At 38.6% G+C, this 288,358-nt stretch overlaps 3 protein-coding genes and 1 pseudogene across 6 annotated transcripts in view; all 4 read right to left on the bottom strand.

The window, feature by feature from the left end:
- LOC136317764 (actin filament-associated protein 1-like 2) overlaps positions 1-20,163 on the bottom strand; it is a 20,702-nt pseudogene extending 539 nt beyond the window's left edge.
- LOC136316940 (translation machinery-associated protein 7-like) lies at positions 8,790-9,320 on the bottom strand. The gene has a single exon (XM_066249316.1). It carries the CDS (start codon positions 9,305-9,307, stop codon positions 9,113-9,115), a length of 195 nt encoding a protein of 64 aa, XP_066105413.1. The 5' UTR covers positions 9,308-9,320; the 3' UTR covers positions 8,790-9,112.
- Positions 20,164-79,071: 58,908 nt separating the features above from the next.
- Positions 79,072-234,465, bottom strand: KLF8 (KLF transcription factor 8). The gene is made up of 6 exons (XM_066249994.1): positions 234,114-234,465; positions 119,571-119,638; positions 100,085-100,649; positions 96,391-96,493; positions 95,604-95,743; positions 79,072-81,118 (listed from the first exon to the last, which is right to left on the bottom strand). Exons 2-6 carry the CDS (start codon positions 119,634-119,636, stop codon positions 80,937-80,939), a joined length of 1,056 nt encoding a protein of 351 aa, XP_066106091.1. The 5' UTR covers positions 119,637-119,638; positions 234,114-234,465; the 3' UTR covers positions 79,072-80,936.
- Positions 234,466-281,626: 47,161 nt separating this feature from the next.
- Positions 281,627-288,358, bottom strand: part of RRAGB (Ras related GTP binding B) — a 22,450-nt gene continuing 15,718 nt past the window's right edge. For all 4 annotated transcript variants that reach the window (XM_066249737.1, XM_066249736.1, XM_066249734.1 and 1 more), the window contains 4 exons: positions 286,211-286,333; positions 283,947-284,038; positions 282,775-282,890; positions 281,627-282,124 (listed from right to left, as the gene is read on the bottom strand). In XM_066249737.1, coding sequence (XP_066105834.1) covers positions 282,027-282,124; positions 282,775-282,890; positions 283,947-284,038; positions 286,211-286,333 — 429 coding nt within the window. In that variant the 3' untranslated portion in view covers positions 281,627-282,026. The remainder of the gene's footprint in view (positions 282,125-282,774; positions 282,891-283,946; positions 284,039-286,210; positions 286,334-288,358) is intronic.

The raw sequence follows: 288,358 nt of genomic DNA, 5'->3' as shown, positions 1-288,358 counted from the left end.
ATTTCTTCAGAGGTCACCCTCAATTTATCTTTACAAGTGTGCTGCCTAAGCTGGGGTGACAGTCACAGCATCAGGGAGGTTTAGTGGGAAGGAGATTTTCTGCTGTTCTTCTGGATTTTCGCTGTAGTGATTCTCCTGCTGCATGTGTTGCAAATCAGGAGTCCCTGCAGTCATCTTGGGTGGGGACATGGTCTGCAGGGAGGGCCTTGATTGTAAGGTCCAGGCAGGGCTATGTGGGGGAGTGGGCCTGGGCCTGGCTGCCTCTTAGGCTATGCAGGAAGGATTTAATGGGTATGAGGTCCAGGTACATGTGGTTGGGATAAGCCTCTTTTGGAGTTTCTATGGCAAGGGTGGTTTCCTAAAGTCCACAGAGACTGTCAGCTGTGATACTTCCATGTTGTCATAAAGCAGATCTTGGTTATCTTTGATGTACAAGCTGTTGCTATAAGTGTTTGACTCTGAAAATGTTTTTTTTAATAATAATTTTATTTTTTAATGGGGTGACATCAATAAATCAGGATACATATATTCAAAGATAACAAGTCCAGGTTATCTTGTCGTTCAATTATGTTGCATACCCACCACCCAAAGTCAGATTGTTCTCTGTCACCTTCTATCTTGTTTTCTTTGTGCCCCTCCCAACCCCCTGTCCCTCTCCCATTCCCCCCTCCCCCCTGTAACCACCACACTCTTATCAATGTCTCTTAGTTTCACTATTATGTCCCACCTACGTATGGAATAATACAGTTCCTGGTTTTTTCTGATTTACTTATTTCGCTTCGTATCATGTTATCAAGATCCCACCATTTTGCTGTAAATGTTCCGATGTCATCATTTCTTATGGCTGAGTAGTATTCCATAGTGTATATGTGCCACATCTTCTTTATCCAGTCATCTATTGATGGGCTTTTTGGTTGTTTCCATGTCCTGGCCACTGTGAACAATGCTGCAATAAACATGGGGCTGCATGTGTCTTTACGTATCAATGTTTCTGAGTTTTTGGGATATATACCCAGTAGAGGGATTGCTGGGTCATAAGGTAGTTCTATTTTCAGTTTTTTGAGGAACCACCATACTTTCTTCCATAATGGTTGTACTACTTTACATTCCCACCAACAGTGTATGAGGGTTCCTTTTTCTCCACAGCCTCTCCAACATTTGCTATTACCTGACTTGCTAATAACAGCTAATCGAACAGGTGTGAGGTGGTATCTCATTGCCGTTTTGATTTGCATTTCTCTAATAGCTAAAGAAGATGAGCATCTTTTCATATATCTGTTGGCCATTTGTATTTCTTCCTGGGAGAAGTGTCTATTCATATCCTCTTCCCATTTTTTTATTGGATTGTTTGTTTGTTTGTTGTTGAGTTTTATGAGTGCTTTGTATATTTTGGATATTAGGCCCTTATCTGAGCTGTTGTTTGAAAATATCATTTCCGATTTAGTTGGCTTTCTGTTTATTTTGTTATCAGTTTCTCTTGCTGAGCAAAAACTTCTTAGTCTGATGTAGCCCCATTCATTAATTTTTGCCTTCACTTCTCTTGCCATTGGAGTCAAATTCATAAAATGCTCTTTAAAACCCAGGTCCATGAGTTGAGAACCTATGTCTTCTTCTATGTACTTAATTGTTTCAGGTCTTATGTTTAGATCTTTGATCCATTTTGAGTTAGTTTTTGTACAGGGGGAGATACTGTAGTCCAGTTTCATTCTTTTGCATGTGGCTTTCCAGTTTTCCCAGCACTATTTATTGAAGAGGCTTTCTTTTCTCCATTGTGTGTTGTTGGCCCCTTTATCAAAAATTATTTGACTATATATATGTGGTTTTATTTCTGGACTTTCTATTCTGTTCCATTGGTCTGAGTGTCTATTTTTCTGCCAATACCATGCTGTTTTGATTGTCTTGGCCCTATAATAGAGTTTGAAGTCAGGTATTGTAATGCCCCCAGCTTCATTCTTTTTCTTTAGGATTGCTTTGGCAATTCGGGGTTTTTTATAGTTCCATATAAATCTGATGATTTTTTGCTCTCTTTCTTTAAAAAACATCATTGGAAGTTTGATGGGAATTGCATTAAATTTGTATATTGCTTTGGGTAATATAGCCATCTTGATTATATTTATTCTTCCTAGCCAAGAACAAGGTATATTCTTCCATCTCATTATATCTTTTTCAATTTCCCTTTACAATGGTTTATAGTTTTCATTATATAAGTCCTTTACATTCTTTGTTATGTTTATTCCTAAGTATTTTATTTTTTTGTTGCAATCGTGAAGGGGATTATTCTTTTGAGTTCCTTCTCAGTTGTTTCATTGTTGGCATATAGAAAGGCTATTGACTTCTGTATGTTATTTTTGTATCCTGCGACCTTACTGTATTGGCTTATTGTTTCTAGTAGTCTTTTTGTGGATTCTTTGGGGTTTTCGATGTATAGGATCATATCATCTGCAAAAAGTGATACCTTTACTTCTTCTTTTCCGATATGGATGCCTTTTATTTCTTTGTCTTGTCTGATTGCTCTGGCTAGAACCTCTAGTACCACATTAAATAAGAGTGGAGAGAGTGGACAACCCTGTCTTGTTCCTGATTTAAGGGGGAAAGGCTTCAGTTTTGTGCCATTTAATATGATGTTAGCTGATGGTTTATCATATATGGCCTTTATCATGTTGAGATATTTTCCTTCTATACCCATTTTGTTGAGAGTCTTAAACATAAAATTGTGTTGTATTTTATCGAAAGCCGTTTCTGCGTCTATTGATAAGATCATGTGGTTTTTGTTCTTTGTTTTGTTGATATGGTGTATTACGTTAACTGTTTTACGTATATTGAACCATCCTTGAGATTCTGGGATGAATCCCACTTGATCATGATGTATTATTTTTTTAATATGTTGTTGTATTCGATTTGCTAGTATTTTGTTTAGTATTTTAGCATCTGTATTCATTAGAGATATCGGTCTGTAGTTTTCTTTTTTTGTGCCATCCTTGCCTGGTTTTGGTATGAGGGTTATGTTGGCCTCATAAAATGTGTTTGGAAGTATTGCTTCTTCTTCAATTTTTTGGAAGACTTTGAGTAAAATAGGAACCAAGTCTTCTTTGAATGTTTGATAAAATTCACTAGTATAGCCGTCAGGGCCTGGACTTTTATTTTTGGGGAGGTTTTTAATGGTTTTTTCTATTTATTCTCTACTGATAGGTCTGTTTAGGCTTTCTGCTTCTTCTTGACTCAGTCTAGGAAGGTTGTATTGTTCTAGGAATTTATCCATTTCTTCTAGGTTGTTGAATTTAGTGGCATAAAGTTTTTCATAGTATTCTACAATAATTTTTTGTATATCTACGGTGTCCGTGGTGATTTCTCCTCTTTCATTTTGGATTTTGTTTATATGAGTTCTTTCTCTTTTTTCCTTGGTAAGTCTTGCCAAGGGTTTGTCAATTTTGTTGATCTTTTCAAAGAACCAGCTCCTTGTTCTATTAATTTTTTCTATAGTTTTTCTGTTCTCTAATTCATTTACTTCTGCTCTGATTTTTATTATCTCCTTTCTTCGGCTGGTTTTGGGTTGTCTTTGTTCTTCTTTTTCTAGTTCCTTAAGGTGGGAAGTTAAGTGGTTCACTTGGGCTCTCTCTTGTTTGTTCATATATGCCTGAAGTGATATGAACTTCCCTCTTATCACTGCTTTTGCTGCATCCCATAGATTCTGATATGTCGTATGTATTGTCATTTTCATTAGTCTGTATATATCTTTTGATCTCTGCACTTATTTCTTCTTTGAGCCATTCATTTTTTAAAAGTATGTTGTTTAGTTTCCACATTTTTGTGGGATTTTTTCCCTCTTTTTTGCAGTTGAATTCTAGTTTCAAGGCTTTATGATCAGAAAATATGCTTGGTACAACTTCGATTTTTCTGAATTTGCTGATGTTGTTTTTGTGGCCCAACATATGGTCAATTCTTGAGAATGATCCATGTACACTGGAGAAAAATGTATACTCAGTCACTTTGGGATGTAATGTCCTGTAGATGTCTATCATATCCAGGTGCTCTAGTGTTTTGTTTAAGGCCACTATGTCTTTATTGATTCTCTGTTTGGATGACCGATCTAGAGCCGTCAGCGGTGTATTGAGGTCTCCAAGTATGATTGTATTTTTGTCAGTTTTTGTTTTAAGGTCAATAAGTAGCTGTCTTATATATTTTGGTGCTCCTTGGTTTGGTGCATATATATTAAGAATTGTTATGTCTTCTTGATTCAGTGTCCCCTTAGCCATTATGAAATGGCCATTTTTGTCTCTGAGTACTTTTCCTGTCTTGTAGTCAGCATTATCCGATATGAGTATTGCTACACCTGCTTTTTTTTTTGGATGTTATTTGCTTGGAGTATTGTTTTCCAGCTTTTCACTTTGAATTTGTTTTTATCCTTGTTACTTAGATGAGTTTCCTGTAGGCAGCATACAGTTGGATTTTCTTTTTTAATCCATTCTGCTACTCTGTGCCTTTTTATTGGTGAGTTTAATCTGTTTACATTTAGTGTAATTATTGACACTTGTGAGTTCCCTATTGCCATTTTATATCTTGCTTTCTGTTAGTTTTGTGTCTTGTTTGATCCTTCTCTTTTGTTTTTCTATCTTTTGTTTTTATTTGGTTGTATTCCATACATCTTTCCTCTGTTGCTATCTTTTTTATCTCATGTGCTTCTGTGGTGGTTTTTTCAATGGTGGTTACCTTTGAGTAATGAAAAGGGTCCCTACTCTGTTCATTGTAGCGAACTATTTTGTGAATACTTTTGCACTCCATTGTCCTTTGCTACTGTTAATCTCCATCTTCTCCCCCTCTTTCTTTTTGTTGTTGTCACAGTTTAAATTTGGTTTTATTGTGTTCTTCTTGGAGCTTTTACTTGTGGCTCTGTTTTTTTTTTTGTTCTTTGTATCTGATTGGAGAACCCCCTTTAGTAATTCCTGGAGTGGGGGTTTTCTGATGATAAATTCCCTCATCTTTTCTGTATCTGTGAATGTTTTTATTTCTTTTTTGTATTTGAAGGATAGCTTTGATGGGTATAGTATTCGTGGCTGAAAGTTCCTCTCTTTCAGGACTTTAAATATTGGGGTCCACTCTCTTCTAGCTTGTAGAGTTTCTGCTGAGAAATCTGATGATAATCTAATGGGCCTTCCTTTATATGTTGTATTCTTCTTTTCCCTGGCTGCCTTGAGAATTTTTTCTTTGCTGTTGGTTTGTGTCAATTTCATTATGATATGCCTTGGAGTAGGTTGGTTGGGGTTAAGAAAACTCGGAGTTCTGTTTGCTTCTTGAACTTGAGGCTTTAGTTCTTTCCACAGGCTTGGGAAGTTCTCATCTATTATTTGTTTGAGTATGTTCTCCATTCCATTTTCTCTCTCTTCTCCCTCTGATATACCTATTATTCTTATGTTATTCTTTTTGATGGAGTCAGATAATTCTTGTAGGGCTATCTCATTTTTTTTAATTTTTGAGTCTCTTTCATCTTCTCTCTGTTGTGCTTCAAGTTGCTTGTCTTCTATTTCACTAATCCTCTCTTCTATCTGACCTGTTCTATTAGCTAAGCTTGTTACTTCGTTTTTCAGCTCGTGAATTGAGTTTTTCATCTCTGTTTGATTTGTTTTTATAGTTTCAATTTCCTTGGACATATATTCTTTGTGTTCATTGAGTTGTTTTCTGAGCTCCCTAAATTGCCTTTCTTTGTTTTCTTGTATATCTCGGAGGATTTTTAGGATTTCTATCTTGAATTCTCTGTCATTTAGCTCCAAGGTTTCCAATATATTAAATTTTTTCTCCATAGATTTTTCCTCATCTAGCTGTGTTACCTCTCTTTCTTTTGTATCCATGATATTCGATTTTCTCTTCCTTAATGGCATCTGAGGATGGTTTTGTTGATAGTATTAATGAAATTTAATAAAGAATAAAAAGTTAAAAAAATAAAAAAATAATAAAAAAATAAAAAATCGAAAAGAGTTGTTTTTTTTAAAAAAATTAATAATGAAATAAAGGAAAATAAAATAAAATAAAATTTTTTTAAAAAGGAAATTATCCCCCCTCCTTTTTTCCTCTCCTCTCCTCTCCCCTCTTTCTTGAGAAAATCTTGTGGTGAACTGTGAATTATAACAAACGATGCCTGTGATGGAGGGCCTGAATTGGGGAAAAGTAATAAAGGGGCAAAAAACAAAAAAGAAAGAAAAAAGAAAAAAAAAAGAGCGTATGGACCCACAAAAAGCAAATAAGGAAAAAATTTGGGTCAAGAATAAAATGATTTGCTTTTAGGTGTTGGTTGTCTAAGACTTATGATGAGAGGAATAAGAGGAAAACGGAAAAATGGGGGGACAAATTAAAAAATTACTATTGTATTTAGTGGAACAAGAACTAGATAATATGGAGAGCCAGGGATGGGAGCACTGCTAGTGAGTTAAAAAGGTGAAGTAAAAAACCCCCAAAATGCCACAAACATAAGTTTGAGTCCCAGATCAGATAATTTGTTTGTTATTGAGGTTTGAATGAGAGGAGATGTAAAGGAGAAAGGAAGAAACTAATATAGAGGGAGAAAAGAAAGAGAGAGAAAGAAAAAAAGAGGGAACCACTAAAAGAAGAAAAAAGAAAGGAGAGAGAGAGATAGAGTTAAGGGTTTTGGAGTGCAACCCTCATAGAGAGAAAGGAAGAGAAGAGAAAAGATAATGGGAGATGTAACACTTATGGGTAGTGTAGTTCAAGGAGAGGAGAGAGTAAGACCGGCAGGGAGTTAATCGACCAAATTGGAGGAGGAAAAAAAGTATCAAGAATGAAGATAAGAGAAACAAACGAACAAATATAATAAAATGGGATAGGTTATAAAGTCTTCAGATTATTCTTGATTTTGAGAGGTTATCTTCTTGCTTTTTCTTTTCTCTCCCTCTTCCTGGTCGGTGACTCTGTACCCCAGGTTCTGCCCCTTTGGCACGCTCAGGTAGAGGTTTGCAGTTGATAAGTCTCTATGGCAATGTCATGTATTGTGCTTTAGTCTCGTTGGCAGTCGAGGCTCATTAGCATTTATAGGCTCCGACAGTGAGAGAGTCCGTGTTCCTGGAGCCTTTCTCCTAGTCTTTCTTTCCTCAATTAGTAGCCTGATAATCCAGCTATGGGGTTGCTGCTGCCTCTGCCTGGATAGTAAGAGGCTCAAAGAGCTGGCAACTCCCCACTCTATTTCCACTCAGCACAGGGCTCTGGGTAAGGCTCAGTCAGTCAGAGCTGCTAGCATAATCAGGAGGGCTTTCCGCCCACTCAAAGACCTCTGGCTCTGCCACTCTGTCCGGTAACACAGGCGGGTGCCCACTTCCGGGGCGCTTGGAGGAAACTCTCTCTCACTGTCTGCAACCAGGATATCTGGCCAGCAGTCTCACGCTCTGAGTGAAACCCCCAACCGCAGGGAAAAGTTGCAGCGTTGGAATTGAGTCTCGCTCCGTCCCCGTGCACAGCTTTTGCAAGGCACTGGGGCGGCCCGAGATTCCGCTTTGGCCCACACAAATGCCCCTGACTCTGCCCCTCTGTGCGATAACACAGGCGCGCACTGCCGAGGCACTCGGAGGAATCTCTCATTCACTATCTGCGTGCGCAAACCAGGATATGAGGCTGGCCGCGTTTCCCTCTGAGTGAAACCCCCTCCAGCACGGAAAATCTCCACCGTTGGAATTAGTTCTCACTCTCTCCCGTGCGTAGCTTTCCCAGGGCGCTGGGGCTGCCCAGAGACTTTGCCCTTGGCCCAAAGAAAGGCCACTGACCCTGCCTCTCCGTGGGGCAACACGGGCACCCACTTCCGGGGCTTAGGAAGAAATCTCTCACCCACTAACTGTGCGCACGCTGACCAGGAGACCGGGTAAAATGGCCACTCCGCTTGTCTTTCTTTGGGTTTGGCGCAAGTGTTAGCTTGTATTGCCCGGGTTGCCACAGGATCAGTTTTTCCTCGGCTTGGATCTCTATGCCACAGCCTGGTTCGGCCGTTTGTGCTGCGGCCTGGATCTATTCACCCCCTTTGTCCGCCTCAGTTTCTATATTCACAGTTACCAGAGAAAGCCGCCCTGTTTAGGTTAGTGAGGAAGGCGGAGCATTTCTTACTCCCTATTTCCTTCGGGGTTTGGTTATATATTTAGCCAATTTTTCACTCAACCATACCTTTGGGTGTATTGCAAAGCATCTGGAGGCTCCAAGTATAGGTTTTTCTGTTTCTGGTTGAAGATCTTGTTGAGTTTTGGGGGAGATTTATCGGTATCGCTTCCTACCCCGCCATTACTCTGACGTCATCTCTGACTCTGAAAATGTTTTGTGTTTCAGTAACAGAGTTATTGGCCACACTCACAATATAGGAAATTCTAATTGTGACCACATAGATGTAGGTGAATAAAGTATTCTGGGTCTGTCTTGGAGCAGAAGCTGGAGAGCAGAGGGCCTAAAAAGTGGTACATTTTTTCTAAAGACAGTCTCAATCTTGGCCAGCTTCTTGCCATTGTGAAGGATGTGGAAAGAGTAGAGGTGGTCTGGACTCAGATTTGGAACTATCTCACAGCGCATTAGGATTAGGGACTACTCAGCAACCTTGCTTCAATTCTGGTCCTGGTAGAAGTGCAGGTGACTGTCCCTGACAGAGCACAAATGTGACTTCCTCTGGCTGTTTGCCAACATATTTCAGGTAACTAAATGTTTCAAGGGGCATCTCTGTAGACTACAGCAAAACAGAGTTCTTCCTGCCCAGGTTCATTAAGTTGCTCAGTTTGAGGCCAGCAGAATATTTGTTTTTTGTTTGTTTTTTTTCAAATGAGTTGGTTTAATTCAGGTATACAGAATTTGAGGCAGTACAGACTAAGAACACACTTGGACAGGATTCTGGCTGGGTTTGCTCTGACCGCACAGCTAAGGCTGAAATGGCAGAGTGAGAACTAAAGAGATGAGCTAGCCACTACATGGTGGTTATTATCATTTTTTTACAAAAGTTTATTCTTAAATATACAATAGGCTTCCAGACAACACTTCATTCTAGCTATACGTGGCAAGAGATGTTATGACAGGGAATCCAGATGTTAAAATAGGAATGGAATTAAGGATCATCACCATTGCCCCAGGCTCAAGGAACAGCTCACTTTTTGCCAGATTTCTTAATTCCACCCGATGTTAGAGGGCCTTTTCCCGCGGCTTTCGCTTTTAGCTCTTCAAGTTTCTTCTGCTCCTCTTTTTGCTTCTGCTTGAATGCCTTATCTTCCTCGTCCATCTCCTTGGCCTGTTTCTTGGGCCGCTTCAGGGGCTTCTTCTTGCCACCTTCACGGCCAGACATGGCGCCTGCTGCCCTTTCCCCAGACCCTGTCACCGGAAGCTCAGAATATTTGTTTTTGATATCTTTGGTCTATGGGACCTCTGGGTGTCCAAATAAGGAGCTTCCACAGTCTGAGGCTGACAGGCACTTCTCAGTTATATTTGTATTCTGACAGTTCGTGTTGGGCATCTGGGGTGTACTGGTTTCCCTTAGACTTTCCTTCTGAAGGCAGGTCATCACCTCCTGAATGACCACAGCACTTGACCTGGTCCTTGCTCTATAAGACCAGCTTAATCATGTGGACATGGGCATTCATCAACATTATCGTCAGCTTGAGTTTTTTCTTCCACACTTGATTGTTTTTGAGTACGACACTGTGCCCTGCAAATTTACATCCAGCTGAGGGCTTTGGTCCTTAGAGAATTTGCAACACATGAGTCTGGTGTTCTTGTTAACACAGGCCCACTGCCCAGCCAGTCCTGTGCCACAGGATGGCAAAGACATGGGCCTTATGCATCACCTCGATGCTAACCTCTGGTGAGGGCCACTAATAGAAGACTGACTTGCCCTTGTTACTTTCCTCCTCATCATAGGACTCATAGGAGCTGCTCACAACCTCTCCATCCTAATTGAGGAACATATCGTATGACTCAGCCTCTTCACAGTAACCCTCTGGAGACTCGATCTTAGGGATGGATAGCTACTTTCATTCTGGAATGATCTTGGAGCATGAGAGATCAAAAGACTTTTCTTTGTTTAGAAAATTAAATTTAACAACATGACATTAATAAGAGCACACATGTTTCAGGTAAACATCTCTATAGCATTTGAACTGTTGAGTATGTTGTGTAGCCATCACCCAAGGTCAAATTACCCTCTGATAGATATATGGAACTCCAACAGCCCTTTTGTTGTCCCACCTGGCTGCCTGACCTCACCCTTGCTTACTGGATGATCGTCCCTGAGGCAGAAAAGTTCCAGAAAGCTGATCAACTGCCCAAGAAGGAGCATTCAAAAAAGCTTAAATCCTAAAACCATAAAAAAGAACATACCAGAACCTTTGACTCAGTACCCCCTCAGGATCTCCCAAAACGCTATAAAATTTGTCCCTAGTCTGTAACCGGTGCTCTTCTCCCCAGGAGAAGTGCCCGGCAGGGTTCCTTTCTTCCTTTCAATAAAGCCTGTTATTCTGGTCTTTCGGACTCCCATGAATTCCAACACCCTCCTACACCACATACTTATCTCTCTTTACTCCCCTTCCCCAAAACCTCCTCCCGAATAAACACTTCACTTTTGTCTATTTGCATGAGTCTCAGTTTTATATCCCACTTATGTGTGGAATCATATAGTGTTGGTCAAATAAGTTTGTAAATATGATATATATGTTTGCTCGCTTGTGACTTATATTGGGTGTGGGGGACAGGCTATAAGCAGGCCAGGTCGTTGTAGCCTAAGGTTTGGTTTTGGGACTAAGCTTTTCCCCACACCCTTGACTGATTGTATGATCTGAGTGGTGCACTCTCATGAGGAATCCAATTATGCCCTGGATAAGTGACTTTGTATCAGAGACTTCCTTGTTTGTATTGGATTAAGGGATTTTGGTTTTCTACACTATAAAGTGGGACAGACCAGGAGCTGGCTCAGTCAGTTCCTGCTATCACAATTGCAGGGGCTTCCCTAATCCCTTGCCCTTCATGGGAAGAGCTGGTTTTCTGCTTTTCCCTTGTCTTCTTTTGTGGTTTGCCTGTCTTGGTGAGACACCAATAAATAGGATGGCCCCCCATCCTCTGACTCCGCCATTTCTTTATCGTCTGCCCGAATCCAATGGGAACTTGCATATGAATGGCCATGATGGCGGCTCCTGGCCTTACATATAGTTCTTAGCTTTTTCTGATTTATTTACTTCACTCAGTATAATATTCTCAAGGTCCATTCATGTTGTCATAAATGGCAATATGTCATCATTTCTCATGGTCGAGTAGTATTCCATCACATATGAATACATCTTTATCCAATCCTCTATCAAAGGACACTTTGGTTGTTGCCATGTCTCAGCCACTGTAAATAATATTGTGATGACCATATGGGTGCATGTCTCTTTACATAGTAATGTTTTTGAGTTTTGTGGGAAGATTCCAAAAAAGAATTGCTGGGTCATATGGTAGTTCTATTCTTAATTTATTGAAGAATCACCATACTTTCTTACATAATGAATGTACCAGCTTACATTTTCACCAGCAGTGAATGAAGGTTCCTTTTCCACAGCCTCTCCAACACTTGGTATTACCTGTCTTGTTGATAATAACCATGTGATATATCATGTCAGCTCTGATTTGCATTTTTCTAATAGCTAGTGAAGATTTGCATCTTGAGGAAAGTGTCTGTTCGGGTCCTCTCCCATTTAAAATTTTTTAATTTATTTTTTATTTTTCAAGTGAAAGGAGGGGATATAGGGAGACAGACTCCCGCATGCCCCCTGACTAGGATCCACCCAGAAACCCCCATCCAGCACCAATGTTCTGCCCATCTAGGGCCATGCTTGCCTCTTTCTGTTTTAAATTGTATTTTTTGCTTGTTTGTTGCTAAGCTTTAAGATATTAACCCCTTATCAGAGCTGTTGTTTGCATATATCATCTCCCATTTGGTTGGTTGCCTTTTTGTTTCGTTGTTAGTTTCTTTTGCTGTGCAGAAGCTTTTTAGTTTGATATACTTCCCTTGATTTATTTTTGCATTTACTTTCCTTGACTTTGAGGTCAAGTTCATAAATTATTCTCTATGGCCAAGGTTCATAAGTGTAGTACCTATGTTTTCCTTTATGTAATTTATTGTTTCACATCTTATATTTAGGTCTCTGGTCCATTTTCAATTAATTTTTGTGCAGAGAAAAGTGTAGTCAAGTTTCATTCTTTTACATGTGGCTTTCCAATTTACCCAGCACCATTATTGAAGAGGCTTTTTTTTCTCCATTTGTGTGTTTTTGGCTCCTTTGTCGAAGATTATTTGTCCATATATATGTGGTTTTATTTCTGGGTTCTCAGTTCTGTTCTATTGGTCTGTATGTCTGATTTTCTGCCAATATAATGTGGTTTCGATTATCGTGGCTCTGTAGTTTAATTTGAAGACAGGTAGTGAGATACCTTCAGCTTCATTTTTTTATATCAAGACTGACTTGGCTATTTGGGCTTTTTTATGGTTCCATAAAAACCTTGTGACTTTTTGTTCTATTTCTTTAAAAAATGACATTGAAATTTTAATTGGGATTGCTTTTAAAAATTTTTTTTTCTTTTTCTTTTTTAAATTGATTTTAATTTATTGTGTTTACATAGATTCTAGTGTTGCCCCGAATGCATCCCCCTCCCTCGTATTCCCCTTAACATCTCCCTTGCCCTCCTCCCCATAGCGCCCTCCTCCCTTCCCTTCAGGTTTATCTCATCCTATCATCCCCTTTCCCTCTGTCCTCTTTTCCTCTGGTCTCTTTGATCTCTCCTCTGTCTCAATTCCATCCTCAGTTCACATTGTTCATTGGATTCCTCAAATGAGTGAGGTCATATGATATTTTTCTTTCTCTGCCTGGTTTATTTCACTTAACATAATAGTTTCCAGGTCCATCCATGTTGTCGCAAAAGGTAAGATTTTCTTCTTTTTCATGGCCACATAGTATTCCATTGTATATATGTACCATAGCTTTTTAATCCACTCGTCCACTGACAGACACTTAGGCTGTTCCTAGATCTTTGCTATTGTGAACAATGCTGCCATTTGTGTGTTTTTGACTCCTTTGTCAAAGATTATTTGTCCATGTATATGTGGTTTTATTTCTGGGTTCTCAGTTATGTTCTATTGGTCTGTATGTCTAGTTTTATGCCAATATAATGTGGTTTTGATTATCATGGCTCTGTAGTGTAATTTGAAGACAGGTAGTGAGATACCTTCAGCTTCATTTTTTTATATCAAGACTGACTTGGCTATTTGGGCTTTTTTATGGTTCCATAAAAACCTGGTGACTTTTTGTTTTATTTCTTTAAAAAACCTAGTGACTTTTTGTTCTATTTTTAAAAAAAATGACATTGAAATTTTAATTGGAATTGCTTTATTTTATTTATTTATTTATTTAGCACATATGCATGAGATAGACAGACAAACAGATGGGGGCAGATAGACAGGAAGGGAGAGAGATGAGGAGCACCAATTCTTCATTGTGGTACCATAGTTATTCATTTATTGCTTTCCTACATGTGCCTTAACCAGGAAGCTCCAGATAAGCCAGTGACCCCTGATTTTCTGTGGTAATTTGCTTTGGTAATATTCTCTTTATATTTTATTTATCTACTGTAGTTTTTTTATAGTTACTACAATCTTAGATAAAACAGGTATAACAGTCTATTTTAAATTGATAACAACTTGACTTCAGTTGCATATATTTTACTTACATCACATTTTTGTTTTTATATCACAATTTACATGTTTTTATATTATATATATCCATTAACAAATTATTGTAGCAATAGTTATTTTAAGATTTCTGTCTTTCAATCTTTATACTCTACAGTGATTACCACACCACAACATTATAGTAGTAGAGTATTTTAAATTTGCCCTTATAATTACCTTTACCAGTATTTTTTATATTTTCATGTTTCCATGATACTTTCATTTCAGGTTGATGAACTCTTTCCAACAATTCTTGTAATGCAGATCCAATGTTAATGAATTACCTGTGCTTTTGTTTGTCTTGGAAAGTTTTTATCTCACTTTCATTTCTGAACAATAACTTTGCAATGTAAAGTAGCCTGGTTTGGAAGTTATATATTTTTTTTTCTTTTGCAGTTTTGAATATATCATCCCACTCTGTCCTGACTTACACTGTGGGTTTTTTTTGTTTGTTTTTGTTTTAGAAATCTTCTAACAGTTTTCAGGGGCTTCCTTTGTTAGTGACAAGTTTCTTTGCTCTTGTGGCTTTCAAAATTATCTCTTTGTGATTTTTGACAGTTCTACTGTAATATGTGTTGGAAAAAATCTCTGTAGATTTAATTTGTTTGGGAACCTATAAAGCTCATGAACTCAGATTTCTTAAATTCTCACAAGATTTTGAATATTCTCAGCCATTATTTCCTTAAATAAGCTTTTTGTTCTTTCTCTTACTTGTCCTTGTGGAACTCTAATAATGCAAGATTGTTTCTTTTAATTCTGTCCCATAAATTCTGAAGGTTTTATTTATTCTTTTTTATTTTTTCTTTTCTTTTGTTTCTGACTGGATAATTTCCAGTGTCTATTCTCTCTTTGAGTTTACTGATTCTCTCATCTGTTTGGTAGAATCTTATGTTGACATCCTATTGAATTATTTAGTTCAATCATTGTATTATTCAGCTCCAAAAATTGGCTCATTTGTATATTTTCTGATTGTTGAATTTCTCAGTTTGTTTTTGTATTGTTTTCCTGATTGTATTTGCTTGTTTACATGTGTTCTGTGTAGCTCTCTGTGCAGATTTTCAGATTTTAAAAGTATTTTTAATTTTTGTTGGACAATCTATGCATCAACACTTTTTTGGTGTCATATACTGAAAGTTTACTGTTTTACTGTTCCTGTTGGTGGTGTCATAGTCCTGTTTCTTTCTTTCTATCCAGGATCCCTGTAAACTTGCATAGTTGTCTGCACATTCGAAGAAGCAGTGACCTCTTCCAGCAATTCACAAAAGAAAACAAGAAGAGTAGAAGAAAGGTAAAAGGAAACTGAAAAACAGACAGAAAAAATAAGATGGCATCCTTACCTATTAATAATTACTTAAATGTATATAGCTTAAATTCTCCAATATAGAACATGAAATAGTTTAATGGATAAATAGAAAGACCTAATTATATATTGCCTGCAATAAGCATACTTCAACTTAAAGGTAAATATAGGGTCAAAGTAAAGCAATGAAAAATAAAAAAAAATATTCCATGCAAATAGAAAACATACACTCACAAAACCCACAAAAAAGAAAGGAGAGCTTTACTTATATCAGAGAAGATAGACTTTAAGTCACAAAAAGGAAACAAGATACAAAAACATAATTATACAGGAATGAGGAGGTCAATTTCTGAAAAAGATATAATAATTATAAATGTAAATATATGTACCCAAACACTGAAGCATCTAAATATATAAGTAAATCTAACCAATAGGAAGGGAGAAATAGAAAACAATACAGTAATAATAGAAGTCCTCATACCCCACTATCAGCAATAAATAGATTACCCAGACAGAACATCATTAAGGAAACTGTAGAGCAAACAGACATACAGAACATTCCATCCAACAGCAGAATACACATTCCTCTCAAGTACACAGAAAACATTCTCCAAGATAAATCATACATTAAGTCACAAAAAAATCTTAGCAAATTTAAAAAGCTTTAAATCATACCAAGTATCTTTTATGACAAAATGATATGACACCAGAAATCAAGAACAGGCAAAAACCTGGAAAATTCATAAATGTGTAGAAATTATATGCTGTACACTCCTGAACAACCAATGGGTCAAAGAAAAAAAAAACCAAAATGGAAATTAATATATGGCTTTAAACAGACAAAAATGGAAACATAATATACCAAGCCTGTGGGAAGCAGCAAATACAGTTCTAAGATGGAAAGTTGTAGTAATAAATGTTTTTATTAAGAAAAATAATATTTGATGACATCAGAGTAATGACAGCATTAGAGATACTCCTGATATCTCCCACTTGAAATTTCAACAAATTGAACAGCTATAATGCAGTAAAGGAATAAGGAGGTCAATTTCTGAAAACTAGGCTCGCAGACTTGCCTGATGATCTACACATCAAATGAACTAAAGGTGGAAAGGGTTGAGAAAGGGGCTGGGAGATAAAATAGACTCATGTTTGTCTCCAGAGATGAGAGAGGCCTGGACTATCTGGGGTTTTGCCTGCAGGGGCTCCAGAGAGGATAGAAGCCCTGAGTGATTGTAGTTGTTGCTTTCTTCTGCTCTGGCTTCAGAGATGAGGGAAGCTTGACCTCTGTGGGTTTTATCTGAAAGGGCTCCAGACAGGGGAGAATCCTGGAGTGACTGGGTCTCATTTTGCCAGGAGTAGCAGAGAGATTTCGGGGCAGTCAGGGAGATGTTAAACCAAAGCATCGGAGGATTAGGGATCATAGCCAGTGTTCTCTTGGTCTACTTTCAGCCTGCACTTGGTGCAGAGACAGAGGAAAGCAAAGTGCAATTCCACAGCCTCCCAGGTTCTGCCTCCCTCATTCACAGGCATGGAGAGCAGCAGAGAAAAAACCCCACATCTAACTCTCCAGAGCAACACATTCCCCTGAAGAACAGAGGTGCTCTATATCTTGTCCCCTAGTCTGTTGAAACTTGGGAAGGAGCACCTAGAAGCCTGAGATCGCCATTACTACAGTTGTAAATCCTTAAAGCCATCACAAGCACAACTGCAGCTCTGACTACATCATTGCAACAGCAACATCTCAGTAGAGGTCAGCCCAGAAATTTCACAGAGCTAAAACTTATAATAGTGTTACCTACTGGAAGAAAACACAACAACTTCTCAAAACTAAAATATTTTTCTTTTACTTATTTTTCTCTTTTAAATTTCATTTTTAAATTTTTATTTTTTGTTGTTTTGTTTGTATTTAATTGTTTTTTCTTTTCACTGTTTATTTTCTGTTTTTTCTTTTTAAAATGTCATTATTTTAAAATTTTTTATATCTTTCATTGTATTTTTTAATTTTTCTTTTTTTAGTTTTTTTGTTAGAGTTCTTAATACCATTCTCAAATGCCATTAAGGAGCAATAAATCAAATACTATGGATACACAAGACAGAGACATAGTTTAGAAAGAAAATAAAAAATCTCCAGAAAGCAATCTTAATTACATGGAAATCTTGGAGTGAAACAATAGAGAATTAAAAATTGAAGTTCTGAAACACTCAATGAAATGTGAAAAGAACACTGATAAGCAATTTGAGAAGCTCATAAAATGAATTAATGAACAAAATGAGCACTTCACCAAAGAGATTGAAACTTAAAAAAAAGAGAAATAAGAACTCAATACATGAATTGAAAAATGAGTTAACAAGTTTAGCTAATAGAACAGGCTAGATAGCAGAAAGAATCAGTGATATCAAAAAAAGGCAACCAGAGATTATACAAAGGGAAGAGAAAGACTCATGAAATTTAAAAAAATGAGAGAAATGTACAAGAATTGTCAGACTTGGCCCTGGCTGGTGGCTCAGTGGATAAAGCATTGGCCCAGCATATGGACATCCAGGGTTCAATTCCTGGTCAGGGCACTCAGAAGAAGTGACTATCTGCTGCTCCCCCTTCCCTCTACTCTTTCTATCATTCTTTCTCTCCCACAGCCAGTGGCTTGATTTGTTTGAGTGAAACCGTGGGTGCCTAGTGCTGTCAGCCTGAGGTGCCAAAAATAGCTAGTTTGATTTGAGCATCTGCCTCAGATGGGGTTGCTGGGTAGATACTGGTCAAGGCACATGCTGGAGTCTGTCTCACTATTGTCCCTCCTCTCACCAAAAAAATTATAAGTAAATAAAAAGAATTGTCTGACTCTATCAGAAAGAGCAATGTAATAATAATGCGTATATCAGAAGAAGAAGAGAGGGAAAAAGCAGTGGAGAGCCAACTCATACAAATAATTGATAAGAACTTACTAAGCCTATGGAAGAAGTTAGAACAGGGGTCCCCAAACTACGGTCCATGGGCCATATGCGGCCCCCGAGGCCATTTATCCGACCCCTGCCACACTTCCGGAAGGGGCACCTCTTTCATTGGTGATCACTGAGAGGAGCATAGAATGCATTTGCAAAGCACAGCGTTGCTCACGTACAATACTACTTCCAGTGATGCGGGATGCACATGTCATGGCTCCAGAAGCGCATCCACATGCGCCTGACCGGGATCCACCTGGCACACCCACCAGGGGGTGATGCTCTGCCCTCTGGGGCATTGCTCTGTTGCAACCAGAACCATTCTAGCGCCTGAGGTAGAGGCCACAGAGCCATCCTCAGCAATCGGGCCAACTTTGTTCCAATGGAGCCTTTGCTGCGGGAAGGGAAGAGAGAGACAGAGGAAGGAGAGGGAGAGGAGTGGAGAAGCAGATAGGCGCTTCTGCTGTGTGCCCTGGCCGGGAATCGAACCCGGGACTCCTGCACACCAGGCCGACGCACACCACTGAGCCAACCGGCATAGTTTTTTTTATAGTCTGGCCCTCCAATGGTCTGAGGGACAGTGAACTGGCCCCCTGTGTGAAAAGTTTGAGGACCCCTGAGTTAGAGCTTCAAATCCAAGAAGCAATCAGAATGCCAAGTTACCTCAACTCAAACAGAACTTATCCAAGGAACACTGTAATAAAGTTGTCAAAAATCAATGACAAAGAATGAATCCTCAAGGCACTTAGGGAAAAGAAGAACATATAAAGGAAGGTCTATTAAGTTATCATCATACTTCTCAGCAGAAACTTTAAAAGTCAGAAGAGACTGGACCTGTAGAGGCCCTGAATAAGAACATAAAACAGGAACACAGTTCAATGCCCTGAGGCAAAAGCCTCACTGGCTTCACTGATGAAAAGTACCGAACGCAGTATGTGCTGACCACAGTATAAAATAGGAATAGAATTAGCAATTCTGGTTAATCAATAGGCAGGGTAGATATCTCAAAAGTGAGCTACTTCTTTTTCACTTTTGAATGCTCTAAAGAAGTTTCCCTTCCCAACTTCTTTATTCTACTTATGTGTATCAATAAAGACCCATTGGGACTGGGGGTCAGGGCCATTCTCATGAAAGCTGTATATGGCATTGTGAGGACATCTCTTCTAGCTCCTTCATTGCACTCCATCTGGTCACTGAGTAGTTTTTGTCTCCATGCCAAGTGGTACCCTATGTGAGAAATGGTAACAAAATGACCCCCCAAAGCCTAGAAAAGTGAAAGAACGTCCAACACACCCTGGAGAGTGGGACACAGATGACAAAGGAATAGCCTCCAAACATCTATGGTGAGGTCAATAGCTTTCAGACCAAGGGACTCCCCATTTTTGCCCTCCCTTTCCCCATTTATTTCCCCTGAACATTATAAAGGATTCTCTGTGCCCAGAGCAGCAAAACCATAAGCTCTAATTACAGGACCTTATATGAGCAGCTGGATGTAGCATATCAGACAAACATCTCACTGATTTACTCTTAGTTATTCAGCAACAATATCCTTGGTATTCTCATGAAGGTAGCCTAGACTTAGAAGATTGGGAAGGCATTGAGAGATGGTTACATAGTTTAATCGGGCCAGTTACCATACAACACCTTACTGATTGGAACTCATACCAGCTACCACTCCATCCCATCCAGGAGAAAGATAAGCAGCAGCCCTCTCCTGATGAGAATCTCACCAATCAGTCAACTCTTACCAAGACCCTCACTCCAGATACAATTCTCCCACCCCCTACTTCTATATAAAAGTAAGGATGAAAAGAATCTAAGGGAAGTCTGACAGAAAGGTGGATAATTTATTTAGGCTTTCCCCATATTAAGAACTCCAGGAAAGCCTGCATGATATGAAACTCTCCCATTCCAGGTCTTTAAGGAATTCAGGAAAAGTATATTCAAAAATGGGCTACAAAGCACATTTACCAAGGGAATGGTTTAGGCAATTGGTACAGGGTATGAGATGACCTCATGGGACTGGAAGGGGTTAGTGAAAGCAGTAACCACCACTGCTCAATACAGTGTATGGCTACAAGAATACCAGGATGCAGCTCAGACACAGTCTGTAGAGCATCTGAATGTGGGAGTTCCAATTGGTGTTGATATGTTCACAAGAGCTGGGGCTTATGATGCTCCCCAGGTTGAGGCTGTCATGAACCATGTTAACTTTTCTCAGGTTTTTATGTCGAATTTTAAGGCATGAGTTTGGATTCTAGATATTAAGGCCCAGATAGACTCTTTTGCAAGCATCCATCAGAGACCTAGCAAACCCTATAATAATTTCATTAATGACATGCAAACTGTCATCTCATGACAGGTAGATAATGAACAAGCAGCAAAAGTGCTGACCCTATAGTTGGCTTATGAGAATGCAAATGCTGATTGCCAAAAGGTCTTGGCTCCTCTTAAAGCGAAGCACCCTAATATAGCAGAAATGATTAGAGCGTGTTAAAACGTAGGAACAGAAATACACAAGGCCCAGGTCTTGGCTGCCACATACAACTACAGACATGTTTTCATTGTGGCAAAGAAGGACATTTTCAGAAAGATTGCAGGCAGAGCATAATGGCAACTGTATAGCTTAGCTTTTGTGTATACCCTGAGGGGCTAATTAAAACTTAATCTAAAAATTTCTTATACAGTTTCAGCAAAGTAGATTGTGAAAAGCCAACATGATCAATTACTATGTGCTGTGTTTATGCAAATTATGAAGCCAAGTTAAAACTGGACTTAATACTGTAACTATGATAATCTTAATTTGACTCTTTAAAAAAACTGAGGGTAGCCTGACTGGGTAGTGGCGCAGTGGTTAGAGCATCAGCCTTGATGCAGAGGACCTAGGTTCGAGACCCTGAGGTCACCAGCTTGAGCGTGGGCTCATCTGGCTTGAGCAAAGTTCACCAGCTTGTACCCAAGGTTGCTGGCTCGAGCAAGGGGTTATTCGATCTGCTCTGGTCCCAAGGTCAAGGCACATATGAGAAAGCAATCAATGAACAACTAAGATGTCGCAATGAAAAACTAATGATTGTTGCTTCTCATCTCCCTCTTTTCCTGTCTGTCTGTCCCTGTCTATCCCTCTCTCTGACTCTCCATTTGTCTCTGTAAAAAAGAAAAAAAAATGAGGGTAATTTTTAGGGAGAAAAATTATATTTCAGTAAAATCCATTCCACAGTTCTGAATATCAGAAATGAGACTAGATCCTGAAATTTTCTGATTTTCTTGAATGTTTTGGACAAAAGGTTCCTGTTATATCTTTTGAAATTACATGTTTGTTTGCCAATAAAATAACCTATTTCTAAAGCTCATAAAATGTTATATAAGTATCAATCTAAAATTGCTAATTATTAACTTAATCTTCACTAAAAGTTAAGGTTTTTGGAAATTGAGAATTGTTTAATTGGAAATAAATTGTGTGGTTTTAATGATAAAAGGTATAAGGTATGAAGTACTTTTGAAAGGAAAACTAAAAAAGTAAGCTGGTCTGAAAGCTGGTTATTTCTGAATAAAGAAGAAGGTTTCTGTAAGTCAGAAAAGGTTTGTGCAAGTTGGAGATTGTGCAGAAGGAAGAAACAAAAAGAGAAGAAACTGATAAAGTGAATGAAGGTGAGAAATAGAGAGGAAGAATGGACTTCAGAAGAAAGATTGTCTTGATGAAAGGAAAATAAAAAAGAACCTTAAGACATTCTTGGGAGCTTTAGAAGCTTGAGAAATTTACCCAAACTTGAAAGTATTGCAGAAAGAGCCAATGGTCTTTTTAAGCACCAACTGCACAAACAAAAAAGGGAGAGTCCAGAGGAGTCACCAAACAAGAACTATTGTATAAGGCTCCTTTTATTCTTAATTATTGTACATTTCCTCATCTGGATTTACTGTAGCCAAGAGGCATTTTATAGGAGCCAAACAACAGCCTAAGCCTCTCATGTTGTACCAGGATGTATTTGCTGACCCTGAGTGGCAAGGTCTGGTCAAATTGCTTATTTAAGGGCAAGGATATGCTGTAATTTTGTTGTCAACAAGTCCTTTTTGGATACCAGCAAGGAACTTGAAGTCTTATCATGAGGCAGCATCAGCCCCTAGGCAGCAACCCAGGTCCAGAGCTCTAGAAGCTGACAATGAGTCCACCACAGGAATGAAACCAAAAAAAAAAGGAGAAGATCTAACTCACTCCTTAGCACTTAGGGAGTGCCTGACAACATTTTGGACACTTTTAACCATCTAACCAGGCATGCTGAAGAAGTTTTGCAAAATGCAGACATGCCTGTGACCCCTATGTAAAGCCAGTAGTCAGGGCTAGGGCCACTATCACAGCAGCCTTCTGGCCCATGCAGATTTGCATTGGATTCGGACAGTCGGTAAAGAAACAACGGAGCCACAAACTGGTGAGCCATAGTCTTTAATTCTAGCTTGCACCCGGCGGGCAAGTAAAAACACTCACTGGGCTCCAAAACCCACTCACATTCAGTGCTCACAAAGCCACTGACTTATCCGAGTTTCCTAGAATCAAAGGTTTCTAGGTCACCAGCCTTATTCTCCTCAGTTCCCCATCTCCTTCCTTATCCCAGATACAAACTCTACACAAACTGGCATCTCACTCAGCACTCCACCATCTTGGCTGCTTCTTCTGGCCTCCTTCACGTGGCCTTTCTCTGTTCTCTCATGCTAATCATCCCAGGAACCAGAGCGCAAACTCCCATTCTACCCCCACTTTATACTGTAGCTTCACACCCTCTAATCCAATATACAAAATAGGGAAGTCTCTAATACAAAGTCACTTCTCTGAGGCATGATTGGATTGTACCATCCCACATCAAGACGGGTGGGAGAGGCTTAATCCCAAAACCAAGCCCCAGGCTACAATGATCCTGTCTGCCCCCAACACACATTAATATCACCTGGGCGACGGCATCTTTAACAAAGTGAGCATAATACATTTTATCCGCCCAACACCCTAAAAACCTGTTTCTCTCTATGCTTGCCCTTCACTATCCACGGCAACCAAATCCACTTGTAGAAAAATGTTCTCCTAAATGTACTGAATATTTGAACCTTTGCTAGACAGCTTGAAAAAGGAGGGGAGATGTAGAGGCCTAGAATAGAAATGTAGAACAAGGACACAGTCCGTGCTCTGAAGCAAAAGCTATAGTGGCATCACTGACGGAAAGTATTGTACACAGTATGTGCTGAAAACAGCACACAATAGGGATAAAATCAACAATTTTGATTAATTGATAGGTGAGGTAGTTATCTTAAAATTGAGCTACTTCTTTTGCTCTTTTGTCTTCTCTAAAGAAGTTCCCTTTCTTGACTTCCTCATTCTTCTCTCTGCTTCTATTTGTGTATATCAATAAATATATGTAAAAACTAGGGGTCAGGGCTGTTCTCATGAAACCTGGAGAAGGGATTGTGAGGCCAGCTCTTTAAGGCCCTTGGTGCACTCCATCCATTCCCCAAATAAGATACTCTTCCTGCAACATAGACCCAAACTTTCAAAGTACTGAAAGAGAGTGTAAAGCCAGTAGCCGCGACCACCATCACAGCCGCCTGACCCATGCAGGTTCACATTTGATTCGGACAGATGATAATGAAACAATGGAGCCGAGAACTGGTGGGCCATCATCTTTATCCTAGCTTGCACCCGGCGGGCAAGAAATACACACAGTGGGAAAACACTTCCCTTTCCATTCAGGGCTCCCAAAGCCACTGTCTTGTAAAGCCAGTAGCCAGGCCCATCACAGCAGCCTGGCCCATGCAGGTTCGCATTGGATTCGGACAGTTGGTAAAGAAACAATGGAGCCAAAAACTGATGAGCCATCGTTTTTAATCCTAGATTGCACCCTGTGGGCAAGTAAAAACACACACTGGGCTCCAAAACCCACTCACATTCAATGCTCACAAAGCTACTGACTTATCCGAGTTTCCTAGAATCAAAGGTTTCTAGCTCACCAGACTTATTCACCTCTGTTCCCCATCTCCTTCCTTCTTCCTGCACAAACTCTGCACAAACTGGCTTCTCACTCAACACTCCACCATCTTGGCTGCTTCTTCTGGCCTCCTCCACGTGGCCTTTCTCTGCTCTCTGCTGTGGTCTCTCTGCTTTCTCATGCTAATCTCAGGAACCCAGAGAGCAAGCTCCTGTTCTGCCCCCATTTTATAGTGTAGATTCATAACCTTTAATCCAATATACAAAATAGGGAAGTTTCTAATACAAAGTCACTTACCTGGGGCATGATGGGATTATACCACCCCACATCAAAATGGGTGGGAAAGGCTTAATCCTAAAACCAAGCTCCAGGCTACAAGGATCCTGCCTGCCCACAGCCCACAGAGACACACATTAATATCACCTGGGTGATGGCCTCCACGTGGGCAGTGCCATCTTTAATAAAGTGAGCATAATATGTTTTATCTTCACAACAGTCTTATCCAAGTTTCCTAGAAACAAATTTTTCTACCTCACCAGCCTTATTCACCTCTGTTCCCCATCTCCTTCAATCTGCACAAACTGGCTTCTCCTTCAGCATTATGCCATCTTGGCTGCTTCTCCTCTCCTCCATGTGACCTTTCTCTGTTCTCCTTTTTCTGCTTTCTTTTCTAATACTAATCTCAGGAACTGAGAGAGAACAAGCTCCTGGTCTGCCTGTTGGTCAAATAAGTTTGTAAATAATGATATATATGTTTGCTCACTTATAGTTTGCATTGGATGTGGGGAAACAGGCTGTAAGCAGGCAGGATTCTTATAGTCTAAGGTTTAGTTTTAAGACTAAGCCTTTCCCACCCATTTTGATGTAGGGTGGTGCACTCTCATGAGGAATCCCATTATGCCTCAGATAAGTGACTTTGTATCAGAGACTTCTTTGTTTGTATATTGGATTAAAGGTTTTGATTTCTATAATATAAAGTGAGGCAGACTGGGAGCTTGCTCTCTTTCAGTTCCTGAGATTAACATAAGAGGAGAAAGCAGAGAAAGGAGAGCAGAAAAAGGTCATGTGGAGGAAAGGAGAAGCCAGTTTTTGCAGAGTTTGTGGAGAGAGAAGGAGATGAGGAACAGAGGTGAATAAGGCTAGTGAGCTAGAAACATTTGAATCTAGGAAACTCAGATAAATCAGTAGCTTTGTGAATAGTGAATGAGTGGGTTTTGGAGCCCAGTGTATGTTTTTACTTGCCTGCCAGTGCAAGCTAGGATTAAAGGTAATGGTCCACCAGTTCTTGGCTCCGTTGTTTCATTACCATCTATCCGAATCTAATGTGAACCTGCATGGGCCAGGCAGCTGTGATGGTGGCCATGTCTACTGGCTTTCCACTGCCTCATTTTATAGTGTATAAATCAAAACCTTTAATCCAATATACAAATAAGAAAGTCTCTGATACAAAGTCACTTAGGGTGAGAAAGGATTAGTCTTAAAACTAAGACTTAAGGCAGGGGTCCCCAAACTTTTTACACAGGGGGCCAGTTCACTGTCCCTCAGACTGTTGGAGGGCCGGACTATAAAAAAAACTATGAACAAATCCCTATGCACACTGCACATATCTTATTTTAAAGTAAAAAAAACAAAACAAAACGGGAACAAATACAATATTTAAAATAAAGAACAAGTAAATTTAAATCAACAAACTGACCAGTATTTCAATGGGAACTATGCTCCTCTCACTGACCACCAATGAAAGAGGTGCCCCTTCTAGAAGTGCGGCGGGGGCCGGATAAATGTCCTCAGGGGGCCGCATGTGGCCCGTGGGCCATAGTTTGGGGACCCCTGACTTAAGGTATAACAACCCTGCCTGCCTACAGCCTGTCTCTCACACCCAATGCAAACTATAAACGAGCAAACCTATATATCATATTTACAAAGTTATTTCACCAACAGAGAGGAATTTCCAGCCAAGAATAATATATCCACCAAGGTTGTCCTTCAAATATAAAGGAGAAATAAAAACTTTTCCAGACATACAGAAGCTGAGGAAATTTATATTCAGAAAACCCACATTTCAGGAGATACTCAAGGAAATTATTCAACCAGACACAAAGAACAAAAAAATTAAAACTACAAGTAAAATATCTAATGATGTTAAAATAACACACAATTAATGACAACAATAATATAAAAGAAGAGAGAATAATTATTTGCAGTAGCAAAGAAGAATAGAGTACAGAAGCACTCATAAGACAAAAGAATCTTGTAAAAAAAAAAGTTTCTCTTAATAACCTAATGGTAACCACCCAAAAAAAGCAACTACTGAAAGACATACCTTAAAAAGGGAAGAAACAGGGGATAGAAGTGTGGAATACAACCAAACAAAAATAACTGACAGAAACACAAAAGTTAGGAACCAAATGAGACACAGAGCTATCAGAAAACAAAACATAGAATAGCTGCAGGAATTTTTCAAGCATCAATAATTACCCTAAATGTAAATAAACTGAACTCACCAATAAAGAGACAAAGCATAGCAGATTGGATCAAAAAACAAAACCCAAACATATCCTGACTTCAAGAGATAAATCTAAGGGGAAAGAACAAATATAGACTCAAAATAAAATGTTGCAAATTGTTCCTCAAATCAAATAATACCCAAAGAAAAGTAGATGTAGCCATACTTATATCTGACAATACTGAATTCAAGACAACAAAGGTGACAAGAGACAAAGATGGACATTTAATAAAGATTAAGTGGAGACTGTATAAAAAAATAACACTTCTTAATATATATGCTCCAACCAGGGAGCACCAAAATATATAAGGCATCTACTAACTAATCTAAAAATAGAAGCAGACAAAAGCACAATCATACTTGGAAATTTCAAGAAACCATTGAATGCTTTAGATAGATCATTCCAACAGAAAATCAGTAAAGAAATGTCGGCCTTAACCAACACACTAGACCAAATAAACATAATAGATATTTTCAGAACATTTCATCCCAAAACATAAGTTTATACATACATTTCCAATGTGTATGGAACATTCTCAATGATAGACAACATGTTGGGTCAGAAAACTGACATTAATAAATTCAGGAAGATAGAAATTATACTAAGCATATTCTCTGACCATAAGGTTTTGAAATGCAAAAAGGAAGTAAAGAAACCCACAAAAAAGTGAAAATTAAACAGCACACTTTGAAAAAGGACTGGGCCAAAGAAGAAGTAAAATCAGGGTTCAAAAGATATATATGCAAGGACCTGAAGATGGCAGTGGAGTAGGCAGATGCACAGACTTCCAGCTCACACCACCGAACTGGATTATAAACTAATTTATGAACAATAAGCATGAAAAAGCAAATCTGGACTACAAGAAGAGCTTTCAAAAACCAAGGAGCAAAAAAGAAGCCACAACAAACCTGGTAGGGAGTGCCTGAATCACCCTTGCTTACAGGAACGGGGGGGGGGTGGTGGTGAGGCTGGGCTTTCACTCCAAGAAAAAAAGCAGTAAATACTGATCACAGCAACTTGCCTGGTGAACAGGGAACGAGGTGTGTTGAAAGGGCCCGCTTGTCTTCCAAAAAGAAAGGAGAGAGAGAGAGATGGATGGTGAGTGGGAGAGGAATATAGGTGATGACATGAAAAGCTGACTCATTCAGTGCTGGAGGTGGCCATAATTGGGGGAGGGGCTGACCCTTCCACAAAGCAAAATACAAAAGTACTTCCAGGTCACAGAGATACAGACATCTGTCCAGCTCCAACCAGTGCAAAAAGACACAGCTAAAAACAAGAACTGGAGAGGAGGGGCAGTAACTCAGGTCTCCATTAAGATCTGAGATTCACCTTCCCCTACTGAAGCTGAGAAAACAACCTGCCCCCAGAGAGATTAACTGGCAGAAGAGGACTTCAGAGCCTCAGGTCACACCCACTGCATTCCTGGATACAGTTTCAAATAAGCCCCGTGATGAGCTCAGCAAACAAGATAATCACCTGTTAAAAAAAAACAAATAAGGCCCTGGCTGGTTGTCTCAGCGGTAGAGTGTCGGCCTGGCGTGCAGGGGACCCGAGTTCGATTTCTGGCCAGGGCACATAGGAGAAGCGCCCATTTGCTTCTCCACCCCCCCTCCTTCCTCTCTGTCTCTCTCTTCCCCTCCTGCAGCCAAGGCTCCATTGGAGCAAAGATGGCCTGGGCGCTGGGGATGGCTCCTTGGCCTCTGCCCCAGGCGCTAGAGTGGCTCTGGTCTCAGCAGAGCGATGCCCCGGAGGGGCAGAGTGTCGCCCCTGGAGGACGTGCCAGGTGGATCCCGGTCGGGCGCATGCGGGAGTCTGTCTGACTGTCTCTCCCGGTTTCCAGCTTCAGAAAAAATACAAAAACAAAAACAAAAAAACAAATAAATCAAGACTTCAAAGCGGCCCAAATCTGAAAATGGATTACAAAAAATAGCTGATGCCAACCCAAGAAGACCTAATAGAAACACAAGTGAAAACTGGAAGCAGACAACACCAAGCCTAGACTCAACCAACTCTACAAAGAAAACACCCAAACACACAGAAACAATGAGAAGACAAAGAAGTGCAATTCAAATGAAACCACAAGAGAAACCTTCAGGAGATGAACTGAGTGATATGGAAATAATCACACTTTCAGAAGCAGAGTTTAAAATAATGATTGCAAGGATGCTTAGGGATCTTAGAACAACAATGGATAGTCATCCGAACACCTAAATAAAGAAATAGCAAGTATAAAAAAGGATATTGAAATATTAAAAAAAAATCAGTCAGAGATGACAAATACAATATCAGAAATGAAGACCACAATGGAAGGAATTAAAAACAGGATGGATAGAGCTGTGGATCGAATTAGCGAGTTGGAGGACAACTGGAATGAAAGCATAAAAGCAGAGAAGAAAAAAGAAAAGAGACTCAAACGTCTGAGGAAACTCTTAGAGAGCTCTGTGGCAACATAAAGAGAAATAACATCCGCATCATACGGGTTCCTGAAGAAGAAGAGAAAGAACAAGGAATAGAGGCTTTGTTCAATCATATCGTAGCTGACAACTACCCTAAATTAATTCAGGAGAAACTCTCACAAATTCAAGAAGCACAGAGAACTCCACTAAAAAGAAACCATAATGGCTAAGGGGACACTGAATCAAGAAGACATAACAATTCTTAATATATATGCACCAAACCAAGGAGCACGAAAATATATAAGACAGCTACTTATTGACCTTAAAACAAAAACTGACAAAAATACAATCATACTTGGAGACCTCAATACACTGCTGACGGCTCTAGATCGGTCATCCAAACAGAGAATCAACAAAGATATAGTGGCCTTAAACAAAACACTAGAGCACCTGGATATGATAGACATCTACAGGACATTTCATCCCAAAGTGACTGAGTATACATTTTTCTCCAGTGTACATGGATCATTCTCAATAATTGACCATATGTTGGGCCACAAAAACAACATCAGCAAATTCAGAAAAATCGAAGTTGTACCAAGCATATTTTCTGATCATAAAGCCTTGAAACTAGAATTCAACTGCAAAAAAGGAAAAAAATCCCACAAAAATGTGGAAACTAAACAACATACTTTTAAAAAATGAATGGCTCAAAGAAGAAATAAGTGCAGAGATCAAAGATATATACAGACTAATGAAAATGACAATACATACGACATATCAGAATCTATGGGATGCAGCAAAAGCAGTGATAAGAGGGAAGTTCATATCACTTCAGGCATATATGAACAAACAAGAGAGAGCCCAAGTGAACCACTTAACTTCCCACCTTAAGGAACTAGAAAAAGAAGAACAAAGACAACCCAAAACCAGCCGAAGAAAGGAGATAATAAAAATCAGAGCAGAAATAAATGAATTAGAGAACAGAAAAACTATAGAAAAAATTAATAGAACAAGGAGCTGGTTCTTTGAAAAGATCAACAAAATTGACAAACCCTTGGCAAGACTTACCAAGGAAAAAAGAGAAAGAACTCATATAAACAAAATCCAAAATGAAAGAGGAGAAATCACCACGGACACCGTAGATATACAAAGAATTATTGTAGAATACTATGAAAAACTTTATGCCACTAAATTCAACAACCTAGAAGAAATGGATAAATTCCTAGAACAATACAACCTTCCTAGACTGAGTCAAGAAGAAGCAGAAAGCCTAAACAGACCTATCAGTAGAGAAGAAATAGAAAAAAACATTAAAAACCTCCCCAAAAATAAAAGTCCAGGCCCTGACGGCTATACCAGTGAATTTTATCAAACATTCAAAGAAGACTTGGTTCCTATTCTACTCAAAGTCTTCCAAAAAATTGAAGAAGAAGCAATACTTCCAAACACATTTTATGAGGCCAACATAACCCTCATACCAAAACCAGGCAAGGATGGCACAAAAAAAGAAAACTACAGACCAATATCTCTAATGAATACAGATGCTAAAATACTAAACAAAATACTAGCAAATCGAATACAACAACATATTAAAAAAATAATACATCATGATCAAGTGGGATTCATCCCAGAATCTCAAGGATGGTTCAATATACGTAAAACAGTTAACGTAATACACCATATCAACAAAACAAAAAACAAAAACCACATGATCTTATCAATAGACGCAGAAACGGCTTTCGATAAAATACAACACAATTTTATGTTTAAGACTCTCAACAAAATGGGTATAGAAGGAAAATATCTCAACATGATAAAGGCCATATATGATAAACCATCAGCTAACATCATATTAAATGGCACAAAACTGAAGGCTTTCCCCCTTAAATCAGGAACAAGACAGGGTTGTCCACTCTCTCCACTCTTATTTAATGTGGTACTAGAGGTTCTAGCCAGAGCAATCAAAAAAGATACAGAAATAAAAGGCATCCATATTGGAAAAGAAGAAGTAAAGGTATCACTTTTTGCAGATGATATAATCCTATACATCGAAAACCCCAAAGAATCCACAAAAAGACTACTAGAAACAATAAGCCAATACAGTAAGGTCGCAGGATACAAAATTAACATACAGAAGTCAATAGCCTTTCTATATGCCAACAATGAAACATTTGAGAATGAACTCAAAAGAATAACCCCCTTCACGATTGCAACAACAACAAAAAAATACCTAGGAATAAACATAACAAAGAATGAAAAGGACTTATATAATGTAAACTATAAACAATGGTAAAGGGAAATTGAAAAAGATATAATGAGATGGAAGAATATTCCTTGTTCTTAGTTAGGAAGAATAAATATAATCAAGATGGCCATATTACCCAAAGCAATATACAAATTTAATGCAATTCCCATCAAAATTCCAATGACATTTTTTAAAGAAATGGAGCAAAAAATCATCAGATTTATTTGGAACTATAAAAAACCTCGAATAGCCAAAGCAATCCTAAAGAAAAAGAATGAAGCTGGGGGCATTACAATACCTGACTTCAAACTATATTATATGGCCACGACAATCAAAACAGCATGGTATTGGCAGAAAAATAGACACTCAGACCAATGGAACAGAATAGAAAGCCTAGAAATAAAATCACATATATATAGTCAAATAATTTTTGATAAAGGGGCCAACAACACACAATGGAGAAAAGAAAGCCTCTTCAATAAATGGTACTGGGAAAACTGGAAAGCCACATGCAAAAGAATGAAACTGGACTACAGTCTGTCCCCCTGTACTAAAATTAACTCAGAATGGATCAAAGAACTAAACATAAGACGTGAAACAATTAAGTACATAGAAGAAGACATAGGTACTAAACTCATGGACCTGGGTTTTAAAGAGCATTTTATGAATTTGACTCCAAAGGCAAGAGAAGTGAGGGCAAAAATTAATGAATGGGACTACATCAGACTAAGAAGTTTTTGCTCAGCAAGAGAAACTGATAACAAAATAAACAGACAGCCAACTAAATGGGAAATGGTATTTTCAAACAACAGCTCAGATAAGGGCCTAATATCCAAAATACACAAAGAACTCATAAAACTCAACAACAAACAAACAATCCAATAAAAAAACGGGAAGAGGACACGAACCGACACTTCTCCCAGGAAGAAATAGAAATGGCCAACAGATATATGAAAAGATGCTCATCTTCTTTAGCTATTAGAGAAATGCAAATCAAAACTGCAATGAGATACCACCTCACACCTGTTAGATTAGCTATTATTAACAAGACAGGTAATAGCAAATGTTGGAGAGGCTGTGGAGAAAAAGGAACCCTCATACACTGTTGGTGGGAATGTAAAGTAGTACAACCATTATGGAAGAAAGTATGGTGGTTCCTCAAAAAACTGAAAATAGAACTACCTTATGACCCAGCAATCCCTCTACTGGGTATATACCCCCAAAACTCAGAAACATTGATACATAAAGACACATGCAGCCCCATGTTCATCGCAGCATTGTTCACAGTGGCCAGGACATGGAAACAACCAAAAAGCCCATCAATAGATGACTGGATAAAGAAGATGTGGCACATATACACTATGGAATACTACTCAGCCATAAGAAATGATGACATCGGATCATTTACAGCAAAATGGTGGGATCTTGATAACATTATACGAAGTGAAATAAGTAAATCAGAAAAAACCAGGAACTGCATTATTCCATACGTAGGTGGGACATAAAAGTGAAACTAAGAGACATTGATAAGAGTGTGGTGGTTATGGGGGGAGGGGTGAGAGGGAGAGGGAAAGTGGAGGGGGAAAGGCACAAAGAAAACTAGATAGAAGGTGACAGAGGACAATCTGACTTTGGGTGATGGGTATGCAACATAAGTGAATGACAAGATAACCTGGACTTGTTATCTTTGAATATATGTATGCTGATTTATTGATGTTGCCCCATTAAAAAAATAAAATTATTAAAAAAACAGTGTCACAATGAAAAAAAACAGAATATACATTCTTTTCAAGTGCACATGGTACATTCTCTAGGATAGACCACATGTTACGGCACAAAAGTAGTCTCAATCAATTTAAGAAGATTGAAATCATATCAAGCACTTTCTCTGATCACAATGGCATAGACTACAAATCAACCAGAACAGAAAAGCTCAAAAATTCTCAAACACATGGAAACTAAATAACAGGTTGTTAAATAACAAATGGATTAAGAATGAGATCAAAGAAGAAATAAAAAAATTCCTAGAAATGAATGATAATGAGCATACAACTCAAAATTATTGGACACAGCAAAAGCAGTACTGAGAGGGAAGTTCACAGCACTACAGGCACACTTTAAGAAGCTATAAAAAGCTCAAATAAACAACTTAACCCTGCATCTAAAAGAACTAGATAAAGAACAGCAAGTAAAACCTAAATGTAGTAGAAGGAAGGAAATAATAAAGATCAGAGCAGAAATAAATGACATAAAGACAAAAGAAACAATACAGAGGATCAATGAAACTAGGAGCTGGTTCTTTGAAAAGGTAAACAAGATTGATGAACCTTTATTTTTATTTATTTTATTTTTTTATTTTAAATTTTTGTATTTTTCTGAAGCTTGAAAGAGGGAGAGAGAGTCAGACAGACTCCCGCATGTGCCTGACCGGGATCCACCCAGCACGCCCACCAGGGGGCATCGCTCTGTCACGACCAGAGACACTCTAGTGCCTGGGGCAGAGGCCAAGGAGCCATCCCCAGCGCCCGGGCCCTCTTCGCTCCAATGGAGCCTTGGCTGCGGAAGGGGAAGAGAGAGACAGAGAGGAAGGAGAGGGGGAGGAGTGGAGAAGCAGATGGGCGCTTCTCCTGTGTGCTCTGGCCGGGAATCAAACCCGGGACTTCTGTACGCCAGGCCGACGCTCTACCACTGAGCCAACCGGCCAGGGACGGAAGGTTGATGAACCTTTAACTAGACTCACCAAGACAAAGAGAGAGAGGACTCAAATAAATAAAATTAGAAATGAGAGGGGAGAAATAACTACTGACACAACAGAAATACAAAATATTGTAAGAAAATACTATGAAGAACTGTATGCCAAAAAACTAGACAACCTAGATGAAATGGACAAATTCCTTGAAACATACAATCTTCCAAAAATCAATCTGGAAGAATCAAAAAAACCTAAACAGACCGATTATACCAAGTGAGATCAAAACAGTTGTCAAAAAACTCCCAACAGAGAAAAGTCCTGGGCCAGATGGCTTCACAATTGAATTCTACAAAATATTCAAAGAAGAACTAACTCCTATCCTTCTCAAGCTATTTTAAAAAATTAAAGAGGAAGGAAGACTTCCAAGCTCCTTTTATGAGGCGAGCATAACTCTGATCCCAAAACCAGGCAAAGACAACACAAAGAAAGAAAATTATAGGTCAATATCTTTGATGAATATATATTCTAAAATCTTCAACAAAATATTAGCAAACCAGATCCAACAATATATGGAAAAAATCATACACCACGATCAAGTGGGATTTATTCTGGGGAGGCAAGGCTGGTACAATATTCACAAATCTATCAATGTTATTCATCACATAAAAAAAAGGAAGGAGAAAAACCACATGATAATTTCAATAGATGTAGAAAAAGCATTTGATAAAATCCAGCACCCATTCATGATCAAAACTCTCAACAACGTGGGAATACAGGGAATATACATCAAGATGATAAAGGCCATCTATGACAAACCCACAGCCAACATCATACTCAATGGGCAAAAATTAAAAGCAATCCCCTTAAGATCAGGAACAAGGCAGGGGTGCCCCTGTTCACCACTCTTATTCAACATAGTCCTGGAGGTCCTAGCCACAGCAATCAGACAAGAAGAAGAAATAAAAGGCATTCAGGTTGAAAAAGAAGAAGTAAAACTATCATTATTTGCAGATGATATGATATTGTATATAGAAAATCCTAGTCTCAGTCAAAAAACTACTGGACCTAATAAATGAATTCAGCAAAGTGGCAGGATATAAAATTAATACTCAGAAATCAGAGGCATTTTTATACACCAACAATGAACAGTCATAAAGAGAAATTAAGGAAACAATCCCCTTCACTATTACAACCAAAAAAATTATGTACCTAGGAGTACATTTAACCAAGGAGACTAAAGACCTGTACTCAGATAATTATAAAACATTGAGAAAAGAAATCAAGGAAGATACAAACAAGTGGAAGCATATACCGTGCTCATGGTTAGGAAGAAGAAACATCATTAAAATGTCTATATTACCCAAAGTAGTTTATAAATTCAATGCAATACCAATTAAAATACCAATGACATACTTTAAAGATATAGATCACATATTCCAAAAATTTATATGGAACCAAAAGAGAACACGAATAGCCTCAGCAATCTTAAAAAAAAAGAATAAAGGGGGAGGTATCACACTTCCTGATATTAAGCTATACTACAAGGCCATTGTACTCAAAACAGCTTGGTACTGGTATAAGAGCAGCACGTAGATCAATGGAACAGAACGGAGAACCCAGAAATAAACCCACAGCTCTATGGACAACTGATATTTGACAAAGAAGGAAAGAGTATACAACGGAGTAAAGACAGCCTCTTCAACAAATGGTGTTGGGAAAACTGGACAGCAACCTGCAAAAAAATGAAACTAGACTACCAACTTACACCATTCACAAAAAATAAACTCAAAATTGATAAAAGACTTAGATGTAAGGCGTGAAACCATAAGCATCTTAGAAGAAAAGATAGGCAGTAAGCTCTCTGACATCTCTTGCAGCGATATATTTGTTAATTTATCTCCACGAGCAAGGGAAATAAAAGACAGGATAAACAAATGGGACTATATCAAACTAAAAAGCTTTTGCACAGCCAAAGACAATAAGACCAGAATAAAAAGACAAACTACACAATGGGAGAACATATTTGACAGTACGTCTGATAAGGGGTTAATAACCTAAATTTATAAAGAACTTGTAAATCTCAACACCAGAAAGACAAACAGTTCAATCAAAAAATGAGCAAAAGAAATGAATAGACATTTCTCCAAAGAAGATATACAGATGGCCTATAGACATATGAAAAAATGCTCATCATCACTAATCATTAGAGAAATGCAAATTAAAACCACAATGAGATATCACCTCACACCAGTCAGAATGGCGCTCATCAACAAAACAACACAGAATAAGTGCTGGCAAGGATGTGGGGAAAAGGGAACCCTCTTACCCTGCTGGTGCAAATGCAGGCTGTTGCAACCTCTGTAGAAAACAGTATGGAGATTCCTCAAAAAATTGAAAATCGAACTGCCTTTTGACCCAGTCATCCCACTTTTAGGAATATACCCAAGAACACCATAGAATGGTTCCAGAAGAAGAAATGCACTCCCATGTTTATAGCAGCATTGTTCACAATAGCGAAGATCTGGAAACAGCCCAAGTGTCTGTCAGAGGATGAGTGGATTAAAAAGTTTTTGTACATATATACTATGGAATATTACTCAGCCATAAGAAATGATGACATCGGATAATTTACAATAACATGGGTGGACCTTGATAACATTATACAGAGTGAAATAAGTAAATCAGAAGAAACTAAGAACTATATGAACCCGTGCATAGATGGGACATAAACATGAATCTCAGAGACATGGACAAGAATATGATGGTAACAGGGAGTGGGGTGGAGGAGTGGGGAGGGGGAGAGGAAGGTGAGGGATGGGGCTGGGGTAGGGTAGGGGTACAAAGAAAACCAGATAGAAGGTGACAGAAGACAATTTGACTTTGGGTGAGAGGTATGCAGCATAATCAAAGGTCTAAATCGTCTGGAGATGTTTTCTCGGAACATATGTACCCTGATTTATCAAAAAAAAAAAAAGTTATAGCTCTGGCGGTTGGCTCAGTGGTAGAGCAACGGCCTGGTGTGCAGGAGTCCTGGGTTCGATTCCCAGCCAGGGCACACAGGAGAAGCACCCATCTGCTTCTCCACCCCTCCCCCTCTCCTTCCTCTCTGTCTCTCTCTTCTCCTCCCGCAGCCAAGGGTCCATTGGAGCAAAGTTGCCCAGGCGCTGAGGATGGCTCTATGGCCTCTGCCTCAGGCACTAGAATGGCTCTGGATGTAACAGAACAATGCCCCCGATGGGCAGAGCATCGCCCCCTGGTGGGCATGCGGGAGTCTGTCTGACTGCCTTCCCGTTTCCAACTTCAGAAAAATACAAAAAAAAAAGGTATATATGCAGACAAACAAGAATTACAACATGACATTTCTATATTTCTGGGATGTAAGAAAAGCAGTAAAATAAAAACGTTTATATCATTGCAGTCTTATATCAAGAAACAACAAAGATCCCAGTTAAACAACCAAATATTATATCTGAAAGAACTAGAAATAGAAAAAGAAAAGGCAACCTAAAGTCAGTAAAGGAAAGGAAATACTAAAAATTAGGGAACTAAATAAAAGAGATAAAAAATTATAGAAAAAAAGTCAATAAGCAGAGAAGTGTTTCATTGAAAATATCAATAGAATTGACAATCCCTTGGCTAGACTCAATAAGGCAAAAAGAGAAAAGATTCATATAAACAAAATCTGAAATGAAAGAGGAGAAATTACCACTTACATTATAGATATACAAATGATTACACTAGATATTATGAAAGATTATATGCAGCAAAATGTGACAATCTAAAGGAAATTAATAAATTCTTAAAACTATACAATATTCTTAGAATGAGTCATGAAGTGAAAAACCTTAATCGACCTAAAAGCCAGGAAGAAATAAAAACATCTATGAAAAACATCCCCCAAAATAAAAGTCCAGAACCAGATGGCTACACTAATGAATTCTACCAAACATTCAAAAAAGATTTGGTACCTATCATTTTCAAAAATCTTCCAAAAAGTAAAAGAAGCAATACTCCCTAACACATTTTATGAGGCCAACATACCCTTGAAACCAAACCTAGAAAGAACAACATGGAAAAAGAAAACTACAGACCCATATCTTCAATGAGTACAGATGCATTGAGAGCCAAGAGGTAAAACCACATACAGGGGGTTGTCGTGTTATGACAGTCTTGATGTATAACGTTTTGAATTTACAAAGCTCATTCTCATAAAAGCTTAAAAAATTGAATCATTAGTGTTTTGGCTTACACTGTTAGTGTTGCATTTATGGACAATGTGGGAGTTCTAGACTAGCCTGGAACAATTATTTAAGAAGATAGAGAGGTTTGCAAGAGATCCGGCACTATTGAGATGAAACTCCTGTAGTAAAGGTAGAATTATGTCCAGTGTCCCTGCATGTTCTTTAGGCAATCTTAATTCACCTGACCTAGTATCTCCAGCAACTTTTGTAGGTTCTCCTGCCTCTCCAGCTTCCTCTTCCTAATAGGTCATTCTCTCCCACCTTGCAATGCCCCTTCCAGTGTGCAAGCCAACCATAGGAGTAAAGGTAAAGAATTTTTTTACATTTATTTTTTGTCATTTTTTGTTACAACAGTACAGTGTACAGTATAGTACAGGGGTCCCCAAACTTTTTACACAGGGGACCAGTTCACTGTCCCTCAGACCATTGGAGGGCCAGACTATAAAAAAACTATGAACAAATCCCTATGCACACTGCACAGATCTTATTTTAAAGTAAAAAAAAAAAAAAAAAAAAAAAAAAGGGAACAAATACAATATTTAAAAAAAAGAACAAGTAAATTTAAATCAACCAACTGACCAGTATTTCAATGGGAACTATGCTCTTCTCACTGACCACCAATGAAAGAGGTGCCCCTTCTGGAAGTGCGGCAGGGGCCAGATAAATGGCCTCAGGGGGCCGCATGTGGCCCGCGGGCCGTAGTTTGGGACCCCTGGTATAGTACATTTATGTTCTTTTCCTTTTCTGTGGCTCAGTTGTATTTTCATGTTCTAGATTATGATTTTAGAACTGTTTTAGGATAGATAAGTGACTTAGGCTAGGGTGTATTTCAACTTAGACCAAAACTCGAGTTATGTCATGGTTGTAGAAACAGAATTCTGCCATAAACTAGGACCCCTTGTACATATAGACAATTATGTTCCACAAAGGAGTCAAAAACACACAATGGAGAAAAGAGAGCCTCTTCAATAAATGATGCTGAGAAAATTAGAAAGTCACAGGCAAAAGACTGAAACTTGACTACACCTTGTCCCCATGCAAAAAAAATTTTTTTTAATGGATCAAAAGACTATGACATCAGAGTAATGGTGGCATGAGATACTCTTGATCTCTTCCCTTGAAATTTTAACAAATTAAAAAACTATAAAATAGCAAAAGAACCTCAGCTGAGCTTACAGGCATGCCTGAAATATCCCACACTTAATGGACTAAAGGTGGGACTAAGTAAAAAAAGGGGCAGAAGATAAAATGCACTCATGGGTCTGGAGAGGAAACAAACACAGAGTGACAGATTTTTTTTTTGTTTTTTTCTGCCAGACTATAGGAAGGAGGGGAGGTCAGGCTGTTTGCATTTTGTCTGCAGGGTACAGAGAGGGAATCACAGAGTGACTGGGTCTTCTTCTGCTGGGAGGAGTGGGGAGATAGAAAGGCAGAGGGGGAGATAAAACAATGTGGCCAGAGCACAGGGTCATGGCCAGGGTTCTTGCGGTCTTCCTGCAGCCTGTACTTGGCAGGAACAGAGAAAACTAAAATGCAGCCCCCAGCCTCCCAGATCCTGCCTCCCTCACCTCTCAGTACAGAGAGTGGCAGAGACAAACCTCACAGCTAGTTATCCAGAGCCATTCCCTCCCTTGAAGAACAGAGGCACTGTATGTCTAGTCCCTGGGTCTACTGAGACATGGGGAAGAGTGCCTGAAAGCCTGAGATCACCATAGCTAAAGCCATAAAGCTAGAAAGCTGAAGCTGAAGATTCAAAGCCTTAGAGCCCTCACAACACGTCCCACCCACCAATGTCACTGCAGCCCCGCCTACATCACTATAACAGCAACATCTCAGCAGAGGAGAATCCAGGAACTTCACAGAGCTAAAAGTTGTAATGCAGCGAAACCTATAGGAAGAAACCTCTCAAAACCAAAATTTCTTTTTCTTTTCTGCATTTTTTTTGAATTTCATTTTATTTAGTTTTTATATACTTCATTCTTATTACTTTCTGGGTGTTTTGATTTTTGTGGTTTCAATAATTTGTTCTGTGGTTTTTTTTTTCTTTACATGTCATAATTTTTTAAACTTTTATATGTTTATTGTGTCTTTAATTTTTTTAAATTTCTTTAGTTTTTTTGTTGTTGTTGTTAAGGGTTCTTAAGAACACCACTTTCAAATGCAATCAAGGAAGAAGAAATCAAATACCATGGTTACACAAGAAAGAAATATAGTTCAGAATGAAAATGAAAAATCTCCAGAAAAAAATCTCAATCACATGAAACACTTAAAATTAAATGATAGAAAATTCAAAACTGAACTTCTAAGAAATAATCAACGAGATATGAAAAAACACCAATAGGCAACTTACTGAGTTCAGAAAACAAAAGGAATGCTTCACCAAAGAGATTGAAACTTTAAAACAGATATGAAGAACTCAATGCACAAATTGAAAACTAAGATAAAAAGTTTGGCTAATAGAACAAACCAGATAGAGGAAAAAATTGAAAACAGGTAACTAGAGATGTTACCAAGAGAAGAGGAGAGAGACTCATAAATTAGAACAAAACTGAGAGAGCTCTACAAGAATTGTCTGACTCCATCAGATGAGCAATATAAGATTATATCTGATATAAGGGTATATCAGAAGAAGAAGAGAGGGAGAAGGAAATGGAGAGCCTATTTAAACAAATAATTGATGAGAATTTCCAAAGCAAATGGAAAGATTTAGAGCCTCTAATCCAAGAAGCAAACAGAATGCTGAGTTACCTCAATCCAAACAGATCTACTCCAAAACACATCTTAATAAACTTGGCAAAAATCAATGACAAAGAAAGAATCCTTTAGGCATCTAGAGAAAAGTAGAACATAACATAAAAGAAAGCTCATAGGTTATGATCAGATTTCTTATCAGGAACTCTACAAGCCAAAAGAGTAGACCCAAACATTCAAAATGCTGAAAGAGAGGAATTACCAGCCCAAAATACTATATCCATCAAAATTGTCCTTCAAATATGAAGGAGAAATAAAAACTTCTATAGACATACAGAAGCTGAGGGAATTTATTACTAGAAAAACCTCTATTACAGGAAATACTCAAGGGGGTTCTTTGATGAGATACAAAGAACAAAATAATCAAACACACACAAAAAAAAACTACAAGCAAAAGCTCCCACGAAATCACAATAAAAACCATGATTATATGTGACAACAATAACACAAAAGAGGAGAGGATAAAGCTCTGCTGTAGCAGATGATGGAGTGCAGAAGTATTCATAACATAACGGACTCTTGTACATATGAATATTTTTTCTCTTAATAACTTAATAGTAACCACACACTACAGAAAGACACAGTGTAAAAAAAAAAGAAGAGGGGAAAGATGTAAGGAATATCATCAAACAAAAACAACTGACAGAAACACAAAGGAGAAGGCCCAAACAGGACACAAAGCTACCAGAAAACAAAACATAAAATGGCTATAGGAAATACTCAAGTGTCAGTAATTACCCTAAATGTAAATGGCTTGAACTCACTAGTAAAGAGACACAGTGTGGCAGATTAGATAAAAAAACAAAAACAAAACCCAACCATATGCTGCCTTCAAGAAACACATCTAAGCTTCAAGGACAAAAGCAGACTCAAAGTAGAAGGTTGGAAAATGATTCTCAAAGCAAATAATATCCAAAGAAAAATAGGTGTATCCATACTCATATGTGACAATGCTGACTTCAATACAACAAAGGTAACCAGAGACAAAGATGGACATTTTATAATAATTGATAAAGGGAACACTGTTACAAGAAAATATAACACTTCTTAATATATTTGTACCAAACCAGGGAGCACCAAAATATATGACATCTACTAACTGATTTAAAAATAGAAGCAGACAAAAGCACAATGATCCTTGGAGATTTTGACATACCATTTATGGCTTTAGATAGATCATCCAAACAGAAGATCAGTAAAAAAATATCAGCCTTAAACAACATACTGGAGCTTGATCCGAGGTCGTAAGCTTGAGCACAGGCTTATCTGGTTTGACCAAGGCTCACTAGCTTGTGCCCAAGGTTGCTGGCTTGAGCAAGGGATCATGCGGTCTGCTGTGGCCCCTCAGTTGAGGCACATATGAGAAAGCAATCAATGAACAATTAAGGTGCCACAATGAAGAATTGATGCTTCTCATCTCTCTCCCTTCCTGTATGTCTGTCTCTATCTGTCCCTCTCTCTTTCTCTCTCTGTCTCTGTCACAAAAAAAGAAAACAAAAACAAACAAACAAACAAAAAACATACTGGAGGAAATGGACAGAATAGATATTTATAGGACATTTTATCCCAGAACATCAGAGTATACATTGTTATCCAGTATGCATGGAATATTGTCAAAGATAGACCATATATTGGGCATGAAAACTAACATCAAGAAATTCAGGAAGATTGAAATTACACTAAGCAAATTCTCTGAACATAAGGCTTTGAAATTAAAATTCAACTGCCTTAACGAAGTGAGAAAACCAACAAAAATGTGAAAATTAACCAACATAGTTTTAAAAAATGACTAGGTCAAAAAAGGATATAAAGGCAGAGATGAAAAGATATATAAAGACAAATGAAAACGACAACACAACGTATTAAAAGTTCTGGGATGCAGCGAAAAAGGTCATAAGAGGGAAGTTTATATCATTAAAGGCTTATATCAAGAAACAAGAAAGATATGAAGTACATAACCTAACATCAAACCGTAGGAAAATAATAAAAAAGAACAAAGGCAAACTAAAGTCAGCAGAAGAAAGGAAATTGTAAAAATTAGAGCAGAAATAAATGAAATAGAAAACAAAAAATTATAAAAATAATTAATACAACAAAGAGGTGGTTCTTTGAAAAAATTAATGAAATCAATAAACGGCTGTTCAGATTCACTAAGGAAAACAGTGGAAGGACTCATATAAACAAAATTTATAGTGAAAAAGAAGAAATTACCACAGACATCAGAGATATACAAAGGATCATAGTAGAGTATTATGAAAGATTATATGCCACCAAATTCAACAACCTAGAGAAATGAAAAAATTACTAGAACTATACAATCTTCCTAGACTGAGTCATAAATAAGTGGAAAACCAAAACAGACCTATAAGCAGGGAAGAAATAGTAACATCAACAACTTCCCAAAAAACAAAAGTCCAAGAGCAGTTGACTATACTAGTGAATTCTACCAAACATTCAAAGAAGATTTGGTACCTATCCTTCTCAACATCTTCCAAAAAATGGAAAAAAAGCAATACTGCCTAACACATTATAGAAGGCCAACATAACCCTCATACCAAAACCTGATAGAACAACAAAGAAAAAGAAAACTACAGACTAATATCTCTAATGAATACAGATCCAAAAATCCTAAACAAAATACTAGCAAATCAAATAAAACAACACATTAAAAAAATAAAACATTCTTTTGCATGTGGCTTTCCAGTTTTCCCAGCACCATTTATTGAAGAGGCTTTCTTTTCTCCATTGTGTGTTGTTGGCCCCTTTATCAAAAATTATTTGACTATATATAGTCTATATATTTGACTATTCTGTTCCATTGGTCTGAGTGTCTATTTTTCTGCCAATACCATGCTGTTTTGATTGTTGTGGACCTATAATATAGTTTGAATTCAGGTATTGTAATGTCCCCAGCTTCATTCTTTTTCTTTAGGATTGCTTTGGCTATTCGGGGTTTTTTATAGTTCCATATAAATCTGATGATTTTTTCCTCCATTTCTTTAAAAAATGTCATTGGAATTTTGATGGGAATTGCATTAAATTTGTATATTGCTTTGGGTAATATGGCCATCTTGATTATATTTATTCTTCCTAACCAAGAACAAGGAATATTCTTCCATCTCATTATATCTTTTTTTATTTCCCTTAACAATGAACAGACACTTCTCCCAGGAAGAAATACAAATGGCCAACAGATATATGAAAAGATGCTCATCTTCTTTAGCTATTAGAGAAATGCAAATCAAAACTGCAATGAGATACCACCTCACACCTGTTAGATTAGCTATTATTAACAAGACAGGTAATAGCAAATGTTGGAGAGGCTGTGGAGAAAAAGGAACCCTCATACACTGTTGGTGGGAATGTAAAGTAGTACAACCATTATGGAAGAAAGTATGGTGGTTCCTCAAAAAACTGAAAATAGAACTACCTTATGACCCAGCAATCCCTCTACTGGGTATATACCCCCAAAACTCAGAAACATTGATACATAAAGACACATGCAGCCCCATGTTCATCGCAGCATTGTTCACAGTGGCCAGGACATGGAAACAACCAAAAAGCCCATCAATAGATGACTGGATAAAGAAGATGTGGCACATATACACTATGGAATACTACTCAGCCATAAGAAATGATGACATCGGATCATTTACAGCAAAATGGTGGGATCTTGATAACATTATAAGAAGTGAAATAAGTAAATCAGAAAAAACCAGGTACTGCATTATTCCATACGTAGGTGGGACATAAAAGTGAGACTAAGAGACATTGATAAGAGTGTGGTGGTTACGGGGGGAAGGAGGGGGAGGGGGAGGGAAAGGGGTTCGGGGAGGGGCACAAAGAAAACTAGATAGAAGGTGACAGAGGACAATCTGACTTTGGGTGATGGGTATGCAACATAAGTGAATGACAAGATAACCTGGACTTGTTATCTTTGAATATATGTATCTTGATTTATCGATGTCGCCCCATTAAAAAAATAAAATAAAAAAAAAACATGATAAAGTGGGATTCACTCTAGGAGCACAAGGATGGTTCAACATACTGAAATTGATCAATGTAATACACCAACCAACATCAACAGAACAAAAATTATATGATCTTATCAACAGTTTCAGAAAAAGCATTTAATAAGATACAACATCCCTTTATGTTTTAAACACTCAATAAATCGGAATAGAAGGAAAGTACCTCAAAATAATAAAGGACCTATATGACAAACCACCAGCTAATATCATACTAAATGATCAAATAATGAAGGGTCTTCCTCTAAAACTGAAAACAAGACAGGACTGCTAACTCTCTTCACTTTTATTCTTCATAGTTCTGGAAGTCTGAAAGCAGTCAGGCAAAAGAAAGAAATAAAAGGCATCCTTATAGGAAAATAAAAAGTAATCGTACCACTTTTTGCAGATGACATGATCCTATGTACAGAAAACCCCAAGGATTCCACCAAAAAACTATTAAAAACAATAAACCAATACAGTGAATCGCAAGATACAAAATCAATATACAAAGGTCTATTGCTTTTCTATATGCCAACAATAAAACTTCAGAAAATGAACTAAAGAAATTCCTTTTAAAATTGCAATAACAACAACAACAAAAAAAAATACTTAGGAACAAACTTAAAAAATATGGTAAAGGACATATATAATAAAAAGTATAAAACATTATTGAATGAAATTGAAAAAGACACAATGAAATAGAAAAAAAATATTTCATGTTCATGCATGGGAACAATCAACATTGTTAATATGGCTATACTACCCAAAGCAATATATAAATTTAATGCAATCCTTATCAAAATTCCACTGTCATTTTTTTAAGGTAACAGGACAAAAAATTGCCAGGTTTGTATGGAACTATAAAAATCCTCAAATAGTCAAAGCAATCCTGAGGAAAAGTAATAAAGCCAGAAGTAACACACTACCTCACTTCAAATTATTCTATAAAACCACTATAATCAAAACCACATGATATTGGCAGAAAAACAGATATATCAAATAATGGAACAGAATTGAGATCCCAGAAATAAAACCACATATATATGGACAAATAATCTTTGACAAAGCAGCTGAGAATACACAATGGAGAAAAGAAAGCCTCTTCAATAAATGGTACTGGGAAAATTGGAAAGCCACAGGCAAAAGAATGAAACTTGACTATAGATTGTTTCTCTGCACAAAAATTAATTCAAAATGAATCAAAAACCTAAATATAAGATCTGAAACTAATAAATTAAATAGATAAAAAACAGAGATACTAAACTCATGGGCCTTGGCAGTAGAGGACAACTTATGAATTTGACTCGAAAGGCAAGGGAAGTAAAGGCAAAAATAAATGAATGGGACTATATCAAACTAAAAAGTTTCTGCCCAGCAAAAGAAACAGACAACAAAACAAATAGGCAACCAACTAAATGGGAGATGATATTTGTAAACAGCAGCTCTGATAGGGAGTTAATATGATATATAAAATATATAAAGAACTCACAGATTTCAGCAACAAAACAAGCAAACAATCCAATTAAAAAATTGGGAGAAGTTCTAAACAGAGTAGAACCCAAGAGGACATACAAATGGCCAACAGATTTATGAAAAGATGCTCATCTTTACTATTTTAGAAATGCAAATCAAAACTACAATGTGTCTACTGTAAACAAGACATGTAATAACAAGTGCTGGAGAGGATGTGGAAAAAAAGGAACCTGCATTCATTTCTGATGGGAATGCAAATTAGTACAACCATTATGAAAGAAAATATAGTGGTTCCTCAGAATACTAAGTATGGAACTACCATGTTACACAGAAATCTCTCTACTGGGTATATGAAGGGAAAGACCCTGCAGAAATATAAACGACAGTTAACTTCAGAGCAGGGGTTACTTGGAGACAGGAGATCTTGGAGTGTGTTAACCATAACAGGAGACTGGCCTGAGGTTACTTGAATGCAAGTACACAGGATTCTTGGAGGAATGCCTCCAAGAACCAGATGTCCTTTATGGTTGATAAACTTGGAGACTCTGGCTCTTCTTGTGTCCTTGATCATGAAAGAAACAGTAGACGTGCAGGATTGGGGATGGTATGGATGGGAAAAAAGGCTTTTGTAGCTTTCTAGTTTTATCTGCTGAGCGGTGGCTTTTGGAACTCAACAGATATGCAGTGGCGCAGTTTTCGGGGGCTGATTCCGCTTCTGAGTTTCAGCCCTCTTCTTGTACTACTTTCATCTGATATGTCTTATTCCTTGCGAGTCTGAACCGTATAAAAGAAATTGTAACAGGTATCTACCCCCAAAACTCAAAAATATTGGTACTTAAAGACACCTGCACCCTATGTTCATAGAAGCATTATTCACAGTGGCCAAGGTATGAAAATAAGGCAAAGTCTCCCTCGATAGAGGACTGGATAAAGAAGATGCGATACATATATACAATGAAATACTACTCAACCATAAGAAATTGTAACATTGTCATCTACACCAACATAGATGGACCTTGAGAACATTATACTGAGTGAAATAAGTGACAAAAAAACCCTAAGGATTGTATAATTTCACACATAGATGGATGTAAACCTGAGACTCATGGACAGGGATAAAAGTGAACTGGTTACAGGGTGGGGGCAGCCTTGGGAGAAAGTGTTGGGGAAAGGTTGTAAAGAGAGACAAATATATTTGATGGAAAATGATTATACTTTGGGTGATGGGTATTCAACATAATTAACAGTTCAAATATTATATAAATGTTTACCTGAAACATATGTAGTCATATTGATCAATGTCATCCTGTTAAATTTAATTTTCTAAATAAAATTTAAAAAGAAATACTATTCAGTTATAAAAAGAAAAAAATTGCTTCCATTGATGATGAAATACATGGATTTTGATGGCATCATATCATGTAAAATAAGTCAGAGATAGAAAGAGAAATACTGTATATTACTTATGTGCAGAATCTAAAAATTAAAAAAAAAGTTCATAGAGAAAGAGATCTGATCTGTGGTTACCAGAGGCAGGAATTAATTGGGGTCGAAAGAATTGGACGAATGTGGTCAAAGGGTGCATACATCTGGTTAGAAGATAAATAAGAACTAGGAAAGTAATGTGCAACATGATGACTATAGTTAACACTGCTTTATAGTATATATTTAAAAGTTGCTAAGAGAATGAATCCTAAAAGTTCTCATCACAAAGAACTATTTTTCTGTTATCTGTGAGATGATGAATGTAAACTTACTGTGATACTTATTTCACAGTATATGTCAAGTCATCAAACTACATTTTATTTTTCAATGCTAGTATTTATATTTCATTAAATTTATTGGGGTGGCAATGGTTAATAAGATTACATAGGTTTCAATTGTATAACTCTATGATACATCATTTAAATTTATACAGTGCTGTATATCAATTATATCTCAATAAAACTGAAAGGAATATTGGTAGGTGTTTTGTTATTATGAATAAAGACTGGATTATAAATTAGCAAGTTATAAATTGGACTTTTTAAAAGTCTTTAGAATAAAAGGCTGCTTGATTTCAGAACAGAGTAGAATGACCACTCAAGTGGATATTTAGGAGTTTCAGTTATGTGTATTGACAGAGTTCAGGAATAGGAAGGAGATCATTAGATTAGTCTGCCTTTCTAGACTCTACTGGATACAGGTTTAGAACATCGAGGCATATACAGAATTTTTAAGGCTAGTGAAAAGGAACTTTTACAGTTCTTGGTTTTCAATGAGATTTCTGTGATTTACTTTAAAAAATACCAGCAGAGCACTTGCTTTAATGAAAAACATTAGCAGCTGAAGTAGGGAAGCAGTGTGTATTTACATAAGACTGTAATTTTTTCTGAAAAAAACCCAGCACTCTATAAAACTTATTACATTCAGCTGCCAGAGAAGAGTGAAAGAGAACATTAAATTTGCTTTTTAATCTGTAACCAAGGGAGAGATCATCTATTTATTTTTTCCACTAAAAAAAGAGACAACTCACATTACTGCCTTTATAATACCATCTAACTGGAGCTCTTTGGTAGTAACAAAGGTCACAACATTTAATAACTAAAGTAAGAGACTCATTATAGCTATAGAAAGAGTCTATTGCTCTCAGAGAAAGGAGGGATTTAAGCAATACTCTCATGGCTTAGCAAGCTATAGCGAGGAATTTTGTTAAGCGTGTAGCTTTAGCTTGTTTTTGTGGGGTTTTTTTTGATGAAACCATAAACTTTGTAATTAGAACTCGACTCTCATTTTCTAAACCTGTAAAAGCAATAAAAAATAATGATACTTACCTTGCATAACTGCTGTGAACCTTAGAAATAATGTTTACATAAAGACTCTAGGCATATGGAAGTCACTCAACACTTGGAGATATTACCTTACAATTACATCCTCCATAATTGGACTTCATTGGTGTTGCTCATACAATAAATGCTAGTTTATCGTGCCTGATACACAATAACTTGTCAAAACATATCTGTTGATTTAATGAATCCCTGATGCCTCATTGCAGTAAAATTTTATGTATGTATGTATGTATGTATGTTTATTCATGTTTATTTGCATATTTTACAATGAAAATTTTTATAGATTAAATTTGTTTCACCATTCATTTGACCCACAGCTGGATTTCTGTATTTAAGATTACCAATTATTAGTGTATTAGTGGGGTTGGTCCTACCTCAACACATCCCATGTCTTCTTTCCTCTTTTTTTAAAAGGAATCCCAAATTCCCCAAACATTTGAAAGTAGTTATTTCTTCATAAATTAGCCCTGCACTAAAAACCCAATTTCCTTAGCGAAAGAAAGATGAAGACACACAACACACAGATAACCTTACCAGGAGCTACATGGTTTGGTGGAACAGGTGTAGACTATAGTGTCAGAGAAAAGTGGTTTCAAATACTGTTCAGCCATTTAATAATTCATAGGATTTACCCTGTCCACTAGAGGTTGTGGTATAAGGAACACAGAATTTAGAGACCTAGTTCTTACTATTTTACTAGCTTTGAAATCTTGGGCAAACCAGTTACTGTACTTTGTTCTTCTTAGACTTTGGGTCTTCATTTGTAGCATTGGAATAATGTCCCAATTCATAAATGCTGCAAGGAATATGTAAAATAAAGGACGTTCAATACCTGGTAAAATTACTATTCTAGAAGGGACTGGAAGAATAATAGTGGTTTTTATAGCCTTGAAATTTACATTTGCCACATTGTGGCAAACCCTTTATTTTAAGTGTTAATTGCTGATATTAAGGTAGAGAAATGACACACGGTCATGTTGTACTGAAAAAAATATTAGAGCTGAGAAGGAAATATTTGCATGTTTGGTAGACATCATAGATACAAATGATTGATATTAAGTCATGCCTCTGTTTTCCAGTTGTTATGACAATGGTCTCCTATGTAGGTTGTCTACAGCCCAGTGAAGGAAGTATAACATGATCTGCTGAATTATGTGAAGAAAACATTTAAACTTGTATTTGTATTTTCTTCTTTCATGTTTATACAATTTGTATTTTTGTGAATGTTTTATAATGGACAAAATATATATTTGTACTATAGTGCATGTACATAATTTATAAATAAATGACTATACATTGGAAATATATGCTGTTAATCATTTTTTAAATCACTCATTCAGCTGGAGGTACACTGGCCTCCTTATTTTTTTTGAAGACAGTAAACACATTCCTGCCTGAGGACTTTTGCACTTGCTATTTTGTTTTCTTTTTTTTCTGTTTAAAATGGGTATTTATCAGGTTTCCTTATGGCTCATTCCTTTACTTTATTTAGGACTCTGCTCAGTTTGCACTTTCTCAGAACTATGTTCAGTTTGTATTTCCTCAAAAAATTTTCTTTGATCATCCAATATAAAATAACAACTCCTGGAAATTTCATCCATTGCCTTGGTTTCTTTTAATTCATAGCACATTTATACATTGTTTTATTCATTTATCTGTTTATTGACCATTTTCACTATTAGAATACCAAATGTATGAGGACAGAGAGTATGTCCATTTTTCCTATCATTGACTCCTCAGTGTTACGTTGGCAGTTGATATATATTTGATGAATGAATTCTCAATTTTTTTAAAAAGCTTGGGTATTACTAAATTTGAGACAAGAAAGGTCCAATTTTATAGGTAATTAAAGATCTTTGAAATATAAATTTTGAAATTCCTGAGGTCTCAGTGGAAATGGCACATACAAGTCCCACAAGTGTGTAAATTGCTTGTGAACACTTACATTTTCTAGGAAAACTAGTCTGATTGTAAAAAAGAAAGAATTAACTAGCTCTTTCAATGTGACTTAAAGAAAATTACTTGACCTCTATAATCCACAATGTCTTCATCCATGAAATGGCAATAATACGTGTTCACACCTTGCTTTTGAGATGTGAGATAGTAGATGTAAAAATACATAACACTGAACTTGACACATAGTTGGAAATCAGGAAATAATAAATAATATTATAATATCTCAAAATGATAATTCCTAAAATTAATTATTATATTTCTAAGTTGTTTTTTCATACAGATGGATAATTTGTTCTCTGATAACTCCCAAGGGATAGCCCAATGTCACTCCAAAAAAAGCATCACAATACATACAATTATTTGTTTCATTATTTTGATGTTGTTTTAAAAATGTGTATCTTATCATTTTTAAGTGGTTTCCATCTTAGTATAACAAATACATACAAAAGTTTTGTGTATAATACTTGAATATTTTAGTCTTTTTATTATCTTGTTTCTCACATGGTTTTTACACATAATTAACCTTCAATCTCTTTTCCATAGTTAAGGCATGAAAGGAAGAATAGTGATTTTACTTGTCATCATACCCTGCTATTCATTACCTCCTAATAAACTGAAAAACTTTAAAAAGTTTAAACAGTTCTGAATCTTCCATACAATCAACAATAGGCCAAAATGTCAGGCTTTTTTTTTAGATTAAAAGCATCTCTAAGGAAAAGGCAAAACAACAGCTCCAATAAGGAGTTAATATCCAAAATATGTAAAGAACTCAAAAAGCTCAACAAAAACAAGCAAACAATCTAATTAAAAAATGGGGAGAGGACCTGAAAGACAATTCTCCAAAGAAGACATAAAATGGCCAATAGATTTATGAAAAGATGCTCCTCTTCACTCGCTAGCTATGAAAAGTGAAAATCAAAACTACAATAAGATACTACTTCACACCTGTTAGACTGACTGTTATCAACAAGACAGATAATAAGTATTGGAAAGGCTGTGGAGAAAAAGGAACCTTCATTCACTGCTGGTGGGAATGGAAACTAGTACAACCATTATGGACAAAACTGTGGTGGTTCCTCAAAAAATTGAGAATAGAACTACCATATGACCTAGCAATCCCTCTACTGGGTGTCTATCCAAAAAACTCAAAAACATTAGTAAGCAAAAACACATGCACTCCCATGTTCATCACAGCATTAGTCATAGTAGCCAAGATATGGAAACGACCAAAGTGCCCTTATATAGAGGATTGGATAAAGAAGATGTGGTACATGTATACAATGGAATACTATTCAGCCATAAGAAATGATGACATACTGCCATTTACAACAACATGGATGGAACTTAAGAACATTATACTGAGTGAAATAAGTAAATCATAAAAAGTTAAGAACTACATAATTTCACACATAGAGGGGATATAAAAATGAGACTCATAGACATAGATAGGAGTGAAATGGTTACTAGGTGGAGGGTGTTGTGGGAGAGGGGAGTAAAGAGGGACAAATATATGGTGAAGGAAAATTATTTGACTTTGGGTGATGGGCACATAACACAATAGTTCAAATGTTATAGAAATATTTACTTGAAACCTATGCACTCATTGATCAATGTCATTCAGTTAAATTTAGTTTTATTAATAAAATTGAAAAAAAAATAAATGTTATAAATATAAAAAAATAAAATGCAAAAAATATGTTCCACTCAAAAATACAGCAATAGGAAAGAGTAGCAGTCCAGGAAAGTGTTGGGCAAACTTAGATATGGTCCTGATTTGTCAGAACAAAGGATTTACTGTATGCTGCACACAGTCCTGTTATTACACCAAAGGGCCAGTGCCAGTCTATCACTTTAATGACCCTGACTTTTTAAATTTAACTTGGATCAAAGTTAAATTTTTAAAAAAACTTAAATCAAAGTTTTTTCTTGGGATTGAGGGCACTTTCTCTTGAATCATTCTTATTGTTCAAATTAGGAGTATAATTGAAGGGTTAAATTGCAATTATTATCCCGCCTGCCAACATGCTTCCTACTAGGAGCAGAGACCTTGCTGAGCATGCTTTCTGATACCTTTACTTTTTTTTATATATATAAATTTTTATTAATGTTAATGGGATGACATTAATAATTCAGGGTACATATATTCAAAGAAAACATGTCTAGGTTATCTTGTCACCAAATTATGTTGCATACCCCTCGCCCAGAGTCAGATTGTCCTCCGTCACCCTCTATCTAGTTTTCTCTGTGCCCCTCCCCCTCCCCCTAAATCTCTCCCTCCCTCCCTCCTGCGTCCTCCCTCCCCCCACCCCTGGTAACCACCACACTCTTGTCCATGTCTCTTAGTCTCGTTTTTATGTTCCACCAATGTATGGAATCATGTAGTTCTTGTTTTTTTCTGATTTACTTATTTCACTCCGTATAATGTTATCAAGATCCCACCATTTTGCTATAAATGATCTAATGTCATCATTTCTTATGGCTGAGTAGTATTCCATAGTGTGTATGTGCCACATCTTCTTTATCCAATCTTCTATTGAAGGGCTTTTTGGTTGTTTCCATGTCTTGGCCACTGTGAACAGTGCTGCTATGAACATGGGGCTACATGTGTCTTTACGTCTGATACCTTTTCTAAACTTCTTTTCAATGCATGAGCACTTGGCTACTAAGGATTAAAACTGATTATGATGTACAGAAGTACTGGAGTTGTTTTTTTTTTTTTTTTTTTTACTTTTCCAAAGCTGGAAACGGGGAGAGACAGTCAGACAGACTCTCGCATGCGCCCAACCAGGATCCACCCGGCACGCCCACCAGGGGCAACGCTCTGCCCACCAGGGGGCGATGCTCTGCCCCTCCGGGGCGTCTCTCTGCCACGACCAGAGCCACCCCAGTGCCTGGGGCAGGGGCCAAGGAGCCATCCCCAGCGCCCAGGCCATCTTTGCTCCAATGGAGCCTCGGCTGCAGGAGGGGAAGAGAGAGACAGAGAGGAAGGAGGGGAGGGGGGTGGAGAAGCAAATGGGCGCCTCTCCCATGTGCCCTGGCCGGGAATCGAACCCAGATCCCCCGCACGGCAGGCCGACGCTCCACCGCTGAGCCAACCGGCCAGGGCCAGAAGTACTGGAGTTTTAAAAATAAATTACAAAATTAGTTTACCTTTGTCAATACTCCATCAAAGTTACATTCTTAGTGTATATGAAAAGGATCAGGTCTTATTGGAGTATACTCATGATAATTGTTGTATGGGTGCCAAGGAAAATGTTGGAGCAGCTTTAAAGCTGGTTTCTCTTACTAACAAACCCAAATAGACTTTTTTGGTTGCTTGAAACAGTCAAACCTGAATTTTAACAGAAGAAGGAAAAGCAATGTGAACTAGTGACCAGTTTGATATTTAAAGAGATACACAGGTTAATTTTCAAAACAAATACTATAACCAACTGGATAACAAAGAGTTGGTTTATAAAGACATCAGGACTTGACAGATAAGCATTTATACCCAGTGCACCAATTGCATTTTTACATGGGTGTTTAGCAACTTTTTTAGGTATGTAAGTGAGTATTTACTTAGAATGAGGAAATTGTAATGAGTTACAAATGTAAAAGTATTGCAAATACCATAAAATCTGGAAAAAATAACAGGAATATTTTGTCATTTGCCTGACATACCTCTACCATCTTTTTTAGTTTTTTTAAAGTGATTTTTAAATTTTTGATTTAGAAATGTAAATTTAATGCGGTGACATTGATCAATAAGAATACACAGGTTTTAGGTTAACATTTCTATAGCATTTGAACTGTTGATTGCGTTGTGTGCCCATCACCCAAAGTCAAATCATTTTCCATCACCATATATTTGTTCTTCTTTACTCCCTTCCCCCAATCTCCTCCCATGGGTAACCATTTCATTTTTATCTATGTCCATGAATCTGGGTTTTATATTCCACCTATATGGGATATATATATATCATATTTGTCCCTCTTTACTCCCCTCCCCTCCCCCCCCATCCCTGGTAACTACTTAACTTTTAACTGAGACTAATGGATATAGACAAATGCAAATGTTTTATCATATATACCATACCAGTTAAATTCATCCCAACCTGGTTCTGGATTTTACAATACTTAATCAGAAGGTTCAAATTCATGAGGTTTAACTGTAACATCATTTTTTTCATACGGTTTCCATATGTTTTAATTTGCTCTCAGCCTTAACAGGAACAGATGCAATTGAGTTGAAGACTCCATAGGTGGGAAGACACAAGCTGAAGCTGACGTGAGAGCCAATTCTTCTGAATCATACTGTTAGGCAAGTGTTAAATTTACTAATTTGGCAGCCAGAATGTGATGGTGCTCAGAACAGCTGCAACCATAGGAAGGAAGGGGCAACTGTGATTTTACAATCAAGTTTTGTCACTCTAGTCTTAGGGCTGTTTTTCCAGGAAAGGGAGAGGAAGAGGGAGATATTCTGAGACATGAAGAAGTTCTCATTTCTAAGCTATTTAAATTCTTTTTTTTTCATCCCACCCCCGCTTCCCACCTTGAAACATGTCAAAGACTTACAAATATTTAGAATCGTCCCAACAAGGCCTGATTGCCAAATTTGGAAGCTACATGGATTTGTTCCAGGCTCAACAATCTAGGAGCACTTTCATCTCTACTTCTTTCCTATCCTCCCACTGCCTCACCAAATTCCAAAAGGAATGTATCTAGCTGATAAGCCTGAACATCGCACTGAAATAATGCAATGGTTTGTATGTTCTTAGTCTAGGAGCATCAAAGGCTTATTCAAGGGCCAATTTTGCCCAAATGCATCTCATTGGGTGACTATTAAAAGGTATTCTTCCTATCCTTGTTCTTTCCCAAATGACCACTTTAGAAAAATTAAAATAAAAACAATTTAGAAATTAGGTGTACATGTAGGAAAGGAACATTTTAAGAGAGAAATCAACCCCCTATGAATGGTCCCTTATGCCATCTCTAAATTACCTGTAATGATAGTTGCTTCTTGGGAAAATCTTTGTCCCTGTACTGAATGCTTAGACATTGGCTAAAGGGTCAAGACTTGTCTACATGAAGACATCTCTAAATTTCTCCATGCTTATGCTAACAACTATTTATTATTTATTTGAAATTTAAATTCAACTGTGTGTCCTATATTTTTATTTGATGAATATGGCAATCCTACCTTGAGGATAATTATAACTGTTGGTTATGAAAAATATGATTGATGGTAGCTTAAAGTGAAGAGAAAGACTTATCTTCACAAAAGAAAGAACACATTGGTGCCTTGCAATTTAAAAGCTTCAAAGTTGATTTGACTCTGAATAAATAAAATCTTTGCCAGTCAATAGTCTTGAAGGTCTTTTTGACAAATATACACATAGCAGGACAAAGAGCAGCACAGCATTAATGAACAAAAGCACTGGTAAATTAATTTACATGCACTCATCCAGCCTACCCAAAAGAAGTGGTGGCTCAAGTGAATAGGAGCTTGGGTTAGTTCTGGATTGAGTTCATTTAGCACCGAATATATATATATATATATATATATATATATATATATATATATATATATGTCATGAGAGGAAGTGGGAAAAGCAGAAGGTGGATCACTTAATTGGGGTGCCTTTATATGTGTGGTACCAGATGGTCAGAGTAGGAAAAGCAGCAGCCACAAGTTATACATCTAAAGGACTTAGCTCCAGTGTGCTTTTGGTAGTTTCTGGTGAATTTATTAGAATGAACAAAATGTCAACGATACCCATCCCAAGTGCATTTATATAGTTTCTCACCTGTACACAGATGAGCAGAAAAAAATGGACCTAGGTTACAGGCTGAAAAAGGTGCTCCAGGCCAACTTGTATTAAATCTACTTGGAAGTATTCTTACCATGAATGTTTTGTTGTTCTTTAGGGAATTTTGCTGAACATAATTGAGAAATTAGCACAAATGATAATATCAGGTAATAAAAAATATAATTTTCTTTAGTAGGATGGAAAGAAGTGCTTTGAGTTCTATGGCTAAGATGTGGAAAACAAATTATTTTAACAATTTGCTGTTGTTGGGGTCTAAGTACTGGTTTAACTTCAATCTATGAAGTATGAGACAGATGATACAGATGAAAAGATGACAAAGAATGAGAAAATTGAGGTATAAAGAGAAGGTTAAATGAATCTGCCTGCCTCCAGCTAGCTTTCTATTCCCAAAGAATCTTCTACTTGGAAGTAGCCTCTTCTTATTTCACTATGTACTGACTGTACATTTTTTGGCAGATGGTCACACCATTGTTTTAGTTACTCAAGCATAAGAACCTTGATGTCATCTTCAATTTCTTCCTTTCCTTTAACCAGCCAGTCCTAATCCTCTGATACATAAACCTGATTTAGTCAATCTACATATAGGGAACCGCCTCTTCTCAGTGTAGCAAGAGAAAAATGAAAACAAAAATCCAACTAAGTCAAAAATTCTGTCCCCAAGGAGTTTACTTCTCAATTGGAGAAGTAAAACTAATAAACAGAAAACAAGGCTCTTAAGAGAAAATAAGTTTCCAGAGAAACAAATCCATATCCAGTTGGATTGGAGGAGTTAGAAAAAGTTTCAGAGAGAATTCAGGAATTTGGTTAGGTCTTCAAGGATAAAGATGGTTTTGTTAGTAAAGCAGACAAATAAGAGCGCACTTTTCAGGCAGAAGTGGCAACATAAACAGATGTAGGGCATGGAAATAAATATGCTGTGTTCTGAAAAGAATGCAACAACATACATGATGCAGTGGAGTATGTATGTAGAAGAGAAAGAAGTTGTCTAATTGGGGTAATTATTTAAAGTTATGAATGCTAAGTTAAAAAATGGGACAAATGAAAACTTTTAAAAAGGAAGATATTATTAGGGGCAGGTTTTAGAAAGATTACTCTGGCATTAAAAGTATTAGGAATGCAAATTAGTACAACCCAAAAAAGGTGTGGTGAGTCCTCAAAAACTTAAGAATAAAAATAACACATGACCCAGCAATCCTTCTACTGGGTAGCTACCCCCAAAACACAAAAACATTGGTATGTAAAGACACATGCATCCCCATAATCATCACATTATTCACAGTGGCCAAGACAAAGGAAAAACCAAAGTGTCCCTTGATAGAGGAATGAATAAAAGAGATGTGAGACATGTACAATGGAATACTACTCAGCCATAAGAAATGATGACATATTGACATTTAAGACAACATGGATGGACCTTGAGAAAATTACACTGAGTGAAATAAGTAAATCAGAGAAAGCTAAGAACTGAATGATTTCATACATAGGCAGGATATAAAACTGAGACTCATGGACATAGGTAAAAGTGAAGTGGTTCCTAGGGGGAAGGGGGTGTGGGGGAGGGGGAAGGGAGTAAAGAGGGACAGATATATGGTGACAGGAAATGATTTGATTTTCAGTGATGGGTATACAGCATAATCAATAGTTCAAATGCTATAGAAATGTTTGCCTGAAACCAATGTACTCTTATCGATCAAAGCCACATTGTTAAATTTATTTTTCTAAATAAAATTTAAAAATTAATTTAAAAAGTATTATGGGGTGGAAGTGAAGTTTAGAGCTGAAAGATAGCTACTCGATTGAAATAATACTCCTTGAGGTGTGTCATAACCAATTTAGACAATATTTTTTTAGATTCCCCAAAAAGTATGTGGAGATACAACTTTGTTCTTGCTTTTAATGATGGCTGTGATAACTTGTATTCATATTATGTTTCTTCTTCCACCACCTGTTAATCAGATCCCATCAATAGTTCTCTTAACCTCCATAAAAAGAAATCTTTAGACTTCAGGATCTTCATCTTATTTAACAAGCATCATTACTCCTAAGCTTATATGTCTCTTGCCATTGAAAGCATTTTCAAAATTATTTTTCAGTTCCTCTTCACAAAGATTGTATTGATTGGCAATAGTGTGACAAGAAACAAGCAACTCTTAAGTTATTCAGTCTTTTGTTGCTGCAAAAAATATTATATCTCCTACCACTTCCCCAATATAATTCATGAACAAAAGGCAAGGTTTGATGGAGAACAAACTCAGCATAAGAATTGGTTTATTTATTTACTTTTTGTGAGATAGAGACAAAGAGAAGGACAGACAGGGAAAGACAAACAGGAAGGGAGAGAGATGAGAAGCATTATCTCATAGTTGAGTCACTTTAGTTGTTCACTGACTGCTTTTTTGTATGTGCTTTGGCCAGGGGGTTCCAGAGGAGCCAGCGGTTCCACAACTAGCCCACACTTAATCTCTGGCCAAATGACTGAGAAAGAGCTTACCGGATGAAGCCAGTTTGCAGACAGAAAGAGATGACTGCTTCTTCAAATACATAGGCAGCAGTGTAAGATTGCAAGTATCATGAAAAGTCAGGTAAGAATGACACCAACAAAAGAACAAAATGAAGAAGCAATGATTGACTCAAGTAAAATAGAGATCTAACAATTGCCTGACAAGTTAAATTTGGATGCATATTAAAGCTTTACATTTTTATCTCCTCAAAGCATAAAGACAGAGATAAATAATTTTTATATTCAGTATAAAAGTTTAAAAAATATTATTTAAAGTAACTATAGCTACAATAGTTTTTATTAATGAACAGTATAAAATGATATAAATTGTTGTGAAAAGAGAAATCAAAGGGTAGTGCTTTTACATACAATTAAAAATAAGTTATAATCAGTTTAAAATAGACTGCTATAACTAGGAGGTGTTTTGTGTAAATTTCATGGTAACCACAAAAAAATCTTTTATTAGACACAGAAAAGATAGAGAAAAGGATTAAATCATACTGCAGCAACAAACCACAAATAAACACAGAGAGAAAAAAAGGTAAAAATAGAATCATAAAACAACCAGAAAACAGTAAATTTGTATTAAGTCCTTAAATATCATTTTACATTAAATATAAGTGGATTAAATACTCCAATCACCACCATCTACCACCCAATGTTAAATCATCTTCCATCACCATATATTTGACCCAATTTACCCTTTACTGCCACCAATGCAATATACAGATCATATATCATAGAAATGTACACTTGAAACCTATTTAGTCTCATTAATCAATGTCACCCTAATACATTTAATAAAAAATAAGAAGGAACCTCCAAAAAGGGGGGGGAGATGAGGGCAAAGGAATGAGAAAGGGAAGGGAGTAGAAAATAATATCAAAAGGTATTAAAAAACTTGGTTCTGCCCTGGCCGGTTGGCTCAGTGGTAGAGCATCGGCCTGGTGTGCGGAGGTCCTGGGTTCGATTCCCGGCCAGGGCACACAGGAGAAGCGCCTATCTGCTTCCTCTCTGTCTCTCTCTTCCCCTCCCGCAGCCAAGGCTCCATTGGAGCAAAGATGGCCCGGGTGCTGGGGATGGCTCCATGGCCTCTGCCTCAGGCACTAGAGTGGCTCTGGTCGCAACAGAGCGACACCCCGGATGGGCAGAGCATCACCCCCTGGTGGGCGTGCCAGGTGGATCCTGGTCGGGCGCATGTGGGAGTCTGACTGCCTCCTCGTTTCCAGCTTCAGAAAAATACAAAAAAAAAAAAAAAACAACCGCAAAACTTGGTTCCTACTGGATGCCTCAGGATTTCAGCAAAAAGTCAGCCCACAAGCCTCTGAGAATGTCCTAGTCAAAAATCTCTCCACTGGATTAGCAGGCACCCCTATCTCTAAGTGCTTAACCTATACCTCTTTATTTTATGTGGTGAGATGCTTGTACATGTTTCCAAGTACAGAAGCCAGAACAAGTGCAGTGATCAGTGTCTTGGAAATACAGATAGGGGCATGTGGGCAAAGGGGAAACAAACTGGAGTTATAGCACCACCTTCTGGAAAGTAAGATAGAGGTTTCCTGTAGCCAGACTGATGAATTATAAATCCCAAAAATTTATATAAAAGCTTCAGAATTTTGTCATAAGAGGAAACAAAAAGAATAGAGTAGGTCTGCCCACAGAAAAGCTGAGGAAACCAAAGATATAGCAACACTAATAATTAGTACCCTATCTGAAGGCAACTAATAAAGATTTAAGGAGGTGTCTACCACTTCAAAGAGAAAACAACAGTGCAAAAATAAAATATTAAAAATCAAGAAAATATTAATATGTTGCCCCCAAAATATATCAATAATTCTCCAAAAACTAAGCTTAAACCTATAGAATACTGCGATCTAGCTGATAAAGAACTCAAATAAATGTATAACTAACTCAAAAATCTACAAGAAAACACAAAAAGAAAGTTCAATTTTATCAGAAAAATACATAAACAAAATAAGCTCCTTACTAAAGAGTTAAAAATCATTTAAAAATCAAAACTTCAATGAATGAGATGAATAGTTCAATAGAGAGAATCTGCAATAGAGCAGAGCAGATGGTAAATGATAGAATAAATAACTTAGAAGATAGAAAAATTTAAATAACACAGCTAGAAGTAAACAAAGAAAAAAATTAAATAGAGCAAATAAATCCTTATAATCTATGAGTATCAAACAAAAAAAATGTTAAAATAATGGGGATTCCAGAAGGAGAACAGAAGGAGTAGGTGGCAGAAATTTTATGAAAAGAAATGACAGTTGAATTTTCCCAATCCTGGGGAAAAATTTGGAAACTCATGTACACAAACCTAATAGGTTCCTTATTATCTCAATGTCAAAAGACTTTCTCCAAAACAAGTTGAAATAACTACTAAAAGGTTGAGTACAAGATAGTGGCTTAGGAGGATACTGAGCTTGCTTCCTCCCAAGAACACAACAAATGTACACTTATATTTGGAACAATTCGTCCTGAGAGACAACTGAGAGCCAATTGAGCAGCTTTCAATCAACAAACAAGAAAGATAGTACATAAATAAGTATGGGGAGTCATGAGAGCTCTCTGGGAGCTGAGGGAACTCTATATGAAAGGAGGAAATGGTGAGCACAATTTGTTTAAATTTCCTGAACTTAGATACCAGGAGAGAGCTGCATCCAGGTTCTATAACTGACACGAAGGATTGATCATCCCTCCAGAGCTAGTTCCAACAGGGACAGGAGAGTACCATAGCCCATGCACATGAGGCTTCCTTATCCAGAGAATGATTCAGTGGATATGGCCCCATGCTACTGCACACACCCACTGTGTTGCGTGTGCAAGTGGAACTCCCCAGATCAAATATAAGGTGAAACTAGTAAAGCACCAGGGTAAGCACATGTAGCACTGCTCTGTCCATAAAAAGTGCAATGACAGTGGGGTGCTTCTGAGCAAGTACATAAAACTTTCTACCTGGAGAAAGTGCAGAACTAGAAGAGTGTTGCAAGCACAAAGGGCTGCCCTATCTGTAAAAAGTGTGGAAGAAGTGAGGCACTGCTGTGAGTGCACACAGAGCTACCCCACCAGGAGAGGTTGCAGAATTGTTTGGGTGCTGCTGTATGAGCAGGTAGTATTGCTGTGCAAGCAGGTGTAATGGTGCACACACACAGGGTTGCCCCATACAGAGAGAGATACTGTGATGTGTGTGTTTAGGGTAGCCCCACCAAGATCAGAATGTCAAGAAAGCACACACACATAGGCTGCACCACTCTGACTCCTTCAGACAGCAGACAGCCAGAAAAACAAGGAGCTATCTTACATGAGACTGCCCCGACCAAACCCACTCCTCTTGCCTGTCAGCAAACAAGACACCACATACCTACTGTGACTATAAACATCCTGCAACCACCTGGCAAGTGGGGTACATGGAGGCCACATTTTTCAAATTGAGAGAGATAGCTATTCATCTAATTTATAGTAACAAACACAAAAAAATAAAACAAATTAAGGAGACAAAAGACTATGCCTCAAATGAAAGAAGAAAAGCTCCATAGAAAAGCTCTAATGAAGCCAAGTATTTTGCCTGAAAAAGAATTCAAAGAAACAGTCATAAGGATGTTTAACGAAGTTGAGAGTAGCATAGAGGAGTGCAGATAACTTTAAGGAGGACTTAGAAAATATAATAAAGGATCAATCAGAAATGAAGAAGACATTAACTGAAATAAAAAAATATATATTTGAAAGAATGATGGTAGGTTAGTTAATACAGAAGACCAGATTAGCAACCCTGGAGACAAAATAGTGGAAATCACCCAATAGAATAACAAAATGAAAACAAGAATTTTTGTTCTTTTTTTGTTTTTAAAGATTAGTATCTTTCTTTATTTTATTTTATTTTGGCAAAGACAGTGAGAGTCAGAAAGAGGGACAGATAGGGACAGACAGACAGGAATGGAGAAAGATGAGAAACATCAATTCTTTGTTGTGGTTCCTTAGTTGTTCATTGATTGATTTCTCATACATGCCTTGACCGGGGGCTACAGCAGACTGAGTGACCCCTTGCTTGAGCCAGCGACCTTGGGCTTAAGCTGGTGAGCCTTACTCAAACCAGATGAGCCTGCGCTCAAGCTAGCGACCGTGGGTCTTGAACCTGGGTCCTCCACATCCCAGTCCGATCCTGTATCCACTGCGCCACCGCCTGGTCAGGCAAGAATTTTTGAAAAGAAGGGTAGTTAGTATAAGAGACCTCTGATATTTGCATAGGGTTTCCATAAGAACAAGAAAGAGAGAAAAGAGCAGAAAGTATATTTAAAAAAAAAATAATGGCTGAAATATTTCCTAACCTGGGGAAAGAAACAGACATATAGGTCCAGGGAGTACACAGAGTTTCAAACAAGATGAAGACAAAGAGGCCCACACTAAGACATATTGTAATAACAATGACAAAGTTAAAGCTGAAAAGACAATATTGAAGAAAGCCAAAAATAAGTAAGTAAATAAATAAATAAGTGACATACAAGGAAAACCCTGTAATGCTAACAGTTGATTTATCAGCAGCAAATTTACAGGTCAGAAAGAAGTGGCAGGTAATAATTAAAATGCTAAAACAAAACAAAACAAACAAACAAAAAACCTACAGCCTAAAATGCAATACCCAGCAAGGTTATTATCCAGAATTGAAGGAGAATTAAAAAAAGAGTTTACCAGACAAGCAAAAATAGAAACAGATTACCACCATTAAACAAACTTTAGAAGAAATGTTAGAGGGTCTTCTTTACTCAGAACAGAAAATGACATAATCAGAAAAAAAGAAAGAAAATATAAGAAATAAAAGTTCACTGGTAAAGGCAAATACAGTATAAAACAAACTTAGTAAATCAACCACTTAAGTAGTTAATATGAATGTTAAAAGCAAAAGTACCAAAATCAACTTATAATTTTTAGGGGATACACAAAACCAACCATACAAAAAAATTTCAAAAGCATAAAGAATGGGTGAGCTAGTAAAATATAGAGCTTTTACAATGCATTTAAACTTAAATGCCTTTCATTTTAAAATAGACCTCTGTAGATGTAGATGGCTATATATAAACCTCAAGGAAACCACAAACCAAAACTTCACTTAAATACAAGAATACAACCCAGAACTTCCATTTCTGAGCATATATTTGAAGAAAACAAAAATACTAACTCAAAATATATGTGAACCCCTATATTTATTACAATCTTATTTATAATAGTTACAAAAGCAAGTTAATTGTCCATCAACAGAGGATTAGATAAAGAAGATATGGCATTATCAATATAATGGAATATTACTTGACCACAAAAAAGATTGAAATCCTACCATTTGTGACAACATGGATGAACCTAGAGGGTATTATTCTAAGTGAAATGAGTCAGACAGGAAAAGACAAATGCCATATTACTTCACTTATATTTGAAATTTAAATAAAAAATAAACACACAAAACAGAAATAGACTCAGATACAGAAAACGAACTGATGATTGCCAGATGGGAGGAGGTTGGGGAACTGGGTGAAAAAGGTGAAGGAATTAAAAAGTACAAATTGGTAATTTTAAAATAGTCACAGATGAAAAGTACCACATAGGAAATATAGTCAATAATATAAAAATAATGTATGGTAGCAGATGGGGACCATTCATAAGTTATATAAAAGTCTAACCACTATTCTCTACACCTAAAACTAATACAAAATAATATTGAATGTCATCTGTAATTGAAAAATTAAAAAACATTTTTAAAGAAGATATACAATGCAAAAAAATAAATAAAATGCTTGTTTAACAACAAAAATAGATTTAATAATACATTCTTAAATGCTTTTCAAATTTTTCCGAGATGACGTCAGCGTAATAGTGCGGTAGGAAGCGATACCGATAAATCTCCCCCAAAACTCAACAAGATCTTCAACCAGAAACAGAAAAACCTATCCTTGGAGCCTCCAGATGTTTCGCAATACACCCGAAGGTATGGTCAAGCAAAAAATTGGCTAAATATATAATCAAACTCCGAAGGAAATAGAAAGTAAGAAATGCTCCGCTTTCCTCACTAACCTAAACAGAGCGGCTTTCACTGGGAACTGAGAATATAGAAACTGAGGCGGGCAAAGGGGGTGAATAGATCCAGGCCGCGGCACAAATGGCCGAACCAGGCTGTGGCACGGAGATCGAAGCTGAGGAAAAACTTATTGCAACCCGGGCAATACAAGCTAACACTCGCGCCAAACCCAGACAAAGAAAGACAAGTGAGGCAGCCATTTTCCCTGATCTCCTGGTCGGCGCGCGCAGATAGTAGGTGAGAGATTCCTCCGAGTGCCTCAGCAGTGGGCGCTCATGTTACCCCACAGAGGGGCAGAGTCAGGGGCCTTTGTGTGGGCCGAAAGCGAAATCTCCAGGCCACCCCAGTGCCCTGAGGGAGCCGCGCACGGGGAGGGAGCGCGAGCCAATTCCAACACTGGAACTTTTCCGTGCGAGCGGGGGTTTCACTCAGAGGGTGAGGTGGCCAGCCTGATATATGATATCAAATTTTCCCAAAAAAGTCAAAGGATGAACATCTTCAAATTCATTTTACTGGTCTAGCATTATCTTGCTATTAAAGCAAGGTAAAAACACTATAACACTGCTAGAAAATGAGAGGCCAGTATCATTCATTGATGTATATAGATGCAAGAATTCACAGTAAAGTGCTAGCAAGCCACATTAGTATAGTCATTATGGAAAACAATATGGAGCTTCCTAAAAAATTCAAAATAGACCTATTATATGATACATTTCTACCTTTGTTTATTTATCCAAAGAAAACAAAAAACATTAACTAAAAAGATATATGCACTCCCATGTACATAGCATTGCATCACTATATACAATAGCAAAAATATGGAAATTATTTAAGTGTCCATCAATGGATTAATGGATAAACTGAGATATATATACATACATACATACACACACACACACATACATTGGTACCTTGAGATATGAGCAGACCAACTTTTTTTTATTTTATTTAAGATACGAGCTGCGACTCGGTCCGTACTTTTGTTTGAGATCTGAGAGAATTCTGAGATACAAATCGTGATTTGGGAAGCTGCTGCTAGTTGGCACGTTGGCTCATGGGTCCAGTATCGGCAGCACAACACCAGTATCTCGTTCTTTCTCATGTGTTACTCGCAGAATCAAGTCAAATCTCGTGCGCTGTACTCATTCTTGCATCATTTTTGTATTTTTTACTAACTTTTTTTGTGTGTTATCATGGGGACGAAGAAAGTGAGTGTAAAGGACAGTGGTGAGAAGAAGAGAATGATGTTGATAGAAGTAAAGCAAGAAATAACAGAAAAACATGAGCGTGGTGTACGAGTGACTGAACTGGCAAGGCTGTACAACTGCAATACATCTACAATTTGTACCATTCTTAAACAAAAGGATGCCATCAAAAGTGAAAATTCAGCAAAAGGAACTATAATTCTGTCCCAATTAAGGACTAATATCTGTGAAGAAATGGAGAAGCTTCTGCTGGTGTGGGTGAAAGAGAAAGAGCTGGCAGGAGATACAGTGACAGAGACTGTAATATGTGAAAAGGCACGTATCATTTATGGTGACTTGAAGAAGAAAGAACCATCAACCTCAAAAGAGGCAGCAGAAGATACATTTAAGGCAAATCACAGCTGGTTTGAAAATTTCAAGAAGAGATCTAGCATCCAATCAGTGGTGAGGCATGGTGAAGCTGCGAGTGCTGACGTTAAGGCAGCTGAGGAGTACATCACAACTTTTGCTGCACTTATTGCAAAGGAAGGCTACATCCCCCAAGTGTTCAACTGACGAAACAGGATTGTTTTGGGAAAAAAATGCCCCAGAGGACTTTCATCACTGCAGAGGAGAAGAAGCTGCCAGGCCATAAACCCATGAAGGACCATCTGACCCTTGTATTGTGTGCAAATGCTAGTAGTGATTATAAAGTAAAGCCACTGCTAGTGTATCATTCTGAAAATCCTTGAGCCTTTAAGACTCACAAGATTCTTAAAGAAAAACTGCAGGTTATGTGGCACACCAATGCTAGGGCATGGGTTACGCGGCAGTTTTTTATTGAATGGGTAAATCTCGTCTTCGGTCCTGGAGTGAAGAAATATCTTTAAGAAAATAAACTCTCAATGAAAGCATTACTAATCCTTGATAATGCTCCAACCCACCCACCTGGTCTTGAAGATGACATTCTTAATGAGTTCAAATTCGTGAAAGTCCTCTACCTCCCACCCAACACAACTTCAATCTTGCAACCTATGGATCATCAGCAGGTCATTTCCAACTTTAAAAGCTTTACACAAAGCACCTGTTCTGCTGCTGCTTTGAGATGACTGAAAATACAATTCTAACCCTTTGAGAGTTTTGGAAAGATCACTATAACATCATGATATGTTTATGCATTATTGACTTGGCATGGCAAGAGGTTACAAGAAGACCCTTGAACTTGGCATGGAAAAAGTTATGATGGCCTGATGTTGTTGCAGACAGGGAATTCAAAGGATTCGAACCAGAGACCAACACCAAGGTAGAAGCATTGGAGGAGATTGTGTCCTTCAGAAAGTCGATGGGTCTGGAGGTAGATGAGGGTGACGTAAATGAGCTCGTCGAGGAACATGAGGAAGAACTCTCAACTCAAGAACTTCAACTCTCAAGGAGTTGAAGGAGCTACAGATGATGCAACATATGGAGCTTCTGCAAGAGATTAGTAGTGAGGAGGAGTTAGAGTCGGAGGAAGTAATTTCTACAAGTGAAATTAAAGACATGCTGGCAATGTGGGAGAAGCTTTCAAGTTTTATTGAAAATAAACACCCAGAAAAAGTTTCAACTGGTCATGCTGCAGCACTTTTTAATGACATTTGTTTGTCACATTTCCATAACATTTTAAAAGGCAGGCAAAAGAAAACCTCTTTGGATAGATTTTTATTCAAAAGTCCTGCAAGTGAAAGTGCTGAAAGTGCAGCCAAAAAGGCAAAAACAGGTGATAATTAAATGAAAAATACATAATGTTAAGCTTAGGTTAAGTTTAAAGTTAAGAAAGTGCATTTTTTTTACAATTAAGTTTTTGTGGTTTCATTTTAAGTAAAGAAAGTGCAGTTTTATTTTTTTATTTTTATTTTTTTAGAGAGACAGAGAGTCAGAGAGAGGGATAGATAGGGACAGACAGACAGGAACAGACAGATGAGAAGCATCAATCACATTGCAACAGCTTAGTTGTTCATTGATTGCTTTCTCATATGCGCCTTGACCGCGGGCCTTCAGCAGACCAAGTAACCCCTTGCTTGAGCCAGCGACCTTGGGTCCAAGCTGGTGAGCCTTGCTCAAGCCAGATGAGCCCGTGCTCAAGCTGGCGACCTCAGGGTCTCGAACCTGGGTCCTTCCGCATCCCAGTCCGATGCTCTATCCACTGCACCACCGCCTGGTCAGGCAAGAAAGTGCAGTTTTAGTTTACATTTAGTGTTAAGAAAGTGCAGTTTTAGTTTACGTGTCTACAATGCCTGCATCCCTTCCTCCCTCCCTCCCTTCTGCCATTCACGTCCATTAGCCACACTCGTCTGTCTCCAAGGTAAGAATACAGTAATAAATAACACTTTTTTCTTTTATTTCATATATTTTGTTATGTATTGGTAAAGTATATATGTGTGTTTCTTAATTAAAAACATGTCTTTTTTATAATTTAGGATGGTTTGGGGATGTTTCACAGGGTTCGAACAGATTAAATCTATTTCAGTTATTTTAAATGGGAGAAATTTGATATACAAGTTGACTGACTTACGAGTTCGGTTACAGAACGAATTAAACTTGTATCTCAAGGTACCACTGTATATTATTCAGCCATAAAAAAAGAAATCTGTCCATTTGAGACAACATGGATAGAATTTAAGAACATTATGCTAAGTAAAGTTAGACAGAGAAAGACAAATATCATATACTCTCTCTTATAAGTGGAATCTAAAAAAAAAAAGAACTCATAGATACAGAAATCATACTCGTGGTCACCAGACACCAGAGTCAGGGCATGGGGAAGAGAGTAATGAATAAAGGAAGTCAAAAGGTTAAAATGCTAGCAAACTGAATTCAGCAGCACATTAAAAGTCTCATTCATCTTGATTAAGTGGGATTTATCCTTGGGAGGCAAGGTTGGCTTGGCATATGCAAATAAATAAATGTGATGCATCACATTAATCACATGAAAAATATGATTATTTTAGTAGATAAAAAAACATTTAACAAAATTCAGTGTTTTCAGGAGAAAAATTCTGAACAATTTAGGTATAGAAGAAATGTACCTCAGCATCATAAAAGTCATATAGACAAGCCCACTGTTAACATCATATTTAGTGGTGAAAGGTTGAAAGCTTTTTCTTCAAGACCAGGAATAAGACAACAATGCTTACTCTCAACAGTGTTATTCAGCATAGTATTGGTAGTCCTAGCTGAAGCAATCAAGCAAGAAAAATAAATAAAAGGTATCAGAATTGGAAATAAAGAAGTAAAATTGTTTCTACTTGCATAGAAGATGATTTTATATTTATAAATAATCCAAAAGACTACACCAAAAAATAAAAAAGCTGTTAGATCTGATCAACAAATTTAGTAAGGTTGAAAAAAACAAAATCAATGTTTAAAACAGTAGCATTTCAGTACAATAACAATGAATTATCTGAAAAAGAAAAAAAATCTCACTTAAAATAGCATCAAAAACAATAAAATACTTAGAATTAATTTAGCACAAGAGGTGGAAGACCTCTACAGTGAAAAATGCAGGATATTTTTAATTTTTTTTCATTTTTCAATTACAGTTGACATTCAATAGTATATTAGTTTTAGTGTACCGCACAATGGTTAGGCATTTGTATAACTTATGAAGTGATTCTCCTATGAGTCTAGTATCTACCTGACACCATATATAATTATTACAGTATTATTGACTATTTCCTATGCTGTACTTTCACCCCTCGAAAACCACAGACATTAATGAAACAAATGAAGGAAGACACAAATAAATGGAAAGGTATCTCACGTTTATGGATCAGAAATTTATTATTGTTAAAAATATCTGTTATTTAAAGCCACCTGTAGATTTTATGCAACACATATCAAGATTTCAATGACATATTTTAGAGAAGTAAAAAAAATTCTAAAATTTATATGAAACCATAAAAGACACTGAATAGCCAAAGGAATCCTGAGAAAAAAAAGAACTAAGCTGGAGGTATCACACTTCCAGATTTTAGTCTAAATTATAAAGCTCTTTGTTAATAAATGGTACTGGCATAAAATAAGACACATGGAGCAATGAAACAGAATTTGGAGCTCAAACATAAACTCAGTCATATATAATCAACTAATATTTGACGAGGGAGCCAAGAATACTCAATGGAAAAAAGATAGTCTTCAGAAATGGTATTTGGAAGATTAGATATTCACATGTAAAAGAATAAAACTAGATTCCTATTTTACAATACTCATAAATATTAACTCAAATTGTAACAAAGACTTAAATGTAAGACCAGAAATCACAAAATACTAGAAGAAAACAAGAAAAAATTTCCTTGACATAGGTCTTGGGAATAATTTTGGATATGACACTAAAGTACAAGCAACTAAATAAAAAATAAACAATGAGACATCATCAAACTAAAAAGCTTCTGCACTGCAAAAGAAAGTGATCTACCAAATGTAAATGTAACTTACAAAATGGGAAAATAAATTTGCAAACCATGTATTTGATAAGGGGTTATCTAAAATATAAAAGAAACTCATACAACTCAAAAGCAAAATCCCAAACAATTTGATTTAAGAAATGGGCAGAGGGCTTAAGTAGATATTTTTCCAAAGACATAAAAATGGCCCAAAAGTACATGAAATGTGCTCAACAGCACTATCATTCAAGAAATGCAAATCAAAACCATGATGAAATGTCACTTCACCTCAAGCCACTTAGGGTGGCTACAATCAAGGAATTAAGCAATAACAAATGCTGGTGTAGATGTGGGAAAAAAACAAACTCTAGTACACTGTTGGTGGTAATGTAAATGGGTACAGATTCCTGGTTAACAATATGAAGTTTTGTAAAAAAAATTAAATAAATAAAAGTAGAATTACCATATGATCCAACAGTACCATTTCTAAAAGAGATATATTCACTCTCCTGAATTCTTTTGAATATGGGCACCTCATATTTATTTCAGCATTATTCACAATAGCCAAGACATAGAAACAACCTGAGTTTCATTTTATGGATAGATGGATTATAAATGTGGAGATTATATATATATATATATATATATATATATATATATATATATATATATATATATATATATAAATTATTACAATATTCCAATATATGTATACTGGAATATTATGCAACCATCAAAAAGTAAATCCTGCCATTTGCAAGAAGATAGATTTTTACAGGCACATTGCTAAGTGAAATAAGTCAGACAGAGAAAGACAAATACTGTATGGTCTCACTGATAAGTGGTATCTAAAAATATCAAACTTAGAGAAATAGTAGAATTTTATTTACAAGGGTTGAGTGATGAGAGAAATAAAGAGATGGTAGTCAAAGGAGTAAGAACTTTCAGTTATGAGATGAACAAATGTGGTGGTGACTATAGATAACAGTACAGTTAGGTATTGTATACTTGAAAGTTTCTATGAGAGTGGAGTTTTAATGTTCTAATCATACCAGCAACAAAATAATAATTATGTGAGGTGAAGGATGTGTTAATTAACTTAATTGCAGTAAATTTCACAATATACATGTGTCAAATCTTCACATTATACAGTTATTAATTATAAATCAACAAAACAGGTAGAAGAAATATAATTATGAGAAAATGCTGAGGGAAAATGGCTACTAATGGAATTAAAACAAAAGCTTCAGATATTCAGCATGAGGATCCAAGCAATCCAAGAACAGCTTTCCTTTCACCCTTCACCTCATGAGAAGGGTTAAAACCCTGTATTTTGGCTATTTACACTCAGCTGTTTGACTTCTTAGGATCTTCTGGTCAAGATGCAATGATTCTTTGCTTTGGTTTCACCAAGATGTGCACCTTCTCTTTGCTGAGTGACTTGAATTCTTCTCGAAATGTACCTGGTCCCATTCTGACTTATCCCCCCTCATTCTCTGACCAGTGATTGTACCTAGTCTGATAAACGAGTCAGAATAATGTACTTGTGGTTGTTCAAATACGAATTTATATATTTACTCTCCCAAGTAACTCCTGTTATTTTTTTAATAAAATAATTTATGAGAGTTGTTTTTGTATAAATTGTTTCCTTGATCATATTCTCTGCCAGCCCTGCAAGTTGTTTCTTTCCTGCATTCTCATAGACCTACTTTAAATCCTCAAATTCAGGTCCACATTTCTCTCAATACAAAGGTACAGTAATCTAGTTGGTGTGGATTTTTCCAAAATAATATGGTTTAAAGATCATTTCATGTAAGTTAATGCAGATTTACCTCATTCGAATTAACTGCTTCATAGTATTCCACAGCAAATTTATACCATAATTTATTGTCATCCCCTATTAATAGACATTTAGGTTGTCTATATCTTTTCATGATAATATTCATTGATGAAATGAACACCTTTCTTGTATATATACCAACCTTTACATATATGAGAGTTTCTCTATTGCAGATGCCAAAAAGTGGAATTTCTGGGATATAGGGTATATGAGCATAATACTGGAAAATTTCCCTCCAATATGACTACCACTTTTTATCTCCAACCAGTAGTGTATTATAATTGTCCATTTCTGTACATACTCTTAACACTTGGTCTTATAAAACTTGTAATATTTGCCATTAAAATGAATAAAAAACAGTTATTTTAATCTTATTTCCATGATTAGTAGTGAGGATGAATATATTTTTATATTTATTGACTACATATAATCTATTTGTAAATTATTTGTTAATTTTCATTCATGTTTTATATTGTTTTTTATTATTTGTATGTTTTTTATTATATATGTTGGATACAAATCCTGTGTTATACATGGGACTGTATTTTAACAAAAAGTTGAAAACTATATAATAAAAATTATGGTATACTGTATTGTTCATGTATTTCTAATTTTCAGAAATTTTGAACATATATCTATTATGACACTTAAGAAATTACTGTGGGTCTGACTAGTTGTGGCGCAGTGGATAGACTTGTCAACCTGAGATGCTGAGGTTGCAGGTTTGAGACTGTGAGGTCACAGACTTGAGCATCAGCTCATGCAGCTTGAGCACAAGCTTGCCAGCTTGAGCGTGGGATAATTGACATGATCCCATGGTGGTTGGCTTGTGCCTAAAGGCAGTTGACTTGAAACTCAAGGTTACTCATTTGAGCAAGGTGACATTGGCTCAGCTGGAGCCTTTTAGTTCAAGGCACATAAGAGAATCAATCAATGAGGAACGAAAGTGACACACCTATGAGTTGATGTTTCTCATCTCTCTCCCTCCTGTCTGTCTCTCTCTTTCAATCTCGCTAAAAAAAATACATTATTGTGTTTGTTTTCATTCTGGTATCCCCCATTAGGAAGTACATTTCTTGAGAGTAGCTGTGTTTTATTCATTTCCATAGCAATGAGTAGAGAGTCTGGAATATTGGTAACTTTTCAGTCAATATTAGTAGCATCAAATTGATTATGTTTTTAACCCAAAGGTATGAAAATGACTCTTAGAATAAAGAAATGAGTAAAGATATATTACTGGGAAACCTATAAGCTCTGAGAATTCTTGCTTATATCATTTATATATTTTTTTTGTGACAGAGACAGAGAAAGACAGAGAGAGGGACAGATAGGGTCAGAGAGACAGGAAGTGAGAGAGATGAGAAGCATCATCTCTTTGTTGTGGCACCTTAGTTGTTCATTGATTGCTTTCTCATATATGCCTTGACCGGGGGGCTACAGCAGACACAGTGACTCCTTGTTCAAGCCAGTGATCGTGGGCTCAAGCTGGTGAGCCTTGCTCAAACCAGATGAACCCATACTCAAGCTGGCAACCTTGGGGTTTCAAATCTGGGTTCTCTGGGTCCCAGTCCGGTGCTCTATCCACTAAGCCACAGCCTGGTCAGGCTCATTTATAATTTTTTAAACAATCCTTTCCCGGCAGCCCCAGAATCTGCCAATCAGTCTTTCTAGATCTTGTTTTGAATCTTTCTCACAGGATTAGCACTTTCTACTTTGTAATGAAGTAGCTTTTGAATTTAAAGCTATCCATACACCCTCCTCTCCCACATCATTCTTAGAAAAAAATGGTGGAGAGAAGAAGGATGGACAGGAAAAGCCGAATCAGTATCCCACAAATTCTTGTGGGTGTTTTTGTAAGAAATATACAAAACAGAGCACACAGTCTTCATAAAGCCCCATTCAGGGACATTTCTGACTAGATTATCAAGAATGGGTAGAGCTTTGTGTGCTTAAACAGAAAAATTATTGTGTTTAAGACAGACCAGCTTCCTTTCTTGCATCATGCTAGTAAACAATAATTTCATTACAATTTTACCTAGCTAAGGGAGGGAAAAAAACTATCCACTCATGTCATGTCATGTGGAGTAAACATAAAAGAAAGTCAAAATAATATCCATGGTATCTGAAGTTTAAAATAATTTATTAATAAAAAAGTACAATAATCAAACATAACAAGATTGTTTACTGCTCAGCACACACCCTACCTGGATGCCACAGAGGGAGAGTCTCATTAGGTTAGAACAGAGTAACCACTGAAATGGTCATGCTAACTGAGGAAATTCTTGAATATTTCCAGGTGCATGATCCTAGCCTCAAAGCTATATCTCTGTAGTAAGAACTGATATAAAATAGAGGGAAAATGGGGTGCTGCTCTAAAGCACTGAAATAACAAAGCAAAAGCATAAGAGTTATAGAGACTGAAGTTTATATACCATTTTGTAATTTCTTTAAACAAACTAACAATGACAAAAAATTTTTAAACAGTCCCTTCACTGTGGGCTCTTTTCTCCAACATATAAAAAAGTAAGTTTCTGGGACTGTTCTCCTGCTGTGCCCTCCTGCTAAAAAAGAGGGATGACCAATACTAGGGATTCTCTTCCTCTTTTTATTCAGAAATACAATAAAAACAGCACTGCATACAACATAGTTAAAAAGTAATGTCCAACACGAGTAGAGTTTCTTAACAGTTAACAAAATATCTCTCCCCCTGCCCATGACACATCACCAGAAAAGGAAATGGAAGGTGAAACCAGAGTTTGAGAATCAATGACATATTCTTCCACTTGTATAAATTGCATCCTCTTCCATCTCACACCCACCCCAAAAAGCCCAGCTCACTTCCCTCTTACTTACACTACTCTGAGTACTGTAAGTGGGAAAAAATAAAATGTAACTGCCGAGGTTGAACTGGCCAATGTCTGAAGGGCTCTGGGAAATTGCCTTTGTGCTTCTGACAGAGTGATATGTAATGTGGTCCAGGCAGAATGAAGAAAGGGGAAGAATACAGCTTTTGAAACAATAGATTTTTGCCTACCTATATCTTTAGGCCCTAACATATTTTGAGACTGGAAACAGATGAGAATACTATAGTTAGTAACAAAGAGAATATAGGAAATGTTGGAGTAGGAAAGAAAATAACATTGCTTTCAGTGACTTTTCAATTATCATTGTTACCGAATCAAATTTAGCTTTATATTACCTAGAAAGCCTAATCCTCTCCTTTTTATAGGATAAATATAGGGTATTATAATTATCATAATGATGATCATAATACTTTTTATTTTTTAAGGATCTCCCATCATTTTTGCCAACATCCATTAATAAGAATCCTCACAACATTCCTGTGAGGTAGATATTTAGATCCCCATTTTACAGATGGGTTAACTGAGGCACAGAAAGGTTATGTGACTTGCCTAAAGTCAACAAAGTAAAAGATGGGAAAATATGGTAGAGAGGTAACTTAAGATAGCACCCTTACTGTCAGAGAGCCACATATATCAGCAAGAAAGGATAGTGCTATGTTCTTATTTAAACTGGGCACATCCACTTTCTTCTGTGTCCATCTCTTTATGTAGGTATTAGCACATTATGGGGGATTAATAATTTCCCTAGCCTTATTCAAGGTTAGGTCAATTCCTAGTGGTTTGGTTCTTGAGGAAACTTTATTTTGGGGTAGGACATACTCTCAAATTCCTGGAACCAAGATCACAGAAACTCCCTAATTTCTAAGTTTTGCCAATCACTTTGTTTCAAAGAGCTGTTGGAGTTTTTAAAATGTTATTATCATACACATAAGCACTGTGTTCCAGTTGTTATCTACAGTGTACAAATTAACAATTCAAATACTGTTTCACATTTATACTAGAATTTTACAATTAAGCAAATAGATTTCAGAGTGTGGGAGACAGGTTTCTCGCTGTTTGAATGGGAATTTACAGATAAGCAAAGGTAAGAGGCTAGAATGATCCATTTGGTAATGGATTGATGTTGGAGACATTAGTATGAACTCATGTTTAGCTTAATAAGAAGTTGTAAGATTACATATAGAAGTATTTTTAGATATGTGTATATGTACATGAGTTAGTGTACACACATGTATTTTCTTGCTCTGTCAACTGAAATGACCTAGAAACAATACCCAAGTGACAACAAGCATACCTAATGCCCAAATTCTGGTTACTAATACAATTCTCCTTTAAAAGGAACCAGGATTTTTTAAAGAAATGGCTGATTAGAGGAGTGGGACAAATAATTATACCATATAAACCTGGAGCATCTTGTAGTGCTAGCAAATAAGTATATGCTAAAAAAAAAATGATGAGGGTATTTCAAAAGGATTGGGAGTTGACCCAAAAGGTCACCCAATGGCCAAAGCTGAAAAAATCTGAGCATACAAAATAAAGTTTTATTAGATTATAACCCAAAGTATAAAGTAAATGTGAGTCCATACTGATATAAGTAAATAATTACATAAATAAATAAATGAGGGAGAAGAATCAAATCTCCTGTGCAGAATTCCAAATATTGTTTTGTAGATACTCACCTTCAAGGATGTGGTGCACAACTCACCACTCCTTAAGTGTGGGCTGCACATAGTGACTTCCTTCCAAAGAATACAGTATGGAATGTAAAGGAGAGACTACAGAGGAGAAAACTGACAAACACTATCTCAGCCAGGTGATCAAGGTTAGCATCAAATATATAAGTCATGTTAATATGATGTGATGAAAATAGTAGTTTACCTCTATGGTTTTCCTCCCAAAATCTATATCTTTAGTTTAATCATGAGAAAAATATCAGACATATCTCAATTGAGGGAGATACTCCTCAAAATTGTCAAGGTCGTAGGAAAAAAGGAAAATCTGGGAAATTGCCACAATCAAGTGAGGCCTAAGGATATATGACCAATAAAAGTGATGTGGTATCCTGAATGGGATGCTGGAATACACACACACACACACACACATGCACGTGCGTGCGTCCAGTAAAAATTAAGAAAATTGGAATAAAGTTTGAACTTTAGTATGTATAAGTATTACTTCATTAATTATAACAAATGTCCCATACTAATGAAAGATGTTAATAAAAGGGGAAAACTAGATGTAGGGTATAGGGAAACTATAGAATCATCACAAATTTTTGGTAAATCTTCAACTGTTCTAAAATAAACATTTTATTTAAAAAGAAGTTACCCTCACAAACTTTACTATCTTGTCCACAATTAATTTACCCAACCAGTTCATATTTTCCTGAATTTTCCAATCATAACTGTCAATAGTTATGTTCAACTGACAATTATGTAAACTGCAATAAATCCCAGAATATTATTCAACCTCATCAAACAAGGTCATTTTCCATTCCCTACACAACTGTCCACACAATGGTGCTTTGCTGATTGAGCACAGCGTATTCAATTAATCCCAAATACTAAAGAGATACAGTTCATTTTCATCTCACTGTCTATTTAACAAAATTCTATGTGCTTCTGGTGCAGTGCTGTATTGTACTGTATTTGAATCCCTGTGTGCTATGAAATGTTTTTAATAAATTTTGATACATTTCTTAAAAGTATATGTAATGATTGGAATTATCCCCTCAGTTTTGGAGGGGAGAGGACAATGAGAATAGGACTAAAATTGTTTCCTGATGATAGACAATTAAAGCAGTAACAAATTCCCTCATTACTTTGCAGGGAAAAAAAATTGAATAAAGGTTTAGGAGTGTCAGAGATGTCAATATCTGGAATTTTAATTTTATCATTTTAGTTAGTATAATAGTATTTTTGAAAGCCTTTATTTATTAATAGATTAAATGTTCCAATGTAAATGATCCTGAGGTCTGAGGGTGGGGCACAAGACAGTTATGAACTCTGGAAAAGGAAGTCTCAGTATCCAAACTCTAGAGAAAATGGGTAAGTCTTTGCACTATACTGCGAAATACCATATCAACTACTCAATTATAAGCTTAAACCAATATGTATGATGTAAATTCACCTTAAACAATCTTTCTTAAAGCTACAAAAAAAGTTTTCTTTCAGTCTACAGTGTGGAACTTACACACCAAAAAGTCACAGAAAAGTATATATCAAAATAACATTGAGAAAAGTAAAAATCCACATATCATTTGAACAATACAGGCAAGCTTTGAATTTACAAAGGTTTATGATATAGACATTTATGTTTAAATGAGGTAAATCAATTGAGATACAGAAAGTGTTAAAAGAAAAAAATTCTGTGCCTAATGTTATATGTCAACGATTACAAGCACACTTTATTTACTATTTAAACAACTGTAAATGATTTTGTGAATGATCTAAAGTTTTCTGAAGTATAACATATAAATTTGAACAAATACTGCAACTAATCATGTAAAGTCTTCTCTAATTTGGTTTAATAATATGATCCTTGGGAGAATGGCTGTGCAGGTCTATAAGGCCTCAAGGAAATCTGGGAAAAGAATCTGACCTGTAGTTGTCTCATCTGTAAAATATGAATAGATGGTTAGGAGTAGATGGTTAATAAAATCTCTTATTGGTGCTAGAATTATATGATTCATTCATAATGGATAAACCTTGGGAGGTAGTAACTTAAAGTATTTAAGCGGGAACTGGCTGAATATCTGCCATGGAAAATGAGTTCAATATGAAGACAACATTTAGAAGAGAGGCTGAGTCCAAAGTTAAGTGATGCAAACTCTCCCTCCCTTTGGAGAAAGGAAATATGCCATGTGGAGGTAGATCTGAGGTCCAGAACTTGGAACACAGGGTTTTATGTCTCACAGACTATTATGAAACAGTCAGATTTGGTAACCAAATGTGTATAGTAGGCAACATGCTGTAATGGCTAAAAGAAATGGCTTCGGCGTTCATAGCAGTTGCAGAGTATTGAATTTCTTTTTGTATTTCAGTTTTCACTAAAGATCCTTATATTCCAACTGAAATACAGGAATGCAGCCAATAATGTCATGGAATGAACAAATATTTTCTTATAACCCCTCATCTCTCTATAACATGGCCTCAGTGTATGATTTCTCATCATGCATTATACTCATAATAGTTGCTTTATGTAAACAAAAGAATAAACAGTACAGTGCAGCCTCTCAATACAATGTCTCAACAGGCTGCCATTTTAATGAGGTTTGTGATTATTGCACTTTTATTATCCTATCCAAATGAAAGTCCCCCTCAACTTTTTCAGGATTATCCTGGTTCTGCTTCTTTCTGTCATGGTCCAACATACTCTCCTGAAACACTTTTTACCTAACTGGCATGTCTGTGTGTGCTTTGAATATTTGTCCTAACAAATATTTAACCTAACAAGGAATGCAATTGTGCTGTAAAATCTTTAATCTTGAAGGAGGAAGAAAAGAAGAAGAAGGACATGGATAAATGATCCCTTCATTTTCCTCTATGGACATAAGAAGCAGAAGCGCCCTCATTGTCTCAAAACCAAACTGTAGAACAAATAGGATTAGATTTACAAAACCCTTGAGATTTGTATGGGACTCAGTTTATTCACTGAGAATGTATCTTATGCTAATGACCCAAATCCATTCTATCAATGAACTACACTGTTATGCTCTCTTCTGTCTAGGAACTTGAAAAATAAAAAAGTCATTTTAAAACACTACCAACCACTTTTAAGTACTGATTTAAAAAAAAAAAAAGTAGATAAGAATTCTAGAAGAAAAGGGGGGAAAAACAGGAAGAAAGCAGCATATGTTTGTTCACAGCCTTCCTGTTTTGTTATTGTAGGAAAAAATGTCCCATCTCCAACCATGGGTGCCACACTTTTTATTCAACCTATGCAGAAGTTGATATAACTGGGGAGTGGACAGTGGAGAGGTGAAGATGGAATATGAGGAGCCTCCATGGGAAATCAGTTATCTTTTCCTCTATTCTCATCAACCTGGCTCAGTGAGCTGCTCTAACCCCATCCCAGAGGCAAGCTGAAGTCAAAGAGGAAAAGATGGTCATGACTTCAAAACACACACACACACACACACACACACACACACACACACACACACACACACATATACAAATGAGACCAGTGCAGCTCTTCTAGTGCGACTGTGGAGCTCACATGGTGTCATGGCGCCGGCGGTGCAGGGACAGGTGATCAGAGCGAGAAAAGCTACGGTTGCAGTCTGTGCACCGAAAGGGCTTGATGCCTGTGTGCTTGCGGAAATGGCGGGTAAGCTCATCTGAGCGAGCAAATTTCCAGGAGCAGCCATCCCAGGTGCATTTATAAGGCTTCTCTCCTAAAAAGAGAATATGGAAAAACAAAAGAAATCAGAGAAGAGATGTCTGGATACTTAAAAGATAACAGTAGATAATCTCTTTGCTTAAAAGGTGAAGCAATCACTATGAAGATATGCTCTTCTTCATTTTTACAGAAGTGCTAAAGAGAAACTCAGATGATAGAGTGAAAACATGTAGGTGCTGGCTCAAACAGGCCGTTGCTTGAATCTTGACTCTACTACATACAAGCTGTGTGACCTTAAATAAGTAACTTATCCCAGGCTGGCTCTCTGTTTAGTTATCTCTAAAGGCAGATAAAATATCTCACAGGGTTGTTTGACACATTTTCTTTTCTAAACACAGCTAGTAAATGATAAACCTGGGATCCACACTGAGGTCTTTGACACTCTACACTGTAGCAACCATATCCTCTCCTCTAATACCTCTGAATAAATAGTTGAAAATAGAGTCATATACACAGAAGGAATTTGTAATTCACAAGAATGAGCCTTCAGCTCAGGCTACAGGTTTTCCTTTCTGTAAGATCAGAAATTAAAGGGCATGGAATGAATGGGGTGAGGAGAAGCATCAAGTCAAACTTTTTGAAATAGTCCACGTTCAGTATCCCCAGGTTGCATCTGGGCTATGGAATATGCATACTCTAGATAAAAAGGCTAAGAAAAGTATATAAAATACATTAACACAAAATGATCCCATTATGGTGTACAGATCATACACCACATGTTTATATACTCAGAATAAAGGCAATATCAATATACTTAAATGTAAATTTTGAGAGAAATTATTAACAGTGAGTGAATATCTGGAAAGCGAGGATGAAAACTGGAGGAAGAGCACTTTCTCTTTTTACTTTTCACTTTTCTGAATCATTTGTATGTTTTAATAATCATGATATTGTCTCATATAATAAAATTTTATAATATTTGTTTTAAATCTATTTTTAATTATAGTTAACAAACAATATTATATTAGTACAACATAGTAATTAGGAATTTATGTGCCTTATGAAGTGAACACCATGATAAGTGCAGGGGTTATTATCCAAAATATATAAATAACTCATAAAGCTCAGCAACAAACAAGCAAACAATCCAATTAAAAAATGGGGAGAAGACCTGAACAGACACTTCTCCAAAGAAGATATATAAATGGCCAACAGATAAATGAAAAGATGCTCATTTTCACTAGCTATCAGAGAAATTCATATCAAAACTACAATGAGATACCACCTCACATCTGTTAGATTGGCTGTTATCAATAGTACAGGTAAGAAGTTGTGGAGAAAAAGGAACCCTCATTCACTGCTGGGAGGAATGTAAACTCATATAGCCATTATGGAAGACAGTATGGTGGTTATCTCAAAAAATTAAGAACAGAGCTACCATATGACTCATCAATCCCTCTATTGGGTACCTACCCCAAAAAACTTGAAAATATTGGTATGCAAAAAGACATGCACCCCCATGTTCATTGCAGCATTATTCATAGTGGCCAAGACATGGAAACAACCAAAGTGTCCTTTGATAGAGGATTGGATAAAGAAGATGTGGTACATAGATAGAATGAAATTCCACTCAGCTATAAGAAATGATGATATCCCTGACCATTTAGTTCAGCTTAAGAGTGTCATCCCAAAACAGCAAGGTTGTGGGTTCAATCTGAAGTCAGGGCACACATGGGAAGCAACCAATGAATGTAGGACTGAGTGAAACAACAAACAAATGCTTCTCTTCTCCCTCCCCTGTATATCCCTTCCTTTCTCTATCTCTCTAAAAATCAATAAAAATTCAGACTCAATTGGTTTGAGCATCATCCCAGAGCGTGGAGGTTGCCTGTTCAATTCCCCAGTCAGGGTACATACAGCTTGATTATCCTATATCTCTCTCCCAGCCTCTCTTACAAAAAAAAAAAAAAAGATGATATATTGCCATTTACAACATTGATGTACCTTGAGAACATTATACTAAGCGAAATAAATAAATCCAAAAAAGCTAAGAACTATATATATTTCACACATAGGTGGGCTTGTGGACATAGACAAAACTGAAATGGTTACTGGAGGAGGGAAATAAGAGAGGACAAATACATGGGGACAGAAAATGAGTTGACTTTGTGGGATGGGCACACAACACAATCAACAGTTCAAATGTCATGGAAATGTTTACCTGAAACCTATGTAATCTTATTGATCAATGTTACCCCATTAAATTTAACTTCTAAATTAAAAAAAATTGTAGAGATAACAATAGATAGGCTCATGTCATTTCTCAGTCAAGAGAATAGCTAGACATTGGTAGAATGGATATTGTTAAGGAATTTCTGGGAGTCTTAAATTGATCCATCAAACATAGGTACCCTACACAAGCTAGATCCCAATCTATATTTGAGGACATAGTGGGTACTGAGGGTAGTGAATTCTCTTAATAACTTAGAACTTTTTGCTGCCAGACAAAGTTTCCAGGCCAGGCTACCTAACCTCTGCTTTTTCTTTTGTTTTTGTTCTCAATTCCTGACCTGTCTTCAATATTTCCGTACCAAATTTACTGAAAGCTTCTAGCTTATAAAAAAAACCATGATATTGTACTTTATAATAAAATTTTATATTCTTTGTTTTAAATCTATTTTAATTATAGTTAACATAAAATATTATGTTAGTTTCAGGTGTACAACATAGCGAATAGCCATTTATAAACCTATGAAATAATCACCATGTAAGTACAGTAACCATCTGACACAATTATTATATTATTCATTATATTCCCAAAGCTGTGCATTGCATCCTCATAACTTATACTATAACTGAGTTTTTACTTTTTAGTCCCTTTCATTTTTTCCCACCCATCCACTACCCCTTCTCATCTGGCAACCATCAGTTTGTATTTTGTAATTATGTATTTGTTTTTGTTTTGTTTTATTTGTTCATTTGTTTTGTTTTTTAAATTCCACATGTAATGACATCTTTATTTGTCTGTCTTATTTATTTCACTTAGCATAATACCCTCTAGGTCCATTCATGTTGTCACAGATGGCACTATTTCATTCTTTTTTTATGGATGAGTGACAATTTATTGTGTGTGTGTATATATATATATATTTATTTATACATACATGCGTATATTATATATATATAATCATGTCATTTTATCCATTCATCTATTGATGGACACTTAATTGGTTTTATATCTTGTCTATTGTACATAATGATGCAATGAACACAGGGGCACACCTATCTTTTAGAATTAGTGTTTTTAATTTATTTGGATAAATACCTAAAGAAGTGGGATTTTGGGGTAATATCGTAGTTCTCTTTTAACATTTTTGAAGAACCTCCATACTTTTTCCCATAGTGGCTACACTAGTTTACAATCCCATCAAAAATTTAAAAGGAAACAATAAGAAGCTATTTGAGAAAAAATATTAACTGAGGTTAAATCTAGGTCATATGATTAGGGTAATGCTTCTTTTCTTTGTTATTTAAATATAGTTGGCATACAATATTATCTTAGTTTCAGGTGTATAACATAATGATTCAATATTTATCTACTTTAAATGTGATCACCACATTAAACCTAGTAACTGTTTTCTTTTCTTTTTTTTTTTTTTTGCATTTTTTTCTGAAGTGAGAAGCGGGGAGGCAGAGAGACAGACTCCCGCATGCACCCATATCAGGATCCACCTAGTATGCCCACTAGGGGGCAATGTTCTGCCCATGTGGGGTCTTGTTCCATTGCAACCGGAGCCATTCTAGCGCCTGAGACAATGCTCTGCCCATGTGGGGTGTTGTTCTGTTGCAACCGGAGCCATTCTAGCACCTGAGGTGAAGGCCATGGAGCTATCCTCAGCACCCTGGCCAACTTTGCTCCAATGGAGCCTTGGCTGTGAGAGTGGAAGAGAAAGATAAAGAGAAAGGAGAGGGGGAAGGGTGGAGAAGCAGATAGGTGCTTCTCCTGTGTGCCCTGGCCAGGAATCGAATCCAGGATTTCCACATGCCAGGCTGATGCTCTACCACTGAGCCAACCAGCCAGGGCTTGTTTGTTTTCTTTTTAATGCATGTCTTTATTTCCCACCTTCAACAATGAACATGTATTATTTTGTAATCATAAATAATCAATAATGTTGGCCAGGTATTTGAGTTGGTTAGAGCATCATCCCAATACACTAAGATTGTGGGTTCCATCCCATGTCAGAGCACATATAAGAATCAACCAATTGATCATAAATAAGTGGAAATCAATGTCTCTCTCTCTCTCTTTTCCCCCTTCTTCTCTCTATAAAATTAATAACTTAAATTTAAAAATAAACAATCAATATTGCAGGCAAAAAATGCACTGGTATACAAAGAATTTTAAAATAATAATTACAGAGAATATTTAGCTTTATCTTTGTTATCATCATGTTACAATGGTAAACATATCAGTAATAAAAACCTCTTTCTTGTCATGACAGACAGATCCCATAGCCTTCTCCTTCTTGGTACACCACTGCCTGAAGGCAACGGTGGTGGGGAGGTGTAATGCCAGTGGCCAAGGCCAGGCAAGTACACATTGGATTCAAGCAAATGGTAGAGGAACTAGAGAGCTGGAAGATATTGGGCCATTCCCATTTATTAGATTGTTACAACAATGGGTAAGCAAACAGGCAGGAGAAAACTGCCTCTCATAGTGGTGGGCAAGTGATCCACCAAACAGCCCCTCACAGTGGTGAGCTAGCAATCTGCACCAAGGGAACACACCTGTAGACTTACATAGGCTATACACATGTGGTTTTGCCATGTGCTCACTCTAGCCATTTTCTTGGCAGCTGCTGGGGCTACCCACTTCCCCAAAGCTTAAGCTGTTGCCAAGGCTCTGACAGGACTCTATTAGACCTGCTATCTATTTTCCCTGGCTGCAATCAAATTTACCCACATCTGTGTTCAGGTAACCTTTAAAGGCCCATTCCTCTTGTTAGTCTGGGGCAGGAGTAGTACCTGCAACAGCCTGCACACCCTTATGATGCCATGCTGTTTCTGCCTCCCCCAAATCTGCCACCATCCATGTGTCAGCACTGATGGGTTGCCCCACATAGGGGTCCAAGATAGCCACTAGTGACCCAAAAAGGGCTGATGTGGCACTACAGAAAATAAGGTCCCTCATTCCTACCATACATATTTCCTCATCTGGCCCATGGGACCTCAGGTTGAAAGCAGCATTCTTCATACCTAGTTCCTGGAGGACCTGCTGCAGCTCAGTATATGACTGCCATCAACTCACTGCCTCTGTCAAGTTTCCAGCATTCTGCCAGACCATACAAATGGCAGCCATCACCCACTCTAATAAGGTATGTTTTTCTGGGTTGTCCTGGCAGTTCTGAACACACTGTCTCAAGGAGGTGTGCATGGTAATGGTGACTAATTTCTCCATCTCTGCTCCAGAGAGCATGATGCCATTAACCTTATGTCCCACAACTGCAGCAACCAAGCTGCCAGGGGCTCAGTAGGTTTCTGCCTGAATTTTGCCCCTAACTGCATCAACTCTGTGTGGGTGTAGTGCTGGACCACAGAGTATTTAACTACTTGCAGAGGGGGTTGTGCCTGTCCCTGAGACACTTTTTGATGCTGGGTTTTTTACCTTCTGGGTGAACACCAGCTGGGCTCTGAGTCTGCTGACGGCTGGGCTCTGAGTCTGCCAATGGCAGTTTCAACCCAAAGCTCTTCCTCCACAGAGGAGGAGGAGTTGGAAACGACTACTACTGTTGACTCACAGCCACTCCGCTGGCAAAAATGTAGCTCCTTCTTCAGCAACCGCTTTGGCTCTTGCAGCTGCCAGCTCTCAGCCTGAAGCTAAAACTGGAGCTCTCAAATCTTCAGCTGTTTCTCTAACAACTGCTGCTGCCAGTGTTCAGCTTCCAGCTTGTAGTAGAATTCTCAAACTCAGAGCAACTGTCCCAGCACCTGCCACTGCTGGCACTCAGCTTGCAGCTCATCCTGGAGTGTTTGACCTCGTGCAGCCTCTCCTGGAGAGTTTTCAGTTTCTTCTCACAGGGCTGTAAAAAATACCCATCCCTCAGCCCCAAACAGGGTAGCCATAGGGAACCACATGCTCAAGAACAGCCACTCCTCTATTCTACCCTTCAAGGGTGTTGGGAGCTCCATACGGATCTGATTCAAATCCTGCTCATTATGCCAGATGTAATGCTGGCAGCCAATGCCCGGCAATTTCATATTGGATTTGGCAAGACAGCAGAGGAACGGTGGAGCCAGAAAGTGTTGGGCCATTCCCATTTATTAGATGCTTACAATGGTAGGCAAGCAAACAAGCAGTGAAAAACTGCTTTTCATAGTGGCAGGCAAGTGATCTGACAAACGGTCCATCACAGTGGTGGACAAGCAATCTGTGCCAAGGGAAAGCACCCGTAGCCTTACATAGGCTATGTGCTCATGCACTAATCATGCAAAGTGCAAGTGAGCAAGCCTAACAAAACTATTTTCAAGGAGGTATGAGTAACAGTGACAACCTTTTATCTCAAGAGTAAAAGTTGTAGATTGGAATGATCTAGTGATGGTATGCAAGATGAATTAAAATGAATAGGAGCCCTATTCATTAGGAGGAGGGAATTAGGGTAACCCTCCTCCACCTTCCCTAAACTAACCCTCCACAAGGCAATTACCACACTGTTGTTTGTGATCATGAGAAGTGTTGATGAGGATGTGGAGAAAAGGGCATCCTTGTGCACTATTAGTGAGAATGCAGACTGGTGCTGCCATTGTTGAAAGTGGTATGGAGTTACCTCACTAAAACCAGAAAACAGTACTTGTCTTCCTCTGATTGCTTATTTCACTTAGCATAATGCTCTCCAGGTCCATCCATACTGTTGCAAAGGGTAAGATTTCCTTCTTTTTCTGCTGTGTAAACATACCACAGTTTTTTTTTATCCACTCACCTACTGATGAACATTTGGGCTGCTTTAAAATCTTGGCTATTATAAATAATGCTGCAATTAACATAGGACTGCATATATTCTTTTGAATTAGTGTTTTGAGTTTTTTGAGATAAATTCCCAGAAGTGGAATTGCTAGGTCATAAGGATGTACCATCCCCACATCCTCGCCAACACTTGTCATGATCATGGACAACAGTGTGGTGGTTGCTGGGTGGAGGGGTATTTTAGAGAAGGTGGAGGAGGGTATAGGTGGGATAAATGGTAATGGACAGAAACTTGACTCAGCATGGTGAGCACATAATACAGTGTACAGATGATTTGCTGTGGAATTGTGTACCTGAACCCTGTGTTGTTTTGTTAACCAGTGTCACCTCAATAAATTCAATAAAAAATAATACATGTAACAAGAGATTCAAATAAATATAAAATCATAAATGAGAGAAAAACAGTACAATGGATGCCTCAGATATGAAAATATCATAAGGGACAATTATATACCCCAAAACTAGATAACTTAAAAGAAATTGAGTTTCTTAGAAACATACAGCCTACCAAAGTTAAATTAAAAAAAAAATAGGAAGCTTAAACAGACCAGTAGCAAAGAAGAAGATTGAATCAGTAATCAAAAATCTCTCTGATCTCGGAAAAATCTCTCAAAAAAGAAAATTCCGGGACCATAAGGCTTCATGGGGAATTTCAAGATATTCAAAGAATAATTCATACTAATTATTTTTTAATTCTTTCAAAAATTGGAAAATGAAGTAATGCTTCCAAACTCATCCTATGAGGAAATCATGGCCTTCATACCAAAGCTAGACAAAGAACTACAAGAAAACTATAGATCAATATCCCTAATGAACATAGATGCAAAATCCTCAACATAGTACTATATAGAAAACTCAATTCAACAGTATGTTAAAAGGATCATACACCATGACCATGTTAGATTTATCCTTGGGGTGATGAAATGGAGGTTCAATATACTCAAATAAATCAATGTGATTCAACACATTAACAAAGTTAAATCCACTGCAGCAAAAGCATTTAACAAAGTTCCAACATCCATTCATAATTAAAACTATCAACAAAATAGGTATATAAGGAACTTACCTTAACACAATAAAAACTGTATGTGACAAACCCATGGCTAACATCATAATTAATGAGGAAAAACTGAAAGCTTCCCCTTAATATCCAATACAAGGTAAGGATACCAACTCTACTTATTTTTTTTACCATAGTATTAGAACTCTCAGCTTAAACATTAGACAAGAAAAAAAATAAATAAAAACCATCCAAATTGAAAAGAAGGAAGTAAAATTATCTACATTTGTAGATGACATAATCATGTACATAGAAAATCCTAAATACTAAACAAAAAACCTATTAGAACTGATTTTAAAAATTCATTAAAGCTGCAATATACAAAATCAACATACAAAAATTAATAACACTTCCACACACAAATAAAACGTATCTAAAAAGAAAATTTTTAAAAATCCCATTTACAATATCAATGCACAAAAGATGAAACACTTGGAAATCAATTTAACTAATGAGGTAGAAGACTTGTACATAGAAAATTATAAAATTTTAAAAAGATCCAGATAAACAGAGGGACATCCCCTGTTCATGGTTTAGAAATTAATATTGTTAAAATATACATTATACCCAAAGTGACTTACAGATTCAATGTAATTCTTATCAAAATCCCACTGGTTTTCTTTATAAATAAAAAAACAATCCTAAAATTAAAAGGGAAGCACAAAAGACCTTGAATAGCCAAAACAATTCTGAGCAAGAATAGAACTGTAGGCATCAGACTTTCTGATTTCAAAATATATTACAAAGCTATAGTAATAAAAAATGTGTATTACTGATATAAAAACAGATGTATAAACCAACGAAGAGAGCTCAGATATAAATGCATGCATCTCCACTCAACTGATTTTCAATAACATGCCAATAAGAAAAAACGGGATAAGGATAGACTTCCATAAACAGAGTTAAGAAGCCCTGGCCGGTTGGCTCAGTGGTAGAGTGTCGGCCTGGCATGCAGGAGTCCTGGGTTCGATTCCCAGCCAGGGCACACAGGAGAAGCCCATCTGCTTCTCCACCCCACTCCCTCTCCTTCCTCTCTGTCTCTCTCTTCCCCTCCCGCAGCCAAGGCTCCAATGGAGCAAAGATGGCCCGGGCTCTGGGGATGGCTCCATGGCCTCTGCCTCAGGTGCTAGACTGGCTCTGGTTGCAACAGAGCCACGCCCGCTATGGGCAGAGCATCTCCCCCTGGTGGGGGTGCCGGGTGGATCCCGGTCGGGCGCAGGTGGGAGTCTGTCTGACTGCCTCACCGTTTCCAGCTTCAGAAAAATACAAAAATAAATAAATAAATAAAAATAAAAGTAAACAGAGTTAAGAAAACTGGATATTCATAAGCAGAAGAATGAAATTGGACCCTTATTTTACATAATATGCAAAAGTTAACTCAAAGTAAATTAAAGACTTAAAAGTAAAACCTAAAATCATAAAACTATTAAACATAGGGGCAAAACTTCTTGGCATTGGTCTGGGCAATGCTTTTCTTTGGATAAGATATTAAAAGCACGGGTACAAAAACAAAAGTTGACAAATGGGATTCCATCAAACTAAAAAATTTCTGCACAGGAAGTAAAACAATCAACAGAATGAAAGGCAACTTATGGAATGGGAGAAAATATTTGTAAATGACGTATCTCATAGAGTTGATATACAAAATAAGTGAACTCATACAGTTCAATAGCTAAAAAAGAAAAAGAAAAAAAAAAGGATCTGAATAGAAATTTCTCAAAATAAGAGGAGCAGGTCATCAGGTATATACTTAACTTCATTAATCATCAGGGAAATGCAAATAGAAACCACAATGAGATATTACCTCATACCTGATAAAATGGCTATTATTAGAAAGATAAAAGAGAAATATTAGAGAAAATGTGAAAGGAATCCTTGTATACAGTCGGTGGGAATATAAATTGGTATAGCCACTATAAAAAAGTATGAAGTTTCCTCAAAAAATTAAACATAGAACTGCCAATATAATCCAGAAATCCCACATCTGGGTATATATCCAAAGAAATAAAATCAATATTTCAAAGAGATATATGTAGTCCCATGTTCATTACAGAATTATTCACAAAGCCAAGATTTGGGGGAAAACCTAAGTGTCTGTTGATGGATGAATGCATAAGGAAGATTAAATACAATGAAATATTATTCAGCCTTAAAAAAGAAAGAAAACCTTTTAATTTATAACAACATGGATGAACCTAGAAAGTATTAGGCTAAGTGGAATAGATTCAGAAAGCAAATATTGTATGATCCCATGAAATATGTAGAACATAACAATATCAAACTCATTGAAACAGAATATAGAATGGTGATTACCTGAGGCTGGGACTAGGGCATGTGAAGATGCTGGTAAATGGGTATGAAGTTTCAGTTTTGCAATATAAATAAGTCCTGGAGATCTAATACAGCAATGTGACTATAGTTGTTGATGTTGTACCACTATACTTCAAATTGTCTAGAAGAGTGGATCTTAGGTATTCTCACTCCCTCCGAAAAAATTTTAAAAAGGTAACTATGTGAGGTGATGGACATGCTAATTGCCTTTATTGTGGTGAATGTTTCATAATGTATACATATAACAAATTATTAAATTCTAAAACTTAAATATATACAAATTTAATGGTCAACTACAACTCAATAAAGTTGGGGGAAGAATAAATTAAGACAAAAGCTTAAAGGGGTGGCTGTGAAACTGGAATTTAAAGAACATTAATAATAACTAACATTTACTGAATGTTTACTATATGCCAGATATTATATTAAATGTTTTTGCACCATTAATATTCATACATAAGGAAACTGAGGCAAAAATAAAGAAATGTGAAGAATGGGATGTCAAATCCAGACAGTAAATTTTCACAATATATGTTCTTTGCAATTATATCTTCATCCTCAATAAAAGAGCTATTTAAAGAAAGAAATAATAGAACTTTAGAAACAAATAACTAAGGGCATAAGAGAATGTTAACAACCAATGATAAATTTTGAGTCTGGGTGAACGGGTGATGTCATTATTAAAAACCGGTGCTTGAAAGTATTTTTTTAAATTGTATTTTTTTGGGTGACACTGGTTAACATAATTATACAGGCTTTGGATGCCCCATTCTGCAACACATCTTTGAACATCACATTCTGTGTTTACCCCTCCCTGCAAGTCAAGTCTTTGTCTATGACCATTTATCCTGCCATACCTTCCTCCACCTCACCTGTCCTCCAGCAATCACCACACTGTTGCCCTTTTTCGTCCTTTTTTGCTCAATCCCCTCACCCTCTTCACCCAGACACTCTGACAGCTGCCAGCCTGCTCTCTATGTATAAGTCTGTCTCTATCTGACACTATGTTTAATGGCAATTGTTGTATCTGTATTATATGCTTCAAATGCTTGTCAGCTCAGAGGAGATAAACAGCTTCACTGCAAGCTAGAGGAAGGATCCAGATAAGCTGAGAGAATGGTTCTCTGCTGAGAGAATATCTACCAGAGATAAGGAAAGCACTCTTTGGGACCCTTTGGAATGAATTATAACAATATTTGAAGGCAGTGAAGCAGGCAGATCTGTAACTATCTCAGTTCCAAAGTACCTGTGGAGTACCAGCAATAGAGAAAAGTATACCTAGGTTGTATACCAAGGTGTGATTACAGAGGACTTTTTCCATTTACTAATTGTGTAATCATTGGAAAATGCATTATCTCTGTAAATAGAACCTCCATGCACCCAGTCACCCAAAACAAAAATATGAGAGTCATCAGTATCCCCTCAGTCACTAATTCACTTCCTTCTCCTCACATTCACTCTCAACATCTTAGCTAGGCTCTCATCATTTTTTGTGTGGCCTATTAAGTGGTTTTCCCCCTTCCGCTCTTGCACCTAAATGCCTTCACAATGCTGGATTTCTGTCAGTTATTAGAACAAGGCAAGTTTATTCCCATCTCACAGCTTTTATACTCTGCCTAGAAAAGAAGATTAATACTTTTCTCAAGCTTTAGGCATAGTTAGCTCCTTTTCATATTGACTATGTTGTCCAATGTAAGAGCCTACTTATTTGAACAAACTTTTAAAAAGCATTTATTAGACAACTGGGGAAATTTGATATTAACGAATTTTTAGATTCCTTTCTTTGAGCACTTTAAATATCTCTTGCTACTGCCTTCATGCTTATTTTTAAATGTCTTTGTCTTTTAAAATATATTCCTAAACAAAAATAATATGATGTCTGAAATTTGTTTTAAAATCATAGTGTGGAGTGTGGAAATTGTAGGGATGTAGAAGAAACAAACTGGCCATCTACTGAACCAATTGTTGAAGTTGGGTGAGGTATAAACTTGACTCTAGTAAATCATTCTACTTTTGCACTTTGAAAATTCAGCTGAATATCTGAATATCTATCTAATATCTACCTACCTATCTATCTATGTATCTATCTATCCGTGGCCTAGGTCACTACAGTAGCCTTTTTTTCATATATATTTGTTTCTTTTTAAATTTTTATTTAGAGAATTAACTTTAACATGGTGACATTGAACAATAAGAGTATACAGGTTTCAGGTAAACATTTCTATAGTATTTGAACTATTGATTATGTTGCATACCCATCAACCAAAGTCAAATCATCTTCTATCACCTTAGATTTGTCCCTTTTTACACCCTTCCCCTAAACCCTCTTCCATTCCCCTCCCCCACATCCCCTTCCTCCTCGTAACCACTTCATTTCTATATATATCCATGAGTCTCAGGTTATATCCCACCTATGTGTGAAATAATACAGTTCTTAGTTTTTTCTGATTTACTTATTTCACTCAGTACAACATTCTCAAGGTCCATCCATGTTGTCATAAATGTCACTATGTCACTATTTCTTATGGCTGAGTAGTATTTCATTGTATATATGTACCACATCTTCTTTATTCAGTCCTCTACTGAGGGACACTTTGGTTGTTTCCATGTCTTGGCCACTGTTGAATAATGCTGTGATGAACGTGGGAATGCATGTGTCTTTATGACCCAATATTTTTGAGTTTTGGGGTATAAGCAGGGAGGAAATAGAAACAGCTATCAAAAACCTCCCCCCAAAACAAAAGTCTAGACCAGATGGCTATACTAGTGAATTCTACCAAGAATTAATAGAAGACTTAGTTCCAAAAGTCTTCCAAAGTCTTCCAAAAAATTGAATAAGAATTGATACTCCCTAATGCATTTTATGAGGCCAATATAACCCTCATACCAAAACAGGGCATGGACAACACAAAAATAATAAAACTACAGACCAATATCATTAATGAATACAGATGCAAATATCCTAAACAAAATACTAAGAAATCGAATCTAGTAGCCTCTTAAGTGCTCTTCCCCTTCCCATCCTTGCACTTCAATGTGTCTACCACCAGTCACTGCATGCAACGTGTTCTAGGTATGCTAGACTTTTGTCATTAGAACGAGGCAAGCTTACTCCTACCTCACATCTTCAACTATATACATATATAGTCAGTAGCATAAGACCCTATTCAAGAACACAACATGAGGAGAAGCAAACAAAACATCAATAAGTAAGAAGAGAGTCATGGAAATATTGATACAATGCAACCTGAAAATCAATCACCTGTTCAGATCTTCAGGGAACAGTGACTAGAACTCTGGATCCTTATATGCAAATCCTAACATGACAAATGTAACACAGTATTATGTCACCAAGAAAAGAGTCCCTTTCTTGTCTAGGGTACTCAAGTTTCAATTCTGAGCTGGAGTTGATTTGGGAAGAGGAGTATCCCAGGCAGAGGGCATAAACTGATGACTAGCAAGCTATAACTGGTACAGAGGCAGTTTTCCTTGAATCTATGCTGTTATATGAAATTATTACTTATGTGCCAAAATTAAAAATCTAGGACATTTCACATAAAAATCTTGATTTTTCTGCTTGTTGTTAAATTTGGGAAATTTGCTAATTCTTATTTGGAGTTGAGTAACAGTTCTCCAGATGGGACACACTCTGCTTTACTTATTTTTTTTTAATGTGCACTTTTTTTCTAATGTGAACAAATGTATGCTATAGGTTGGTAAATGGTGCTGAGCTCCAAATGCTTGATTTACTTTCACTTAAACTGCCTTTGAGCTTTTCAGTACTCATAAAACCTGTGGGGCTCTGGTAGCAAGAGAGACAGTGATGACTTAGCTGCCTTGATGTCTGCATAAGTGTTATGATTTCCCAATTAGAAAGACCCACAGGTGATAAATGGGGATGATGACTATTCAGAAGACACCAGGCTTAGTGTATTCATAAGCTGATTTTATAAAAGCTACCTTAGAGTAGGAAGACATAGGAGTAAAAGCCATAAATGGAGCTTGTACCCATGAGTATAAATGGATCAGTCTTTGAAGACATTCTTCTCTTCCTATCTGTCAGAAACTCATGTGTGTGTGTGTATGTGTGTGTTTGTGTGTACGCGCGTGTGTTGGGGGTGGGCAGACCTGTATGGATTCTGCGGTGGGCTTTCAGGTGAGAGCTTTTGGTGTATACTTTGCTGCATCCTGCAAAGTCACATTGGTGAATCCGTCTTCTCTTCAAGTCAAGGGACTCTTCTCCCTGCATTTGGCTCATTGCTGCTGGTCTGAACAAAAGAGAGAGAGAAAGAGAGAGAGAGAGAGACATAGAAAGAGAGAGAGAGAAATAGGTCTAAAGATGTACATACAATGGGACCACCTCATACATGCATTTAATTTATACAAATTCAACCCTAGGCCCTGGAAGAAGTAATTGAAATAGCATAAGCAATTCCCTCAACTAGCCCATTCTGGAGTAAATGCAGGTTCTAAGAAATGGCAATATTCCCTTGGGTGGTTTCTGTTCCCAGTGTGAGTATTTTACTCTAATAAGTTTCATTCTTGTATTTAAAGAAATGTATTTTTATACGACATGGTTGCTAAAACACAAGCCAACTATTTTACTAGTTTCAACACAAATAAATGGCTGCTTTAAACTTACAGAAATAAACAGTATGCAATTGTACTTTATAGGAAATTTGAAGATATTTCAAGGGTAAAATTGGTGATCTACTATTAGAACATAACTCTGCCATAATATGCATGTCTCTGTACATGTATGCACACAAACTCATACCCTTGCTAAGAAGACAGTTTTCCTATATTTCGTTGTCCACAAATTCTTACTATTGTATCTGAGAATTTATTCCATTTCTACCACAGACACATATATGTATATACAAAAAGGAACTGAAGTAAAGACAAAAGTACTCACTCTTGCTGTAGTCCCTGTAAGGCCAAAGATCCTATCTCATTTGTGCTTTCCTCACTGTCACTTGGGATTTCCAGTGGAGACATGGAGGTGGGGTCAACTTTCACTAAAAGCAAAGAAAAGGAGCAGAGTGGGCTACAAATATATGTGCCTCTGTTATCATTTTCAGGATTCCCAGATTGGCCCACAGTTAGAAGTAGCAGAAAGAGAAATTAAAAAAAAAAAAAAAAAAGCAAAGATAGAAGAAGTATATTTGTATGGAAGAAAGAGAAGAATACTTAAAAAATTTAGCATAGCCAGAAACAAAAATTCCTTTGAGGGAAGACAGTAAGGAACATCCTGGTATCACTAGGATGAGCTTCTCTAAGATAGTGATTCAGGATAGTGGGTTTGTCTAGGATAGAGTCTGGTTATGATTCAACTCTCTATCTCCAGCCCCCAGAACAGGGTTTGCTGAAAAGTCAGATTTAGTATGTGTTTGCTGAATCAAACTGTCTGAATAGTTCACTGTCTACCCTAAGATAAATGCCTAATCTCACCTCAGAGGTGAGAACACATCCCTTGGCTTTTGTGCTCATAAATGAAAACAAGCCAATGAGATGAAACATGTTTGATATATGTTACATCTTTCCCTTTCCTTTATGTTAGGGAAGTTCTCAAGTATTTCTTATTATCAATTATTTAAGTTTCTGACACCTAATAGAACTCAATCCTGTGGTCAACAGTCTTCTAGCTCTAAGTAAAGCTTTAATACTTCTATACAGAAGAAACTTAAAGAAGCTGATATTACAGTTGAATGGGAGAGGACCTGGCAAGTGCAGTCGCCTTTATACATTGTGTATCATTAAAAAGTTTTAAGCATGCATCTCAATATGTGTGTGTGCATGTGTGTGTGTGTATGATATAAATGTACTAGTACCTTAAAATTTTGTGTACATTATGAAAATAAACCAAAAAATAACCTGTACGGAGTGAGAAAATACAAATAAAAATTTTGATAATTTCTTCTCAAGCTCCAATTGTTTTCTGCACCTATCTCATCTAAAGTGTTAGAATACCATCATACCATTTGGGAGGATACTGGGCTAATGATTTTAGCTTAGCTTGAAACTACATAAAACACTTTTAAATTTTATTGTTTATTTAGAGTGGCTGTGGTGGTCAGATGGATATTCAAAGCCCCTTCAAACCAATCCTGGGTGCTAGTATCGTCTTGGCAATAGTAAATTCTCATACAGCAAATTTTATTTTCCAATTTTGTTTTTTTGGGGGTGGGGGGTTTTGGCTCTCTATCCTCATACAAGAATTGATAACCATATTTTCCCCCATGTCAACATGGATTTTTAAAAAGATTTACTTATTGATTTTAGAGAGAGGAAAGAGAGAGAGAGAGAGAGAGAGAGAGAGAGAGAGAAATGTGGGGGTGGAGCAGGAAGCATCATCTCATAGTATTTGCTTCTCATATGTGCCTTGACTAGGCAAGCCCAAGGTTTTGAACCAGAAACCTCAGCATTCCAGGTAGACACTTAATCCACTGTGCTACCACAGGTCAGGCATAAAACCGTATTTTAATTAACCTCCCCAAGAGATCTCAAAAAATTGTTATGAATACTTATCATTAGCAAAACTAGTCAATGATGGCATTTTTATTCAAAAGAACACTGCAGAGTCTTAGCAAATTGATACTTAGTATGTTGTTTTTCTATATCCCCCATATTTAGTGATGGAATAATCACAAGGCATTAGATTTCAAAGGTTGAAAACCCTTAGAAAGTTTATAGAGAGAGAGCTGAAATTTGATTCTTAGGCATTTCCACTCACATGTCTGTTTCCCTTTGGTCTTTTAAATTCATGCTAAACATTTATCAGCTCCCAATTTGACATGGATTTGAGTCCTTACACCATCCTAATCTCTCTCTTCTAATTATACTCCAATTTCCCAACATCCTTCCTATGGCATACCATCCCAAACTGATTAAAATGCTACAGATATGGTTAAATTAAATACTTTGAAACACTTCAAGAAGCCATATATTTTTCTTTGATCATTTCCAATTACAAATTAAAGTGGATATACTTCCAGGAGGGGAACTGGATAGTTGGGGATAGTGGTGAAAGGGAGATTTGTTTTATACCTTTTAGAATTCTAAACTCATCTTAAAAATTAAACAAAAAAAAAACTTTCACATCATATAAACTCTCTCGGACAAATTTTCAAGTTTGTTCATCAAATTATTTGTTGCTAAACAACTACTATCTATGACTGTGTTAGGTTCTCTGGAGATGCACAAAGAAAGATAAGATACAGTTTTGTCCTTGAGGAATTTATAATTTAGTTAGGAAAAATGCCCATATACTTGTGATACACGCAAGGAAAAAAAATAGATCTTGACCAGGTGGTGGTGCAGTGGATAGAACATTGAACTGGGATGCTGAGAACCCAGGATGAAAATCTCAAAATCCCTGGCTTGAGTATGGGTTCATCTGGCTTCAGCATGGGGTTGTGGCTTGAGCATGCGATCATAAACATGACCTCATGGTCACTGACTTGAGCCCAAAGGTCGCTTGCTTGAGCCCAAGGTCACTGGCTTGAGCAAGGGGTCAATGGCTCAGCTGGAGTTCCCCAGTCAAGGCACATATCAGAAAGCAATCAATGAACAACCTAAGTGCCACCACTGAGACTTGATGCTTCTCATCTCTTTCCCTGTCTGTCTGTTTCTGTCTCTCTCTTACTAAAAAATTAAAGATAAATCAGAGAGTGATGGATGTTAAATAAGGAGGAACACAGGGAAAATAGCAATATTTCAAAGAAGACTTTTACTTGCAGGGAAGAAAAAGAGTATAGTGTTAGGAAAGGTAGGAGCTAAGTCTGGCTAACTATGTAGGGCTAGAAATATTCTCAACTTGTCCACCAAAGCATTCCTAATGGCATAAAAGAATAAAAATACTTTCCTGAAAAAAACCTCAAGCTTTAGTAAGCTTAAAAATATGTTTGAAGTTAGTGTTTTATCTTAAAATGTTATTCAAATTTTATATTTTTTCTCTTTAATAAAATCATATTTTAAAAATACAAAATGTTTAAAATTACCCTAAAATAATATATAGCTTTTAGGAAGATATATAGTATTTTACTCAAAGTAAAGCATATTTCAGTTTGAGAAGCATAGATTAACAAAAGAGAGTCACTATATATTTTTTTTTCCAGAGAAAGAGAGAGAGTCAGAGAGAGGGATAGACAGGGACAGACAGGAACAGAGAGATGAGAAGCATCAATCATTAGGTTTTTGTTGCGCGTTGCAACACCTTAGTTGTTCATTGATTGCTTTCTCATATGTGCCTTGACCGTGGGCCTTCAGCAGACCGAGTAACCCCTTGCTCGAGCCAGCAACCTTGGGTCCAAGCTGGTGAGCTTTTTGCTCAAACCAGATGAGCTCGCACTCAAGCTAGCAACCTCGGGGTCTCGAACCTGTGTCCTCCGCATCCAAGTCCAACGCTCTATCCACTGCGCCACTGCCTAGTCCGGCTATATATTCTTAAACATTGAAAAAAAACATAATAAAAACAGTGTTTATAAAAGATTATGCTTGGAGCTGTATGCAAGGATAACTGGGGTAATAAGAGATAGGAGATAGGACAACTCGAAAAGAGAATAGATGGATGAAGGTGAAGCCCAGGAAAGGGCCATAATGATGCTCACCTGATCCAGCATTTTTGCCATCTCCTCCAATGAGTGGGACTGTAATGGCTGCAGGGCTCCCATCTGCAGGCAAAGCAGTATACACCATGGGCAGTGACTGTACCACTACTGGAATGGTCTTCAGACCACCCATTTTATTTGGCAGACTGACTGAGGGGATGGTGTGAATCACATGCAAGATCTGCTGGCCACCAGTGCCCTGAGAAGAAGCCAGAATAGAGCCTGGTGTTAGAACTGTAGGGATGTTAGCTAAAGTGCTTGTGTCAGACGTTGAAGTGGATACTACAGGAGTCTGGGGAGTAGGCTGTGGCTTGGGAGGACGTATTGGAGCTTGCAGCATGCTGGCAGGCTGGAGGGGAGCCTTGGGCTTATGAAAAGACAGATCTACTGGTTCCACTTGGGGCAGGTTGAAATCATTAGCCAGAAGTTCTTCTGGGGGCTCAATCTTGATGTCACTAAACAGTGCTGGGTTCTCCATGGGGTTGGCATCCAGAAGTGGTAGAGCTGTCATACAACTTTTGTCTTCTGTCTTTGGAGGGTCTCTTATCTGGACAGAGCCAGTGACCTAAAATAAATTAATAAACAAATGAGAGATGCAGAAGAGTCAGTGCTATTGTCCTGAAGAACAGACATGCAGGCAATGAAAGAAAGAAATTTCCATTCTCTCCTCATGAACAGAATACATAAGGAGTTGAAAGAAATGAAGCAAGAGTACACAAAACAGGAAAAAGGAAAGGAAACTTTACTTAGCATCAATACCATACATTGTACCAGGCAATGCTACAAATTGTTTTATTTAATCTTTACAATAATTCTGCAAAATTAATTAAAGTCAACACTCTATGTATCCACTACAAATACTGTCTGAAGCCCAGAGGGGAAGGGCACATATGAATAAAATATAGCCACAAAGTGCATACTAATATACTAACTATAATAATAGAATTATGTGAGTAGTTTATAAGTCATGCCATAATAAGTCATGCAGCAGCCATATAGGCAGTGTTGTGGAAAAAGAAAATAGAATGATTTATTCTGTCGAGGATCAGGAAAGGCTTCAAGGAAGAATTGGATTTTAGATGGGTCTTAGATAATTGATATGAATTCTTTAGGCAGAGAATGGGTAAGAAAGACATTCCTATCTGCAGAGACTTAACAAAAGATATTATGCTTAGGAAATATTGATGCAATACAGACAGTTGTATTATATGCAAAACTGAACTGTGTAAATTTCACATAAAAATACTGATTAAATAAGAACTTCATAGGTGATATATAAAAGAACATAAAACCTCAACTTAATTAAAAAAAAAAAAAACTTTTGGCCCTGGCTGGTTGGCTCAGTGGTAGAGCATCGACCTGCTGTGTGGAAGTCCCAGACTTGATTCCTGGTCAAGGCACACAGGAGAGGTGACCATCTGCTCCTCCCCCAACCCGTCTTCTTCCCCTTCCCTCTCTCTCTTTCTCTCCTGTAGCCATGACTCGATTGATAAAAGCACGTTGGCCCCAGGCACTGAAGATGGCTCCAGCTAGCCTCCACCTCAGGTGCTAAAAATAGCTTGGTTGGAAAGGCCCCACTGGGCAGAGCATCAGCCCCCAGATGGGGGTTGCCAGATGGATCCTGGTCAGGGAGTATGCGGGAGTCTGGCTCTGTATCTCCCCTACTCTGACTTTAAAAAAATACTTTTAAGAATTCCATTAATTCAAAGGTCAAGGGTATTGTGAACTGTGTATGCCATTGCCAGACAACTAGACCTTGAAGGTGGCCTAGGATGGTGGTGTTATTTTAGCCAGTAAACAAAGCAAGACTTTATACTCTTTCAGGATTATTTTTGAATTATGGGAGTTTTGCTGTATGAGACATGTTCAGAAATGCATCTCTTACACAAAATACAACTATACTTTATTTTTGTGTATTTGGAATGTGAAGGAAAGGTTGGATGATAAAATATAGTTGATTGGAGGAGGGGAGTGATACAAGCAAAGCTATTTTTGTGAGATTTAACTAGCTCCTCAATGGAGGATAGATTGAAGAAGGGATTAGACTAGATGCAAAGAGACCAAAAAGGAAGCAAGAGGAAAATTCTCGGTGAGACATTTATGAGACAATTGGAAAAACTGAATATTGCATAATATTAATAAATTATTAATATTTCAAAGTTAGATAATTATAGTTATGATTTTTTTTAAATTTAGGTGAAAGATAATAATGGGGTTCATGGAGAATAATGAGGGTCATGGAGAATCAATGTTCTTTTGTTGTGGCTTCATTTAAAAAGGCACCAAGAAACCTTATTCATTAAAAAGGCACCATGTTTCATCTAATGTAATTTAATCAGACTGCTATCTGCTTTCTCCCTCTGCTATGACACTCCTGTCTTTTTTTTTTTTTTTAATAATTTCCCACCTCAATTCAGGCCTTGTTTGGGATCTAAATATTGCTTCACTCTGCTTTTCTAAAACATGGCTTCCATGATTTGTCCCATTGTTTCACATACTTCTAAAGTAGTCCATCCCCCATGGGTGGATACACTCCATCCAAGTAAGGAGGCAGTAGAATCCTATTGCTGGTGGGGAGGAGGGAGAATAGGGAGAGGAAGTAAAAAATGGCTCTGCTGAACTTAAACACTCCTTGTCCTCTGAATCCTCAAATCAACTTAAGCTCCTGTTTTTGCTATATATCCTATGTATCTCTTTACCTTGCTAGTTCCCTTTCCAGATTGAAGAGGCAGAATGCAAGGAATCTCTAAGAAGGAACAGGAAGAAGTACTTCTTTCTATAATCTATTGTGGTTGTCAATAACATTGAGAAATAAAGTTACAACAGTAAGCATAAGAAGAGGTTAAATGTAATCATGTTCTATAAGAATATAGACTGTAGGAGTAGATGTAGAAATAAACACCAAGTCTGCCAATATACATTAAGAAGAATCTAGTTACATTTATAGAGACTTTCTGGACTCTATGCTTTAGGCCCAGGAACTAAAGAAGCTGAAGTTCTGAATTCTAAATATAAAATAAATACTACTTTGACAAACTTACTGTCTTTTGTTAAACAGGTGCCATATTTAAGACCCTGAGTGCTGCCTGGAATAAGGCTATTAGTTAAAGACCTTGAGCTTCACTGGTACTTGATCCAAAATTATTTATAGTCTTATTGATCAATTTCACCCTGTTAAATTTGATCTTCTAAATAAAAACAAAAGAAAAAATATATTATTCAGGAAAATCCAAAATGGAAACTGACCAATGAAAGTATAGAACTGAAGAACATATAGAATATTCTTATTTTCTTGATGAAATAAGAGATCACAGGATTGTAATTCAGGAAGGCATCATGAGATGTCCTTCTGTAGACTAAACCGGCCTTGTGGTCTACCAATACTTCATAAAAACTCTATGAAAGAATAGAATTTAATCATTACTCCTCTTCTTCCATCATCATAAGACTGAAACGTTGCAAGGCCAGTTGTTCAGGTTTTATTGTTTTAATGGTAATTTCTTTTTCTTTTCTTTTTTTTTTACAGAGACAGAGAGAGAGAGTTAGAGAGAGGGATAGATAGGGACAGACAGACAGTTTTTACCTCTTAAGTATGATGCAGGTTGTGAGTTTGTCTATATGGACTTTATTATGTTGTGGTATGATCCTCCTCTTCCCACTTTGTTCAGGGTTTTTATCATAAATGGGTGCTGGATTATGTCAAATGCTTTTTCTGCATGTATTAGTAAGATCACATAATTTTTATCCCTCATTTTGTTTATGTGATGTACCACATTAATGGATTTGAAGATATTGTACCAAACTTGCATACTAGGAATAAATCCCACTTGATCATGTGTTTGACTTTTTTCAAGGACTACTGGAGTTGGTTTCCTAATATTTTGTTAAGGTTTTTACATCTATGATCACCAGGGATATTAGCCTACAGTTTTCTTTCTTTGTACTGGTGCTATCTGGTTTTGGAATCAGGATAATTCTGGCCTCATAAAAAAGCTTGGGAATCCTCTCTCCTCTTGTAATTTTTTGAGAAGGATGGGTGTTAAATTTTTTTAAATGTTTGGTAAAATTCACCTAAACCAACTGACCCAGGACTTTTGTTTGCTGAAAGACTTTTGGTTACTGTTTAAATTTCATTAGTTGTAATTGATTTTGTTTCTTGTTGATTCTGTTTTGGAGGCTATGTTTCTAGGAATTTATTTGATTCTTCTAGATTGTCCAACTTGTTGGTATATAGTTGTTTATAACATTTTCATCTGTGGCCATACCACTCTGACCGTGCTCGATCTTGTCTGTTCATAATATTTTCTTAAAATCCTTTGTATTTCTGTGGTGTTGTTACTTCTCCTATTTTATTTATAATTTTATTTATTGGGTCTTTATTCTTTGATTCTTGATGGATGAGTCCAATTAAAGATTTATTGATCTTGTTTATCTTTTCAAATAACCAGCTCTAAGTTTCATTAAATATAATTACCACAGCTTTGGAAGCTCATCTGTGGATTGATTTAAAGCTGTGAGGTCAGAGATTTCACTTTAAACCACCTCTTTTCATCTTCAACAGTATTCAAATAGTTTCAGTTTTTAAGTGCCCTGTCATTAGTTACTATTGTTTTCAAGAAATAAAATAGCAGCGGCCCTGGCCGGTTGGCTCAGCGGTAGAGCGTCGGCCTGGCATTCAGGGGGACCCGGGTTCGATTCCCGGCCAGGGCACATAGGAGAAGCGCCCATTTGCTTCTCCACCCCCTCCCCCTCCTTCCTCTCTGTTTCTCTCTTCCCCTCCCGCAGCCAAGGCTCCATTGGAGCAAAGATGGCCCGGGTGCTGGGGATGGCTCCTTGGCCTCTGCCCCAGGCGCTAGAGTGGCTCTGGTGGCAGCAGAGCGATGCCCGGAGGGACAGAGCATCGCCTCCTGGTGGGCGTGCCGGGTGGATCCCGGTCGGGCGCATGCGGGAGTCTGTCTGACTGTCTCTCCCCGTTTCCAGCTTCAGAAAAATACAAAAAAAAAAGAAAGAAATAAAATAGCAGAGAAGACAAGATGGTGCTGGAGTAGGCGGATGTACCAACATCCACTCCCAGAACCAAAGTAGATTAAAAAATTATTATAAGAACTATCATCTGGAAAAACCAATTTTGGACTAAACTAAGAGGACTCTGCAACCAAGGAACACTGAAGAAGCCACACCGAGACTGGTAGGAAAAGCAGAAACGTGGATAGGGTTGCCCAGCTCCCCAGAGCGAACGGCAGCTGGGAGAGACTCACGTGGCAGAAAGTGAGTTTAGCAGAGAGGGGAGGATCCTGAGTCCCAGGAACAAAGTCCCAGCCTGTAGCCCCATAGCCTAGAAGAGCCGTATGGACAGTATTTAGCTGGAAACAAGTCAGGATACTGTTTGTGAGAAAGAGAGTGATTTCTCAGATACAGGATTCTTCTTAAAGGGACAGCGCAGAACACCTCTCTCACAACCACTAACCTGGGGCTCCGGGAGATGGGGAGAGAGGAGAGTACCGGAGTAGCAGGAAGAGAGTGTAATCTAGGAGGCACAGGGAGAAACATTTTGGGAGACAGCCACCCTAATGCTTGGGACGAGTCACTCTCCAAATATGAAGTGAATATTTCCCCTGGAAACAGCAATACCAGCAAAGGGAAGCAGAACACCAGCCAAACAAGCTCTCCCACAGCACTCAGAGCAGAGTCGCTTAGAAGGAGGGAGCTTTCGAGACTACAGTAGTGAGTGTTAGGGTCTGAGCTGCAGCGCCCGCACCCCACACAGCTGAGGGCTCGCCAGAGGACAGGCAACGGTGGGATGTGGAAGCGCAGTTCTGTCAGCAAGGGCAGAAGCCGGCTGGCCACCACTGGACCCAAGTCTGAGCTCATTCTCCCTGGCTGGGGAGGAGGGGGTGTGAAAAACCAGTAAAGCTCAGCTGCAGGCAGCCTGCAATACAGCCTGTGGGAGAAGGGCGGGAACCCCGGAAGAGGTGGAGACCAGCCCTTAAGCAAGGGCGCAGGAGTACAGCCTTGCCCCACCCACGGAACTGAGGCTTGTGGCCTGACTTGGGAGCCGGCTCCTCCTGCGGGGGTGGAGCCAAAAGCCCAGAACAGGCAGAGTCCCGCTACTGAGCATGGACACGCAGTGCTGCCTGGCCTGTGGAGCCAAGGCTTGCAGCCATCCCACGAGTGGGTTCCTCCTGCAATGGCAGGGCAAAAGCCCAGAAACAGGCAGAGACCCACAACTGAACAAAGGTGCTCACCACGGCAACTCAGGGCCAAGCATAACGCCACCCATGGGGGTGGAGCAAAGGCCAAAGCCACCAAGGCTTGTACATCCTAGCACATGATCACAGCCACTCCCATGAAGGAGAGGCGGAAACCACAGCAACAGCCCCAGTGGGCAGGCACCGGCAACGCCCATACCCAAACGCCCTAGGCAGCAACAGCAGAGGGGGTGGTGGGCCTGCAGGCAGACCATACTTGGGAACAGAGGCCACAACCAGTGGACTCCAGTGGCCAAAATCTTCCTTTACACAGGGAAAATGAGAAGGCAGAGAAATGCAACACAAATGAATCAAGAGAAATCCCCCCAAAAGGACCTGAATGAATCAGATATAAGCAAATTACCAGATGTAAAGTTTAAAATAACGATTGTTAGGATGCTCAAAGATATTAGAACAACTAAAGATGGTGATTATGAACACCTAAAAAAAGAGATAGCAAATATAAAAAAGGACATTGAAATAATAAAGAAGAATCAGTCAGAAATGACAAATACAATATCAGAAATGAAGAATACAATGGAAGGAATTAAAAGCAGAATGGATGAAGCTGAGAATTGAATCAGCTAGTTAGAAGACAAGATAAATAAAGGCATAGAAGCAGAGCAGAAAAAAAAGAGACTCAAAAAGTCTGAGGAAACTCTAAGAGAGCTCTGTGACAACATGAAGAGAAAGAACATCTACATCATAGGAGTTCCTGAAGAAGAAGAGAAAGAACAAGGGATAGAGACTTTGTTCAAGAATATGATAGCTGAAAACTTCCCTAAATTAAGGCAGGAAAACATCTCACATGTTCAAGAAGCACAGAGAACTCCATTAAAGAGAAAGAAACCCAAAGAAATCAACACCAAGACACATCATAATTAAAATACCAAAGCTAAGTGATAAAGAGAAAATATTAAAAGCTGCTAGAGAAAAATAGACTATCACCCAAAGGAGCCCCCATAAAAATGACTTCTGACTTCTCAACAGAAACACTTGAGGCCAGAAGGGAATGGCAAGAAATATTCAAAGTAATGCAGAACAAGAGCCTACAACCAAGACTACTTTATCCAGCAAGGCTGTCATTTAAAATTGAAGGAGAAATAAAAAGCTTTCCAGACAAAAAAAACTCAAGGAATTCACTACAACAAAACTGAGGCTGGAAGAAATGCCAAGGGGCCTGTTGTAAACAGATCAAAGGAGAAAAAGAATATAGCAAAAGAGAAATACAGTTTTAAAGAATAAAATGGCAATAAACAATTACATATCAATAATAACCTTAAATGTAAATGGATTAAATGATCCTATCAAAAGACATAGGGTAGCTGTGTGGATAAGAAAACATGACCCATACATATGCTGTCTACAAGAGACACACCTTAAAACAAAAGATGCACAAAGACTGAATATAGAAGGATGGAAAAAATATTTCATGCAAATGGAAATGAAAAAAAGCTGGGGTAGCAATACTTATATCAGACAAAATGGACTTTAAAACAAAGACTATAGTTAGAGATAAAGAAGGTCACTACATAATGATAAAGGGAGCAATCCAACAGGAAAATATAACCATTTTAAATATCTACACACCTAATATAGGAGCACCTAAACATATAAAGCAGACGTTGATGGATTTAAAGGGCAAGATCAACAGCAATACTCTAATAGTAGGGGATTTCAATACCCCACTAACATCACTAGATAGATCCTCAAGAAAGAAAAATAAAAAAGAAACAGCAGACTTAAAGGACATACTAGATCAACACGATTTAATAGATATCTTCAGAACCTTTCACCCTAAAACAGCAGAATATACATTCTTTTCAAGTGCTAATGGTACATTCTCTAGAATAGACTACATGTTAGGGCACAAAAGCAGTCTCAACAAATCTAAGAAGATTGAAATCATATCAAGCACTTTCTCTAATCACAATGGCATGAAACTAGAATCAACCACAACAGAAAAACTGAAAAATACTCAAACACTTGGAAACTAAATAGCATGTTATTAAATAACGAATGGGTAAAAAATGAGATCAAAGAAGAAATTTAAAAATTCCTAGAAATGAACGATAATGAGCATACATCAACTCAAAATTTATGGAACACAGCAAAAGCAGTCCTGAGAGGGAAGTTCATAGAATTACAGGCATACCTCAAGAAGCTAGAAAAAGCTCAAATAAACAACTTGACCCTACATCAAAAAGAACAGCAAGTAAAGCTCAGAGCTAGTAGAAGGAAGAAAATAATAAAGATCAGAGCAGAAATAAATGACATAGAGGCTAAAGAAACAATACAGAGGATCAATGAAACCAGGAGCTGGTTCTTTGAAAAGGTAAACAAGATCAATGAACCTTTAACCAGACTCACCAAGAAAAAAAGAGAGAGGACTCAAATAATAAAATTAGAAATGAGAGTGGAGAAATAACAACTGACACAAGAGAAATACAAAATATTGTAAGAAAATACTATGAAGAACTGTATGCCAAAAAACTAGACAACCTAGATGAAATGGACAAATTCTTTGGAACATATAATCTTCCAAAAATTAATCTGGAAGAATCAGAAAACCTAAACAGACCAATTACAACAAATGAGATTGAAACAGTTATCAAAAAACTCCCCCAAAAGAAAAGTCCTGGGCCTGATGGATTCACAAGTGAATTCTACCAAATATTCAAAGAAGAACTAACTCCTATCCTTCTCAAGCTATTTCAAAAAATTCAAGAGGAAGGAAGACTTCCAAGCTGCTTTTATGAGGCGAGCATAATTCTGATTCCAAAACCAGGCAAAGACAACACAAAGAAAGAAAATTATAGGCCAAGATCCCTGATGAATTTAGATGCTAAAATCATCAGCAAAATATTAGCAAACCTGATCCAGCAATATATGAAAAATATCATACACCATGATCAAGTGGGATTTATTCTGGGGAGGAAAGGCTGGTACAATATTCGCAAAGAATCAATGTAATTCATCACATAAACAAATGAAGGAGAAAACCCACATGATAACTTCAATATGCAGAAAAAGCATTTGATAAAATCCAGCTCCCATTCATGATCAAAACTCTCAGCAAAGTGGGAATACAGGGAACATACATCAACATGATAAAGACCTCAACATCTATGACAAACCCACAGCCAACATCATACTCAATGGGCAAAAATTAAAAGCAGTCCCCTTAAGATCAGGAACAGGGCAGGGGTGCCCCCTTTCACCACTCTTATTCAACATAGTTCTGGAAGTCCTAGCCACAGCAATCAGACAAGAAGAAGAAATAAAAGGCATCCAAATTGGAAAAGAAGAAGTAAAACTATCATTATTTGCAGATGATATGATACTGTATATAGAAAACCCTAAAGTCGCAGTCAAAAAAACTACTTGACCTGATAAATGAATTCAGCAAGGTGGCAGGATATAAAATTAATACTCAGAAATCAGAGGCATTTTTATACACTAACAATGAACTGTCAGAAAGAAAAATTAAGGAATCAATCCCCTTTACCATTGCAAACAAAAAAATAAAGTACCTAGGGATAAATTTAACCAGGGAGATTAAAGACTTTTACTGGGAAAATTATAAAACATTGATAAAAGAAATCAGGGAAGATACAAACAAGTGCAAGCATATACCGTGATCATGGTTAGGAAGAATAAACATCATTAAAATGTCTATATTACCCAAAGCAATTTATAAATTCAATGCAATACCAATTAAAGTACCAATGACACACTTTAAAGATATAGATCACATATTCCAAAAATTTATATGGAACCAAAAGAGAACACGAATAGCCTCAGCAATCTTGAAAAGGAACAATAAAGTGGGAGGTATCACACTTCCAGATATCAAGTTATATTATAAGGCCATTGTACTCAAAACAGCCTATACTGGCATAAGAACAGGCATATAGATCAATGGAACAGAACTGAGAATGCAGATATAAACCCACACTTTTATGGACAACTGATATTTGACAAAGGAGGTAAGAGCATACACTGGAGTAAAGACAACCTCTTCAACAAATGATGTTGGGAAAATTGGACAGCTACCTGCAAAAAAATGAAACTAGACCACCAACTTACACTATTCCCAAAAATAAACTCAAATGGATAAAAGACTTAAATGTAAGCCTTAAAACTATAGGCATATTAGAAGAAAACATAGGCAGTAAGTTCTCTGATATCTCTCGCAGCAATATATCTGCTGATTTGTCTCCACAGGAAGTGAAAAAAAAAGACAGGATAAACAAATGGGACTTTATCAAACTAAAAAGCTTCTGCACAGCTAAAGACAATAAGAACAGAATAAAAAGACAAACTGCACAATAGGAGAATATATTTGACAATGCATCTGATAAGGGGTTAATAACCAAAATTTATAAAGAACTTGTAAAACTTAATTCCAGGAAGACAAACAATCCAATCCAAAAATGGGCAAAAAAAAATGAATAGACACTTCTCCAAAGAGGACATACAGATGGCCAATAGGCATATGAAAAAATGCTCAACATCACTAATCATTAGAGAAATGCAAAGTAATACCACAATGAGATATCACCTTACACCAGTCACAATGGCACTCATCAACAAAACAACACAGAATAAGTGCTGGCGAGGATGTGGAGAAAAGGGAGCCCTCCTGCACTGCTGGTGGGAATGCAGACTGGTGCAGCACTGTGGAAAACAGTATGGAGACTCCTCAAAAAATTGAAAATCGAACTGCCTTTTGACCCAGCCATCCCACTGTTAGGAATATACCCCAAGGACACCATAGAACGGTTCCAGAAGGAGAAATGCACCCCCATGTTTATAGCAGCATTGCTTACAATAGCGAAGATCTGGGAACGGCTCAAGTGTCCGTCAGAGGACGAGTGGATTAAAAAGCTTTGGTACATATATACTATGGAATACTACTCAGCCATAAGAAATGATGACATCGGATCATTTACAACAACATGGATGGACCTTGATAACATTATACTGAGCGAAATAAGTAAATCAGAAAAAACTAAGAACTATATGATTCCATACATAGGTGGGACATAAAAATGAGACTCAGAGACAAGAGTGTGGGGGTTACATGGTGGGAGGAAGGACAGGGAGGGGGTTGGGGGAGGGGAGGGGCACAAAAAAACCAGTTAGAAGGTGACGGAAGATAATTGGACTTTGGGTGATGGGAATGCAGCATAATCAAATGTCAAAATAATCTAGAGATGTTTTCTCTGAACATATGTACCCTGATTTATCAATATCACCCCATTAAAATTAATAAAAAAAAAAGAATTTGTCTCACGGCTAATTCAGGCAGTTAGAAGAATAGTATAAGGATGCTAATTCTGCTTCTCAGGCCACATCCCAAGAAAATTGGTGATTTGGCTCCTCTGATTTTGCCAATAGGCTTTAAAATAATAGGTCAGGAACACTCTGAAATGGAACTAACAATACATGGGCATAAATTTAAAGGACTTTTAGATACTGGAGCTGATGTATCTGTTATTGTAAGCTACATTGGCCTCCTTCCTGGCCCACTCATGCAGCAGCCACAGAATTACAAGGTAGAGGGCAGAGTAAATCCCCTCAACAAAGTTCTAGTTTTTTACATTGGAAAGATTAAGAAGGTCATTCTGGATTTTTTAAGCCTTATGTGCTCCCTGGATGGCCAGTTAATTTGTGGGGTAGAGATGTTTCGAAAAATACGGAGCGTGCTTATCAGTCCTAATGGTTTATTCAGTACTCAGATGCTTGATCGGGGATTTTTGCCCACCAAGGGACTAAGGAAAGAACAGCAAGGAATTCTCACCCCCATAGAAGTGGCACCCAATACCAGAAGGTGTGGATTAGGATATCAAAATTTAGCATAGGGGCCTTGGTAGCTCCTGCTACCCCAATAATGCATTGTGCAGACCCAATTACTTGGAAATCAAATAATCCTGTATGGGTAGACCAATGGCCCCTTTCCCAGGAGAAACTTAGGGCAGCTGCTCAATTGGTACAAGAGCAGCTACAGCTTAGGCACATTGAACCATCTAATAGCCCATGGAATACACTTCCATATTTTGATCTTGTTGGCTCCTGGATTATCAAGGGGCATAGGCGACCCTTACAGCTTATAGGTTTTGAGCCTCAAAATTATTGTTGTTTTTTTCAAAGGATCAACAACAATGGCTCTGGGAAACTTCCACTAAATGGCAAATCGCTTTTGCATATCAATGGACAACTTTATACTGAAAACAGTCAACTTAAAATCAGCTGGTCTACCTACCATATCATGCTTTTTACTTAAAAAAATTTTAAGTTTCTTTTGAATGCTGATGAACAGGAGATGCCAAATCTTTTTCTCCTGCAAACTTCTACCTTCTTTTATTTGATCCAGCTAAAAACACTGTTTTGTCTTTTTCCAAATAGCTCCAGATATACTGAAAAGGTTTATATAGGTGGATGGGGATCCTCAAACCCCTCAGCGAGATCTTCTGAGCATGACTTTTAAGGTACCAAGAGGCAGAAAAAGCCCAATAGAGATCAGGTGAACTACCAGCTTTTAGGATACGCACTTAAAGGCTCCAACGCCCCAACAGAGTCTCAAAGGATTCCATCCGGGTCCTGCTTCAATAGTGAATAGGAAGGTCATTGAGCTAAAGCCTGCCAGGCTTACATGCCTTTGCTGTGACGAAAAAGGGACACTGGAAGGTAGGCTTCCCCCTCACTCCTCTAAGGGAGCATTCAGTCTCTTCCAGCCCTGCTCTAGCCACCTATGACCTAACCTTGCCCAGAATGCTGGGGTTTGCCACTGAAGGCTGAAGGTGCCCAGGGCCGTCGGCCCCATCTACAACACTGTGGACGAGCCTAGGGTATTTCTTCCAAGAAGCAGGTAAATTGATCTCATTTGCACAAGGGCCACTTAACTATGTCTTGACTGAATAGTAACGTTCTTTATTCTTCCCTTGAAGATCTCTGTTGTGGGTGTTGATAGTCCTATTTTCTGCTGCTTTGTTTAATATACAGTGTTTTTTTTATTCCTCCTACCTCAATGCCCCACTCATGTTTCAGGCTGGGACCTACTCCTAATTTAGAGCTCTCTTTCCCCCTTTTGCCAACTTCTATTATGAATTTACCTTTGCCATCCAGCTTAGTGTATCCCAAGGTTCTCTTTATCATGCCACAGTCACAGAGCTCCAGGGAAAAGCAACCTGGTCTCATCTCTCCAGGCAGAAGAGAACAGAAGCTCCATCTCCACACATGCTGAGATGGCTTTTCCAGTCTACCTGAATCATTACCAGCTAGAAACAGCAGTCATTGGGACTTGGACGTGAGCTGCAAAGTATAGAATTGTGACAATTCCAGTGCTATGTGGACTTTCCCTGGATGTGGACTTTTCCTGGACTCCTGCTCCTTGTAACAGCTCCTAATGGACTGAACTGGGGTTGGGTTGCATTTGCAGGGATTTGGAATGGTGTTGGTGCCAACTCGGACTTGATGAACATGTTAAGGATACTACTCTTTTATGGATTCTTGCTGTATTGGCCAAGAGTTTGCTTAAAGGCTTTAATCACTGTAAAAAAGAAAATAGAAGACTGGATAAAGAAGATGTGGCACATATACACTATGGTATACTACTCAGCCATAAGAAATGTTGACATCGGATCATTTACAACAAAGTGGTGGGTTCTTGATGACATTATGCGGAGTGAAATTAGTGAATCAGAAAAAAACAGGAACTGCATGATTCCATGCATTGGTGGGACATAAAAATGAGACTAGGAGACATGGACAAGAGTGTGGTAGTTACGGGGGGGGGGGGGAGAGGGAAGGAGGAAAAGGGGAAGGGGGAGGGGGAGGGGCACAAAGAAAACTGGATAGAATGTGACGGAGGACAATCTGACTTTGGGTGATGGGTATGCAACATAATTGAATGACAAGATAACCTGGACATGTTTTCTTTTAATATATGTACCCTGATTTATTGATATCACCCCATTAAAATTAATAAAAATTTATTTATAAAAAAAAATAGCCACTTTACCCCTTTGTTATTTTAAAGTTTTAGGCTGCACTGTTCTAAGATTTTTGAGTCTATGAAGAATGTTGTATATGAATAAATACTGACACTTGGGAGTGGTTTAGAGAAGTTTTAATTTCCACAGTTCTTCTGCTCAAATATTCAAAATCTTAATCATATTTTAAGCCAATCTGAGTTGACAAAAAAGAATTCTTTATTAATATATAACCAAAGAAGATGAATAAAGGCAACTATGACTCTCAATTCTAGAAAGAAACCCAGAGAAAATGTAGTCAGTTTCACAAATATTTAAGCTATTGAGCATTTGATGAAGATGTATAGAAAGGTTCTGGCAGATGAAGGGCCAGGGAGATCCACTGTTAAAAAGTAGTTTTAATTTAGAGCTTGAAGGTGGGAAAGCAAGCGTAGGGGGAAAAAATGGAATAACAAAGTACTCCAGAAAGCACACTAGGTGAAAAAGAGAGAAGTGGGCATTGTCATGGTAATAAGATAAAGCCCAGGCTACTCCCAACAAGAAAGAGGAAAATTGTTTTTGTACAAAAATCTCTTCCTTCTTCACTCTGAATTTAGATTCATATTTTCATTCCTGGCTGTACATTTATACATATACATCATATATGTGCACATTCACTGTTTAAGACAAAAAGTAAGTTTTACCTTCTTATATTACAATCTTTCTCTAATAAGGACATTAGATATTTGGGTATTCAGGAAAAGAGATAGAGTTGGATATTATTAGAAAGCTACATTTACTCTAAACCTAGAAGGCTTTAAAATCTTCTATCACCACTATCTCAATAGTATCAAGAAATGGAGTAATATAAAACAAAATAATTCATCAATTTGTACAAACTAATAAACTGAACAATCCTAAGGGACTGGGAGAAAGTGTCAAAAATAGTAGCAGCCACATCCAGGCAAAATGACATTAGATATATACATATCTATACACGTATGTATGTATGTACGTGTGTATGTATGTAAATAAGTAAATATATTCATTAACTAGGTACTTAATTAGTACTTACCATAAAATACAGAAATATTATTACCTGACATGAAACTATGGAAAATATGAAAAATAATAAGATGAGACACTTTTTCTTAAGACATCTAAGACTGTTTTTGGGTGGTGCATGGATAAGTTATTTATTTAAATTTTTTATATATTTATTTATTATATAAAAATACATATATGTCACATTGTACTGGGATGAATGGTGTTCCCCAGAAAGATATGCCTATGTCCTAATCCTGAGAACCCATGAATGTTACCTTATTTGTAAATACACTTAAATTAAGGATCTTGAAGAGATTATCCTGGATTATTTCAGGGGGGACTAAATTCAATGACAAATGTCCTTAAAATAGGCATGCAGAAGACAAACACAGAAGAAAGAGTGATGTAAAGACACAAGCAGATATTGGAGTTCTGATGCCACAAGCCAAAGAACACCTGCATCTATCAGAAGGTAGAAGAGGCAAGAAACAGATTTCTCCTTAGAGCCTCAAGAGAGTTTGGGGCATTGACATCTTGATTTTGGACTTCTGGCCTCTAGAACTGTGAGAGAATAAATTTTTTTTGTTTTCAGCCACCCAATTTGTGGTACTCTGTTGCAGTAACCCTAGGGAAATAATACTCTACATCGAATCCTAATTCTCCAGATTGCTTAGGACAAAAAGCACATAGAAATTTATTTATGTTTATCTGAACTACTTTTTAAAAAGTAAGTAAAGAATATTGATAATAAGGATATGACAAGAATTGTGAAGGTGTTATTTAAGTAATTAAAGTTTAGGAGACAAAGAATGTCACTGTGTGAAAACAAAAGATATTTACATGAAACAGTTGACAATTAGAGAGCAAGCAATAAGAAGAAACACAGGAGTGACTGATACAGATAATTTAACATTCCAGGAGCTCAAGTGTACTAGAGATTAGTGAGAGTTAGGGTAATCAGTGAAAGTTTTGTGAAAGAAATGGAATTGCAATTTGGATTCTAAGGAAAGTATAAGATTTGGTAAGTTAAGCAGACTGATTGTGCAGAAAGGATGGCATGGAGAAGATATCACTAAGGACCTTTTAGAAATGTATGAACCAAGTAGATAATACTATAGAGATATTGTTAATTTTCTTGGCTATAATAGTGTTGATGTAGTTATGCAGGAGATTAGTTAATATGTAGTTAAGTCACTGTTTTATAGGTGATGCATGCCGAATTATTTAAGGGTAAAGTTCTTGATACAAATTACTTTCAAAGGTCAGGAGAGAGAGAAAGAGAGAGGGAGGGAAAATGAGAATGTGAGAATATATACCAAAATGTTAAGAATAATAAATAGGAGAAGAAAAGACATATACTAGTCATTCTTTACCATATCGCAGTTCACTTTTTGCAGTCTCACTGTATCATGGATTTTTAAATTGTATATATCTAATTTTGCATCGTGGATTTTTTGCTAAATTGTGGGATTTTGCAGTATGTAGGTATTTTTATATATTTATTATTTTAGTTATTTTCACAGTAAAATAAGCATTTTCTAGCCTAAAAAACTGAAAACAATATAAAAAGAGTGTGGGAAATGTTAATAAGTGTGTGAAACATTTATAAGCATGTGAGGAGGGTTTATAAAGCCTTTAAATATATATGAATAATAAAATAAATATAAGGTTGCTACTTTGCGGATTTTCACCTATCATGGGGAGTTCTGGAACTGAACCCCTGTAATAGACGAGGGACCACTGTATACTACAATATGAACCTTACAGCTGCTTATACACTTGCTCCAAAAAATTGTACTTTCAGAAAATAATCAGAAACAGAGGGCGGGTGACAACCAAGTGCTCATTTATTACATGGTATGCTGATGTAAGAATTCAAAGAAAGAGGAGTGGCATGTGTGTACTAAGCTAGAAATCCACCTACCAATCTTACCTCATGACATAAACCATATACTGAACCAAACCAGGTTTCTGTCCACTAGGACGTTGTTACTATTGTACTGTTACAGAGTACAAGCTTTGGGATTTTGTTTCCTGAGGCATGTTCAGTATACTGTGGCTATGTACCACAAGCACCTTAGCTTTACTAAAACCAGTATATCTTAGAAATGGCAAGAAACAAAAAACAAGTATTTAAATAATCTACCATCTACAGTGGTAGAGCGTCAGCCTGGCGTGCGGGAGTCCAGGGTTCGATTCCCAGCCAGGGCACACAGGAGAAGCGCCCATCTGCTTCTCCACCCCTTCCCCTCTCCTTCCTCTCTGTCTCTCTCTTCCCCTCCCACAGCCGAGGCTCCACTGGAGCAAAGTTTGCCCGGGTGATGAGGATGGCTCCATGGCCTCCGCCTCACTAGAATGGCCCTGATTGCAACAGAGAAACACCCCAGATGGGCAGAGCATCGCCCCCTGGTGGGCATGCCGGGTAGATCCCATTTGGGCGCATGCGTGAGTCTGTCTGACTGCCTCCCCATTTCCAACTTCAGAAACATACAAAAAATAAAAAATAAAATAATCTACTATCTAGAATTTCTACACATTGAACCAATTTCAAGGTGCTTCAAATTCTGGAACTTTAGTATATTTAATACCTCAAAAAACCTTTCTGTAACTGTACTTAGTTGTACAGGGTTTTGAAAATAATGTAGAATGCATATTTGACATTTCACTGAGTATTTTTTTATTACAAGTCCAATAGATTTTTATTTAAACCTTATACTCAGTTTCTTTTTAGTATTAGCTATGACTAAGAATTAGCAAACAGTAGATATTAAATTTTGATATGCTAATAATCCCTAATTGCAACAAGTACAAATAGGTAAAAAAGACATTAAATTGGTTTTAACATCATTAAAACAGTACAAAGGAATCTTATCATATGCACATGCAACTTAAACAAATTTAATTGTATACCAAGGGCAAAATATTTAATGATTAAAAACAGTCTTATTGTAAAATACATATGACTCCTAATGTATGCTAGATGCTTTATCTGGTGACTTGAGCAAAAAAATATATATCTGTACTGTAAATACAAAACTGTACACTTTATTTTATAAGCAGTTTAAGAGATTTTCAAAGGTAATTTTCATTGTATTTGGGGTTCACTTATACAATGACTTTAGAACTCAAACCTGAGCAAAACGAGACTTCCACATCTAACACATAGTGCCTACCTGGTTTTTTGTTTGTTTTTTACATAATCTGTTTTGAAACGTTGTTAAGGGAGTGTCCAAGTTTACAATTTTCTTACCTGTAAAATTGAAACATTAAGTGTACCTATCTGTAATGGTTAATTTTATGTGTCAACTAGGCTGTGCCACAGTGCCCAGATATTTGGTCAAATGCTATTCTGAATGTTTCAGTGAAGGTGTACTTTTTGGTGAGATTAATATTTAAAACATTAGACTTTAAAAGAAGATCACCCTTCATAATGTGGGTTGGCTTCATCCAATCACTTGAAGGTATTGAAGACTGACCTCCTTCAGGCAAGAAAGAAATCTTCCAGCAGACTGCCCTTGAACTCAAACTCCAGCTTTACCTTGGCTCTTCAGTCTGCCAGCCTACCTATTAGATTTTGGATTCAATGAGATTCGACAATCATGTGAGCCTATTCCTTAAAATCTTTCTCCACTTTATAGATAGCTAGATGATAGAGAGATAGATAGATGTAGATATAGTTTGTTTATATATATAGATTTATTGATAAACAAATTATCTATAGATTTATATATATAAAACAAATTATCTATATATATAGATCTATATATATAAAACAAATTATATCTATATCTATATCTATGTGTCTATTTATCTATTGAAATATTGAGACAAATATTCTGTTGGTTCCATTTCTCTGGAGAACCCTATTACACTATCCAACAGTTATTGTGAAGATTAAATAAAACAATGAATTTAATCTTCAGAGTGCCTGAAATATGGAATAGTGCTAGAAAAATGCTTGTACTCTATGAAGTGTCTAATACTGCCAGTATTGCCTTGGTCTCAGAGGCTATATTTCTTTTAGTACACATCTACTTTGTATTTGAATCTGAAACCCGAATATCCAAGTGCTTCTTGGAAACTGGTTTTTCTTCACCCTTTCTCAGTCCTCAACATGTTGCTGGAAAGAAAAATGATTTTCCACTCAATGATCATTACAAGGTACTCAACACTTTTATTGCACAACATTAGTATATATTCTTCCTGATAACTGACCTGTTTGAATGCATTCATTGAGCTACCTTCTGAATGGACTTCCAAGTTGTTTATGAGTTGATCCATATCTGGAAAAGAGACAAGAAAATGACAATTTTAAAATAAGATCTAACTCACTATATATTCATAAAATATGCCACTTACCCTTGGTTATACCTGTTTGTGCTTTTATAAAGATTATTTCTCAGAACATACTAGGTACTGAGAAGTCAGTATTTGGACAAGATTCTAATTTATATGTTCTGTTCCTCAAGATGGACTTGACTTGTTTCCAGTAATATTAGTTGCCACCTGCCTTCAAGTTCTGTATGCATAGAAATCTGTTTCTTCCAACCTCTCCAACCCACCCACATTTATAGGAATATCAACATAACTACATAATTTCCAAAATGTCCCCCTTCCTGGCCTAATTCTCACTGTAAGGAGTTCCATGTTCCTGTATAGATATTTATCCTAATGAACTTGTTTACACATCAGCACCAATTCTCTCTAAAGAAATATTTTATCTTTCTACTTCTCTTAAACATACAAACCAGGTGGAGTTAATATACCATATTTCCCCATGTATAACACACTCCCATGTATAAGACACACCTTAATTTTGGGGCCTGAAATTTGGGGGAAAAATGTATTACATAAAGTTATTGAACTCAAGTTTTATTCATTATAAAAGTCATTCAGCTCCTCATCACTGTCAAAACTCCCATCCAGCCTGACCTGTGGTGGCGCAGTGGATAAAGCGTCGACCTGGAAATGCTGAGGTTGCCGGTTCGAAACCCTGGGCTTGCCTGGTCAAGGCACATATGGGAGTTGATGCTTCCAGCTCCTCCCCCTTCTCTCTCTCTGTCTCTGTCTCTCTCTCTCTCTCTCCCCACTCTCTCTCCTCTCTAAAATGAATAAATAAATAAAAATTAAAAAAAAAACTCCCATCCATTAACTTGTCTTCATCTGTGTCTGATGATGAATCACTGTCTTCATATATTGCCTTGTCCTCAGTTTCACTTATGGCGTTTGAAGTGCCACAGTTCTTAGATGACTTGACAACAATCGATCTCAATCCTGATATTATCCTAGAATCTTTTCACGCAGGTACGAACTTCCCCAATAGTTGGTTTCTTCACTCTCCCTGCTAGTATCAAATTACCCCAGAAGACTTCATCCATTGGTTCCATTCATCTCTCATGGCAGCTTTGAAGGGTTTATTAATGCTGCATCAAGTGGTTGGAGCTGGGATGTCAAGCCTCCAGGTATGATGGCAAGTTTTGTTTTTTTGCTCAGCAGAACTTTTCTTTGTGTTTTTTGTTATGTGTACTCTGAATTGATTGAACACCAATAGGGCAGGTTTGCATAAGAGCCCACCTGGTCTCCTTCTCCAAACTTTCTCAAAGCAGTTTTTCATCTCATCCTGATCCATCCAACCCTTGTCATAAATGTGGACAATCACTCCTCAAGGAATGTTTTCTTTTGGCATTGTTTTGCGTTTGAAAATCAGCATAGGACAGCTTGGTTCCATTGGCACAACAAGCTAGAACAACTGTATAATGGCTCTTTTTATGTTCACTTATCTTCACAGTTACAGTTTTCACCCCCTTCTTATCAATAGTTCTGTTACTTGGGACATCAAATTGAAGGGGGACTTCATCCATATTTGCAATCTGTCCCAACTCAAACTGATGTGTCTTCTGACATTGAATGACAAAATGATGAAACTCAAGCACCTTCTTTTCATAGCTTTCAGTCATCTTTTGGGCAAGTCTGGTGCATGTATGCATGCTTAGCTCATTCCGTTTCATGAACCTGAAGCATCAATTGTGTCTTCTTTTGAAATCAGTAACTTCTTTTTCATCAGCAATTCTTCTTGTCTCATGCTGAACCATCTTTGTGGACACAGGAATTCTAATTGCCTTTTGCTCTTCAATCCATATCTTCAATTTCCTCTCTAAATCAGGCCAAATTTCTGACTTGTCTCTCATGGCTTTGTTTTGCCATGGCATTTTCAATAGGGTTTCTTCTTCCTGTAGCCAGTCTTGGATTGATTTCTCAGTTAAAGGAGGACCAAACTGATATTCAGCAGCACGATTTTCATTCACTTTTGCAAACTGGATCACTTTTTATAAAAACATTTTCTGAGCCATTTCTGGGTAGAACATGGCAAAACATAACCTACGGCAATATACCGGTAACAAGTGTGAAACAATGAGCACAAAGACAACAAGCGTGAAAAAGGTGGGAAATGCAAGTAAAGAAACACTACAACCACTGTATAAGATGCACCCAGTTTTTAGACCCCAAAATTTTTGAAAAAGGTTGTGTCTTATACATGAGGAAATATAGTGAACAGTCTTTTATTTCCCTGTTAGATAGCTTTACCTCCTATGGAAAAAAATAGTTAGTGGCCTCATTCACCTGCCCTGCACCATCACAAACATCCCACCAGAAACATATACCAGCATCTCTTTAACCAGATTTCCTTTGATCTATCTATAGTCTAATCTCACTAGAAAGGAAAATACAGGGCAAGGAAGTTTTTCACTAAATTGGTCAGATTTTAGATAACACTAAGTGTCTCCAAGTCTATTAAAATTAGGTACCTTATAGCCTGACCAGGCAGTGGCGCAGTGGATAGAGCATTGGACTGGGATGTGGAGGACCCAGATTCAAGACCCTGAGGTCGCTAGCTTGAGCACAGGCTCATATGGTTTGAGCAAGGCTCACCAGCTTGAGCCCAAGGTCGCTGGCTCGAGCAAGGGGTCACTCAGTCTGCTGTAGCCCCCCAGTCAAGGCACATATGAAAAATCAATCAATGAACTAAGGAACCGCACCGAAAAAAATGTTTCTCATCTCTCTCCCTTCCTGTCTGTCTTTCCCTGTCTGTCCCTCTCTCTGACTCTCCCTGTCTCTGCCACACACACACACAAAAAATTAGGTACCTTATTTATGACCTGGTTGCATTTTAAAAGACTGTCCATAAGTCAGTTAATTGCCTTGAACATCAAATACATTTACCTATAGAAATGTTCATTTACAGGTCACTTTTCACTAGCCATTTAAGACCTAAAATACAACAGTTAAAATACAACAAATGCACAATTAGCAGGAACAAAATATTATAATATAGCCACACAAAAAGTAAAAGAATCCTAAACTCAATTCCTCCATTTAGTAACTCAGAATGAAGGAAACCAGTAATAATTAAATGGCAATATCACACATAGAATCTTCTATTGGGATTGTGAGAAAACCTCTGGTATACTATGAAGAGTCTGGAGAATTTTACCAATTTAAAATATCTCTAATTTTTTTCTCAAAGTGAATAGATTTTCTTTTCTTTGTCCCAAGTATATGAGTAGAACTGCTCATGTATATATACATCCATCATTCACCAAATCTTTATTGTATAATTACTATGTATCAGAGATTATAGTAGGCAAGCTATTATCAGTTTTATTTTTTTTTTGTGACAGAGATAGAGAGAGACAGAAAGAGGGACAGATAGCAACAGACAGGAAGGGATAAGGTTATTTAATAACAATACTACATTATAATAATCAATAATATAAATATTTAAAATAGCAATAGCCAAGGAGTCTGAAAAATACTTCTTGTCTGATTTCTATTAAAAGTAAATTACTGTAAACTCTCCGATATCCCTCATAGCAATATTTTTCTTGATTTATTTCCATGGGCAAGTGAAATAAAGGACAGGATGAACACATGGGACTACTATTATATCAAACTGAAAAGTTTTGTACAGCAAAAGACACCATGAACAAAATAAAAAGACAACCCACACAATGGGAGAACATATTCAACAATACATCTGATAAGGACTTAATAATAAAAATTTATAAAGAACTTCTAAAACTCAACACCAGGAAGGTGAACAATACAATTAAAAAAATGGGCAAAAGAACTGAAGAGACAGTACTCCAAAGAGGACATACAGATGGCCAATAGGCATACGAAAAAATGTTCAAGGACATTAATCATCAGAGAAATGCAAATTAAAACCACAATGAGATAACACCTCAGACTTGTCAGAATGGTACTCATTAAAAAAACAACACACAATAAGTTCTTCCAAGGTTGTGGAGAAAAGGGAACCCTCCTGCTCTGCTGGTGGGAATGCAGACTTGTGCAGTTGCTGTGGAGAACTGTATGGAGCTTCCTCAAAAAATTAAAAATGGAAATGCCTTTTGACTCAGCTATCCCACTTTTAGGAATATATCCTAAGAATACCAAACCACTGATTCAAAAGAAGATATGCACCCCCATGTTTATTGCAGCATTTTTTTTTTTTTGATTGCAGCATTTTTTACAATAGCCAAGATCTGGAAACAGCCCAAGTGTCCGTCCATGGATGAGTGGATTAAAGAGCTGTGGTACATATACACAATGGAATACTAAATGGCTGTGAAAAAGAAGAGCCCTGGCCGCTTGGCTCAGTGGTAGAGCGTCGGCCTGGCATGCAGGAGTCCCGGGTTCGATTCCGAGCCAGGGCACACAGGAGAAGCGCCCATCTGCTTCTCCACTACTCCCCCTCTCCTTCCTCTCTGTCTCTCTCTTCCCTTCCCACAGCCAAGGCTCCACTGGAGCAAGGTTGGCCCGGGCACTGAGGATGGCTCTGTGGCCTCTGCCTCAGGCGCTAGAGTGGCTCTGGTTGCGGCAGAGCGGCGCCCCGAATAGGCGGAGCATCACCCCCTGGTGGGCATGCCAGGTGGATCCCAGTCGGGCGCATGCGGGAGTATGTCTGACTGCCTCCCTGTTTCCAGCTTCAGAAAAATACAAAAAGAAAAAAAAAAGAAGGAAATCTTTCCTTTTGTGACAGCATGGATGGAGCTGGACATTATTATTTTTTTAATAATTTTATTTTTTTAATGGGGTGACATCAATAAATCAGGATACATATATTCAAAGATAACAAGTCCAGGTTATCTTGTCGTTCAATTATGTTGCATACCCACCACTCAAAGTCAGATTGTCCTCTGTCACCTTCTATCTTGTTTTATTTGTGCCCCTCCCCACCACTTTGCCCTCTCCCATTCCCCCCTCCGCCCCCGTAACCACCACACTCTTATCAATGTCTCTTAGTTTCACTTTTATGTCCCACCTACGTATGGAATAATGCAGTTCCTGGTTTTTTCTGATTTACTTATTTCGCTTCGTATCATGTTATCAAGATCCCACCATTTTGCTGTAAATGTTCCGATGTCATCATTTCTTATGGCTGAGTAGTATTCCATAGTGTATATGTGCCACATCTTCTTTATCCAGTCATCTATTGATGGGCTTTTTGGTTGTTTCCATGTCCTGGCCACTGTGAACAATGCTGCAATAAACATGGGGCTGCATGTGTCTTTACGTATCAATGTTTCTGAGTTTTGGGGGTATATACCCAGTAGAGGGATTGCTGGGTCATAAGGTAGTTCTATTTTCAGTTTTTTGAGGAACCACCATACTTTCTTCCATAATGGTTGTACTACTTTACATTCCCACCAACAGTGTATGAGGGTTCCTTTTTCTCCACAGCCTCTCCAACATTTGCTATTACCTGTCTTGCTAATAATAGCTAATCGAACAGGTGTGAGGCGGTATCTCATTGCCGTTTTGATTTGTATTTCTCTAATTTTTTTTTGAACTTATTTTATTTTTTTTATTTTTATTTTATTTATTCATTTTAGAAAGGAGAGAGAGAAAGAGAGGAGACAGAGAGACAGAAGGGGGAGGAGCAGGAAGCATCAACTCCCATATGTGCCTTGACCAGGCAAGCCCAGGGTTTCGAACCGGCAACCTCAGCATTTCCAGGTCGATGCTTTATCCACTGCACCACCACAGGTCAGGCCTGGACATTATTATGCTAAGTGAAATAAGCCAGGCAGAGAAAGAAAAAGATCATATGATCTCACATATATGTGGAATCCAATGAACAAAGTGAACTGAGGAACGGAATAGAGGCGGAGAGGCAGGGTCACAGGGAGCAGAAGGAAAGCTGTCAGAGGGAAGGGGGATGGGATCAGAGAAGGTAAAGAGATTAGTGAAACTACATATACATAAAACAGAGATATAGATAACAGGACAGCAAATCCTAGAGGGAAGGGGGAAGGGAGTTAGAAAGAGGGGAACAAAGGGGGTATAAAAAGGGACACAGAGCCTGACCTGTGGTGGCGCAGTGGATAAAGCGTCTACCTGGAAATGCTGAGGTCGCCAGTTCGAAACCCTGGGCTTGCCTGCTCAAGGCACATATGGGAGTTGATGCTTCCAGCCCTTCCTCCCTTCTCTCTCTCTGTCTCTCCTCTCTGTCTCTCCCTCTCCTCTCTAAAATTAATAAATAAAAATAAATAAATAAAATAAAATTTAAAAAAGGGACAGAGGGATGGGTGAGGGAGTTATATTCAGTGGGACACTTGAATCCATGTAAACACAATAAATTAAAATTTGATTTAAAAATCTTGAAGTTAAATCAATCAATCAATAACTAAATAAATAAACCCATACTTGGGAAAAAAAAGAAATCTATATGGATAATATTCTGTTACTGCTAATACTGTTTGTTGTAATTTATAAAGAATTACTACCACGGGCAAAAAAAAAAAAAAAAAGTAAATTAGTCAAATGATATAAGCTTACAATTAGGAATGTCTCAATCATTTTTGCTAACTGCACTCCCACCCAAAAGACAGTCAAATGAAGTAGCATTAGGTAACCCTGAATATCATTCTAAATGTTGGTAGTAGTGAATATAGAAAAAACCATCAGAAGGGTATATAACCTCCACTTTAAAAACTGTGTCTTTTAATATTTAGCAAGCCAAATTTTTTTTTATTTAGAAAATTAACTTTAACATGGTGTCATTGATCAATAAGAGTACATAGGTTTCAGGTAAACATTTCTATAACATTTGAACTGTTGATTATGTTGTATACCCATCACCCAAAGTCAAATCATAATCCATCACCTTATTTTTGTCCCTCTTTACACCATTCCCCCCTACCCTCCCTACATTCCCTTCCCCTGGTAACCACTGCTCTCTTATCTGTGTCCATGAGTCTTGGTTTTTTAGCCCACCTATGTGTGAAATCATACAGTTTTCAGCTTTTTTCTGATTTACTTATTTCACTCAGTATAATGTTATCAAGGTCCATCCATGTTGTTAATGTCACTATGTCATCATTTCTTATGGCTGAGTAGTATTCCATTGAATATCTGTACCACATCTCCTTTATCCAATCCTCTGTCTAGAGGCACTTTGGTTGTTTCCATGTTTTGGCCACTGTGAACAATGCTGCTGTGAACATGGGGGTGCATGTGTCTTTAAATACCAGTATTTTAAAGTTTTGGGGGGGTAAATACTCTGTGGAGGGATTGTCTGGTCATATGGTAGTTCTATTCTTAATTTTTTGAAGAACCACCATACTTTCTTCATAATCGTTGTACTAATTTACATTTTTAATAGCAGTGAAAGAGGATTCCTTTTTCTCCACAGCCTCTCCAACACTTGTTATTACCTGTCATGTTGATAATAACCAAGCTAAGATGTGTGAAGTGGTATCTCATTGTAGTTTTTTTTTTTCTTTTTTTTTTTTTTTAAAGATTTTATTTATTCATTATAGAGAGGGGAGAGAGAGAGAGAGAGAAGGAGGGAGGAGCAGAAAGCATCTACTCCGATATGTGCCTTGACCAGGCAAGCCCAGGGTTTTGAACCGGCAACCTCAGTGTTTCCAGGTTGACACTTTATCCACTGCGCCACCACAGGTCAGGCTCATTGTAGTTTTGATTGACATTTCTCAAATAGCTAGTTAAGATGAGCATCTTTTCATATATCTGTTGGCTGTTTGTATGTCTTGCTGAAAGTGTTTGTTCAGGTTCTCTCCCCATTTTTTAAAATTGGATTATTTGCTTGTTTGTTGATGAGTTTTGTCATTTCTTTTTATATTTTGGGTATTAACCCCTTTTCAGAGGTTGTTTGCAAATATCATCTCCCATTTAATTGGCTTCTTATTTTTTGTTGTCAGTTTCTTTTGCTGCTCAGAAGCATTTTAGTTTCATATAGTCTCATTTATTTTTTGTCTTTACTTCCCTTGCTTTGAGTTCAAATTCATAAATTGTTCTCTATGGCCAAGGTCTATGAGCTTAGCATTTATGTTTTCTTCTACAAAATATACAATTGCAGATCTTATATTTAGAGATATTTGATCTATTTTGAATTAATTTTTGTGCAAGGTGACAAACTGTAGTCAAGCTTCATTCAAATTGCATGTGGCTTTCCAGTTTTTCCAGCACCATTTGTTGAAGGAGGCTTTCTTTTCTCCATTGTGTGTTTTTGGCTCCTTTGTTGAAGATTATTTGTCCATATGTATGTGGTTTTATTTCTGGGCTCTCGATTCTATTACATTGGTCTGTATGTCTGTTTTTCTGCCAGTACCATGCTGTTTTGATTATCATGGCTCTGTAGCATCATTTGAAGTCAGGTAGTGTGATACCTCCAGCTTTATTCCTTTTTTCTCAGGATTGCTTTGGCTATTTGGAGGTTTTTATGGTTCTATACAAACATAGTGATTTTTTTTAACGACACTGGGATTTTAATGTAGATTTCTTTAAATCTGTATATTGTTTTGGGTAATATGGCCATTTTAACTATGTTGATTCTTCTAATCCATGAACATGGAATGTTTTTCCATTTCATTGTCTTTTTCAGTTTCTTTCAATAATGCTTTGTAGTTTTCAGTATTTGGGTCATTGACATCCTTTGTTAATTTTATTTCTGATAAGGCATTAATGTCCAAAACATATAAAGAACTCACAAAGCTCCACAACAAACAAACAAAGAATCCATTAAAAAATGGGGAGAGGACATGAAAAGATACTTCTCCCATGAAGACATACAAATAGCCAACAGATATATGAAAAGATGCTCATTTTGCTATTAGAGAAATGCAAATCAAAACTACAATGAGATATCACCTCACACCTGTTAGACTGATTATTATCAACAAGATGGGTAATAACAAGGGCTGGAGAGGCTGTGGAGAAAAAGGAACCCTCATTCACTGCTGGTGGGAATGTAAGCTGTTACAGCCATTATGGAGTACAGTATGGTGGTTACTCAAAAAATTAAGAATAACCCTACCATATGACCCAGCAATTTCTTTACTGAGTATCTAGTCAAAAGACTCAAGATGAGATTATTAATCCACATTCTCTAGAGGAGAAAAGCAATGTCTAGAGCAGGGGTCCCCAAACTTTTTACATAGGGGGCCAGTTCACTGTCCCTCAGACTGTTGGAGGGCCAGACTATAAAAAAACTATGAACAAATCCCTATGCACACTGCACATATCTTTTTTTAAAGTAAAAAAACAAAATGAGAACAAATACAATATTTAAAATAAAGAACAAGTAAATTTAAATCAACAAACTGACCAGTATTTCAATGGGAACTATGCTCCTCTTACCGACCACCAATGAAAGAGGTGCCCCTTCCGGAAGTGCGGTGTGGGCCGGATAAATGGCCTCGGGGCCGCATGCGGCCCGCGGGCCGTAGTTTGGGGACCCCTGGTCTAGAGTAATGTTAGCTAGTAATTGGCGATATTAGAGTTTCAAAGCAGTTATATCTGTTATTACATACCATCATAGTTTCCATTAGTTTGAAATATAAACTTATAGATTATTCTCCTTGCCTAGTTATTATCACCCTGAGTGACATCAGACAAGTGCTTAATAACTGCTTTTCTTGAGATGAACATAATACCAAAGGAGATAAAGGACTGTTCCTTTCATCATCTGTTTGGATTTATTTATCCAAAAAATAAATTTCATTTAGGTTGTGATTTAATTTTCCTCAAACTCTTAGGATTAAATGTAGAGAGAAAGAGAGAGACAGGGGAAGGGGAGGGAGAGAGAGAGGGAGAGGGAGGGAGAGGGAGAGGGGGAGGGGGAGGGGGAGGGGGAGGGGGAGGGGGAGGGGGAGGGGGAGGGGGGAGGGGGGAGGGGGAGGGGGGAGGGGGGAGGGGGAGGGGGGAGGGGGGGGGGGGAGGGGGGAGGGGGGAGGGGGGAGGGGGGGGGGGGGGGGGGGGGGGGGGGGGGGGGGGGGGGGGGGGAGGGGGGAGGGGGGGGGGGGGGGGGGGGGGGGGGGGGGGGGGGGGAGAGAAAGCTCTTCCAAGCAACCATTATAAGTCAATTAACTCCAACAATTCCAGCAATTCGGTTTAACTTTTCACTTACAGAAGAACCAACTACCTTGAGCATGACTTAAAGAGCTAGAGCAGGGGTCCCCAAACTACAGCCCCCACGGGCCATATGCAGCCCCCTGAGGCCATTTATCCAGCCCCCGCCGCACTTCTGGAAGGGGCACCTCTTTCATTGGTGGTCAGTGAGAGGAGCACAGGATGTGGATGCATCCTGTGCTCCTGGAGTACTGTATGTGGCGGCGCTGCCAAAGAATGGCATTGCTCACGTACAGTACTACTTCTGTTTTGTTTTTTTACTTTAAAATAAGATATGTGCAGTGTGCATAGGGATTTGTTCAGTTTTGTTTTTTTTTAATAGTCCGGCCCTCCAACGGTCTGAGGGACAGTGAACTGGCCCCATGTGTAAAAAGTTTGGGGACCCCTGAGCTAGAGCAAGGCCTAATCTCTTACCTCCATCCATGCACAGGCCCTCCTTAATCTGAAGGCAAACCCAAAGCAGCTCCTCCCCTTATAGCCTAGCTCCCTGTCCCCAATAGCCTAGGATCAAACTTTAACTCTTCTCCTTCCTTTTAGAAGCATCTCTAGGTACCTGCTACTGCTTAGGGTATTTTCCTGGGAGGGCTAGCCTTCTGAATCCTGTTCTCTCTGGCTGCAGCTTTGGTTGGGTTGCATTAAGCCAAAGACTAACTTTATTGTTTAAGGAAAAATGAAAGTGCTGAGCAAAGGTATACTAAATTAGACAAAGCCATCCGTTTTTGCACCCTTCATTTCTCCCACATGGCTCCTCAACCCTCTTAGCCCTTCTTTGCTCAGCTCTTTATCAAAGTTTTGTACCCTTACTCCCCAATCCACCTATGCCCTTCTCCCCCACTGTTGATACCTAAACAACAGAAGTGAGGTTAGGGTTGACTCTAGACAGAGGATATGGGAGGGAGTGGGTTCTTATCCCAGAGTCACTTACTGCCCATGCCACTATCTGGGAACTCCTGAAGTGTCTGAACCTAATACCCTCCTCTGGAGGTTCATACTCCTCGTATTATTGTAAGACAACTGTTTCTTTAACAACCACCCCTCTTTGATAGTGACTCCCTCTCGCCTCCTCTTCAACCTCTTACCTCCCCTTTTTCTCTTTGCTGGAAAATAGGGAGGAGGGCAAGGGCAGAGGAAATTGATTCAGACCCAGCTGGGCCATCCTCAAAACAAGGGAGACAAATCTCTCAATTATCCGGTCACAAATCAGGGGGCCCAGCAAGGCAGACTTCCTAAAAAAATCTTTCCCCTGCTGTTAATGCAGCTCTTTTCCTCGGTTAAATACAAACTGGGTTCACTGGGTCCAAGTGGCCAACACTGAGGATCCTCAACTCCCCTTTCAGCTCCACCAATGCAGTTCTGCCCAAGCCTACTCTCCACCCATCCTCTGAACTCTACACACTGTTGAGGAAAGGCCTGGGGTTGGACCTAAGAAAACCAACCCAGACCTCAAAGCAACACTTGAATTTAAAGTTGAAGTGGAAGAAGACTCCTTCAAAATAGAAATCTTTATGGCAGCTTGGCCGCAGCACACCCCCAGCACCTTCCTAAAAAAGAAAAAAAGGGAGAGCCAAATGCCTGCAATTGGTGGAAACATAGAGGCATCCTCAGCCCACGTCAGGGTCTTCAGTAAAAAAAATCAACAACTCCTATGGGTCCTCTGTGGAAAGGTTTCTTGGAGGCACCTATTGAGGACCTCACATTCATGTGGGTCAGACCCTAAAGTGTTAGCTGAGCAATGTGAGTGGGTTGAGTGACTCCATCTCTAGCCCCATTACACCCAGAAAAGATGTGACTATCTTGCAGGTGGAGTTCCTTAAAAGGGACAGACATCTGCCAGAGAGTGAAAAGTGGGAAGAGGTGAAAAAGGGTGTGGCTGAGACCAGAGAAAGAGAAAGGTGGGATGGGGAAGGGTTCAGGGCAGAGAGCACTGGCCTTGCCCCTCCCAGCAGCTTTTCTCAGTCTCTAGCCCCAGTAGGTATATAACTCAAGTTAATTTCAGGTTTTGTTAGATTAGCTATTATCAACAAGACGGGTAATAGCAAATGTTGGAGAGGCTGTGGAGAAAAAGGAACCCTCATTCACTGTTGGTGGGACTGTAAAGTAGTACAACCATTATGGAGGAAAGTATGGTGGTTCCTCAAAAAACTGCAAATAGAACTACCTTATGACCCAGCAATCCCTCTACTGGGTATATACCCCAAAACCTCAGAAACATTGATACGTGAAGACACATGTAGCCCCATGTTCATTGCAGCACTGTTCACAGTGGCCAAGACATGGAAACAACCAAAAAGCCCTTCAATAGAAGACTGGATAAAGAAGATGTGGCACATATACACCATGGAATACTACTCAGCCATAAGAAATGATGACATCAGATCATTTACAGCAAAATGGTGGGATCTTGATAACATTATAAGGAGTGAAATAAGCAAATCAGAAAAAAACAAGAACTACATGATTCCATACATTGGTGGAACATAAAAATGAGACTAAAAGACATGGACAAGAGTGTGGTGGTTACCAAGGGTGGGGGGGGAGGGAGGACATGGGAGGGAGGGAGGGAGAGAGTTAGGGGGTGGGGGAGGGGCACAGAGAACTAGATAGAGGGTGACGGAGGACAATCTGACTTTGGGCGAGGGGTTTGCAACATAATTTGATGACAAAATAACCTAGACATGTTTTCTTTGAATATATGTACCCTGATTTATTAATGTCATCCCATTACCATTAATAAAAATTTATTAAAAAAAAAAAATTTCAGGTTTTGTTTTGTTTTGTTTTCATCCCAGGAAGAGGCTTGCAAGTACTCAGTTTGGTTACCTACCCATTAGGGTTTAAGCAAACTCACCAGGGGAGGATGAATGGAATTCAGGGATTATGGTTAGGGGCTATCTACAAAGAGAAGAATGAGGAAAGGGAAATACAAGGTTGGCAACTGGAATCATATACTGCTCACAAAAATTGGGGGATCAGGGAACGTACAGATACTCCAGCACTTTCAGACTTTTGTATAGTACAATTTCACCCATGAAATAAAAATTGGGTTTGCATATCATTTGCATAATCAAACAACTTTGACTTTTCTTTTGCTTTTATGATGTTCTTGTTTAATAAAAAAAGAACCAAATTTTTTTTATTGCTTCATATTCATTTTGAAATATCCTCTAATTTTTACAAGCAGTATATTTACCCTCCTAGCACTCCATGGCAACAGCATGACACCAGCAAGGACAATGAGGTCACAGTGTCTTCTCAGGAAGGAAATTAAGAGCAAAGGGGAATGGAGTTGGGAGCATCTTCTAGCAAAAGATAAGGAAGGAAGATAAGGGTGAAAGAATGTGTGGAGAAAAAACAGGAATTAAAAGAATTGTGAATATATCGCCTGACCTGTGGTGGCGCAGTGGATAAAGCGTCAACCTGGAAATGCTGAGGTTGCTGGTTTGAAACCCTGGGCTTGCCTGGTCAAGGCACATATGGGAGTTGATGCTTCCAGCTCCTCCCCACCTTCTCTTTCTCCCTCTCTCTCTCCTCTCTCTCTCCTTCTCTGTCTCTTTCTCTCCCTTTCTCTCTCCTCTCTAAAATGAATTAAAAAAATAAAAAAAGTGTACTGGAATATGTTTAAAAAAAAAAGAATTGTGAATATAGAAAGACTCTTTTAGTCTCCCAGATACCAGACTTCTAAGAATCCTTGAGATCTCTCAGTCAGGCATTGCTAAGATTCCTGTAGAGCTGAATCCATAGGATAACAGCCACATTTCCAGGATTTTTTTTTTTTTGCCCTTGCCTGAAAGTCCTTTTCTAGCTCATTTTAATAGGATATCAGGAAATCTCAAGCAATCACAGGTCTTTAACAGGTCCTTTTCCCTACCACAGTTCCTCTACAGAGGAGTAAAGAGCAGAAAGACAACACAGCAGAGGGAGGGAGCACAGAGACAGGAGAAATAATAACAGCTCCTGTGTATTCAGCACCTAATATGGGCAAGTCACTGGGCCAGGTGCATTCATCATTTCTTATTCCCAATAACAACCCTGGAAAGTAGGCACTATTATTCTCTCCAAGCCCCTCTTTAAAAAATAAGAAAACTGAAGATCAAAGCCCAGTACTTCCCAACGCATATATGACTATTAGCTTGATAGTTCAGCCTGAATGTCCTCTAATCATCTTCTCTTCTCTTACTCTACTCCAAAGTTGCCATTCTTCCTCTCATAGTTCAGCAATTACCTGAATAGCATCATTATGTTCCCCAACATCCAAAGCAAAACCTTGAAACTCATCCTGGGACCCAGTGATTTTCAAAGTTTTTCATCTCATGGCACATGTAAACTAAATACTAAAATTCTGCAGCACACACACGTATATGGTATATATATGTATGTAGGTAGGTAGTAGATAAAATAGATAATAAATTGATTGCCAATCTGATAAAAAATAGGCATAATTTTGATTGGTTTACAAAATAATAATAATAGTAATTACCTACTTTTTTGCTCCAAAATCATTTTTTTAAAAAAATCAGCTGTCTATACTTGTACATAAGGATTTCTGGTAAAAAGAATTAACCTATCAGACACGATCTTATTATGTGATGTGACCAATAAGATGCAACTCTATTATATGAGCTACATACTTATGTTTCAACATAGGGCATTCACATCAATGGCAATTGTTGTGTTGGCTCTTGTCATTTTTTGACTTGACAATCTAAGAGAATATAGGTCAGTGTCCCTGACTAAATAGGTATTGCATGTTATAAAAATTTTTACAGTGCACCAGTTGAAAATCAACGCTGTAACCTATTATAATCTGGACTCAGCCCACCTCTGAAGAAGCAAAAATTTTGGTGCTTTCTCAAGCTGTATTACACAAATCCCTGAAAATGCCTGTTTCCCTGTCCATGCTGTGGCTCACCTTATCTTCTCAGTTTGAAATGGCTCAAGCTGTCTGTTAATACTTCTTGAAAGGATTAAGTCAAAGTTATATCCCCTCCTTACTTAATTCTTTCACACAAAATTGACCATTGCTTCCTCTGTGACCTTTTCAACCTCAGGACATACGTATATTTGTTAATGTAATTGCTTCTTCATAAAGTCTCTGAGTTTAGGCACCAATTGTTATCATTTCTGTAACCTGTGTGCAAGTTAATATTATTAATAATAGTTACACACAAATATATACATATGCATACTCATCGAATCCTTCTAACAGCCTCATGGCTAGGTATTATTACTATCCACATTCACCAGAGAAGGAAACTAAAGGACAGGATTAAGTAACATGCGTATGTTGAATGAAATAATTTCCCTGTAGTAGGGTTTCTATATAAAGAACTCACTACTTAATTCATGTTTTTCTACCATCTTCCCATCTTACAATGTAAAATGTATTGACATGGAACTGTATGGGCAGGTGCATAACTCTATGCATTCTTTGAAAATCATTACTTTATGTCATGGAAGAGTGTTAGTATCTCAATGTATAAAATTTGGGGAGTACTACTAAACAGGATTGTCGATACTCCAACTGTAAAGCCAGAAGCCAGGGCTACTATCACAGCAGCCTGGTCCATGTAGGTTTGCATTGGATTCGGACAGTCGGTAAAGAAACAACAGAGCCAAAAACTGGTGGGCCATCATCTTTAATCCTAGCTTGCTCCTGGCAGGCAAGTATAAAAACACACACTGGGCTCCAAAACCCACTCATTCAGTGCTCACAAAGCTACTGACTTATCCGAGTTTCCTAGAATCAAAGGTTTCTAGCTCATCAGACTTATTCACCTCTGTTCCCCATCTCCTTCCTTCTCCCTGCACAAACTCTGCCCAAACTGGCTTCTCACTCAACACTCCGCCATCTTGGCTGCTTCTCCTGGCCTCCTCCACGTGGCCTTACTCTGCTCTCTACTCTAATGCTCTCTCATGCTAATCTCAGGAACCAAGAGAGCAAGCTCCCGTTCTGCCCCGATTTTATAGTGTAGAAATCCAAACCTTTAATCCAATATACAAAGTAGGGAAGTCTCTAATACAAAGTCACTTATCTGGGGCATGATGGGATTGTACCACCCCACATCAAAAAGGGTGGGAAACAATCCCAAAACCAAGCCCCAGGCTACAAGGATTCTGCCTGCCCACAGCCAGCCCCCAACACACATTAATATCACCTGAGCAACGGCCTCCACGTGGGCAGCGTCATCCTTAACAAAGTGAGCATAATACATTTTATCTGCCCAACACCAACCAATACTATTTTCAGTAATGCTAGAAAGTTTTCTCTTAGATTCCAGTACATGAAAGGATATTGAACCATTTTTTACTGTTCGTTTTTAATTTTTTAAATTACAGTTGACATACAATATTAGTTTCAGGTGTGCAACATAGTGGTTAGACATTTATATAACTTACAAAGTGATACTGCAACAAGTCTTGTACCCACCTGATGCCACATATAGTTATTACAATATCATTGACTATATTCTCTAAATTGTACTTTACATTCATGACTAGTTTGCACTACCAATCTATACTTCTTAATCCCTTTGATAGGGAAAACTCAAGAGTTAAAATTTTAGCTTGAGCCCTGGCCGGGTTGGCTCAGCGGTAGAGCGTCGGCCTAGCGTGCGGAGGACCCGGGTTCGATTCCCGGCCAGGGCACACAGGAGAAGCGCCCATTTGCTTCTCCACCCCTCCGCCGCGCTTTCCTCTCTGTCTCTCTCTTCCCCTCCCGCAGCCGAGGCTCCATTGGAGCAAAGATGGCCCCAGGCGCTGGGGATGGCTCTGTGGCCTCTGCCCCAGGCGCTACAGTGGCTCTGGTCGCAACATGGCGACGCCCAGGATGGGCAGAGCATCGCCCCCTGGTGGGCAGAGCGTCGCCCCTGGTGGGCGTGCTGGGTGGATCTCGGTCAGGCGCATGCGGGAGTCTGTCTGACTGTCTCTCCCTGTTTCCAGCTTCAGAAAAAAATGAAAAGAAAAAAAAAATTTTAGCTTGAGTAATAGTAGCTTTAGTTATAATCAACAAACTTAATGGTTAATGAAAGTAATGTGGTAAGGTACCAAAAATTGCAAATATTAATATTAATTTCCGGAGGAAAAGTCCGGCTTCTTGCCCTATCCTTTCTTTAGATAATGGGGGAAGAAGAATGCAGAAGCTTTCTGGCTTTCAAGGACGACTGGGTCATTTAGTTTAACTATAGAATAAAGGTTATCTGAATATATAGTTTAACTATAGAATAAAGGTTATTCCTTTCTCTTTCAATAAGACACAATATTTACATACTCTACACTGATTTTAACTCTTCCTCCCTTCCTGGAATCCTGAGAGTAACATATACCTCTAGGCCAGGCATCCCCAAACTACGGCCCGCGGGCCGCATGTGGCCCCCTGAGACCGTTTATCCAGCCCCCCACTGCACTTTCAGAAGGGGCATCTCTTTCATTGGTGGTCAGTGAGAGGAGCACTGTATGTGGCAGCCCTCCAACGGTCTGAGGGTCAGTGAACTGGCCCCCTCCGTAAAAAGTTTGGGGACCCCTGCTAGGCAAAGGGAGGGAAGATTAAACACTAAAAGATTTGTGAATATGTTTGATATGTAAAACATCACTATTGTGTTACCTTGAAAGTTTTAATGTTTTTTTATAGACCCTCTAGACAAATGTTATAAGCTTGTTAATGATTGTATCATGCTCCCCCTCCTTTTCCCCCAACCTGTATGCGGTTAAGGGTATATAACCAGCCTCAGAGCTATATTTGACACTGCACGATTTGGGTCAGCTATACCCCATGTTAGTCATATGCAGCCGGCTTAATCAAAAATCTCCTTTTAAAAATTCTTCTGTATCCTGCCTTGGTGTCTCTATGTAAACCTGTGGAATTAAGGTATGCTACTTTACAACAGTAAAAGCTTTGTTACAGGGACTGAGATACCTGAACAGGCCTACGTGACTTAATGAGATATGCAGGCAATACACCCATTGTGCCCCAGAGGGCAGAAAGCAATCCACAGTTGTGTTCCAGGTGTCTACAAGCAGATTTTTGTGCCCCAGGGACTGAATGCCAGCTGCCTATGATATAATTAACTTTCCCTTGAGTTCCAAACCCCATTCCTACCCTTTTATTCACCTTATAAAAAGGTTGACTGACATGAGATATTAAAGGCAGCTTTGGGTACATGTAAAGCCAGTAGCTGCAGCCACCATCACAGCTGCCTGGCCCATGCAGGTTTGCATTTGATTCGGACAGACAGTAATGAAACAATGGAGCCAAGAACTGGTGGGCCATTAGCTTTAATCCTAGCTTGCACCCGGCAGGCAAGAAATACACACAGTGGGAAAACACTTCCCTTTCCATTCAGAGCTACCGAAGCCACTGACTCATCCGAGTTTCCTAGAATCAAAGGTTCTACCTCACCAGCCTTATTCACCTCTGTTCCCCATCTCCTTCTCTCTGTACAAACTCTGCACTAACTGGCTTCTCCTTCAGCACTCCACCATCTTGGCTGCCTCTCCTCTCCTCCACGTAGCCTTTCTCTGCTTTCCCCTCTAATGCTAATCTCAGGAACCCAGAGAGAGAGCAAGTTCCTGGTCTGCCCCACTTTATAGTGTGGAAATCAAAACCTTTAATCCAATATACAAACAAGGAAGTCTCTGATACAAAGTCACTTAGGGTGGGAAAGGCTTATTCTTAAAACTAAGCCTTAGGGTATAACAACCCTGCCTGCTTACAGCCTGTCCCCCACACCCAATGCAAACTATAAGCGAGCAAACCTATATATCATATTTACAAACTTATTTGACCAACAGTACATGACCCCTGTCTTCTCAGATTACCAGATATCTGAATAAAGTGCCCATAAAGATTCAATCCTTGTCTCTAGTTATTCGGCTGAAGTGGTGATAGGCAGCATGAATGTTAATATTTTCTGTTTCACCGTCACCTTTTCCACCCAGTCCCTCAACTTTCTTCCCATTTGGCAATAATCAGTTTTTTCTTTGTATCTATGATTTTTTTGTTTTGTTTGTTCATTTATTTTAATTTTTAGATTCCACATGGTATTTCTTTCTGTGTCTGACTTATTTCACTTACCCTTTTAGTCTATCCATGTTGTTGCAAATGGTAAGCTTTCTTTCTTTTTATGGCTGAGTAATATTACATTGTGTAATATGTACATTTTCTTTCTCCACTCATCTTTTGATTGGAGCACTTAATCTATTTTTATTTAAAGTAATTATTGATAGCTATGCAGTTATTATCATTTTATTAATTATTTTTGGATTCTTTTTGTAGTTCTCTATTCCTTTCTTATTTCTTGCTCTTAATAGATAAAATGGCTGCTCAGCCACCATCTTAAAAACAATGCAGGCCTGAAGAAGGAAGGACTTGCTTGCTCAGTAATCCAGCTCAGCCCTCCATTGCAGCTGAATGCTGTTAAGGAACTATTGAGTCAGATGCAAAAACATTAACTGCCTTTGCCCAAGGCCCTTTAACTAATCCTTAGAAACTCTGCCCTATCCCTCCCTCAGGACTGACACCCTTTGCTGCAACCAGGCACTTTTAAAATAAATTTTCCTTTTGGAACACACTAGTCTCATGTTTTTAGTTTGACCCATGGTTTCTGCCTTTCATTCTGGGAGGTGTATATGTGGGAGAATATTTGCGAGTCTAAACCCAACCCTGGGAGGGGTGAGATTTGCTACCTGGGGAGTGGTGAGCAGCAGCAGCTCATCTCAGGCTTACTCCCGGATCTTGCCACCTTGCCTATGGAGTTGTGGGACTAGTTCCCGCAGACCCTCTGGACATACCTCCTGAATCTGCTGAGAAAGGAAACTCATTTTCCCTGTGTGGAGATAAACTGAAAACTGGACACCGGGACTGATTATCACCCTCTTGTTTCACCTTACCACATCCACGCTGGACAACAATCATTTTCAGGTTAGTGAATCTAGGGGATCTATAATTGGAAACTTTCCTGACTCTTCCTAAAATCTATCCAGGGGGCAGGTTTTCAGAAATCCAATGTTGGTCAGAAGGGTACTCTGGGATTTGCCTTCAGCTGGACTGTCCATCCAGGACTGTCTATTCCCTCCTTGTAGACCCTGGACGCTCACCCACCACATCATGGGGAACTCGTAGTCCACCATCCCCAAGACAACCCCTTTGGGTTGCTTCCTAAAAAAACCTCAAAACACTCAGTCTTGCACCAGACCTCAGGCCAAAACACCTTATTATTATTTTTTCTGAAGTTGGAAATGGGGAGGCAGTCAGACAGACTCCCGCATGCGCCCAATCGGGATCCACCTGGCATGCCCACCAGGGGGCAATGCTCTGCCCCTCTGGGGCGTTGCTCTGCCACAATCAGAGCCATTATAGCGCCTGAGGCAGAGGCCACAGAGCCATCCTCAGTGCCCAGGCCAACTTTGTTCCAATGGAGCCTTGGCTGCGGGAGGGGAAGAGAGAGACAGAGAGGAAGGAGAGGGGGAGGGGTGGAGAAGCAGATGGGCACTTCTCCTGTGTGCCCTGGCCAGGAATCGAACCGGGACTCCTGCACATCAGGCCGACGCTCTACCACTGAGCCAACAGGCAAGGGCTAACACCTTATTTTTTACTGTAACACAGCCTGGCCTCAATATGAACTGGAAAATTCATCCCAATGGCCTGAAAACAGCACTTTACAATTTCTATTGGCAAAATAAAATTTAGTTCGAAGTCCCCTATGTCCAGGCCTTTTTTGCACTCAGATCACAACCCTCTCTCTGTGATTCCTGCTCTTCTCACCAAATTTTCCTAGTACTTAACATAAATTTCATCTCCCAATCAGCACCCAACATCAGGCACAAGCTGCAAAAGCTGAAAAACGGCCCTCATACTCCCCCAAAGTGGTCTTTTAAACCAGGCAGACAAGGTCTTTAACAATAAGGATGAAGACTTCCCCAAACAAAAACTAGCTCACTTTCAAATGCTAGCTTCTGTCATCAAGGGCCTGGTGACCCAATCCCAGAGCACTAAGGGAGGTCCAAAAAGCAAAAATTATCCTATTAACACTCCACCAGCTGCTTACTTTAAGTGTAGCAATGAAGGTCACTGGGCCACAAGTACCCTAATCCAGGCCAGTACCCAAAGCTTTGCCCCCACTCTTTGCAGGGGGCTCCATTGGAAGTGGGACTGTGATCAGCACTCTGTAGGTAAGACCTCATTCCTTCCTAGGCTGGCTGGAGCAGATAAGCCTGGCTGCTGAGGACTGAAGGTGCCTGAGGACAGATGCCCCAATGATCATCATATCTTCTGAGCCTCAGGTAAACTTGGTGGTGGCAGGTAGGCCAATTTCTTTCTTTATAGATACCAGTGCAATCTACTCTGCCTTATAAAAGTATAAAGGTTCCCTTCAAAGTCTGTGGTCTCTGTTGTGGAAAATGACGGCCAAATTTCCCAGCCTATGTTGCCCACACTCCTATAGTACAGATTAGGATCCCTCACTTTCACACATGCCTTTTTTACTTCTCCCCTCCTGTCCCACCACATTACTGGGCCAAGACTGTCTCTCAAAATTAAATGCCATGCTTACTTTCCATAACCTCCAAAATCCTTTTAATTCCCCCCTCCTAATTCTGCTCAGGCTTTCCTCCTACAAAGCTCAAGAGAAAAAGATCCCACTCTCCCTTTTCCAGACAGTAAAACTGAGAAAAAAGGAAAAAGAAAATAAGTCATTTAAATATCTTAAAATCTCTTCTTGGATGTCTGAAAGCTGCTGTAGTTCTGAAAACAATAGGAGAATTGTGGGTCAATTAAGTTTGCAAATATGATGTATATGTTTGCTTGCTTATAGTTTGCATTGGGTGTGGGGGACAGGCTGTAAGCAGGAAGGGTCCTTATAGCCTAAGTCTATAAGGCCTTTCCACCCTTTTAATACAAAGATCTTCACAACACTAAGCTTTTCCCCACACCCTTGACTGTTGCATGATGTGGGGTGGTGCATTCTTATGAGGAATCCCATTTATGCCTCAGATAAGTGGCTTTGTATCAGAGACTTCCTTATTTGTATACTGGCTTAAAGGCTTTAATTTCTACACTATAAAATAAGGGAGACTAAGGGCTCACTCTCTCAGTTCCTGAAATTAGCATTGCAGAGGAGAAGCAGCCAAGATGGTGGAGTGCTGAAGAAGCCAATTGATGCAGAGTTTGTGCAGAGAGAAAAAGATGGGGAACAGAGGTGAATAAGGCTGGTGAGGTAGAAATCTTTGATTCTAGGAAAACTCAGATGAGTCAGTGGCTTTGGGAGCCCTGAATGAAAAAGGAAATTGTTTTCCCACTGTGTGTAATTCTTGCCCACCGGGTGTGAGATAGGATTAAAGCTAATGGCCCACCAGTTCTTGGCTCCATTGTTTCATTACTGTCTGTCCGAATCAAATGCAAAACTGCACGGGCCAGGCGGCTGTGATGGTGGTCGTGGCTACTGGCTTTACAAGAATTAACACCTCTCTGGACTCTGTTTGGACTGTGAAAGTGGGGGTGGTCATGCTAGGACCTCAGTGTAAGGGAAAATGAAAAAGGGCAGTTTTAAAATCCAAGTGGTAGCTCAGCAGCCCATCCCCTCCCCTTTCTTCAGTTATCTTGGAAGGCTGTCAAGGACAGATAAGGAGTCTTGCCCTCTCTGCAACTATTACTAATACTGTAAAATATAAAATTATTCCAAGTTTTTTTTTTAACCAAGTAGTCTAGAAAAGCATTTAATAATACTACTGGTTTAAATTTCATTAATGTCTTTTAAAGTTCTAAATGGAAAATATATTTTTTTTTGCCTGTGTTTATAAAACGTTCCTGTTATTTCTGTTATATCTTTTAAAAATATAAGTGTATTTGCCAATGAAAGAACCTATTTCAAAAGGTCATAAAGTATGTTCATAGAAGTACCAATCTAAAATCGCTAAGTCTTCACTAAAAGTTGGGGGTTCTGTGCTGGCCGGTTGGCTCAGTGGTAGAGCATCGGCCTAGCATGTAGGAGTCCCAGGTTCGATTCCCGGCCAGGGCACACAAGAGAAGTGCCCACCTGCTTCTCCACTCCTCCCCCTCTCCTTACTCTCTGTCTCTCTCTTCCCCTCCCGCAGCCGAGGCTCCATTGAAACAAAGTTGGCCCAGGTGCTGAGGATGGCTCTGTGGCCTCTGCCTCAGGTGATAGAATGGCTCTGATTGTGGCAGAGCGATGCCCCAGAGGGGCAGAGCATCGCCCCCTGGTGGGCATCCCGGGTGGATCCCGGTCAGGCACATGTGGGAGTCTGTCTGTCTGCCTCCCCATTTTCAATTTCAGAAAATACAAAAAAAAAGGCTTCAGAAGATGGCAGTGGAGTAGTCAGACACACAGACTCCCAGTTCACACCACTGAACTGTATTATAAACTAATTTATGAACAATCAGCATGAAAAATCAAATCTGGACTACAAGAACAGCTTTCAAAAACTAAGGAGCAAAGAAGAAGCCACAACAAACCTGGTAGGGAGCACCTAGATCTCCCCTGCTTACAGGAACAGAAGGGCTGGTAAGGCTGGGCCCTCACTCCAAGGAAAAGAGCAGGAAATACTGCTGAAAGCCTCTTGCCTGGTGACCAGGAAACGAGGTGTGTTGAAAGGGCCCCCTTGTCTTCGAAAAAGGAGAGAGAGAGAGAGATGGAGGGTGAGGGGGAGAGGAATGCAGGGGAGGACCTGAAAAGCTGACTCATTCAGTGCGGGAGGTGGCCATAATTGGGGGAGGGGCTGATCCTTCCACAAAGCAAAATACAGAAGTACTTCCAGGTCACAGAAATACAGACATCTCTCCAGCTCCAATCAGCGCAAGAAGACACAGCTGAAAACAGGAAGTGGGGAGGAGGGGCAGTAACTCAGGTCTCCATGGAGATCTGAGATACACCTCCCCCTACAGAAGATGAGAAAACAACCCGCCCCCAGAGAGATTAACTGACAGAAGAGGTCTTCAGAGTCTCAGGTTACACCCACCATATTCCTGGATACAATTTCAAATAAGCCCCCTGCTGAGATCAGCAAACAAGACAATCACCTGTTAAGAAAACAAACAAATCAAGACTTGAAAGCGGCCCAAATCCGAAAGTGGATTACAAATAATAGCTGCTGCCAAGCCAAGACGACCTAGAAACAACACAAGTAAAAACTGGAGGCAGACAACCCCAAGCCTAGACTCAACCAGCTCTACAAAGAAAACACCCAAACACCCAGACACAATGAGAAGAAAAAGAAGTGCAATCCAAATGAAACCACAAGAGAAACCTTCAGGAGATGAACTGAGTGATATGGAAACAATCAAACTTCCCGATGCCCAGTTTAAAATAATGATTGTAAGGATGCTTAGGTATCTTAGAACAACAATGGATGGTCATCACAAACATCTAAATAAAGAAATAGCAAGTATAAAACAGGATATTGAAATATTAAAAAAGAATCAGTCAGAGATGACAAATACAATATCAGAAATGAAGACCACAATGGAAGGAACTAAAAACAGGATTGATAGAGCTGAGGATCGAATCAGTGAGTTGGAGGACAACTGGAATTAAGGCATGAAAGCAGAGAAGAAAAAAGAAAAGAAACTCAAAAGGTCTGAGGAAACTCTTAGAGAGCTCTGTAACAACATAAAGAGAAATAACATCCGCATCATAGGGGTTCCTGAAGAAGAGAAAGAACAAGGAATAGAGGCTATGTTCAATCATATCATAGCTGAAAACTTCCCTAAATTAGTGCAGGAGAAACTCTCACAAATTCAAGAAGCACAGAGAACTCCACTAAAAAGAAATCCAAAGAAACCTACACCAAGACACATCATAATTAAATACCAAAGCTAAGTGATAAAGAGAAAATATTAAAAGCTATGAGAGAAAAAAAAGGCTATCACTTACAAAGGAGCCCCCATAAGGATGACATCAGACTTCTCAACAGAAACACTTGAAGCCAGAAGGGAATGGCAAGAAATATCCAAAGTAATGCAGAACAAGCACCTAAAAACAAGACTACTTTATCCAGCAAGGCTATCATTTAAAATTGAAGGAGAAATAAAAAGTTTCCCAGACAAAAAAACAAACAAAAGCTTAAGGAATTCATTATAACCAAACCAATGCTGCAGGAAATGTTAAGGAGCATGGTATAAACAGATCAAAGTGAAAAAAGAATATAGCAAAAGAGGGATATAGCTATAAAGACTAAAATGGCAATAAACAACAACATATCAATAATAGCCTTAAATGTAAATGGATTAAATGATCCAATCAAAAAGACATAGGGTAGCTGCATGGATAAGAAAACAGGACCCTTACATATGCTGTCTACAAGAGACACACCTTAAAACAAAATATGCACATATGTTAAAAGTAAAAGAATGAAAAAAAACCACATTTCATGCAAATGGAAATGAAAAAAAATCTGAGGTAGCAATACTTATATCAGACAAAATGGACTTTAAAACAAAGAATATAGTAAGAGATAAAGAAGGCCACTACATAATGATAAAGGGAGCAGTCCAACAGGAAGATATAACTATTATAAATATCTACATACCTAATATAGGAACACCTAAATATATAAAACAGACTTTGATGGATATAAAGAGCGAGATCAACAGCAACACTATAATAGTAGGGGATTTTAATACCTCACTAACATCACTAGATAGAGCCTCATGAAAGAAAATTAACAAAGAAACAGCAGACTTAAAAGACACACTAGATCAACTCAATTTAATAGATATCTACAGAACCTTTCACCCTAAAGCAGCAGAATATACATTCTTTTCAAGTGCTCATGGTACATTCTCTAGGATAGACCACATGTTAGGGCACAAAAGTGGTCTCAACAAATTTAAGAAGATTGAAATCATATCAAGCACTTTCTCTGATCACAATGGCATGAAACTAGAAATCAACCACAACAGAAAAGCTCAAAAATTCTCAATCACATGGAAACTAAATAGCAGGTTGTTAAATAACGAATGGATTAAGAATGAGATCAAAGAAGAAATAAAAAAATTCCTAGAAACGAATGATAATGATCATACAACAACTCAAAATTTATGGGACACAGCAAAAGCAGTACTGAGAGGGAACTTCATAGCACTACAGGCACACTTTAAGAAGTTAGAAAAAGCTCAAATAAACAACTTAACCCTGCATCTAAAAGAACTAGAAGAAGAACAGCAAGTAAAGCCTAAATGTAGTAGAAGGAAGGAAATAATAAAGACCAGAGCAGAAATAAATGACATAGAGACTAAAGAAACAATACAGAGGATCAAAGAAACTAGGAGCTGGTTCTTTGAAAAGGTAAACAAGATCGATGAACTTCTAACTAGACTCACCAAGAAAGAGAGAGAGAGGACTCAAATAAATAAAATTAGAAATGAGAGGGGAGAAATAAGAACTGACTCAACAGAAATACAAAGGATTGTAAGAAAATATTATGAAGAACTGTATGCCAAAAAACTAGACAACCTAGCCCTGGCCGGTTGGCTCAGCAGTAGAGCATCGGCCTGGCATGTGGGGGACCCGGGTTTGATTCCTGGCCAGGGCTCATAGGAGAAGAACCCATTTGCTCCTTCACCCCCATCCCCTCCTTCCTCTCTGTCTCTCTCTTCCCCTCCCGCAGCCAAGGCTCCATTGGAGCAGAGATGGCCCAGGCGCTGGGGATGGCTCCTTGGCCTCTGCCCCAGGCGCTAGAGTGGCTCTGGTCGCGGCAGAGCGACGCCCCAGAGGGGCAGAGCATCGCCCCCTGGTGGGCAGAGCGTCACCCCTGGTGGGCATGCCGGGTGGATCCCGGTTGGGCGCATGCGGGAGTCTGTCTGACTGTCTCTCCCTGTATCCAGCTTCAGAAAAAATACAAAAAAAACAACAACAAAAAAACCCTAGACAATCTAGATGAAATGGACAAATTCCTTGAAACATACAATCTTCCAAAAATCAATCTGGAAGATTCAGAAAACCTAAACAGACCGATTACACCAACTGAGATCAAAACAGTTATCAAAAAACTCCCAACAAAGAAAAGTCCTGGGCCAGATGGCTTCACAAGTGAAGTCTACCAAATATTTAAAGAAGAACTAACTCCTATCCTTCTCAAGTTATTTCAAAAAATTCAAGAGGTAGGAAGACTTCCAAGCTCCTTTTATGAGGAGAGCATAATTCTGATTCCAAAACCAGGCAAAGACAACACAAAGAAAGAAAATTATAGGCCAATATCCCTGATGAATATAGATGCTAAAATCCTCAACAAAATATTAGCAAACCGGATCCAACAATATATAGAAAAAAATCATACACCATGATCAAGTGGGATTTATTCTGTGGAGGCAAGGCTGGTACAATATTCGCAAATCTAATCAATGTGATTCATCACATAAAAAAAACGAAGGAAAAAAACCACATGATAATTTCAATAGATGCAGAAAAAGCATTTGATAAAACCCAGCACCCATTCATGATCAAAACTCTCAGCAAAGTGGGAATGCAGGGAACATACCTCAACATGATAAAGGCTATCTATGACAAACACACAGCCAACATCATAGTCAATGGGCAAAAATTAAAAGCAATCCCCTTAAGATCAGGAACAAGGCAGGGGTGCCCCCTTTCACTACTCTTATTCAACATAGTCCTGGAAGTCCTAGCCACAGCAATCAGACAAGAAGAAGAAATAAAAGGCATTCAAGTTGGAAAAGAAGAAGTAAAGCTATTATTATTTGCAGATGATATGATATTGTATATAGAAAACCCTAACGTCTCAGTCAAAAAACTACTGGAACTGATAAATAAATTCAGCAAGGTGGCAGGATATAAAATTAATACTCAGAAATCAGAGGCATTTTTATACACCAACAATGAACAGTCAGAAAGAGAAATTAAGGAAACAATCCCCTTCACTACTACAACCAAAAAAATAAAGTACCTAGGAGTACATTTAACCAAGGAGCCTAAAGAATTGTACTCGGAAAATTATAAAACATTGATATAAGAAATCAAGGAAGATACAAACAAGTGGAAGCACATGCCATGCTCATGGTAAGGAAAAATAAACATCATTAAAATATCTATATTACCCAAAGTAATTTATAAATTCAACGCAATACCAATTAAAATACCAATGACATACTTTAAAGATATAGAACACATATTCCAAAAATTTATATGGAACCAAAAGAGAACACGAATACCCTCAGCAATCTTAAAAGAGAAGAACAAAGGGGGAGGTATCACACTTCCTGATATCAAGCTATACTACAAGGCTACTGTACTCAAAACAGCCTGGTAGTGGCATAAGAACAGGCACATAGATCAATGGAACAGAACGGAGAACCCATAAATAAACCCACAGCTCTATGGACAACTGTTATTTGACAAAGGAGGTAAGGGCATACAATGGAGTAAAGATAGCCTCTTCAACAAATGGTGTTGGGAAAATTGGACAGCAACCTGCAAAATAATGAAACTAGACCACCAACTTACACCATTCACAAAAATAAACTCAAAATGGATAAAAGACTTAAATGTCAACCGTGAAACCATAAGCATCTTAGAAGAAAACATAGGCAGTAAGCTCTCCGACATCTCTCAGAGCGATATATTTGCTGATTTATCTCCACTGACAAGGGAAATAAAAGTTAGGATAATGTACTAAAATTAACTCAAAATGGATCAAAGATCTAAACATAAGACCTGAAACAATTAAGTACATAGAAGAAGACATAGGTACTAAACTCATCAACCTAGGTTTTAAAGAGTATTTTATGAATTTGACTCCAAAGGCAAGAGAAGTGAAGGCAAAAATTAATGAATGGGACTACATCAGACTAAGAAGTTTTTGCTGAGCAAGAGAAACTGATAACAAAATAAACAGACAGCCAACTAAATGGAAAATGATATTTTCAAACAACAGCTCAGATAAGGGTCTAATATACAAAATATACAAAGAACTCATAAAACTCAACAACAAACAAACAAACAATCCAATAAAAAAATGGGAAGAGGACATGAACAGACACTTCTCCCAGGAAGAAATACAAATGGCCAACAGATATATTAAAAGATGCTCATCTTCTTTAGTTATTAGAAAAATGCAAATCAAAACTGCAATGAGATACCACCTCACAACTGTTAGATTAGCTATTATTAACAAGACAGGTAATAGCAAATGTTGGAGAGGCTGTGGAGAAAAAGGAACCTTTATACACTGTTGGTGGGAATGTAAAGTAGTACAACCATTATAGAAGAAAGTATGGTGTTCTTAAAAAACTGAAAATAGAACTACCTTATGACCCAGCAATCCCTCTACTGGGTATATACCCCCAAAACTCAGAAACATTGATACGTAAAGACACATGCAGCCCCATATTCATTGCAGCATTGTTCACAGTGGCCAGGACATGGAAACAACCAAAAAGCCCATCAATAGATGCTGGATAAAGAAGATGTGGCACATATACTATGGAATACTACTCAGCCATAAGAAATGATGACATCGGATCATTTACAGCAAAATGGTGGGATCTTGTAACATTATACGAAGTGAAATAAGTAAATCAGAAAAAAACAGGAACTGCATTATTCCATACATAGGTGGATTATAAAAGTGAGACTAAGAGACATTGATAAGAGTGTGGTGGTTACAGGGGGAAGGGGGGAGGGAGAGGGCAAGGGGGAAGGGGAGAGGCACAAAGAAAACTAGATAGAAGGTGACAGAGGACAATCTGACTTTGGGTGATGGGTATGCAACATAATTGAATGACAAGATAACCTGGACATGTTATCTTTGAATATATATGTATCCTGATTTTTTTATGTCACCCCATTAAAAAATAAAATTATTAAAAAAACGTTAGGATAAAAAAATGGGACTATATCAAACTAAAAATCTTTTGCACAGCCAAAGACAATAAGAACAGAATAAAAAGACAAACTACACAATGGGAGAACATATTTGACAGTACATCTGATAAGGGGTTAATAACCAAAATTTATAAAGAACTTGTAAATCTCAACACCAGAAAGACAAACAATCCAATCAAAAATGGGCAAAAGAAATGAATAAACACTTCTCCAAAGAGGATATACAGATGGCCAATAGGCATATGAAAAAATGCTCAACATCACTAATCATTAGAGAAATGCAAATTAAAACCACAATGAGATATCACCTCACACCAGCCAGAATGGCGCTCATCAACAAAACAACACAGAATGAGTGCTGGCGAGGATGTGGAGAAAAGGGAGCCCTCCTGCACTGTTGGTGGGAATGCAGACTGGTGCAGCCACTGTGGAAAACAGTATGGAGATTCCTCAAAAAATTGAAAATCGAACTGCCTTTTGACCCAGCCATCCCACTGTCAGGAATATACCCCAAGGACACCATAGAACGGTTCCAGAAGGAGAAATGCACCCCCATGTTTATAGCTGCATTGCTCACAATAGCGAAGATCTGGAAACAGCCCAAGTGTCCGTCAGAATATGAGTGGATTAAAAAGCTTTGGTACATATATACTATGGAATACTACTCAGCCCTAAGAAATGATGACATTGGATCATTTACAATAACATGGATGGACCTTGATAACATTATACGGAGTGAAATAAGTAAATCAGAAAAAACTAAGAACTATATGAACCCACGCATAGATGGGACATAAAAATGAAACTCAGAGACATGGACAAGAATGTGATGGTAACAGGGAGTGGTGGGGGGAGGGGCTCCAAAGGAGAGGGAGGGGGTAGGGGGAGGGTAGGGGCACAAAGAAAACCAGATAGAAGGTGACAGAGGACGATTTGACTTTGAGTGAGGGGTATGCAGCATAATCAAAGGTCAAAATAATCTGGAGATGTTTTCTCAGAACATATGTACCCTGATTTATCAATGTCACTGCATTAAAATTAATAAAAATAAGATAAAAAAAGAAAATACAAAAAAAATGGGGGTTCTGGAAGTTGAGAATTCTGATTAATTGAAAGAAATTATACAGTGTTAATAATAAAAAGGTATAAGGTATAAAAGTACTTTTGAAGTAAAAGGAAGAAAGTAAGTTGTCCTGAAAGCTGGTTATTTCTAAATGGTAAAAAAAGGTTTATGAAAGTTGCAGAACGTATGTGCAAGTGGGAGAAACAAAAAGAAAGAAACCGAGAAAGTAAACAGAGGTGAAAAGAGTACTTGAAAACTCCATTTGGTCAGCCATACAGGAGTCCCTTGCCCAAGCTAACCTGGCTACTAGCCTTAATAAGGCCATTGATAACCTTACTTTTCATACTAATTTTTGGCCCCTATCTTTTCAGAATCTTGACGTGCATCCCCACACTGCTGCCTTACAGTGCCTCAACCCTACCACTGATAGTGGTCTGTGGCGGATTGGGTATGCCACTCCTGCAAACACCCCCATCCATGTGTTCTTGCTTAAACCTCCCAACATAAACCTCTCAGCTTAAAACTAACATATATCAAAATATGCTGTTGGAATAATAATCACAAGAATCATTGCAGCCACTATGGCTTCCAGCCTCACAGGGTATATTACCAATAATGTTCTAATTGCAAAAAAAAAAAAAAAAATCAATCATAGTCACCATGGGTGTCATGGGACAGGATATAGGAGAGAATTTACAGCTTCTTACATGCACCCTTGACTCCTTTGCCTGCATGGTGTCGTACAATCAAATAGCCTTAGATTTTCTCTTAGCCGAAGAAGTGGGAGTCTGTATGATCCCTAACACCTCGTGCTGTTTTTACACAGGAAAGATAGAAGAACCCAAAGGATCTTAGAAAATGCAGCCTGGCTCAAAATTTTCAGCCAAGAAGGGCTTGAGGACTCTACCTGGTCAGCTATATAGGAGGCTTTGCTGAAATTAACCTGGTTATTTATCTTTCATAGGCCTACTAGTAACCCTCCTCTTAACACTTCTCTTTGGCCCCTGTCTTTTCAGGATTTTCATGTGCTTCATACAGAATCAACTCCAGACTCTCACCATTAAAATTGGTGGCCAGTTATTCCTCCTCCAGGCCTTGCACCGATACCAACTAATACACCAGCAAGTATAGGCTTTCTCCCTTAGGTGTCCACAATGACCCTTCTCAGCTTGAAGCAGTCTTAAGAGAACAACACCTCTCAGCTTTTAATACTAGAACAAGATGAGAATGATAGATAAAATGGCTACTCAGCCACCATCTTAAGAACAATGCAGGCCTGGAGGAGGAAGAGGACTTGCTTAATCAGTAACTGGACTCAGACCTCCCTTGCAGCTGGATGCTGATTATGGACAGTTGAGTCAGATGCAGCAATGTCAGCTGCCTTTGTCCAAGGCCCTTTGACTAATCCATAGAGACCCTGCCTTATCCCTCACTTAGTAATGACACCTTTGCTGGTCTCAGCCTGCTTCTACCCAGGCACTTTTCAAATAAATTTTCCTTTTGGAACTCACTAGCCTCATGTTTTCAGTAGGCCCACAGTTTCTGCCTTTCAGCTCTCTCTCTTGTAGTGTTGCACTTAGATTCCTTTATCTTTATTTCTTGTGTACTTCATGTCAATTTTGTTTGTGGTTACCATGTGCTTCATATATACCAGGGGTAGTCAACCTTTTTATACCTACCGCCTACTTTTGTATCTCTGTTAGTAGTAAAATTTTCTAACTGCCACAGTAACGGTGATTTATAAAGTAGGGCAGTAACTTTACTTTATAAAATTTATAAAGCAGAGTGACAGCAAGTTAAAGCATATAATAATAATTACTTACCAAGTACTTTATGTCAGATTTTCGCTAAGTTTGGCAGAATAAATCTTTATGAAACAACATACTACAGTTAAATCTATCTTTTTATTTATACTTTGGTTGCTCCACTACCACTCACCATGATAGCTGGAAAGCCCACTAGTGGGCAGTAGAGACCAGGTTGACTACCACTGATATATACCAACCTATGTTTATAGCAGTATATTTTAAATTAATGGTCACTTAGGTCCGAATATTCTAAAATCACTACCATATTTATTAAACCTCTTCCTCATTTATGTTTTTGTCATTAATTTTTACTTCGTGTGTGTGTATCCATTAATTTACTGTTGTAATTATGCATGATCTTCTTACTTTTGCCTTTTAATCTTTGCACTAATGATAGGAGAAACTCAAGAGTTAAAATTTTAGCTTGAGTAATAGTGGCTTTAGTTATTATCAATAGGCTTAATGGTTAATGCAAGTAAAAAATTGTTCCAGAAAGTGGGATACCTGAAAGGACCTACATGACTTAACGAGAGGTCATGGGTTCAAGCTCCAGTTAAGACATGTACGAGAATCTGCAAGTAATTCATTTTTGTGCCCTACAACAGTGGTCCCCAACCCCCAGGCCACGGACCGGTACTGGGCCGTGGGCCATTTGGTACTGGTCCGCAGAGAAAGAATAAATAACTTACATTATTTCCATTTTGTTTATATTTAAGTCTGAACAATGTTTTACTTTTTTAAAATGACCAGATTCCCTCTATTACATCCGTATAAGACTCACTCTTGATGCTTGTCTCATAAATTCGACAATTATATTTTAAAATACCACAGTTTTTACGCCGGTCACATAATTTTATTTTGTACATTTATCCACCTTAAAGGCCAGTCCGTGAAAATATTTTCTGACATTAAACCGGTCCGTGGCCCAAAAAAGGTTGGGGACCGCTGCCCTACAAGATCTGTGAGCAATCCATCTTTTTACCCCAGGGGATTGCAAGTAGAGATTAGCAATGAAAGATTTCGTGCTCCAAGGGTATAACACCTAATTACTATGGTCCAATTAACTTTGACTATGATATTATTAACTTTCCTTTAAAATTCCAAAATCCTTACCTATGCTTTTTCCCCCTTTTAAGAAGGTTAGCTTGGGATACGGTGTTGAGGTAGCTTTAGGAAAGTAATCCCCAACTCCTCAGATTGCTGGCCATCTGAATAAAGCACCCATAAAGACTCAATCCATGTTTCTATTTATTTGGTGGAAGTAGTGACAGGCAGCACAAATACTGATATTTCTGGTTTCACTACTTTTAGTTGATTCATTGCTTTTATTATGTGTTTCCCCTTGTCAGTGGAATTTTTTTCATTGCAGAATTCTTATTCACAGTTTTGATATTTTTCTTTCTTTTTTGTGACAGAGATAGACAGAGAGACAGAGAGAATGACAGAGGGGAGAGACAAGAAGAGAGAGAGAGATGAGAAGCATCAAGTCTTCATTGTGGCACCTTAGATGTTCATTGATTGCTTTCTCACATGTGCCTTGACTGGGGGGGGGAGGGCTACAGCAGAGCAAGAGATGCCTTGGCCCTGGCCGGTTGGCTCAGCGGTAGAGCGTCGGCCTAGCGTGCGGAGGACCCGGGTTCGATTCCCGGCCAGGGCACACAGGAGAAGCGCCCATTTGCTTCTCCACCCCTCCGCCATGCCTTCCTCTCTGTCTCTCTCTTCCCCTCCCGCAGCCAAGGCTCCATTGGAGTAAAGATGGCCCGGGTGCTGGGTATGGCTCTGTGGCCTCTGCCTCAGGCGCTAGAGTGGCTCTGGTCGCAACATGCCGATGCCCAGGATGGGCAGAACATCGCCCCCTGGTGGGCAGAGCATCGCCCCATGGTGGGCGTGCCGGGTGGATCCCGGTAGGGCGCATGTGGGAGTCTGTCTGACTGTCTCTCCCTGTTTCCAGCTTCAGAAAAATGCAACAACAACAACAAAAAAAGAGAGATGCCTTGCTCAAGACAATGATCTTGGGCTTTAAGCCAGCGACCTTTGGGCTCAAGCTAGAACCCCATGCTCAAATTGGTTAGCCCATGCTCAAGCTGGATAAGCCTGCACTCAAGTCAGTGACCACGGGGTTTTGAACTGGATCCTCTGCATCCCAATCCAACACTCCATCCATTGCACCACTGCCTGCTCAGGCTCTTTCTTTTCTTAAAAAAATGTTTCCATTGATTTGATAGAGAGAGAGGGAAACGTAGGGAGAAAGAGAAGAAAGAGCATCATCTCATTATCTCATTGCTCTATTTAACTTTGCAAATCATTAATTGCTTCTCATGCATGCTCTGACTGCAGCTTGAACCCATGACCTCTGGAGCACCAGGTCAATGCTTTATTCAGTGACTCACCTGAATAAAGGAAGGCCAGGGCATTCCTTCTTGTTCTTAAAGATGTCCCTTTAACATTTATTATAATACTGGTTTGGTGGTGTCAAAATTTCAGGAGCAAGCTTTTTCTTGCTCCTGAAATACTCAACATTCTATGTTTGTCTCTATGCCTCTGGCTTTAAGTTATATCTCTTTCAGAAGCTTCTACTTTCCTCAGACCATTTTTGAAAAAGAGATTTCCAACTTTATTTTTGTTTAGAACTTGTTTCTTTCACACTGTGATTTTAGTCAAGTTGCTTAATTTCTATTGCCTTAGTTTTTCACAGTTCTGGAGGTTGGAAGTCCAAGATCAGGCAGCCAGTATGGTCAGGTGAGAGCCTGCTACCAAGTCAAAGACTTTTCATGCTATCCTCCCATGATGGAGGGTGTATATAAAACAGTTTATATTAAAGATGAATGCAGGCCCTGGCCGGTTGGCTCAGTGGTAGAGCGTCGGCCTGGCATGCGGAAGTCCCAGGTTCGATTCCAGGCCAGGGCACACAGGAGAAGCACCCATCTGATTCTCCACCCCTCCCCCTCTCCTTCCTCTCTGTCTCTCACTTCCCCTCCCGCGGCCAAGGCTCCATTGGAGCAAAGTTGGCCTGGGCACTGGGCATGGCTCTGTGGCCCCTGCCTCAGGCGCTAGAGTGGCTCTGGTCACAACAGAGCAACGCCGTGGATGGGCAGAGCTTCGCCCCCTGGTGGGTGTGCCGGGTGGACCCCGGTCTGGCGCGTGCGGAAGTCTGTCTGACTGCCTCCCTGTTTCTGGCTTTGGAAAAATCCAAATAAAAATAAAAAGAAAGAAAGAAAAGAAAAAGAAAACAAGAATGTATTTTTGTGATGTAGAGGTGAAAATGGTCATATAACTGAAGTAAAATATTGAAAAGTGTAGCAACCAGAAGTCCCTCTCCAAGTCAAGTATGCCTCAAGGTCATGAGTTTAACCTGGAAAAGCTTTCCAGGATCTCTCCATTTTTAGATATTTGAATGGTTTATGTCATTATTTATTTAGAAAGTCAAGTTTAATGAGATGACATTGATCATTAAGAGTACATAAGTTTTGGCCCTGGCTGGTTAGCTCTGTGGTAGAGCATTGGCCTGGTGTGCAGGAGTCCTGGGTTTGATTCCCGGCCAGAGCACACAGGAGAAGCGGCCATCTGCTTCTCCCCCCCTCCCCCTCTCCTTCCTTTCTGTCTCTCTCTTCCCCTCCCGCAGCCGAGGCCCCACTGGAGCAGAGTTGGCCTGGGCGCTGGGGGTGGCTCTGTGGTCTCTGCCTCAGGCTCTAGAATGGCTCTGGTTGTGTCAGAGCAACGCCCCAGATGGGAAGAGCATTGCCCCCTGGTGGGCATGCTGGGTGGATCCCGGTCGGGCGCATGCGGGAGTCTGTCTGACTGCCTCCCCGTTTCCAACTTCAGAAAAATATTTTTAAAAAGTACATAAGTTTTAGGTAAATATTTCTACAACATTTAAACTGTTGTATTGTGAGGATTCCAAGATGGTAACAGAGTAGGCAGACAATCCAATTGCTACCTCCCAGGACCAAATTAAATGACAACTTAATTTAAGAACAATTACCTTAAAAAACCAACTTTGAAATAAATGAAGAGGAGTCTATAACCAAGGATCACAGAAGAAGCCACACTGAGACTGGCAGGAAGGGTGGGGAGATGTGGGTGTGATTGTCCAGCTCCCAGGAGTGAGTGTCAGTGGAGAGACTGAAGAGACTTTCACTGCAGGGAGGGTCACCTAAGAGCGTAGGGTCCTCAGTCCCAGGCCAGGAGCCTCATCCCAGAACCCCAGAGCCTGGAAGAGGTGCCCACACAGCACTTCAATGTGGAAATAGCCAGGTTTCTGTTTGAGAAAAAGGGATGGAGCTCTCGGAAACACAAGTTCCATCTTAAAGAGCCTGCACAGAAAATCTCATTCACAGCCATTTACCCAGGACTCTGGTGGAAAGAGAGGTATGACAACTAGAGTTATATGAGGAGAGTGTAAAGTTGGAGACCCAGGGAGAGATACTGGGGGATGGCCACTGGAACCCTTGTGTTGAGTCATTCTCCAATACTGCTGTCACCATCTTTCTTAGGTGGAGCAGTACCCTCTGGAAAGCATAAGCCTGGGAAAAAGCAACTGCTTCACCCTTGGTAATCTCTCCTATCCCAGTTATGGCAACTGGTTGTTCTGAGAGGTCAGGAAGCAGGGGGTACATCAGTGACTCAGTTTTCTGTTGTTCAGGCACAAGCTTTCCCCGACATGTTCCCGACTCTAAGACTGGAACTTCTACCTCACAGGAGACTCAGTACAAACTGTCCTGAAGGCAGGCAGATCACGCCTCTGAATCTCAGAGGACACACCCACCAGGCTCCTGGGGTCACACCCTACTGAGGTCTCTGAAAAAAGTCTGGACAGCTGACAACTGGGGGGAAGGGGCAGAGACACACCCACCACCCTTCCTAATCCCTAAATTGCTGCAGGCTCTAGACTCTAGCAGAGGTTTTTTTCAGTAGCAAAGCCCAACAAGTAGCCAGCAGACAGAGGCTATAGGAAGCAGGACTCAAGGAACCTTGGCCTTTTATGCAAACCTTCCCCCAGGCCCAGAGTGTGTTAAAGCCAGCCTAGGTGTTCAGCTGGTATTTCCATGTGCAACTGGGCACAGCAGAGGCAGCCATAAACTCTGGATTGCTTGTAGCTCCAAGAAGATTGCTGAGGGCCAGTCATGGGCAGTGTCTCCCACTGGTCTGCACCAGGTTCCTGCCAGGGAAGCCCAGGGCTGGCCCATCCAGGGGCCAGTTGCAGAAAGCATTGATTCAGGACCTAACAACCCTTGCTAGATTTCAATCCTAAGGACAGGCTCCTCACACCTGTTCCACCTGAGGCAAATTCCACTCTCTATGATCAGCACTGGCACAGCAGCTCATGTGCATTAGATAGGGTAGAGCTTCACAGTCAGCTGGCATAGGTGCTGGATATCCTGCCCTGCAGGGCTAGATTCCACAGGGGGAAGGGAGAGAGGCTTGGATCATGGACACTTAACATGTGCGTCCTTGTGAGCCTATTGTTGGATCTGGTTGAAGGGCTTAGCCATCTTTGGAGGAGGGCACAGTCAGCCCCAAGAAAGGACTCTTTCAGTCTTCCTCTCTGAGATCAAGGTCTCACCAGTTGAAAGAACTTCCGCAGAGAGGGCTCTCGGCCACACTCGGGCTGAACCTACTGCTCACCTTGTTGGGGAGAATTAAAATTTGAGTATCCAGCAGAGGCTGAGGAATTAAGCTCTGGAGTAGGGGCCACATTCCCTGTACTGAGCTCCTGACCAAGAGACCACTGAAGTAGGAGGTCCCACTAACTAATATTCACAACCACAGTTTCCCTAAGCCACCAAGCATGCAATCTGTAGAGAAGTTGGTTGGGTGAGGCCAGTCTGAGCCCACACTACAGTCTTTCTAAGAAGACTTTGTGAAAAAACCATGCAGCTGCAAGAGGAGGAGAAGCTGAAAAGTGGACACAAATCTTATGGAGCTTGGGACTTTACAAAGCTGCTGTCATCTCTCAGCAGGAGGAAGAAGACCTTTATACAAAAGTTGTCCACTCCCATACTACCCAGACACACAAAATGCAGGCACAAACAGCAAAAAGTTCAGTAACTGCAGACAGGTAGCACACAGTGGGTTAAAAACAACAGCTGATGCCAACCCAAGAAGATCTAGAGACAACACAACTGATAGCAGGTGGGAGACAGCAGCAACCCTAGACTCAGATAGTTACATAAGCAGAATGCTCAAAGGAGGAGTCTAGCAGGCACCTGAGACTAGAGAATAAATATGCCTAACAGGACAGACATTGCAAAGTGTGTAATACACATGATCAAGGTTGACACTTAGATCCAGCCAGCTTGAAGGGATAGTCGTACCCACAAAAGGACCAACTGCATTCAATACTCATATACAACAAGAGGGAAAATAGCAACCTCAAGAAGCATTCCTAGAACAAAAAGAACAGGTGGCTAAGGAGGTCAGTACAACCAAGCACATCTTCCTCATGAAGACACCACAGAAATTTCAAAGTTATATAGTGCCACCTAATACACAGACAAAATGGGCAGACAGAGAAATGAATAAACAAATGAAATTAATAAACAAGAGAAATCCTCAGAAAAAGAACTAAATGAAATAAAAGTAACCAAACTACCAGACGCAAAGTTTAAAATAATGATTTTTAGAATGCTCAAGGATCTTAGAGTAACAATGGATGGATATAATGAGCACCTAAATAAGAGATAGCAAGCATAAAAATGGATATTGAAAACATAAAAAAGAACCAATCAGAAATGACAAATACAATACTAGAAATGAAAACTGCACTAGAAGTAATCCACAGCATGCTGGATAAAGCAGAGGATCGAATCAGTGACTTAGAGGACAAGATAAATGAAAGCATGGAAGCAGAGCAACAAAACAAAAAGAGGCACAAAAAGACTGAGGAAACTCTCAGAGAGCTCTGTGACAACATGAAGAGAAACAATACCCCTATAATAGGAGTTCCTAAAGGAGAAGGGAATGAACAAGTGATAGAGAACCAGTTTGAAGAAATCATAGCTGAAAACTTCCCTAAACTGTTGAAGGAAAAAGTCACACAAATTCAAGGAGCACAGAGAGTCCCATTAAAGAGGAATCCAAAGAGGTCTACACCAAGACACGTCATAATTAAAGTGCCAAAGTTAAGAGACAAAGAAAGAATACTAAAAGTTCCAAGAGTAAAGCAGTTAATTACCTACAAATGAAGTCCCATAAAGATAACATCTGACTTCTCAACAGAAACACTTGAGGCCGAGATTGGCAAGAAATATTCAAAGTGATACAAAAAAAGAACCTACAAACAATACTTCTTTATCTAGCAAAGGCTATCATTGAAAATTTAAGAAGAAATAAAAAGCTTCCCAGACAATGAAAACTCATTGAATTAATTACAACCAAACTGCAAAATATGTTAAGGGGCCTACAGTAAAAAAGAACAAAGGAGAAAAAAATTAGAATAAGAGCATTCTATATTTAAACAATAAAATGGCAATAAATAACTACATATCAATAATAACCTTAAATGTAAATGTAGTGTAATGCCTGAATCAAAAGACATAGGGTAGCCACATGGATAAAAAAACAGGACTCGTACATTTGCTGTCTACAAGAGACCCACCTCAGAACAAAAGATACACCCACTTCAGAACAAAAGATATATGTAGACTGAAATTGAAGGGATGGAAAAAAGTATTTCATGAAAATAGAAATAAAAAAAAGCTGGGGTAGCAATAATTATATCTGACAAAATTGACTTTAGAACAAAGGCTATATAGTAAGGGATAAGAAGGCCATTACATAATAATAAAAGGAACAATCCAACAAAAGGATATAACCATTGTAAATATTTATGCGCCTAATATAGGAGCATCTAAATATATAAGGCAGATTTTAATGGACATAAAGGGTGAGATCAACAGCAATACTATAATAGTAGGGGGTTTTAATACCCCATTGACATCTCTAGATAGATCCTCCAGACAGAAAATTAACAAAGAAACAGAGGCCTTAAATGACACACTAGAATAGATCAACTAGATTTAATAGATATCTTCATAACCATGCACCCTAAAGCAGCAGAATACACATTCTTTTTAAGTGCTCATGGTATGTTCTCTAGGATAGACCACATGTTAGGACAATAAACAAGTCTCAATAAATCTAAGAAGACTGAAATCATATCAAGCATCTTCTCTGATCACAATGGCATGAAACTAGAAATAAAATACAATAGAAAAACTGAAAAACATTCAAACACTTGGAGGCTAAATAGAATGTTATTAAATAACAAATGGATTAACAATAAGATCAAGTAAGAAATAAAAAATTTCCTTGAAACAAATGAAAATAAACATACAACAACTCAAAATTTATGGGATGCAGCAAAAGCAGATCTGAGAGGGAAGTTCATAGCGTTACAAGCATACATTAAGAAGCAAGAAAAAGCTCAGATGAACAACTTAACCTGCATCTAAAAGAACAACAAATAAAGTCTAGAGGAAGTAGAAAAAAAGGAAATAATAAAGATCACAGTGGAAATAAATGACATAGAGGTTAAAAAAACAATACAGGCCCTGGCCAGTTGGCTCAGGGGTAGAGCATCGGCCTGGCGTGCAGGAGTCCCAGGTTCGATTCCCAGCCAGGGCACACAGGAGAAGCACCCATCTGCTTCTCCACCCCCCCTCCCTCCTCTCTGTCTCTCTCTTCCCCTCCCACAGACAAGGCTCCATTGGAGCAAAGTTGGCCTGGGCGTTGAGGATGGCTCTGTGGCTTCTGCCTCAGGTGCTAGAATGGCTCTGGTTGCAACAGAGCGATGCCCCAGACGGGCAGAGCATCGCCCCCTGGTGAGCGTGCCAGGTGGATCCCGGTCAGGCGCATGCTGGACTCTGTCTGACTGCCTCCCCGTTTCCAGCTTTGGAAAAATACAAAAAACAATACAAAAAAAAACAATGAAATCAACAGCTGGTTCTTTGAAACGGTAAACAAGATTGACAAACCTTTAACCAGGCTCATCAGGAACAAAAGAGAGAGGACTCAAAATTAGAAATGAAAAAGAAGTAACAACAGAAACTGCAGAAATAGAAAAGATTATAAAAAAATACTATGAAGATATATATGCTAAAAAATTGGACAACTTAGGTGAAATGGATAAATTCCTAGAAACATACAATCTTCCAAAACTCAATCTGAAAGAATCAGAAAATGTAAACAGACTGATTACAACAAATGAAATTGAATCAGTTATCAAAAAATTCCCAACAAACAAAAGTCCAGGATCAGATGACTTCAAATGTGAATTTTACCAAATATTCAAAGAAGAACTAATACTTATCCTTCAAAGCTATTTCAAAATATTCAGCGAGTGAAGATTTCCAAGCTGCTATTATGAGGCAAGCATTATCCTCATTCCAAAACCAGGTAAAGACACTACAAAGATAGAAAACTCTAGACCAATATCCCTGATGAACATAGATGCTAAAATTCTCAACAAAATATTAGCAAACCGGGTCCAGCAATACATGAAAAAAGTCATACATCATGAACAAGTGGGATTTATACTGGGTAGGCAAGGCTGGTACAACATTCACAGATGAATCAGTGTGATTCTCCACATAAAAGGAAGAATAAAAATCACATCATTATATCAATAGATGCAGAAAAAACATTTGATTAAATCCAACACCCATTTATGATCTAAACTCTCAGCAAAGTGGGAATACAGGAAACTTACCTCAACACAATAAAGGCCATGTATGACAAACCCACTGCCAACATCATACTCAATGGGCAAAAATTAAAAGCAATCCCCTTAAGATCAGGAATAAGGCAGGGGTGCCCCCTTTCACCACTCTTATTCAACATAGTTCTGGAAATCCTAGCCACAGCAATCAGACAAGAAGAAGATATAAAAGGCTCAGTATGTTATCAAGGATCATCCATGTTATTGTAAATGATCTGATGTCATCATTTCTTATGGCTGAGTAGTATTCCATAGTATATATGTACCAAAGCTTTTTAATCCACTCGTCCACTGACGGACGCATGGGCTGTTTCCAGATCTTCGCTATTGTGAACAATGCTGCCATAAACATGGGGGTGCATTTCTCCTTTTGGAACAGTGCTATGGTGTTCTTAGGGTATATTCCTAAAAGTGGGATAGCTGGGTCAAAAGACAGTTCAATTTTTAATTTTTTAGTGAATCTCTATACTGTTTTCCACAGTGGATGCACCAGTCTGCATTCCCACCAGCAGTGCAGGAGGGCTCCCTTTTCTCCACATCCTCACCAGCACTTATTCTGTGTTGTTTTGTTGATGAGCGCCGTTCTGACTGGTGTGAGGTGATATCTCATTGTGGTTTTAATTTGCATTTCTCTAATGATTAGTGATGCTGAGCATTTTTTCATATGCCTATTGGCCATCTGTATGTCCTCTTTGGAGAAGTGTCTATTCATTTCTTCTGCCTACTTTTTGATTGGATTGTTTGTCTTCCTGGTGTTGAATTTTACAAGTTCTTTATAAATTTTGGTTCTAACCCCTTATCGGACATATTGTCGAATATGTTCTCCCACTGTGTAGTTAAAAGGCATTCAAATTGGAAAGGAAGAAGTAAAACTATCATTATTTGCTGATGACATGATACTGTACATAGAAAACCCTAAAGCCTCAGTGAAAAAAATTACTACACCTGATAAATGAATTCAGCAAGGTTAGAAGATATAAAATTAACATTCAGAAACCAGAGGCATTTTTATACACCAACAATGAACTGTCCAAAAGAGAAATTAAGGAAACAATCCCCTTCAGTATTTCAACAACAAAAAAAAGTACATAGGAGTAAATTTAACCAAGGAGATTAAAGACTTGTACTTGGAAAATAATAAAACATTGATAAAAGTAATCAGGGAAGATACAAACAAGTGTAAGCACATACTGTGTTCATGGATAGGAAGAATAAACATAATTTAAATGTCTACATTACCCAAAGCAATTTATAAATTCAATGCAATACCAATTAAAATACCAGTGACATACTTCAAAGATATAGAACACATATACCAAAATTTTATATGGAACCAAGAAAGATCAAGAATAGCCTCAGCAATCTTAAAAAGGAAGAATAAAGTGGGAGGTATCTCACTTCCTGATATCAAGTTATACTACACTGCCATAGTAATCAAAACAGTTTGGTATTGGCGTAAGAACAGGCATACAGTTCAATGGAACAGAACAGAGAACCCAGAAATAAACCAATGCCTTTATGGTCAATTGATATTTGACCATGGAGGTGAGAACATACAGTGGAGTAAGGATAGTCTCTTTAATAAATGGTGTTGGGAAAACCGGACAGGTAAATGCAGAATAATGAAACTAGACCACCAACTTACACCATTTTAAAAAATAAACTCAAAATGGATAAAAGACTTAAGTGTTAAGTTGCAAAACCATAAACATCTTGGAAGAAAATATAGGTAGTAAACTCTCCGATATCCCTCGTAGCAATATTTTTGCTGAATTATTTCCATGGGCAAGTGAAATAAAGTACAAAATAAATAAATGGGACTACATCAAACTAAAAAAGCTTTTGCACAGCAAAGGACACCATGAACTAAATAAAATGACAACCCACAAAATGGGAGAACATATTTGCCAATACATCTGATAAGGGGTTAATAACCAAAATATATAAAGAAGTTCTAAAACTCAACACTAAGAAGGTGAGCAATCCAATTAAAAAATGGGCAAAAGGACTGAATAGATCCTTTTCCAAGGAAGACATACAGATGGTCAATAGGCATATGAAAAAATGTTCAATGTCATTAATCATCAGAGAATTGCAAATTAAAACCACAATGAGATACCACCTCACACCAGTCAGAATGGCGCTCATTAAAAAATTAATACACAAGTGCTGGCAAGGGTATGGAGAAAAGGGAACCCTCCTGCACTGCTGGTGAGAATGCAGACTGGTGCATCCCCTGTGGAAAGCAGTATGGAGTTCCTTCAAAAAAATTATAAATAGAACTGCCTTTTGACCCAGTTATCAAATTTCTAGGAATATATCTTAAGAATACAAAATCACTGATTCAAAAGAAGATATGCATTCCCATATTTATGGCAGCATTGTTTACAATAGCCAAGATCTGAAAACAGCAAAGTGTCCATCAGTGGACAAGTGGATTAAAAAACTGGTATATATACACAATGGAATACTATGCAGCCTTGAAAAAGATGGATATCTTACATTTTGCGATGGCATGGATGGACCTGGAGATTATTGTGCTAAGTGAATAAGCCAGGCAGAGAAAGAAAAATATCATATGACCTCACTTATATATGGAATCTAATGAACAAAGTAAACTGAGGAACTGAATAGAGGTAGAGGCAGGGTAACAGGGAGTAGAGGCACAGCTGTCAGAGGGAAGGGGGATGAGGATAGGGGACTAGAGGTGAAGGAATTATTGAAATTATATATACAGAACACACAGATACAAATAACAGTATAGCAAGTCCCAGAGTGAAGGGGGGAAGAAGTTAAGGGGAGGGGAGCAAAGGGGTGCAATAGGGGACAAGGGGTGGGGTTAAGGAATTAATATTGAGTGGGACACGAGTCAATGTTAACACAGTAAATTAAAATTAATAAATTTTAAAAAATAAACTGTTTTGTGCAAATCACCCAAAGTCAAATCATATTCTGTCATTATACATTTGTCTGTCTTTACTCACATTCCTAACAATGGCCACTCTCTATCCCCCTTATGCCCTGGTAACCACTATACTTTTATCTATGTCCATGAGTCTCACTATTATATTCTACCTATGTGTGAAATCATACAGTACTTAAGTTTTCCTGATTTTACTTATTTTACTACGTATAATGTTCTCAAGGCTTATCCATGTTGTCATAAATGAAAATATGTCATCATTTTGTATGGTTGAGAAGTATTCCATTGTATGTATGTACCACATCTTTTTTATACAACACTATTGAAGGACATGTTAGTTGTCTCCATATCTTGGCTACTGTAAAAGAATGTTGCAAGAAACATGGGAGATGCATGTGCCTTTCTGTACAGGTGTTTTCGAGTTTTATGGGTAGATACCCAGGGGAGGGATTGCTAGGTCATATGGTAGTTCTATTCTTAATTTTTTGAGGAACCAACACACTTTCTTCCATAATGCCTGTACCAGTTTACATTCCTGCTAGCAATGAATGAGGGTTCCTTTTTCTCTTTTTTTTTTTTTTTTTGCATTTTTCTGAAGCTGGAAACAGGGAGAGACAGTCAGACAGACTCCCGCATGCGCCCGACCGGGATCCACCCGGCACGCCCACCAGGGGCGACGCTCTGTCCACCAGGGGGCGATGCTCTGCCCATCCTGGGCGTCGCCATGTTGCGACCCTCCTGGGTGTCGCCATGTTGCAACCAGAGCCACTCTAGCGCTTGGGGCAGAGGCCACAGAGCCATCCCCAGCGCCCGGGCCATCTTTGCTCCAATGGAGCCTCGGCTGCGGGAGGGGAAGAGAGAGACAGAGAGGAAGGCGCGGCAGAGGGGTGGAGAAGCAAATGGGCGCTTCTCCTATGTGCCCTGGCCGGGAATCGAACCCGGGTCCTCTGCACGCTAGGCCGACGCTCTACCGCTGAGCCAACCGGCCAGGGCTCTCCTTTTTCTCTACAAGCTCTCCAACACTTGTTAATACCTGTCTTGTTGATAATAGCCAATCTAACAGGTATGAGGTGGTATCTTATTTTTCTTTTGATTAGCAGTTTTCTAATAGGTAGCAAAGATGAGCATCTTTTCATATATTTGTTGTCCTTTTGCATGTTTTTTTTTCAAGAAATGTCTGTTCAGGTCCTATATACATTTTTTAGTTGAATTCTTTGCTTGTTTGTTGCAAAGCTTTGTGAGTTCTTCATAAGTCTTGGATATTAATACCCTATAAAAGCTGTTCTTTGTAAATATTATCACCCATTTGGTTGGCTGCCTTTTTTTTTTTTTTTTTTGTATTTTTCTGAAGTTGGAAATGGGGAGGCAATTAGACAGACTCATGCATGCGCCCGACCGGGATCCACCCGGCATGCCCACCAGGGGGAGATGCTTGGCCTATCTGGGGCATTGCTCTGTTGCAACCAGAGCCATTCTAGCGCCTGAGGCAGAGGCCATAGAGCCATCCTCAGCGCCTGGGCCAACTTTGTTCCAATGGAGCCTTGGCTGCGGGTGGGGAAGAGAGAGACAGAGAGGAAGGAGAGGGGGAGGGGTGGAGAAGCAGATAGGCGCTTCTCCTGTGTGCCCTGGCCGGGAATCGAATCCGGGACTCCTGCACACCAGGCCAACGCTCTACCACTAAGCCAACTGGCCAGGGCTAGGTTGGCTGCCTTTTTGCTTTCAGTGGTTTGAATGTTTGAGTCCACTCTCTTCTGTCTTGTAGAGTTTCTGCAGAGAACCTGATAAGCCTTCTTTTATGTTTATGTTCCTTTCCTTAGCTGCCTTGAGGATTCTTTTTTTTGTCACTGATTTTTGACAGTTTAATTACTACAATATGGCTTGGAGAAAGCTTTTTTGTGTGGAAGTAACAGGCGTTCAGGTTGCTTCTTGGATTCAAGGATCTGACTCTTCCCCATAGGCTTAGGAAATTCTCATCAATTATTTGTTTGAATAGGCTATGCATTCCCTTCTCCTTCTCTTCTTCTGATATACACATTATTCTTTTTTTCCCATTATTCTTATATTGCTCTTTCTGATGGAGACACAGTTTGCATAGAGCTCTCCCATTTTTTAAAAAGTCAAGTCTCTTCTTCCCTCTCTATCATCTCTAGTTGCCTGTCTTTGATATCTCTGATTCTTTCCTCTATCTGGCCTGTTCAATTAGCTCTACTTGCTACTTGGCTTTTCAGCTCGTGTATTGAGTTATTCATTTTTGTTTTTAAAGTTTCAATTTCCTTGGTGAAGTACTTGTTTTTCTCATTAATTATTTTCCTGAATTCATTAATTGCCAATCAGTGTTTTCTCACATCTCATATTTTCAGGACTTCTATTTTAAATTCCCTATTATTTACCTCCACGGTTTCCATGTGATTGAGATTGCTTTCTGGAGATGTTTCACTTTCTTTCTGAACCACATCTCTTTCTTGGGTAGCCATGGTATTAGATCTTTTCTGCTTTGATGCCATTTGAGAATGGTATTGTTTAGTAAATATATATATATATATATATAATACACACACATATATGTATAAAAACAAAGTGACATATTAGTATGTAATGAAGGAAAAACCCAAAAAAACACAATAAACCAAGAACAAAAACAATAATCAAAAACAAAACTTCCATTAAAAAAGAAAAGAAAAAAGAAACAAAAAGCAAAACTCCCAAACCCATTAAAAAGTGGTTTGTGTTTGTGTTGCACTTCCAAGAAGTTTTTCTATTTATTTGTTTTGTTTTGTTTTTCAGTAGGTGGGACTGGATTACAAGTTGTAACTCTGTGTAATTCCAAGGCTGACCTGTGCTGAAATGTTACTGTCCAATGATGGATATGAGCTGCAGACTTGATGATAGCAATGGTGACCTCAGGTCTCTGCAAACGTTTCCCCTGTCTCAACAGACCAAGAGAACAGACCCTCTTCAGGAGAAAGAGTGGCCCTGTAGAACTAGCTGTGAGGTATGTCTCTGCCATTCTTCAAACCCTTCACGGTGAGGGAGGTAAGATCTGGGAGGCTGATGGGCCATTTCTTTTTCACTATCTTTGTTCTGAGTGTAGACTGCTGGAAGACCATGGGAACACTGGCAGTGACCCCACACTCTGCCACTGCTTTGGTTTGGTATCTCTCCAACTGCTTCCCTATCTCTCCTCCTAGCAGAAGACTCAGTAATCCAGGTTTCTCTCCTCTCTAAAGCTGCAGAAGACAAAATCCCAGATAGTTTCTGTTTCTCTCCTCTCTGGAGCTCCACTGCAAGTGCATCTTATATTCTGCTCCCCTCATCTTCTCTGCTTTTATCCTTTCCACCTTCAGTTGATTCAACATTGTGGATCTTTTCAGGCAAGCCTGTGAGCCCAGATGGAATTCCTTCATTGAGTTATAGCTATTCAATTTGTTGAAATCCACGGGGAGAGATCAAGGATATCTCTCATGCTCTCATTACTCTCAGCAATGATTTTTTAAATATGAGACCAAATGCACAAACTAAATAAAAAACAAGTGGTACTACTTCAAATTGAAAACCTTATGCACAGCAAACAATCAACACAATGAAATTTTAACCTATGAAAATAAAAAAAAATATTTGCAAACTACATATTCACAAATCACATATCTGAAAGGAGTTAATATCCAATATAAAGTGTGAAGTGATATATCATTGTGGTTTTAATTTGTATCTCCCTGATGATTAGTCATGTTGATTTTTTTATATGTCTATTGACATATGTCCTCTTTGGAGAAGTGTCTGTTGAGGTCCTTTGCCCATTTTTTAATTGGATTGTTTGGGGTATTTTTGGTGTTGAATTTTACAAGTTTTTAATAAATTTTGCATATGAACCCCTTGTCAGATGTATCATTGGTGAATATGTTCTCCCATTCAGTGGTACTGGATGTGAGAATGCAAATGGTGTCACTACTGTGGAGAACAGTATTGAGTTTCTTCAAAAAAATTAAAACTGGAATTCCCTTATGACCCAGCAATTCCGCTTCTAAGAATATAACCGAAGAAACTTAAAACACTAATTCAAAAGAATATATGCACTCTTATGTCTGCTGCAGCATTATTTACAATAGCCAAGATTTGGAAGCAGCCCAAGTCCCCATCAGTAGGTAAGTAAATCAAAAAGCTATAATACATTTATACAATGGAATACTCCTCAGCTGTAAAAAAGAAGAAAATTCTACCTTTTATGTCAGCATTGATGGACCTGGATAGCATTATGCTAAATGAAGTAAACCAGTCAGAGGAAGACAAGTACCATATGATTTTACTTATATTTGTAAACAATGAACAAAATAAACTAACAAAATAGAAACAGACTCATAAGTTCAAAAAACAGACTGACAGCTATCAGAAGGGTAAGGGTTGGGAGTTGGATGAAAAAGGTGAAGGGATTAGGTAAATGAAAAAAATTGTAGCCTGACTTGTGGTGGTGCAGTGGGATAAAGCGTCGACCTGGAACACTGAGGTTGCCGGTTCGAAACCTTGGGCCTGCCTGGTCAAGGCACATATGGGAGTTGATGCTTCCTGCTCCTCCCCTTTCTCTCTCTCTCTCTCTCTCTCTCTCTCTCTCTCCTTCTCTCTCTTTCTCCCCCTCTCTAAAAATCAATCATAAATAAATAAATTGTAGAAAGACAACAGTATGGTAGTTACCAGAGGGAGAGTGGGTGGGGAGTTAGAAGAGGGTAAAGCATGGATAAATTTTGATGGAAGGAGACTTGACTTAGGGTGGTAAATATACAATACAATATACAGGTGATGTATTATAGAATTGTACACTTAGAATTTATAAAATTTTATTAGCCATTGTCACCCTAATATATTCAATAAAAAATTTAAGAAAAAATTTAGCTCAAATTCTACCTCTAGTATTACCTTCTTTTTTTTTTTTTTTTGTATTTTTCTGAAGCTGGAAACAGGGAGAGACAGTCAGACAGACTCCCGCATGCGCCTGACCGAGATCCACCCAGCACGCCCACCAGGGGCGACACTCTGCCCACCAGGGGGCGATGCTCTGCCCCTCTGGGGCGTCGCTCTGCCGAAACCAGAGCCACTCTAGCACCTGGGGCAGAGGCCAAGGAGCCATCCCCAGCACCTGGGCCATCTTTGCTCCAATGGAGCCTTGGCTGCGGGAGGGGAAGAGAGAGACAGAGAAGAAGCAAATGGGCGCTTCTCCTATGTGCCCTGGCCGGGAATTGAACCCGGGTCCCCCGCACGCCAGGCCGATGCTCTACCGCTGAGCCAACCGGCCAGGGCCTAGTATTACCTTCTTAATGAAGACTTCCTTGAAACCTGTCACACAGTTAAGCTTCATCCTCTAAATTACCACAGCACCTGGTAAAGATATTTAGTATAGCACTTAACATTATAATAAATATTGTGTATTTATATTATTCCTTTGAGGGATTTCATCATACCTGAGTTTGTGAACTCCTCAAGGCTTGAGTTCATGTGTTTTATGAAGCCCTTGGACTACATACAGTGTTGTTGTTGTTTTTAACATGGTGGGCACTTAGTAAATTGTCAACTAATTTGTTCAGCATTGGGAAATAGAGAAAAAACAATGTCCTTTATGAAGGATAAATTTTAGTCGGAGAAATGAATAAGCAATATAGAATATGTCAGAAAAAATAAAAGAGGGTAGTAGGGATCAGTAGTGCTGAAGAGGGTGTTATTATTTTATATCACTTCTCTACAGAAATGGTATTTAAACAGACGCCTGAAAGAAAGTAAAAAGGGAGCCACATAGATTTTGCAAGAAAGAGGATTCCAAGAAGGAATGGTAAAATAAAGGTTCCTGTGGCTTAAACAGAGTGAATGATTGGAAATATAGGGTAAGAATCCGGGTCAGAGAGGGAGAGGGAGACAAATTATGTCATTTCTTACATACCAGTATATGGATTTTGGCTTTCAGTTTGAATAAGATGGGAAGCCATTGGAGAGCTTTGGACAGAGGACTGATATATCTGACTTAGGTTACAACAGTATCACTCAGAATGATTTATTAAAAATACATTCTTAGGGGCAAAGATAGAATAGGAGGGACTAACTAAGAGGCTAGGAGGTTAGATGGTAACATCTCAAACCAGGGGTAGTATGTTGGAAGTGGTGAGAATTTGTTGGTTTAGGATATTCTGTTTTATAAGGTTAGAGTTAACAGCATTTATTAGATATGGGATATAATGATGACTCGAATGTTTTTTGTTTGTTTGTTTGTTTTGCCTGGTGAACTAAAAGAAATGGCAAGTTGCTAAACAGGAGAAGTCTAGAAGAAGCAAGCTGGTGATAGCCACAGCAACTTTGAGTTGTGCTTTGGCTAGGTTAAGAATGGGACAAGTTAAGATAAATAGATGAAGATAAGAAGTTTCCATGTCTTTCTAAAAACCAGATGAAGTCTACCTGGCTTTGGTGTTTTCTGAGGCACCATTCATTACAAAACTTTTATAAAACTAAAATTAGTAACAACAATTATTTTAAAAGTACTACAATTTTTTAAATAGAAAACAAGTATCAGGTACTATAGGAACTTTTTATGCATTATATCATCTTATTTTTCCCCAAACACTAGAAAACATAAGTTATTATTTTTTCTTTCTTTTTTTCATTTTATATGGGTGAGGTTAAGAAAATTTAAAGTTTTTTTTGCAAGGAATGACACTACACTGGCAAGTGCCAGAGAGTCTATCACTCCAAGGTCATCATATGTTTCTACTCTACATCATTGCTCATAAACTAGATTTGAAGCATCCTTTTATATAGTATACTTTTTTTTGGTTTTAGAATTGGATAAATGAAGAACTTGAAAGCGAAAAGGTAGTTACTTAAGGCCTATTGGCAGTGATTCAGACAGAAATACCACAGTCTAAAGAAATAATCTTTCATTTAAGAAACATTTGTTGATCATTTTTCCTGGTCTCTAACATGTATATGGCAGATTGTGTGTCTTTTCAGCCTTCATAATGGCACCAGCCAATTACTTATATCCTACTGATTTTGTTTCTTTGTAGAACCTTAATAATACACTTGGTTTTAAGGATGCGGATTACTACAGTGCTTTTTAGTAAAAATGAAATATTGAAACTGTGGATTCTAAGAATAAAGATTAATTTGAATTAAGCCTCAAAACAGAATTCGCCATTCACCTGGTGTAATAGGCTCCCCATGATCAAATGAAGGCCCAAATTTTATAAATAATAAAAGCCTAGCAATTATTAGCAGACAAGGGTTCCTAATGTACTCTGCATACTGGGAAGAATGTTAGACTGAACTCTCAGCTTCCTGAACTATGTCCCATTTGTTTATTCTACCTGTGTCAACCATTGCAGGGAAACCGTTTTGTCCTTCTACCAACGGACTGAGATTGTCTCATCCAATCAGAACTGCACAAGTTGGATAACTTATTTGCATAAAATGGGTTTAATTGAGAACTTGGGCAAGAACTTTTACTATAAAAAATGGCCTTTCCTTTGTCTCCATAGAACACAATTTTAGTTGCTACCTAAATCTATATGTCCCCAGGCTGCAACTCCTTTTAGCTCAAATCCCTTTTATTCTTTAAAAATGAAAAATTTAAAAATACATTTGTTGATAGAAATAAACAATAGTAGGAAAGCTAGAACATTAATAAGTATGAAGAAATTAAACAATGCACTCTGAAACAACCAATGGATCAAAGAATACATCCAAAAGGAAATTTTAAAAAGATATTGAGACAAATAAAAATGGAAACACAATATATCAAAATTTATAAATATAGCAACAACAGTTTTAGAAAGAAAGTCTACAGGTGTACATTAATAAAAAATATATATCAAATAAACAAGTTAACATAGTACTTAAAAGAAATATTTTTTTAAAAAAACTAGGTCCAATCTTAGCAGAAGAAAATAAATAATAAAGGTTATAGCATGTAGAGAATAAGAACACAATATAGATTAACAAAGCAGAGTTAGCTCTTTAAAAATATAAATAAAATTGACAAATATTTACTATAATAACCAAGAAATTAAAAAAGGAAACGTAAATAAATTTAAAAGTGAAAGAGGAGATATTTCAACTGGTACCAAAGAAATACAAAGGATCATAAAAGACTACTATGAAAATGATACACCAAGAAATTTGACAACCTAGAAGTAAAGAAAGTCTTAGGAACATACAATTTATCAAGTATTAATCATGAACAAATAGAAAATAAGAACAGATAAATAATGAGTAAGGAGACTGAAACAATAATCTAAAATCTCCAGAAAATTTAAATCCAGGACCAGTGAATTTTACCAAATATTTAAAAAAAGAATTAATGTCAATCTTTTTCCATTCTTCCATAATATTGAAAAAAATTATAAGACTCTTAAATTCAGTTTTGTGAGGGCAGATAAGGACATTATTAGAAAACTATAGGCCAATATCCTTTATGAATATGGATGCAAAAATTCTCAACAAAATACTACTGATCCTGGACCTTGAGAACATTATACTGAGTGAATAAGTAAATCAGAAAAAGCTAAGAACTCTATGGTTTCACACATAGGTGAGGTATAAAACTGAGACTCATTGACATAGATTAAAATACAGTGGTTACCAGGAGGAGGGGGGTGTGGAGGAAGGGGTCGGGGTAAGGGTGTAAAGAGAGACAAATATACGGTGATGGAAAATGATTTGACTTTGGATGATGCGTATATAACATAATCAACAGTTTAAATGCTATAGAGGCCCTGGCCGGTTGGCTCAGTGGTAGAGTGTCGGCCTGGCGTGCAGGGGTCCCGGGTTCGATTCCCGGCCAGGGCACACAGGAGAAGTGCCCATTTGCTTCTCCACCGCCCCCCTCCTTCCTCTCTGTCTCTCTCTTCCCCTCCCGCAGCCGAGGCTCCATTGGAGCAAAGATGGCCCAGGCACTGGGGATGGCTCCTTAGCCTCTGCCCCAGGCGCTAGAGTGGCTCTGGTCGCAACAGAGCGATGCCCCGGAGGGGCAGAGCATCGCCCCCTGGTGAGCAGAGCGTCGCCTGGTGGGCGTGCTGGGTGGATCTCGGTCGGGCACATGCGGGAGTCTGTCTGACTGTCTCTCCCCGTTTCCAGCTTCAGAAAAATACAAAAAAATAAATAAATAAAATAAATGCTATAGAAATGTTTACATGACACTTATGTACTCTTACTGATCAATGTCACTGTGTTAAAGTTAATTTTCTAAATAATATTTTAAAATTTAATATATACTACTTAATTCAATAGCATATTTAAAGAACAAGCATCATGATAAAGTAGAATCTATCGATGGGGTACAAAAGGGGCTCAACATGTGCAAATCAATAAATGTGATATATCATATTGAAAATAAATTTACATAATTATTCATATAAAATCATATAAAGAAAAAGAATTTGACAGAATTTAACACCATTTCATGTAAAAAACACATATGCAATTAAATACAGAAAGAAGTTACTTCAACACAACAAAGGCTTTATGTGACAAACTCACTGCTAATGAACGCAATGGTGGCAGGTTGAAAGCTTTTCCTCTAATATCAGCAACAAGACAAAGGTGCCTAATGGATCTTCTAGCTTGAGCAATTAAGCAAGAAAAAGAAATAAAAGGCAGATTTCAAGATGGCTGTAGAGTAGGTGGAAGTTACACTCACCTGCTCCCTACACCAGGGGTCCCCAAACTACGGCCCACGGGCCACATGCGGCCCCCTGAGGCCATTTATCCGGCCCCTGCTTCACTTCCGGAAGAGGCACCTCTTTCATTGGTGATCAATGAATGGAGCACATTGACCATCTCATTAGCCAAAAGCAGGCCCATAGTTCCCATTGAAATACTGGTCAGTTTCTTGATTTAAATTTACTTGTTTTTTATTTTAAATATTGTATTTGTTCCTGTTTTTTTTACTTTAAAATAAGATATGTGCAGTGTGCATAGGGATTTGTTCATAGTTTTTTATAGTCTGGCCCTCCAACGGTCTGAGGGACAGTGAACTGGCCCCCTGTGTAAAACGTTTGGGGACCCCTGCCCTACACCAAACTAGATTTACAACTAAAATATAGAGCCATCAATCTGAGTAACCAACTGAAGGCTAGCTGAACCAAATATTGTAACCAAGGATACACAGAAGTCACATAGAGACTGGTAAGAAGGCAGAGAAGCAGAAAGGGCTGACCCCAGCACCCATATGTGGCACCTGAGAAGTCAGAGAGATATCTCTACTACAAAACTCCCTCTTCCCAGGAGCAAGGGGTCTCAATTCAACATAGAGATCCTCAACTCAAAGTGGCAGAGGGGAAGAGGGGCCATCTGGTGGTGAAACTCAGTGGGAATCCATCCACCTAGAAGAGAAAAGAATCTGCTAGAGACCCAGACACCATGTTCTCAGGGTCAAGCACACCTATTGTTTATTATAGAACCAGCCTCAAAAGCACACTGCCAACTTCTCCAACTACTGGTGACACCACTGTGCCATACTTGGGTCTTGCAGTGGTGTGTAACGGCTGTATCCATCAGGGGCCTTTGGGGAGCTCTTTTTCTGGAGAACCTCTTGTCAGAGACTCAGATAGTGAAGGAACTGTATAGCATTACAAAGAGGACAATTCTTCTCCACCTCAAGCACACAGCCAATGCCCCCTCCCAATCTGTTAAATCACTTGCCTTGCCCTTCGACTCACTGTGGCTCTGTCCTGATAAGTTCAGTTCCTCAGGGAGATCATTGTGCAGTGCAAAGCTAGGACTTTTAGAGTGCATTAAGTGGGGGAGGGGGGAGGGCTTTGTCCAGGAATCAGACAAACAGCATCTGCGTGTCTGTGTGTGTGTCTGTCATGGGAGACCACTCTTATTTTTCCTGTGAGCTCAGCCTACACTATTCCTACAAAAAGAGACTCATTTTGACCTACCTTTCTGGAAGATGGGGGTCCCACACTGCTGACCTCGGTTGAGGGATCTGAGAGCTGCTCCAAGCTGCAACCTTGGGGACATGTTTAGAGGCATTTGCCCAGGTAAGGGAAAAAATGCCCACCTGCTTCCTACAGGTTTGCTGGCACTGCCTCCAACAGGGGATTGTTTGGATCTGCCCTCCATAGTCCCAGCGGCCAAGCTCACAGCTGAGTTCAGCTCTGCAGGGGGGAAGGGAGTGCTGTTCACAGTTTAGACATTCAAAGTATGACTCTCTAAGAGGCTATTGAGACCGGGATGAAGTGCTTAAACCCCTCCTGTGGGTTTGACTAGCACCACCCCCAACAAGAGACACTTTTTTTTTACCCTAACTCTAACCCTAACCCTAACCCTAAAGAGACTCTTTTGAGCTTTTGAGCTGTCCTCCCGAGTCCTGGTGGCTCCAACTGCTGAGCTTGCTCCTACAGAAAGGATAGCTGGGGCTCTAGCTGGTTGGCTGGGTGGATAAAGCATCATCCTGGTGTACTGAAGTCATGGGGTCAGTCCCTGTTCAGGGATGTAGGAGAAGCAATCAATGACTATACAACTAAGTGGAATAGCTAGTAGCTAGTTAATGATTCTCTCTCTTTTTCTGCCCCCCTTTTCTCTTCTTCTTCTTTTCTCTATAGCTCAATTAGTAAAAAAGAAACTGAGGGGAAAAAAGAGAAAAAAAAAAAGGACAGCTGGCTGCACCAAATCTGAACCTGTGATGTGCTCTTCATGGGGGAGCTAAAGCTGGACACTGGCATAGAATGAGTGATGACTCTGGAGTAAGAGCCATTTTCCTCTCACTTAGTGTAGGACTGTGCAGCCTTCAAGTAGGAGATGGACTAGCCCAATCCTCTGATCCCAGTTGCCCCATTATACTGAGCTCACAAGCTGTGGAAAGTATAGTGGGTGGTGGCCAGCCTGGACTCACTTTACAGTCTTTATTTGGAAAGCTCTAGAGGAATACCAGGCAACCTCAGGGGGAGGCAAAATAGCTGATAGGTGGAGCTGAATCTCAGGGAGCCTCAGACCTCTTATAGAATAGTACCCAGCTATAAGCTGGAGGAATTTTAACTTTGTATACAGATAGGCTCTCTCATGCACACCCAGGCCCAGTGGATGTAGCCACAACAGTGAATAAATAGTTGCTGGCTCCAGACAGGTAGTCCTAAACCAGTTACACACAATGTCTGACACTAAACTGTACCTGAACCCCACTCAAGTGGACCCAGAACCAACACAACCAGTAGTAGGTTTTAGACCACACTAGAGCATGACTCAAATAGTCACACAAGAAGAAAACACAGAGAGGGAGGCTGGTAGGAACCAAAACCCCCAGAGAACAAATCTGCTTTGGGGGGGCAGCCCCTGCACAATGATCATACAAACTGATTGACATTTATCCTTATGCTAAGCCAGCCTGAAGAGTTAACTCTACCCATGAAAGGGTAAAAACCACTCAAGACATAACTACAACAGGAAGGTGACCATAACCCACAAGAAACATCCCTAGAGCCTGACCAGGCAGTGGCGCAGTGTATAGAGCATTGGAGTGGGACACAGAAGACACAGATTTGAAACCCTGAGGTTGCTAGCGTGAGCATGGGCTCATCTACCTTGAGTGTAAGCTCACCAGCTTGACCGCGAGGTCACTGGCTTAAGAGTGGGAATCATAGACATGACCCTATGGTTGATGGCTTGAGCCCAAAGGTTGTTGGCTTGAAGCCCAAGGTCGCTGGTTTGATTCTAAGGTTGCTGGCTTGAGCAAGGGGTCACTGGTTTGGCTGTAACTCCAGTCCCCATCAAGGCACATATGAGAAAGCAATCAATGATCAACTAAGGTGCTGCAATGAAGAACTGATGCTTCTCTCTCTCCCTTCTTATCTGTCTGTCCCTATCCATCCCTTTCTCTGTCTTTCTCATTTAAACAAAAAAGAAAAAGAAACATCCCTGGAGCACCAAGCTCAGGTGACCTAGAAGATTGTACCACTGAGTCCAACAAGACACCTTCATTATAAAAATACCATAACAAGTTTGGGAGTCATAGCATAGCAATCTAATAAACAGAGACAAAATGGGGAGACAAAGAAATATGCACCGAATGAAAAAACAAGAGTAATCCTAGAAAAATGGAAGCACTCAAGATACCAGATGCAGAGTTTAAAACAATGGTTATAAGGATGCTTGCGGACCTTAGGGAAAGAAGAGATAATCTCACTGAGAACTTAAGAGATAGTAAGGATTAAAAATGACAAAGAAACCATAAAAAAAGAACCAGTTAGAAATAAATACTACAATATCTGAAATAAAGAATATGCTAGAAGCAAGCAATAGCAGGTTAGATAAAGCAGAGAGTCAAATCAGTGATTCACAGGACAAGATAACAGTAATCACCCAAGCAGAGCATTAAAAAAAAAGAAACTGATTTTTTTTAAATGAAGAAAATATAATAAAGTTGTAAGACATCAAGTATAACAACATCTGCATCATAGGAGCACCAGAAAGAGAACGGAATGAGCAAGGGATGGAGAACCAGTTTGAAGAAACAAAGCGTAAAAACTTCCCTAACCTGTTGAAGGAAAAAGTCACACAAATTCAGGTAGCACAGAGTCCCAATTAAGATGAACCCAAAGGTCCCTGGCTGGTTGGCTCAATGGATAGAGTGTCATCATGGCATGCAGAATTCAAGCTCTGGTCAGGGCACACGTGAGCAATGACCATCTGCTTTTCTTCCCCTCCCTCTATTCCTTCTCTTTGTCTTCCCCTCTCATAGCCAGTGCTCGGTTGATTCGAGTATTGGCCGTAGGCACTGAGGATAGCTTACTTGGTCCAAGCATTGGTCCGAGACAGGCATTGCTGGGTGGATCCTAGTCAGGGTGCCACTCTTCCTTCCTCTCACAAAAAAAAAGGAAAAAAAGAAAGAAAAAGAAAAGGAAACATACACCAGAACACATCATAATCAAAATGCAAAGGTTAAAGATAAGAAGAAAATCTTAAAAGCAGCAAGAGAGAGACAGTTAGTTATGTACAAGGGAGCTCCCATAAGACTGTCAGCTGATCTCTCAACAGAAACACTTTAGGCCTTGAAGGTATTGGCATGAAGTATTTAAAATAATGAAAAGTTAGGAATTACAACTAAGACTACTCTGTCCAGAAAGACTATCATTTAAAATTGAAGATAAAATAAAGAGCTATCCAGAAAAACAAACAAAAAAGGTTAAAGAAGTTCATTACCACCAAACCAGTATTGAAAAAATGTAAAAGGGCCTATTTTAAGAAGTAATAAATAGAGCGAACATAGGGATAAACAGTGAAATGGCAATAGATAAGTACCTCTCAATAACAATCTTAAATGTAAATGGATTCAATTCTCCAATCAAAATATATAGGTTAGCTAAATGGATAAGAATACATGACCCATATATACAAGAGACCCACCTCACAACAAAAGAGACACACAAATTAAAAGTAGGGGGATGGAAAATAATATTACATGCAAATGGAAATGATTTTTTAAAAAGCTGGTACAGCTAGTGCTCGACTTACAACCATGATTGGTTCTGACAGACTGGTCATAACACGATTTGGTCGTAAGTTGAGTAGGATATATGTACAGTACTTTGAAATGATGTTATAAAAATCTTTAAGTCATATTTTATCATAATTTTCTTTCATTATTGTTATATATCATAGTTTTCTTTGTTCATTTTATGACATTTGTATCATCTGTACACCATTTTGTTTCTTATTTTTACATTTGTCAGGTTTAAGTAAAATACTGAATTACCAGTACAACTAGTTTAATATTTGCAAAGACAATTTCCTCTTGGTAGACATCTTGGGAGGGGTTTGATGAAAAATATCCAAGACACAAAACACAAATTACTGTACCAAGTCTGGGATAACAGTTGAAATGGTGCACGAGGAGATGGTAGTGCTGCCGGAAGCTGGTCCACACTGTCGTACACCCAGCTGGGCAACGCTTGCGCTGCCAGATGCGGAGCAGTCATGGCTAGCGATTATGGTCGTCAAGTCGAATGGTCATAAGTTGCATAGGTTGTAAGTCAATCAATATTTGTATAGCAAAACTTATTCCAGAGAAAATACACTTCAAAACAAGGTCATAACAAGAGATAAAGAGATCACTATAATACTAAAGAGATTGATTAATGAAAGGATATAACTCTTGTAATCCTATATGCACTCACATAAGAGCACCTAAATATATAAAGAAAATCTAGGTGGGCATTAAGGGAGATATTGACAGCAATACAGACATAGTAGGAGATTTTAAGACCTTACTGACATCAATGGATAGATCTTTCAGAGAAAAAAAAAATCAACAGGGTAACAATGACCTTAAACAACACACTGGATCAGATGGATTTAACTGATATTTGCAGAACATTTTACCTCAAAACAGCAGAATATGCATTCTTCTCAAGTGTACATGGAACATTCTCAAAGACCACATGTTTGGACATAGAATAAGTCTTAATAAATGCAATAATAGTTTAATCATATCAAGCATCTTCTCTGACCACAATAGTATAAAAAACAAATCAATTACAGTAAAAAACAGAAAAACATTTAAACACATGGAGGTTAAACAACATATTAAACAATTAAGTGGTTAAGAATGAGTTGATGAATATATCAAATGTTATCAGGAAGCAAATGAAAATGAACACACAACAACCCCAAATCTATGTGACACAGAGAAAGCAGTCCTGATAAGGAAGTTCATAATATTAAAAGACAAAGAGATAGAACACCTAAATAAAAATATCAGAAATGAAGTAGAACTAACAGCTGACATCACAGATACACAAAGGATTGTAAAAAACTACTATGAATATCTACATGCCAATAAACTGAAAAACCTGGGCAAAATGGATAAATTCCAAAAACATACAGTCTTCCAAAACTGAATCAATAAGAAACAAAAAATCTGAGTAGACAAATTATAACAAATTTGAAGCAGTAATCAAAAACTCCCAGCAAACAAAAGTCCTGGACCTGATGGCTCCACAGGAGAATTTTACCAAACATTCAAAGAATTAACACTTATCTTTCTCAAGCTATTATAAAATATTCAAGAGGAGGGAAGACTTGCAAGTCTTTTTTATGAGATGAGCATCATCCTAATTCAAAAAACAGATAAAGACACTATGAAGAAAGAAAATTATAGGCCAATATTCCTGATGAACATAGCTGCAAAAATCCTCAACAAAATATTAGCAAACTGGATCCACCAATATATTAAAAAAATCATACAACATGATCAAGTGTGATTTACTCTGGGGATCCAAGGTTGGTTCAATGTATGCACATCAATGAATATGATACACCACATAAACAAAATGAGAAATAAAACCACATGAGCTTATAAATCAATGCCAAAAGAGCAGTTGATAAAATCCATCAAATTCTCAGCAAAATGGGTTTAGAGGAATCATACCTCAACATAAGAATGCCATATATCACAGTCCCACATAAAATATCATGTTCATGGGCAAAAGCTAAAAGTATTTCCTTCAAGATTAGAAACAAGACAGGGATGTCCACTTTCACCAGTCTTATTCAACATAGTAGTAAAAGTTTTAGCCACAACAATCAGACAAGAAGAATAAAAGGTATCCAAATTGGAAGGGAGGAAGTAAAACTGTCATTATTTGCAGATGATATAATATTGTACATAGAAGAAGGGAAAGAGATTAGTGATACACACATACACACACACATATATATATCTCATAGTGTTATAAAGAGCAGGACAGCAAATCCTGAAGGAAAGGGAGGAGGTTATTGGGGGGAGGGGCCAAAAGTGGTATCAAGGGGAACATGGGGGTTGGGGGGAGGGAGATATATTCTGTGGGACACTTGAATCTATGTAAGCACAATAAATTAAAATCAATCAAAAAATTTTAAAAAACCATAAAAATATATTGTACATAGAAAACTCTAAAGACTCCACCCAAAAAAACTACTAAATAAGTGAATATGACAAAATAGCAGGATATAAAATTAATATTTATAAATAGGCGGCATTTTTATATACCAATAATCAACTATCAGAAAGAGAAATTAAGAAAATAATCCAATTTAATATTGCAACAAAAAAATAAAGTACCTAAGAATAAATTTATCCAAATAGGTAAAATACTAGTACTTGGACAATTATAAGATATTGCAGAAAGAAAAATGCGGAAGATACAAATAGGTAGAAGCAAACACTGTGCTCATGGACAGGATAAATTAACATCATTAAAATGTCCATACTACTCAAAGCAATTTACAGATTCAACACAATTATTATTAAAGCAACAATGGCATATATCACAAATATTTCAAAAATTTATATGGAACCACAAAAGAACCCAAATAACCTCAGCAATCTTGAGAAAGAAGAACGAAGTAGAGGGTATTATATGAACTAATAAAAAATCATATTACAAGACCATACTAATCAAAACAGCATGCTATTGGCACAAGAACAGGCATAGAGATCAATAGAACAAAATAAAGAGCACAGGAATCGACTCATGCCTTTATAGTAAACTAATATTTGACTAAGAAAGCAAGAACATATAATGGGACAAAGACAGTCTCTTGAAAAAGTGGTGTTGGGAAAATTGGACAATATATGCAAAAAAAATTAATTTAGACCACCAACATTCACCATTCACAAGAATAAAGTCAAAATGGATTAAAGACTTAATTGCAAGTTGCAAAACCATAAAAATTCTAGATGTAAACATAGACAATAAAATTTTAAACACTTCTTATAAATGTATTTTCGATGACATCTCTCCATGTGCAAGAGAAACAATGAGAAAAAATAAATGAAGAAGCTTTTGCTCAGCAGCAATAGAAACCATTAACAAAATGAAAAGGGAACTCAACCTGAAACAATAAAGTACATAGAAGAAAACATAGGTACTAAACTCATGGACCTGGGTTTTAAAGAGCATTTTATGAATTTGACTCCAAAGGCAAGAGAAGTGAAGGCAAAAACTAATGAATGGGACTACATCAGACTAAGAAGTTTTTGCTCAGCAAGAGAAACTGATAACAAAATAAACAGACAGCCAACTAAATGGGAAATGATATTTTCAAACAACAGCTCAGATAAGGGCCTAATATACAAAATATACAAAGAACTCATAAAACTCAACAACAAACAAACAATCCAATAAAAAAATGGGAAGAGGACATGAACAGACACTTCCCCCAGGAAGAAATACAAATGGCCAACAGATATATGAAAAGATGCTCATCTTCTTTAGCTATTAGAGAAATGCAAATCAAAACTGCAATGAGATACCACCTCACACCTGTTAGATTAGCTATTATTAACAAGACAGGTAATAGCAAATGTTGGAGAGGCTGTGGAAAAAAAGGAACCCTCATACACTGTTGGTGGGAATGTAAAGTAGTACAACCATTATGGAAGAAAGTATGGTGGTTCCTCAAAAACCTGAAAATAGAACTACCTTATGACCCAGCAATCCCTCTCCTGGGTATATACCCCCAAAACTCAGAAACATTGATACGTAAAGACACATACAGCCCCATGTTTATTGCAGCATTGTTCACAGTGGCCAGGACATGGAAACAACCAAAAAGCCTGTCAATAGATGACTGGATAAAGAAGATGTGGCACATATACACTATGGAATACTATTCAGCCATAAGAAATGATGACATCGGATCATTTATAGCGAAGTGGTGGGATCTTGATAACATTATATGAAGTGAAATAAGTAAATCAGAAAAAACCAGGAACTGCATTATTCCATACGTAGGTGGGACATAAAAGTGAGACTAAGAGACATTGATAAGAGTGTGGTGGTTACGGGGGGAGGGTGGAGAGGGAGAGGGAAAAGGGGAGGGGGAGGGGCACAAAGAAAACTAGGTAGAAGGTGACAGAGGACAATTTGACTTTGGGTGATGGATAGGCAACATAATTGAACGACAAGATAACCTGGACATGTTATCTTTGAATATATGTATCCTGATTTATTGATGTCACCCCATTAAAAAAATAAAATTATTAAAAAAAACTTAAACTTTACACCCTTAAATAAGTTAATATTTTTAAATTGTCTTTATTAAAACTCAATTTGATAACCCACTATAAAAAAAAGAAAAGAGAACTAACTGAATGGAAGGACATATTTGTCTATGATACTTCTGTTAAGGAATTAATTTCCAAAAAGTATACAGAAGTTATATAACTCACCATCAAGACGACAAACAACCCAATTAAGAATGGGCAAAGGAACTCAACAGACAATTTCCTAAAGAGAACATAGAGATGGCTAAAAGAAAAATGGGGGGGGGGGAATGCTCAATGTTGATAATCATCAAAGAGATGCAAATTAAACCACAATGAGATGGCACCTCACACTTGTAAGAATGGCTATCATCAAAAAATCAACTAGCCCTGGCAGGTTGGCTCAGCGGTAGAGCGTCGGCCTAGCGTGCGGAGGACCCGGGTTTGATTCCTGGCCAGGGCACACAGGAGAAGCGCCCATTTGCTTCTCCACCCCTCCACCGCGCTTTCCTCTCTGTCTCTCTCTTCCCCTCCTGCAGCCAAGGCTCCATTGGAGCAAAGATGGCCCGGGCGCTGGGCATGGCTCTGTGGCCTCTGCCTCAGGCACTAGAGTGGCTCTGGTCGCAACATGGCGATCCCCAGGATGGGCAGAGCATCGCCCCCTGGTGGGCAGAGCGTCGCCCCTGGTGGGCGTGCCGGGTGAATCCTGGTCGGGCGCATTCAGGAGTCTGTCAGACTGTCTCTCCCTGTTTCCAGCTTCAGAAAAATGAAAAAAAAAAAAAAAGAAAAAAAAATCAACTAACAGCGACTGTTGGTGAGGGTCTAGAGAAAGGGGAACCCTTGTGCACTGTTGTTGGGAAAGCAGACTGGTGCAGTCACTGTTGAAAACAGTATGGAATTTCCTTAAGAACTGAAGAATGAAACTGCCTTCTGACCTAGCAATCACATTTCTGGGAATATATCTAAAGAAATCTGAAACAATATGCATCCCTATGTTCACTGAAGCATTATTTACAATAGTCAATATCTGGAAACAGCCTAAGTGCCCATATGCAGATGAGTGGATAAAACAGCTGTGGTACATTTACACAGTGGAATACTTCTCGGCTGTAAAAAAAAAAAAGGAAATCTTACCTTTTATGACAGCAAGATGGACATGGAGATTATTATGCTAAGTAAAATAAGCCAGTGATAGATGAATATTGTCTCATCTAACTTATATGTGGAACCTAATTAACAAAATAAACTGAAAAACAAAATAGAAACAGAAGCATGGATCCATGGAACAGAGTAACAGTTGTCAGAGGGGAGAGTATTTAATAGGCTGAATAAAAGAAGGTAAATAGATTAAGCACAAAAAACATATATATATAACACATAGACACAGGCAACGGTGTGGTTGGTAATAAATAACTAGAGGAAAAAGGATGTGGGGGTAGGTGGACATGGTCAAAGAGGAAATAAATGGTGATGAAAAGAGACAGTTTTGGGTGATGGATGCATAATTCAGTATGCAGGTGATGATTTGTTGAGTTGTAAAATTAAAATCTGTATGGTTTTTGAACCAATGTCACCACAATAAATTAAATAAAAATAAATAAAAGACAGAGAAAAGGTAAAATTGCCTTTGTTTTCAGGTGACATGATCTTTTTTTTTTTCTTTTCTGAAGCTGGAAATGGGGAGAGACAGTCAGACAGACTCCTGCATGCGCCCGACCAGGATCCACCCGGCACGCCCACCAGGGGCCACGCTCTGCCCACCAGGGGGCGATGCTCTGCCCCTCTGGGGCGTCGCTTTGCCGCAACCAGAGCCACTCTAGCGCCTGGGGCAGAGGCCAAGGAGCCATCCCCAGCGCCCAGGCCATCTTTGCTCCAATGGAGCCTTGGTTGTGGGAGGGGAAGAGAGACACAGAGAGGAAGGAGGGGGTGGGGGGCGGAGAAGCAAATGGGCGCTTCTCCTATGTGCCCTGGCTGGGAATCGAACCCAGGTCCCCCACACGCCAGGCCGACATTCTACCGCTGAGCCAACTGGCCAGGGCTGACATGATCTTATATAAAGAATTATTTAAGTGATGTCAGAGTAATGGTGGTGTGAGAAATACTCCTATCTTTCCCCTTAAAATTTCAACAAATTGAACAACTACAACATAGCAAAGAAACCTCAGCTGGGCTCGCAGCCATGCCTGAAAGATCTGCACATTGAAAGGACTGAAAGTGGGATCGGTTGAAAAGGGGGTTGGAAGATAAAAGGTTTTTGCAGTGGGCTCTGAAAAGGAAAGAAGCCAGAGGAATGGATTTTTCTTTTCCCTTGCTGGACTGAGGCAGGAAGGCTCAGTGGCTTGAGTTTTGAGTGAGGAGAGGTGGAGAGATTGAAGGGCAGAAAGGAAGGTGCCGAACTAAGGTGGGTACAACCAAGTGCAGGAAAACGATCAGGGTTTCTGTGGACTGCCCATGTCCCTCGACTTGCACTAGGTGCTCGCTCAGCCTGCTGTGCTCGCTCACTCAGCGTGCATTTAGCCCACGTAATTTGGCACATGTGGCATTCAGCCCACAATGCTCAGGCACACTTGGCCTACAGCCCACACTCTACCGCTAAAGCCCACATTCTGCACAGTGTTGGAGAGAATAAAACTGCTGCCCCTCAGGCTCCCAGATCCCACCTCCTTTTCTTCACAGTTTGAAGAGTGGCACTGGTGGAACCCCCACACAGCTGACTCTCTGTGGCCACTCTCACCCCTGGGAGGCTGAAAAGCTCTCTAAAGACATGGAGATGAGAGCCCAGAACCATAAACCACCATTGCTAGAGCCATAAAACTACAAAGCCATGACATGGTAACAAATCAATGAAAAAGAAAGAATTCTCAAGGCAGATAAGGAAAAGAAGACAGTAAGATATAAAGTAGGCCCATTAAGTTATCATCAGATTTTTTTTCAGGAGAAACTCTGCAGGCCAGAAGAGAGTGAACCCAAACATTTAAAGTACTGAAAGAGAATAATTACCTTCCAGGAATATCCATCAAAGTTATCCTTCAAATATGAAAGAGAAATAAAAACTTTTAAAGACATACAGAACCTGGGGGAATTTATCACCAGAAAACTCCCACTGCAGGAAATACTAAAGGGGGTTATCCGACCAGATACAAAGAACAAAACAAAACAAAACTACGAGTAAAAGCTCCAACAAGGTAACAATAAAAACAAGAATAATCTGTGACAACAATAACATAAAAGGCAAGAGGATAAAGATCAGCAGCAGTAAAAGCGGATGGAGTGCAGAAGTACTCATAAGACAAAGGACTCTTATAAATATGACAATTTTTCTCTTAACAACCTAATGGTAACCACCACAAAAATGCCACTTTTGACCCAGCTATCCCACTTTTAGGAATATACCCTGAGAACACTATAGAACGGCTCGAAAAGGAGAAATGCACCCGCATGTTTGTGGCAGCATTGTTCACAATAGCGAAGATCTGGAAACAGCCCAAGTGTCCATCAGAGGATGAGTGGATTAAAAAGCTTTGGTACATATATACTATGGAATACTACTCAGCCATAAGAAATGATGACATCAGATCATTTACAATAACATGGATGGACCTTGACAACATTATACGGAGTGAAATAAGTAAATCAGAAAAAAAAACACTAAGATGAATCCATACATAGAAGGGACATAAAAATGAGACTCAGAGACATGAACAAGAATGTGATGGCAACAGGGGCGGGAGGTTGGGGGAGGGGGGAGGGGGTGAAGAAGGAAAGAGGGGTTAGGGGAGGGGAGGGGCACAAAGAAAACCAGATAGAAGGTGACAGAAGACAATTTAACTTTGGGGGAGGGGTATACAGCACAATCAAATGTCAAAATAATCTAGAGATATTTTCTCTCAACATATGTACCCTGATTTATCAATGTCACTGCATTAAATTTAATAAAAAAAATGCCACTACTGAAACACATGGCTTAAGAAAAAGAAACAGGGGAAAGAAGTATAGAATACCACCAAACAGAAACAACTAACAGAAAAACAAAAGAAAAGAACCAAATGAGACAGAGAGCTATCAGAAAGCAATGCATAAAATGGCTATAGAAAATCCTCAAGTGTCAACAACTACCCTAAATGTAAATTGACTGAACTCACCAATAAAGAGACAGAGTAGCAGATTGGATCCAAAAGTAAAGCACAACCATGTGCTGCCTTCAAGAGACATATCTATGGTGCAAGGACAAAAGTAGACTCAAGGCCCTGGCCGGTTGGCTCAGTGGTAGAGCATCGGCCTGGTGTGCTTAAGTCCCGGGTTCGATTCCCAGCCAGGGCACACAGGAGAAGCGCCCATCTGCTTCTCCACCCCTCCCCCTCTCCTTCCTCTCTGTCTCTCTCTTCCCCTCCTGCAGCCGAGGCTCCATTGGAGCAAAGATGGCCCGGGCGCTGGGGATGGCTCCTTGGCCTCTGCCCCAGGCGCTGGAGTGGCTCTGGTCGCAACAGAGCGATGCCCCGGAGGGGCAGAGCATCGCTCCCTGGTGGGCAGAGCGTCGCCCCCTGGTGGGCGTGCCGGGTGGATCCCGGTCGGGCGCATGCGGGAGTCTGTCCGACTGTCTCTCCGTTTCCAGCTTCAGAAAAATACAAAAAAAAAAACAACAAAAAAACAAAGTAGACTCAAAAGTGAAAGGTTTGAAATACTTGTCTAAGAAAATAACACAAAGAAAAGCAGCTGTAGTCATACTCATATCTGACAATGCTGGATTCAAGACAACAAAGGTAACCAGAGACAAAAATGGTCATTTCATAATGATAAAGGGGATATTGTATCAGGAAGATATAACACACTTAATATATATATATATATATATATATATATATATATATGCACTAAACCAGAGAGCACCAAAATATATAAGACATCTACTAAGTGATCTAAAAATAAAAACAGACAAAAACATAATCATACTTAGAGATTTCAACACATCATTGACAGTTTAGATAAATCATCCAAACAGAAAATCAATAAAGAAATATTGGCCTTAAATGACACACTAGCCAAAATGGATATAATAAATATTTACAAGACATGTCATCCCAGATTTTCAGAGTATACATTTTTCTCCAGTATACATGGAACATTCCCAAGAATAGACCATATGTAGGGCCACAAACCTAACATCAACAAAATAAGGAAGACTGAAATTATATCAAGCATATTCTCTAACAATAAAGCATTGAAATTTGAATTAAACGGAAAAGAAGAAGTAAAGAAACTCACAAAAATGTGGAAATTAAACAATATACTTCTATAAAATGACTGGGTCAAAGACAAAATAAAAGGAGATCAAAAGATATATACAGCCCTAGCTGGTTGGCTCAGCGGTGGAACATTGGCCCAGGGTGTGGAAGTCCGAGGTTTGATTCCCAGCCAGGGCCCACAGGAGAAGTGTTCATCTGCTTCTCCGTTCTTCCCCCTCTCCTTTCTCTCTGTCTCTTTCTTCCCCTCCTGCAGCCAAGGTTCCACCAGAGCAAAGTTGGCCCCGGGCACTAGGGATGGCTCCATGGCCTCTGCCTCAGGCTCTAGAATGGTTCCTGTTGCATCAAAGCAATGACCCGGATGGGCTGAGCATTGCCCCCTGGTGGGCATGTCAGGTGGATTCCGGTTGGGCACATGCAGGAGTCTGTCTGCCACCCCCTGCTTCTCACTTTGGAAAAATACAAAAAAAAAAAGATACATACAAACAAGAATGACAAGAAGATATATCAAAATTTTCAGTATGCACCAAAGCAGTAGTAAAAAGGAAGTTTATACACACAGGTTTATATCAAGAAGCAAGAGAGATCTCAAGAAAACAACCTAACATCACATCTTAAGGAACTAGAAAAAGAAGAATAAAGTCAATCCATGGTCAGTAGATGAAAGGAAATAGTAAAACTTAGAGCAGCCTGACCAGGCGGTGGCACAGTGGATAGAGCGTCAGACTGAGATGCGGAGGACCCAGGTTCAAGACCCTGAGGTCGCCAGCTAGAGCACTGGCTCATCTGGTTTGAGCAAAACTCACCAGCTTGGACCCAAGGTTGCTGGTTCGAGCAATGGGTTACTTGGTCTGCTGTAGCCCCACGGTCAAGAAAGCAATCAATGAACAACTAAGGTGTTGCAACATGCAACGAAAAAACTAGTGACTGATGCTTCTCATCTCTCCGTTCCTGTCTGTCTGTCCCTGTCTATCCCTCTCTCTGACTCTAACTTTGTCCCTGTAAAAGAAAACAAAAAAAATAAAATAAAATAAAAACTTAGAGCAGAATTACATGAAAGAGACAAAAAAACTATACAAAAAATTACTACAACAAACAGCTGGTTCTTTGCAAAGATCAATAGATTTGACAAAACTCTGTCTAGACTCACTAAAGAAAAAACAGGAAAGACTCACATACACAAAATCCGAAATGAAAGAGAAGAAATTACCACAGACATCATATAATAGATACACAAAACATCATTCTATAATACTATGAAAGATTATATGCCACCAAATTAAACAATCTAAAAAAATGGATAAGTTCTTAGAACTATAAACAATAAACCAATGCAGTAAAGTTGCTAAATACAAAATCAATATCACTTTACTATACGCCAACAATAAAACTTCAGAAAATAAACTAAAAGAAAAAAAATTCCTTTTATAATTGCAACAACAAAAACAACAAAATACCTCAGAATAAACAAAGAATGTGAAGAACCTATATTCTGAAAACTACAAACCATTACTAAAATAAATTGAAAATCACACAATGAAATGGAAAAAAACAAAGTGTTCCATGATAGAGGACTGGATAAAGAAGCTGTGGTGCATATATACAATGGAATACTACTTTAGACATATGAAATGATGATATCAACACCACGGGACCGCTGGAACAAAATGGGCGCCAGGGTCAGAGCAGGAGCCTAGAAGATGGCAGCCAAGTAGGCAGATGCACAGACTCCCAGCTCACACCACCGAACTGGATTACAAACTAATTTATTAACAATCAGTGTGAAAAACCAAATCTAGACTACAAGAAGAACTCTCAAAAACCAAGGAGCAAAGAAGAATCCACAACAAACCTTGTAGGTAGCACCTGAATCTCCCCTGCTTACACGAACAGAGGGGGGGTGAGGCTGAGAGGCCAGAAAAGATCTCCTTCCAATGAAAGAGCAGTAAATACTACTCACAGCCACTTGCCTGGTGACCAGGGAATGAGGTGTGTTGAAAGGGCCGGCTTCTCTTCCAAAAAGAAAGGAGAAAGAGAGAGACAGATGGTGAGGGGCAGAGGACGACCTGAAAAGCTGACTCATCCAGTGCTGGAAACGGCCATAGAAGGGGGAGGGGCTTATCCTTCCACAAAGAACAGACTAAAGTGCTTCCGGGTCACAGATCTCCAGACATCTCTCCAGCACCAATGAGCACAACAAGACACAGCTGAAAACAGGAAGTGGGGAGGAGGGGCAGTAACTCAGGTCTCCATGGAAATCTGAGATATACCTCCCCCTACTGAAGCTGAGAAAGCAACAGGCCCAAGAGAGATTAACTGACAGAAGAGGTCTTCAGAGTCTCAGGTTACACCCACCATATTCCTCAATACAGTTTCAAATAAGCCCCCTGCTGAGATCAGCAAACAAGATAATCACCTGTTAAGAAAACAAACAAATCAAGATTTCAAAGCAGCCCAAATCGACAGTGAATTACAAATAATAGCTGGTGCCAACCCAAGAAGACCTAGAAATAACAAAATTGAAAACAGGAGGCAGACAACACCAAGCCTAGACTCAACCAGCTCTACCAACAAAACACCCAAACACACAGATATAATAAGACAGAGAAGTGCAATCCAAATGAAAACACAAGAGAAACATCCAGGAAAATACTGAGTGATATGGAAATAACCAAACTTTCAGATGAGGAGTTAAAAATAATGATTGTAAGGATGCTTAGGGATCTTAGAACAACAATGGATGGTCATTATACATACCTAAATAAAGAAATAGCAAGTATAAAAACGGATATTGAAATATTAAAAAAGAATCAGTCGGAGATGACAAATACAATATCAGAAATGAAGACCACAATGGAAGGAATTAAAAACAGGATGGATAGAGCTGAGGATCAAATCAGTGAGTTGGAGGACAACTGGAATGAAGGCATGAAAGCAGAGAAAAAAAAAGAAAAGAGACTCAAAAAGTCTGAGGAAACTCTTAGAGAGCTCTGTGACAACATAAAGAGAAATAATATCCACATCATAGGAGTTCCTGAAGAAGAAGAAAAAGAACAAGGGATAGAGACTTTTCAATCATATCATAGCTGAAAACTTCCCTAAATTAATGCAGGGGAAACTCTCACAAGTTTAAGAAGCACAGAGAACTCCATTAAAGAGAAACCCAAAGAAACCTACACCAAGACACATCATAATTAAAATACCAAAGGTAAGTGATAAAGAGAAAATATTAAAAGCTGCTAGAGAAAAAAAGGCTACCACCTACAAAAGAGCCCTCGTAAGGATGACATCAGACTTCTCAACAGAAACACTTGAGGCCAGAAGGGAATGGCAAGAACTATTCAAAGTAATGCAGAACAAGAACCTACAAACAAGACTACTTTATCCAGAAAGGTTATCATTTAAAATTGAAGGAGAAATAAAAAGCTTCCCAGACACACACACACACACACACACAAAAAAAAAACCTCAAGGAATTCATTACAACCAAACCAATGCTGCAAGAAATGTTAAGGGGCATGGTGTAAACAGATAAAAGTAGGAAAAGAATATAGCAAAAGAGGAATACCGCTTTAAAGAATAAAATGGCAATAAACAACTATATATCAACAATAACCTCAAATGGAAATGGATTAAATGATCCAATCAAGAGACATAGGGTAGCTGCATGGATAAGAAAACAGGACCTGTACATATGCTGTCTACAAGAGACACACCTTAAAACAAAAGATGCACATACTGAAGGTAAAAGGATGGAAAAAAACTTTTCATGAAAATGAAATGAGAAAAAAGCTGGGGTAGCAATACTTATATGAGACAAAATGGACTTAAAGGTGTTTTTTTTTTAGATTTTTATTTATTCATTTTTAGAGAGAGGGGAGAGAGAGAGAAGGGGGAGGAGCAGGAAGCATCAACTCCCATATGTGCCTTGACTGGGCAAGCCCTGGGTTCTGAACCGGCAACCTCAGCGTTCCAGGTCGACATTTTATCCGCTGCGCCACCACAGGTCAGGCCAAAATGGACTTTAAAACAAAGAATATAGTAAGAGATAAAGAAGGTCACTTCATAATGATATTGTATATAAAAAACCCTAAAGTCTTAGTCAAAAAACTACTGGACCTGATAAATGAATTCAGCAAGGTGGCAGGATATAAAATTAATACTCAGAAATCAGAGGCATTTTTATACATAAGCAATGAACAGTCAGACGAGAAATTAAGGAAACAGTCCCCTTCACTATTGCAACAAAAAAAATAAAGTACCTAGGAGTACATTTAACCAAGGAGACTAAAGACTTGTACTTGGAAATTATAAAACATTGATAAAAAAATCAAGGAAGATACAAACAAGTGGAAGTATATACCATGCTCATGGTTAGAAAGAATAGACATCATTAAAATGTCTATATTACCCAAAGCAATTTATAAATTCAATGCAATACCAATTAAAATACCAATGACCTATTTTAAAGATACAGATCACATATTCCAAAAATTTATATGGAACCAAAAAAGAACACGAATAGCCTCAGCAATCTTAAAAAAGAAAAATAAAGGGGGAGGTATCACACTTCCTGATATCAAGTTATACTATAAGGCCATTGTACTCAAAACAGCCTGGTACTGGCATAAGAACAGGCATATAGATCAATGGAACAGAACGGAGAACCCAGAAATAAACCCACAGCTGTATGGACAACTGATATTTAAGAAAGGAGGTAAGGGCATTCAATGGAGTAAAGACAGCCTCTTTAATAAATGATGTTGGAAAAATTGGACAGCTTCCTGCAAAAAAATGAAACTAGACCACCAACTTACACCATTCACAAAAATAAACTCAAAATGGATAAAAGACTTAAATGTAAGGCATGAAACTATAAGCATCTTAGAAGAAAACATAGGCAGTAGCTCTCCAACATCTCTCGCAGCGATATATTTGCTGATTTATCTCCACGGGCAAGGGAAATAAAAGACAGGATAAACAAATGGGACTAGATCAAACTAAAAAGCTTTTGCACAGCTAAAGACAATAAGGACAGAATAAAAAGTCAAACTACACAATGGGAGAACATATTTGACAGTACGTCTGATAAGGGTTAATAACCAAAATTTATTAATATAAAGAATTTGTAAATCTCAACACCAGGAAAACAAACAATCCAATAAAAAAATGGGCAAAAGAAATGAATAGACACTTCTCCAAAGAGGACCTACAGATGGCCAATAGGCATATGAAAAAATGCTCAGCATCACTAATCATTAGAGAAATGCAAATTAAGATCACAATGAGATATCACCTCACACCAGTCAGAATGGCGCTTATCAACAAAACAACACAGAGTAAGTGCTGGCGAAGATGTGGAGAAAAGGGAACCCTCCTGCACTGCTGGTGGGAATGCAGACTGGTGCAGCCACTGTGGAAAACAGTATGGAGATTCCTCAAAAAATTAAAAATCGAACTGCCTTTTGACCCAGCTATCCCACTGTTAGGAATATACCCCAAGAACACCATAGAACTGTTCCAGAAGGAGAAATACACCCCCATGTTTATGGCAGCATTGTTCACAATAGCGAAGATCTGGAAACAGCCTAAGTGTCCATCAGAGGACGAGTGGATCAAAAAGCTTTGGTACATATATACTATGGAATGCTACTCAGCCATAAGAAATGATGACATAGGATCTTTTACAACAACATGGATGGGCCTTGATAACGTTATATGGAGTGAAATAAGTAAATCAGAAAAAACTAAGAACTATATGAACCCATACATAGATGGGACATAAAAATGAGACTCAGAGACATGGACAAAAATGTGATGGTAACAGGGGCTGGTGGGGGGGTAGGGAGGGGGCGAGGAAGGAAAGGGGGTGGGGGGAGGGAAGAGGCACAAAGAAAACCAGATAGAAGGTGACGGAAGAGAATTTGACTTTGGGTGAGGGGTATACAGCATAATCAAATGTCAAAATAATGTGGAGATGTTTTCTCAGAACATATGTACCCTGACTTATCAATGTCACTGCATTAAAATTAATAAAAATAAGATAAAAAAAAGTAATGATGACATAATGATATTAACAACAACACAGATGGACCTTGAGAACTAATTATACTGAGTGAAATAAGTAAATCAGAAAAAGCTAAGAACTGTATGATTTCACACATGGGTGGGATATAAAACTGAGAGTTATGGACAGCTATAAAACTGAGTGGTTACCAGGAGGAAGGAATGTGGGGGAGGGGAAAGGGGACTTGAGTGAATGGAGACAGGTGGAAGTATGGGTGGAAGGCTATAAAGAGAGACATATATAAGGTGACAGAAAATGATGTGACTTTGGGTGATGGGTATACAACATAATCAACAGTTCAAATGCTATAGAAATATTCACCTTAAACCTATGTTCTCTTATTGATCGATGTCACCCTGTTACAGTTAATTGTCTTAATAAAATTAAAAAAATAATTTCTAACACAGTAAATTTAATAGTAAAAACCACATAACAAAATCCTTTGGCATCATCAATAATTTTTGAGTGTTAATGTCCTAAGACCAAACATTTTGGGAACTTTACTGCACAAAAAAATTAAAAGAGTAACAGAGTATAAACAAGAGAGAAAAATATATAATACACAAAGAAAAAATGATAACATCTGGTATCCCTTCTGAGGCCTTTGTAAACAAATCACAGCTTGATTCTATGAATCAATAAGAACCACTATTCATTTTTAAACTTATTATTAGGTTTTGTTTTCTGTCATGACAAATTAAAAGAGTCAATGACCAATTTCCACATAAAAAAGTTAATATTACTCGTCTGTTTTATGGTTATTTCTTATTTTTATATTAAATTTTCTGAATTTGTGAATATAAGAATAAACACGTACTGCTGAAAAACAAAGTCATTCTTATTAATTATTTTTAATTAAATCATTTTTATTCCTTAATTAATAATCTAAGCTTCCCTGGCTTGTGGTCTTCCTAAAATGGGTTTAAGTTTATTAACATTTATTCTCAGTCTTCACCCCTTTCCATCACTTGAAAGGAGTTTGGAGGTCCCTTTCCTTCAATTCTGATTCTGTAGGAAGTAGATTATTAACAAAATTTTATAGGCTTTATGTAGATATTTAATTACAAATATGTAGGAATTATATCTTAATATGTTAATTGAGTTAAAGTGGGCAGGAATGAACCTCTGGTTGTACAAACAAGCAGCATGTGTTTCCTCTTAGTATCATATTATCCATTTTTGTTTTGTACATCCATCAATGGCTATCAATGATTTACACAAAAGTTGAAAATCAAAAGACAAGTGACTTATGTCAAATGACATAATACTAAGAAAGCACTTAGAAAGGTTTACTCTTACATTACTGTATGGAAAAAGTGATTGCAGCTTGTTACAAAAATGAAAATACATAAATCAGAAATCTACATTTAAAATAGTGGAAAATAGTATAAAAATAAAAATCTCATTCACATTAGTAATATAATAAATAGAAGAACTCAAGAATGAGCCTAAAGATAAATATGCATGACCTATATACACAAATTTTAAACTGCTATTATAGAAAGTAAAACAAAACTTGAATAAATACGTCATACTTTGTTTTTGAGTGAAGAGACTATAGAGAGAGTGAGAGAGAGAGAGCAGGAGAGAGAGAGAAGCATCAACTTGTTCTTCCAGTTAATTGTGCATCCATTAGTAATTGCATTTCATATGTGCCTTGACCAGGGCTTAGAGTGAACAACAGAGCAATGCCCCAAATGGGCAGAGCATCGCCCCCTAGTGAGTTTACTGGATGGATCCTGGTCAGGGCACATGCGGGAATCTGTCTCTCTGCCATGCCTCCTCTCACTGAATAAAGAAATTTTTAAAAATTTAAAAAAAGTGTTTCCCTCCAATATTTCCAGCACCCACCTGGCACCATAGTTATCACTATATTGACTATATTTCCTATGCTGTACATCTCCATGACTATTTTGTAGTTATCAATTTCTACTTATTAATACTTTCACTTCTTTCACACCCAAACACCCTCCCCTTTGACAACCAGCAATCTGCTCTCTGTGTATATGAGTTTGTTTCGGTTTTGTTTGTTCATTGGCCTGACCTGTGGTGGCGCAGTGGATAAAGTGTTGACCTGGAAATGCTGAGGTCGCCGGTTCGAAACCCTGGACTTGCCTGGTCAAGGCACATGTGGGAGTTGATGCTTCCAGCTCTTACCCCCTTCTCTCTCTCTGTCTCTCCTCTCTCTCTCTCTCTCTCTCTCTCTCTCTCTCTCTCTCTTTCTCTCTCCCTCTCCTCTCTAAAAATGAGTAAATTAAAAAAAATCCTTGTTTGTTCATTTATTTAGTTCTTTGGATTTCACATATAAGTGAAATTATCTGGTATTTGTCTTTCTCTGACTGACTTATTTCACTGAGCATAATACCCTTTAGGTCCATCCATGCTGTTTCAAAAGATAAAATTTCCTTCCTTTTTAGGGACAAGTAATATTCCATTGTGTAACTGTACCACAGCTTTTTTATCCACTTATCTAATGGGTACTTGGGTTGCATCCATAGCTTGGCTATTACAAATAATGCTGCAACAAACAAAGGAGTGCCTATATTCTTTGTAATTAGTGTTTTGGGTTTCTTCAGATAAATTTCCAGAAGTGTAATCTTTGGGTCACAAGACACATCCATTTTTAATTTTTTGAGGACCCTCCATATTGTTTTCCATAGTGGTTGCACCAGTCTGCATCCCACCAAGAATGCACAAGGGTTCCCTTTTCTCCACATCCTTGCCAAATCTTGTTGTTTGTGGCTTTATTGATGATAGCCATTCAAATGGGAGTAAGATGAAAGCTCATAATGGTTTTAATTTGCATTTTTCCTACAATTAGTGATGTTGAGCATCGTTTCATATGTCTATTGGCCAGCTATATGTCTTTTTTGGAGAAGTGACTATTCAGGTCCTCTGCCCATATTTTTAAAATTAGATTGTTATTGTGGTGTTGAGTTGTATTAGGTCTTTACAAATTTTGGATGTTGAGTCCTTATCAGATGTCTCATTGGGGCATATATTCTTCTATTGAGTAGGTTGTCTTTTCATTTTGTTGATGATTTCCTTTGCTGTGAAAAAATTTTAGTTTGATGTACTCCCATTTGTTTATTTTTTTCTTTTGTTTCCCTTGCCCATCACCATTTATCAAATAGAATGCCTTTATCCCAATGAATGTACTTGTCTCTTTTGTCATAGATTAACTGACCACAGAAGCATGGGTTTATTTCTGAACTCTCTATTCTGTCCCATTGATATGTATGCCTCTTTTGATTATTATGGCCTTGTAGTGGAGGGGGGGTTGTTTTGGTTTGGAGTTTTTTTGTTTATTTTTTTATAGGTAGCAGATTTTTTTTCTTTTCTTTTTTTTTTTTTTTTTTTGAGACAGAGAGAGAGTCAGAGAGAGGAATAGACAGGAACAGTCAGACAGGAATGGAGAGATGAGAAGCATCAACCATTAGATTTTTTTGTTGTTGCGTATTGCGACACCTTAGTTGTTCATTGATTGCTTTCTCATATGAGCCTTGACCGCGGCCCTTCAGCAGACTGAGTAACCCCTTGCTTGAGCCAGCGACCTTGGGTCCAAGCTGGTGAGCTTTGCTCAAATCAGATGAGCCCGCACTCAAGCTGGTGACCTTGGGGTCTTGAACCTGGATCCTCGGCATCCCAGTCCAACGCTTTATCCACTGTGCCACCGCCTGGTCAGGCTATAGGTGGCAGATTTAAAAAGCAAGGGAACTTACATATGAGTCTTGCCTTGGGTGGCAACAAGATGAATAGTTCTCTGTACCTAGTCATCAGCCTAGTAGAGTTTGATATTAGGTAGTATCGTTCCTCTAACTTTGTTCTTCTCAATATTGCTGAGGCTATGTGGGGTCTTTTGTAGTTCCATATAAATTTTTCAATAATTTGTTCTAGTTGTGCAATATGCCATTGGTATTTTGATAGGAATTTTGTTTGATATATAGATAGCTTTTGGTAATATAGACATTTTAATGATGTTAATTCTTCCTATCCTTGAGCACAAAATCAACCTTGTTTATCTTTTCAAAGAACCAACTCTTGGTTTCACTGACCTTTTGTATTGTTTTTTACACTCTATTTCACTCATTTCCACTCTGACCTTTATAGTTTCCTTTCTTCTACTCTAGGCTTTGTTTGCTGTTCTTTTTCTAGTTATTTTAGGTGTAGAATTAGATTGTTTTTTGTTTGTCTTTTATTTCTTTTTAAAATTTTATTTAGAAAATTAAATTTAACAGGGTGACATTGATCAATAAGAGTACACAGGTTTCAGGTAAACATCTCTATAGCATTTGAACTGTTGATTATGTTGTATATTCATCACCCAAGTATGTAAAGAGGGACAAATATAAGATGATAGAAAATTATTTGACTTTAAAGATTAGATTGTTTATTTGAGATTTTTCTTGCTTCTTGAGGTAGGCCTATATTGCTATGAACTTCCCTCTCAGGACCACTTTCACTGCATCCCATACATTTTAGGTTGTTGTGTGTTCATTTTCATTTGTCTCAAGGTAAATTTTGATTTCTTGATCTCATTGTTAACTCATTATTACTTTTCTCTCTTTTTTTAAATTTCCTCTTATTAAATCATTTCAATTCATTTGTATTTAAAGCTCACTTAGTTTTTATTCTGTTTGGTTGGGTCTTTTGTTGAAGGTCTCTACTGAATTTTTTGGTTTAGTCATTGCATTGTTCAGTTCCAAAATTACTATTTTAAGCTTTGTATATTTTGTTTCTTTGTTAAATTTATTTTGCTTTTGTATTATATACTGATTTTTTTACATTGTTCATTGGTGTTCTTTGTAGCTTTCTGAGCATCTTTAAAATAATAATTTTTGAATTATTTGTCAAGCAATTTATAGATATCTATTTCTTTGGCATCAGTTACTGGAAATTTCCTGCGTTGCTTTGGTGATGTCATATTTCCCTGATTCTTCATTATTCCTGTAGGCTTGCATAGGTGTCTGAACATCTAAGGAAGCAGTTACCTTTTCTAGAATTTATGGACTGACTTTAGTAAGGAAAGACCTTTACCTGAAGGTTGGGACAAACAAGAACAAGCTATTAATTCAGGTCAAAAGGTGCAGGATGCCATGTTCAGGGGTATGTGGACCTTCCATATCCATTGGCTAAGGGCCACAGCAGGAAATAATGGTGACTAGAGTTGGCAGTGTGTACACTCATCTGTGGGTGCCGGCTACAGGCACCTGTGCACCTGTGTAGTAGACACACACATAGTGGTGGAGGCCAGGACAGGCAGCAAGGACTGGGGCCAACTGTGGGTGAAAATTCAACTTAGGGGGAACTGGTTGTCAGATCAGTCTAATGTGACTATTGGGTCTCACCATGGGCATAAGGCAGTAGAAGCCAGTGTTGGGAGTCAGGCCAGGGGCATGCAAGTACAGAGCTGAAAGGGCTAGCCCTAAATGTGTACATGTCAGTGGGCAACAGCAGCAGGGATCTAGGCCATAGATTAGCATCTCCACAGCTTCAGAGGCCTGGGTTTGCCACCAGTGTGGGTTCTAACTATGCCAGGTAGAAGAGTTCCAAGATGGACTCTGGCAGATGGTGTCTAGAAGTATAAATTCTTGTGGGGCAAAAATCCAGTGAAATATGCAGTGCATCCAAGGTAATCATAGTGCTGATTGTTGGGGGGTTGTTTTAGTGTAGAAAGCTGCTGGGGTCATCTACAGAACAGGCCACTCGGAACTATGTCATTGCCACTGTACTGTTGATATTGGTAACTCCTGATTTTGTTCCTTGTTTTTGGCTATTTCTATGTATCTCAGCCTTCTTAGTCTCTCATTGGGGTGATATGTTCATGATGTCAAATAGGTATTGTTTTGTTTACTATTGTAACAAGATGTCTGGTACTGGGCAAGCTCTCAAATAACTACCATATTTATTGAATAAATACCTAAGCCCTTAAAGCTGGGGGTACCAGAAGAAGGTGTCTTATATTTTTAGGTTACTGAACCTAATGTGGGTTTGATATCTGGCTTCACCATGTTATATGATTTGAGCAAGCCACTTAATCTTTATTTGTCTCAGTTTTCTTATCTGAAATATGAGGATAATACTAGTATCCATGTTCTAAGATTAGCTAAAATAAAGTCATTAATGCATTTAGAGATGAAGAAAAAGAAGAAGTAGGAGGAGGAGGAAGAGGAGGAGAGATGGAGGGAGGGAGGGAAGGAGGGAAGGGAGAGAAGAAGGGAGGAAAGGGAGGGAGGGGAGGAGGGAGGGAAGGAAGAGTTGTTTGTCATATGGACGAGAGAACATAAGTAAATATTCACAGTCATAGTGCGATTATAATCATTAGTCCCTGTAGTAGGCTGAATGAGGATCCTCCAAAGAAGCTCACATCCAAGTGCCTAGAATTTGTGAATATGTTATCTTATATGACCACAGGAACTTTGCAATTGTGACTAAATTAAGGATCTTGACTGACCTGTGGCGGAGCAGTGTTCAAAGCACTGACCAAGAATACTGAGGTCACTGGTTCAAAACCCTGGGCTTGGTCAGTCAAGGCACATATGAGAAGCAACTCTGAGTTGACACTTTGCATCCCCACACCTTTCTCTCTCTCTTTTTCCTCTCTCCAAAAAAAATTAATAAATGAAATCTTTACAGGAAAAAAAAAACGATCTTGAGATGGCGAGATTATCCTGGATTATCCAAGTGCATCCTATGTAATCAAGAGTCCTTATTAGAGAAAGATAAGATACAGAAAAGATATGACAACAGAAGAAGAGGTCGGAAAAATAGGGTAATGAGCCAATGGATATTATCAGCCTCTAGAAGCTGGACAAGATAATGAAATGAATTATTCACCAGGGAATCCAGAAACAATGCTGTCTTGCCAACACTTTAATTTTACACCTTCTGACCTCCAGAACTACAAGATAATAGATTTGTGTTGTTATAAGCCAAGTTTGTAATGATTTATTAAAGCAGAAATAGGAAATTAATACAGTCCTTTTCAATGTTTCCTGAATAAGTGAATAAGTAAGTGATTATGAATGCCTGAGAATCATGATAATTATTCTGTTATTAAAGAGTATTTTTCCCTCCAACAAATAATTACTAAATAGTACTGTGGAATGTCCTTGAAATAACTAGACTAATTTTTGCTTACTAAGCCAGAAGTACTGACCTGAAGTAAACCATTTAGTGCTCCCTCAGAAGCACGACTTTGAAGTCATGATTTTCCATCTTGGTTGCACATTGGAATCACCTGGGGAGATTTATCAGTGCCCAAAAGGCACCCCAGATCAATGGCATCAGAATATCTGACGGTTGGGGCCCAAACACCACTATTTTTTAAATCCCCTTCCCAGATATTTCCACAATACAGCCAAGACTGAAAAACATTGTTCTTACTGGTTTTTTTTATCAAGTCTACCAAGGTCTTTAGGCAGTCTTCACCCCTCCAAAGCAACATCACACACAGCACTCATTAGCTACCCAGACCTGGAAATTTTTGAAGCCTCAGTCACTAGCTAAAATGTTTAAAGTTAAATATATAAATTATATATAAAATTATATATATATATAATTTCTTTCATTCTGTCTTAGTTCATTCTGCTGCTACAACAAAATGTCACAGAGTGCATAGTTTATGAACAACAGAAATTTATTTCTCATAGGCTCCTCTAGACATTGAGAAGCCTAAGATCAAGGTGCCAGCATAATCAGGTAAGAGTCCTCTTCCAGATTCATAGTTAGCATCTTATCCCTGTGTCCTCATATGGTGACAGGGCTATGAATCTCTTTTATAAAGCACTAATCCTATTCTCCCCCACCCCCATTCAACAGCTTTTTATTGAGCACTTACTATGTGGCAGGGTCTCTAATCCTGTTCTTGAAGTTTCCATCTAAATGACATAAGTACCTCCCAAAGGCTCCATCTACTTAAGCCATTACTTTTGAGGCTTACAATTTTAACATGGATTTGAGGAGGTCACATTCAGACCTTAGAATAGTCAGAATTTATGTATCTTGACACCTCCCCCCACTCCTCCTCTGCCCCGGAGATTTGCATACCCCCATAGATCTAGCACAATCTCTTACATAGAATACCCTTAAGTATTTATTGAATTAACCTGACAGTGCCATTTTGGTCTCTATAACCTGCTGTGAGTGTTACAGAAAAGGTTCTTCCTTGGAAATTGTAAACTCCCAACTCATATTTGTGGCAAATAACCTTGAACAATCAATGTGATACACGTGCTGTGTCTCTGGAAAGAGGGGAGGTAAAGGTCAAAATCAGAGTTACAACATGATACCAAGTACTAGTACTTGTTTGTAAGTACATTTTAAATATAAATCAGTTCAATTTAACTCAGCTTAACATAGTTGATTGCCTACCATATCATAGCAAGGGCACTTTGTTAGTCTTTGTGGGAGGACTTATATATCATCTCTACCCTCAAAATACTTTCAGTCTGGCAAGGGAGGATGAGGCAAGTATATTTATAATTGTAAAGCAAAAAAAAAAAAAAAATAGGATAAGTGTCATAAAAGAGATACAAAGTACTACCAGGGGATCAGGAAAAGCTTGGAGATAGGGCTTACAGAATTTATAAAAATTTTCCAGAGGGGGCCCTGGCCGGTTGGCTCAGCGGTAGAGTGTCGGCCTGGCGTGCAGGGGACCCGGGTTCGATTCCCGGCCAGGGCACATAGGAGAAGTGCCCATTTGCTTCTCCACCCACCCCCTCCTTCCTCTCTGTCTCTCTCTTCCCCTCCCGCAACCAAGACTCCATTGGAGCAGGGATGGCCCGGGCACTGGGGATGGCTCCTTGGCCTCTGCCCGCTAGAGTGGCTCTGGTCGCGGCAGAGCGATGCCCTGGAGGGGCAGAGCATCGCCCTCTGGTGGGCAGAGCGTGGCCCCTGGTGGGCGTGCCGGGTGGATCCCGGTCGGGCGCATGCGGGAGTCTGACTGTCTCTCCCCGTTTCCAGCTTCAGAAATAAAAAATAAATAAATAAAATAAAATAAAATAAATTCCAGAGGGTTTAGCTACCTGGAAGTGGGGAACACTGTTGTAAGATAAAAAATAACTGTAATTTAGTGTTATTCTGCTAAAACCTTTTATGTATTAGCACACTTAATCCTCACAACTATCAACATTGACTTAGGTACAATATCATCATCTTTCCTTTAGAGATGAGGAGACTGAGATTCCAAATGGTTAAACAACCTGCTTAAGGTCATACACAGAAATTAGAAGTAGGACCTGAACCCAGGTTTGTCTATGTTACTCCTACGCTTTTGCTCTTAATTGCTACGTTATGTTGCTTCCCCTGATGCTCTAACTGACCTTCTAACTGAACATACCGCAATCATCCACACTGAAATCTCCTCCTCTCTGTCAGAAATTGACTCATGACAACCACCTCTTATTGGTGAGCCATAGGCCTCTCTCTTCATCATGTGTACCACATGTTTCATCTAGCCAAATTCTCAGCTCAGAAGGTCCTCAAGCAGATGACAAGCTTTTAGACAGCAGAGTTGCCCTGGAACACTGCAGAAGTACATAGTGACTATTATTAGAGAGCCAAAACATGACAATTACAAAATTAGAGCCCAGTAGAGTAAGTAGGTGTATAAGTTACATTAGAGACACTAATTATCTTTTTTAATTTTTATTTATTTATTTTTTTACTCAGTGAGAGGAGAGGAGGAGAAGACAGACTTCCGTGTGTGCCTCAACTAAGATCCACCCAGAAAACCCACTAAGGGGGTGATACTCTGCCCATCTGGGGCATTGCTCCATTGCTCAGCAACCAAGCTCTCCTTGGCACCTGAGGCAGAGGCCATGGAGCCATCCTCAGCACCTGAGGCCAACTTGCTCCAATAGAGCCATGGCTGCAAGAAGGGAAGAGAGAAAGAGAAGCAAGAGGGGGAGGGGTGGGAAAGCAGAAAAGTGCTTCTCTTGCGTGCCTTGACTGAGAATTGAACCCGGGGTATCCACACACTAGGCCAATGCTCTACCACTGAGCCAACTGGCTAGTGCCTAATTTTAATTTTTAATTTATTGTGTTGACATGATTTCAAGTGGTCCACTCAATATAACACCCACTACACATTGCATGATGCCCTGCATGCAAGACACTGATTATCCTTTTTCCTTTTTATTTTTTTATTTTATTTATTTTTTAGCAAGAGAGAGACAGACAGGAAGGGAGAGAGATGAAAAGTATTGACTCATATATGTGGCACCTTAGTTGTGTGTTGATTGCTACCAAATATGTGCCTTGACCAGGGGGCTCCAGCTGAACCAGTGATCCCTTGCTCAAGCCATCAACCTTGGAATTTGAGCCAGCAACTTTGGGCTCAAGCCAGCAACCATGGAGTCATGTCCATGATCCCACACTCAAGCCCAGAACCCATTCTCAAGCTGGTAAGCCCGTGCTCAAGCTGGCAACCTCGAGGTTTCAAACCTGGGTCCTTAGCATCTCAGATTGACAATCTATCCAATACACCACCTCCTGGTCAGGTGACACTGATTCTCTTCAGTCATGATTTTTTACTTCTTTTTTTCTTTAATTATTGAATTTATTGGGGTGACACTGGTTAATAAAATTATATAGGTATCAAGCGTACAATTTCATAATACATCATCTGTATATTGTATTGTATGCTCACCACTCAAAGCCAAGTCTCCTTCTATTAACATTTCTCCCCCCTTTACCCTTTTCTACCTGTCTCACCCCCCTTTACCTCTGGTAATTACCATTCTGTTTTCTGTCTTTATAAAGTTTTTTTTATTAATTCCCCTCACCTATTTTACCCAGCCCACCAACCTTCTCCCCTCCGAGAGCTGTCAGTCTGTTCTCTTATTATGTCTTTTTATTATGTTTGTTTGTTAAAATAAATAAATAAGTAAATCAAACTTTGACTCCCAAAGTTCAAAGATAGTCATTTTATAATAATAATTGGCTCCCAAAAAATAAAATTCCAAGGCCAGACAGCTATACTAGTGAATTCTATCAAACATTCAAAGAAGATTTGGTTCCTATTATACTCAAAGTCTTCCAAAAATTGAAGAAGAAGCAATACTTCCAAACACATTTTATAAGACCAACATAACCCTCATACCAAAACCTGGCAAGGACAATGCAGAAAAAGACCAATATTTCTAATGAATACAGATGCTAAAATCCTAAACAAAATACTAGCAAATCAAATACAACAACACATTAAAAAAATAATTCATCATGATCAAGAGAGATTCATCGCAGAATCACAGGGATGGTTCAACATACATAAAACAGTTAACATAATACACCATATCAAGAAAACAAAGAACAAAAACCATATGATCCTATCAATAGTTGCAGAAAAGGCATTCGATAAAATACAACATCACTTTATGTTTAAAACACTCAACAAAATGGATATAGAAGGAAAATATCTCAACATAATAAAGGCCATTTATGACAAACCATCAGCTAACTTCATATTAAATGGCAAAAAACTGAAGACTTTTCCTCTAAAATCAGGAACAAGACAAGGTGGTTGCCTACTCTCTCCACTCTTACTCAACGTAGTGCTGGAAGTTCCAGTCAGAACAATCCGACAAGAGAAAGAAATAAAAGGCATTCATATTGGGAAAAAAGAAGTAAAGGTTTCATTTTTTGCAGATGATATGATCCTGTAGGTCGAAATCCCCAAAGACTCCACATAAAGACTACTAGAAACAATAAACTAATATAGTAAGGTCACAGTATACAAAATTAATATACAGAAGTCTATTGCCTTCCTATACGCCAACAATAAAACATCAGAAAAGTAATTCAAAAAAATAATTCCTTTCACAGTTGCAACAAAAATAAAATAAAATAAAATATCTAGGAATAAAAATAACAAAGAATGTAAAGGACTTATATAATGAAACAATGAAGCATTGTTAAGGGAAATCAAAAAGATACAATAGACCCTGGTTGGTTGGCTCAGCGGTAGAGTGTCAGCCTGGCGTGCGGGGGACCCAGGTTCGATTCCTGGCCAGGGCACGGAGAAGCGCCCATTTGCTTCTCCACCCCCTTCCTTCCTCTCTGTCTCTCTCTTCCCCTCCTGCAGCCAAGGCTCCATTGGAGCAAAGATGGCCCAGGCGCTGGGGATGGCTCCTTGGCCTCTGCCTCAGGCGCTAGAGTGACTCTGGTCGCGGCAGAGCGACGCCCCGGAGGGGCAGAGCATCGGCCCCTGGTGGGCAGAGCGTCGCCCCTGGTGGGCATGCCGGGTGGATCCCGGTCAGGCGCATGTGGGAGTCTGTCTGGCTGTCTCTCCCCGTTTCCAGCTTCAGAAAGATACTAGAAAAAAAAAAGATACAAAAAAAATGGGAAAAATATTCCTTGTTCTTGGATAGGAAGAATAAATATAGTCAAAATGACCATATTACTCAAAGCAATATACAAATTTAATACAATTCCCATCAAAATTCCAAAGTTATTTTTTAAAGAAATAGAACCAAAAATCATCAAGTTTATATGTAACTATAAAAAACTCTGAAGAGCCAAAATAATCCTAAGGAAAAAGAACGAAGCTGGGGGCCTGACCAGGAGGTTGCGCAGTAGATAGAGCATCGGACTGGGATGCAGAGGACCCAGGTTCAAGACCCTGGGGTTGCCAGTAAGAGCACAGGCTCATCTGGTTTGAACAAAAGCTCACCAGCTTGGACCCAAGGTTGCTGGTTTGAGCAAGGGGTTACTCGGTCTGCTGTAGCCCCACAGTCAAGGCACATATGAGAAAGTAATCAATGAACAACTAAGGTGTCGCAATGAAAAACTGATTATTAATCTTTTTATCCCTCTCCATTCCTGTCTGTCTGTCCCTATCTATCCCTCTCTCTAACTCTGTCTCTGTAAAAAAAAAAAAAAAAAAAAAAAAAAAAGAACGAAGCTGGGGGTATTACAATACCTGACTTCAAATTACATTATAGAGCCACGATAATCAAGAAAGCATGGTATTGACAGAAAAACAGACCAATGGAACAGAATAGAGAGCACAGAAATAAAACCACATATATATGGTCAAATTGTCTTTAATAAAAGAGCCAAAAACACACAATGGAGAAAAGAAAGCCTTTTCAATAAATGGTGCTGGGAAAACTGGAAAGCCACATACAAAAGAATGAAACTCGATTACAGTCTGTTCCCTTGTACCAAAATTAATTCAAAATGGATCAAAGACCTAAATATAAGACCTGAAACAATAAATTACATAGAAGAAAACATAGGTATAGCTAATGCTTGACTTACAACCACAATTGGTTCCGACAGACCAGTTGTAACACGATTTGGTCATAAGTTGAGTAGGATATATGTACAGTACTATGAAATGATGTTATAAAAATATTTAAGTCATATTTTATCATAATTTTCTTTCACTATTATTATATATCATAATTTTCTTTGTTCATTTTATGACATTTGTATCATATCTGCACCATTTTATTTCTTATTTTTACATTCATCAGGTTCAAGTAAAACACTGCATTACCAGTACAACTGGTTTAATATTTGCAAAGACAATTTCTTCTTGGTAGACATTTTGGGAGGGGTTTGATGAAAAATATCCAAGACACAAAACACAAATTGGAGACCTGAAGATGGCAGCAGAGTAGGCAGACGCACAGACTCCCAGCTCACACCACCGAACTGGATTATAAATGAATTTATGAACAATCAGTGTAAAAAACCAAATCTGGACTACAAGAACAGCTCTGAAAAACCAAGGACCAAAGAAGAAGCCATAACAAACCTGGTAGGGTGCGCCTGAATCTCCCCTTCTTATAGGAACTAGAAGGGGGATGAAGCTGGGCTCTCACTCCAAGGAAAAGAGAAGGAAATACTGCTCACAGCCACTAGCCAGGCGACCAGGGAACGAGGTATGTTGAAAGGGCCTGCTTGTCTTCCAAAAAGAAAGGAGAGAGAGAGACGGATGGTGAGAGGGAGAGGAGTGCAGGGGAGGACCTGAAAAGCTGACTCATTCAGTGCTAGAGGCGGCCATAACTGGGGGAGGGGCTGATCCTTCCACAAAGCAAAATACAAAAGTACTTCCACGTCACAGAGATACAGATATCTCTCCAGCTCCAATCAGTGCAACAAGACACAGCTGAAAACAGGAAGTGGGGAGGAGGGGCAGTAACTCAGGTCTCCATGGAGATCTGAGATATACCTCCCCCTACTGAAGCTGAGAAAGCAACCCGCCCCCAGAGAGATTAACTGGCAGAAGAGGCCTTCAGAGCCTCAGGTCACACCCACGGCATTCCTGGATACAGTTTCAAATAAGTCCCTGCTGAGATCAGCAAACAAGACAATCACCTGTTAAGAAAACAAACAAATCAAGACTTCAAAGAGGCCCAAATCCGAAAGTGAATTACAAATAATAGTTGATGCCAACCCAAGAAAACCTAGAAATAACACAATTGAAAACTGGAGGCAGACAACACCAAGCCTAGACTCAACCAGCTCTACAAACAAAACACCCAAACACACAGACATAATGTGAAGACAAAGAAGTACAATCCAAATGAAACCACAAGAGAAACCTACAAGAGATGAACTGAGTGATATGGAAATACTCAAACTTCTGGATGCAGAGTTCAAAATAATGATTGTAAGGATGCTTAGGGACCTTAGAACAACAATGGATGGTCATCACAAATACCTAAATAAAGAAATAGCAAGGATAAAAATGGATATTGAAATATTAAAAAAGAATCAGTCGGAGATGACAAATACAATATCAGAAATGAAGACCACAATGGAAGGAATTAAAAACAGGATGGAGATCTGAGGATCGAATCAGCGAGTTGGAGGACAACGGGAATGAAAGCAGAGAAGAAAAAAGAAAAGAGACTCAAAAGTCTGAGGAAATTCTTAGAGACCTCTGTGACAACATAAAGAGAAATAACATCCGCATTATAGGGGTTCCTGAAGAATAAGATAAAGAACAAGGGATAGAGACATTGTTCAATCATATCATAGCTGAAAACTTCCCTAAATTAATGCAGAAGAAACTCTCACAAGTTCAAGAAGCAAAAAGAATTCCACTAAAGAGAAACCCAAAGAAACCTACACCAAGACACATCATAATTAAAATACCAAAGGTAAGTGATAAAGAGAAAATATTAAAAGCTGCTAGAGAAAAAAAGCTATCACCTACAAAAGAGCCTCCATAAGGATGACATCAGACTCCCCAACAGAAACACTTGAGGCCAGAAGGGAATGGCAAGAACTATTCAAAGTAATGCAGAACAAGAACCTACAACCAAGACTACTTTATCCAGAAAGGTTATCATTTAAAATTGAAGGAGAAATAAAAAGTTTCCCAGACAAAAAAAAAAAAACCTCAAGAAATTCATTACAATCAAACCAATGATGCAGGAAATGTTAAGAGGCATGGTACAAACAGATCAAAGTGGAAAAAGAATATAGCAAAAGAAGAATACAGCTTTAAAGAATAAAATGGCAATAAACAAATACATATCAATAATAACCCTAAATGTAAATAGATTAAATGATCCAATCAAAAGACATAGGGTAACTGCATGGATAAGAAAACAGGACCTATACATATGCTGTCTACAAGAGACACACCTTAAAACAAACGATGCACATACTGAAGGTAAAAGGATGGAAAAAAAACCTTTCATGAAAATGGTAATGAAAATAAAGCTGGGGTAGCAATACTTATATCAGACAAAATGGACTTTAAAACTAAGAATATAGTAAGAGATAAAGAAGGCCACTACATAATGGTAAAGGGAGCAATCCAACAGGAAGAAACAACTATTATAAATATCTATGCACCTAATATAGGAGCACCTAAATATGTAAAGCAGACTTTGATGGATATAAAGAGTGAGATCAACAGCAATACTATAATAGTAGGGGATTTTAATACCCCACTAACATCACTAGATAGATACTCAAGAAAGAAAATTAACCAAAAAACAGCAGACTTACAGGACATACTAGATCAACTCGAATTAATAGATATCTTCAGAACCTTTCACCCTAAAGCAGCAGAATATACATTCTTTTCAAGTGCTCATGGTACATTCTCTAGGATAGACCACATGTTAGGGCACAAAAATGGTCTCAACAAATTTAAGAAGATTGAAATCATATCGAGCACTTTCTCTGATCACAATGGCATAAACTAGAAATCAACCACAACAGAAAAGCTCAAAAATTCTCAAACACATGGAAACTAAATAGCAGGTTCTTAAATAACGAATGGATTAAGAATGAGATCAAAGAAGACATAAAAAAATTCCTAGAAACGAATGATAATGAGCATACAACAACTCAAAATTTATGGGACACAGCAAAAGTAGTACTGAGAGGGAAGTTCATAGCACTACAAGCACACTTTAAGAAGCTAGAAAAAGCTCAAATAAACAACTTAACCCTGCATCTAAAAGAAATAGAAAAAGAACAGCAAGTAAAGCCCAAATGTAGTAGAAGAAAGGAAATAATAAAGATCAGAGCAGAAATAAATGACATAGAGGCTAAAGAAACAATACAGAGGATCAATGAAACTAGGAGTTGGTTCTTTGGAAAGGTAAACAAGATTGATGAACCTTTAACTAGACTCACCAAGAAAAAAAGAGAGAGGACTCAAATAAATAAAATTAGAAATGAGAGTGGAGAAATAACAACCGACCTAACAGAAATACAAAATATTGTAAGAAAATACTATGAAGAACTGTATGCCAAAAAACTAGACAACCTAGATGAAATGGACAAATTCCTTGAAATATACAATCTTCCAAAAATCAATGTGGAACAATCAGAAAACCTAAACAGACCAATTACAACAAATGAGATTGAAACAGTTATCAAAAAACTCCCAAGAAAGAAAAGTCCTGGGCCGGATGGCTTCACAAGTGCATTTTACCAAATATTCAAAAAGAACTAAGTCCTATCCTTCTCAAGCTATTTCAAAAAATTCAAGAGGAAGGAAGACTTCCAAGTTCCTTTTATGAGAACATAATTCTGATTCCAAAACCAGGAAAAGACAACACAAAGAAAGAAAATTATAGGCCAATATCCCTGATGAATATAGATGCTAAAATCCTCAACAAAATGTTAGCAAACCGGATCCAACAATATATGGAAAAAATCATACACCATGATCAAGTGGGATTTATTCTGGGGAGGCAAGACTAGTACAATATTTGCAAATCTATCATTGTGATTCATCACATAAACAAAAGGAAGGAGAAAAACCACATGATAATTTCAATACATGCAGAAAACGCATTTGATAAAATCCAGCTCCCATTCATGATCAAAACTCTCAACAAAGTGGGAAAACAGGGAACATACCTCAACATGATAAAAGCCATCCATGACAAAACCACAGCCAACATCATACTCAATGGGCAAAAATTAATAGCAATCCCCTTAAGATCAGGAACAAGGCAGGTGTGCCCCCTTTCACCACTGTTATTCAACATAGTCCTGGAAGTCTTAGCCACAGCAATCAGACAAGAAGAAGAAATAAAAGGCATTCAAGTTGGAAAAGAAGAAGTAAAGCTATCATTATTTGCAGATGATGTGATATTGTATATAGAAAACCCTAAAGTCTCAGTCAAAAAAACTACTGGACTTGATAAATGAATTCAGCAAAGTGGCAGGATATAAAATTAATACTGAGAAATCAGAGGCATTTTTATACACCAACAATGAACAGTTAGAAAGAGAAATTAAGGAATAAATTCCCTTCATATTACAACCAAAAAAATAAAGTACCTAGGAGACTAAAGACTTGTACTCGGAAATTATAAAACATTGATAAAAAAATCAAGGAAGATACAAACAAGTGGAAGCATATACCATGCTCATGGTTAGAAAGAATAGACATCATTAAAATGTCTATATTACCCAAAGTAATTTATAAATTCAATGCAATACCAATTAAAATACCAATGACCTACTTTAAAGATATAGATCACATATTCCAAAAATTTATATGGAACCAAAAAAGAACACGAATAGCCTCAGCAATCTTAAAAAAGAAGAATAGCCTGACCAGGTGGTGGCACAGTGGATAGAGCGTCGGACTGGGATGCGGAAGGACCCAGGTTCGAGACCCCGAGGTCGCCAGCTTGAGCGCGGGCTCATGTGGTTTGAGCAATGAGCTCACCAGCTTAGACCCAAGGTCGCTAGCTCCAGCAGGGGGTTACTCGGTCTGCTGAAGGCCCGCGGTCAAGGCACATGTGAGAAAGCAATCAATGAACAACTAAGAAGATGCAACGCGCAACGAGAAACTGATGATTGATGCTTCTCATCTCTCTCCGTTCCTGTCTGTCTGTCCCTGTCTATCTCTGCCTCTGTAAAAAAAAAAAAAAAAAAAAAAAAAAAGAAGAAGAATAAAGGGGGAGGTATCACACTTCCTGATATTAAGCTATACTACAAGGCATTGTACTCAAAATAGCCTGGTTCTGGCATAAGAACCGGCACATAGATCAATGGAACAGAACAGAGAACCCAGAAATAAACCCACAGCTGTATGGACAACTGATATTTAAGAAAGGAGGTAATGGCGTACAATGGAGTAAACACAGCTCCTTCAACAAATGGTGTTGGGAAAATTGGACAGCTACCTGCAAAAAAATGAAACTAGACCACCAACTTACACCATTCACAAAAATAAACTCAAAATGGATAATAGACTTAAGTGTAAGGCATGAAACCATAAGCATCTTAGAAGAAAACATAGACAGTAAGCTCTCCGACATCTCTTGCAGTGATATATTTGCTGATTTATCTCTACGGGCAAGTGAAATAAAAGACAGGATAAACAAATGGGACTAGATCAAACTAAAAAGCTTTTGCACAGCCAAAGACAATAAGAACAGAATAAGAAGACAAACTGCACAATGGGAGAACATATTTGACAGTACATCTGATAAGGGGTTAATAACCAAAATTTATAAAGAACTTGTAAATCTCAACACCAGGAAAACAAACAATCCAATAAAAAAATGGGCAAAAGAAATGAATAGACACTTCTCCAAAGAGGACATACAGATGGCCAGTAGGCATATGAAAAAATGCTCAACATCACTAATCATTAGAGGAATGCAAATTAAAACCACAATGAGATATTACCTTACACCAGTCAGAATGGTGCTCATCAACAAAACAACACAGAATAAGTGCTGGCAAGGATGTGGAGAAAAGGGAACTCTCCTACACTGCAGGTGGGAATACAGACTGGTGCAGCAATTGTGGGAAACAGTATGGAGATTCCTCAAAAAATTAAAAATCGAACTGCGTTTTGACTCAGCTATCCCAATTTTAGGAATATACCCTGAGAACACCATAGAACGGTTCCAGAAGGAGAAATGCACCCCCATGTTTATGGCAGCATTGTTCACAATAGCAAAGATCTGGAAACAGCCCAAGTGTCCATCAGAGGACGAGTGGATTAAAAAGCTTTAGATATACTATGGAATACTACTCAGCCATAAGAAATGATGACATCAGATCCTTTACAATAACATGGATGGACCTTGATAACATTATATGGAGTGAAATAAGTAAATCAGAAAAAACTAAGAACTATATGAACCCATACATAGATGGGACATAAAAATGAGACTCAGAGACATGGACAAGAATGTGATGGTAACCGGGGGTGGGGTGGAGGGGTGGGGAGGGGGGAGCAAGGAGAGGGAGGGGTAGGAGGAGGGGGAGGGGCACAAAGAAAACCAGATAGAAGGTGACAGAAGACAATCTGACTTTGGGTGAGGGATTTGCAGCATAATCAAATGTCAAAATAATCTGGAAATGTTTTCTTGGAACATATGTACCCTGATTTATCAATGTCACTGCATTAAAATTAATAAAAATAAGATTAAAAAAAACAACTACACAAATTGCTGTACTGAGTCTGGGATAACAGTTGAAATGGTGCACGCGGAGATGGTAGTGCTACCAAAAGCTGGTCTGCACTGTCGTACGCCCAGCTGGGCAACGCTTGCGCTGCCAGACATGGAGCAGTTGTGGCTAGCGATTGTGGTCATAAAGTCGAATGGACATAAGTTGCATAGGTCATAAGTTGATCATTATTTGTACTAAACTTATGAAACCCACGGACCTTGGCCATAAACAACATTATAAGAATTTGACTCCAAAGGCAAGGGAAGTGAAGATAAACATAAATGAATGGGACTATATCAGACTAACTTTTTGCACAGCAAAAGAAACTGACAACAAAACAAACAGACAGCCAACAAAATGTGAGATGACATTTTCAAACAACAGCTCAGATAATGGCCTAATATTCAATATATACAAAGAACTCACAAAACTCAACAAACAATCCAATAAGAAAATGGGAAGAGGATATGAACAGATACTTCTCCCAGGAAGAAATACAAATGGCCAAAAGATATATGAAAAGATGCTCATCTTCACTAGCTACTAGAGAAATGCAAATCAAAACTACAATTAGATACCACCTCACACCTGTTAGATTAGCTATTATCAAAAAGACAGGTAACAACAACTGTTAGAGAGGCTGTGTAGAAAAAAGGAACCCTCATTCACTGTTGGTGGAAATGTAAAGTAGTACAACCATTATAGAAGTAAGTATGGTGGTTTCTCAAAAAATTAAGAATAGAACTACCATATGATTCAGCAATCCCTGTACTGGGTATATGCCCCCAAATTCAAAATTATTGGTACATAAAGACACATGGAGCCCCATGTTCATCGCAGCATTGTTCACAGTAGCCAAGACATGGAAATAACCATAAAGCCCTTCAACAGAAGATTGGATAACGAAAATGTGGTACATATATACTATGGAATACTACTCAGTCATAAGAAATGATGACATAGGATCATTTACAACAGGGGTCCCCAAACTTTTTACACAGGGGGCCAGTTCACTGTCCCTCAGACCATTGGAGGGCCGGACTATAAAAAAACTATGAACAAATCCCTAAGCACACTGCACATATCTTATTTTAAAGTAAAAAAACAAAACAGGAACAAATACAATATTTAAAATAAAGAACAGGTAAATTTAAATCAACAAACTGACCAGTATTTCAATGGGAACTATGGGCCTGCTTTTGGCTAATGAGATGGTCAGTGTCTGGTTCCATATTTGTCAATGCTAGCCATAACAAGTGATATGACGCACTTCCGGAGCCCTGACACGTGCGTCCCGCTTCGCTGCGCTTTGTGGCGCCACCACATACAGCACACAGGATGCATCCTGTGCTCTCTCACTGACCACCAATGAAAGAGGTGCCCCTTCCGGAAGTGCGGCGGGGGCCTGATAAATGGCCTCAGGGGGCCGCATGTGGCCCGTGGGCTGTAGTTTGGGGACCCCTGATTTACAACAACATGGATGGACCTTGATAACATTATACTGAGTGAAAAAATAAGTCAGAAAAAATTAAGGACTGTATGATTCCATACATAGGTGGGACACAAAATTGAGACTCATGGACATGGACAAGAGTGCAGTGGTTACCAGAGGGATGAAAAGGGAGGAGAGTGAGGGAGGGAGGGGAGGGAAGGGGAGGGGCATAAAGAAAACCAAATAAAAGGTGATGGAGGACAATTTGACTTTGGGTGATGGGTATACAACATAATCAAATGTCAAATTATTTGGAGATTTTTCTGTGAATCTATGTTCTCTAATTGATCAATGTCACCTCACTACAATTAATTGTCTAAATAAAATTAAAAATAATAATAATAATTGGTATATTATTATGCTATTCAAACATTAATTACTTACTTCTTGGTAAGAAAGTTAAGTTTGAAACAAAAAAAATAGAAAAAGTAAAAGGAAGTTAAGTTTGCCATATCGATCTTAAACATATGGATCTTGCTGCATTTGTGAGAGAGTGTACTACAGAAAGCATCAAAAGCTAAACTTCTTATTCCCTAGTCTGTGGTCAAAACCAAATAAATGCACCAGAAACCTGCCTCTTCCCAATTATTTTCTTTAAATCATCTTCACTCAAGCTGAACAACCAGAATATTTTAAAAGTGTCTCCCCTCTCCATTTGAACAGTGCCTACCAATTCAGGATAGCAAAAAATAAAAAATAAAAAACAAACAAAAAAAAAAAAACAAAGGCTTGCCAAGATCAAAAATAGTAATGTCTCCGAGAAGTCTGCATTTATAACAACTTTCCTTGCAACCTGGGAAAGCAGCTTAGGTTGTTTCGTTGATAAAACATACAGTATATGATTGGTTGATTTGATTCAGTAATGTTTTCTCTAGCCTAATCTCAATGTCCTGATCTGTTTGCCTTGTCCTGTTAAGCAAGAATTACTCCAGCCTGGCTAAAAGACACTCATCTAAAACAAGTACCAAAAAAGACAATTTGAAAGTTTAAACACGAGATGTATAAAAAAAATAGAACTCTAAATGGACTTTTCCAGAACAAAATTTAAAAAGAGTCATAAACACAGAGAGGGAATTGGTGGTTGCCAGAAGGGACTTAAAAGTGGGTTGGGGGATAGGTGAAAAAAGTGAAGGGATTGATAAGTACAAATTGATAGTTACAAAATAGTCATAGGAATGTAAAGTACAGCATAAGGAATACAGTCGATAATATTATAATTAGGCCCTGGCCGGTTGGCTCAGCAGTAGAGCGTCGGCCTGGCGTGCAGGGGACCCGAGGTCGATTCCTGGCCAGGGCACATAGGAGAAGCTCCCATTTGCTTCTCCACCCCCCCTCCTTCCTCTCTGTCTCTCTCTCTTCCCCTCCCGCAGCCAAGGCTCCATTGGAGCAAAGATGGTCTGGGCGCTGGGGATGGCTCCTTGGCCTCTGCCCCAGGCGCTAGAGTGGCTCTGGTCGCGGCAGAGCGACGGCCCGGAGGGGCAGAGCATCGGCCTCTGGTGGGCAGAGCGTCACCCCTGGTGGGCGTGCCGGGTGGATCCCGGTCGGGCACATGCGGGAGTCTGTCTGACTGTCTCTCCCCGTTTCCAGCTTCAGAAAAATACAAAAAAAAAAATTATAATTACTATTTATGGTGCCAGGTGGGTACAAGATGTGTCAGGATGATCACTAAGTTATATAATGTCCAATCACTGGATTATACACCTGAAACTAATATAATATTGTATATTAACTGTAATTGAAAAATAAAATATTATTTAAAGTAAAAAAATAAAATAAAAGGACTTTTCCAATGATGATTTTTAAAAAAAGGAATTATAAAATATCTTCTGAAGAGAGTAAGACATACACATGGGAAAACAGACATGTGAAGATAGAGAAAGAAATTATACTACTACAAGCCAAGAATGTCTGGTTGACCAGAATCTAAAAGAGACAGGGAAAGATATTCCCCTAAAGCTTTTTGAGGGAGCAAGGTCCTGACAACACTTTGATTTCATACTTCTAACTTTCAGAACTGTGAGAAAATAATAATTTGTTGTTTCAAGCCCCTCATTTACTGGTACTGTGTTACATCAAGAAAGTAGTACACTGAATATTGATTTATAAGGGGATATATCTCCATAAGTCTATGTATATCAGGTTGGCAAATTTTTATTTTTTTATTAAATTATAGTTGGTACACAATATCACATTAGTTTCAGGTGTACAGCATATTGATTTGACATTTATATACCTTATGATGTGATCAAGACAATAAGCCTAGTTACCATCTGTCACTGTCAAAGTTATTAGGATACTATTGCCTATATTCCCTGTGCTGTACACTACATCCTCATGGCTTACTTATTTTATAACTGAAAGTTTATTTCTCTCATTCGCCTTTACTTTTTTAATCCATCTCCTCACACCTCTCCCTTCTGGCAACCATCAGTTTATTCTATCTATGAGCCTGTTTCTGTTCTGTTTGTCTGCTCTTTTGCTTAGTATTTTTTAGATTCCACATATAAGTGAACTCACATAGGATTTTTCTTTCTTTGTCTGACTTATTTCACTTAGCATAATATACTCTAGGTCCATCCATGTTGTTGTAAATGGTAAGATTTCATTTTTTATTGCTAAGCAATATTCCATCATATATACATATGTGCCTTCTTTTTTTTAATTATTCTTTTATTTTTTTATTATTTTTACATTTTTGTTTATTCATTTTTTTAGAGAGAGGAGACACAGAGAGAGAAAGAGACAGAGAAAGGAAAGAGATAGAAAGAACAGAGGGAGGAGTAGGAAGCATCAACTCCCATATGTGCCTTAACCAGGCAAGCCTGGGGTTTCGAACCGGCAACCTCAGCATTCCAGGTCGATGCTTTTACCCACTGCGCCACCACAGGTCAGGTCCATATGTGCCTTCTTTATCCATTTATCTATGGATAGACACATAGGTTACTTCCTTATCTGGGCTACTGCAAATAATGCTGCAATAAAGATAGGTGTGCATATATTCTTGTTAATCATTCTTTGGATAAATACCCAGAAGTAGAATTGCTGGGTCATATGGTAATTTTATTTTCAATTTTTTGAAAATCCTCCATACAGTTTTCCATAGTGGCTGTACCAATTTACAATCCCGCCAACATTACATGAGATTCCCTTTCCTCCACATCAATACCAACACTTGTTGTTTGTTGGCAATTTCTAAATGATTATGTGTATCTGTGTCTGGGTACTTATATACATAATTCACATTTAGTTGACCAGGAATATGTGAAAGGATGTTTAATCTATCAGGAAGTCTCAAAATAGGTATATAATTCCCCCCAATCTCATTTATTCACTCACTCATTCAACAAATATTTCCTGGTCTCCTTCTAAGTGCTAGGCAGTAGGGAAAAACACTGCTAAGACATCATTAGACTGTGGGTCCAGTGCTGTGAAAACCCTGAGGTAGGAACAACCTCCATTTTCTACTTACTTTTATCCAGGACTTTTGTTATTTCTATGATTTTATTCCCATTCAAGGTAAGAAAATGAAAAGGTGAAAGTGTAAATAAAAGAAGAATATTTATAAGAGAGGGCTGTGACATCTGAGTCTGTCACCTTCCTAATTTAGGTACTTGAAAACAGCATTACATGGTACTTAAAGGCAAGGGCTATAGTTTTTTTATGAGTTCGAATTCCAGATGCCAAATGTTAGATGTATGACTACAAGTTAGTTAATTTCTCTGATTCTAAATTTCTTCATTTGTAAGAAAAAGAGGGGAGGGTAAAATGTTTCATACAGCGTTACTAAAAAGATTCAGCAAAATAATATTTATACTGGGCTAACAGAGTGACAGGCACTCAGAAGCCAGCTCCCTTCTGTCCCTTGAATATGTACAAAGTGGCTGTTTTACTTGAGTACTTTTTTTCCAATAGGGGTGCACTGTTTGTGACTGACAGAGGGTGCCTAAGTCACAGAATTTAAAATCCAGTTTTGAGATTCTCAAGGATACTCTGTGTTCAAGCCTACCTAGTTTATGAGGATGACATTTCTTGACTTTATTTTTAATAAAAATAAGAAAAATTTAACACACTGTCACAAATCTACCTTTAAGGACAATATAGTCAGAGGAAGCCTTGAAGAAAGTTTAAGATACAATCAGGCATTACTAACTCCTGTTTATGGCTACTATTACATCCACTGCACAGCTGCAAAAAAGACAGCTGGGTAAATTCTAATGATGCTTAAGAATCTATTCCTGCAGCCTGACCAGTGGTGAAACAGTAGATTAAGCATCCACGAAGAATAATGAGGTCACTAGTTCGAAACCCTGAGGTTACCAGTTTGAGCATAAATTTGTCAGCTTGAGCACTGGCTCCTCAGCTGGAGCAAGGGGTTGTTGGCTTGAGTGGGGGATCACCCATGCAATCCCAAAGGTCACCAGCTTGAGCTCAAAGGTCACTGGTGTGAAAAGTCCAAAGTCGCTGGCTTAAGCCCAAATTGAGTCTCTTGCTTGAGCAAGGGGACAGTGGCTCAGTTTGAGCCCCTTTGATCCCCAGGCAAGGCACATACAAGAATCAAGCAATGCACAAATAAAGTGAAAGCAACTGCAAGTTGATGCTTGTAACACTCTTCCGCCCTCTCTCTCTCCTTTCTTGTCTCTCTCTCTGTCTGTCTCTCTTTCTCTCTCTGTCTCTCAAAAAAAAAAGAATCTGCTCCTGAAAATTTTCAACTATCATAGAGTCTATGGCTATCAAATTATACCAAGGAATCTCATCAACCTGCAGGCACACTGAGTTCTAGTGTCTGGCAAGATGGTTTGAAAAATTTCTCTGTAAAAAGCATTGTATTTCCTACCTTATCTAGCCAGTAAGTTGTCATTCTTAAGATATAGCTGGTGTGGCCTGACCTGTGGTGGTGCAGTGGATAAAGCGTCGACCTGGAAATGCTGAGGTCGCCGGTTCGAAACCCTGGGCTTGCCTGGTCAAGGCACATATGGGAGTTGATGCTTCTAGCTCCTCTCCCCTTCTCTCTCTCTGTCTCTCCTCTCTGTCTCTCCCTCTCCTCTCTAAAATGAATAAATTAAAAAAAAACTAAAAAAAGATATAGCTGGTGTGACTTAGGGCCAGAAGTAGTAACATATCTTGACATTTTTCATTTCTCATTCTCCAACAACTCTGAATACTACTCCCAAATATCTGAGTCACCCTCACCTCACCCTAATCCTCCTTTTGGGCTAATAAAAACTATGAATGCTGGAATCGATTGCCTCAGAGCACTTCAAAACTTGCATGCACTAGTTATGAGACATTTTCAGCTGAAATAACTTAAAACTGTTTGCAAGAAAACTTTAAAATAACTATAGCAATAATTTGGCAAAGCAAAGCTGTATACAGATTAGAAATAAAGTTCCCAGAAGAAGCCCACAGACTTAGGTGAAGTAGAAAAAGCAAGTCAACATCAAGGAATTGCTTCAAGAAACAGTTGCAGAAATGTAGGGTATAGGTACAGCACAAGAATCAGGAGTTGGCTTTGAGTTTACATTCTACCACTTACTAGCTGTATGACCCTGAGAAAATCACTTAACATTTTTAAGTCTCAATCCCTTCATCTGTAAAAAAGTAAATAAGGAACTTTGATCTTCTTTAGATCCACAATTCTCAAAATATTATCGACCCAACAGTATCTGCATCATCCATAAATTTGTTAGAAATATAAAATACCCTCAGGTCCCAGCCCAGACCTTCTGACTCAAAACCTACATTGTAAGCAGATCTGCAGTTGATATATATGCACTGATGTTTGAGCATTGACTTAAACGAAGTGGAAGGAAAATGAGATAATTCATATAATTTTATCAGCAAAATATGGAGGCCCAAACTGGGAGTAGATATGAGTGGGAAATTTAAAAGTATGAAAAAGTCTTGGAACTGTTTCTGTGGGGTTAGATGAAAGGATGGTGAATCAACCAGGATTTTCCCTCTGAGACTGGAAGCCATGTGCTTACAGTGAGTCCAATCCAAGTATTTTTTTAGAAGATAAAGGAGAGGATAGTGAATACATAAATAATACAATTTACTGACTGAATATTATCTGCTAAGTACTTTTATGTGGTATATAATTATCATAACAATTTTACCAGATAGGTGTTGTCAAGAATGTAGAAGTCTCGGCCCTGGCTGGTTGGCTCAGTGGTAGAGCGTCGGCCTGGCGTGCAGAAGTCCCGGGTTCGATTCACGGCCAGGGCACACAGGAGAAGCGCCCATCTGCTTCTCCACCCCTCCCCCTCTCCTTCCTCTCTGTCTCTCTTCCCCTCCCGCAGCCGAGGCTCCACTGGAGCAAAGATGGCCCAGGCGCTGGAGATGGCTCCTCGGCCTCTGCCCTAGGCACTAGAGTGGCTCTGGTCGCAACAGAGCGACGCCCCGGAGGGGCAGAGCATCGCCCCCTGATGGGCGGAGCGTCGCCCCCTGGTGGGCGTGCCAGGTGGATCCCGGTCCGGCGCATGCGGGAGTCTGACTGTCTCTCCCCGTTTCTGGCTTCAGAAAAATACAGGAAAAAAAAAAAGAATTTAGAAGTCTCTTACATATAGTAACTTCTCAATAAATGTTAACTTTTATTGTAATTTACAATAAATACCATCTTAAACTATCAACCAAAAGAGTTAGAGCAAGGAGAGAGAGGATACATCCTATATGCACTTCATTGCAACTTTAACTTCAACAAAGAGGAAAGTAAAAGCAAACCAATGTCTGCTCAGATTTCAAACATCGTAAGTGAAATTTCTCTTTCTAGGAAGTCTCCTGGCTTTGGCTCTGGGTTCTTTCCTCTTTTCACTGATGAATGCAGAGTATTACCCTGGGCAATAAGCAACTATTAGCTTGAGGAAGTCAGGATAATTCTATTCTATTTATAAAAGGAAAAGCAAATGCCAGAAGAGGTTGCAGGACTGGGACAAAAACAGAATTCCTTTGGAAGGATTCCATCCCATGGTCTTGAGAGAAGATAGTTTCAGCCAGAGCAGCTTACTTTAGTACTTTGAGGAGTGAGGAAAGATTTACTCTCAACACTCTCTAGAACTAGCAATCCCTGTACCCCAAAGCTTTGGACTGGCCTTCAATATCAACTGCTACTTTTGTAAAAAGTATCAGGAAGGGAATTTAGAAGTCATTGAAAAAAATCACTGAGGTCTGACCAGGAGGTTGCACAGTGGACAGAGCACCAGACTGGGATGCAGAGGACCCAGGTTCAAAACCCCGAGGTCACCAGCTTGAGCGCGGGCTCACTAGCTTGCATATCTATGACCCCGTGGTCCCTGGCTTGAGCCCAAAGGTCACTGGCTTGAGCCCAAGGTTACTGGCTTGAGCAAGGGGTCACTTGCTCTGCTGTAGCCCCCCGGTCAAGGCACATATGAGAACACAATTAATGAACAACTAAGGTGCCATAACAAAGAATTGATGCGTCTCATCCCTCTTCCTTCCTGTTGTCTGTCCCTATCTGTCCCTCTCTCTCTATCTCTCTTTCTCTGTCAAAAAAAAAAAAATCATTAAACAAGAATTACCTAAAGCCTCGGCTGACAACCACAAAACTTGGAAAGCTCCTTTCAGTCAAGGGTATATAATAAGAAAAAACATAGCAAACCCCTGTCATTCTGTCTAATTCTAAAGCCCAGGCATTATGCTTATGAATGAAATTTTTGCTAATTCTTCAATCCTGAGCACATCGCCATTAGCTGTGCCCCTTTAGACCTCCCTTCCCTCTTTTCATCCAGGGCTATTAACTCTTTAAGAATGCACTCAACCAGGCCTTATTCAGTGGTCATTATAAGTATCAATAAAGTGATTTTAAGCTACCAGAGGAAGGAAGCCCTGTGGGATTCAAAGTGCTAAAAGAAAGCCAGGGTAGGATGTTCTGGAAATTTTAGCCTCAAATTTCTTTGTAATAGGAACAGTTGGGGTATACTCAACCCTACACACTCCCAAAATAACTTTGCAAGCAGATCAGATAGGCTAGGCTATAGGTTGAAAAACCTTAAAGAGAACATGAGAAGCTACCACAAAGTGAGTAGAACCAAAATAATGCTTGGTACAAGGGATACATTTGAAAGTATCTGCTCCACACATAATGACCTCTTAATAACTCCTACCTAATTTACAAATGTGTGCCCCTAGTTTATATCACATAACCTTCGCCTCCTGTTCAAAGTTCATTTATCTAGGGGTAAGCAACTGACTCAAACTAAATAGATCAGTGCCCACTCCCTGTGGCTTGGTAATGGGTACTAAGAGGGCCCAGTCAGTACCTTTCTATGTGACTGAACTGTAACATATGAACACAGGAGATAAAGGAGCTATCTCTTGCCTACTCCATGCTCTAATTTGCTAAAAAAGAAAAATAAATACATAAGATGTTATGCAGAGGAAAGCAGACACGAGACACAAAAAGAAAACAGCTTGGGTTCCTAACAACTTTCTATTTCCACAATCCAGTTCATTCTCAAGATCCAGTCATGTTCCTCTTGTGCTCTAAACCGGCTCCAGCTAGTTTCGCCTTTTTGCAACTAAAGAATAGAAATGAATAAATAAGATGTCTAAAGGAGCAGCTGCTGCTCAGTTCCTCATGATTTTCATCATGCAGCAGTATATATAGATCTAGTGATGTGAAATATTTCAAGTTTTTCAAGAAATCTACAGACCTCTATTTTACATGAAATATTTCACCTTTTATACAATGGTAATGAAATCAGATTATGGAAAACACTGTTCAATATGAAGTATATCTGTGGCCTGAATGTGGCTTGTGGCCTCTTGCACTGTGACATCTGTCAGCAAGCTTCCTGTTTCACTGGCTGCTTCCCTACTTCTTAAATCTTTCATCTATTACCATATTTTTATATGTACCCATTGTACACTGTATTAAACTGATATCTGAGCTTAGACTTAGTGACCCACCTTGACCTACCTCCTTTTTGGTTTTTCTGACTAGCTAGCTACCATAATGATTAAAAATGTAGATTGTGAAGCCAAACTATCTGGTCAAATTCAAGTTTTGCCAATTATCAGCAGAATTTTCCCAGTTTCTTTACAGCTATGGTCATAGATTTGAAGTGCTGCCATTTCTCCATTTATAAAATGGAAATAAATTCAGTGCTTACAGTATACTTGTCACATTTATTATTTTTATTGTTGTTATACTATTATTAATATTAATTGAATATCTGACTAGCAGCCATAGCTATTATTCGGTCTCCCAGGAAGTACAAGTCTCACCCTTTTTCCCCTGATCTACAATGACACTTGGGGCTCAATGAGTCCTCAGGTTTGAGTCTACCTTATGGCCCCAGAAATTTTTCTGGTCTCTGTTGAATGATACACTACTAAAGATGTCTCTAATTTTTCTATGTAGCACTAAAAGCAGCTGTTTATGTAATCCTTAAGATTTTTTTTTCGTGTTTGTGTTTTTCTGAAGCTGGAAGCGGGGAGAGACAGTCAGACAGACTCCCGCATGCGCCCGACCGGGATCCACCCGGCACGCCCACCAGGGACGAAGCTCTTCCCACCAGGGGGCGATGCTCTGCCCCTCCGGGGCGTCACTCTGCCCCGACCAGAGCCACTCTAGCGCCTGGGGCAGAGGCCAAGGAGCCATCCCCAGCGCCCGGGCCATCTTTGCTCCAATGGAGCCTTGGCTGCGGGAGGGGAAGAGAGAGACAGAGAGGAAGGAGGGGGGGTGGAGAAGCAAATGGGCGCTTCTCCTATGTGCTCTGGTCGGGAATCGAACCCGCATCCCCCACACGCCAGGCTGACGCTCTACCGCTGAGCCAACTGGCCAGGGCAAGACTTTTAAAAGTAAAGAAAAAAATTATTTTTGGAAAAAGTGCTCCTAATTCTGTGCCTATAAAAAAAACACAGAGAATCCTTTATTTATGGTTACATACTGATTATGTCTACCTTGCCAGTCTTTATTCCTGCCACTGACCCAGGACATCCTTATGCTTCAGACATAATAAAATACTATTTCTTAAATACATCATCTCTCTGGAACCTCTATTCATTTATACATGATGTTCTTTCCACTTATCATGTCCTTACTTTCTATACTTGTCTACCCTGAAAACTTATTTATCCTTCAAGGTTCAACCATCACCTCCTCTAACAAGTCTTCTCTGACTTCTTCACCCCCAATGTCACCCACATCTTTCCTGTTCATGTTAATGATTTGCTTATTTGTCAATTTTCTAATGCCTTCTTCCTTGAGTTTATTCAGCCTCCCTGTAACCTTTAGTGTCCTTATCGATAAAATGAATATAACCTTACTATGAATTTAAATAAGAAATACGCAAAGGGCTTAACATGGTCCCTGGCATATAGTATATGAATAAATACTCTATGTTTGGTAGAACTTTGTCTCTCAGCTGAGTCTAGGGCAAAGTTGAGGTCTTACATTTTTGTATTCTCAGCTTGTAGCACAGAGCTGGCCACATAGAGGGTTCTCAGGATATGATGCTGAATAAGCTAATAAGATGGATGAATGAATGAATGAATGAATGAATATTGCTTACCCTTTTCAAAACTATCTGACTTATATATGTGGGAATGGTCACTATATGGCCAGGCTTAAATAAGCCAAAACTGCAGGTCACATTCTGGTAAAGCAGAAAAGCACTCTAAACTCTTTTAAATATCTTCTGCTCTGCTACCACCTATCACTGACCAGGAAAAGTGCCCCTCGCTCAAGGAACTATTAGAAAGACAACAGAACACAGGCCATCTCAGCATCAGGAAACATTAATTAGATAATAATATTCTTTGAGACCTAGTTGTTTCCCTAAGACAAGATAGAAGAATATTGATTTTGCTGCTTCTCCAGAAGCTGATGTTGCCCCGCCTATATTATCATCAAAAGTAAAGTGTTATTTCACTTCATCCCTTCCCTAATCTTATTATATCCCCCTCTAAGCCCACATTATACTGGTACTCATTACCTGCCTTTGGTTATATGATTCTTCCTGCTTAGAATGTCCTTTCTGCTCCACTCTGGCCATCCAAATCCTACCTGTACTTCAAGGTGCTACTAGGTTTCACAGAGAAAATGACACTTGAATTAGATATCATCATATGCATAGGAGCTTACCAAAAAGAGGACGGAACAGAAGGAAAGGTAGAGGTGGAGTAGTACATATTTTAAAAAGGAGAAGGATATTTCTGGAAGTCCTCATAGCATGAACAAAGATATAGTATTTGTGAAAGACCACAGCATGTTCAAGTAGTAGCAGTTAGTTTAATGTGGCTCCTGTGACGAGGAAAAGTTATAGGCAATAAACATGAAAGCTAGATTAAGGAGAAACTGTAAAGTATTTTACTGAAAGACAGGGATTTAATCCTGTAAGTGATGGGGATTCTTTGAAGAACTCTGGACCACAAGTCTGGCAAGATATAAACTTGCATTTTAGGAATATCTTAATATGTAAACTAGTTTGAACTCTATATTAGCCTGTTCAAGGTGCCATAAGTACTAAAAATTGAATGGCTTAAACAACACAAATTTATTATCTCACAGATTTGGTAGCTTTAAGTCTAAAATCAAGGTGTTAGTAGGGTTAGTTCTTTCTGAAGACTATGAGGGAAGTATCTGTTCTAGGTCTCCTTCCATGGTTTCCAGGTGGCTACCTTTTCCCTGTGTCTCTTCATATCATCTTCCCTCCATGGAGCCTACCTTTGTTTCCACATTTCCTCTTTTCATATGGTACCATATTGTCATATTAGGTTAGGTTCTGTCCTAATGACTTTATTTAAACTTGATTACTTCCATAAATACTCTGTCTCCACATAAAATCACATACTGTGATACCAGGAACTAGGACTCCAACATACTTTGAAAGTAGATAAAAGAACAGTAAAGGCCCTGGCTGGTTGGCTCAGTGGTAGAGTATTGGCCTGGCGTGCAGGAGTCCCGGGTTCAATTCCCAGCCAGGGCACACAGGAGAAGCACCCATCTGCTTCTTCACCCCTCCCCCGCTCCTTCCTCTCTGTCTCTCTCTTCCTCTCCCGCAGCCAAGGCTCTATTGGAGCAAAGTTTGCCGGGGCACTGAGGATGGCTCTGTGGCCTCTGCCTCAGGCACTAGAGTGGCTCTGGTCGCAACAGAGCGATGCCCTGGATGGGCAGAGCATCGCCCCCTAGTGGGCGTGCCTGGTGGATCCCGGTGGGGCGCATGCGGGAATCTGTCTAACTGCCTCCCCATTTCTGGCTTTGGAAAAATACAAAAAAAAAAAAAAGAACAGTAAAAAGAACTATTTTAATAGGCCATATCCAATATAATAAGAAATTAAGCAAAGATACTATAAATAGTGATGGGGAAGATACAAAGATTCAAGAAGCAAAATGAGGAAAGGAAGGAGAAGAAAGAGTAATTTGATTGGTTATGTGATTGTTGGTCAGGGATAAAAAGGGGAGTGCATGGTTTGATGATAAATTTAGTTTTGGACATATTAAGTGTGACATGTCAAGTTAAGTTGTTCAGTTAACAAATGAATGGGTGGGTCAAGGCTCAGGAAAAACATTCATCCTGGAGATGCAGATTTGTCATACAGGCATTTAAATGGCAGTTGAAACTCTTAAGTGGATGAGATAGCCCAAACAAAGATTATAGAGTGGCAAAAGAATAAAAATAGTAGTCTGAGAGGTAGGTGGTAATCCAAGATATTGTTGGGAAAGACAAGAAAAGGAAGATTTTAAACAAAGAAGGAATATACAATAAACTCAAATGTACTAGTTTGTCAGATATGTTAAAAACCTAAAGAGAGGGCACTGGACATGACAGGAGGTCTTTAGGTAACTTTGTAAAAGCTGTTACAATAAATGATTTAAATGAAAACTGCAGGAAAATGGGGTGGTAATCTGTATGAGTGTTGTTAAAGAAAGATTGATTTAGACCAGGGAAAGAATACGTCTGCAAGCTGAAGATTAGGTAGTATAGAATAATAATTAAGGTATAGGTTTTTTAGCCTTGGGTTTAAAACTTAGTTCTGCCACTTACAGGCTTGCAAACTTGGGCAAGTTGTTTGATTTTTCTGTGCCTCAATTTCTGTAACTGAAAAATGGAAGAAATTATAGTATTTACTGGCTAGGATTATTGTATGATATGAATTGATATATGTAAAGTGTTCAGTAGAGGGCTTGGCACTGAGTAGGTCTTCAATAAATGTTAGCTATATTAGGTGGTGATGGTTGGATGGGTGAGAGAACCACAGAAGAAAAAGAAATTTAAGACAGGAGAGAAAGAACCTAATGGAAAAAATTCTTAGAAAGTACAGAAGAGAATAAATCCTCTTTCACTTACTAGTTGTGTGACCTTGGATAAAGTACTTTACTTTTATGTGCCTCAGTTTCCTTGCAATAAAATGGAGATTATAATAGTGTCTCCCTCAAAAGATTATTGTTAAGATCAAGTAAAAATTACAAGAAACAGGCCCTGGCCGGTTGGCTCAGCGGTAGAGCGTCGGCCTAGCGTGAGGAGGACCCACCCGGGTTCGATTCCCGGCCAGGGCACACAGGAGAAGCGCCCATTTGCTTCTCCACCCCTCCGCCGCGCTTTCCTCTCTGTCTCTCTCTTCCCCTCCCGCAGCCAAGGCTCCATTGGAGCAAAGATGGCCCGGGCGCTGGGGATGGCTCTGTGGCCTCTGCCTCAGGCGCTAGAGTGGCTCTGGTCTCAACATGGCGACGCCCAGGATGGGCAGAGCATCGCCCCCTGGTGGGCAGAGCATGCCGGGTGGATCCCGGTCGGGCGCATGCGGGAGTCTGTCTCACTGTCTCTCCCTGTTTCCAGCTTCAGAAAAATGAAAAAAAAAAATTACAAGAAACATACTTCCCCTCTGGGAAGGACTTTGAGAAGAAAGATAGTGAATAGCTTAGAACAAATCATGTGTGCCAAAAGACTAAAAGTTTTTTTAAAAAAGTTTCAAGCAAATAACCTTCACAATTTCATGACAGACTAAAACAATATTACAGAATCCTGTAATGTTTTATTTAAAAGGGAAAACCTTATTCTACTGCTAATAAATTTATTGTAATTTTTATTAAAGTGCATTGAAAAGACTTTCCATTTAAGTAGCTTCAAATGTGTTTGAAACCTTTTTCAGATAATTACATTATAAAACAATGGGTAGTATGAAATTAAATTGTATTAGTTGACATTAATTTAGCAATAAGCTTACTAAGTTTTTTCTTTAAAAGAACGTTGTATTAAAAGCATATTGATTGTGTTAAAATGAACAACTGAAGATTCATTCTCCTTACTAAAGTAGAATTTTAAGTAAAATAATTGTTCATTATTATTTTCTTTAAAAAAAAATAAAAGCCAGAATCTTTATAAGGTGCTATATGATCAGGCCCTCTCTGTCTCTCTGACCACATGTCCTACCATTCTCTTCTTCTCCACTCCAGTGATACTGGCCTTCTTGCTATTCTTTGAATACACTAAACCTATGCACATTCTGTTTCCTGTGTCTAAAACACCATTTCCGTACGTATTCTCATGGCTGACTTTCTCAAGTCATTCAGATATATTTGTAAATGTCACCATATCAGAGAAATTTTCTTTAACTTCTCTTTATTAAATATATCTGCCCAATTTCAAGTGCTTTATATTATTTCTCCAACCTTTTCCCTATTCAACAAATATCTTTATTGTTTTTGGCTTTCCCCTTCCATAACTCACCTCATTAAAATATAATCTCCAAAAGAACAGGGGCTTTGTTCTTTCATTTCTAAAATTCCCCAATGTGTGCAGTGATAGCACAAAGTAGATTCTTACTAAGTATTTGTTGAATGAATGAATTTATGATCATCATAACACAACATACTTTTGTGTTGATACCTTTGTTTATCAGAGTTCCTTATCCCTAAAGGCTGAGCAACAAACCAAAGTAAATGCACAGACAAGTTGTTCTATTCTAGGCAACAACAACCCTAGTCCATTCTATACAGGCACTTGAGAAGGGAACTTGGGGGCCAAAACTACTACTTCTACTCTTTACCATACAGAGAGAGACCATAAAGTGTCCTTTCTCACAATTATCCCTCACAAAACATTTTTGCTTCCAAGTAGACAAAAATTCTCTGCAATCCCAGGAAGCACAATGAATGACAGCAACCAATTTAAATTGCTCTGGGGAAGCCACTCAAAGCCCTTGAAAAAGGGTTTCTATTGCTTGCCTGTGATACTTGTTAGTGGGTTCACAAACCTTTCATTGTCCTAGGAAGAAAATAACCATATTTCAGCAATGGTATTTTATGACAGCTAAGAAGTGTCCAGTTCCCATTTTCTACAACTAGAAACTCCCCCCCAAAAAAAAAACAAACCAACATAAACACAAAGGGACAATCAAATGTTAAAATGGAAGCATAGCAATTTCTAACATATTCCATGCATACCAAGTGCAGGAGGCTGGCTATGATACCAACACATAGTTCCTTCTCCACCCTCCATGCAAGGGTGTGGATAGCAGAGTTCAGTGGATGTGATATGAACAAGTGATTCTTGGCTCTGTGACAAAACTGACCTCATACTGACGAAAGTAACCAGAAGAGTTCCAGTTGAATTCATGGTTCCTTTGTTTTTAGGAGCCATATGCTAGTGACTTTAGAGAGAAATAATCCTAAGTGAGATTTTCTTCTTTATTTGAATCCAGTAGACTCAGTGATATGGCTGTTAAGAATAAGGTCGCTTTGAGGTTTGGAAAATCAATTGAGAAGAGAGGAGATGGAGGAAGGTGTTTTAGTTAAATGTTGTCCAGGAACCTAGAACTAACACCTGCTCATGATGAGAGTTGGCACTGGGTAAGCAATGAAACCCAACACAGTAAAGAAAGAAGGGGCTCTGTTACTTGCATTTAATACCAGAAACAGCTGAATTGGTAAATTGCAGAGCACTAAGAGCTGTGGCATTCCAATGACCGAACAGGAACTTTCAAAATAAATACCCGCCTTAAAACCTCAAACAACATGTTTTCATCTCTTTAACCTGGGGGATATCATTAGGCTCCACCCAGTCCTGCTGCCTCCCTAAGCAGAAAAATAAGAGAAACAAACATGAAAGAGACATCACTGGTCAATCTGAGGCCTTTTGACAAGTCTCCACCACACCAGTTTTATTTAACATCAGAAGGGAGCTTGTGAAACCCTCCTCCCCAACACAATCTTCCTGACTGGACATAGACATGGGAATAGCATATCATCCACAGTGGTCTTAGCTTCCCTATTAAAGCATGCCACCCTTCTCCTTTTGCATGCCATTTTGACTTGAGTTCCTATCTCTTCCAGCTGGGTCTCCCAGCTACTTGGGCTTGGGCATATGGATGCCTGGTACTAAAGGAAAGACAATAGATGGGAACCACTAGAACTTTCATGTGACAGACACTTGGTAAATGTTTGGAATCAAATTCAACATTCATCTCTATCCTAAAAGAAACCCTGGCCATCAATCTGTTAAGAAAGGAGTCAGTGACACCACACTACATGGTCTTGACATTAATAGACACCACTCAGCACTGGGATCAGTCACATGCAATGAAGTTAGCATTCAATAAGTATTTGTAGAATGAATTGATGTTTTCAAGTCATCTGCACTGTCATGGCACCTCTTAGGAAGCAGAAAATTTTCCGTTCAGCTAAAACTGCTAATTGACTGCAGTTAACTAATGTGCAACTCAAGGGTGCACATCTTGAGAATCAACTGGATATTAGAATCAAGTTTTGAGGTTCGTATGAGGGAGAGAAAGCTATCCTCTCAATAAAAATTCCCCCAACACTCATCGTGTTATAACAAGGCGAGCTACTGCCGTCTTTCTCGAAATTGAATTTCCAGTGCAGATTTCCCTCAGTTGAACTAGTGCGCTGTCCCTTTAAGAAGCCAGGCAAGATGGAGCCCTCCCAACTCACAGCTAGAGGCTTTAAGCAACCTGATAAGGATGCTAGAGTGTGTGTGGGGGGGTGGGGGGAAGAATACCTGAAGGGAGTAAGTCAAGGCTCTAATGACCTGAGGGGAAATCGAGGCTCTAACCATACAAACATCAAACTCCGAGCGCGCCTATTCCGTGGGTGGCAGCTCCCCTAGCGCCACCCCTCCTCCCCTGCCCTCCTTTCTTACCCCACCCTGCTCCACCCTCCGGATCCTCCTTGAAAGAGTCTCCTTCTATAAGGTGGATCCTTCGCCGCCCAGAGGAGACCCCAGTGAGGGGGGCAAAAGGGAGGAATGGGGGTGGGTAGACAAAATGAAACGGACTTACTTTCGGATTCTGCGCCTCCGAAGGCATCCTCTCCTCCCAGCCTGGGGCCAGAGCCAACGAATGGGGCGGGGCTGGAATTGAGCTGATGGACTCGGGGTCCTCACTCCCTCGTACTACAACCTAGTTCAATGGAGAGTTAGAGGTAATGGGCACCGACGAGGGCCCGTGTATACTCAATTTTAATTATCTCCAAAGGAGACAGAGGGGTTTGAGAGAGTTGCCTGTGGGTAGGAATGAAGATGAGCTCTAAAACCCCCCTTTTCCTCCCTTTCTGGCTAGCTTTTCCCGCTTGGCATTAGCGATATCAGGGGCAATGGTTTTCTTTTTTTCTTCCTTTTGGTTTCTCCCAGCTGCCGATCCCAGACCCCACCCAGCGGCTCCACCCCATCCACTGCTACACATTCTGTCAATCACCAGCCCCTTTAAAGCTGCATCGCACTACTTGGTTTTTCGTCCGTCTTTTGCGAACAGACAGAATCATGGGATGGGGCTCCTGGCCTTTCCAGCAGTTCGTCCGACCTTTCTGCTAAGTTTAGGGAGCTGAGGTTAGTGGCTGGTGGAATCTTCCCCTCCCCCCCCCTGCCCTGAAGCTTTCACAGTCAGCTCCACCCAAAGTCCTTCCGGGCTAGCCAGGCCACGCCATACCCAACCCCATCTCTTTTCTTTACTTTGTTTCTAGTGGGGGAAAAAAAAGTGGTTTTCTAGGCTGCCAGATAGCTAAGAAAGTTTTTGCAGCGCCCTCGCTGGCACCGCCCACTTTCTTACACTTTCTGGATTGAAGTGGCTGTAGCAGATCCCCTGTCTTTGGGTCCTCTAGCTTTGGCCTGATCTGCTAAACTCAGTCTTCTCTCTCATCTGTGTAAGTGTCCACATTTCGGACTAGAATAGGGGGAGAGAAGGTGGGAATTCCCAAAAATGTGCTTCATGCCTCTAACTCAAAACAGCAGTCACACACCACCACCCCACTCCAGAAGAAGACAGAGAAGGGCCTTGAAGTCCCATTCACATTTAGTATAATTACAGAATGATCCGTCAGAAATCATGTGTAATACCACATTTCATTTCAACTAATGGCAACACTGATTGCTCAGGGCAAAAATCATTGAGCCATCCTTGACTACCCTTTTTTCTTTCATATTCACATCCAACTCTTCAAGACATCCTGTTGACTTTATCTTAAATGTATGTTCAGAATCTGACCACTTCTCACCATTTCTGCTACTACTATCCAGGCCCCAGCCACCATATTTTTTTCCCTCTTCTTTTCCAAGTGAGAGGAGGTGAGATAGAGAGATAGACTCCCACATGCACCCAACCAGGATCCAACCTGGCAACCTGTATCTGGGGCTGATGCTCTACCCGTCTGGGGCCATGCTCAGACAGAATTATTATTAGTGCCTGTGGCAGTCAGCGCCAGGGGCCAATGGTGTTCAAATCAATTGAGCCATGGCTACAGGAGGGAAGGAGAGAGAGAGAGAGAGAGAGAGGGAGAGGGAGAGGTGGAGAAGCAGATGGTTACCTCTCCTGTGTGCCCTGACTAGGAATTGAACCTGGGACTTCCACATGCCGGGCTGACACTCTATCACTGAGCCAACTGGCCAGGGCCCAGCCTACCTCTTTGATTTGATTTATAAAAGCCTTGTTCACTTTCCACTACTCATACTGATCTCCTTTTTATTCCTATATGCTAAGATGTGTCTGACCTCAGAGATTTGCACTTCCTTTTATTTCTATCTGGTGCTACCCATAGTGGGCCCCAATATCATTTAGATTTCAGGGAAGCTTTCCCTGACCACCTAGATTAAAGTAACTCCTATGACCAAGTCACTCTCTATGACCTTACTCTATTTTGTTTTTATCCATAACAATGTTCACAATCTAAAACAACCTTATATGTGTGTTTGTTTTTATGGTGAAGTATCTCTCCCACTAGAATATAAGCTCAGTAAGAGCAGGGACTTTGTACATTTTTTTTCTCTGCTCTAAATTCAGCAACTGAACAATGACTGCCATATAGTAGGAGCTCAATTAATATTTGTTGAAAAAATGATGGAAGGTGGTATCTTCTGGGATGTATCTGGGTGTTATCACTTTTTATACAACAATCAAACCAAAAAAGAAGGCAACAAAGAGAGACACACCTGTTATGAACCATTTGTCCCATCTATTTTTCCTTAGAACAGGGGTCCCCAAACTACGGCCCATGGGCTGCATGCGGCCCCCCGAGGCCATTTATCCGCCCCCACTGCACTTCTGGAAGGGGCACCGGTGGTCAGTGAGAGGAGCATAGTTCCCATTGAAATACTGGTCAGTTTGTTGATTTAAGTTTACTTGTTCTTTATTTTAAATATTGTATTTGTTCCCGTTTTGTTTTTTTACTTTAAAATAAGATATGTGCAATGTGCATAGGGATTTGTTCATAGTTTTTTTTATAGTCCGGATCTCCAATGTTCTGAGGGACAGTGAACTGGCCCCCTGTGTAAAAAGTTTGGGGACCGCTGCCTTAGAACATCCATCTGGGTACCTTACCTGTGACCTGAGTTAGCAATGGTATTTGGATCAGTGACATAGAGACAGCGTACTTTTATATTGGCTTTTTGGGTTTGCAGTTAATTGCTGGTGGTTGACTTAATTGTCCTTAGTTTTGTCGAATTAGTGCTAGGGATCATTGTTCTTTAGGGCCTGGTCATCTGAACTAACAGCATCTTTGTTTCTACATATGTTTCTACTTTGGAATCAGAATATCAATATATGTGCTTTTATGCCCCCAAGTATGTATTATCTAATTTGAGTCTCACAACCTCCCTATGAGTTGTATATTATTAGTATCCTCATTTTACAGGTGATAAAACAAAAGCCTAAGGCAATAGAGTGACTTGCCAAAAATCACATCCTTAAGAAATGGTAAAGCTTGGATTTGAACCCAAGTAGTATAGTTCCAGATATATACACTTTCCCACGACTCTGTATTTCCTAAAGTAATCTTCTGGTCAGTCATGACATTGGGAAGAGCAGATTCCCCTGTTCGCTGGATATTAATCAATTAAAGATGAAGGAAAGACACTGAAATTAGGGACACTTATTACATAAAGCTAGAAGGGTGGTTTGAGCAATTTTGTAAGCAATGACCTTGATACAAGTCATATGACACAGTCTCTTTCCTTTTCCAATGGAAGGGTCTAGGGCTGTTAAGCCTCAAGAAGAAACAACTCAGGAGGATAAAAATCCTGCCCTTTTGGCTTATCTGATGCTGTCATTGAAATGTCTTTTCTAGTTTAACTCTTGTGTGTTCTAACTCACCTATCTGCCTGATCATAAAACCTACTCCGCTTGGCCAAATTCTCTGGACTTCTGGCCATGGATGACAGATAACTCTTGCTAAGTTGCTACCTATACCTGAGCATGATATCATGGGGAGGCTTCAATGATACCATGGTTATATTGTCAGCACAGTGCTTAGCACTGTGGAGCACAGGCAGAGAAAGACCCCATAGAATTAAAGCTCAGAAGTTACCTATAACCCAGTACTACTATTTATTTTCTATGTGAATAGTACATGCAAGGGCCTCTTATTTCCAACCATATAATGAAGTTGAATTAATGGTTGCTAAGGCTCCTTCTATCTCAGAAATTCCCTTTTAGTTCCCTTTGGTCAGCTTACTGATGTTAGAAAGTTCTTATGACAAGAAATGACTAAGAATATCAATCTTCTGGGAAAAGTGAACGCATTCCCTTAATCTCATTCCTTTTGATTAAATTTTAGTAGATATCACATGGGATACAGTAGATGTCCAATTAAGAAGGGTTTACCTTCTTGGGAAGTGGTTTGAAACCATAGGTTGTTCTCTAATGGCCATGTCTGATGTTGTGATATGTGAACCTTCCCTGTCGGCCATAATAACTTATTCCAGAGAAGATTCCTGACCAAACTGGGGCAATCAATTTCTCTCTTTCAAGCACATGGTGTTTTGAATGAAAACAGTTTGGGTTTACAAGAGGTGAGAGGCAGTAACATTAAAGCTGGAGAGAAGATCTATAAATTGCTCTGAACCCAGAGCTAACCTTATTCCTGCCCTTTCTGAGTCAACTCTTCCCTTAAGTTTGAGATACCCTACTATCTTTTAAATACATTTTCTATTCCACTTTTTTTTTACTTTTACTATTTATGCTAACCAGAGTCTCCTTAGTATATACTGCGATATAATCACCATGTGCCTGTCAAAAAGTTAGTATTCAATACTTGTTATAACGGGCATTTATTGAGCCCAACTTTTTGCAAACACATAGTGAGTGTATAGCAGTGAATAAGATGAACAAGCTCTCATTGGTCCAGACCTAACCCAAATCCTCACTTATTTATGCCTCCTTTACTTCAATGTTGTCTTAGAACAGTGGTAGTCAACTTGGTCCCTACCGCCCACTAGTGGGCATTCCAGCTTTCATGGTGGACGGTAGTGGAGCAACCAGAATATAAATAAAAAGATAAATTTAACTATAGTAAGTTGTTTATAAAGATTTATTCTGCCAAACTTAGGGAAAATCTGACATAAAGTACTTGGTAAGTAATTATTATTATATGCTTTAACTTGCTGTAACTCTGCTTTATAAATTTTATAAAGTAAAGTTACTTCCCTACTTTATAAATCACCATTACTGTGGAACCAGTTGGTGGTTAGAAAAGTTTACTACTAACAGAGACACAAAAGTGGGCGGTAGGTATAAAAAGGTTGACTATCCCTGTCTTAGAACATAGTTATATAGATGTTATTTTCCTACACTGTACAAGTTCCTTTGGATTATGGTCTGTGTCTTGTTCATCTTTTGTAGTGAATGCCACAGAGTTTTTTACATAATGTACATTCCAGGCATGTTGAAATCAATTCAGCTCTGCAGTACACATAAGACCTGTCAGTCATGTAGCAGACCAGACAACTTCTCAGATATGAAAAAAACTGTGATGTAGTGGAAAGAAGACTGGATTTTGAATAAGACTTCTGGTTCCAAGTTTTTGTCATTCTTTAGCTGTTCTACTTAAGGCAAGTTACCTAACTCCACTGAGCTCTAGCTTCTTTACACACACACACTCAAAAAAAGTGGGAGACAATAATAATACTTTTCTCAAGTTCCTCTGTGCATGCTCCAAAATGGCTAAGGAAGTAGAGACTGACCACCTCCATGTTGCTAAATCAAATGGCCACTTTCAGTTCTTAATTCACCTTATTTTGCAGCAACATTTAATATAGGTGACCACTGTTGCTTTCATGAAACAGTGTTTTTTTTCTTGACTTCTAGGTAAAAATAATTCCATGGTTTTACTTTTACCACAGTGACTGCTCCATTTTAGTCTCTTTGCCCTTCCTCTAATTAAGTCTAAAGATTTGAGTGTCTCAAGGCTTATCTTTAACTCTTTATTTTCCTATGTTCTATCCGTAGGTGATCTTATTCAGCTCTGTGGCTCTTACTATAAGCTGATGAACACCAAAATTTATTTCTCCAAAACCAAACCTCTCTAAGCTCTGAGTCCACATATCAATTCCCTCTGAGCCTTAGTTTTTCATCTGTAAAAATAGGAAAAATAATAGCACCCATCTCAAGATTGGATTCTCGCTACCTCTTCTTCTTAATTTATTCTTTATGAGTAGCCAGATTAATCTTATAAAATGAAAGACCAGACCATGTCATTCTTCTGTTTAATGACTTCCATTGCACTTAGGATAAAAAGCCCAGGCACTGGGTAGTCTGGCCCTTGACTGCTGCTCCTAACTCATTTTTAATTACTCTTCCCATAGGTCTCAGTATTCCAGAGTCATTGGAGTATATAATTTCTCAAGACTGGCATGGTTTTTTATATCTCAGGGCCTTAACACATGCTATACTTCCACCTGAAGTACTCTTCTAATCATCCTTTACCTGGCTTGCTCTTATTAATTATTCAAGTAAAAATTAACTGTAGCTTCATAAAACACAATGGACAAATATTAATAAAAAATGTTGAGTGAACAAAGCAAATCCCAAAATACAGCACATAAGTTAATATCAAGTTATGAAGTTAAAAAAAAGTAGAGCTAAGCAGCATATTATCTATTCATAAGGTAAGAGAAAGAGATATAATATTCAGGTTACTTCTGAGAAAAAAGAAGACTGGAATAGAAAAGATACCCATGAGTAGATATGAGTTATTAGTAATATAATAGCTTTGGGGTTGAGAGATGGGTTCACTGATATTTTTATATCATTAAATAAATAAATGATATAAAATGACCAATAATGATATTGTGTCAAGAAACCAGGGATTATCATTATGAAGTCTACTAACAGAAGTCCATTAACACTGTTTCAAAAACACTGTAAAGGACAAAAAGAGACTAAGTGAAATAAGTGAGAAGGAGACAAATACCATATGATTTTACTTGCACGTGTAATCTAAAAAACAAAATAAATGAACAAACAAAAGAGAAAAAAACTCATAGATACAGAAAACAATTTAATTGTTGCCAGATAAGAAAGGGTTGAGGGGAGGGGTGAAAAGGGGAAGGGTTTAAGATATACAAATTGCCAGTTATAAGAACAGTCATGGCCATGTAAGGTATAGCATAAACAATTTAGACAATAATATTGTAATAACTATGTATGGTGCCAGGTGGCTACTAGATTTACCATGGTGATAATTATTATTATTTTTTTTATTTTTGTATTTTTCTGAAGCTAGAAATGGGGAGAGACAGACAGACTCCCGCATGCGCCCGACTGGGATCCACCTGGCATGCCCACCAGGGGGTGACGGCTCTGTCCACCAGGGGGCGATGCTCTGCCCCTCCCGGGCGTTGCTCTGTCGCGACCAGAGCCACTCCAGCGCCTGGGGCAGAGGCCACAGAGCCATCCCCAGCGCCCGCCTCGGCTGCAGGAGGGGAAGAGAGAGACAGAGAGGAAGGAGAGGGGGAAGGGTGGAGAAGCAGATGGGCGGTTCTCCTGTGTGCCCTGGCTGGGAATCGAACCCGGGACTTCTGCACGCCAGGCCAACGCTCTACCACTGAGCCAACCGGCCAGGGCCCATGGTGATTGATTATTTATTTATTTATTTTGTATTTTTCCGAAGCTGGAAACGGGGAGAGACAGTCAGACAGACTCCCGCATGCGCCCGACCAGGATCCACCTGGCATGCCCACCAGGGGCGATGCTCTGCCCCTCCGGGGGGTCGCTCCACCGCGACCAAAGCCACTCCAGCGCCTGGGGCAGAGGCCAAGGAGCCATCCCCAGCGCCCCGGCCATCTCCGCTCCAATGGAGCCTCGGCTGCGGGAGGGGAAGAGAGAGACAGAGAGGAAGGAGGGGGGGTGGAGAAGCAAATGGGCGCTTCCCACATGTGCCCTGGCCGGGAATCGAACCCGCGTCCCCCGCACACCAGGCCAACGCTCTACCGCTGAGCCAACCGGCCAGGGCCTATTTTTTAAGGTATATAAATATCTAATCACTATGTTGAACACCTGAAACTATTATAATATTGTATGCCAACTGTAATTTTAAAAAATGGAAAATTATTGTAAAACATGACACTAGTATAAAAACTATAAAGTTAAAGGTCAACAGATTTGTTAAAAAACAAAATTTAAATCTTGCACCACATACCATAAATAAAGTGAAAAGGCAAAGGACAAATTGGGTGAAAGCACACATGCCACACATGCGACAAAGGGTTAATGTCTTTAATATATAAAATGCTCTTATAAATATTAAGAAAAGGCCCTGGCCGGTTGGCTCAGCGGTAGAGCGTCGGCCTGGCGTGCGGGGAACCCGGGTTCGATTCCCGGCGGGGTTCGATTCCTGGCCAGGGCACATAGGAGAAGCGCCCATTTGCTTCTCCACCCCCCCCCTTCCTTTCTGTCTATCTCTTCCCCTCCCACAGCCAAGGCTCCATTGGAGCAAGGATGGCCCGGGCGCTGGGGATGGCTCCTTGGCCTTTGCCCCAGGCGCTAGAGTGGCTCTGGTCTCGACAGAGCGACGCCCCCTGGTGGGCAGAGCATCGTCCCTGGTGGGCGTGCCGGGTGGATCCCGGTCGGGCGCATGCAGGAGTCTGTCTGACTGTCTCTCCCCGTTTCCAGCTTCAGAAAAATACAAAAATATATATATATTAAGAAAAATAGCTATTAACATGGAGAAAATGAGTCATCTTAAAGGAAGTGTTGTTTTTAAAGCTTTATTGAGGTATAATTAACAAAAGAAAATTGCGTGTTTAAAGTGTTCAATATGATGATTTGAAGTATGTACACATTGTGAAATTATTACCACAATCAAGTTAATTAACTCATACAAAATTTCATATAGTTATGTTTTCTCTAGTAGTAAGAATGTTTAAGATCTACTTTCTTGACAAAAATTTAAGTATAAAATACAGTATTATTAACAAGAGCCAACATGCTGTACATTATATCCTCAGAATTTATTCATCTTATAACTGAAAGTTTGTATATTTTTTTTTTTTACTTTTCTGAAGCTGGAAACAGGGAGAGACAGTCAGATAGACTCCCGCATGCGCCCGACCAGGATCCACCCGGCACGCCCACTAGGGGCGACGCTCTGCCCACCAGGGGGCGATGCTCTGCCCATCCTGGGCATCGCCATGTTGCGACCAGAGCCACTCTAGCGCCTGAGGAAGAGGCCACAGAGCCATCCCCAGCGCCCGGGCCATCTTTGCTCCAATGGAGCCTTGGCTGCGGGAGGGGAAGAGAGAGACAGAGAGGAAAGCGCGGTGGAGGGGTGGAGAAGCAAATGGGCGCTTCTCCTGTGTGCCCTGGCCGGGAATCGAACCCGGGTCCTCCGCACGCTAGGCCGACAGTTTGTATATTTTGACCAACATTTTTCTTTATTAGTTTGACTTATTTTTTCAGGTTCCACATATAGGTAATACTATACAGCATTTGTCTTTTTCTGTCTGGTTTAGCATAATGCCCTCCAAGTTCACCCATGTTGTTGCAAATGGCAGGATTTCTTTTTCTTTTTATGTTCATACGTGTGTGTTTATATATATAACATTTTCTTTATGCATTCAACTATCCACAGACACTTAGTTTTTTTTAGTATTTTAGATATTATGAATAATGCTGCAATAAACATGGAAGTGCAGATATATCTCCAAGATACTGATTTTGTTTCCTTTGGATATATACTTAGTTATGAGAGTTCTAGATGATATAGTAGTTCTATGTAATTTTTTGATAAATGTCCATACTGTTTTCCATAGTGCCTGTACCAATTAACATTAGTGTATAAAAATTCCCCTTTCTCCATATCCTCACCAACCTCACCATATCACAAAAAAAAATACCTCCCTTGTCTTTTTGACAACAGCCATCTCAGTGATGTGAGGTGATAACTCGTTGTGGTTTTGATTTACATTTCCCTGTTGATTAGTGACATTGAGCCTTGTTTCATGTACCTAATAGTCATTTATATGTACTCTTTGAGAAAATTCTGGGCTTTTGCTCATGTTTTAATCAGGTTATCATCATCGTCATCATTATTATTGAGTTGTGTGGTTCTCTATATATAATGCTCACAAAAAGTGATAAAAAAGAAACATTTGATTTTTTTTCATTAAACAAGAACAAGAGAAAAGCAAACGACAAGTCAAAGAAAGTTGTTCAGTTATGCAAATGAGATGCAAACCCAACTTTTATTTCATTGGTGAAAATGCACTATAAAAAAGGATGAAAGTACTGGATGGAGTATCTGCACGTTCCCTGACCTAATTTTTGTGAGCAATGTATTTTGGATATTAACCCTATATTAGAAATGTGATTTTTAATATTTTCTCTCATTCCATAGGTTGCCTTTTTATTTTGCTGATTGTTTCTTATGCTACTCAGAAGCTATTTAGTTTGTTATAGTGCCAATTGTTGATTTTTTTACTTTTGTTACCTGTGCTTTGGGTGTCAATTCATGAAAACATTGACAAGTACATTGTCAAGGAGCTTTTTCCTTCTGTTTTCTTCTAGGAGTATTATGGTTTCAGGTCTTACATTTAAGTCTTCAATCCATTTTCAGTTAATTTCTGTGACTGGTAGGGATCCCATTTCATTCTTCTGTACATGAATATCCAGTTTCTATAATATTTATTGAATAGACTATTGTTTTTTCATTTTGTGTTATTTGCTTCTATGTCAAAGATTAATTGACCTCATATGTGTAGATTTATTTCTGTGCACTCTATTATGATAACTTGATCTATGTCTCTTTTTTATACCAGTGCCCTTACTGTTCCAATTACTGTACTTTTGTGTGTGTGTGTGTGTGTGGCAGAGACAGAGAGTGTCAGAGAGAGGGACAGACAGGAAGGGAGAGAGAGGAGAAACATCAATTCTTCGTTGCGGCTCCTTAGTTGTTCATTGATTTCTCATATGTGCCTTGACCGGGGGGGGGGGGTACAGCAGACCAAGTGACCCCTTGCTCGAGCCAATGGCCTTGGGCTCAAGCTGGTGAACCTTGCTCAAACCAGATAAGCCCGCGCTCAAGCTGGTGACCTCAGGATCTCGAACCTGGGTCATACACATCCCAGTCCGATGCTCTATTCACTGCGCCACCGCGTGGTCAGGCCAATTACTGTACTTTTATAATATACAGTGTGTCCGTAAAGTCATGGTGCACTTTTGACCGGTCACAGGAAAGCAACAAAAGACGATAGAAATGTGAAATCTGCACCAAATAAAAGGAAAACTCTCTCAGTTTTATACCTATTCAGTGCAGTTCGATGTGGGCTCACACACAGATTTTTTTTGGCTCCTTAGGTAGCTATCCCATATAGCCTCTACAGACTCATCACTGACGCCCTATCAGAATGGGGTTTCTCCACCAAACTGCCGGTTTCCTTCAACTGTTTATCCCACCGAGTAATGTTATTCCTATATGGTGGCGCTTCGTTATAAATGTGCCGATATTCACGTTGCACTTTGGTCACGGATTCGAATTTAGCGAGCCACAGAACACATTGAACTTTCCTCTGTACCGTCCACATCTCAACTGCCTTGGCCGTGGGCTGCTCCGCTGTATACAGTGTTAGGTCATCATCTGCGCATGCGCACATGCTGCCACATCATCCTACAGAAACTGTTTTCCTTTTATTTGGTGCAATTTCACATTTCTATCCTCTTTTGTTGCTTTCCTGTGACCGGTCAAAAGTGCACCATGACTTAACGAACACACTGTACTTTGAAATCAAAAGTGTGATGTTTTCAGCTTTGCTTTTCTTGCTCAAAAAATTGAATAGCTCAATATTACTTTCAGTATTCAAGGTCTTTGGGATTCCACACAAATTTTAAGATATATTTTCTATTTCTCTAAAAAATGTCATCCGAATTTTTATAGTATTTGCATTGAATCTATAAATTGCTTTGGGTGCTGTAAGAATTTTATCAATATTAATTCTTCTAACCCAAGAACACAAAAATATTTCTATTTATTTGTGTATTCATCAATTTTTTTTACCAGTGTCTTATAGTCTTTAGTGTACATTTCTATTACCTCTCTAAATTTATTTCTAAATATTTTATTGTTCTTGATGCTATTGTTATGTGATTTTTCTTAATTTCACTTTTAGATATTTTGTTGTTAGTGTATCAAAGTACAACTGATTTTTATGTTGATTTTGTGTACTTCAACTTTACTGAATTTGTTTAATAGTTCCAACATATTTTAGTAGAGTATTTAGAGTTTTTGTCTATAAGATCATGTTGTCTGCAAACAGTTTAGTTTCTATCTTTCTGTTTGGTATACCTTTTTTTTTGTTGTTTTTGTCTAATTGTTCTATCAGGACTTCTAGTAATATGTTAAATAAAAGTTAAAAGAGCCTGACCTGTGGTGGTGCGGTAGATAAAACATCGACCTAGAATGCAAGGTCACCGGTTCAAAACCTTGGGCTTGCCTGGTCAAGAGCAAGGCATGGGAGTTGATGCTTCCTGCTTTTACCCCTCTCTCTCTCTCTCTCTCTCTCTCTCTCTCTCTCTCTTCTCCTCTCTAAAATAAATAAAATATTTTTAAAGCAATCTCTCTACTGGGTATATACTCCCAAAACTCAAAAACATTGGTACATAAAGACATATGAAGCCCCATGTTCATCACAGCATTGTTCATGGTGGCTAAGACATGGAAACAACCAAATAGCCCTTCAATAGAAGATTGGATAAAGAAAATGTGGTACATATATACTATGGAATACTACTCAGCCATAAGAAATGATGACATAGGTAATTTATGACAACATGGATGGACCTTGATAACATTATACGAAGTGAAATAAGTAAATCAGAAAAAAACTAAGGACTGTATGATTCTATTCATAGGTGGGACACAAAATTGAAACTCATGGACATAGATAAGAGTGTAATGGTTACCAGTGGGAGGGGAAGGGAGGAGAGGGAGGGAGTGAGGGAGGGGAGGGGCATAAAGAAAACGAAATAAAAGGTGACGGAGGACAACTTGACTTTGGATGATGGGTATACAACATAATCAAATGTGAAAATGATCTGGAGATGTTTTCTCTAAATCTATGTACTCTAGTTGATCAATGTCACTCTGTTAAAATTAATTGTCTAAATAAATTATAAAATTAAAAAAAGAATTATAAAATACAGATTAGATCTCTTCATTGAAAAAACAAATTTAAACATCATAAAAAATAAAACGTGTACTTGTATTTTACTTAGCATTAATGAGTCAGATAGAAGACATAATTGACTTTTCTCTCTTAAACCAAAATTATTAAAATACCCTGATTTCACCTTTTTAAAAAAAGTAAAAAGAATGGGTATTCCTGCCTTTCAGTTTTTCAGCATTGATTTTAATGTTAGCTATAGACTTGTCATTATGACCTTTATTATGTTGAGAGATGTTGAATTTTTTCAAGTGCTTTTTCTGCATCTGTTGAGATGATCATATGATTTTTGTTCTTAATTCTATTAATGTAGTATATGAAATGTATTGACTTTATATGTTGAACTATCTTTGCATCCCAATATGTCAGTCTCACTTAGGCATGGTATATGAGCCTTTGAATGTGCTGGTAAATTTAATATTTTATGGAGGTTTTTTGCATCTATGTTTATCAGAAATATTGGCCTGTCATTTTCTTTTTTTGTTTTGTTCTTCTCTGGCATTGGTGTCAGTATACTGCTAAACTAATAAAATGAATTTTGAAGTGTTCCTTTGTCATCAATTTTTTTTGAAGAGTTTAAGATGAATTAGTGTTAATTCCTGTATAATTGTTTATCAAACAAGAGTACACTAGTGAAGCCATCTGATCTTGGCTTTTCTTTGTTGGGAGATTGCTTATTACTGATTCAATAGGCCTAGAAATTATAGGCCTATTCCAATGTTCTATTAGTTCATGAGTTAGTCTTGGTAGGTTGCATGTTTCTAAGAATTTATTCATTTTATCTAGATTGTCAGATTTTGCTTATTATTGTTCAAAGTAATCTCTTATAATGTTTTTATTTCTATAATATCAGTTGTAATGTCTCTTTCATTTCTGATTTTATTTATTTTAGTCATTTCTTCTTTTCAATTTTTTTTATTTTTTATTTAGAAAATTAAATTTAACAAGGTGACATTGATCAATGAGAATACAAAGGTTTCAGGTAAATGACTCTATAGCATTTGAACTGATGATTGTATGGTGTACCCATCACCCAAAGTCAAATCACACTACGTCACCACATACCTCATTTTACTCACCTTCACAACCCCTTTTTCACCCAATTCCCTCTTTCTGGTAACCACTTTTATCTATGTCCATGAGTCTCAATTTTATATCCAACCTATGTGTGAAATCATACAGTTTTAGTTTTTGCTAATTCACATATTTCACTCAATATAATGCTCTGTAGGTCCAAAAGTGGTTTTAACGGCGGGCACACTGGGCATTCTCCCTAGGCCCCGACTTCTGAAGGGCCCTGCAGATCCCCAACTTTACATTTTTTATAATGTAAGGGACCCAATATTTTCTTCTGTGCCCAGGACCTCAACCGATATTAATCCACTTCTGTCTAGGTCCATCAATATTGTCATAAATGGTAATATGTCATCATTTCTTATGGCTGAGTAATAATCCATTGTATATATTGTATTTGCCATATGTTAGATGTCCAATCCTCTATCAAAAGACACGTTGGTTGTTTCCATGTCTTGGCCACTGTGAATAATGCTGTGATGAACTTGGGGGTGCATATGTCTTTACGTACCAATGTTTTTGAGTTTGGGGGGTAGATACCCAGTGGAGGGATTCTGGGTCATATGTAGTTCTATTCTTAATTTTTTGAGGAACCATTATTTTCTTCCATAATGGTTGTACTAATTTGCATTCTCACCAGCAGTGAATGAGGGTTCCTTTTTCTCCACAACCTGACAAACACTATTTATTACATGTCTTGTTGATAAGAACTAATCTAGCAGGTGTGAGGTGGTATCTCTTTGTAGTTTTGATTTGTATTTTTCAAATAGCTAGTGAAGATGAGCATCTTTTCATGTATCTGTTGGCCATTGGTATGTCCTCTTGGGAAAAATATTTGTTTAGGTCCACTCCTTATTTTTTTAATTGGATTGTTTGCTTGCTTGTTGCTGACTTTTGCCAGTTTTTTATATATTTTGGATATGAACCCCTTATTGAAGCTGTTGTTTGCAAATATCATCTCCCATTTAGATGGCTTCCTAATTGTTTTTTTTTAATATATATTTTTTTAGATTTTATTTATTCGTTTCTAGAAAGAAAGGAGAGAGAGAGAGAGAGAGAAGGGGGGAGGAGCAGGAAGCATCAACTCCCCTATGTGCCTTGACCAGGCAAGCCCAGGGATTCGAACCGGCAACCTCAGTGTTCCAGGTTGACACTTTATCCACTGTGCCATCACAGGTCAGGCCCTAATTGTTTTGTTGTCAGTTTCTTTTACTATGCAGAAGCTTTTTAACTTGATATAGTCCCATTTATTTATTTTTGCCTTTACTTTCTTTGCCTATGGGATCAAATTCATAAATTGTTCTCTACAGTCAAGGTCCATGAGTTTAGTACCTATGTTTTCTTCTACATTACACTGGGGAACATTTTTTTTCATTTTCTATTGCATGAGGTTTTAGAACTTTTTCTATATATTTCTGCATTGCTGATTCCAAATCTAAAATTCATTTTCTGGTGCATGCTCTAGGTTTTATGCAATTTTAATTTCTTTTGTTACAGTTAATGGCATGCATTGGTTTTTAAATTGGACTTAAAGAGTAACGACTCTTGGATTGAACATAACCACAAGGCAATTAATGTTTTACAAACATCACTTTTACATAGTTGTAGTTGTTTTTAAATATAAAAAATTATTATCTGATAAAAACACCCTCTTATTTTGTTTTAAGATTGAATCATGGCTTTTTGAGTAGACGTAAATGTAAGAATTGTCCTGTTATCTTCTGTTATATATGTGGCTGTTACACACTTCAACATCAAAGGTGCAATATTTCATCATTTGTGACACGTGCATATATTGCCTATTTTCAAGTTCCCCTTGGCGATCAAGACAAGAATTGATCTCCTCATATTGTGTGTCATAATTGTGAGAAAATGCTTTGTGATTGGACAAAAGGAAAACACAAAGGAATGCTTTTTGGTATTCCCATGGTTTGTCATGAACCTAAGGACCACAGCAGTGACTGTTATTTCTGTCTAATCCATACAAAGGACATCGGCAAGAAAAAATAGCATATTAGCGCATATCTAATATCCCTTCAGCAATATGACCTATCTCACACTCTGAAACACTTTCAGTTCCAGTTTTCAATGGCTTTATTTCTTCTAAGGATGAAGAAAATGAACATGGTGATCAAGTGTATTTTGATAAAATGCATGAGGAAATGGTTGTAGAATCTGAAGGGTCTTCTTCTGATGCCAAGCAGTCATTAACCCCTCAGCAGTTTAACCAACGTGAATTGAATGACTTAGTAAGAGATTTGGGCCTATCAAAGAAAGCAGCTGAGTTATTAGCCTCCAGGCTTCAAGAAAAGAATGTACTTCACCGGTCAGCTAAAGTATCTCATTTCAGGAAGCATGAATAAATATTTGTGGACTTTTTTTCCAAAGACAAACACTTTGTTTACTGTCATGATATCAGTAGTCTTCTCAGCCAGCTAGGTGTTACCACTTACAGTCCAACAGAATGGCGGCTATTTCTTGACAGTTCTAAATGGAGTCTGAAATGTGTTCTCTACACAATGATAATGTTTATGCAGCGGTTCCAATTGGTTATTCAACTCATCTGCGAGAAGATTATAATGACATAAAAATTGTCCTCGACTTTCTGAAGTGTGAGGAGCATAACTGGATCATTTGTGTGGATCTTAAAATGATAAATTTCCTGCTAGGACAACAGAGAGGTTTCATGAAGTATCTTTGTGGGACAGCCGAGCTTGGAAGAAATACTGGACACAGAAGGAGTGGCCAAAACGTGAAGCTCTGGAAGTAGGGATGCAAAATATTGTGAATGAACCTGTAGTTAATTGAGATAGGATCATTTTTCCCCCACTTCACATCAAACTTGGCTTAATGAAGCAGTTTGTTCAGGCTTTGAATAGAGAAAGTGTATGCTTTCAACATATTATTTCTGCTTTTCCTGCCTTGTCTTTTGAGAAGATAAAAGCAGGTGTATTCAATGGACCTCAAATTCAAACCCTCATACGTGATGAAGAATGTGCCAGGAAGATGAATAAGGAGGAGAAAGTAGCATGACAGTCTTTTGTGGCAGTTACAAAGAACTTCCTTGGCAACCAAAAAGCAGAAAAATATGAACTTCTGATTCAAAAGATGCTGTTGGCTTTCCACAACATTAGATGTAACATGAGCGTTAAGATTTACTTCCTGAGCAGTCATCTTGATAAGTTTCCCGATAATCTTGGAGCAACATGTTAGTGATGAGCAGACTACTGCTGGAGCATCAAACGAGATTGTCCTCAACAAGTACACAGACGCAAGAGCTACAAACGCAAATTTTTGCCTGAGTAGAATTTAAATAAGTTTTGCGCAAATTTTATGATTAAAATAAGTGTTTTAGCATGTTCTATTTCAAAATTGCAGACAAACTCTGATGCAATCATATATTTTTAGTGTATTAGTGTATTTACTGCATTATATAAATTATTATATTTTCACAAAGATGATGCCCAAGAAGACATTCTACTTCATTATGTTAAACTAAATGTTGAAAAATTTACAATAAGATGAAAACCTAAAATCTTGAATTGCAAAAAAACTGTAGCTTACAGAGAAAAACTAATGTCCGATTTGAGATCAGCACACTCGAATTAGGTAAGAACAAGTGTTTTTGTGGATGCAACAAAAATTTTGTTCCCCAGTGTTATTTATTGTTTCAAATCTTATATTTAGGTGTTTGATCCAATTTAAATTAATTTTTGTGCAGGTGGAAAAACTGTAGTGAAGTTTTATTTTTTTGCATGTGGCTTTTGAGTTTTCCAGCACCACTTATTGAAGAGGCTTTCTTTTCTCCGTTGTGTGTTTTTGGCTTCTTTGTCAAAGATTCTTTTTCCATATATATGTGGTTTTATTTCTGAGCTTCTGATTCTGTTCCATTGGTCTGTATGTCTGCTTTTCTGTCAATACCATGCTATTTTTATTACCGTAGCTCTGGAGTATATTTTGAAGTCAGGTACTCTGATACCTCTGGCTTTATTCTTTTTTCTCAGGATTGCTTTAACTATTCAGGATATTTTATGGTTCCATACAAACCTGGTGATTTTTTTTTGTTCTTTCTTTAAAAAATGACATTGGGATTGTATTAAATTTGTGTATTGCTTTAGGTAATATGGCCATTTTATCTATGTTGATTCCTCTAACCCATGAACCTAGAATATTTTTCCATTTCATTGTGTCTTTTTCAATTTATTTCAATAATGCTTTATAGTTTTCAGTATATAAGTACTTCATGTCATTTGTTAAGTTTATTCAAAGGGATTTTTGTTGTTGCAATTGTAAAAGAAATTTTTTTTTAGTTCATTTTCTCAAGTTTGATCATTGGAGTATAATAAAGCAATAGACTTTTGTATATTGATTTTGTATCCTGCACCTTTACTCTATTGGTTTATTGTTTCTAATAGTATTTTAGTGAAGTCTTTGGTGTTTTTTTATATACAGGGTCATGTCATCTGCAAAAAGTGATACCTTTACTTCTTCTTTCATGAGATGAATGACTTTTATTTTTTTCTCTTGCCTGATTGCTCTGGCTAAAACTTCCAAACTATGTTGAATAAGAGTGGAGAGAGTGTCTTATTCCTGATTTTAGAGAAAACCCTTCATTTTTTAACATTTAGCATGACATCAGCTTATGGTTTGTCATATATGGCCTATATTATGAGGTACTTTTCTTCTATACACATTTTACTGTTTTAAACATAAAGGGATTTTGTATCTTATCAATCACCGTTTCTGCATCTGTTGATAAGATTATATGATTTTTTTTCCTATTTTGTTGATGAGGTGTATTAGGTTTTTCAATTTTCATATGTTGAAACATTTTTGTACTCCTAGAATGAATCCCACTTGATCATGATGAATTATTTTTTGAATATGTTGTTGTATTTTATTTGCTCGTGTTTTTTCTAGGATTTTTGCATCTCTCTTCATCAGAGATATTGGTCTATAGTTTTCTTTTTGTGTGTTGTCTTGCCAGGTTTTGGTATCAGGGTTATGCTGGCGTCATAAAAAATTTTGGGAAGTACTGTTTCTTCTATTTTTTGGAAGATGTTGAGAAGGAAAGGTACCAAATCTTTTTTGAATCTTTGGTAGAATTCACTGGTGTAACCATACACTCCTGTACTTTTATTTTTGGCTAGGTTTTTTTTGTTGTTGTTGTTTTAATTTTTTTTTTCTGAAGCTGGAAATGGGGAGGCAGTCAGAAAGACTCCCGGCATGCCCACCAGGGGGCGATGCTCTGCTCCACCAGGGCGTCCAGAGCCACTCCAGCGCCTGGGGCAGAGGCCGAGGAGCCATCCCCAGCGCCCGGGCCATCTTTGCTCCAATGGAGCCTCGCTGCAGGAGGGGAAGAAAGAGACAGAGAGGAAGGAGAGGGGGAGGGGTGGAGAAGCAGATGGGCGCTTCTCCTGTGTGCCCTGGCCAGGAATCAAACCTGGGACCCCTTGCACACCAGGCTGATGCTCTACCACTGAGCCAACCAGCCAGGACTGGTGTTGTTTTGTTTTTAATTTTTTATTTCAATCTCTGTTTCCTGCGGTTTTTCTTAACTTTTACATATATATATAATATAAATATATATATTTAGCTCTGGAGAGATAGCTATGGCCTTTTTCTCTGCCACTGTTTGTACTCACAAGGTGAGGGAGGCAGAATCTAGGAGGGTGGGCAGCTGTACTTTACTTTTCTCTGTCTCTGACCAGTGTAGGCTATAGGCAGACTATGGGAACACTGATCATGACCTCATGCTCTGCCACCACTTTGGTTCAGTATCTTTCACTATGCCCCTCTATCTCACCATTCCTTCTGGCATAAGGAGACCCAGTCACTCCAGGCTTCTTTCTCCATACCCCTCAAACAAAGCCCAGACAACCCAAGCTTTCCTCTTTTCGTAGTCTGGCTGAGAACAAAATAACACAGTAAATCTCTGTTTGTCTCCTCTCCAGAGCCAAACACAAATGTGTTTATTCTTCCAACCCCCCCCCCTTTTCAACCTGTTCCACCTTTAGTTCATTCAGTGCATGGATCTTTCAGGTGTGCCTGTGAGCCCATTGTGTTTCCTTCACTGTGTTATAGTTGTTCAATTTATTGAAATTTCAAGGGAAGAGATCAGGAGTATCTCTCATGCTGCCATTAGTCTGACAACATCTCTCGCATTCCTCAAAATAATTTTTTAGTACTGTTCATATATACTACACCATTTAGAATGTAACATTTAAACAAGAAGTGTATTTAAATTGGAGATCTAATGATAAATAGATCAGAAAGATGGAAACTCAAAAGTTCAAGAGCTGCCTTTTAGTTTTAAACACTAAAACCCTTGATTTTGTCAACTCATTGTTCTCTGGAAAACCAACTTGTAATTACAAACTAAAATCATCTTCACCACAAAAATGCCACTCCTGAATTCCCATCTTTGGAAATGGCAGCACCAACCATCCAGTTACCTCAGCTATAAACAAACCTAGAAGTAAAAGTCAAGTCCTCTTTTCCCTTATTTCTCACATTCAATGAGTCACCAAGTCCTTTTGATACTTTAAAATCAAGTCTGAAGCCTGACCAGGCAGTGACGCAATGGATAGAGTATCAGACTGCGATGTATAAGTCCCAGGTTTGAAGCCCCAAGGCTGCCAGCTGGAGTGCAGGCTCACCAGCTTGAGTGTGAGGTCACTGGCTTGAATGTGGAATCATAGATATGACCCCATGGTCATTGGCTTGAGCCCCAAGGTCACTGGCTTGAAGCCCAAGGTCACTGGCTTGAACCCAAGATCACTGGCTGGAGTAAGGGGTCACTCAGTCTGCTGTAGCCACCTGGTCAAGGCACATATGAGAAAGCAATCAGTGAACAACTAAGGAGCTGCAGCAAAAAATTGATGCTTCTCATCTCTCTCTCTCTCTTCTTCTCTTTCTGTCTCTGTCAAAAAAAATTTTTTTTAAGTCTGCATTGTTCCTCATCTGGGCTTAGCTGTATTTAGAATTCTAACTCCAGCCAACATTCCACAATGAATTCACAGTCATGATAATAAACCCCATTTACTGAGTTCTTACTAGGAACTGGGCACTGAGCTAATATCATTAATTGCATTATGTCATTTATTAATTTATTTAGTCTTCACAAAAGTCTTAGGAGTTAGGTTCTATTTTTATTCTATTGCTCAGATTTAGAAAAAGGCCCAGAGAGGTTATTTGCCAAAAATAACATCACTACTAGATGACATCATTATAACTCAAAACCAATGTGACTCCAATGCCCATGTTCATAACCACTGTGTCATACTGCTTCCCTGTATTGTCCTAAAATTCAATGATATTTTCCTTAAAATTCTTAAGTTGTTCCCCACTCTTGGAACAAAATTTAAACTCCTCAAAATTACATATATTAATTGTCATTGATTTATTTTCAACTCACATTTTTATTCTTATTTGTTTCCCAAATTCTGTGAACTGTAGCTATACATAGCATCTTGTTATTCTTCAAACATACCAAACACTTTTATGTGTTTATACTTTTTCTCATATTGTTTTCTGTTCTTCTAGTTCTCTTTACTTTTCCTCCATTTGGCAAATTCTTTTTTTTTTTTTTTTTTTTCACCTCTCTGAAGCTGGAAACGGGGAGAGACAGTCAGACAGACTCCCGCATGCGCCCGACTGGGATCCACCCGGCACGCCCACCAGGGGCGACGCTCCGCCCACCAGGGGGCGATGCTCTGCCCACCAGGGGGCGATGCTCTGCCCCTCCGGGGCATCACTCTGCCGCGACCAGAGCCATTCCAGCGCCTGGGTCAGAGGCCAAGGAGCCATCCCCAGCGCCTGGGCCATCTTTGCTCCAATGGAGCCTTGGCTGCGGGAGGGGAAGAGAGAGACAGAGAGGAAGGGGGGTGGAGAAGCAAATGGGCACTTCTCCTATGTGCCCTGGCCGGGAATCGAACCCGGGTCCCCCACACGCCAGGCCGACGCTCTACCGCTGAGCCAACCGGCCAGGGCCATTTGGCAAATTCTTAATCATATGTCAAGATTTGCTACCTTTACTATGATGCTTCTTATTTCCCATATTTAGAGTTGCTCCTTCTACCTCATTCTACCATAGGATTTATACAGACTCATATAATAATGCTTTTCATGTTATATTATAAGTATTTGCAATTAGTTCTTCCTCTAAAACATAGAGACAGGGCCCTGGCCGGTTGGCTCAGTGGTAGAGCGTCAGCCTGGCGTGCAGAAGTCCTGGGTTCGATTCCCGGCCAGGGCACACAGGAGAAGCGCCCATTTGCTTCTCCACCCCTCCCCCTCTCCTTCCTCTCTGTCTCTCTCTTCCCCTCCTGCAGCCGAGGCTCCATTGGAGCAAAGATGGCCCGGGCACTGGGGATAGCTCCTTGGCCTCTGCCCCAGGCGCTAGAGTGGCTCTGGTCGCAACAGAGCGACGCCCCGGAGGGGCAGAGCATAGCCCCCTGGTGGGCAGAGCGTCGCCCCTGGTGAGCGTGCCGGGCGCATGCGGGAGTCTGTCTGACTGTCTCTCCCAGTTTCCAGCTTCAGAAAAAATACAAAAAAAAAAAAAAACCAAAAAAACATAGAGACAAATTTTGAATTTGCATGCTCATATATGCCTTTAAATATCTTGTGGGTAGGGACCATGTCCATTTGTATCTGTATCCTTATAACAATGTTAGTGACAGATACAGACATTCAACAAATGTTGAATAAGTTAATGGCATAAAATAGTTGCTTAATGAAGGGGTTATTTTGGCATTGAGCATTCTGAAGGTTTACTTGGCCAATTTAAAATAAGAACAAAAGATATAGCAGGGCCCTATAGAATATCTCAGATAAACTATGCCAGAACATATTGATACAGTTCTAGTGATCCAATGTATAAAGTTGCCAGACTTTTAAAAACTCCAATGCCTCTTTTATATACTTTTTATGTTTGCATGACAGCCCTCTTCTTCACTTGAGCTGATTTTAACTATTGACTCTCATCATACTCCAACACCTATCCCAGCTGTTCTGAATGTACACAAAATATCTACAGACTGTGTCCCTCTCTTGAAGCCAGTAAACTTGGTGGTAGATCAGATATTACTAGTTAATGCTTTAATGCAAACAAACTACATTATGCCCTGCCTTCCATCTCTTACTCTAAGTTCCACACTACACTGCTCTTCAACTATCTCATGGGCTTTCCTATTCTTCTCTAGGGCACTAATGCCTGAAGATGAGTTTCACCATGATTTCCATACAGCTACCTGGCTGCTTTTCACCATGTTTCTGTCAGTCTTGAATGGGGTTGATTCTTGTCCTTGTATTATTCTTGGACTGAATTCCTGGAACAATATTAATTCATAACATGCTGTTTAACCAGTTTCTGTTTGGTGTCCCCCAAATCATGACCCATGGCATCTTCTGGTTTGAATCTCCTTGATCGTCCTTGCATTTTTTCCAGTGTGTCCCCAAAAGCTTTTATTTCAAAGAATATAACAGCTTATTTTATATATTCCAGTGAGTTCAACATAGAGGCTTCCCTCATCCCAAGAATGCTGTGACACCTTCTGGGGACTAATTGTGGAATTCATAATATTTTAAAATCTCTATGTTGAAAGATTATTTATCTCATATTGTGTTAGTCCTTCCTTGCCCAGCCCTGCCCAAATCCTGCCTCAACCCTGCCCCAGATCTTTATTATTACAATTCTGCTGTAGGCTCTGCCATAACCAGCAATACTGGAACTAGTAAGAATCCACCCAATATGGCTTTTAGAAGTTTATTCCTCACTACCAAGAGGGGGATGATTTGCTGTTGGGAATAATATATGGCTGTCATGGATACTGTGCCTAAGGAGTAATTAAGACCTGAGAGCATGGGAAAGAATTAGTCTGCAGCAACCCAAGTGATCCTTCTTCCCTCAAATATGAGGCTAAGAAGAAATAACTGGATACTTAAGCTCTGAGCCCTGTCTAATAAGTTTAGAAACCAAATTACTTATCTCATTTCTGCCATTTTCTTCCACCTTGTATTTCTTCTCAGAAGCCATCCCAATGATCTGGCTGGTGGAATAGAATTGGGTTAAGGGCAATCCCTAGGATTAATAGTGCTAATGATGATGATGATTGCTGTATATAATGTAATTGTGTATATAATGATAGTGATGATGGAATGGTGGTCATAGTGATGACTTGCAGTAGTTGTGGTGGTTGAAGATGGTGATGATGGTAGTGGAAATGTTTACTTAGATTTTTGGTAAAGTTCTGGGAAGTTCAGCTCCTTGAGTAGATCTTTGTTCATAAATTTCTCTTGACTTCTATGATATTGCCTTCTCTAATAAAGATTCGTTTTTCTCCTATGAGTACAGCTGTTCCACACAAATCCCAACACAATATTCTAAACTCCCGCTTTAGATCATACCCTTCTTTAATAACAGCCTTGATTGTGCCCGAATTTTTTCTCACCATCCTTAGATTTGATTGTCCCTCTATTGTCCACCCTCCAAAAGGAAAGTTGAGACCCTTTATCCTCTGGTCAGTAGGAACATCTCCAAATCAGACTTATGTTTAGATCATCTATGAGAATCTCCTCTATGATGAGAAAATTCTTGTCAGAAGAAGGCTTATTAATCAACAGATGCCCTCTACATTGTTGTTGTTGTTGTTTTGTTTTGTTTTGTTTTTAGTGAGAGAGACATAGACAAAAAGAGATAGAGAGAGGGACATATAGGGATAGACAGACAGGAAGGGAGAGAGATGAGAAGCATCAATTGTTTGCTGTAGCACCTTAGTAGTTCATTGAGTGCCTTGACAGCCGAGCCAGTGACCTCTTGCTCAAGCCAGTGACCTTGGGCTTCAAGCCCATGACCTTTGGGCTCAAGCCAGTGACCATGGGGTCATATCTATGACCCCACTCAAACCAGCAACCCCATGCTTAAGCTGGTGAATCTGCACTCAAGCCAGATAGATCTGTGCTCAAGCCGGTGACCTCGGGGTTTTGAACCTGGGTCTTCTGCATCTCAGACCGACGCTCTACCCACTGTGCACCTGCCTGTTCAGGCTCTGGTCTGTTTTTAATAGAAATTTCTACATAATTTTGCTTTAATCTGGGAATCAACCAGATTATTGACTCAGTATTTTCCAAAAAAATAATGTTTGTTTTCATCTGAAAGTTCCAGAAAAGATCTACACATCATCAGTATAAGCTAAGGAAAGACTCATTGATGGGATGAAACCTCATTGATGCAGATGGAAAAACAACACTTTTGTTTTTCTAATTAGTAAAAACATTTATTGAATGAATCAATGAAACCTGACAGATTTTTCAAAGGAATGAGACATCAGCAATATCACTTCTCTGTTCCACAAGAGCATAAACAGCAAAATAGGTCTCATAAAATTTTTTATAAATAATGAAAAACCATATGAGGCTTCTGAATGACATTGGACAAGAGTACCCTGAGACCTGAGGTGAGAAGCAACACCCTGTCTTAGCCAAGTGTTACCCCTGTCTGGTTGGGAAATTATTTGAAGTGCTTTTAAATATTCCAAGTGAGGTATAATTGGCATACAATATTATATTAGTTTCAGGTTTAAAACATTAAGATTCAAAATGTTATATATTGATCAGCACAATAACTCTAGTTAATATACATCATCTTATATATTTAAGAATTTTTCCTTGTAATATGAACTTTAACACTTAAAATTATCTTTAAAAGTTTTAAATGTGCAATACAGTAAGTACTATAGTTGCCATGCTGTACATTATATCACTAAAACTTATTTATTTTATAAGTGAAAGATTGTACCTTTTGACACCGTTCACCCATTTTATTTACCCCACTTCCCACCTCTGGCAATGATCAATATGTTCTCTTGATGTATAAACTCATATATTTGTTTGTTTCTTTCTTCAATTCCTCATATAAGCAAAACAATATGGCATTTTTCTGTGTGTGTCTAATTTACTTGACTTAGAATACTGCCCTCAAGTTCCATCCATTTTGTCTCAAACGGCAAAATTTTATTCTTTCTTATAGCTAAAAAACATTTTAATAAATAAATTAATTAATTAGTCACATTTCTCTAATTTATTCATCTACTGATGAACATGTAGGTTGTTTCCTTGTTTTGGCTATTTTGAATAATGCTGCAATAAACATATATATTTTTGAATTAGTGCTTTAGTTCTCTTCAGATAAATGCACAGAAGTGGAATTTCTAGATCATATGGTAGTTTTATTTTTAATTTTTTGAGGTACCTCCATATTGTTTTCCATAGTGGCTGTATCAATTTATGTTTCCATCTACAGTGCACAAAAGTTCTCTTTTCTCCACAGCCTCATCAATACTTTACAACTTGTCTCTTAATAACAACCACTCTAACAAATGTAAAGTGATATCTTATTGTGTTTTTTATTTGCATTTGCCTGATTATTAGTGATGTTGAGCCATTTTTCATGTACAAGTTGGTCATCTGTATATCTTCTTTGGAAAAATGTATATTCAAATCCTTTGCCAATTTTTAAAATCAGATATTTTTTTTGCTATTGAGTTGTACAAGTTATAGAATTTTAAATATACCCTTATCAGACACATGATCAATAGATATTTTCTCACACTCAGTAGGTTGCATTTTCAGTTTGTTGATGATTTTCTTTGCTTTGTAGAAGTTTTTTAATTTGATGTAGTCCCACTTGTTTATTTTTGCTTTTTTATTTTTTATTTTTTTTGCTTTTGATGCCTTTGTTTTTGATTCAGATCTCCAAAAATTCATCACCAAGAACAATGTCAAGGAGCTTACTGTCTATGTATTTTTCTAAAAGCTTTATGGTTGCAGGTCTTACATTTGATCTTTAATTCATTATAAGTTAATTTGGTGTATGGTATAAGACAGTAGTCTAGTTGAATTCTCTTGCATATGTCTTTCCAATTTCCCAACACTATTTATTGAAGATACTGTCTTCACTCCATTGTATATTGTTGCTTCTTTTGTCATAGATTAATTAAGCATATAAGTGTGGATTTATTTCTGGGCTCTTTATTCTTTTCCATTGATCTATGTGTCTATTTTTATACTGTAATCATGCTGTTCTTATTACTATAGCCTCATAATATAGTTTGATATTGGGTCACATGATACCTACATCTCCGTTCTTTCTCAAGAATGCCTTGACTATTCAGGGTGTTCTGTGGTTCTATGTAAAATTTATGATTATTTCTTCTAATTCTGTGAAAAAATACCCTTGATATTTTGACCCCATAGATTGTTTTGAGCAGTATGGATATTTTAGCAAGGTTAATTCTTTCTATCCATGAGCATGATATCTTTGATTTTTAGTATCTTCAATTTTTTTCTGTGATGTTTTATAGTTTTTAGAGTACAGATCTTTTATCTCCTTTGTTAAATTTATTTCTAGGTACTTTTTATACAATTATAACTGGGATTGTTTTCTAAATTTTTATGTCTGATTTTTTGTTAATGTATAAAAATGCAATCAATTTCTGAATATTAATTTTGTATCCTGCTACTTGACTGAGTTTATATACCACTTCTAATAGTTTTTGTTAGACTTTTTAGGGTTCTCTCTGTATAATATTATGTTATCTGCAAGTAATGACAGTTGTACTTTTTACTTTAAAATTTGACTGCCTTTTATTTCTTTTAAATTTAATTTAGAATATTAAATTTAATGTGGTGACATTGATCAATAAGATTACATAGGTTTCAGGAAAGTATTTCTATAATGTTTGAACTGTTGATTGTGTTGTCTGCCTATCACCAAAAGTCAAGTCATTTTCCATCATCGTGTGTTTGTCCTTCTTTACTCCCCTCCCCCCAAACCCTCTTCTAGTGACCACTTTTGTCTGTCATTTATTTGTCTGATTACTGTAGCTAAGACTTCCAATAAAAGGTTGGGTAAAAGTAGACATCCTTGTCTTGTTCAGGATCTTAAGGCAAATGCTTTTAGCTTTCCAAAATTGAGTATGATGTTAGATGTGGGTTTGTCATATGTGACTTTGATTATGAGGAAAGTTCTATTTATTTCAACTTTGCTAAGAGTATATATTATCAGTGGGTGCTGGATTTTGTCAAATGTTTTTTCTTCATATATTGATATGATCATGACTTTTATCTTTCATTTTGCTTATATGGTGGATCACATTATTTCCATTGTGATCCAGGGAGTATATCCCAATTGATCCTGGTGTATGATGTTTTTAATGTATTGCTGAATCATCACAAATATTTTGTTGAAGATTTTTACATATGTTCAACAAAATTATTGGCCCATAATTTTCATTTTTTGCAATGTCTTTGTCTGTCTTTGGAATAATTGCATGGTGGTTTTGTAAACTGAGCTTGGGAGTTTTTCCTTCTCTTCAATTTTTTTGGAATAGTTTAAAAAAACATGCTAATTCTTCTATTAATGTTTAGTAAAATTTAACTGTGAAGCCATCTCATTCACAACTTTTGTTTGCTAAGAGTTTTTTGATTGCTGATTCAATTTTGTCAATAGTTATCAGTCTATTCATATTTTCTGTTTCTTTCTGATTTAGTCTTGAAAGATTGTACATTTCTAGGAACTTATTCACTTTTCTAGATTGTCCGATTCGTTGGCATATTATTGTTCATAACATTCTTTTGTGATCCTTTGTATTTCTTCTGTGCTGTCACTTGTCACTGTTTAATTGAAAAAAAAAAGATAATATGCCACCAAATTCTACATCCTAGAGGAAATGAATAAATTTCTAGAACTATAAACTGAGTCAAAAAGAAGTGGAAAACCTAAATAGACCTTTAAACAGGGAGGAAATAAAAACAACTATCAAAAACCTCCCAAAAAAACAAAATTCAGGACCAGATGGCTACTCTAATGAATTCTACCAAACATTCAAAGAAAATTGGGTACCTAGTCTTCTCACAGTCTTCCAAAAAATAGAAGATGAAGTAACACTCCCCAACACATTTTATGAGGCCAACATAACCCTGATACCAAAACCTGGCAAGGACAACACACAAAAAAGAAAACAACACACCAATATCTCTAATGAATACAGTTGCAAATATCCTAAATCAAATACTAGCATATCAAATGCAACACATTTAAAACATAACACATCACAATACTGGCATTCAATCCAGGAGCACAAAGATTGTTCAACATATGTATATCAATCATCTCTTTAAATATGTAATGCTAATTCCTACTGGCTTGCACATTTTCTGTTGAGAAATATGCTTGCAGTCTTATGGGAGCTCTCTTCTAGATAATTCACTTCTTTTCTCTTGCTACTTTTAAGATTTTCTCTTTGTCTTTAACCTTTGTCATTTTAATTTTAATGTCTTTTGATGTGGACCTCTTTGAGATCTTCTTATTTGGGACTCTGTATGCTTCCTAGACTTACATATTTATTTCCTTCACCATAATGAAGACATTTTTCATCATTATTTCTTCAAATAAGGTTTTAGTCCTTTGTTCTTTCTCCCTTCCTTCTCATACCCTTATGATACAAATGTTGATACACTTGATGTTGTCCCATAAATCCCTTAAAGTATCCTCATTTTTTATACTTTTTTTTCTAATTCATCTAGATCAGTAGATCATTGTTGATTCCCTGTAGTATATTCTTTACTTCAGTTATTGTATTGCACACTTCTAACTAATACTTTCTTATGTTTTTATCTCCATTTTTATTTTTCCTTCTCTTTGTTGAAGTTCTCACTATGTTCATCTGCTCTCCTTTTAAGTTCATTGAGCAACCTTATAACCAGTGTTTTAAATTCTGCTTCTGTTATATTCTTAGCCTTCATTTCATTTAGTACATTTTCTGAAATTCTGTCTGGTTGTTTCATTTGGGACATGTTTGTCTTCTCATTTTTCCTACCTTCCTGTGTTTGCTTCCTTTTAATTTTAATTTTATTCAATTTATTGGGAAGACATTGGTTAATAACTGTATATAACTTTCAATTCTATAATACACATTTATATAGTATATTGTGTGTTTACCACCCAAAGTTGTCTCCTTCCATCACCATGTGTTTTGACTCCCTTTAAAATTTTCTACCAGTCCTTGTTTCCTTCTGATAACCACTGTACTGCTGTGTTTATGAGTTTTTGTTCATTTGTCTTGTTTGTTCACTTGTTACTTTCAGTTTTATAGCCTACATATGGTTCTTGACTTTTTCCATATGCTTTATTTTGCTTAACATTATATGTTTCAAGCTCCATTCATGTAGCAAATGGCGGTATTTCATCTCTTCTTATGGATGAGTAGTATTTCATTGTATATTTGTACCATATCTTTTATTTATCTAGTCATCTATTGAAGGTCACTTCAGCTATTTCTATATCTTGGCCATTATGAATAGTGCTGCAAGGAACATAGGGGTATGTATATCTTTACAATTTCTTTTTCAAAAATTTCAACAGGAAAGGGATTGCTGGGTCATATGGTAACTCTATTTTTAAGTTTTTGAGGAACCTCCATAATGTTTTCCATAGTGGCTGTACCAATCTACAAGCCACCAGCAGTGTATAAAGATTCCTTTTTTCCCCACAACCTCTCTAACACTTATTATTACTTGTTTTCTTAATAATAGCCATTCTAACAGGTATGAGGTGGTATGTTATTGTGGTTGGGTTTGCATTTCCCTAATAGCTAGTGAAGTTGAATATCTTTTCATATATCTGTTGGTCATTTGTATGTATCATTGGGAAATGTGTCTGTTCAGACCCTCTGCACATTTTTTTTTTTCTGAAGCTGGAAACGGGGAGAGACAGTCAGACAGACTCCCGCATGCGCCCGACCGGGATCCACCCGGCACGCCCACCATGGGGCGACGCTCTGCCCACCAGGGGGTGATAATCTGCCCATCCTGGGCGTCGCCATGTTGCGACCAGAGCCACTCTAGCGCCTGAGGCAGAGGCCACAGAGCCATCCCCAGCGCCCGGGCCATCTTTGCTCCAATGGAGCCTTGGCTGCGGGAGGGGAAGAGAGAGACAGAGAGGAAAGCGCGGCGGAGGGGTGGAGAAGCAAATGGGCGCTTCTCCTGTGTGCCCTGGCCGGGAATCGAACCCGGGTCCTCCGCACGCTAGGCCGACTCTGCACATTTTTTAATTGTATTATTTGTTTGTTGTTATTGCTGCCATTGAGTGGTTATGAGTTATTTAAATATTTTTGAATATTAATCCTTTACCAGAGGTGTTGTTTGCAAATATATTCTCCCATTTAGTTGGTTGCCTTTTTGTTTTGATGATTTTTTTTTGCTGTGCAGAAGCTTATTAATTTTACATAGTCCCGTTGATTTATTTTTACTTTTACTTCCTTCCCTTCCCTTTGAGGTCAAATTTATAAAATATTTTCTAAGTTCAATGTCCATATGTTTGGTACCTATGTTTTCCTCTCTGAATTTTTTTTCAGGTCACATATTTAGGTCTTTGATCCATTTTGAGATAATTTTTGTGTATGGTTACATATAGCAGTCTAGTTTCATTCTTTTGCATATGGCTTTCCAATTCTCCCAGCACCATTTATTGCAGAGGCTTTCTTTTCAACATTTTAAGTTTTCAGCTTCTTGCTCCAAAAAATTTTGCCTATATATATCTGGGTTTATTTCTGACCTCTCAATTCTGTCTCTTTGGTATGTGTGTCTTTCTACCAATACTGTACTGTATGTGTATTTTTTAAAATGTTTATTGTATTGATTTTAGAGAGAAGAATGGAAAGAGGGAGAGAGAGACAGGAACAGTGATCTGCTGACCAGGGATTGAACCAGTAATCTCTGCACTTTAGGACTATGTTCTAACCAACTGAGCTAGCCAGCCAGGGAAATACTCTACTGTTTTTATTATTGTCACTTTTTAGCATAATTTGAAGATAAGGTGAGTGATATCTCTGGCTTTGTTCTTTTTTCTTCAAATTACTTTGGCTATTAAGGGCCTTTGTGATTTCATACAAATCTGATAATTTTTGTTCCATTTCCTTAAAAATGTCATGGGGTTTTGTCAAGATTGCATTAAATCTGCATATTGCTTGCCAAGGCTTGTATTAAATCTGCATATTGCTTGCCTGACCAGGTGGTGGCGCAGTGGATAGAGCGTTGGACTGGGATGCGGAGAACCCAGGTTCAAGATCCCAAGGTCGCCAGATTGAGTGTGAGCTCATCTGGTTTGAGCAAAGATCACCGACTTGGATCCAAGGTCGCTGGCTCGAGCAAGGGGTTATTCAGTCCGCTGTAGCCCCACGGTCAAGGCACATATGAGAAGGCAATCACAGAACTAAGGTGTCGCAACGAAAAACTGATGATTGATGCTTCTCATCTCTCTCCGTTCCTGTCTGTCTGTCCCTGTCTATCCCTCTCTCTGACTCTCACTCTGTCTCTGTAAAAAATAAATAAATAAATAAATAAATAAATAAAATAATCTGCATATTGCTTTTAGTAATATGGCTATTTTAACTGTGTCAATTCTTCCAGTCCCTGAGAATAGAATATGTTTCCATTTTGTTGTCTTCTTCAATTTCTTTTAATGTCTTTTAATTTTCAGTGTATAGATTCTTCCTATCCTGTGATAAGCTTATTCCTAGCCACTTTATTCTTTAGTTTTGCAATTGCAGAAGAACTTGTTCTTTTTTACATTTCTTTTTCTGAAATTTTATTTTTAGTATATAGAAACATAGTGGATTTTTGTATATTGATTTTGTAATCTTCAACTTTACTGTTTATATTTATTAGGTAGATCTGATGTGTCTCCTTGTTTTGACAGAGTGTCCTTATGTAGTAAGTGACTGTGAGGTTCAGTGGCACAATCTTGTTTAGCTAAGTGTGGCAGGTTCGGCCCTTGTGTGGGTTGTGTGTGACCTCCTGTTGTGATTGAGCCTTGATTGCTGTTGTGATGTCAGTGGGAGATATTGATCCTCTGGTTGACTAACTGTGAAGAATGATGTGACTATCACAGATAAGCTATGGTGCAGGGGCAGACCCTACAGACCAAGAGTCACTTTAGTGGGACTCTGGTGCCTATATAGTCCACCTTTGGGTGTGTTGTTTGTGAAGCTAGTTGGGTGATTCTCTGGTGTGATCTGAAGCTGGCTACTGAATGTGTTGGTTGTAGGACTTCTTGGGAGGGGATTTGGTGCAGGTGAAGGTCAGCTGCTGCCTGTGCTCTGCCTAGGGTCACCTGGTAGGAGTTACAAAGTGATATGAAGATAGTTGCCACCTGGGAAAGGCCAAGCTGTAGACCTAGGCCAATGGCAGAGCCTGGGGAAGCTTAGCAAAAGGTATGGGGCACACTGAGAACAGACCCTGCTTTTGGGGGGTTTGTGAACCTTTGAAAGATGTTTAAAAAATCCACAATGGGAACCCAAGACAGAAGGTTTTGTGGAACCTCTGCTGAAAGGGTTTCAGCCAATTGCTAGTTGAGTGGGGCGAGGTCTCATGGAATCATCAGGGCAGGGTGAACAGTGTTACCCAAGTTAATAGAGTGTTCAGATTTGATGGCTGCCTTTACCTTCTGTCTGGGCCAAGAGAGAGTTTAGCAAAGAAACAGTGGTGCCTGCCAGCAGTCTTCACTCTGAAATTAGACAATTTTGTTTCTCCCTAGTCCTTTTGAAGCTGCTGTCCCTGCCTTGGAGCTCAGAAGGAATGATTATGTGAGTGAATGAGTTTGTGTGTGTTTCCTTTAAGACCTGCAGTCCCTTGGCCTCCAGCAGCCCTATATCTCACTCAGCTGTAATCCCTACTGATTTTCATAGCCAGAAATTAAGGGAGATTTTCTACACAGTGCTGGATCCTTGGGCTTAGGAGCACAGTGTGGGGCTGGGACCATTCACTCCTTGGCAAAAACCTCCACAGATGCGATATTCCTCCCACTTCTTAACTGCTATACCATGGATGGTGGGACCAGTCTTCCTGAGTATCTATCTGCCTTTCCTACTAGTTTCAGTATGGCTTCATTGTTATATTCCTACTTAAAGGGATTCTGTGTAGTCTTCAGGTGTTTCTCAATAATGGTTGTTCTGTTATCTAGTTAGAATTTTGATGTGGTCATAGGTGTAGGTCAACACAGTATTTACCTATTCCACCATCTTGAATGGTCTGTCCCTGTCTTTTCTTTTCTTTTTCTTTTCATCCTTTTCTTTTTCTTTTTCTTTTCTTGTTAGAGAGAGAGAGAGAGAGACGGACAGACAGACAGAACGGGATAGAGATGAAAAATATCAACTCGTAGTTGTGTCACTTTAGTTGTTCATTGATTGCTTCTCATATGTGCCTTGATGGGGTAGGGACCTCCAGTTTAGTCACTGACCTCTTGCTCAAGCCAGCAACTTTGAGCTTCAAACCAGCAACCTTTAGGATCAAGCCAGTGACCATGGGATCATGTTTACAACCCGCACTCAAGCTGGTGAGCCTGTGCTCAAGCCAGATGAGCCCACGTTTAAGCCAGCGACCTCAGGGTTTCAAACCTGGGACCTCAGCATCCCAGGTTGACTATCCACTACACCACCACCACCAGTCAGGCATGTCTCCTTTTTAAAAATGAGTTTTTTACAAAGATTATGGTATCAATTTTATCCTTGCGAAGAAGCAGGTCTTAGTTTTATTGATCTTTTCTATTGTTATTTTTTAGTTTTTATTTATTTCTGCTCTGATCTTTATAATTTCCTTGCTTTTATCCATTGTGGGCAATTTTTTTGTAGTTCATTTTGGTGTAACATTATATTGCTTATTTAAAATTGTTCTTGTTTCTTTTTTTTTTTTTTTTTTTTTTTTTGTATTTTTCTGAAGCTGGAAACGGGGAGAGACAGTCACCGACCGGGATCCACCCGGCACGCCCACGAGGGGCGACGCTCCGCCCAACAGGGGGCGTCGCTCTGCCACGATCAGAGCCATTCTAGCGCCTGGGGCAGAGGCCAAGGAGCCATCCCCAGCGCCCTGGCCATCTTTGCTCCAATGGAGCCTCGGCTGCAGGAGGGGAAGAGAGAGACAGAGAGGAAGGAGGGGGGGAGAAGCAAATGGGCGCTTCTCCTATGTGCCCTGGCCGGAAATCGAACCCGGGTCCCCCGCACGCCAGGCCGACGCTCTACCGCTGAGCCAACGGGCCAGGGCTGTTCTTGTTTCTTGAGGTAGGTCTGTATTGCTATGAATTTCCATGTTAGAATTGCATTTGTTGTGTCCTATAGATTTTGAGTAATTTTGTTTTCATTTTCATACCTCCCAAGATATCTTTCAATTTCCTTCTTTATTCATTAGTCCATTGATTGTTTAGCATGTTGTTTATCCATCACGTGTTTTGGGGATTTTTTTTTCTAGTTTTCTTCTTGTAGTTGATTTCTAGTTTTATATCATTGTGATCAGAGAAGATGCTTGATATAATTTCAAATGTCTTAAATGTATTGAAGCTTGTTTTGTAACTTAATATGTAGTCTATGCTGGAAAATGTTCCATGTGCCTTTGAAAAGAATGTGTGTTTTACTGCCTTGGGAAGGAATATTCTGTAAATATCTGTCAAGTTAACCTGGTCTGATTTAAGGCCACTGTTTCTTTGTTGATTTTATGTCTGAATAATTTACTCATTGATGTAAGTGGGATGTTAAAGTTCCCCACTTATATTCATTCTAGTAGTCTATTTCTATATGTCTGTTGATATTTGTTTTATGTATTTTGGTGTTTCTATGTTGATGTTTGCAAGAGTTATATCTTCTTGTTGGATTGATCCATTTATCACTATGCAATGCCGTTCTCTGTCTCTTGTTATAGCTTTTTTTTTAAGTCTATTTTGTCTGATATAATTATTGCTATCCTAGGGTTTTTTTCTTTCCATTTGTATGAAATGTATTTTTCAGTTCTTTGACTTCTAACCTGTGTCTCTCTTTCAATCTGAAATGAGTCACTTCTATGCAGTGTTAGTATAGGTCTTGTTTTTTGAAGCATTCAACGACCTTCTGTTATTTTATTGACACATTTAATCCATTTTACATTTAAAATAATTGTTGATAGGTATGTGCTTATTGTCATTTGTTAATTGATTTTTGGTTGATTTTATAGTTATCTGTTCCTTTTTATTTTAAATCATTACAGTATTTTTATTACAGTTGACATACATTATTATATTAGTTTCAGATGTATACCCTAGTGATTAGACATTACATAACTTACTAAGTGATCACCTCAATGTCTCACACCCATCTGACACCATACATAGTTATTAGAATATTACTAACTATACTCCCTATGATGTACTTTGCATCCCCATGACTATCCTAGAACAACCAATTTGTACTTCTTAATCCCTTCACCATTTCCCACCCATCCCCCAACTGCCCTCCTATCTGGTAACTGTCTGAATGTTCTCTGTATCTGAGTCTATTTATTGCCATTTTATTATTCATGGTTTTTTTTTTACCTTTTTTGTTGTTGTTCTTAACGAAAAGCATTTAATGTTACATATAATACTGATTTGGTGGTGATGAACTCCTTTTTTTTTTTAAGAGACAGAGAGAGGGTCAGAGAGAGGGACAGATAGGGACAGACAGGCAGAAATAGAGAGAGATGAGAAGCATCAATCATCAGTTTTTCGTTGCGACACCTTAGTTGTTCATTGATTGCTTTCTCATATGTGCCTTGACCGTGGACCTTCAGCAGACCGAGTAACCCCTTGCTCAAGCCAGCGACCTTGGGTCCAAGCTGGTGAGCTTTTTGCTCAAACCAGATGAGCCTGCGTTCAAACTGGCGACCTCGGAATCTCGAACCTGAGTCCTCCGCATCCCAGTCCGACGCTCTATCCACTGCGCCATTGCCCGGTCAGGCTGATAAACTCCTTTATATTTTTCTTGTCTGGAATGTTCTTTGTCTGTCCTTCAATTCTAAATTAAAGCTTTTCTAAGTAGAGTGACCTTGGTTGTAGGTTTTTCTTTTCAACATCACTTTGAATATTTTTGCCAATCCTTTCTGGCCTGAAATTTTCTGTTGAGAAATCAGCCAACAGTCTTATAAGAGCTTCCTTGTAGGTAACTAACTACTTTTCTCTTGTGGTTTCTAAGATTTTTCTGTTTGTCTTTAACCTTCTGCATTTTAATTATGATGTGTCTTGGTGTGGGCCTTTGTGGGTTCATCTTGTTTGGGACTCTCTGTGCTTCCTGGACTTGTATGTCTTAGTAAAGTAAATTTTCTGTCATTATTTTTTCAAATAGATTTTCAATTTCTTCTCTTTTTGGCACCTCCATGATGCAAAAGTTGGTATGCTTATAGTTGTCTCAGAGGCTCCTTGCATGATCCTCATTTTTCTTATAAATGATCTGACTGGATAATTTTTTACTTCCTTATTCCAAATCACAGATTGATTTTTGGCTTCACTATTCTACTGTTGATTCCCTGTAAATTATTCTTCATTTCAGTTATGTATCCTTCACTTCTGACTCATTCTTTGTTGTGGTTTCTATGTCCTCACTAAGTTCCTTGAGCATCCTTATAACCATTGTTTTGAACTATCTGGTAGTTTGCTTGCTTCTATTTTGTTTAGTTCTTTCCCTGGAGATTTCTCCTATACTTTTATTGAGGACATGGTTCTTTGTTTTCTTATTTTGACAATCTCCCTGTGTTTGTTTCTATATATTATTGGAGATGTTACATTTCCCAGGTTTGGTAGAGTGGCCTAATGTAGTAGGTATTCTGTAGGGTTCACTGGCACAGTCTCCTCACCAACCAATGTGGGTACTCGAGATGCACCCCCCATTTTGGTTTTATACATCCTCTTCTTGTAGTTGAGCCTTAATTGCTGTTGTCACATCAATGAGAGAGATTTACCCCAAGTAGACTAGTTGCAAGGACTGGTTGTGACCACAGACCAATCGCGGAGGATCAGCTGTGCAGGACTTACGTTAGTGGGGCTCTGGTGCCCACTGAGTGTGTCACCTGTGGAAGTGGTTGGGTAGTGGTGCTTTGATGTGGTTTGAAGTTGTCCACTGAGTGTGCCAGTTCTGGGACCTCCAGGGAAGTGCAAGCTATGGCTAGCTGCCACCTGTGTTTTGCCTGGGGCAACCCACCATTACCTACAAAGTGATCTTCAAATGGCTATTGCTTGTGCTGGGCTTGGAGTTCCCCAAGTGGGACCAAGCTGTGAACCATGGCTGGCTGCTGTTATTGCCAAGACCGAGATGATTTAGCAAAAAGTCCGGAACATGGAGAAGTCAGATGCTGCTTGTTTGAGAGATTTTAGGTAAGTCTGAAGCCTGAGCCAAGACAGACCATTCATACAGAAAAGCCACTGGAAATAGCATGAGTGGGCCCAAATTTTGGTGGGCTGGAGCCTCAGAAAATTACCAGGGTGGGGCAAACTGTGAGCCAGGTTGATGGAGTCTCAGATATGGTGCCTGCCTCCTGGCTCTATGGGGGAAGTGCTCATCAGAGGAACAATGGCCTCTTCCAGCATTTCTTTCTAGGAGAAACCTGCCACCCCAGCTCTTGTTCTTAGGCCAGACAATTCATTCCCTTCCCATATGTCCCTAGTGACTTTTGAGCTACTGCCCAGCATCAGAGCTCAGAGCGAGTGAGTCCAAGTAAGTCTGAGCACAGAGTTTTTAAGGGCAACTGCCTGAGGCTCCAGCAGCACTCAGTCATCCTCAGCCTCTATCCCTGCTGGTTTTTATAGCCAGAAGTTATGGAGACTTTTCTTCCTGGCATTGGAACCTTGGGCTGGGGGTTCTGGTGTGGGTTGGGATCCCTCCTTCCTTAGGGGGTACCTCCAGAGTCAAGATACCCTTCCCAATTTTTTTTTTTTTTGGAGCGGCAGGTAGAGAGACAGGAACATCGATCTGCCCCTGTATGTGCCCTGACTGGGAAATCTAACTGGCAACCTCTGCACTCTGGACCAATGCTCTAACCAACCGAGCTGTCCAGCCAGGGTACCTTTCAGTTTTTAAATGCTACACATGGGTGTAGGACAACCCATTCTGCATCTCTGGCCCTCCTACCAGTCTTTATGTGGCTTCTTTTTTAAATCCCTAGTTGTAGATTTCCATTCAGCCAGATTTCAGGCAGTTCTGAATGTTGGTTGTTCTGTGGTTGTATTTTTGATGTGTTTAAGGGAGGAGGTGAGTACTATGTTTACCTATGCCATCATCTCAACTGGAAGTCTCCTTTCTTCTTCTTTTTATCTCTTTCTTTTAATTTGTTGTTTTTTCTTATTTTATTTGGGTTTCTGTCTCCTTTTGTGTATTTTTTGTAGCTTTTTGGTTTGTCATTACCATGAGGTTTATGTATATATAATCAGTCAATATCTATAACAGTTGATTTTAAACTGATAAGCATCTAAAGAACAAACGCATTCTAAAAACACATTTTTTACCCCCAAACTTTGTTCTTATGTCATATTTTGTATCCTTTTGTTTTGTGTATCCCCTATTTATTGTAGTTATAGTTAATCTGGCACTGAGGTCTTCTGTATTTATTAATTTGCCATTTATTTCTTCTATTATATTCACTTCAGTTATTGTATTGTTCATCTCTGATCTGTTCATTATATTTTCTAACACTTTGTTGAAGCGATCTGAGTTCCTCTATTCTACTCTCAAGTTTGTTGAACATCCTTATGTTGTTTCTTTGACTTCTTTATTAAGAAATTTACTTTTCTCTATTTCATTAGTTTATTTTTTATTTGTTCCTTCTTTTGTGGTATATTCCTCTGGTCTCCACATTTTGTTTGTCTTTCTGTGTTTATTCCTATGAATTCAATAAACTAGGTCTCTCACCTATCTTGAAAAAGTGATCGATCTCGTGTAGGAGTGACCTTTGTGTAGACAGTGTGCCAAATGGTTTTGGCATGCCAGTTGTACTCAGGACAACCACACATGCTGCCAGAAGGAGTAGGTTACAAGTAGGGCAGTCTGGTGTACACGTGTGTGCACTAGCTTTCTGTTGTTCTAGCTGTCTATAGCTAGAATGAAGTTGGGGCAGAGCTGGCTGATGTGTGCATACTTTCTTCCCTTCTGATCCAGTCAGGGTTGCTGGTATGTGTGTGTCCCACCCTGTTGCTTTATCTGTTGCCTAAGCCTGGTCTGGCAGAGCTGCTCTGTGTGAACATAGCAGTGCCTACTGATTTCTCTCTTTCTCCGGATATGGCAGCACTGTATCCTGTTAGTTTTGCACTCTCTCCAGGTGCAAGAGCCTCCCTTACGCACACAACATAGTGGGTGTGCACGGAAGTGCCCTGTTGTACTCACTGGGCCAATTTCTGGATGGAGGTGCCCTGTGAACACATGTTATGGCACTCTTCTTTTCTTGCTGGAGCTAACTCTGGAAGGAGTGGCTGCAGATGCATCCTAGAAGTTAGCTAGAAAACCTAGATAGACCTCCCACCCACTGTCCAATTGCAGGGGAAATGTAAGCAATAGTGCTCACTGGTTATTCTGGTACAGGAGGTGTCTCAGCTCCCAGAGAGCTCAGTTCTCCAACCCTCTCTATGAAATCTCTTTTTTGTTTTTTGTGCAGAAGCTGTTTAATTCGCCCTCACTAGTCTCTGAGGAGAAATTGTTTTTTTTTATTTTTTTATTATTAATTTTAATGAGGTGACATTGATAAATGAAATTGTTTTAAATATAGGTATACATCCCATGTGTTCTTGGAAGGGGGCAATCTCAGTATCCTCCTGTGCCACTGTCTTGGACCCATTTTTCTAGATGTAGTCTTCAGCTCAATCCAGCCAGGTTTGTTTACTCATTTACTAAAATTGAAACTATCTAGAGGAGAAGCTTCATTCATTCACCAACTATTTATTGAATGCCTATGACATATCAGTCACTGTACTATGTTGTGGAGAGTTATTGGGGAGGAAAAATAGACATGTTTATGCTCTCAAGTATTTTCCAATATTTTAGAAAGTCTTTTTTGCAAGCAGACTTTTTGTTTATCCAACCACAGGGCCTAAAACAGAGCTAAACACAGAGGTTGCTCAATAAATGCTTGCTAGTGTATAAAGAAGAATTTTTTTTTTTTTTTTTGTATTTCTCTGAAGCTGGAAACGGGGAGAGACAGTCAAACAGACTCCCACATGTGCCCCACCGGGATCCACCCAGAACGCCCACCAGGGGTGACGCCCCGCCCACCAAAGGGCGATGCTCTGCCCCTCCGGGGCGTCGCTCTGTCGTGACCAGAGCCACTCTAGCGCCCGGGGCAGAGGCCAAGGAGCCATCCCCAGCGCCCCGGCCATCTTCGCTCCAGTGGAGCCTCGGCTGCAGGAGGGGAAGAGAGAGACAGAGAGGAAGGAGGGGGGGAGTGGAGAAGCAAATGGGCGCCTCTCCTATGTGCCCTGGCCAGGAATCAAACCCAGGTCCCCCGCACGCCAGGCCGCCACTCTACCGCTGAGCCAACCGGCCAGGTCCAAGAAGAATTTGAATTGATACCTTATGAGACTAATTTATCTTCAACCTAGTTTAGAGTAGTGTGTCTATCCAGGTCTATCCACCTTAATATGAAGTTCCTAAACTACACAGGGTACAGGCATCTTTTTCTCTAAGATATTTTCTACTACTCCAGCAGTACAGTAGGAGAAATTAGTGGCACACACTAGATTGCCTGGATTCAAGTCCTGCCTCTGTTATTCACTACTCATGTGAGCTGTAGGCAAATAACCTAACTTTTATGTGCCTCAGTTTTATCATATATAATAGTGCTCATTTGCTGGAATTTTTGAGGATTAAATGAATATATATACACACATAGACAAGTATATAATACATGGTAAGCAATCAATAAATGTTGGAAATCATAATTGTTATTCTGGAGCTAGAATAAAGGGAGGTACCAAAAGTTAGTTGTTTCCAATTGAGTTACTTCAAAGAAATTGTTTCCTGTTTCTATTTCTATGGGGTAAGAATTTGGCTGTTTTCTCTTCTTACTAAGTTTAGTCTCTCCAGTTTCAAAAAGTGCTCAAGAGTAGCATATATGTGGTATTGAAAATAGATTATATATGAGGCAATCTTTCACTCAGAAGGTGCTGGTCAGACTTTCTGAGGAATTTCTTTTGGGATGAGACTCTAGCCCAAGGAATGAATTCTAAAAGATACAAAAAAATAGTCGCCCCCTGGTGGGCAGAGAGTCGCCCCATGGTGGGCGTGCCGGGTGGATCCCGGTCGGGTGCATGCGGGAGTCTGTCTGGCTGTCTCTCCCTGTTTCCAGCTTAAGAAAAATGCAAGAGAAAATGCAAAAAAAAAAAAATACAAAAAAATATTCCCTGGATACTGGTGCCATCCTCTTCTCTTCCCTGTATAGCTATACTTCTTGAAGGAGTTGTCACTTCTTTCCTTCATTATCCACATTTTCTTCATGCCCAGAGTGTGGCTTTTGAATCCTCCACTCCAATACAAATTGCAATAATTTGTGACAGCATGGGTGAACCTGGAAGGCATTATGTTAAGTGAAAGAAGCCAGACACAGAAAAACACATACTATATGACCTTATTTAATTATCTATCTATCTATTTATTTATTTATTTTTGTGACAGAGACAGAAAGAGGGACAGATAGGGACAGACAGACAGGAAGGGAGAGAGATGAGAAGCATCAATTCTTCATTGTGGCACCTTAGTTGTTTATTGATTGCTTTCTCATCTGTTCTTTGACCAAGGGTCTACAGTGACCCCTTGCTCAAGCCAGTGACCTTGGGCTCAGGCTGGTGAGCCTTACTCAAACCAGATGAGCCAGTGCTCAAGCCAGCAACCTTGGGGTTTCCAACCTGGATCCTCCTCGTCCCAGTCCCACACTCTACCCACTGTGCCACCACCTGTTCAGGCTATGATCTCATTTATATGTAGAATCTAAAAACACTGCACTCAGAGAAGCAGAGTAGAACAGTGGTTTCCTGGGTTCAGGTAAGGAGTACATGGGGAGACATTGTTTAAATGGTACAAACTCCCAGTTATAGGAAAAATAAGTTCTGTGGAATCTAATTACATAATGGTGAGTCTAGTTAACAATACTGTATTATATACTTAAAATCTGCTGAGAACAAACTTTATGTGTTCTCACCAGAATAAAAAATGCAAACTACATGAAGTAATGGAAATGTTAATTAACTTGATGTGGTAGTTGTTTCATAATGTATATGTATATTAAATCCTATCATTGTGCACCTTAAAAAACAAACATGATAGCTCTGGCTGGTTGGCTCAGTGGTAGAGCATTAGCCTGGCGTGCAGGAGTCCCAGGTTCAATTCCTGACCAGGGCACACAGGAAAAGCGCCCATCTGCTTCTCTGCTCCTCCCCCTCTCCTTCCTCTCTGTCTCTCTCTTCCTCTCCTGCAGCCAAGGCTCCACTGGAACAAAGTTGGCCTAGGTGCTGAGGATGGCTCTATGGCCTCTGCCTCAGGCACTAGAATGGCTCTGGTTGCAACAGAGCAACGCCCCAGATGGGCAGAGCATCGCCCCCTGGTGGGCATGCCGGGTGGATCCTGGTCAGGCGCATGCGGGAGTCTGTCTGACTGCCTCCTTGTTTCCAACTTCAGAAAAATACAAAAAAAAAAAAAAAACCCAAAAACATGATATACAATCTAAACATATATAATACAATTTTTGTCAGTCAAACCTCAATAAAGTTGGGGGAAATATTTGATTGTGCTCCATATACATAGGAAATTTACACACATCGAGGCTTGTTAATGAAGTCTTTAGAAAGACCTACTGCCTTCCAGCTTTATAAGGAAGTCAGGAATGTAAGTGGACAATCATAAACTGGCCTTTGCAAAATATTACTGCGGGAGGCTTAAACGAAAGTTACAAAGTTTTCCCCTCTTATTTTATTTTATTTTGTATTTTTCTGAAGCTGGAAACGGGGAGAGATAGTCAGACAGACTCCCGCATGCGCCCGACCGAGATCCACCCAGCACGCCCACCAGGGGTGAAGCTCTGCCCACCAGGGGGCTATGCTCTGCCCCTCCGGGGCATCGCTCTGCCACGACCAGAGCCACTCTAGCGCCTGGGGCAGAGGCCAAGGAGCCATCCCCAGCGCCCGGGCCATCTTTGCTCCAATGGAGCCTTGGCTGCGGGAGGGGAAGAGAGAGACAGAGAGGAAGGAGGAGGGGGGGTGGAGAAGCAAATGGGCGCTTCTCCTATGTGCCCTGGCCAGGAATCGAACCCAGGTCCCCCGCACGCCAGGCTGACGCTCTACCGCTGATCCCCTCTTATTTTAAAAGGCCCAAGATAAGTAGAGGCTATAACTACTCAGAGTAGCCCAGTTCTGGGGAAAAAAGAACAAAAAAAAAAAATTTAAATACTGAAAAACTGCTTAGGTTTAACCCAAAGCCCTCAAACTGGAGATACTTCTCTCCTATTGACTCTGGTTTTCACTGCCTACTGTGGTAAAGCTTTTTATTCCATGTGGCAAAGCCCCAGTGAAAACAGGAGTGAGATAGATTAAGTGTTTGGTTTATTGTTTCCATAGTAGCCAACACAGTGGTAGTCTCAAAGCTGGGTACCGTATCTGGGTGCACCTCAAACACTCCACCATAAATAAACTTTTAAATTCAGGAAGGTCATATAACTTCAAGGTTAAGGTTAAGTGGACATGCTCTGGAGTTTACTACCTGAACCTAGATCCGAGTTTCTTATCCTCTTTGGGCTCACTTTGCTTATTTTAAAAAAATGGGATAGTTATAGTATCTAACTCATGGGGGTTCTTGTGAAGATTAAATGCAATAATCCTTATAAAGCACTTACTTTCTGACAGTAAATACTCAACTGTCAGACAGTAAAGGCAGCGTTTTCTAAGTTTTCATGATATTCTATTGGGTTAGCAAAAAACTAGGTCCCTATATAAATCGCTATCCATACTCTTTACGCTAGCAATGGTTTCCATTTTCAACATATTATGAAATAGCTTCTTAATCATTACTTTTGCCTTAAACAGTGCTTCACAAAATTTTATATTACTATGAGAATCAGTGGCCTAAACTATGTACTGTATTTCCCCATGTATAAGACGCTCCTATGTATAAGATGCACCTTAATTTGGGGGCCCAAAATTTGAAAAAAAATGTATTCCATAAAGTTATTGAACTCAACTTTTATTCATCATAAAATTCAAGACAGCTCCTCCTCATTGCCAAAACTCCCATCCATTAGCTTGTCCTCATCTGTGTCTGATGACAAACCACTGTCTTCAACAATGAGCACAAAGACAAGCACGAAAAAGTGGGAAATGCAAGTAAAAAAATCTACAACCACTGTATAAGATGCACCCAGTTTTTAGACCCCCAATTTTTTTTTAAAGTGTGTCTTATACATGGGAAAATACGGTATATCTTACTTGGTATAATGACTTCAATTCACCTTGCAAACCTGGTGAACACGTTTTCCCAATCCTGCTTCCACATCTGTATTTCCTCTTCTTTTTCCTAAAATAATGGTGTTTAAAGTGTTGTCCCTGGACCAGCAGGATCAGCATCAGCATCACCTGGGAACTTGTTGAAAATGCAGACTCATGGGCCCCACCCCAGACTTACTCTCAGCAGTAGTGGGGTAGCAGTGTTTTAACAATCCCCCTATTAATTATTCTGATACATACTCAGATTAGAAAACCACTGTCCTATCCTACTGACATAGGTAACATTGCCTATAAAAAAGCATCATCTCATTCTATCACCAGTCCATAATTTTCACATCTCTGGTTTTAAATTCTCTTCATTTTTGTGTACATGCCTTCACTGTGTGTACTTCCATTTACTCCAGATTCTAAGAGGCTCCATCTTAAAACAGACAGGTTGGTCATTATCATAAGGTTTATGTTGAATTATTACCTTTCTTTCCTAACCTTTCATCCTTTTTTTACATTCTCTGCACCTAAGCTGTAACTAGAATCTGAGCAACAGTTGAAACAAGAGCAAACAGGGTAATGAAATTGTTTTGTGTGTGTCTGCTTACCTAATTTAATGTCTGTATCCACGTCTGTATATCCAACTTAAAAACAAAAACAAAAATGCTTTCAGGTGGCTCCTTCAAATCCCACCCCAGATATTGAAAGTAATTAGAACATGCCAAATCATGATTCCTATTTGTTACAAAACAGATCCCTGGTTTATTTGCTCTTTTCATTTTCCTAGATGTTAACAGGATAAAAAATCTGGAACAGCTACTTTAAAAAACTCTCCTCCTGCAGAAGATTGATACAACTGTTGAATAAATTAGTTCTATGCAGTTATTTTAAGACTTGAGATTGTTAATCTATATAATGTAGGCTACCTAAAAACATGTTCTTGACTGTGCAGTGAAAACTGTCTCTCAACTGGGAATAAGACGGAAAATGGTTCTGATGTTCTGGTGGTCTGGAAGAAGTTCCTTCATGACAGAGATAAAAGAAATGAGATGAATCTACTGTGCTGTAGATTCTCTACAGGATTTGCTTTGTTTATTTGTTTGTTTTTGGCGAGAGACAGACAGGAAAGGAGAGGGAGAGAGAGAAGAAGCATCAACTTGTAGTTGCGTCACTTTAGTTGTTCATTGATTGCTTCTCATACATGCCTTGACTGGAGGGCTCCAGCCCAGACAGTGACCCCTTGCTCAAACTAGTGAGCTTGGGCTTCAAGCCAGTTACCATGGGATCATGTCAATGATCCCACGCTCAAGTCGGCAACCCCACACTCAAACTGGTGAGCCTGTGCTCAAGCCAGTGCTCTCAGATTTTGAACCTGGGACCTCAGCATCCTGGTCAATGCACTATCCATTGTGGCACCACTGGTCAGGCCTAAATGCTTTTTAAAAATTATTATTACTGCCCTGGCCAGTTGGCTCAGTGGTAGAGCGTCGGCCTGGCATGCAGAAGTCCCAGGTTCAATTCCCGGCCAGGGCACACAGGAGAAGCGCCCATCTGCTTCTCCACCCCTCCCCCTCTCCTTCCTCTCTGTCTCTCTCTTCCCCTCCCACAGCCAAGGCTCCATTGGAGCAAAGATGGCTCGGGCACTGGGAATGGCTCCTTGGCCTCTGCCCCAGGCGCTAGAGTGGCTCTGGTCGCAACAGAGCAACGCCCAGGAGGGGCAGAGCATCGCCCCCTGGTGGGCAGAGCGTAGCCCCTGGTGGGCGTGCCGGGTGGATCCTGGTCGGGCGCATGTGGGAGTCTGTCTGACTGTCTCTCCCCGTTTCCAGCTTCAGAAAAATACAAAAAAAAATTATTATTACTGAATTTATTGGGATGACACTGGTTAACATAATTATACAGGTTTCAGGTGCCCAATTCTACAACACATTTGTTATCCAATCTATAAAAACTAAAAATGTTAGTGCTCTGAGTAATTCTAGTTATTCTTGTCAAGCTCCATTTCTTCCAGTTCAAAATGCTTCATGTTTTCCTTTGGAGATGATGTCAAATATAACTCCCACCACTCCCAGACCTCAAAGAAAGAAGAGGTACATCTCACAATCCTAGTATTTCCTCTCAACTTTTTATTCATTCCTTCACCAGTTATATCCTGGAACAGGCTTTCAACACACCTCAGGCCCGGCTTACTACCAGAGCTTTCCCATTACCATCAGTCAATCCATACTAAGTTCATTTTCTCTCACAGTTCTCTTCATGTAACCCCACCCCCACCCCACCCAGAAGCCTACAATTATTTCCTATCGCATTACATCTAAACTCTCTGCCTAGATTTAAGGCTATAATCAGGCTCCATCCTTCATATCCAACTTTTATACTATTTCTCAAAGAACAGGTCCCCTTTCCCTAGGATAAATGTGAAATTAACTTTCTCTTTCTTTGGGAAAACTTAAATAAACAAGGAAAAGAAAAAGAGATACTGGAATCCCTAACAGCAAAAGTATTCACAATTGGAGTTAAGAGATGTTTTTAATTCATGCTGAGAAAACAGTAATATTCCAAACTTCTAGGTTACTATCTGATAAGAAATACAAGACAATGTTGGAAGGGGCTTTGGCACACACAACTACTAGAACAAGGTTATCAGAACACAATATTTGAACCGTTTTAACAGAACACTTACAGATCATCTAATTTTATGTCACAACGTCATGAACAGCTCATCTAATTTCTCACTGGCTATTTGTATTTGATTAAATAGCATTCTAAGTTAAACATTAAGACTGGAGAGTAGGGAAGAAATACAGAAGTGGTAAGCATCACAACCTTTCAGAGCCAACATATACAAATACAACATTAATATTAAGAAACAGTGTTTCAATTTTTTTTTCCTGAAACATTTGGCAATGTTTAGCGCATAAGAAGACACTGCTTTGGTCCATCCACTCGTTCCAGCTTTTCAAAGTGTTTCCTGGCATTGCGGATGTTGATCAGAGTAGCTGCAGATGCTGAGGGTAGGGGTGGGGGAGATACCCATTAAAGTAAGTACAGGCAGTCAAAAAGAGAGAACCAAATCCCTCAACCTAGCAGATCACAGACAACATACAGGAATAGGGGTTCCCAAGTAAACCACGGTTTAATCTTTCTGAAAAAAAAAAGGTGTGTTTATATTCTAAACAAAATTTCCAACATAACATTTCAAAATATTTTATTTGGGGGCTAATAGTATAAAACCCACTATCTTATGCTCTGTTTTAATATTAACTTAAGGTAAAAAAAGGCAGCGGATCAGAGATCATTTAAACTTCTGGGAACATCCTGGAAATGTTGCTGGAACGTTTATTTCATGGATATGACTATTTGGCACAGAAGCACCAAATACTTCCCCTTATGCCCATAACACAAAAACTGGGACATGGTACATATTTATTACTAGTAGCAAGGAAGTTATCTTTTGTGGTCAAATATACATAACAAGAAATTTACCATTTTAACCATTTTTAAATATATAGCTCAGTGGCCTTAAGTACATTCACACTGTTGGGCAACCAACCTCACTACGAAATAGTTTTTCAGTATCTAATAAAGTAATACCTCTAGGGCAATTACCTTAAAGAATATATTGCTTTGACCAAATGTAAGCTAAGTTTAAACTTACGAATGGATGGATCAGACATCACAACCATCACATAAGTGTTGGATGTAAAGATATCAATGAAAGCAGCAAAGTTAGAGTTCCTGACTTCCATGCTCTGGAAAGAGGCAGCCAGCTTGCTACAGGAGAAAAGAGAAAAGAGTAAAGAACATAACATAATAGCAAAATAAGAAATTCTTACCTTCCAGGTTAAACATTTTCATAGCACTGTACCTCAATTTACTACTTCATTAAGACAGTTAATCACTAACTCTACTTTGTTTTCCAAGGAAACTGTAATGCTGAATTTAACATGTTTTGGAAAGTGACTTAGAGAATTAGGATTTGATTTCATTATGAAATGAAAGTGGGTTTAGACTTAGATCCATGTTAAAATTCATGTTATAAAAGACTTCTCTAATATTTAAGAAGCTTTTTAAGTTGAAATTTCTCTGTCACTGAGGTTACCTTTTGAATTTTAGTTACATTGAAATTCAAGAAATGATCACAGTTCTTTGAAAACAAACTAGGTAATTATATTTGCATGCCATTCAATATTTCTTCTTAAAAATGTTAGCATTAAACATGCCAAAAAGTCTCAAAGTGCCATTTTATACTAAGGCATAAAATGAGTAAACATATCTATTTTATTCTTTGGGCATCAAAGTTTTACCAAGATAAGAATTTTGATTCTTAAATCTTTACTAAATTATGGTGTTCAGTCATTCCATATTCCTATATTCACAATGCTAAAATTCAAACTGTATTTAATCAAAGCTAAGACAACATGATTAGACATTTCTAGTCTATTTTGTATCATTTCTGAATCAGTACCTCCTAATTTTAATTACTGTAGTTCTACATAAAACCTTGGTATTTGGTAGGGCAAAATTATCCTTCTTTCTTCTTTTTCAAAACTCTTGAACATTTTTTATTTCTTCCCAAACAAGATCAAACACCTCAAAAGTGTACTCTGCTTAGATATTTTTCATATACTTCTATATCATTTGAGTTTACATTAAATGACAATTAATTTTATTCACCTCGCCAATGGTAGGCTCCCTTAGATTTTAGCTCTCTTTTCAATTGAAGGACCTATTCCAGATATAGAAGTGTGGCCCAGTATAGTTTTTTGAACTTCTCAAAAATAACAGTATTTTTTTCCAGATATAAATAGATCACACAAGATCTCTTACCTGCAGCTTAGCTTAAACTGCTTAATAATGTTGCTGATTTTCTCAAATCTATGAGCATCACGCTGCTCTTTACACTGATAGTGTGAAATCACCTATGAAAAAGAACAATGCCCTTTAAATCTATGCAATGTAGTCACATCACTCTTTGCTACTCCTCTAGGCAAGCATCTGTCTGTCTCTTGGCTACCTGATTTTCAGGGCCGATTTGACACTTGATTTATTGTCTCTTTTCCTCTGTCCCATATGCTGCCAACATTATGCATAATTTCAGCATCCTTATGGATGACCCATCCAGTACCATTTGGTTATAATTTTATTAGATAGTTTACGTTTTATCTATTTTGGTTTGTTGCTGTTCTTTATCACTTACTTTAATCATCAAATGTTCATCAATATTTCACAGTATGGTCTTTGATTAAAAAAATAGTACAAATCAAAAAAGAAATACAAAATTCTTAGCTGTCCTTGAGCTGTACTTACTGTATTTAATTTTAATGAAGCCTATAACCAAATGGCTTTTGGTATTATATTTATAAACCTTAACTAAATGATTCTAACTTCTGAGAACTGACCATTTATAATTAAACATATTCAAGATAGACAGCCATACCAGCTGAAAATACTTTCTCTCACACTTTTATATTTTAATAAAACCAGACAACCATTTCCTATAGACTGGATATACAGATGTAAATTTTTTAGTAGGAAACAAAACTGAGTCACTTGCCAGAACCTATGATATAGATATTTTTATCTTCATTTTAGAGAAGAGGAACCAAACTCAGGAAGATGAAGAAATGTATCTGAAGGCCCTGGCCAGTGGCATAGTGGATAAGAGCATTGGTTTGACGTATGGACATTCCAGGTTCAATTCTCAGTCAAGGCACATAGGAGAAGCAAACATCTGCTTCTCCCCTCCTTCTCTCCCCTTTCTCTCCCCTTTCTCTCCCCCTTCTCTCCCCCTTCCCCTCCTGTAGCCAGTGGCTCAATGGTTCGAGAGTGGCTCTGGGTGCTGAGGATAGCTCTGTTGGAGCACATCAGCCTCAGTTACTTAAAGTAGCTCAATACTCAACATCGGCCCCAGATGGGGTTGCTGGATAGACATGCAGGAGTTTGCCTCACTGTCTCCTCTCCTCTCACCTAAAAAAAAGTGTCTGAAATCACCAAGCATTGGTAGAGTTCAGAAACAAATTATTTACTATAAGAGTTACATTTACTGTCTGACCAAGTGGTGATGCAGTGGATAGAGTGTTGGCCTGGGATGCTGAGGACCCAGGTTCGAGGCCTCAAGGTCACTAGCTTGAGCACGGACTCATCTGGCTTGAGCATGGGCTCACCAGCTTGAGCACAGGGTTGGCAGCTTGAGCATGGGATCATAGACATGACCCCATGGTCACTGGCTTGAGCCCAAAGGTCATGGGCTTGAAGCCCAAGATTACTGGCTTGAGCCCAAGGTTGCTGGCTTGAGCAAGGGGTCACTGGCTCGACTGGAGCCCCACAGTCAAGGCACATATGAGAAAGCAATCAACGAATATCTAAGATGTTGCAACGAAGAATTGATGCTTTTCATTTCTCTCCCTTCCTGTCTGTCTCTCAAGTAAGCACTCTAAAAAGAAAAAGAAAAGTTACATTTACTAAGCTGGTCAGCAATTACTTGGGCAGTCTTCATGATATCTCAAATTAGTTTCTATTACTGTTATTTAAAATTGTTACTTATAAATATAATATTGGTGTTTGCACTGCCTCTCAGAGCCATATATACAGTAGGCTCTAATAAGTTGAATTTATAACAAAAATTAAAATACTAACATGACTCTTCCCTTCCACCTCTCCATCTGAACTCTTAGTCATGTCACTGAGTTGACCATTACATCTCTTCCCTGTTAAACGTTTCCAACTCAGTCTTTTGGAGAAAGGAGTGGGATGTAAGTTTCCTCAAAAGGAAAATAACCCTCATTTTATAATAAAAGTCAATACGAAACAGGGATACTTCAACACAAATAAACAATAATGTTTGGAAATAACCTAAACTCTGTAGTAAGGCATATCTACAAAAATCTAAGTTTTACTAACTACTAAAGAGCTACAAACCAAAGGATTTCTTTCAGGTCACTTATTGACAATACTACTCTATAAATAAGGCTCTGCATGCTAATGTGACAAGAGGGAAGAAGGTTCTTCCTGAGAGTGGCAACATGTTGTTCTCTGTTAATGAATAAAGGAAGGCAAGTGTGAAGTATATCCACAGAGCAGAAAGTTCTTACCAGAAAAGTAGCTCTCTCAAATAGAAGCACTTCATCAGCCTCAATAATTTCAGCAAAATTCCTCAGGTTCATTTCCAGCTGCTGAACATTGGGAATCAGCTGATAAACAATGCTGGACCAAGCCTAACAGAACAGAAGCACAGTGTAATATTATTAACAGGTAGCAGTCCTAGACAGACCTTTGCAAATGAGTAACTATGCTACAACATATGGACATGTGATAATTGAGTCCCAAATACTGGTAACAAATATGATATGATATAAAACAAACAAAATGAGAAAGAAAAGCTAATATTTGATATTTATCCTTCAGAGGTTTTAAGAAAAATTCAAACACTTTTGCAAAATGCTGGAGAAACATTTTTCCATTGATAATTAAAAATAAAAAATTACTTAATTCTATCATGTTATCTTAGGAAAAGTTGAAAATTCTAATCTATTATTGGGCTAAAAAGCTTCTAATCCAGTCTCTCAACAAATATTTAAATCTAACAGTATAGATTGCATTAAAAATCAGATCCTAATAATGCATCTAACAATTGGTTTTGTGAAAATATGAGAGCCACATAGATAAAAGGTCCCTCCCCACAATGAGATAACATACAAAAGAAAGTATAGGAGAAATTAGTGGCATTATTATTTCAAAAGGCTAATTTCAGCTGTATGAATTATTGAATTTAAAATAGTACACTGGTGTATTTGCCTAAAACTGACTTCATCTAGAGAAGTATGACTAATGAAAGGAGTTGACATTAACCATCCCCTCCCCTCTATTCTCTTAAGGTGCTTTTATTTGAATTTCCATTATAATAAATCTTTCAATTTCACTCTAATTTGTCTGGAAAGGTGTATAATGCTCTTCTCTCACCTATTAGAGGGCAGGAACCTGGTCTTAGTCATTTGTGTGTCCTATAGCATCAAGCAGATATGTGATGAGTGCTTATAGAATAAAGCTTAATATAAAAATTTAAGTTAGCTCTATGCAGCATTTATGTAAGATATAGTAGCGCCATGTCTCTGTTCCAATTAGTTTTATTACTTAGGCATGGGGTTTTAGGTTCCAACTTTTCAGGTTGGTGTTAATGTCACTGCTGAATTTACCTTGGAGAAGACACCAAAGCTAACCACAGCAGAGACATTGTCACTCACAGCAGTGTTGTGATTAGCCAATTGTCTTTGGTCTGTTATGTATTGCCATCCTTCACACCGCAGTTGGTTCTTATCAGTGCGTCATGTCCATCCTTATTCACGGTTACCTGTTCTATGGGAATAAGGCTTTGAGAGAAATTCGGCCCAAATTAATCTAGAACAGTACTTCCTAGACAGGTATCTCAAAAATGATCTGTTATTAGAGTGAGGCTGGGTCAACATAATATTGGGGAAAAAATGAATTAGTTAAAAAATAAAATAATGGCTATTTTTAAAGTGCATTGGTTTTTTCTCCTTGGCAAATCAGGTTTCTGTGCTTCTGGGTGGAGATACTTGGCAGATGCAGTTGAAACCGACGCTGTAGCTACCAGTGATAGAGAAGGAGGCTTTCCCACCCAGAGTCAGACTTGACAATAGATACAGAAGCAGTCTGAAGGAAAGGTCTAACCATAGGAAGACCAAAAGAAGCCAGTCTTCCAAATCACTAGATCAGTAGAAGGAAAGAAGCAGGACAAGGAACCTATGTGCCAATAAGGTAATTTCAGTTTCATCCATAACACAGCTATTATAACTTTTACTACTCTGCAAACAGTGTAGTATATCTACTCCAGCAACTGGAACAATCTTTCTGGTTGAAAGAATAATAGTTTCCATTTGGTATGAAAATGGAAGCTATCAAATTCTACGTATAACATGTCTCATTTTGATAATCCCTTCTCCAATCTCTCCCTTACATATTTTTTTTCTATTGCCATCCAAACTCAGACTAGCATTTATCTTATAGAAGTACCTGAATATTAGACACAGTTCCAATCAGCATTAAGACCACAAGTTAAGATGGATGACAGCCAGTAAAAACTCGGCTGTCATAAAGATCAGTATTAAATTAATCATGACCAAACTGGTTAATTTAGTGTGGTTGGTAGGTATGTTGACCCAACCTAAGATCAAATCCAAAATCTCTTGAGGTTAATCTTAATATTTTTTAGATACTCTGTT

Source organism: Saccopteryx bilineata, chromosome X (genome assembly GCF_036850765.1).
Source record: "Saccopteryx bilineata isolate mSacBil1 chromosome X, mSacBil1_pri_phased_curated, whole genome shotgun sequence".
NCBI classification, from domain to species: Eukaryota; Metazoa; Chordata; class Mammalia; order Chiroptera; family Emballonuridae; genus Saccopteryx; species Saccopteryx bilineata.
This window is presented reverse-complemented; position numbering and strand designations above follow the sequence as displayed.

Bases quoted from the DNA above. Each gene is read 5' to 3' on its own strand.
- LOC136316940 (XM_066249316.1), bottom strand. From the start codon at position 9,307: ATGTCTGGCCGTGAAGGTGGCAAGAAGAAGCCCCTGAAGCGGCCCAAG.
- KLF8 (XM_066249994.1), bottom strand. From the start codon at position 119,636: ATGGATCAACTCATAAACAACTTGGAAGTCCATTCAGAAGGTAGCTCA. The intron at 96,494-100,084 runs GTGAGCATCATT...CTTTGCTTTTAG, and splicing joins TGGCAAAAATGCTGGATCAG to TGAAAGTTGACCCCACCTCC. The intron at 95,744-96,390 runs GTGAGTACTTTT...TCTTTTGTTCAG, and splicing joins TTACAGGGACTACAGCAAGA to ACCAGCAGCAATGAGCCAAA.